At 35.2% G+C, this 288,358-nt stretch overlaps 1 protein-coding gene across 7 annotated transcripts; it reads left to right on the forward strand.

Moving 5' to 3' along the window:
- Window positions 1-41,443: 41,443 nt before the first annotated feature.
- On the forward strand, window positions 41,444-193,617 carry EPHA7 (EPH receptor A7). Of its 7 annotated transcripts, none has more exons than XM_037005358.2 (17): window positions 41,444-43,199; window positions 47,434-47,498; window positions 51,032-51,701; window positions 96,366-96,521; window positions 97,370-97,705; window positions 166,417-166,541; window positions 169,167-169,335; window positions 174,247-174,355; window positions 174,991-175,046; window positions 179,275-179,388; window positions 180,233-180,418; window positions 181,075-181,136; window positions 182,605-182,814; window positions 183,505-183,654; window positions 190,039-190,232; window positions 191,244-191,399; window positions 193,131-193,617. In XM_037005358.2, exons 1-17 carry the CDS (start codon window positions 43,103-43,105, stop codon window positions 193,243-193,245), a joined length of 2,970 nt encoding a protein of 989 aa, XP_036861253.2. In that variant the 5' UTR covers window positions 41,444-43,102; the 3' UTR covers window positions 193,246-193,617. The 7 variants fall into 7 exon arrangements, with proteins under 7 accessions (XP_036861253.2, XP_017506969.3, XP_017506967.3 ...); XM_017651480.3 differs by having other exon boundaries at window positions 41,446-43,199; window positions 179,263-179,388; XM_017651478.3 differs by having other exon boundaries at window positions 41,448-43,199; window positions 169,167-169,350.
- The last annotated feature ends 94,741 nt before the right edge of the window (window positions 193,618-288,358 follow it).

Raw genomic sequence — 288,358 nt, forward strand, 5'->3', positions numbered from 1 at the left:
TTTTCTCCACACTAACTAATATTAGAAAAGGAAAACCCACTAAAATCGGTCAAAAATTATTTTCCTGAAGTGACTTATTAATTTTAAATTACAGCCACTTGCTTTTGCAGCATAACATGGAACTCATTCTACAGATCATTGACATGTATTTTTAATGTAACAGTGAGACATTCTGTTTATCTGATAACACTAAACACAGCTATGTTATTAAGGTATAGTATTTAAAGAAATGCTTTCAAACTTAAAAAAGAAAAAAATAATCTAACATCTGTTTGCAAAGTAATTTCGCAGTCACTTAGAGTAAAACTATATTGCTATCAGGAGACACAAAAGACCAGAGGAGTTGTATTTTCTCAGCTTGTTTGTATTGCGAAGCACCATTAAGCAAATAGTGTCTCCCTTTCATGGTTCAGGACCCCAGCCAATAATACAGCGGAGGTGGAAACTGTTTGAAGGGGAGGCGTGGCTTTTGCTGGGATCTGACTGGATGACATTGCTTAGTGGCAAGCGAAAGTACTGTTGCTCTAGCCCAATGCCTCACAAAGCAAAGAGGTTTAGAGAGGGACGTCAGGAGAAACTATTAGAAGATGAATGAGGCTCCTCATGGCCTGTGCTTTTCCAAATTGCCGGGGTCTCTTTCATTAACCATGTTTACTGGGCAAGTGAATGTACTGCAAAGAAAAGAAAAGAAAATGTCTATATGCAAGGATTTCCTGTAAGTCTGCTTTAATGTAAAAGATCCAAAACCAAAGGGTTAATAACATTTTACCAACAATAGAGGTTCAAGTTAAAAAAAAAAAAAAAAAGCCAAGAGGATAGAGAAGGACAGCATTCATTGCGCATGCCAATTAGGCATTCTGCTCCTTAGTGCCAATAGGCTTCTGCAGGTGTCCTCACAAACGTCAAGAAAGTGACATGTGATGAAAGTGACATATATCATACTAACAATATGTTAATGTACATGCTGAATCATTTTTAAATTGCTTTATTAGTAGTATTCATTAGTTCAACCAGAGAGGCGTGTGAATTCACTGCAGAAAATAAAAATTATAAAAAATGAGTATCTTTTAAAAAAACTTCAACAAGTTTGTTATCAAGTTTATGTACTCCCCACTTATTTATTTATTTATTTAAAATGCACAGAGCGCACAGGTTTTGATCCGTTCATGGTTTGGACCAGCAGAAAAAGTTTTAACTTCAGATTTCAAGTCAATGCTGTCAGAATGATCCATGCAATTCTGTATGGGTTTGAAAACAAACACATACCCAGTAGAGACTGCCCCCTTTCTTGCAGCCATCCTCCCCAAAACACAACCAGTTTTCCCTTCCTTTCTGTCTTCCATCGGGGACAGAATGTATAGCACTAGGCAGAAACTAAGCAAGTCAGCCTACACAGGACATACGATCACTCTCTATAAAGGAAGCATGCGCTGTTCCATCGACAGGACAATGGCAGCAAAACTGAACTACTTTTTGAAAACTGTTTTTGGTAACTAGATTTTATAAAATTTAACATAGGTATTATGTCACCTCCCACCCCTTTTAGGTCACTTTACCAAATTCCTGAAGTATCCTAAATGCCGATGTATATTGATCCAGGACATAATTCACTTCAAGAAAGAAACCAAATTCTTGTAATAGAGTTGGAGGAAATAAAGCAGGAATTACAAGTAGCCCCACCAAAGCTCATGACGTAACCCTAGCCACATAATCCGTAGTAAGGAATAACATAGTAAGAGGAATGTGCTACGTCATCACAAGCAGGAGGCGATCACAAATGTCAACTATATAGACTATGGAACAAAATTAAGTACTTACATGTAAACGTGAGTGTGTTTAATCTTCACAAAATACTTCAGATATACTCCTGCTTGCACTGTCACATTATACCCATTTGTCTCTTGAACCAAACCCTAAGATCCTTCCATTAGAAGAATGAATAGTATGATGTACCTATTTAAAGAAAGTATAAACCAGCAGGCCTCTCTTCTCCCATGCTGAACCTATACGTCTTTAAAATGCACCAATAAATAAAATGTTTAGACCTTAAAGGCAGCAGGCAAAGCACAAAAGGAATCATGCTCACTAAAAAGAATTGAAAGTAAGATATAGCTCTAAAAAATAAGAATCAAGATAACAAATGTATCAATGTAATAAAAACAAATTAATAAAAAATAAAAGAGCCATTTTAAGTACACTTTCTAATAATAACAGCTGGCCTTCTATGTAGTAATATAATATTCAGTATTTTGGTATAAAAGATCAACCCCAAAGAAAATGTATTCTAATTCTCCTATGTTAAATTTATGAAAAATTATTTAAATGATATGAAAAACTGCATTAAAGTAAATCCAAGAACTCACCACTTAGATTTAATTTATCAGTTTGCTTTATTTATTTCAGATATTCATCCTTCTTTCCTCTCTTTTAATTTCTTTTTAATTAAATTTTACAGTTTAATCTCGAGCCTACTTATCACATTTGCTAATCTCATTGCCTATCTTCCTCCCACTGGTAGCCCCTGTTCAGAATTGGGTGATATTAGTCCCATCCATATTTTAATTATTTTATGACACATGCATGTATTCCCAAACAAGATGCACAATTTTTCTGTATTGTTCCATATATTTATAGACTTCATATAAAGGACATTTTTTGTATCATTCAACAACTTGAAATTTTGAATATTAAATTTTTGAAATTTATTCATGTTGGAACATATAGACTGAACTCATTTGTTTTAACTCTGAATAGTATTTTGTTATATAAATGTAATACAACTTATTTCTCCATTTCTTCTATTGATTAGTGTTTTGATTTCTTCTGCTTTTTTTCCCCACAATTTCTGTCCTGTGAATAAAAATGAAATTTGTGCTTATTTTCTGGTACAGTTTTACGACACTGGTTCAAATTTCAGGCTTCTTTCTCCTATAACTTTCCCTCTCTTTTCTCTCTTCTATCTCCCCTCCCTCTTCTTTTCTTTCTCTTCTTCTTTCCCCACTCCTTTTTCTTTCCTTCTCTCTCCCTCTCTTTTTCTCTTTTAAATGTAATTGATGTGCTTCTTAATGGATAAAACCTTATATATTCAGAGTAGTCATATTTTTTTTCCACAAGATGATAACAATTTTGATGAAGGATTTGGAGCCAATGCCAAAAGGTAAGAATCTCAAAGAGATTTATCTGTGAAAGAAGAGATAAAACCCTTCCTATGTATAGTGTTTTACTGTTTCTATACTTTGTCTCACTGACACTTGGGAATAGCAGGTTAAGTGTTGCACCCCTTTCCTTGAGGTAAAGAAACTGATGCCCCATTGGTTTGTGTCACTTGCTCAAGGTCACAGAACCAATCAAAAAAATGAAGACAGTATTAGAACCCAAATCCTTCCAGTCTTGAAGCTGCTTGGTCACTGAATTGTTTCAGTTTCTGAGACTGTCATAACAAGTACCACGAACTGAGTGGCTGAAAGAAACGAACTTACTGACTCACAGTTCTGGAGGCCAGAAGTCCAATCAAGGTGGCGCACTCCAAAAAGGTCTAAGGGAAAATCAATTCTTCCTTGTCTCTTCCAGCTCTGGTGGCTCCACACATTTGCTGGCAGGTGCTTCTGTCTTCCCAGGATATAAGGACAATTGTCATCAGATTGAAGGACCACTCAGATACTCCAGATGATCCTATTCTGAATCCTAGCTTGATTACACATTTTCAAAGACCATTTTTCCAATTAGGCCACATTCAAATGTTCCTGGAAGAAGGAAATCAATACATTTGTCAGGAGACCTACTACAGTCATATAAAGCATTCAGTGATTATCTTAAGGTTGATGTATGGAAGATGGGCCACTAAATAAAAGATTGAATCTTTATACAGTTTTATTATTTTCTTTATTAATTCAGCAAGTGCTTATTGAGAACTTACACTATGCCAAGAACTCTGTGAGTGCAGGAAAGATGGTTATGGGGGAAAAAACAAACAAACAAAATAAAACAAAACAGCATCCTGGCACTCACACATGAAGTTCCTAGATTAGTTATAAAAATAGATGTTAAATACATTATTAATTAATTAAAATTATGATGTGGGCTATGTTAAAGCCTATTTTAATAAGTACTGCTATCTAATGATTAAGCACATAAACTCAAAGATTTAAAAAAAATCTTACAAACATGTGGTCCCGGGGCTCTCTTGTCCCCCTCCGGGCATGAGCCAGGAGCTCTGTCCTCTCACTGTATCTCTCAATAAAAGCCTCTGCCCCTGACTCTCCTAAAAAAAATAGAACAAAACATGTGGTCCCACCTCCTTCCTCATGTTTACCCACCTCTCAGTTCCCTTTTACTTGTTAAAATACCAAAGAACATGTTCTTTTTTTCATTGAAATATATTTGACACTTAACATTGTACACATTTAAAGTGTAGAACATGTTAATTTGATACATTTATATATTACAATATGACTGCAATTGTAGTAATAATTAGGACCTCTATCACCTTACACAATGATCCTTTCTTTTCAGTAGTTGGAAAAATTAAGTCTAATCTCTTAGCAAGTTTGATGATCATAATACAATTGTTGTCTATATTCACTATATTAGGCACTAGATCTCTAGGGCTTGTATACTACTCATTCCAAATTTTTGCCCTTAAGCATCTGTCCTATAACGCCAACTCCCCATTTTTTGGTAACTACTAGTTTACTTTCTGGTTTTATGAATTTGGCATTTTTAGATTTCATCCATTAGTGATATCATACAGTTTGTGTCTTTCTCTGACTTATATCACTTAGCTTCATATGCTCATGTCCACCCATGTTGTCACAAATGGCAGGATGTCCTTATTTCTCATGGTTGAACAATACCACAGACCAAATTCTTAAGCAGGTGGAAGAAAAAACAAAAGCCTTCTAAGATCTCTTTCAGCATTACATTCTATAATTCATCTTAAACTTCATTGTTCATAACCTAACTCTATTTTTGGTGAATAGAAACCATATGAGCTGCCATGTTAAGCAGTTGGCATTGAAATTAAAAGCTGGAGACAATGCAAGGAAACTTGAAAATCTTCTATCAGTTGGTTGCGGAAAAGGTAGCAAGAGTAAATCTAGCATCGTGTAGTAGGTCCATTATGCCAAAAGACACAGTTGGTTTTATTTAGTATTTTCAAGTTTTTATTAACCAGGTGTTAGGAGTGCAAGCAACAATAATTGTAATACCCAGAAGTCAGCCAGTTTTACTGGAAAGAGCATGAAGTTTGGAGTCTGATATACCTGAATTTAAATATGCTTATTCACCATGTAAGTCTTTTCCATCTTTAAAATTTTGAGAAATAATTAGCACTTCATAGAATTGTGAGGATTTTCTAAATTATCATACCTAAACATCTTAGTATACAACACTTATTCAAAAATATTAATTCTCTTTCTAATGATTAATTGAAAAAATTTGATGGTTCTTCTATTAGAATGAATAATCCATATTCTAGAATAATATATTTAAATGGCTACTCAGCACCTCTTTTTGGGTGTCCAATAAGCATCTCAAAATTAACAAGTTCAAAACAGAAATCTCTACTAAGCTTGGCCCCAAATCTACTACCCCAAAACTGCTTCTCCTTTTAGATTTCTACACTCATGGTCAACAGTACCCATATGATCACAACACAAATATAAAAAGCAAAGTTGATTAATCTCTGTCATCTCTCATGGTCCCAGTCACCAGAAAGATCTAGTAGCTGTGCTTCTCACATTTATCCCCAACCTGACCATTTCTATTGAACACTGACCACCTGGTTCTTTACCATCTTCTCTCACCTGGAATATTGTTAACAGTCTCCTAACCTGTTTCCCAGGTGCCATCATTGGTTTTCATTTGGCTCATTTTCCACATGCCAGTCAGAGAAAACTTTTTAAAATGTAAATACAATCATGCCAATCCTCTATTAAATCTCCTGAATGTCTTCTCATTGCAATTAGAATAAAATCTAAACTCATCATATAAACAAACCCTACAACATACTGCTTGATTTGGTTTCTGCCTACATATCTGACCATTCACCTCAGTTCAACAAGACAAGCCTTCTTTACTAAGCTCATTACTTCATCAGGGCCTTTTCATATTCTATTTTCCATATTCTTTGACTTAGTTCTTCAAAAACTAATTTTGAGATGCCTATATAATATATATAAGACCTTTCTAATAATTCAGGCTGCAGCTCACGTTTTCTAAGAGAGATATTCCTTGATTATCCCATTTAAAGAACCTCTACCTCCCTTTCCTGCCCCAGACACTCCTGATATCATATTCCATTTTATTATTAAATCACTTATTGCCATATGAAAATGTATCCTTTAAATATTTGGGTATGTGTTTATATCTGCTCTCTCAATTGGTAGTTCATCCCTACAAAAGAAATCACCTCTTCTGACTTCCTAACAGTACCTGGTGTCAATTGCCAAACACATACTAAGCAGTCAATGAATGCCATTAAATACTTTGAAAAAGCAGATGACAGCCATGAAACAACAAAAATATGTGCAGAGTGTGGGAAAATGCTGAAATATTCACAAATATATTTAAGTGTTCTGACTGCAATAGAGAAAACAAAGTGAGATAATTACTCTAAAATTCTTAAACAGTAGAAGAAATGTTAGTGTTTTGAAGTATTGATGTAATATCTTTATTTTCCTTTCTAAAATCCTCTTTGCTGCACATTGAAAAATAGCACAGAATGTAATTACTAATAATAAAAATATAACATTAAGCAATGATAATGCAATTATTATGATTTGGTTTATAAAAGAAGAAATATAAGCAAAATAACATCCCCTAATCAAATTTTAACTCACATAAACATTTAAAGATCCAAACAACCATGCCATAGGCTGATTCATTTGAACTGTATATAGTAATTCCAGCATTAATAAATTAATAATAGTCATTGTCTTTAATGGAGGTCATGCAATTTCTTCTTCAAATTAATATAATACTTTTGAAATTTTATAACTCAAGGAAAATTATGTGGAGGCTTGGAAACTATTCATGTAAGTCATAAATAGCAAAGGTATACTCTTGGAAATTTATAAGTACGAAATGAACATGATTATGATTTGATTTGTGCAGTCTTGTATCTGTGATTACTCTAAATGTTGGCTATTAATTCTTAGAATTATATTAAATATACTGAAGGAAGATTGGTTAATATCCCTTGAGATTTCCATGAGAAATAAATGTATTTTTCATTTGGCTAGTCAGGTGGGAAAATATGAACACAAAGTCAATACTAATTTACATAACTTACTGTGTTATTTCCAAGGGCTCAAGAATATGTATTTTTCCAGATATTAATAATCCCTTCCATTCTATAGCTTGCAAATCCCATCACATACATTATGTCATTTGGGCCTAAGAACAATCATGTGAAGTAAGTATAGCAGTGTATTACCTCATTTTCACAAATGAGACAAAAGAAAAATGAGAATAAAAAATTTAAGTAATTTTTTTCCAGATTGCTGACTAGAAAATGGACAAACCAACTCTAGCCTAGAATTGAAATTTCTATCCCTCTTCATCGTATCATCCACCTCTGTTACTTTCCTAACAGGTAGGACATGAAGTAATTAAAGAACAATGCCTTGAGCTCCTGCTAACCAAATCCATGTTTTTTCTCTGCAACAGCAGATACAATTCTGATTATAGGAGAAAGCAACTCTGAAAAACAAGGAACTAAAAAACCCTCTTGTATCACCAAAATAAAGAAGAGAATACTAATTCTACAAAGAGAAAACAGCTGTCAGTTGACACAGAGCTTTCAGAAAGGCAGAGAACAGCTGAAAAGTACTTTCAGACAGCAGTTTCCAGAACATATTGAAGTGAAGTGCAGTTTTTTGTAGAAATCAATTGATAAAGATCCAGTACTTATATATTATACATTGCAAAAGAAAAACAGGAGAAAACTGAGAATCTTGTATTACAGAGCCCAGAGCTATCTTGGGCAGATATGTCAACAGAAACTTGAAACAGAAAGACCAGAACCCAGATTGGACCATATTACATTGTTAAGTGAATATTACAAATCTTATATGAGGGGAATTTGGAAATATCAGAATGTAGATTATGCTCACTACAAATCCTGCCTGACTATACTGTATTGTTTAAAACTTTCTTTGGTGTAATGACTCAGTGACACTGGAAAAATAAAATTGCCACCTTCATTAATTTCCAATATAAAGAGACTTCTCAGGGCATGTAAATATGGAGAAACCTAGACAACATAATTCTCATTAGAATTAAAATTATGGGGCCCAGATTTAATTAAATTAGTCAGTTAACCAAACATATACCTTTCTGAATGAAGTTTATTTCATCTTTGGCTAACTGTGCCCCTCTCCCAATGGTCAAAGCTAAGATTATACATAAATGTTTCCTGCCAAGGTCTCAAAACTGCTTCCTGCCCTGTTCCCTCTGGGCCTAAGTGTGGTAATAATTTGTCTTGCTAATATGTCCTAGATTATTGCAATACCCTTTTGGTTACCATACACCTACACATATATAATTAGTATCTGTGTAAATAAATCATTCTAAAATTAACCTATTTCAAGTATGCCATCTGTTCCCTGTTGGTATTCTCACGGAGACAGATCCACATGACACAAGACACTTTGTTACCTAGTTCTCATCATGAGTATGACACACATGAATTTTAGTGTTGACACCAATGGAACTCAGGCTTGTAGAATTTAAATAATTTACCTAATGTTACACAGATAGTAAAGTAGCACCAAAATTTTGACATAGAGTAGTCTGTATTCCACTGCACTGTATTAACTCTTTAGTTTTGTATTATACACATTTCTGCATATTGGCACTTTATTTCTAACAGAGTTTGTTATAAAGTGACAGAATGTCTGAGTGAAAAAGACAGTAGAGTTAATCTATCTCAAAACCTTTATGAACCAATGATGTGTGAAAACTGGGAAAATGGTATGTTTTTCTCAAATTCAAGAAGTATCGACTAGCTGTCAAGATCCTGCACACACTTTAACATCAAAAAGAATAAAATACCTAGGAACAAACCTAACCAAGGAGGTGAAAGACTTATACTCTGAAAACTATAAGACATTCATTAGAGAAATTAAAGACATGAATAGAAATCTATCCCATGCTCACCAACAGGAAGAATTAATATTGTTAAAATGGCCATCCTGCCCAAAACAATTTACAGATTAAACACAATCCCTATCAAAATACCAATGTCCTTCTTCAATGAACTAGGGCAAATAATCCTAAAATTCAAATGTAATCACAAAAGACCCCAAATATACAAAGCAATATTGAGAAAGAACAAAGCTGGGAGTATTACACAACCTGACTTGAAGCTCTACTACAAAGCTACAGTAATCAAAACAGTGTGGTACTGACACAAAAACAGACCCATAGATCAGTGGAACAGCATAGAGAGCCCAGATATAAACTCATGCATATATGGCCAATTAATATATGACAAAGGAGCTATGAATATAAAATGGGGAAAAGACAGCTTCTTCAAGAACTGGTGTTGGGAAAACTGACAGCTACATGCAAGAGAATGAAACTAGATTACAGTATAACTCCATACATAAAAATACACTTGAAATGGATCAAAGACCTGAATGTAAAACATGAAACCATAAAACTCTTAGAAGAAACATAGGCAAAAATCCCTCGAATATAAGCAGAGCAATTTTTTATGAACATGTCTCCCTAGGCAAGGGAAACAAAAGCAAAAATGAACAAGTGGGACTATATCAAACTAAAAAGTTTCTGCTCAGAAAAGGGCACCATCAATAAAACAAAAGGTGACCTATGTATAGAAGCATCTATTTGTAATTGATATATCAGGTATGAGGTAACATCCAAAATATGTAAAGAACTCATACAATTCAAGACCAAAAGAAACAATTAACCTGATCAAAAATGGGCAGAGAACCTGAACAGACATTTTTCCAAAGAAGAAAGAGAGATGGCCAACAGACACGTGAAAAAATGCTCCACATCACTAATCATTAGGGAAATGGAAATCAATTGAAAATACAATGTGATATTACCTGACATCAGTCTGAATGAATACTATCCAAAGACAAGAAGTAACAAGTGTCGACAAGGATGTGAAAAAATGGGAACCTTCTCACATTGTTGGTGGTAATTTAAATTGGTGCAGTCACTGTGGAAGACAGTATGGAGGTTCCTCAAAACACTAAAAGTAGAAATACCATATGACCCAGTAACTGCACTTCTAGGAATTTATCCAAAGAAAATGAAATATAATTCAAAAACATATGCACCCTTATGTTTATTGCCACATTATTTAAAATATCCAAGATATGTAAGCAACCAAAGAGTCCATCAATAGATGAATGGGTAAAGAAGATGTGTTATGTATACACAATGGAATATTGCTGAGCCATGAAATAGAAAGAAATCCTCCGTATGCGACAATATGGATGGACATAGAGGCTATGATAAGTGAAATAAGCCAAGAGAAAATGACAAATGTGGTTAAGATTTCATATTTTTGGAATATAAAAATAAAACAAAACAAAATGAATAAAACAGCAGTAGACTCCGAGATACTGAAAAGTCACTGGTGCTTATCACAGGGGAAGGTTTGAGTTTGGGGCATGGGGATAAGGAGACACAAAATCTCAATCATGATATAAGTGGGTCATAGGGACGGAAGTGCAGCATGGAGAATGTAATCATTGATTTTGTAGCATCTTTCTGTGTTGACAGACAATAACTCCACTAGTTGGGGTGATTAATAGTGGGTGTAACTGTTGAATCACTATGTTGTATACTTGAAATCAATAAAAAATTGTATATAAACTATACTTCGGTAAAAAATAAAAAATAAATAAAATTAACAATAAAAGTTCAGCAAGGTGGCTGGAAGCAAAATAAACAAAATGGCATAATTTGGTGTCTTAAATAGTAGAAAATACAGTTTCTTAAAATACTCTAGTTTCAAAATATAAGAGAATAAGAAAATATGAAGAGTTTATGAGATCTGTATGAATAAACTACAAACTCCACATAGGTCATAAGTAATATTTAAATAAAATTATGCACTGTTTCTGGATAAAAGCACAAAATATATAGATGTCTAATTTTTAACTTTGTCTAATAAAATATTAATCAACTTTCCAAAATGCTCTTGCCTCAATTAAAAAAAAAACTATAATCTTCACTAACTGTAAAGTGGAAATCAACTTTTCTTTATGGATATTCACATGAAGGAATTAATTTACAAATAGGAATATGTGATAAACATGGAAAATAATAAGGGAAGAAAAATTAACCAACTAATTATCTTGAACTAGTGGTCAGCTAATAGAAAAATATCAACTAAGATATTTTCTTTATACTACATACCAAAATGTATCATAGATTAATGAAATATTTAAATAAAAAATAGCAAGGTATAAAAAACAAAAAACAATGAGCAAAACTTTCTATGTTTAAAGTCATTGGAAGAGACCATGAAGGATACAATTAATATACTGGCAACATGAAAATATAAAACTGAATGTCAAAAGTATCATAAACATTATTAAAAGATTAAGTGAAACATTTGCAATAAACAAATGTTCAATCACTTTAATACATAGAGTTCAATCAAGCAATTAAGGAAAAAATGAGACAATAGGAAAATGGATAAACAATAAATGAAACAATTCATTAAAAAGGAACTTCATGTGATAAATGTATTAAAACATTTGAATATAAAGAGTAATGAAGGAAATTTTATATAAAATAAAAATCAGTTTTTAATAAATAGATCTACCGAGTTTTAAAAAGCTAATTTTACTATTTTGTGAAGAAAGGAAGTCTCATCTATTGATAGAAGTTGTATACATGGTAGAGTGTTTATAGGAAGTAATTTGAAAATATGTGATAATTTTATTCTTGGTAATTTATGTCTAGAACATAATGTGAAACAAATATTTATGCACTAAATTCTTCTGCACTGCATTAGGGTAAAAACAGGATCAAATTGCATATGTAATGATATTAACTATGTTCAAACAGATAGGAAAATAATAGGAAGATTTGTAAATTTTATTTCATTTAATTGATTCCTATCTGAATCAAAATATCAATAATTTGTATTACACTAATGAAATGATGCCATAAGCATTTCATGTGCTTATTTGCCACCAGTATATCCTCTTTAGTGAAGTGTTTATTCAAATATTTTCCATATTTTTATTGGTTATTTGTCTTTTCACTACTGAAGTTTGAATGTTTTTTATATATTCTGAATCATAGGCACATAATGAGGTACCTCTCCCCATCTATTAGGATAGCTAGAATTAAGACTGACTATACCAAGTACTGGAAGGATGTGAATGAGCTGGAACTCTCATATAATTCTACTGGTAAAATGGTACAACCACTTTGGAAAACAGTTTGGCAGTCTCTTAAAATACTACTATATTTACAAGCCATACTACTGATATTTATCCAAAGAAACAAAAGCATATGTCGGTACAAAGACTTGAATACAATGTTCATAGCTATTTCATTTGCAATCACTAAATAGTAGAAAAAACATAAATGTCTTCAAATTGCGGTAGTTCTGTATAATAGAACACTACCCAGCAATAGAGAGCTGATGGCAAACAACTTACTGATACATGCAGCAATGTAGATAAATCTCAAATAACATGCTGAGTGAAAGAAACCAGAGAAAAAGCATGCATATCCTCTCATTCCATTTATATAAATTACAGAAATGCAAGATAATCTGTAAAGAAGTAGGTGAGTGGCAACTGGGGACTGGGAGAGAGATTGAGAGGAATAAGGAGAGGGTGGAAAACAGAAATTACAAAGGGTTATAAGAGTAAAGAATGGAAGGTATGTTCATATCTTGATCCCACTGATGAACTCACATCTTTATCCATATGTCAAAACTTATCAAAATGTACATATGTAAAATTTAGTGTATGTCATTTCTACCACAAATAAAGCTGTTAAATTTTTTAATTATGTTCTACTTTTGTATTTAAACTATGTTCATTATTCTATGATTACATTCTTACGTTTCTAGATTCTGACCTTATAGCAATAACACAACAGGTGGATTAAGAAAGATGAACATGGGTTAGTGGGAGGAAATGGGGTCATAAAGGTTTAGGAGCACATGAAGGCCAAGGTCAGCAGTTAAAGATCTAAGAAATGGACACCTAGCAGATACAGTTTAGAGTGTCTAATTAGATTTGTGGGGAAAACTTAGCTTATTTCATTAGACTAGGACAAAACAAGTGAAACATTTATTCTAAGCTAGGTAATGAATTCACTGATTACATGAAAAAGAGATCTCTCAATGATGCCCCTTCAAAGGAAGAGAAGTCATACTTGAGTAGGAAGAACACCATTCACATGAAAATGACTCTTTGATGAGGTTGAATTGTGGCTAGGAAGGAAAATGTGTGAACGCTTTCTTTTCATGTTGTGTATATAAAATAATTGCTCTTTGAGAAAGTAAAATCTCAATTTAGTGATGATGCTTAGGGATTAAGATGTTCTTGTTAATTGAATTTTTTATTTATACAATCATTGATGACAATCATAGAATTTCACAGCTGGAAAAGACCTTGGGGACCATTTAGTCTAACTTCATTTTATAGATTAGGAAACAGAGGACCAAGAGGTTAAATAAATGGCCCGAGGTGGCAGTCAATTAGTGACAGAACTGGGATTATAAGAGAAATTTAAATAGAACATGCTTTTTGTTTCAATCCTTGTGATTAAAATGTTTTCTATTCAAGAATGTGTTCATCTATTTAAATGTTTTAATATGAAAATACAGGAACTTTGAGCTCCTAAAGAGGTTGTGTCCCCAATTTCTTCTCTTGTTAATTTATTTAACTATTCTTTATTGAATGACTGTGGTGTTCTGGGCACTGATCAAGTTCTGAGATTAAGGAAATAAAGTATACAAAGAGCTCATATTCTAAAGAAATGGTAAAAAGTAAATGTAATAAATACCATGACAGATGTAAGCACAGGGTCTCTGATATCACATCAGAATGGTGTCTGTTGGGATGGAAAAGAGTTGTGACAAATCTTGCATTAATACAAACAATATATCTATTAGGGACATACACATGTAAAACCATAAAGAAAAACAAAGAAAAATGATTGTCACAAAATAAAGCATCAATTACCTCTAGGATGGAATGAGCGGAGGCACTTGCCAGAAGCCTATTCAGTTGTGTTGGTAATGACCTACTTCTTAACCGAATGGGCACATTCGAACTCTTTGTATTATTTTGTAAAATAATTATGCACACTCATTTGTGCACAGGCTCTATTACATAAGGAAAAAATGCTGAAGCAATTGAGAGGTGAAGATAACAAAAATGAGTGAAAAACCATAGTCCCTGTCATGATGAAGAGAAGAAAGGAGATGCCACAGGAGCTCCAGGGGTAGTGGGGGGCAAATAGCAAAAAGTTGTCAACTTTACTGGCAGCCAAAATGAAGTAGATTGAAAATTAAAAGGAGAGGACTACATCATAGGTGTAATTATGAAAACTGGTGACTGTTAAAGAAGTGTGCTTAAGGATAGTGGCAGACACTTCTTTCCGTTAGAAGAAAAACACAATAGTGAATTGTGTGAAATTTCGGGAGCAAATAAGGGCATTTTAGGGAGATCCCCTTGAATGGCCATGGATCTCTTAGCAACACTAAGAGGCTTATTCCTTATTTGCTCAGTGAGTAAGGGCTGGAGGTGGTAAGGGAAGGACTGGGAACTGGAAGAGATGGGGATGGGGCAGGAGTTCTCTTAGAAGCTGGAAGGGAATGAAAGCATGTAAAACGGTCTCTAATAGATATAGAAAATACTGGTAAAGTCTATCTAAGGAGTAACAGTGAATCTGTAGTTGGTTATATTGGCAGTTTGGTGGACTTTTTTTAAGCAATGATAAGCAAGCTGGCCACAGAAGTAGAGCTTGGGAAGCTTAGAATAAGAGAGTATGCCGTGGAATTGACTGAGAGACAAGGAAACAGGGTGTTGAGCCATGTCATACACTGGGCTGGGATATGAAATGTGGAGCCCCAACCAGGCAAACAAAAGACCGCAAAGGATGGACCTTAATATATCCATCAGAGCAGAACAGGTGTAGGGATTCTTCTTAGCATTCAATAGTTAGATTCACTGTGAGACTAACTACAAAGTGCAGTTGAAAGGGGAAGGGATGTGGGAGGTAGTATGAGCCATGAGCGATGTACAAAGAATGTGATAGACTCAATTTGGATTCAGACAAAAGTCCAAAAGGGGTTTGCAAAAGCAGGTGTTAGATCCCAGCAGGAAGGCAGAGCCCTGCTATAATCTTGGTTGATGGCCCAGGAAATGTAGCAAGAAAAAGAAAAAGGTCACTATTCAGAAGCATTTCTATAGGTGGAAAACGAGTGCCCAACTAATAGGTGGATGTTCAGAAACAACACTTTTGTACTTCTAGAAGGGAGCAGCAGAGAAGGCTGGTTAAAATAACTGAATTATTAATTAGCCTTTTTTTCTGGGAACTGGATTCCTTCATGATAAGAATAAGAGGTACTCTGAGGTCTATATTCCAGAGCCTCTAACTAGAAGAGTCCATAAGTCACTGAATGTGTTGAGATTGGTGTCAGGCTGTTCAGTAGCTCTTTCATACGTCAGAATCTCAGAACTGGGTAAGTAGACAGGTATGCTTGATGTGAAGAAGTGGACTCAGCTCTGTTAGTGGAATTCGGAACAGGAGAGTCAAGCGACCTGAGATGGATACTGTAAAAGAAAACGTAGTAAAAGTGATTTAGGTAGAAAAGAGTTAACATCAGGTCTAGGAGACTGGCAGATTTTGTGACTAGCAGCCAATGAGATCCTTTAGTTGGGATTAATTCAACATGTTGGTTGTCTTTATGTTTTCTAGTAGTTCATACCTCTAACCAGGCTGTAAGAGATGATTTATAGTCACCTATGTTTCTTCTAATAGATGGACTTCAAGATCACATTCATCAGAATGTCAGATCATAGTTTCAAAGACTAGTGTTATTCTTAGGAAGTCTGAAGTATCGCCCAAAATACATGAGCACTAGTACTGTCAAAACTTTTGTAGTGTATGAAAGTACTAGAAGAATAACAAAATACACACACACACACACACACACACACACACACACACACACACACACCTAACACCATACTTAACAGAAAAATAACAATCCAGAGTTCCCAACTGTGTGATGGTACAATGTGATCTATTAGTTGTGAATGTAAAAGGAAAAAAAGGGGGGGAGGGGAATAGAATCGGTGGAAAATATTTGATACGTGAAAAGTGCAAGGAATAAGGTAAAAGAAGTGTAGGAACAAATATTCATATAAAGTAAAGAGGTTAAAGGTATATTTTCACTTTAGAAATTTGTCCTTATTAAAAGGTATTCTAAAGTTACCTTTAAATAGGAAGGATTGAACCTTAAAGAGCTATATGTGGAAACCTCACTGCAGCGTGCTTCACTAGAACACGTTATAGAGGATGCAATTCTAGTCGGACATCATCTGGATGAAGAGAATCAGTGAATGCCGATATGATCTCAACACGCCTTCATTAAAGGCATTCTTACAACAGGAACCGTGCGGACAGTGTTTGAGCAAAGTTCCACTATATATTCGGATTCTACTACTTTAGAATAAAAACCAGAACGATTTGTTTAGGAAAGAAAAACATAGTACACTAAGAATATATGATAAAAATGCTAAAAATAAGTTCCATTTCATTGTCTTAAAAATTAACTCATACTTTATAATTATACCACTATTGGGAAATCTTTGGTTTTTACCTTTTTAAGACATCTGTAAAAATACTTGAAAATTATCTAAATTGTTAATATCTTCCTTACTGTTGATTTTGTTATCCACAGAAAATTTAAAATTGAATTATATATGTTTGAAGGATAAAACTTTCATGAAAGCTTTTCTTCACCTTATTTATCCAGAGAAATACTCTAATGTATCTTACTTTGATTTATCTCTTATATAAATAATTTCACTTAATAGGAAATTTTCCTAAAATGTAAATGCTATTCAACTTCAATCTACATAATTTTGAACTGTTGTTCTATAATGAAGGTCATGTTCTACAATAAAGAAAAACACACCATTGTTCACCTTTAAATTAGTCTTTCACACACATGTGCCTAAAAGTGAACAAAATTTATGGTGGTATAAAGTAGCAAAAAAAAAAAAAGGCAGAAAAAGCCACCCTTCTCCATTTTGAATTTTGTCTGTAGAATAAGCAGTCACGGATACAGAAGAAAATTGTATCAGTCAGTTTTTGAACAAGAAACAGATGTTACACTTACATAGGATAATTCAACAAAGTACCAGAATATGGGGCTACTTACAAAGGTGGGGGCATAGGGGAACCACACAGTGTGCTGCAGCGATGCAGATTCAGTACTAATTCTGGAGCCGCTGCACTCTGGCCCCAGGGAGAAGAGGGAACAGTGACTGAATCAGTGCAGAGAGAGCCGAGAGAGTAAGTATCCTAATTCATTCTTTTCCCTTCCTCAGATCTCCCACAGGGCTCCCCAGGGGCCAGACCCGGCTAGAAGCCTCTGGCAGGAGAGCATTATGAGTGCAGGCCAAATTATTCAATTTCCTCCGAAAGAGAACACGGTGGAGACAGAGCATCTAGAGGAGCAAATCAACTATGTCAAAACCAGAGATGCATAGCCATAGCCTAATTTCTTCTCCTAAACTAACATCTAAGGTGTCTAAATTATAATGATTAGTGAACAGTTTTAGTATTTACAACCAAGAAGTACTTGGTTGAATTACTTCTAATTTCTGTTGCCATTATTGACAGAGTTCACCATCTTAACCCATATCTCATCACTAAATCACAGAGGAGATATTTTCTGGGGTTTTGTTCTCTCACACACATAGACACACAATATTAATATATTCAACAGCTAGATTCATCATTCATTGTTTTAATCATTAACATGCATTCTGCTGGGCACTGGGGATTAAAAAGGAGATCTCTGCTCTCCAGAAAGTCAGTGCAGTGAAAGAGATAAATTTAGCAAGTAATTAGAAGACAATGTATGTGAAAAGTGGGTAAAGACCTCAGATCAGGGAAGCCTTCATAAAAAACTAACTTTTGACCTGAGACTTGAAGAAAGAATTGTTTTAGACAGGGGAGGGAGCTTGTACAAAAGCATGGAGTGAGAAGTCCCGGTATGCTGGGGAAACCACAAAAATTCACAGTAACGTGGGCACAGTGTGAGTGAGGGTGAAACTGCAACTCAGACCAAAAAAAAGAATTAAGACCAAATTATTAAGGTTTTGTATGCCATGAAAATACGCTTAAATTTCATCTTGAAGAAATTGCTTTTCAAACTATTTGTATAGTCATAATAACACAGAGAGAAGACAGTGAACTTACACACCCACAGATCTGTTGGCAGCGTCTGTAGCAGTATCATGCTGCAAGCAAAAGAATTTTTAGACTCTTATACCTGATTGTGAAAATTACTGAGAATTTAGTGTTCTACTCTTCGGATTGTAATAACACGAAAGGAATATTTTGACCCATTCCAAATGAATACAATGGATACAAAGCTCAGCCATTGTCAGTATGGGGCTTCTAAAACTCCCATGCATGGTCTGAGGAAGCACTAGCAGATCTGAAAAGTCCCATGAGGTAGTGGAGAGTCCACGGAAAGTTAAGTATCTATGTATAATGAAAAGGTGCCAGAAGAAGTGCTCATAACTAATGTTGAAATAGTACAAAGTCACAATAGGGACAGTGATAATGGAGAAAATAAAACCGGTTCAAGAAATGCAGGACTTTGTGTCTGGGAACATTGGGAGATGAGGAATGAGACAAAGATGGCTTCAGTTTGTACCTTGGGCAGTTGGTCTCAATGGTGACATTTTTGGTGACAAATAAAGAGAGGAATGCTTATGAATGAACAGTGGTGATCCAGCTGAGTGAGTTTCGTGAGGGAGCTGTATAGATAAACAGAGCTTTCCAGAGGAATGATACACAAGCACGTTGAGAGTTGTAAAAATCAAGGTTGGAATCAAACACAAAAAACCAGTCACACTGAAACCAAATCTGGGCTATACAAATGTTTTGTTTGACCCGCACAATGTTGAAGTATGTTTTTGAACTAACGTTTGAACATTTGGAGACTAATTTCATCTCTTGAAACGCTGCAAGTTCAGCAAGCCTTGGACCAAATTACCACATGAAAAATCTCCCACTCGCTAAGCAGTGCCCGCATGCCCCGCCCCCAGAGAGGGAGGAAATCTCCTCCTTTCCCCCCACCACTCATTAAGAAGGCACATGCACTCACCCCTGTCTGCCCCACTCGGTTACATTACCTGGGAGATGATGATCACGTGTAAATTTGCAGTCTCTGGTGTAGGTGAAAACTAAAGTGCTTTCGTAGTTAATGAAATCATGTACAGGAGGGGAAAAGATGGGGAATACAAAGGAGAAATAAAAAGGGATAAGGAGAGAGACAACAAAAGGAAAGCCATGGGGAGAGGAGGGAGGGAGAAGAAGGTTTTCCCCAAGAAAAAGCTGAAAATCTAGAAAAGAAATGCCAGAAAAGAATTGTTAAGGATGGTCAAACCAGTAAATAAACTGAGACTGTGCTACTTTGAGGGCCAAAGGAGGAAGATTACCAACAAAGACATGAGAAATTCCATGCAGTCAAAAGGTTCAGTTCAAAGGAATCTGGAGTTTGGGGCATTATTGTGTTTCAACAGGGTTCAGATTGTGGTACATTTTAGGGGACTGGAAAGCAAGAAAAAAAGATACTATAGCCCAAAACATTGTTTTAATTAGTGTTTTTTTATTGTTCTTTGAAAGTTTAATCCACATTACGAAGTATATGAATGCTTTCTGAAATGATTTTTGAATTATTTTGTTTAAAGGGTTGTGAAACAGATTAGAAATTAATGTCTTAAATTAAAAACTCTTTCTTAAACTTGGATTTAAATAAATTCCATTTCAGGATGAACATATCACACAGGAAAAGGGATTGGCAAAAGAACAATGACTCATACTTTTTTTTCCAGAACCTTGTTTGAATATGAGAAGAGATAAGGACCTGAAGCAACCCGACTTCAAGGCAAGTCTGTGGTGGTTTTTCTTTTTTTTGTTGTTGACCTGACCTTAATACTGATTCCTCCTTTTTTTAGAGGAATGAAAAAAATATTAGCAAAAGAACATATTGTGCTCCACACTTATATAGATTATCCTCTCACCCGAATACCAACAAAGACATTTGTGGAACAGCAGTAAATCCATTCACAGCCAATGACCTGTCCTGCAGCCCACCTGTCCTATAGCCCACCCCTATCAGTTAGGTTTTTGCAAGAAACCAAAGACATACTCAAGGGGAGTATGTGACTGAAGAGAATTTATGGAAGGACCTATTTTATAAAAGCTACAACACAGTTAAAGGAAAACAATAAAGAATAGTATTGTATCCAAGAGTTCATAATAGCAAGAAGATGGCCCAGCCCCACACCTAAGTAAGGGACATTTACTAGAACACAGGTAAATATGTAGGAGAAGGATACAGTCTACCTAAATGAAGCACCACAGGAAGGGAGACAGGAGAATGAATATCTGAAACTCATTGTCTTCCCGATCTCCAGTTTCTGGCCTTTGTCTCCTATTTTCTAAACCAATCAGAAAACAAGGGAGACCAGTTACTGTGGCCATGAAGGTCAGCCTTCCCTAGAACAGAACAGAATAGAGAATGGGCCAAAAGGTATCCCTAGCACATCCTCCAGGAAGAAAACAAATGAGTTTTCCTTCAGCAAGTTGCTCAGGCCCTGTGTATAGCATGCTCATCAAGCCGCATGAGGTGCATCCCCTAGCTCAACACTAGGGGTGTTTCATTTTCTCTCACTGTTTGGGAAACTCACACAAAGGGCTGGGGCTATAGCATAGTGGTTTGTCTGTTTTATGAAGCATCCAGCCTCCAAACCCCACTTCTTATTTTGAGGAAGTTTGCCTTTGTTTATCGTTTTTGTGGGGAACTGGGGGGAAGTGTTCCTGCCTTTGACTATGGAAGCCGGAGGAACAGACTTTTCCTGAATGAAATATCCTTCAGAGACTCCAACTTTGGAGAGGGTTAGCGATTTTAACCAAGGGGTTAGGATTTATTCCACACAGAGGAAACTTTGCTCATTTCTTAGCAGTGACAGTAGCAGCCTGGCTAGGTTACTCCTGCTAAAATTCACTTGCAGTACTTTCTGAACTTTCACTGCTGGGAAGCACTTGGCTCAGTGCATTTTCCAAACCTAGCCTTCCAGTTTCTTTGCAAATGCACAAGCTCCCCAGATCCTCCCAGTAAATGCTCCTGTTGGCACTGTTATGTGTACTCAAAAGCACCTTAACATGTGTGACTCCTGTCTGCAGCACTGAGGTGCCAGTTGAATGACAGCAGGCTTTCCATGGAGCAGATGGAGTCTTTCCTTTGCACCTGTGGCCTGGACCCATCCCTGTTTTTCCAATCCTCCTTACCTAGGCACTCAGTCCCCTTCTCAGGGCCTTAGCTAATCTTCCCTTTGCCCAGACTCTGTCCTCATCTGGGGTCTTTGATTCCCAACTCCACCTATCTCTTTAATTTGTAGTATTTTTTAATCTCAATCCTAATCTTCCAAAATATTTTGATTCCAAGATTTGAATTCAATTAGATGTTTATAACAGATAGAAGCTTGCTATGATAACATTAGATTTTCTGGGGTCAAAGGCCAGATGCTTGTTGAAGTATTTAGGGCGCAGGAAGTTCATCCTGGCAATCCTAAAAATCTCAGCAGTTGGATGACTAACTACCCTACTTACATATCTGGATGCAAGGGAAAATAGCACTGAGTACTTGTCTATTGTCAGTCAACTGTACTGTGCTAGCCACTTCTTGAAAACATTATTTCCTTTCATGCTCATGATAAAAGTTCAGGAAACTTCCCCCAAGTCACTGCTATTTAGAGACAGAGCTGGGATTTGAACTGGCAATTCCACCCTCACGTCCTGCCACACCACCACCTTCCTAAACATGACAGCTACCTCTTTAAAGATCCTGACACTGAAATGCGAGTGTGAGAAAATAAGTGGCAACAGTCAGTTCAGTGACAAAGGTACAGGAGAGTATATGGCACCTCAAATTTCAAGATGAATTTTTGACAGCACGAGGCACTTTATTAAGAAGTCATGAATTTGATTGGATTATACTTAAAATATGAACTTGAAAACCATTTCTTAAATTACTGTTTTATTTTCTATAGTATTGATGGAAAGGAAATTGCATAATTTGTTCTTGTGTCAAAGGTAGTCTGCTTGTTTACTGTTAATGATCATCAAAATATCTGACATATAATAATGTTCTGGTAAAACTTAAATCGACATGATTATACTGAAAACCTAATAAACAGTAACTACAGTTTTTTTTAATATGCTTCTGGCTGTTGAAGTACTGCCAATCTGTAAAATATTTGAATTCCAAACCACAAATGTATGTGTATCCAATTGTATAATCAAAATAGAGGAAATAAAAAAAACACAGTTTTGATTGAGTTACCTTCTAACATTAAAGAAAACTAACTGAAAGTCATAAAAAATATATGTTAATTTTGAGTGTTAATTTTAGGGAATTACTATTATTCTGTGACCAAGATGCATTTCTTTAGTGCAATTGAACTCTTGGGTAATCAGGTTTCATATGTATGACTAGAAGCAGCAAAAGCAAATGAAGTTTGCCCAGAAAGAATATGAATGGCTTTCCGAAATTCCTTATTCCCAGGAGAAGAGTAAAACTTTAAGCTGAATACTTGAAAGAATACATTCTACATGTTTCTTTTATTAGTAATGAGAGTTGCTTATTAATCAATGTTTAACAATGTAATTACAGCTGTTTTAGTCTCACCAGATAACACAGATTAATAAATGACCTGCAACTAGTAAAGTGTGCAGAAAGGGTAATGAATTCTTTCCATCAGCACGCTAATTTATTAGTAATAAACAAAGGCTATGATGAATTAGGAGAATTGTTGAGTTTCTGAATATTGAAATCAAATTTCCAGATGAAAGCATTTAATCATTCAGTTTTCCTTCATTTATTCTCTTCATGTCTGATAATGGGTTGGGATTTGCCTTTCTGGACTGCATTAAATAGTTCATCAAAAGCTCATGTCTTACACTGTTTGTCTATTTACATTGATTCAACTCTTACTATATATTAGTTTTACCTAACAGCTATTTACCTAATAACTGTATGTTAGTTTTACCTATTTGATTTCTGCTAATTGAATTATCTTTTAGAAGAGCTTCTTGTTCCAGCTCAACAAAGTGCTATTGGATTAGCCCAATTTTGCCAAAAATGGCTTTAACGATGTAGAATTCTATTTGAAAGTTTCAGTTAACTCAAAGGAGAAAGTCACAAACACATATGAATTATAATAAATATCACCAATATCTGCAGAGGAAAGTTAACAGTCATATGCACACCCAAAAGTAATGTGCACTGTTTAAGACTCATTTCATAGATATTTCTTGTTTTAACTCTAGCCTTCTTTTAGCTTCTATAGTAGAGAGTTGTTCAATATGAACTTTACCCGGTGGCAGATATTACAATAAATGCTCCTCATTTGCCACCAATTTGAAGGGTGAGGGGGTTTGGAGGAAGACAACCTAAATCTGAATTATTAAATTAGAAAAGCAATGTTGCTTTAAAAAAAAGAATCAGAAACATGAAATATTTATCATTTCATTAAATTACTAAGAAATGATCACACTTAAAATCTGTGTTCTTCTGAATTGTATATTAAGATGTGGATTCCGAAAGAAAGTTATAAATCCCTTTAAGAAATAGGATGGGGAGTAAGTGAGAAATGAGAAGAGTCAAAGGATAAGAATTTGAGGCAAAATAAATGTTTGCACTAACTTCCTGCCCATAATGGACATGAGTCTGGTGAGAAACTCACTCTCGCTTGATGAGAAAGGGTAAATCTTAGAATCAAGCCCTGAGGAGTGACACTGTCCCCTGTCTGTACCCACATACTGTTGGAGGTATCCTCTCTTCTTCTAACTCAAGTCTGGCCTGGAGGAGCAAAAAGCTTCATCCTTCATGTAAGAGAGGCAGATAAGCAGAGAGAACTACTCATGCATGAGCAGGAAGTAACTGAGTGCTTTTTCTGCATGAAAACTTATAAGGAGGGTGTTCAAAGCTTCAACTTTAAGACTGAGTGTAGCCTACAACGGCTGGAAAAACTTGAACCATCGTGCATTGCTCGTAGGAATGTAAAATGGTTCAGGTGCTATGTGTGAAAAAGTTTGACAATTCCTCAAAAAAGTTAAGTATAAAAACCATACAACTCAGCAAATTCATTCAGTATAAATCCCCCGAAGTGAAAGCTGGTACTCAAATGAGTACATATTCCCCATGTTCATAGCAGCATTCTTCATAATAGTTAAAAGGTGAAAATAACCCATCAAGGGATAAATGGATAGGCAAATTGTGGTATATGGTGGAATATTAGTCATCCATAAAAAGAAAAGAAATTATGTATTGATATATACTACAACTTGGGCAAAATTTGAAACAACACCAAATGAATTAAGTCAGTCACAAAACACTGCATATGGTATAATCCCACTTACATGAAATACACAGGATATGTAAAATCCATAAAGACAGGAAACAGAAGACAATACTAATAAAAACCCAAAATAGACATAGAAGAAAATTATTTAACTTTGATAAACATTGATAATGGATATTTAACCAAAATTTACCATTTTAATGAATAGTGAAATGCTGAAATCATAACACAAAAGTAAAAATTAAGACAAGAATACCTGTGCCAACTATTGTGGTTGAAATTATTTTGGGTGTCTAGTTAATGCAATTGGACCAAAAAATTGACACATTTTAAATATTGGAGGGGTAAAAACAAATCTATTCACATAAGACATGATATATTGGAATACTGGAATATTACATAAAACATGAAATATTGGTGAGGTAAAAACATATTTATTTACATAAGACATAATATGTATCATGTCTTATGTAAATAAATATGTATATATATCCTCTAAATCTAAGACATACTAAACTAACAGAATGCAAAGTTACATAGATAATTTCCAATAACAGTTAGAAAATAAAACTGAAAAATAAATGTCCCAGTGACAAAAAAAAATTGCAAAATGCAAGGAATAGTTTTTTTTCAAGTACAGCACCTTTTGAGGGAAATTATAAAGAACTGTTGAAAGAAATAAGGCAAGATCTGAACAATTGCAGAAACAGACTACTTCTCTGGACAAGAATGTGCTACATCATTTTGGTTAATTTAATGGAAGTCCAGTAAGAATTCCAACACAATTTTTGATGTCCCAAAATTTAGATATTCATGTGGAATAGTACATAGCCTGTAAAGAGGTAACAAAATAAAGAAAAATAATAATGAGTGAATAATATTTTTATAAAAATCCTAGTTTTCCTAAATATTAAAACTGTTTACTATAAAACCTTTTTAATAAAATATGTGGTTTTGGCATGGGAAGAGAAAAATAAATCAGTGGAACAGTACAGAGAATTCAAAAGTAAATTAAGCAGATATGATAACTTTTAATACTACATAGCTTTTGAATCAGTCGGACATGCATGGAAAGAATAAAGACAAAGCCTGATCTCTTACCACGTGCAAAATTAATTTTCAAATGGATTTAATATTTACATTTTTTAATAAATTAAGATATTAGAAGATATTTTTAGAAATACAGTTCTTATTTATGGAAATGAAAAGATTCCCTTAATGTGAAAAACAAGTTATAGATACAGATGCTATGACTTTTGTTAAAACAATTTCATAAAGCTAGAGAAGTGACCTTATGATTGGAAGAGGATGGATAGCACTGTGGTTAGATACACACCAAAATGTTAATATGTTTATATGGGATCCAATTGGAAGGTGGGGGTCAATGGAGAGAGCATAGTGGGAATGTTATTTATAAACTGTCCTTTGTAGTGCATGACACTATTTAACTGGCTGTGGGACCTCTGGTTATTTTTATTTTATTTAAAAAGGAATTCGCAACAAAACAATGCGAGTGAAATCCTTCTGAAGCAGAGGGGTAGCTTAAGCGGTGTGACAGTAGAAGATTCAGACTGAAGAGGAGCCACTGGAAATTTGTACTGGCAGAAGGAAGAAAGCATTTATTAGGCTCAGGCCAGCCATCAGGGCATAGGACATTCTTACCACTCTAGGCCCCAGTGTCATTTAGATAAATCTGTAGTACCAGGTTTCCAGGAGATTCGGGTAGAATGGCACAGATAAACCAGTGTCCATTTTACAGAAGACCTTCGGACCTGGGGTCCCCAAACCTACCACGGACACATGAGGGTTCCAGAGATCTGTAACTGGCTCCAAGCAAGAGACAGGGGAGTGGAGAAGATGAGAAGGCACTCAGTAGGGATGTTGGGATGGAGTCAGAGACTGGGCAAAGGAACCAGGCCTCACTTAGCAAATTGTTCTCCATATCAGTTAGGCTAGTAAGGAGCCCACAGTAATAAGTAACATATATACATAATTTGTAAAATACTACTGTTTTAGTCTTTTTGCTAAAAGATGACTTTTGTAAAATTTGACTGCAAAGTATTGTGTTAAGTGAGTTGTATTCATAATTTCATGTTACAATTACTTTGGGAGATACATTTTTTCATTCCCTACTAAACCAAGAAGAACTGGTACTCAACACCTAGAAGAGACCTGCCCTAAATCACAAAGTAAGTAAGAATGGGGACTAGGAACTGCCCCTAGATATGCATGCAAGTGTTATTATGTATCATTCGATAGTGTAACCCAGAATAAGACTGTAATAACCATTTTGTAGTGCTCCCTGAATAAATATCTTTATTTCCAAGATATACACTTGAAATTAAGAGCTAGACTTATCCCCCAAATCACATCCAATCAGTGAGCAGGCACCATCATTCTTTCATCTTGTGCAATTTTTCTAACAGTGTGGTCTTAGAACTTACTCAGGTCTGAGTTATTGAAGCTATAGTTATTGCAAACCTTTGAGAAAAAATGGATGCAAACCTTGCCAAATGGCAAGATGGAACAGAAAATTCATTATCAACTTTCGTATGATGGAAATTCAAGGGATGAGTCAGCACTCAGAAAATTTAATGAGCACTGCTTGAGGTCACGTGATGATACAACTTACAGCTGAAGAAGAGACAAAAAAGATTTGCTATGTGGAAACTTCTTTTGAATTAAGGAAACCAGAATGCAAACATCATATCAAGAGATTAATTGCAAATTAATTGCAACCAAGAACTATAAACCATAAAAGGCTCTTTGCAGGAGGACTTGACACTAAAGCATACTTGTTCCCCCAAACTCCACATCGTAAACATGGCAAATCAGGAGTTGATTTAATAATTCCTTTTCTCTCAGAGAAAATGCTCTTTGTCTTTGAAAGACAATGATACATGTGCAGCATTTTGTAACTATAGTCACCTGGCCAACTGAGTTCAGGCAAGGTTATTAAAAATCATTCATAAACTGTGGGATCTGCAACATGCAGAGAGAATTTGTTTACAAGTAGCTCTTAGGATGTAAATAACTCGCTAACCTATTTTAGGTGTGTGGACTGTGTTGCTTTGGTCAAATACAAAAATGCATATATATATATTTCTATTCCATCACATTCATATATATATATATAGCAAACAGTATGCTATACATAATGTTTGAGCATACATAACGAACATTTTTATGTACATGATAAGGAGTTAACACCCCAGTAACCTTTTCTGTGGATCTTGGAAGGGGGGAAATAATTGAAAATAAGTGTTTGTTGAATTAATTGCAACCTGTATTATCCTGGTTATTGTCCATATGTGCTCCTACAGAGCCCCTATTTCCCTACAACCTCCTCTCTCCAGCTGTGCCCTAGAATCTTCAGAGGATGAACGACTCTCAGAGACAAGTTCCACCCAACAAAGCAGAGCAGGAAGTAAAGAACAGAAGCAGAAAGAAAGCCTTGGGAGTGGCTGATTCCTTGATTCCAGTTAGTCCTAAAACCAGCCCCAACTCTTTAATTCCTTATACGAGCCAATACATTTTCAGTTAGTTATCTTGCTGTCACTTTCCAACCCTACATGTGCCACAATATTGCAAAACTTCCATGAAGTCAACGTCTCATCTTCTGCTTCGATCTTTCCTTCAGATGCAAGTACCAGAGGTACAAGAAAATTCTGTCCATATATTTTCATCACCAGAAAGTGTTTATGCATAAAGCCCAAGACCGCTTCTCTATCCTATTCAAATTCTCATTAAGCTTGACCTCTTCTAGGCATTTGTGAGAGCTGATCATTCCAGGAAACATGTTCCCCTATTGTTTTCTAGGGATACCACCCTCCTTTCTCCCCTTTCCCTCCGTCCTCACTGGCTCTTACTGTTTGACAACCTGTACAAGTTGTATGTCCTCTTACATATATATATTCTATGTAATTTCACCAAGTTCTAAGGCTTTAATTACTGTATGACAAGTGTGTGTGTTTGTATCTGACCTTTCCCAGATTTAATCTCCGTTTGACTATTTAGCACCTCAACATGGATGTATTGTAAGCATCTCAAACTTAATGAGCACAAAGCAGGCATCATACCTATTTTCCTCTCTTTTTACTCACATCAGTAAAATAATATTATTCATGGAATTTCTCATATCAAAGAATTTATGTTCGATATGTTTGATTCTTCTCATAGGCTCCCTCCATACATCTACTACAGTTACAATTCCTATTGGCCCTACTTCAAAATGTAGTTGGAATCCAATCACTTCTCTCCATCTTACTGCTATCACCCCAGTCTACATCACCACCCTCTTACACTGAGAGTTTCCCAAGAATTCTCTAGCCAGTTTGTCGGCTGGAGACTTTTCCCACATATTAGCCTGAAGTGATTAAAGTGATGGTTTAAAAATGTGAACTTCCCTGTTTAGAACTCACCACTAACATTGTCGCATGGAATGAAAATAAAATGCACACTTCTCACCTGTATCTAGAAGAACGTGTATGATCGGCCAACCAACCACGAAATAGAATCAAACTATCCTCCCCAACTTGAGCCACACTGACCTGTGTCTTCTAAAAGAACTGATTGCAATGACAATTTAAGGCTTTTGTATCAACTATTCCTTCAGTTTGGAGCCCCTTTCCCAGGATTTCAGCCCAGCAGCCTTTTTCCATCTCATTAATTCAGGATTCAGTTTGAATATCAGATAAAGAACTTTGCTTACATCTTGATTTGAAGTAGTCTTCTCTTCTAATAAACTTTATTATGCTACCAATGCTTACTAGTCTTCTAAAACTTTTTTCTGTTTTAACCTGTACTATTTTTAGTTGTTCACATTACTTATCTCCCTCATGCCGAGTATAAATGCCAAGAGGAAGCGTATGATTTGTTCGCTGCTCCATCCCCAGTATCTGCAGCCTTGTCTTGCTAGGAGAAGGAGAAAGAAAAGGAGAAATGGAAGAGGAATAAAGGGAAGATGAGCAAGAAGAGTATTAGCAGGAAGGAAGGGAGGTAGGGAAGAAAGGGAAGAAATATATTTATAAATCTGAGCCTCAACGCAGAATACTCAAATTAGCCAAACTCCAGATGTGACAGTAAATTTGGAACTTGGGACACTTGAAGCACAATTCTTAGTGATTTGTCTAATACACCAGAAGAGGGTGGTAGATGCAAGGGTATTAATTTGCCAAAGTTTGCAATGGCTTTCAAATTTTGCTGCAGAAGTGTTTTCAACAAATGGTGCTAGAGCGATTGAAGCATAGGCCCCCCAAAATGAACCTCTACCTAAACCTCATTCCTTATAAGAAAGCATTAAGTCAAAAGGATCACAGACTTGAATGTAAAACTATCAAACTTTTATTAAAAACATAAGAGAAAGTCTTCAGTCTCTAGGGCAAGGAAGAGATTTTAGACTTCACAACAAAAGCACAATCATAAAATAAAATGAAAAATTGACAGATTGGACTTCACCAAAATTAAAAACCTTTTCCCTATGAAAGACCCTGTGAGTGGATAATAAAAAAAAAACAAGCTACAGACTTGGAGATAATATTTGTAAACCACATATCCATAAAATGTCTTGCATCTAGAATATACTTAAAAACCCTCAAAACTCAACAACAAAAAGACAAAAACAGAATATAATTGGAAATAGGCAAAAAATACGAAGAGTCATTCCACCAAAGAGGATAGATTAATGGCAAGCACATGAGAAAATATTCAGAGTCATTAGCCATTAGTAAAATATACATTAAAACCACAATGAGATGTCACTACATAACTAAATGAGTAGCTAAATTACAAAAAAAAATGTGGCAACACCAAATGCTGGCAAGGATGCAAAAAACTGGATCACTCATACACTGCTGATCAAAATGTAAAATGGTACAGATACTCTGAAAAGGGGGATAGCAGTTTCAGTTTCTTACAAAACTAAACTTGTGCTTACCATATGTCCCAGCAGTTGTTCTCTTGGGCATTTATCCCAGAAAAATGGAAACTGATGGTCATAAAAAACCTGTACATGAACATTCATAGTTTTATCTGGAGTAGCCAAACTATGGAAACAATCCAAATGGCCTTTAATAGGTGAACAGGTAAATAAACCGTGGTACATTCATACAACGGAATGCTACTAGTCAAGAAAATGAATGAACTATTGACACAGCCCACAACCTGGAATAACCTCACAGATATTATGCTGAGTGAAAACAGCCAATTTCAAATGGTCACACATTGTATGATCCCGTTGGTATAACATTCTTGAAAAAACAAAATGGTAGAAATGGAGAGGATATTAGTGGTTGCCAAGGGTTAGAAATGCTGAAAAGGGATGACTAGGACTATAACAAAAGGAGGACATGTGCCATCTTTGTGGATATGTAACAATTCTCTATGTGGATTATGGTAGTGGCTACATGAATCTACATGTGGGATAAAATTGCATAGAATTACACACACGTACACATGAGTATGTGTCAAACTGGTGATATCTGAATATGCTCTGTGGATTGTACCAGAGTCAATTTCATGGTTTTAATTTTGCAAGATGTGAACATTAAGGAAATTAGGTGAATGGTATATGGTCCCTCTCTGTATAATTTTTGCAACTTCTATGAATCTATACTTCTTTAAAAATAAGAAGTTTTGAAAATCACCTAAGAATCTCAAAAAAAAAAAATAATAATAACTCAGCCCCACACCTCTTTTCAGACCAATTTAAGTCAGAATCTCTAGATGTGGGATTTGGGTAGTAGTGTGTTTAAGAACTGCCCAGGTGATTCCTAATAACAGCCACCGTTAAACACCAGAGCCCCAAAGCCTTCCCAAAATCAAATATGACACTCCCTAGCCACATGCAGCTATTGAGCACTAGAAATGTGGCTAGTGCCACATGTTGAAATGATAATATATTTGACATATTAGGTTAAAGAAAATGTATTATGAGAAGAATTTCACTATTTATTCAAATATTTCTTCAGCTTTATTGACATGCAGGTGACATATAGCATTGTATAAGTCTAAGGTATTCAATGTGATGATTTGATATATGCATATAGTGCAAAATGGTTACCACAATAAGATTAGTACACATCGATCAGCTTACAAAATTAGTTTTTTGTTTTGTGGTAAGAACATTTAAGATCTACTCTAACAACTTTCAAGTCTATAATACACTATTGTTCACTATACTCACCATGATGTTATGTTCGATCTCCAGGACATATTTGTCTTATAACTGGAAGTTTGTTCCCTTGGACCAACATGTTCCCCCACTTATTTCTTTTTAGTATACTTAATGTTGGATGCTACAAAAATTTAAATCACATGTGGCTTACCTTATATGTTTATTGAACAGTGCCACGAAAGAGCAATTATTCCAGCTCTGAGAATATAGTAGGACCACCCAAGAAGCTTAAAAAAAATACTAGTGTTTATATATCCTACTCCAGATTAACTAGATCAAATTGCTGATAATGGGGCCTTGGGGTTGGTCATTTTAAAAAGCTTCCTCGATGATTTTAATGTGTTACCATTAAATGCGAATCACTGACCTAAATCTGGGTGCTGAATTTTCTCAACGTGAATTTCTTCAACAGTTGCATTTGGGAAACTGTCCCCAGAAAATGCACATTCTTACATGAGTGCATACATTTTCAAGGTATTTCTAGTCATCATATAAAGAACCCTTGCTCTAGTGATTTTATGATTTGCTTTTAAGCAACTTGAGTTTCAGAGAATAATATTTTTTCATGTCCTTATATCTGGACCTTTATTATCTTATTTCATTTCTAGGTGGCAAACTGGAGCTAGGGTGAACTCTCCATCTTGATTTTGCTCAATGCTCAGAGATGATTTTTTATTTACTAGGCATGTATAAAAAGAATTTATACTACTTAATTCTGCCTTATTTCCCCAATTATTATCTGCTATGTTTTAATAGTTACAGCTCTCTTTAAAAATGAATATACGTCCCGATACATTGTTAGTCCTATTTTGAATTTTATATATTAATTATTCTAATGCTTTTCAAAGATTTGAATTATCACTAATGACACTGCCTAAAAATCTTGTCTCCAGTTAATCCGGACTGCAAGGAATGTCCTCATAGAACGTTTCTCTAGAAGTAACTTTATAAAGCTAATTATAAAACACATGGTCAAACTAGTAAAACTATTCATTTATTCAAGAATCAAGTACCTAGTATTGTGTAAGAAAGAAGTGCATATCCACTGTTCTGGGTCACAGGGAAACAGAATTTTACAAATTCCCTGTCCTTAAAAATAAATCCTACATTTGGAGAGGACAATGAACAGGGTAAGTAAAGTTATGATATACTGAGTGGTGATAAAATTTGTGGTAAAGAACCAAGTGGTAGAGAAGCCCAAGGAAAATCTTTGAAAGAAGGACAGCTAAGTAGACCTCAAGGAGGTGAGGAGATAATCTATGTAATTGTCTGGAGGAATTACATACCGGGCAGAGAGGAAATGTGAATGCTTTGATATAGAAGCTTGCCTGGTCTACTAGCAGTGTAGGAAGTCAGTGATGGAAAAAAAAGCAAGAAAAGGTGAAAGGGGCAGGAGACAGGGGAGTCGCATGGGTCATAGTTTGGTAGGATTGTTTGCACTGTTAAGGAGCTTGACTTTCCTCGGGAAGTGGGATGGGAGCCACTGGAGGGTCTCCAGCGGAGGAGTGACGTGTTCTGGGGCTATGTTTTAAAAGGCTCACTCTAGCAGGTCATACATTTTAAACTAAAATTCTGTATTTTATACTTCAGCTTCTGAGGTACTTTAATCACTTTGTATGTAATCACTCTCAGTCACTGCCCCATCCCCGGGTGGAACCAGCAGGAAGCAGCAAGAATGCACAGCTGCCAGATCCTTTTCCCTCTCTCAGAAAAAGCTGATGGAGGAACCTTTAAAAGTTTCTCCATCTCTGCCATGAGTCGCACCATCATTTGCGGCACTCCTGCTACTTGCTACCCAGTGGAACAGGAGGAAGAGTTTGGGCAGATAAAACACCTGTGGGGTCGCCTAAAGTAAGCAATACATTTTTGGAGGATCAGAGTAAATTTAAAATGAATAATAACTAGATATTTCTACAAAATATACAGAGAATAAATGTTTTGAAGTCCTATCAACAAAACTGGGGACTTTGTAAAGCTATATGATGACATAGGACTTTAAATAGCACATTTCCCTCTCATTCAAAAATAAATAGATAAATTTCTCAGATTGCTGATTAACATAGTTCCTTCGACCACAGAGTTTCTCCATAAACTTAGAAGGATATTCCATATATATAGTCAACCACTGGATTTATAACCAAAGCTCCATTGTGGTGCAATGCAGAAGAGTGGGTCCCCAAAATGATGGTGGTTTCCTTAGACACTCTAAAAAAAGAGGAAAGCATCTTGACTTCTACTTCCCATCATAAGCAAAATCAATTCCAGATGGACTATAGAGCCAAAGATGAAAGGTAAAAAAAATACAGATTTTACAGGAAAACATAAGGAAATATTTTTGTGACCTTGAATTACACAAAGTTCTCTTAAACAGGATACTAAAATTACTAATCGCAGGAAAAAGTGATACATTGGACCACGTTAAAATTAACAACTTTTTTTTTTATCAAAATGTTCATTAACAGAGTGAAAGGGCAAACCACAAAGTGTGGCTAAGACTGGTGCATCTGACAAAGGATACATGTCTAGATATACAAAGAAAAACTCCTAAAACTTTAAGAAAGATAGCCAACACAGGAAAAAAGGACAAAATTTCTACAGATGATATTCAAATGGTCCCTACCCATGTAAGGTATATCAACTTCCTTAGTCATCAGATAAAAAAAATGTTAAAACCATAATATAATACTACCACACAAAATGGCTAAAATAAAAATATGGAAAATATTAAGTGTTGGTCACTATATGGAGCAACTGAACCCTCCTATCTAGGTGTTCTGATAGATTCATCAAGGAAACAGAAATTACCATAGGCATTTAAACTGAAGAAATTGAATTTCGAAATTAGGTGCCAGAAAAATTTGTGAAAATTCTTGTTTTTATACAAATTATCACCAAAGTCAGCAACTTCACACACCAACACTTATTATCCCAGTTTCTGTGGGTCAGAAATCCACCGCAACTTAACTGAGTCCTCTGGCTCCGCGACTGCCACATGGCTGCAGTCAAGGTGTCAGTCAAGTCAGGACTGTGTTCACGTCAAGGCTCAGCAGTGGAATGTGTGTTGTAAAGGTTGATTGAATGGAGGGAAGGAAGAAATAGGAAGGAAAGAGCAAAGTAGGGAGAATGAAAGGACAAAAGGAAGAGATGACTAACCCTGAAATCAGATTTTATGCTACTAAATATAGCAATTACAGCATGAGTTTTCATGATCTGAGGGATAATCTGATATCTCATGATGTGGAGAAGCACTGCAGGTGAAATGTAGAAGAATGTAGTACAGTGGAATGTCTCAGGGCTGGAAATACCCAGACTTGTGTGTGACAAAGTAGTCTAGAAAGGCAGGTGGTATGTTGTCCAATAAATATTTCACAGGAAAAATGGTAGAATGTATAAATAGTTGTATTACACAGATTGAGCAAAATATAGTAGGTGCCAGGCAAAAAAAAAAGGCACTGAAGAGATGTTAATATCCAGGCAGATGGCAGGTAGTCCACATCAAGATGGCGTTATCAGCAAATAGCAAGGCCTAAGAAGCCTAAGGCCCAGAGCTAGGTTCTAGGACAGAGATCCCATTAGAGGGATGGGGTAGTGGGAAGTACATTCAAAGAACTCACAGTTGAGGGCCAAGACAGGGATTTGAATACTGGATTTAGAAAACCAGATACAGACCTTGATTCAAGAAGAAAACACTGGTCCTCTGAGAATGTAACTCATGCTCCTTGAATTCTGCCTTCCTAAAGCTAGGCTTAGTGAGGATAGACACTAAGGTAAAGCTAATTGACTTCTACAAGGTGTAGAAAAATATACAAATCCTGTGAGTCAAATAGATCTTTGAACTGCTTCATTATATGTATATCTAAATAGGTGAATATTTCTGAATCTGTATTCATTATTCAAATCAAATTTCTTTAAATCAATAAATGTGACATGGTATTTACTTTTAAAATGAGGATAAATTAGAAAACATATTCTAGAGAATATATTTCATGCTAATCTCTATAAAATACGAGAAAGTCAAAATTATACATTTTGTTCAATTACACAAAAACATATACCATCATATTCAAATTTCATATACAACCTTAAAGATTTTTATATAAATATTTCTCAAACCAAATTTCACATAAAATGTATACTTTCATTCTCTGGTCAAAAATGGACTTATTTCTTTAAGCCTTACACTTTATTAAGGACATTTAAATATGCAAATATAAAGCAATTAAAAATATATTCATTGTATTTTGAAATATTTGGATAGGTAGGACTCTGACATTGATCCTAAGCTTGTAACTGCTCTTTTTTTTTCTTTTCTTTTCTTTTTATTCAGTATCCTTTATCATCCTGTTGTATACCCTTAGGAACAAGTATAAACAGTTGAATCATAGCTGTTGTCCTCTAAATGGCCACAACTACCATTTCTCTAAAATGTTCTTATCTACTGGATATGTGCTCAAAGGACCTGAGGATATGCATATCATTGTAATATGTCTTTGTTGAAACTTAGAAGGTAATTGTTCCCTCAGAAGTTTAACTCAAGGATATATGTAACTATATTACAGATTGTTAAAGACAGAGATGTGATAGTATAGAACCATTACATGTACCAAATTGAGATCTGAAGGGACTCTCATAAGGGCTGTTGTACTTCTTTATTGGAATGCAGGCTAATTTCTTCTTTCCCTGAACTTGTGAGGGAGATGAAGTATGTTTTGTCTTTTATGGTTACCACCTATCCTAAAATGAGTCAACATTCTGCCATGTTTTTTTCATCTCGGTTTTTATAGACTTCCCTGCCAGAGCTTGCCTCTTAAAAGACTGACAAGAGAATGACTATCAGACATTAAAATACTTAATTAAACTGAGATTGACCTCAGTCATTTCATCGATCTACAGCCAACAAGAGAATGTGCCATATTAACTCTGTAGCTTTAGCTAAAGCAATGCTTCTATAAAACCAAACAATAATAAGAATAACCTCATGGAATTTTAGATGGAGTGTAAATTTTCATGAAAATTTTCTACATGATCTGAGTCATAGAGGGGAAAGGAAAACAACTTCCAATAAGCCATATGATAAAATCCTTACTGTGTATTGAATCATTTTTGCATTCTTTGATCAATAGTGTGATTATGAAGACATCATCACTGTTAATATGGCTGAAATAGATGTTGAGAAAAACTAGCTACTTACCTATTTCTTTAAACATATGATCTCTGTGTTTCTAAGGGGAAATATGAGTCAAAAAGGAATCCTGATGCGTGTTGGGTCTCTTGAGTGTCATATATGCTTTATTCATCTGCATACGCCCTCAGTGCCTTTCTAAATATTTAATAAATACTTGAAAATCCTACTTTTAATTAAAGTTTCTGTCAGTATTCTCTTTCTGGAATATCATGCTAATTAGGATTGTAAACCCGTAATCAGTTTGATCTACATCACCAAGAGGAAATAGAGTCACCTGCCTCCTTAAGTTGGTTTGTGTCACTTATGAGGATATCTAGCATCTCCCTCTTGAGGCTTTCTTCTTTTACAATTTTCTAAGAACTTCTAGAAGTAGACTCTACCCAAGGGGATCAGATTTCTTCCAAATGATTAGTATGCTCAGTTCACTAGTGACTTTGTTTTCATCGTTTCCATACTGTATAAGTTCATCATTTCCATACTGTATAACTTTTGAAAATGGCTTTATACAGGAATGTGATGCCTTGTATGGATTCCTTCTCAGCTGTAGTGTCATTCCACATTTGAGCTACAATGGCTCTTTCAGTGCATACTTACATAATTAGTACAAACATCGTATCTGGGTTTCTGAGTTCAGAGCGTCTTTGAGGCTTCCTTAGGCATATGTCTTCATCCAACAAATTTTAAGTTCAGAATCCTGATGCGTGTTTCCCTGAAATGAGTTTCCCTGAAAATGAGTACTTCTTTGAAGTACTTGGAATAATTTCCTCGTCAGTCAGAACCATCTTGGTATTTCAGAGCTTCTAATATTTTGGAACTCAAGTGAGTTTGGGTTTGGGACTTATGATACCTTTCTTTTTTGTAGGGTCCTTGTACAAATGTGCCCACTTCCTCCACAGAGGAGGCATTGCATGTCAAGGCATGTCAAGGCAATGGCAGTATAAGGCACCAACTTGGGCAGGGTATGAATTCCTTCCTTAGTCCGTGGAGAGAGTATTCATAGTTTTATAATTTACATCCTGGGGATACTATTCATGTGTTTTCCTTCATAACAGAAAAACTCTTTTTCTTAATTACTTTGATACCTAGAAATTCCTCCTGTTCAGACCCATCTTAGACACCCCTGAGAGGAGTCCAGCAAAATCTGACAGAATTTCATTTTAAGTATTAACCACAGCAGAAGACTAGGGTGACAAGTGGCCTTTAAAATGTTCCTAGAGCTCTAGAGTTCTAGAAACTTCACAGCATCTGTAAGAACTCAGAACTTTCAAGGCTAAGAGAACACTCAATCTCAGACCGACCTTGTCTTCCAGGTAGAAGACTTCGGGAGCTCAGTGAGTGGGTAGAGAGTGAGGAAGAGAATGTCTGAGGTCTATCTGGAAGCTCAGAGTTCATTGGATATTCAGTTTAAAAACCGGAGAGAGTTTTTCTGAAATATAATTCACCTTCTAAAGTATATTTGGAGCCCCTTCAGTTAACTTGACCTCTCTGTAGACTGAAATAGGTTATAGAACATCACACAGATTTTAAGACCTTTAGTAGGCTGGCATTGGTCCAGAGAGAGTAAGAAACATAAAGGTGTATATGGGCAAATATATACTAATTACATACATAAAGTTACATAGATATAAATATATATATAATTATATAATTACCTCATCTTTTATTCAGTGTGGAGTTGATTGGCCAGGACACCCAGGGGTCCTGGTGCCCCCTGGTGGTCACTGAATTATCACAGCTTTCCTTGACACCAAGATAAAAAAAGTTGGGTTTGGAGAGCTAAAAAATTGCAAAAAATCCCTGAAAGCATGTCAAAGTAATTTGCATAACTTAAGCTAGTTCATCCTATCAGTGCTAGTGATTTATGGCAAAACGAACTATAAGTAATAGAGAGGAAGAACCTCCCCAGTCGAAATCAAATTTGGAAAAAAAATTTCTTGTGTATTAAACATGGGTTAAGTGATTTTTGAGAAAAATATGCCACAGTTCTGCTCTATTTAGTAGTTCCTTTAAAAATGGTCAAATAATAAAAGTATTTGACTGAACCCTTTGAAAATTTCAAGTGATGAGAACATTTCAGAATAACACCTTAGTAATATTCAACTTGGACATATATAATTTTGGTATATATTATATTTTTATTTAAGCTGCTTTAACTCAGTAATTGCAGTTGAAGAATTATATTTATAATCTTTGGAACATGGCCAATTTATCTGACCTCACATAAAGGAATTAACTTTCATAAAGACAGAGAGTATAGTCTGGAATTTTTATTTGATTCCTGACCTTTGACTTCCTCTATTATCAGCTAAATCTGAAACTTAGAACAATAAGTGAAATTAATACTATGTTTTTATTATGGAGCTTAGCTTATGTAATTTTTTTACATTGGACTGCAAATATATATATACTACATAAATCATGTTAATGTAAACATGTAAATGATTTTCTTGCACATTGGAAAGATTGTTTACTTTTCGACTGAAATCACAAATAGAGAACCCGATTTTCTGTAATATCTATTGAGATATAATGCTTCTTTTCTGTTGATAATCAGTTTCTTCAGCACACTGCCTTTCCTAATTCAGTTTAAATTACCCCCTTTTCAGTGGTGAACTTGCATTTTTACATTTCCCAACTGTAATGCACTTAGACAGTAAATACAAAAGTAGTAGGTTCAGAAACAGCCCTTTGATTTCACTGTTGTTATTGTTAACTATTTAGTTTGGCAGCCTCAGGTTTGTAACTGAAGGCTCAGGTTATTCTTTACCCTGTAAAGGCCCATTTACCACACACACACACACACACACACACACACACACACACACACTCACAGGCTTTTATTTGAAAATTCATGGAACTTATTGCCTGACGTCCTTATTTAACTCCTAAGTAACTGTTTCTCTTTTAAAAATCAGTGACTATCTCCCAGAGATAAACAGAGAGGTAAGTATTAGTATTGAAACAAGTTAAAAGGAGAGAATAGCTATGCCCTCATTTGAGATGTTCTTCTTGAATTTGTATATTTTTTCATATATGCATGCATTTTTTGCCTTTCTACTATACATTTATGATAGATGTTCCAAAAGAAGGGATACTGATGTAAATATTACAAAAGGTTTCTGTCTCTTTTTTTCATTTCCTTAATTTTAGCTAATGGTAAGTAAGCTATTCTATCAATGGCATTGCAGAATGACTACCTAAAAATAAAATAAAAACTTTTTCATAATTATGCTTTGGCTCACCTGTGTTGGTTGTATACACAGGTGGTATTGCTCATGACAATGACCTCTAATTGATTTTATATACACACATATTTTTAATTTTCTGAAATTTGCTTTAGAGAGAGTATGCAAAAATCATAGATATGAAGCTACATTACACTTTTCAAAAGTGATGTGAAGGCAGTAACTATTAAATGTTATTTTAACACATAAAATTTGTGAACCTATTTTTACTTCAATGGCGTCAGGTACAAATAGGTTACCTGCTTTGCTGATTGTCAAATACAGCTTAATCCCAACTTAAATTCTAAAATGTATGTTGTATAATACTGTGTAATGAACATACGCTTCTTGACTAAGTCACTCACTTTACTTAAATGCCATGACTTCCCTGTCAATATACCTGGTTACAAAAGAAAGAAGATTGGTGCACCTGAAAATGAGGATCGCTCTGCAAGTGCAGGGAAAACGGACAGCAGCCTGGCACACATATGTGTATTTAATGTGAAGCTACTCCCATTTAAAAATAACAGCAAGGTTGCACATGCCCCTGGTCTGAGCGACAAAGGGGACACACTAAGGAGCTCTCTGTACCACCTGCACTCATCAAAATGAAGGATGTTACTTCTTTGGTTTCCAGGTTTTAATGGAAAGGTATTTGTATTCACATCACTGAGTATTAGTCATTCAATAGATGAAAGGAATATTTTAAACTTTAAAGGCTACCTCGGTGTCATTCTAAGAAGTGGGGATGAGACCCTGGGGAAAGTGTTGAAATCCTGGAGAATTATTTCAACTATTAAAGTGTTTTAAAATTTGTGAGTCTGTGGTTCTGAGAGTAATAGTTTTATAGTCTATACGCAGGGATTTATGTTGTTAATCCTAATGTTTTACTTTACAATTTTTACTCTTTAGCATATTTGTGTAAATGCTGCTGGATCTTCTCTGTACCAAGTGCTCTATTTTTTTTTTGTCTCTTTTCAAGGTTAATCTATTATGCAATTTACATGTTCTACGCATCTTTTAAAGGGCACTTAAGATGCTTTTAGATATAATTTAAAAAATATTTAATAGGCATAATGGCTAGGACCAAGTAACATTGAAGAAATAAACTACAGAACCAAAGAGAGGTTAGAGGAGAAGGAAATTTCAGTTTTCATTTTAATTGCATTAGGCAAGTAAAAATTACAGGAGACCATTTACCATAAAATAAAATTTGCAAGTCTGGGGATCTGTCATCTCAGAAGCCTTTGCTATGAATATCAGAAACAACTCAATTCACCATATATTTCCAGATGCAAAGACAGGGAAAGTTTGTAGTTTTAGGCAAGATCAAACTTTGTGCCTATCATAAAGGCAAATCATGAATGACAGAACTGTTATTATTATTATTATTTTAAAGGAAGAACTATAGGACAAAGAGAAGCTCTTCTTAAACATGTGGTCAAGTTTCTGCGTGACCTTTGAAACACAATAATAATGATTTGGCAATCAAGGTTTTAAAGTTCTTCCTCTTATTACCCATTATCCGCCTCTTGAATTCCAATGTGTCTAACACTGCCTAATGATAAACGTACTTCTCTACGCAGTGTCCTCAATATTTTAGTTGGATGGATTCAACTGGAGATTCTGGTTATACTTTCTTTTTTCTCAGTTTTCCTTGACAGATAATTATTGAGTAATTATCAGAAAATAGTGAATATTTGAGAAAGAGATCTTGCTTTATGAATTTAATGCGTGGTAGCATTCTTTAAAATTAAGTGTCGTTTATGCAGCAAAATGCGAATTGGAGCAATTCAAGGAAACCTCAGAAAATAATAAACAAGTAAGAAAAATGATACGGAAACCTTCTGAAGGTTCTCTCTCTTCACGTCCTACTTCACCCAACAAACTATCGTGAGAAGAATAGGTGGTGGTGAGGGTGCTGGGGGTGCACAGAAAACAAAAGACTTCCTTTCTCCACTCCCTTTTCCTCTGTTTCTTTTGCCAGAGCTTGTCGCAAACTCCTCGAAACATTGTTTGAACATAATACACACTTGGTTACTTTTATTCTTCCAGAGACTGTGCTGGGCGGTACCTAGAGCTGACTGATTTTGGAGTAATTGAAAAAGAGACATAGAAACCCTTCAATAAAGAAAAAGAGCAGAATCACCGACCCTCGAAGGTTGTGACTAACCATAAAAAAGTAAAAGGCACTTTACTTAAACGCACAGCTCATTCACTGTCCCGGCTCCCTGCTTGGTAACTGAAAGACGGCTTGCATTGCCTCTGGTTTCTAAAACACTGTAAGGAGCATATCGTTATATACAGGACTGTAAATTGGGAGCATTATTCTTGTATTCTGCTTCACACAAGCTGCGGTTGCTAAAAGCAGCACGCACCTCGGTTACCATCCACGTTCTTCCTCTCTGAGCATCCAGCGCAAGCTGGGAGCTCAGAACCTGGAGGGAATCCTGGACCCGCAACCTGACTCCGCTCGCCGCCGATTGGCCAGAACCCCCAACCCCGCCCCCAAGGCGGGGGCGGCCTTTACACTGGGATCCGCCCCTCAGCCCTGGGAATCGCCTCTTAGCAGGCCGGCTGCGCCTGCCACTCAGCCCGAGTGGCGTGGGCTCTGGGCTCGGAGCCCCGCCCCCTCCCCCCTAATTGATATTATTGGAGTGTGGAGCAAGCGGCCGGTCTGCAGTCGGAGACTTGCAGGCAGCAAACACCGTGCGAACGAACAGGAGGGGGAAAAATAAAAAAGCTAAACGTGGAGCAGCCGGCCGGAGATCGAAAAGGGGGAATCGATGCGAGGAGCGCAATAAAAAAGAATCCACTTCGGAGCAAAGAGCATTTAAAAAGCTACGACTCAACTGAAACCTAAAATAAAACCTGCTCGTGCACCATGGTTTTTCAAACTCGGCACCCGTCATGGATTATTTTATGCTACATCTGGTTGCTCCGCTTTGCACACACCGGAGAGGCGCAGGCTGCAAAGGAAGGTAAGGTGATGGGAAAGCAAAGTTTGTTCTGACTTATTTATTTAGCTATCTACCTGCCGGAGCCGTCTCGTCCGCGGGGCTGTGGGCCGCGCCTCTGGCGCCGGGCGACCCTCCCCCGCCGGCTCCCCGCCCCCTCACCGTTCCGCCTGCTTCTGGCCGGCGAGCGGTAAGCGGGCTGCTCCGAGCCGCCTGCAGCGCAGCCGCTGGGGCCGTGTGCCCGACGGGAGCAGGGTTTCCGGCGGGGGCAGTCCGGAGGGCGTGAGCGCGAGGGCGTTGGGGTGGGCGTGGGGCCGGGGGGAGGAAGGACCCGCGGGCTCGTCCTCTAGGACCCAGGGCGGGTCAGATCTCCTGCTCTAGCCCTCTCCTCGTCCTACTCTCTGTGTGCGCCGCCGGGGGGCTAAGCTGCGGCCGGAGTTGGTCGGGGACTGGGCAGTGCAGCCTCCAGGGTCCTGGCCAGCCCGCCGGTGAGCCGCTAGAGTCCAGAGCCTTCCCGGAGGCGCCGTGACTCGTGTGCGCTCCGAATGCTCAGGTTACTAATGAAGTGTCCACTGCGTCGTTGGAGGAGGCGCGGGCCTGCGGTGGGCGCTCGGCCGCCGGCGCGGAACAATAACGCCGCGGAGGTGAAGTGGCAGAGCGGTGCGCGGCCCGCGGCCGGGGATGTTTCCACGCAGCGCGCGCCGCGCTCGGGACCCGGTGGCCTCGGGGACCGCGGCATCCCAGCGGGCTCGGCCGGGCTGGAGAGGCAGGGGGCAGCTGGGGCCGTGCCATTGATAACCAGATGCCGCCCGGGCAACTGCACGTCTCTGAACATCTGCCTCGCAGTCCGGTAGTTGAGTCCGAGGTTGAAACCTTAAGACCCTGAGGGCTAGTTCTGGATGAAGACTGATTTCATTTGGGCAGCCAGATAGCGCCTGTTTATGGTTATTTATTTATTTTTCTTCATCCTTTGAACCATTGACAGAAGGTAAAATACCTTTCGGTGCCTGTAGTTGGAGCTGGGGAAAAATAAATCCTGTCAATGGAAACGGCTTGCTTTCAGCAGGGTCAAAATTCTCCCTCCCCGTGTCTTTCAGGCTGTAAATCGAAGGTTGGTTTTCCGATATTTGAAAGCAGAATATTAACAATTATTGTTCCTGAAGAGTGGAGGATGGGGGAATTTGTTACCAGATTTAGGTCAAGGTGGGGATGGGGGGCGGTGCTACAAGAGAGGCCCCCGCTTCACGTATCTCCTAAAACTTGGTGATATAGTGCTGCTTTCCTTCTCTTCGTGTACCCCTCTTCACCCAAACCACCTCCCCCACCCAACGTGTCCTACTTCTTGATCCAGGCTGACCTCTGACCCCAGTTTCCACGTCTGTAACCTGTGTTCACCCTGAACCCATTCAGATAAATGTTCAGCGGAAACCAGGACTCGGAGCTGTGGGTTACGCGTTTGCACAGGAACCCACATCCCCTAGAAACATACACCCGTGCACACCAAAACCACATGCCTACTCTCATGACAAGAGCGATTAGGAACATTAAACTTAGAACCTAGAATTGATTCCTCCGGACTAGCGGGACCTGCGGAAAAGTTTGCACCGCCGCGGCAAAGCCGCGCGGGAGCTCCCGCGGACCCCGGCAGGAGTTTGAGCTATAAATAACTGCATCACTAGGGGGAGAGGTTCCTGCAGCCAGAACGTCTGGCTCGCTCGCTTTTCTCTTCTGGGTGCAAGATACGTGGAGAGAATTCTGATTCTAGGTGGCTGATTTCTTTAAATGCAGAAGTGAGATGTTTAAAAGGTGGGCGGCGGTGGCGAAAGCGCCCCGCTTCTCGGTGGTGACGCTCCTAGCGCGCAGCGGTGATCCGGAGCTGGCCTTCCTGGGAGCGAGCAAGCCCCGAAAAGGTGCCACGACTTCCAGGGGCGAGCGCCGGGAACGGCCTCGGGCAGGTGCCTGGCCTCCCGGGTGGATGGGGCGGGCGAGGCCGCAGGAAAACGAGGGACCGCCTGCCTCCACTCCCAGTGCGCGCTCTCTCGGGGAGATAAGTTCCCGCTACCGGGAGCGCGTGTGCAAGTCAGAGTCTGACGCTCGGAGGCGAAGTGCAGCTGCTGCTTTTCCTGCCGGTAGCTGCCGCCGCCGCCTCGCCCGCAGAGGAGATGCTTCCCGAAAGCCTCTCTCCTCCTCCGGCTCCTTCTGGAGCGAGGGCGCCGCCGGCTCCCTGGAGTGCCCAGGTCTGGCGTGAGCGTAATGGTTGCTCGGCGCGCTCTGCGCGCCAGGCTGGCAGCCCCCGCCCCGCCCCGCCGGCGGCCCCGCCCCGGCCCCCGCCGCTCTGGGCTGGCTCCGCTGGCGCGCGCCCCTCGCCCTGGCCCCGCCCGGCCCGCGCGGCTGGGCGCAGAGTCCGCGGGCCGGGCGGCGGTGCCGGCCCCCGGCGGGAGGGCAGGGTGGCTCGGGGCTCCGAGCGGGACGGCAGCGGAGCGCGCTTGCGGGTTCCTCCGGAGAGCGGGCGGCGTGGAGGCAAACACGCGGATCACCGCAGAGCTGCTTCTGATTAAGCGCCCTGGGCGGGTTTCTCTTTGGTTTTGTTAGTTGGTCTCTCTCTTGTTTGCCATCCCCGGGCCGCCCTGGTCCCTGGCTTGCACCCCAGGCTGGGAGGTAACAGAACGGCGGTAAACAATCATCGCGATGCTTTTTGCACTCTGAAAAACGACCCAGAAAGGTCGCCAGGGTTTAAAATCCACTTGTCAATATGGAAGACCAAAAAAAGAAAGAAAAAAACCATCTCAGAGTACCTGGAATCCACGTTGCCGAGGACAAAAACAAAATAAACGTTAAAAATGACTTGGTATACGTTCACTAGTCCAACCTTTTATTGATATTACTAGAGCGAAATTCAACTGGGTATTTTAAAAGTGTGTTTGTTCCCTCCTTATTTAAAGTCAAGTGTTTCTGACTAAGGTGGTGTTGTCTTGGTCTCCCCAAGAGTCTTAAGTGTAAAACATTTTTGACAAAAAAGGTATCTCTTTCTTTATTTTCAGTTACAGGAAATAACCTTGACTAGAGTGGAGTTGAACACATAATCACTGTTCCTTTGTTTTCATAACAATCGTTATTATCTTTAAAATTATTTTTTCTTCTCTGGTGATTATTTAAAAGTTCATATAAGCAAATACTTATTTAAGACCAAATTTTAACATTTTGCTAGGGTTAAAGTTAGACGTATTTGCATACTTGAAAGTGTATTCACTAGTATGTCTGGATAAATTGAAATTCTGGTTAAAATGCTGTAGTCAATAAATATTTTTAGAGTGAAAACTAAGGTAACTCCAAAATGTCTGAGCAGAGTAAATTCTTTAGAAGAGTAGTTATCTTAAAAAGCAATGAGATATATCACATTGGAAGTGTGGTATACTTAATGTATGACATGAGTATATTATATTGATACTGTTGGAAGCATTTATTCCGTTTATATAAACATTAATCAATTAAATTATGCTTTTTGATAGCATTAAAGTGGAGTACAACTGACTTTAAAATCAAGTTTAAAAAAGTCAAATCAGTTTACATATACCATTTTGAGAATTAGCTAATGCTTTGAAATGGTAGGAAATTTAAAGACTAGAAATACTGAAAATAGATACTTGACAAACCCAGGAATATATCTTGTATGTAACAGGCAGTTGATTTTTCTCTTGATAATATTGCTTAATACAGTTTTTAATAGTATTCATTTTGTCTTAAGGGAAGACATTACACATGAAGTTTTAAAAAATGAACTCCACTTCTTAAAAGGCACTAGGAAATAATTTTGGCAGAATATTACAAATTAATAACTGGCTGAAGAGTAATATGGAGCTATTATGTTTATATTTGACAAAATTTGGAGTGCTCAATGGTTTACAAAGTTCATTATAATTTATAATTGCTGTAGAATCAATACAGCACATACCAATCTTTTACCGTCAGTTTTAAAATTTATTTCAATATTTTAACTTCAAAATACCCAATATAATATGGTCTTTTAACGTCTTTGCTCCCTAACAAAGTGGAATATACTTGTATCATATGTGTATTCATTCCATTATTTTATTTACATAAATAGTGCTTATAGATCTTCATTTTATTTACATAAATAGTGTTTATAGGTCTTAAGTCATAACATGTTAATTACATAAAATTAAATTCACTTTAATAACTTTTATAGGAGTGTTTAAATTTTTCTTGTAACGTTTGGAAATAAAACTTTCTTTTTCAGTACTACTACTGGATTCGAAAGCACAACAAACAGAGTTGGAATGGATTTCCTCTCCACCCAATGGGGTAAGTGCTTCTCTTCATAAAATACCACCCTTTATTTTTTAAACTAAGAAACAAAACCTTTCCCCTCTCCCCTAGTTTTAATTCCAAATGTCTTGTTTGATATTTTGTTGTGTTTATGAGACATTGAGTTCTCTGACAAGAGAAGGTGTACTTAGTACTTGGGGAGAGGAATAAAAAACAATTCTGTATAACCCTAATCTCTTGAGTTCTTACTGTGAGTGGAAGCATACCTCAGGTTTCAGGCTGTCAGTGCTAACTAATTGCAGGGAACATTCTTTTCACAAACTAACTTAAACCTCTTCAGTTGTTTTATACTTCTTCAGTATAATCACTAGGTAGGTTACATAAAACAGTATGTAATCTGCTCTTTAAAATCAGTTTTAGCATCATTCAAAATATACCTCAAAAGGTAACTAAAAGTGTAATATGCCCAATATTTTTGCATAAAATTTGGGTTCTCCAAATTTATATCATGTGCTGTCTGTTGTTATTAATCAGAAGTGATGGCAGAGCATGCACATATTACTGTAAAAATCTGCTACAGTAACTATGTGTGAAATTTGTCCAATAAAAATCTATAAAAATATAAATAAACTCTTAAAAAAATCTGACCATTATGTTTTATGTATCAGGACAGATAGGTGATTTACTTTAATTTTGTTCAATGTCTATGTCCTCAGGTCTTCATTTTAATTGTGAAAGAGGGCACATACTTTATTGCTTATTAAGAAAGAGGACTCTGAGAAGGGAGAGTATGTGCCATTGCAACCTAAGTTAATCTTTGGCATGGTAAGAAATCTGGAGCCAAAGAGCATGAAGTATAAGTGAGGATATAAAAAGTGTATCAAGTTTTGCAAAGAGATGAAAGTGTGAAAGGAGTTTTTGACTCTATCTCATAAAACCAATATGTCATAAACTTGAAATTAGTTTAAGAATGCAAAATGCAAATGATGCAAATCTGTTTAAAATATTCATGTTTTCCACTCCATTAATATTTGAGAATATGCTCAAGATCGTATTTTAGTTATCTGCATGGGTCAGAATTAATCATGTAGAAATGACAGATATTTTACAGATTAAATATAAACAGCACTCTGAGTTTGAGGGAGGAATGCTATACTTCTCTTTACAATTGGAATAGTTTCCATGAGTAAAATAATATACATTATAGAAAGGCATTCACAATAAAAAAGAAACACCTTTCTTGCCAGTGACATATGTAGCCCATTTTCTACCATCCATCAATTAAAACAAATACAGATAAAAAATGGTTTTTATCTCTAGGGAGAAGTAAACTGATATATGATTGTAGTATTTCATCCATGTAATCTACAAAGGATACATTATGCCTGTCTGTGTTATCTTGGACTCAAATGGGCATTTTATCAGTCGAAAGTATCTTGAGTTAACGTTAACCCTACATATCTGTAGAATCAGCAGACAATATTACAAAGTAAAGACTGACAGTAGTTCCCATGTATGAAATGAATTGGCTTACCTGTGAATATATATCTAACTAGAAATAAAATGTTATTAAGATATACATTTCTAGAAAATATGTTTGTAAGCATACCATAAAAGCACAATATCTAAATTAAGACTTTTTTCCCAATGGTATCATTTGTAGGAATGATTTCAGTCTTTTAGGAAGTGAGGTAATAAAGCAAGAGTTGCATTAAATGCATCTAAGTTGTCTCACTGTTTGTTGTCTATTCAATAGTTGTCTTCAGATTTTTCCCTCAGGAATAGATTTTTAAATAAAAATGAAAATTAACTGGGTTTCATAGGTAATAAAATTGATTTTGCATACATAGAACAAAGTAATATAATTGTTCTTGAAGTTAGAAAAAGGAATTCTTGAGCTCTTTCCCTTTATAATAAATAGTCTTCGTTTCTTCAAACTGAGAATTTATTAAAAAGAACACATTTCTTTTTGGAGCTTTGGATTCTTGGTAGATACCATTTGCTAGTTGTACTTCTTTTCCTAATTTCAGTCTAATTAAGAGACTAAAATTTCCCTGTTCATATGGATGGATTTGGGTATAGTTGGCTGAGAGCCATTCAGACATATCATAAGCAGCTAACTGAAACAAAGGAAAAATATGCACATTAGTCATATTTAAAATTAACTAGTCATAAACTCAATTTATGTTGAGTAAAGCTGCACATGACAATGTGTTCTTTGCCAAAAATGTGTTTGAGGACATTTGATGATATAATAAAATTTTAGCAAATATATAACATGACATAAGTTTTTGAATTACGGTATTTTGTTGATTTGTCAGTGTTACTAGTTTTCTAAGAAACAGTTTTAAAATGAGGTATTAACATTTTCTGGGGCATTTAAATAAGTTGATTTTCTATGATCACATTTTACAAATAAAACTCATTACCACATGCTTATTAGTTTATTTTCACATTTGCTTTTCTTGAGACAATAATTTAAATATTCTATGCTATGTGTCTTTGGACTTGAATACTAATGTGTTTTTATATTTGACATTTTATATTGGGGAAATGAATACAAATAAATAATGATTTCATTGTTAAGGTAGCATAAACATGGGAAATTTTGTAATGATAGTAAGAATGGACATAAACATTTTTGGTGCAATGAATATATTAATGAGCAATACAGGTAATATACATGGTCTAATAATCTTTAAGTTGTTGCAAATTCTGCTTAAATTATCTTCCTTATTTCCTTTTTTGTGTTGTGGTATACATTGCATCAGCATATAAATGGACATTTTTAAATGTTGTTATTGAAGGTTGTTACTGAAATATGGTGCAATGTGTTGGATCTGCCATCTACATTTTATTTTCTATTGAGAGCAATTTATTTATAAAGAAGAATCGCACTTTTATAACTACTTTGTTTACAGCTGTATGGGTTTTTGTGCAATATTATATATAACACCACAGTAAATAAATTTCTCTGTAAAATATGACTTCCTTATACCTCATTTGGAAGAGATTGCAAAAGATTCTGCATTATGAATATCAACACGTTGTGGAATGCTTTTACATTTCCGAGTACTCTTGGCATTTTCTTTTCTGTGTTTGTAGGTACTCTCTGGTTTAAGGGTAACATCAACACCTAAAATGTCAACTGAGTTATGTTATCAAGATCGGCCATGTATCCATGTGTGTATGCCTTAAATAGTAATTTAAGAATTGTGTTGTATGCTTTAGTCTTTAAAAATTATAAGCTCAGTTTAGACTGTAGACATGAGGAAACATGTAAAAAGAAACACCAACACACTAGAAAACAGGTACTAAACAAGATGAAATTTTGATTGTATGTATGAACACTATGAGCAGCCTAAACTATGTCCCCCCACCAGGATGAAACTGAATTGAGGATCGTGTGTCCTCAGGTCACAGTGTTTTGTCAGCAAAGGAATCAACCTAACTCTCTCAAAGATACACATTTGTGCTGTACTAAAAGATGCCTCATACACCTTCAGAACCAAACTATATTTTTATATATTTTTTGCTGAATGGCCAATGACTGTTTTTTCATTTTACAGTGGGAAGAAATAAGTGGTTTGGATGAGAACTATACCCCGATACGAACATACCAGGTGTGCCAAGTCATGGAACCCAACCAGAACAACTGGCTGCGGACTAACTGGATTTCGAAAGGCAATGCACAAAGGATTTTTGTAGAATTGAAATTCACCCTGAGGGATTGTAACAGTCTTCCTGGAGTCCTGGGAACTTGCAAAGAAACCTTTAATTTGTACTATTATGAAACAGACTACGACACTGGCAGGAATATAAGAGAAAACCTCTATGTAAAAATAGACACCATTGCTGCAGATGAAAGTTTTACCCAAGGTGACCTTGGTGAAAGAAAGATGAAGCTTAACACTGAGGTGAGAGAGATTGGACCTTTGTCCAAAAAGGGATTCTATCTTGCCTTTCAGGATGTAGGGGCTTGCATAGCTTTGGTTTCTGTCAAAGTGTACTACAAGAAGTGCTGGTCCATTATTGAGAATTTAGCTATCTTTCCAGATACAGTGACTGGTTCAGAATTTTCCTCTTTAGTCGAGGTTCGAGGGACATGTGTCAGCAGTGCAGAGGAAGAGGCGGAAAACTCACCCAGGATGCACTGCAGTGCAGAAGGAGAATGGTTAGTGCCCATTGGAAAATGTATCTGCAAAGCGGGCTACCAGCAGAAAGGGGACACTTGCGAACGTAAGTAATTCGTGCTATTAAACTTCCACTTTGCATTTATTTTCTACTTCAATATCAGAGATTTTCAATACTAGTAATTCTTTGAACAAGTAAGTCTGCTCTATACTAGCATTCTGATTCTGTAGATCTGACACAAAGTCGCTAGTGAACTTAACAATGATTCTCCACAGTGGTATCTGCACTAAGTGTGTGCAATAAATGTTGGCAATAATGGTATTTGTGACTAAAATCTAATCTGCCCTATTCTTGACATAGAAATGCACAATTGCACACTGGGCTATAAGCTTTAAGAGAGGAGACTGGATACAGTTAGGTGACATTAGCAGGATTAATGATATGTGATTCCTCCTGTTTTGGGGCTGTGAGTTGCAGAAAAAGAAAGGGTGAAGGGGATGCACACAAGAGTGCTACTGGCAGACAAGGCAATACAAATATATTTACAAACTTTTAGAATTATTTTTTATGAATACTTAAACTTTGATACAACATCATCAAATTTCACTTGGGAAATCTCTGAGATTACTTCTGCCAAGGCCGTATATCTTCTCTGGACTAAATAATAAAATGAGTGTTTTTCTGATAAGCCGTATTACTGTAGACCACATTTTTCTGGAAGTGGGCCAAAATAAAGTTTTAGTTATCATAATACATCAGCTGGATGTTTTCTGTTGGTTTTGAAACAATAATAGCATATGAATTTGTGAACTTTTTCCTTTGTTTTGTAAAACTGGATTTTCCTCTTGCATAGCATTATGTGGTCACAATAATTGGCCAGAATTTCTCTATTTAAAACTCTGTCACTTGGACCTTCAAAGTTGATAGGTATTTTTCTGTTTGGGTATCCTGAGAAATATCTTATGAGATTATATTACTTAAGTCTCTTTTAACTTAAAACATATAATATTTAAAAAAAAACAATGCTGATATATTCTTTGTACTCCTAAGCCAGCCGCATAATTTTAACATTTGCAAATCCTAGTTAATGTAGAAGGGACTGTAGCTAGCAATAATTATTATAGCCACATTTATTTAGTAACTTAACTGTGTGCAGACACTCTTCCCTGTGCTTTACACATGCTAGGGCATTGAATGATGTAGATGTCATTATCTCTATTTTACAGAAGAAAAAATTGGGGCAATCCAGAGTAAGTTGCTTGCTCTGCCATTACTTAAGTGAGTAATTTTTGCTGTAGTTTAAATTCAAACTCAAAGCATTCTGATCCCAGAGCCTGGGCTTTTCAAAAAACAATACTGCCTTCGTTTCTATCACAGAGCAAGAAGGATCCTAGCAGATAATTATTCTATTTCATTGCTGGACTTAAATGTCTTGCTCATAGTAGTTTAGTACATAAATCATATTACTTCATTAAATTCTCATTCAAGTGGAATATTAAAAAAACTAACAACTTAAAACATGTTTAAATCTCTGTTGTCCAATACAGTAGCCAGTAATCACATTCAGCTCTTAGGCTCTAAAAATTAGCTATTCTAAATGAGATATGCTCTAAGTATAAATTATACACTGGATTTCAAAAGTTTAGTACAAAAATAGAATGTAACTTGTATCATTAGTCATTTTTTTATGCTTCTTACATGTTGAAAGCATCATACTTCAAGTATATTTGGTTAAATAAAATATAACATTAAAATTAATTTTACTCTTTTTTAACAAAGCTACTAGAAATGTAAAGATTACATATGTGGTTCATATATAATCTCTTGGACACACTATTTAGGTGGAGTAACTGAGCAGATATATTTTTCTGTTCTGGTTGAAGAGTTAAATCTTTCATATGGATGCTTGCTAAGCATTCGAAATCCCTGTGACCTAGTAGTACTCTTATCACCTACTTCATAGCTGAAATCTTGAAGTGAACTCAGCAAATCATGGAGATGCTATAGGTTCAAGTCCCATAGACCAGTTTAGCAGCCTTCTGTGATGCTCGGAAGAAGTCAAACCTGACTGCCCACCATTCTCTTCCCCTATCTCTCACGGGTAGTGTTTCTTATTGATTAGAACATCCTGCAGGTCCCATGTATGTGAAAACAAAACTGATGAAGATTTGTCACTACTAGTAGGCAGAATGCTATTCCACTGGGTCACTACAGAAATATTCCTAGTGAATTAATCAATTCAGTGAAAGGCAGTGTTCTTATTGACTGGAAGTTAACAGTTACTTGAAAAAATGTTGGTGGATTCAACAATACTGTTAAAAAAATGAAAAAAATGTAAGAACACACTCTTACAGTTTAGCTATAAAAGCATCCAGTTTCAGCAGTATGCATATTTTATATTGATGTAAAAGTGGAGTTTAAAACTTCTGCACAATTAAAAATCGGAAATATTAGGAAATAAAGCAGGAATACATATAACGGTGTATAATGAAATTATCTAAAAAAGGCTAGGGAATAATATTCAAAGTTCTTCTATTTTAAGGTTGAAAGATTTTTAAAGAAAATAATAGTATTTTTTGTTTCATTTTGTGTAATTTAACTCAAATGATTTCTCCATTTACTTAAGGAAAACAAATAGGAACTGTTTGAGTTCTATACTTGTAAGTATAGAATTTAGTAGGAAAGACAGTCTTTAACTGCAATACAGAGATATATTTACCATGAAGAAGATTCCAATTTCTTCCAAATGAACAAAACCATCTCGTTAAATGTGGTGCTATGAAACGTATTCATTCATTTATTTTAGTTTCAAGAATTAGAACCACATTTGAGTACCACAATTATGGTTACTTGCAAACTACACTAAGGTGCTTAAAAAAGAAAGTAAAATTACTTCGCTGCCATCTATATTAATTCTGCACTGCGATAGGTGGAGTTAGATGTTAATAGTAAAAGCTCATTTAACAAAAATATAATTAAAGGAGTCAAGATACCTCCTTCATGGTTCAACTGAAAGAATATGCACACATTGTTTTAAGTCAAGTAAATTACGTAACTTTCTTGATTTTTACCTTCGGTGATGTTGACAAAGGAATTAAATACCTTATACTTAACTATAACACTATGTTCATTTACAAAAACACTTCCCAACTTGGCATAATTCCCAAGCATTGCTGTGAGAGTACTTGCCTCTGGAATCAATCCAGGCCTGCCTTTACAGTATTTCTCCTGTTTCCTTTCAATGATCCTGTTAAGAGTTTGAAAACAAATTCTAGTCCCATATTGAGGAAAACTAAAGTGTTTGGGAAAAGATGCTAGTGAGTCCCTCGCTAAATGAGGGAAATTAGCCACTTAAAGGCAAGTTTATCTGGGAACTTCCTAGAGTAGTAAGTAGCCTTATTGGGATGTTTTTTAGAGTATCTTTTGAAACATGAACAACTATGGAAGCCGGTCACAGTTATGGCCAGTTGATGAAAGAGTTTTTTTTTTTCCTCATGATTTTGAAACCAAATGTTATCTTAAGTCTGCTAAAATATGGAAAACTTAAATGCTTTAATAAGTGCTTTTGTACTGACATCTCTTTACAGTCATTACAAATATATAAATGTATCACATTTATATCACAACTTCTAGGCAAACTAGGCAATAGTTTCTTAGATAAAAAGTGTAGTCCTTTAAAACATTGAGAGCAGATTATATTTTATACATAGAAATATTTTCCTAAGACTAGTAAAATTGTATCCATAAATATATTGTGAAATTTTTAGAGGTTTTATACAATTTGATTTCATGGAAAAAAGATAGTATTTATCAAAAGTGTGTACCTTGGTATTATAACTTGGATTTATATAGGTAATTTGCAGTTTACATTAATCATGAAAACAGTTCATTTCCTCATTTAAACCTTACCGCATCGCTAAGAGGTGGAAACATTATTTTTTTTTTCTCTTTCAACATATAAAGAAACTGGAGCTTAGGGATCTTACTAAATAATAAAATTGAATGAGAATCCAGACTCCTGTTTACCAATTCAAATATTTTTTTCCTGCTTTATTGTTTTTCATCCAAAACTTTGTCCTGGACTTCAACCAGTTACTGAGGAACTGATGAAACCTTATTCTTAGAACATACACCTAGTTTGCCTGGGATAATTGTTATTAACACAGCCTCTTTTGCTTTCAAAAGTGTTCTGATTTGGATAACGAAATATATGGTTGCCCTAATGGCAAAAAGACTCTAAGGATGTAATTAATGTCATTTACGTGTACATTGGTCAGATCTCAGAGATGTGAAACTTCTTGCATTATTTTTATTGCTTGATTTAAGTTTTCTGAATTGAAACAAAGATTTAGAAATTTCATTTTTGATGATTTCATGTAAAGTAGAATTCATATAACCATAGGTTTCTAATTTTTATTACAAGGAATATCTCTAATAGTTGCTTCTTAATATTTTACATTAGTAGGTTAACAAGTCTGTCATTTTAAAAACATGTCTCTTATGGACGTAGAACATCTCAATACATTAAAAATAGAATTTCATTCAATCTGAAAGCATTGATAATATTAATATCTGTTGATTAGATTTTTGAAAACTGTGTTTTTTTCACAGAAAAATAGCATGTAATTTGTACCACCACTTCTAATGATAACAGATGAGTCTTTATAATATATAGTACTTATAATCAAATATGTGCAGAAATGTAAGATATACTGCTCAGCTAATACCTCAAATGCTAGAATCACAGAATTTTTTAATTCTGGCCCTACAACCTATCAGGTGCATAAACTAGGACAATCTCACTGAGCCTTAATTTCCTTAAGTATGAAATAATAAAAACAGTACTTTATAGGGTTCCTGTCAGAATTGAATGAAATAATTAATGCATGTAAAAACCCTAAGAATAGTGTCTGGGACAGAGCAAATAATCAATGAATGCTTGCTATTATCTTGTTATTAATAATAGGAAAAGGAGTTTTCTAAGTAAAGAAATCTCATGGAATTAAGTGAATGAACATAGATCTCATAAGCCACAAATAGTTAAATATCCTTTAAGCCAGTAATCTCAACCCTGATATTTACCTAAGAAGATGTTTTCATAAAAGAAAACAACTTTTTACAAAATCTTTTTTCTCCCAGCAATATGTATAATCTGAAATATTAGAAATAACCTAAATGTTTAGGGTTAAGTACATCACTTTCATTGAATTTAGTCTTTAAAATATCAATAATGCATTGTAGGAATAATAAATTATTCTATTAATAACTTTGAATGAAAAGTAATACAATTTTGTATATACTGATTTTTAAAATTATGCAAAATATGCATAGGGAAAAGGATAGATGGAAGCATAAATATCACAATGAGTGTGTCAGAGGTGGGATCGTGGGCGATCTTTTGTTCCCTGTTTCTAAAATATCTTGATCATTAACTTTTTTTTATATCGGTTAAAAGTTCTATGTAACCTGGCAGTTCAACCTCACAAAAACAACTTGAATTTTACCTCCAAACTATAGGTTTTTAAATTAAGTTATGTCTGTATAAAATACAGGGCTCAGGTGATTGAGCAATTATAAAGAGCAGGTATAGGTAAATTATTTAAAAGGGGGGATATTGAAGGCATTCAGCAAAAACAAATCATAGATTTTTTTTTCAGCTCCTAATAGATGGCAAGAGCTGTTTTAAGTGTTTCGCATGCATTTTCTCATAGGGAGATGTTACTAATTTATTTAATCGAATAGATACTACTGTTACCCAGTTTAAAAGAGAAAATGTACTCTTACAGAATATGTATGAATTATGTATTAAATTACATTTATATATGATTTATATTTATACATACACCCACATTTTTATGTAAGGAAACTGAGCAGGGAGGGGTGGGTTAAGTACCCACCATCTCTTGAACAGGTAGATTGCAATTTAATCAGGACAGTCTTGCTCCAGAATCCTTGTCCATAACCAATACTAGGCCACATCTTTGTAGATGAGCCTTTTATCACAAAGTCTTTATAAAAATAAACCTTCTTTCAGGATATGTTCCTGAGACAGTGTTCCTTCTAGAGCATTGTAGACTTTCTTTTAAAGGTATACTGCTTTTTACTCCTCTTCAGTCGTCTTTGTATTTAAACATGATGACTATTCAATAAATAAAAAAGGACAGAAGGAAGGAAGATGTGATGACAGTGGGGAAAAAATGAGGAAAGAAATAAGGAAAAATGAAATTAATGTGTCTGATTTAACTTTCTGTGTTATTAGCTCAGTATGGTGATTTCAGAATTACCATAACTAATTATTCTGACTTTGGCAAGTAGATGGTCACTCTTGTATTTCTAACAGAAACTTTAATTGGCATCAGTTCTGGCAATGTCATAGTACAAGTCAAGGATACCTTAACATTTTGCGCTTAGGCTGATTTTTGCATCCGACTTCTAGCCATTTCTTCTAAGATAATTATCACTACAATTAAAATCTGCAAATGATTTTATTAATGATGGTATTATATGTAATATAGGTATTTTGTGCAAATAATATTATTTTTATGGTAGAAAATTGACCCCGTTATATATTTCATAGTTTTCTCTATGCGATTAAAAATCTTCATTAGTCAGAGGGGACATTTTCAGAAAACCCTTTTATTCCAATTTTCTTCACACTTAAGTGAATTTAATTTATCCCATCCTCTGTAAAAAAGCTCACAAATTTAGCTTTATGGAGGCATGTCCTAAAGAGGATATTTCTGTAGTGTTACTATGTGGTCACATGAATGTGTAACTTGAGGTTTTAAAAAAAATCTAGTAAAAATAATTCAGTGTTGAGTTTAGATCAAATTAATGAGTTACATATTTTTTGTTGTTGTTTTCTATTAAGAATTTTAGAATCTGTGTTGTATATCATATTATTAATCCTGAAGAACAGTATTTCATGGGAACGCAGAGTAATAATACATACTTCAATTTAACTACATGTTCATTATTTCTCTCAAATTCTAAGGTCTTATGAAGAAGTATGAAAGGTTTATTATTTATTAAATCTGGAGTCAATGAATAACAGAAAATCAGGGGAAATACATTTTGGGGTATAGTAGTGTAAAAATTTTTCAATAGTTCTACTTTGTATACTGTGGATTTTGAATTTTTTCATTTGGTTCATTCATCTAAATTATTGTTGATGATTATATTATCTGTTGCTTGTCATAGAAAATCAGGAGGCTTTGAAATGACACATATTGTATTTTATATTTTGCTTCATGTGTCACCCAGTTAAAATATCTGGTCCCTCGCCTATGGTGGTGTTAGCCTCCGACCTGCACTAAAGCAATTAATCCTGAATTACAGCCTTTTATAGAAAACCTAGATTTGGAGAAGGGAGTATCATGATACTTTTATTAGTAAGATAGAATATCAATCAGATGTAATTATTAACTATATATTTTTCATTTATCATTTATTAAAACTGATCAGCAATCTTTTATGTTTATATTAGCCAATCTACTTTTAAAGAACATTCTGTTTAAAAGAGAGTAGTGTAAGAGAGGGATTAGGGTAGGAGTGGATAGGTGTGGAGGGTTAGAATATATCTAAAGAATCACTAAATGTAATAAAACTTATTTTGAGCAAATCGAATATTAGTAAGTTTTCTGTACTACTATGTGTGATTTATATCTGGGGTGTGTATTTTAATAGTTTGCTATTATGAGCTAAACTAGTTCTCATGTAGACTATTATACCTAATGGCATTAACTTACCTAATGACATTAATTAATGTCATTAATTTAAACTAATGGATTAAATAAATAGAATTAATTGATTTTAAAAGAATTTCTTTATATCTTCTACTTTTAGCAGGAGAAAGACATGGGAGATAAGATAAGCACCTTACGCACTCAAATATACAAATTTATTATAATACCGCTATTCTGTGGACATTCTTCTACTCCTTGAGGGCATAATCTCTTCCAAGACAATTAGAATAATAAATTCTTAGAGTTTGTGTATACCTTAAAGACTATCAAGGATAAATTAGGGTTCTTTTCTTGGTCTCTCTTTTTTTTTTTAAATAAATAGGACAATTAAAGACCTCATTTAATAGTTCTAAAAGCTCATTCATGACAGATCCCAAAATAAAATCAGAACTCTTTCCAGTTTCTTTTTCCATTTTAATATCACCTACACACAAAATACATACATAACATACCCACACACATACACATACATATATATGTACATACACAGACTGCCATCTCTACTCCCACCAGAGGAAGAAATCGTTAAGTCAACTTAATGGAACAAAAAAATTAACTTTATTTTTCTCCTTGACCCATTTTTAGGTTTCTGTATTGCTATGCACTAATATTTTAATTTGTAAGTGCGGAATAGTTAAGACCTTTTTCTCTGTGGAAATCTCAATTGGCAATCACAAAGAGGCTTGAAATTCGTATAGGATATTCTTGGATTATTGCACATTTTAAAAATAAAAAAATGAAACAAAATAAAGACACTTCAGTAAAGACTTTAAATATTTCTTTAGGCAAAAAATTTATTTAAAAAGTTTTGCTTCCTTATTTTCAAGTAGATTTTTCAGGTTTCCTCTGCCATAAGAGAAAGTGAATTTCTTTTTCTTTTCTTTTTTTTTATTTTCAATTTTTATAGTATTTTACCAGATCCTAAGAAAGTATATTTTAGCAATTAGTACATTTTGGATATCGTCACTATTTTAGGTAAATTTGCTTTAAAATTTACTTACCAGAAATTTAGGATTAGGGAGGACGCAGAAACTCTGCCATTTAACCTTGTGCTTTCTGACTAAATCTCTGAGAAACCTTCAGACTTTTGCCCTTCAGTCCTTTCAAGGGCAGAGGGACAGTCAGTCTTCTGCTAAATCTATTTCTCAAACTGACCTTTAAAATGAACACATGCTAAGCTTCGATTTTAAGATTGTGAGCTGGAACTGGGGAAACCAAGCTCCGGGTTATTATGTCGGGACAGTCTTGTAGTTGACAAAGGAAACCCGATAGGAAGTTTTGCAGTCTTGCTGTTTTCTAATATTTATACTGCACAAACGTCATGTACAAGACCACTGTGTTTATCAAGGCTGAACAGAAAGGTTGTATCATTTTACCCCTTTATAAATGTTTCCAGTAAGGCAACATTTGCTATTAACTTCAGATTCAAACATCTCTCATCGACTTTCAGATATTCACGAGGCCATTACTGTTACGTGTGTCCATTCTTCTTTCTAATAAACTTCATCCGTCAATGCGGTGAAGTGGGTGTTCTTTCCTATCCCTGCTTCCACTGCTTCCTTTTTTTTTTTGTCCTCCTGGCATCTTTTCCTACAGTATTGCAGACTTTGACAGTAGCTTTTCATTGTCCTTTAAGAAAATTGTACACTCTTCCGTTGTTTGAACTTTTTAGAACATACCTTCCCGTCTATAAAGTGGATTAAAATAGGGTATATACATCTTCCTTATCTACTCTGTCTTTATTTATTGAAATTTAAATATATAGCTGGCAATATTTTGCCCTTTTGCTTCCCTTAAGTGATGTTGGTTTTACATATTATGATTTAGTTTTATACATATTAATAGTTAATTAATAAAAGATTGAACCTTATTAGTAACAGTTACTCATTATCATTGCAAAATTTTACTCATTCTCATTGCAAAATTTTTATCTGATGTTGGCATATCTTTGTTTTGAACTATAATCCATCCTTTTATGTCTCTATTAGAATTCTTAATTAGGTATAACAAGAAATCCAGTTTTTAACCTTTCCAATCTTAATAATGTTCACATTTACAAAAATGTGTAAAATTAAACTTTGTTAAAGAGTCTCCTAATGGAAATGTAAAATGGTAGTTAAAAAAAATCACAAATCATAAAATTTGCTGGTCATATATAGCAAAACTATATTATATGTTATATGCTCAACAATATATATCAAAGTCAAATGTGTCAAATATATATATATCAAATATGATCTATATCAAATATATATAGTATATTAAAAATAATTTGAATGAAACTTTTTATTGAGCTAAGAAAATAAGCCACACTTTGATCAATGCTGAAGGTAATAGTCTTTTTTGTAATGTTTGGACTATGATTACATAATTCTAGAATTACCATTGTCAGTATAATAAAGGAACTCAGTGAAAGCATGTATATGAATGTCTCGTCAAAGTTCTTAATCCTAATTTTTTCAAAAACCTCCAACAGTTTCCATTATCTTATATTTAAATCTGAAAAAGAGAGCTGGAGACTTAACAACAAAGGAGAGTGTAGAAATAATTTAGATAGTTTTCCTGACCAAGGAAGTAGGTTATGGTTGAATAAAGAAGAGGAGACAAGGTTAGGATACTAACACAATTTCTTTGATATTTAGGTTTTTAAGGATTTTCTGTCATTATATTCTCTATTGCAGAGACAACAAACTATGTGTTAGGTCTGCAACAGACAACATAAATATTCAGGAGCCTGTGAATACAGCTCATTTAAGCTTATATGATACACGCTGAGACAAGGTTGACTTGTTGGAAAACAAAACACTAATGGGTACCACTGGAGTTCACATTAGCACATCTTTTATTGCCACCACTTTTTTCTTTTTTTACTATTTTCTAAAGTATGAGTTAAAAAAACCCCACCAAAACCAAAAGAAAAGTCTGCTCTTGTATATAGGCTAATCTATACTGCATATTACACTTGTTTTATTCACATAAGCCTAAAGGGCTTGATTATTTATTATTCATTAATGTCAATAGATGACTGACACTTGCAGTCAGAGTGGAGTCTGATAGAATGTTGACATTGATTGAGGGACATGTGCCTGAGAATCTGCATAGGCGGACTGCTTAGGTCCGTTGAAACACATAAAATCATCCTAGACCCAGATTTGGTGTGAGGAATCCTGTTGGTGTTTTTCTTTACTTATAAAAAAGCATTGCATTGTGTCAAAAGCTCATTTGATTTTTTCGGTTAATTTTAGATTTTTAGCACCATAAGTATTGATTGAAAGAAATAACTAATTTGATTTTTTAAAAAATTCAAGTCCCTTGTGCTTAATTCCTGTCATTTTAGAGGAAGAATTTTAATTTTGCTCAGTCTCACAGAAAGAGAAATAAAATAAAATAGATAAAAAGTAATGGTTACTTTGTGTGTATATATATATGTATATGTGTATATGTATATGTATATATATATATACCTGAAATGATTGAAATTTTTCTTAGGGAAATACTAGCTACTTGAGAGAATAAAAGATAAGAGTTATTGATGTACAGTCTATATGATACTAAAAATAAAAGGGAACTGTGTTCTTGAATTTCTCCTTGAATGACTATCACCATTATATATTTTTAATTGATTGCTCAACCTAAATAAGTATATTTATTTTAATATCTCTTAATAATATGTGTAGAAAAAATATTTGGCAGCAGAGATTTTAATTGATAGTTATTTTCAACTATAGTTTGTTCATTTTCTCAACTTGAATAAAAACATTAACACTGAAATATAATATGTAGAATTTAATCTTTTAATATAGGTTGAGTAGTTTTAATTTCAGAGTATTAGAAAATAATCCTGTTATACGTTGTCTGCAGTTCAACAAAAGGGCTAACTTGAGTTAGAATTGATATTTTTGTTTTTAGTTCTCTCTTTTAGAACTGAGTTTGGTATATGTTATATATGTCCTATGTTTATTTATTGGCTAATTCTGTAATTCCAGATATGCAAATATGTTAAATTACATTTTGTTTGTATTGACAGTTATGTATTACAATATTTTAGAACTTTTGAGTTATAAATCCATACTTACTCAAAATAGTCATTTTTTTGTAAGATATATTACATGAAAATGTTAAGAACTTTCATCATTTTAGCATATGTGTGTTTTGAACATTTGATTTGAGGTTAGGTAATTTCTTACAAATTATCCAAATCTCACTAACAATCCTCCAGCATATGAAAATAGCTCACAGCCAGGAGCTCAAAACAACATGTAATTTTTTACATCATTATAGCATCTTTGTTAGGTGTTAAATATATTTACATATTTTTTTAGTCAGGGAATGCCATATTTCACCATGTCAGCCAAGAGTAGAAAGCAAAATAGAGTCTGAAAATTATGTAGACTATTTCCAGGTACATTCGTTTTAAAATGTGGTTGTCAATAACTGCTTATATAAAATGACTGGGCACCACTTTTTTCCTCCCTACTGAATAAGTTCTGCATAACGTATTTTACATACGACTTGGTCATCAAATAGACATGGAATGTTGATTTTTCCATTTAGAAGTGAACTGTGAAATTATGTAAGGGTTAATTTCTACAGACAAATGACATGCCACTTTCATTAAAATGACATCAGGAAACTGAGATAAATAGTTCATCATTTTCTGTGCTGCCATGATGTTTGCCTGTCTGATTGTATCCTTTCCAGTAGACAGCGGAGGCGCAATTACAAAAAAAGACATCTGTGCCAAGGCTTAGCTAGCCAAAAAGGGCAAGCTCTTGTGTTTAAAAGGGAGAGAATCCAATCGATGAAAATGTCTGAATCTGTTAGTACCAATAAAGCTGAGGGCCACTGGGAAGCTCAGAGAGGGTCATTTGATGTATAGAGATACAGAGAGAGAGACCCAAACTATGTCAGTTTAGGGGAGCAGGGTCAGTAAGGAAGATCATCCATCTTCTTCAGTGGCAGCTTTCTGTCAGATTCTAACCCTGTTCAGTGGAGGAACTGAACCTCTACTGTTGACACCAACAGATTCTCAGCCAAGTGTAAATGAAGCTAATACTCACTGACCTTATGCATAGCAAACGAAGCCCTTTGTGTCATTTGGCAAGTGATGCTGACACTTCAAAAAGTGAATGATGGACAGTGTGTGTTTGTATGTGTGTTCTTGTTTTGGTCAAGAAAGCAAGTACATATCCTTTAGCCACTCCATATTTTTAGTTGATTTTCACGATGGCTACAAATTAACCATTCTGACACAAATTTAACTTTGTATTGTTTTCATTTACATGTCATGGCATTTTTCATGCAGAGCCTGACTGTGCTGTAGAATGGGATTTGACTTCCTTTAGTATCTATAATAGCACCTAGTCACAGAAAGAGGAGATGGTTTTTGCTGATAAAAAAACATTTCAAGAGAGTTATGATTCAGTAGGTCACATTCAAAACAATGAAGCAGAATATATTTATGATTACAAAAAAGTGGATTGGTCTCATAAAAGCAAATCAGAAAGGCTGTATTTTTGTTTATCATTTTAAAAGCATTGTCTAAAAGCTCCTTTTCTTTCTAGTTAGTAATATCAGTGATAACCTAATTAATAGTCTCGCTTAATCTATAAAGATTTTCGTATATTTTTTGAATTATATATTGAGGATTACTTTTTGAATTATATATTGTGCGTTTCTTACTCTGAAGGATTTTCCATGGTACCTAAAAAAAATTCTCATAAAAATGAGTGTTAAAATGTGCCAGTGATAATATATGTCCATTTCATCAACAATATTAAGTAGCCTCTGTACTCTGTAAGTAAAACATTACTGCTGACAAAAATGGAAAAATGGTTGTGATGATATATAAAACAATAATTTTAAAAAATGTGTGAAAGTTCAGGGTGTAGGGAAAAGATAAGTTAAAACATAGTGTTGAATTTTCAAAGGGTTTCGTGGAAGGTGATTACGTGACATGGTGGATTTCATGAGAATGGCCAGCACAGATCTGCATTCTAATTGACATCAATCATGTTTGAATTAAAAATAAACAGTTGTAAATTTTTGGAATCTGTGTATTGATTTTTGCTCACCTCATCAGTCTTGTTTATTTGTACTTATTAAAAGAGTGAACATGTTTTTTGTTCCACCAAACTTAAAAAGGCAGAATCTGATCAGTAAGATATTTTCTTCTCTTTTTGACAAGTAACTAAGATCAGGTGAGATCCTCCACAAAGTTTTCTCCTGGCAGTATTCCTGAACCTAATCATACAAAGACACTGCACATGTTTTTAGTCAGTCCTTCATTTTTCCCCCTCTTACTTTTTTCTGAATCTAAGCAGCCTTCTAACTAAAATGATGCTCAAAGACCAAAGAAAAATTATCCATTCTGATAATACCATCACTGTGTTCTGACAAATCTCTTCCTCTTTCTAGTTGTAACTTCTGCAGGATTTAACAGTGATGTACATATAAAACGAGTATTAAAGGGGTAGCTTTGTTTATGAATTAGGTGCTGTATCTGCATATAGATATTATTCAGTGCATTCATTATTTTCACTCTGACAAAGAATGACTTCCTGAGTTTTGTGCTGGTGATAATGATGGTGTTGGGGGTGCACTAAATTAAGCTAATTTTCACATTTTTTTTGAATTGCACTAGTTTGTAGAAAGGGTGTTCAAGATAAATCCAATGGACACAAACACATACAAATGTAATCCAGAAATAAAAGGAGCCTCCAATTCGGGATATGCTTGTTCATAGTAATCTATCCAGTCTGGTTGAACTCTTTATACAAAATTGTGAAAAACTGTCTGGAATACAGATATAAGTTGTTTATAATTTTTACATTACTTTGTCGTAGGCTTTCTTGGTTTCTTCAGAAATATCACCTTATTTCCATAATAGAAGACAATGAGGAAGAATTGGTCAAAAGGCAGCAGATTTTAGTTCATAGAATCACTGGTTAATGGATTTAGCCAGGTGTTTGAATCTAAATTGAAAAGGGCAATTGTACTTTATAGTCTGCAGAAGTCAGATTAGATTAGTAACACTGAAGTTTAGAAACCAGTGTCCTTTCATGATGCTGTTAAGAAAGTCTCAGCCCCTTAGCCCTGAGCGCTTACTGAGTTCAGTCTAGTTCAGTGGCTGCTAGCCCAGAAGAGGCTATTTTTTTTTTATATGTGGATCACTGTATTATGGATAAAGGTTTCTAAAATCATTCCTTGTTGAATCATTCGAGCTGATGGTGTCATCTCACAGGACTAAGTGACTTCACTGTTTGAATTGGGAATGTCGAAATATGAAGGTACTAACCATCTTTCATATACTAATTTAACAATAATTGAGCTGCATCACAACATTGTATTAGGTACTATATTCACATACAGTACTGAATTATACTTCAAATTTTCGGGAGATAAACACTGCTTTAAATAATTGGGGCTTCTAGATTCCATTCAGAGAGCCATAATACCTGAGGGCTCTGTTTAAAAGATACCAGCAGAGGGTTATTACAGGTGCCTAAGCTAATCACACCACTTCAGTCTGAATTATGATTTGCTCAGTCATAAAATGAGTTTCAAAGATCTTTATATACAGTCAGACTATAGAATTAAAACATCTTTTTCCAGAGTTGGTTATAATTATTGCCCTCTATTGTTAAACAAAATGAGGTATTTTGTCCTAACTAGTGTCAGTTTCATGATGTTCTGTAAACTCAGAGATTTCTGTGCCTTATTTAATAAATAAGCCTTTGTAAGTGTTAAACAGGAGTTCCCAATAAAAATTTTGTTTCAGCTTATTCTCGGAGGAAAATTGAAACATTGAGTAAATTCTTAATTTTACATGTTATGCTGTATTTTTAAGACCTCACTTAGGAACTGTATGGTATCAAATTTATTGTGTTTATAATTTTTAAGATAACAAATAGTGCTTTATTGTGTTAAGGACAAGCTTGACATACTTATGTTTTTAAATATGAAATAAATTAACTTAGCATTTAAGCCCCCCCCCACACACACACACCAAAGTCAGTCTTTTCCTTGGTGATAATTTTACATTCTGTGTTAAAATGCACTAAATGTTACTTTTGTAATCTTCAAGGAGCAATTTATGGAAAAATCAGATTAATGGATAGCAGTATTCAGTATTAAATGCTTTTTGTTTTTCCCGTTCAAAAAGGAAAAAAATGGGACAGGTTACTGGTAATATATTTAATTGGAGAATCATTATGTGAACAGTGATCTCTCTAACTGAGCACCATGGGAGTTGTTTTTCCCTTTGTGTCAATCAGGAGGAATAAATAAACCGGCAGTTCCAATATCTGGTCTGACATTTCCCATCTTTTCCTATTGAGGCAGCCAGGCAAAATCACACATTGCTGCTGAAAAGGTGACCGTCCTTTGAGGGCATGGCAGATTTTACTTCTGATTCATACTGTGCTATAGGGGTCAGGGATAGCTGGAGAAATTTGACCTATGTTTGCTGTCAGGAAAAGTGGGTGATTTTCACTTTCTATACCTGCAGATCTCTGAAGTTATGTGCAGATTGGAGTTTGCTCTGCTTTGTCAGCATAGCTGTGACTTTTTTGGACGGTTGTAAGAGAATCTTGAGATGGAAAGAATTGAGTGTAAAAATTGCTTTTTGCCGTAGAGCAGGAGACTACTATATAATTTCTAAAATTTTGGATTGTATCATATAATTAAAAAAAATTTTTAGATTATGCCATTTGAACTTCGAGGAAATTGTGCCTAATGCTGACTGATAATGCTCTACAGTGTAAACATTTTATGAGTTGAAATCCTACTACAAGGCAGATCTCAGGTTTCCGGTTTTAGATTTTCTGTCTTCTAAACCACGAAGAGTTTAATATTTATTCTTTTTTTAAGTAGCTGGATGTCAAATGAGGTAGTAATAGTTAGGGAAGTGGATTATTTAATTGTTGCCCTTATCTTTTAGCATCTCCTCCCTCCCTTCATTTTTCCTTTCCTTCTGTTACTTATTTATGTCCATACCTATAATACAGATAGTTCATAACTATATACATAATTCATAAATATATAGTGTTTTTTTTAGGTCAACAAGCTCTGCAATAAATCTTTTCTTATCTGCATCTTTTCTGTTGTGACTGAAGAAATTGTTCCTTGACTTTCGCCCTATTCATGTTATTTCCCTTAGGCTCTCCTCTGTCCTAGTCTACGAGGAGGTCAAGATGCTCTGTTTTGTCCTTGGTAACACCACGTAATTACGTTTCACCATTTCGGTATTGAAAGTATTCTCTAGTTTTCATTTCCTCTATTGCCAGTTGTCTGTTTTTGTTTATTTCTTGGACAGTGATATCATATTAGTAGTTTTTCCAAAGATGACACTGAAATGTCCATTTAAACTTTCATACCTGTAATGACCTTTCTTTGCCCTCAAGGTAGAGATGCATGTTTCAGAATCTGTATGGCTCTCTGGAGGGCTAGTGCCTCCTATAAAACCCCGGAGGAATTACTCTCTCTGGAGTATACTCGTTCTCATACACATACTAGCAAAGCTACATTTTAGGCTGGATTTAAATAATTGTTGACAATTTAAATCATTGCCAAATTTTAATGCATTTTTCTGAGAGAAAATTATGAAATTTGCAGGAATATAATATATAGGGGGATTAGGTATTCTTCAGTGCTGCATGGAGAATAAAAGACCAAGCAAAACAAGAATTGGAGTTAACACGAATTCAATACTAAGATGACTTTTGGAGAAAGATGTTTGGAATATAAAACCAATCCAATTTAGTTCAATAAACATTTCTTGAGTGCTTTTGTTTAATAGAGTATTATGATAAATGTATTAGGGAGAGAGAAATTTATATAAGTTTATAGATTCCCCAAACACATAAAATTGGTAATGTTAACAATTCAGCAATGAGTTTTTAACTCCATTTGGGAAATTAACTTCTGCCTTATAATTTTTTTTTCTTTTAAAAATATCTAACCAATAGAAAATTAGAGAGGTAGCTTAATGAGCACCCTAAAAATATTGCCCCATTTCTGTTTGCTAACCCCTCTGCACGCCTGAGTGTGTGTGTGTGTGTGTGTGTGTGTGTACATTTTTTTTCCTTGCTGAGTCATATGAAAATAAGTTACTGACATCATTAGCTTAGCTCTCGAACACTCTAGCTAATTTTCCCTAAACAATGACATTCTGCTGCAGAATTTTTTTTTCCTTTTAATCTAGACCTTTCTTCACCTTTTTTGTTATTTTGTTTTACTGACCATTTTTCAAAAGAATCCAGACAGTTACCTCTTAGAATAACAACACGTTCTATATTTGCCTGGCTATGTCCTCATACTAGAATCAAGCTAAAATATTTTGCAGGGCTGCAACATAGTTGATGTGGTATACTTCCGACTGCATCACATTATGTCACTTCTCCTTTTATTTGTGATGCTAAGTTTGATGGCTTGGTTAAGGTTATGTATACCGGTTCCTTTTATTGTACATTTACAATTTTTTCTTTGTAATTTTTCAGTCGTCTATGCAATGATAACTTGTAGACACTGTAGTTTTCTCATTGCCAGACAATCTGACACTCAGTGTTTTATCATCCATTGATGATGTCAAGTCAAATCATTTATTACATTGGTAGTTCCAAAGTGTCAATTTTCTAATTTCTTATTCCTTCTACATTTACTTTGCTTTATTCTTTAAAAAATAACTATTTCTGTAAGAAAGAGGTTTTCCTTTCTCCAACGCCATTTTCTTTTACTGCGGTACATACGATAAAATGCGCAAATCTTAGTGTACAGCTTCATGACTTTTCACATAAGTATACTCTCATGTAACTATTGCCCAGCTCAAGATACCAAACATTCTCACTAATATTTTTCCCCTTCACCTAGTTTTCTTATTCTCCCACCTCCCTCCCCTAAGGTAACCTAAATATAAGACCTGAAACCATAAAACTAGAGTTTTATAGGCAGTAAACTCTTGAACAGCAGTATTAGTAATTTTTTTCTGCGTATGTCTCCACAGGGAAGTGAAAAAAAAGCAAAAATAAACAAGTGGGACTATATCAAACTAAAAACCTGCATAACAGAGGAAAGCAACAAAACTAAGGGCCAGCTGCTGTATGAGAGAATATTTGCTAATGATGTATCCACTAAGGGGTTAATGTCCAAAATATTCATACAACTCAATGCCAAAAAAAAAAACAAATAGTTCCTTTTTTTTGAGTGCTGTGGAGTCATAGACTCTAATCAAATAATAATTTTTAAACTCATATCTAGTGAGTTTCTACTTAAAGAGGAATGATTATTTGCCTAAGAGTGAACTTGAATAGTGATTATATTTACTTTGAAGTCAGTTCATAATTTTTGGGATTGAAATTCTAGCCCACATCTTCCAGCCTTTGTTCTATTATTTTTTTTTTTTACTTTTTTTCCCCTCTGAGGAGAAGTTTAATGCATCTTTATTGTTATATATCCTTTGTAATGAATGAATGAATAAGTGTTTCATTTTCAGGGGACTTTTTGAGAGATCTTTCAGATTGGCAGCATACCCCTATTAAAGTAATTAAATAATGGATAAAATTATTTCTTCTGGACTAAATATACACAGAGGTGCCAGTCCAGAATCCACCACCAGTTATCTGTATGAATGGGCAAGCAACTTAATTATTCAAGGCCTAGGTCTCCTACATTCAAAGAGGGAAATATTAACAGTATCTATTTCAGGAGCCTGTGTGTGAACCAGAAGATCTAATTTACATAAAGCACTTGCACATATAAAGTGAACAATAAATATACATAAAAATGAGATGATGCTTGTGAAGCATTTAGCACACTGTCTAACACATGGTAAGCAATCAATAAATGTTTAGCTACAATTGTTATTGTTCTGAGAATTGCTTTCTGTGTTTCTATTTTGGTAAATATGCCTGAAAATAATCCAGTTTTATTTATTCTACCTCCATAAAAATCTCTACGTGTCCAATCAATTTTCCCCCATCCTGACACTGTCTTCGTTTAAGTCCTAATCGGGTCTACCTTAGAAAATATCAGAAGCTTCCTAATTTATTTATTTGCATTTGATCTTACTCCCTTTCAATTTTGTTTTTCAAAATAACCCCCAGAGTCATTTTTAAAATGCAAATTCAATCATGCCATGACTTTCTCTAAAACACATCATTTCTTTAAGTAATTTCCAAGATACTCCCTAACGTCTTACACAAAATCCTTTTTAGGTTGCCTCTGCTAATTTTTTTGCCCATCACTCAAATATATGAATGATTTGATGTATCCTCTGATTAATTTCCTCTTGTGATTTTTGTATATTGTGATTTTCTGCCTAGATTGTCATCCCTTTTTGGAAGACTTTTCTAATGTCGTCATCCTCAACTCTCCCACCCCGTCCGTACAAGTGCACAGCCACGCTGGGCAGGCAGGGTTCCAGTGTGCCTGACTTGACTGGAATGTGCTCCAGAGATGGTAGATTGTCCTACAGAGTAATGGCATTTCTTTAAGTCCTGCACAAGTCGGACCCTACCTGGCTCATACTACCTACTCAGTAAATAGGAATGACTGAACATATAAGTGAAGTTATTTAATTAATTTTGATAAGGCAGAACACAAAGATTACACATCTTATCCAGTGTTCAGTTAAGTGCCCACAAATAATTTTAATAATGATAATTATGATTATTGGGATTCTATTCCAAGTCAAGAAAAATAGCTTTGACTCTTGACAAGGAAATACCAACCTAAATGTACAAGAATAGGAGATTAAAGCAATTATGAATATCCGTGAGATGACATGTCATATGAAATGTCAAGTTTGTCATTGAGTTATATTTGCTCATATGTGAAAGTGTTCATAATATCAGGTTGAGTAAAAAAGCAGTTTAAAAAAAGACTGGAAGAATACACATGGAATTGTGGATCAGCAGCAGCCAGTGGCTTTAGTTTTCTTTGGATTATTCTGTTGTTTATGTTTTCTGCATCGATCATATATTACTTTACTTATTATGCATGTGTGTAGGTGCATATCTGTCTAATCTAGCCATCTCTAATATTACACAGAAAAACAGGAGCATGGGAGTAGACAAGACAAAACCCTACTTTGCCTTGTTTTTCACTTTCCTATTGGTTATTGTTGAAAAGTATGATTCCATTCTCATTAATAAATACAGTGTTCCTCATTTTCAGGAACATTTTAGTATTAATTAAAAAATACAATCTGGGCTAATGTAGTAATTGCACTACTGTAAATGTAGAAGGAAAAGACTGTAGAAGCAAAAGAGACTGTGGAGTTTTAAAATTTAACTTTTTTTTTACAGTTTAAATAGTATAATTAGGAATACTGTAAAATTATGTTTTACATATGTGGACTTTAATCATATGTTGGGCATTTATACATACATATGTGGTATACGATTGTATAAGCAAAAGAACGTATACTGCAATTTTGGGCACTTCAAAGAATTTTTTTAGTTTTATAAAAGCATTATATAATACGGCACATGCAATACTGCAATACAATGCACAAATCTTAGTATACAGCTTGATGAATTTTGATATGTGTATTCACTCATGTAGCCATTGCCCAGATCAAGATATCAAATATCACTAATTTTTAAACTGAACGTTACCTTTTATGATTCCTTACTGAATGCAGGATGACACAGAAAAGTGGATTATTTAAACACATTGTCATATATAAAATATATAAACATTTCAATGTATATATAGAGAGATAAATACACATATTTTACTCTTACAGATTACTAGCCCTCAAGTTGTAGCTGTTATTAATAAGCCATTATACATTTATGGTCAGTTGCCCTGTTTTGTAGAAGTGAATACCACTTAAAGAAAAAACTGCAAATAGGTAGCATGATTTCTGAAAGGTTTTATATATTACTTTCCCAAAGGTAAATATGTCTTTTCCTGTAAGGAAGAAGTTAGTATCTAGCTGCAAATTAATTTCAAAATGGAAACCAAATTAATTGTAAGCTTAACTACTGAAAGGAAGTGAGTACATGATAACAATTTTCTCCTATGGCATATTGAATTTGCCATATTTTTTTATTCTCATAATGGCATATCCAAATATTCTTGGTTTCTTAGTTCCATCCAAATTGCAGTTTAGTTTTTAGCTGTCATGACATTCAGTAGGTTTGTTTTAAGGAATTAACAGTAATTTCCTTATTGAACTACAGAGAACATTTTAGGGAGATAAATCATCTGAATCATATGCTAGAGTAGAATTTATGAGTTGTTTGTTTTTTTTAAGATATATAAACTTGTGGCCTCTGTCCATGCTTAATCCTGGATCATGTCGGGTAAATCAGCCTTCTGTACTTAGATGTACAGGAGTTGGGTATAATTTCAGCATCTCAGTCTCAGTAGCTTCTGCAACACAAGAAAACTTGATTAGTAAGTAAAGGAGATAGAAAAGGCTGCCCACAGCTAGTGTTTTCCCATTAAAGTTAAATAACAAGTTACAATATGAGGCAGAAAATGATAAATTATATATGAAGTCTAGTTAAGTGAGAAAATAAATTTCAAGTGGAGGAGAAAAATTAAGGCTTGCAGGACGTAGTGTGTACATTGAGCTTTTCATAGACAGAAAGGAGGTCATACAAAAGAATTTCCAGGTCCCATGAGCAAAAGTGGGAGATGTATGAAATTACAGGTCATAGTTGGTGATCAGAGAGCTGGCTTTGTATGAAAAGAATTATTGTGATACAGCTAGGAAAACAGAAGATAAATGGGATTAAATCCTGTAGTGGGGGGCTGTCTATGTTGAATTAAGGAATTTGTACTGCCTTTTTCAGTTAGGAGGAAATCATGAATCATTTGAAGGAAGGCATGTAACCACAGTTGTGCTGTCATGCTAAGTGTAGGGAAATTGAAGACCGGACTAGAGATGGGAGAAACTGAAAACAACAATAGTTTGTGGGGCAGCTTGTGGCACAGGCTCTGTCCTGGGACCCTGTCACTGAGAATGGGAAGAAAAGGATGTGCTGGCGACTCATTATGGAGGTGGAACTAATGCCTAGAAAACAAAATACCAAGGGTGATACGTAACATGAGGAAGGTGAGCTTATCTTTTACTACTATTCTTTTTTAAGCCTAGTTCACTCCCACTAAATTTAGTTTGCAGTAGTTTCTAAATGTGTAGCCCTTACTTTTTGATTTCAGTATTTTTTATTGTGCTTGTCTCACTTTTCCTCTATATGCTCATAAAGTATTTATATATTGTTTGTCCTCCAAAAGTTCAAGTGTTAAACCCTCTAGGCAGCCCTCGCTGATTTCCATGGTAAAAACTAACGTCTTCTTTCCTAGAAATCCCAGACTACTTTATTTGTATACCTTTCATGAAAAGTAAGTTAATAACTAAGATATTACATTTTAGTGGTAAAGAGCAAGAACTCTGTGGTCAAATTCTTATTCTATATAGTTGGGACCTTGGGTAAATTACTTAGTTTCACATAACCTGTTTCCTTACCTTAAATTGGGGTTTCATGGTAGAGTCTATGGATTCTGAGTGATACCTAGTATTATTATTAATATTAAGTTATGTAACGCATGTGTATTACTGTGTGACATTCCAGGAGAAAACAAGTGTTTGATAAATGTTGAACTGTTAGGTGATGTATGATGTCATGTAAATTCCCCAGAAGATCTAAGACAATGGGGAATGGGACTCTCCCATCAAATGACTGGCCAGTCAGATCGAGCACTCTTAATGCTGGGAACTGAAAATAGGATAAAGCCTTTGGGTACACTGGACGAAGATAGAAAGAGTAGTTTAAAAATCCATATTTGCTGAAGTCGTCCTTGCTCAGATCTGAACACCCTGCCGTGTGGGCTTCTGCCTAGACCTGGATGCGGCTGTAGGTGGTGGCTGTGTGCTATTGGCGATCCCTCCTGGAAATGACCTGGGTGTCCTGGCACCTTGTCAGAGTATTTGTGGAAACAGTAGAAGAAGGGAAGCTAAGTTAGGTTAAGCGTGGTGGGAGAGTTTTTTCAGGGAGAAGTGGGGTTAAGTAGGGTCTCATTCCATTATCGAGGCAGTGGTGGGGGCAGAAACCAAATCAAGTGAACCACGGAATGAATGGTGATGTGACAAAAGGGCCAGAATCAGAATGGGCAGTTTGTTGAGGAAAAAAAGCAAAGACAGAGTAAACTTGTTAGCACAGGGGATAAAAGTCTATGTATTTCATTATTTGGATGGTCCACATTAAAAGGGTTCCCTTCCCTTTTGGTTCATAATGTGACTCTAAAGCCTTGAGAGGTCCATATTAAGGATTTTTTTTCTACTCAGAGATTGTTAGACTCATCTCATTGATAGAATGTGGGTAGTTGACTCTCAGATAAGTCTTTTTATATAATTCTTAGTAGTATTTGGAACGATGTTTGCAAACACAGTTGGGGAGATGATCGTCTGGGGTCCTTGAAGGAGAATGGCATAAAAAGCAGGATTAAAGTGGGAAAGGAACAAGATTCAAGGCTGGAATCTAAGTACTGAATTTCAGAATTTGTGGCTGGAAGAGGAAAAAATTCTGATTGACGATGATGATGGCTTAAGTATTGACTGTGCTTATTGACAGATGAGGATGCTGCCAGTTTATCTCTCCAAAAGACAGAGCAGGATTGGGATAAAGGGATCACCCTGTATAAGAAAAAGGGGGGAGGAAGGACAAAGTGCTTTGTCCCAGGATTCCAGAATGTAGTTATATATTTTTTCTAACCTATTACTTCATTGGTTCCAACAACCTTTAATACAAAAGTTTCTAAGCTTTTTAATTTGTGGCTTAATTTGTGATTAATTCGATTTGTGATTAATGTGCTAATGTTTATTAATTATCCAGTTGCTGGAATTACTAAATGCATGTGTTAATAATCACAGTATCAGAAGAAGCAGCTTGTTTGCTCTGACAATAAATCATTCCGAAAGTTCCTAGTATATTAAGGCGTACTTCAAAATGAAAAGGATTTTCTAAAATAGAAATCTTTACTTTTGTTTCAGAGGAAATAGTATTGAACACCCTATAATCTTTTAAGGGCATAAAATACTACATTAGATCTTACTTGTGGTTTCCCCACCGTTTCTCTTAGCTCTCAGTTTATGAAAATGAGATGTGTGTCACTAACTAAAAATAGTAATTAGCCTCAGTTGCTCATTTTCCTTTTAACCGAACATGTATCACCTTAAATCTTCTCAATTTGTAATTGTGTTGTCGGGGACAGGGGTGCACAGGGTACTCAAAGTAGATGAATTTGTAAATAGCAAATGTGATCCCTTGAAGTGAATATACCTGTGACTAGAGCAATACAAATTTTTTCAGAAAAATCTGGTACATGTTTTTTCTAAAGAGGACTTCGTTATTTTTAAATAGGATGCTTTCTGAAAATGCTTAGGAGGCATTACTTAATGGTAACAGAAAGAAATGAAAATCCACTGGAAATAAGGCAGTCACCTTCTGCAGCGCTCCTAACAGCTAGAGGGAAAGGTGAAGGGTCATGTGCCATGTTGAATTTTCTAAGTATGAGTGAAGTAAGGGTACTTGCCAGTACATTCATGAGTTAAGCAAAAAAAAAGAGGGATTTTATTTAGAAACACAAACTTTCAAATAGAGTTAATAAAAGACAGGGCTTTTCTTTACTGGGTAGAAAGTTATCTGCTACATAGTAAGGCCTACTGAATGAAACATTTGTCCTCAAATTCCTTTAAATCTGCTGTGAGTTTCTGCCTGTTACCTCACTTGGAATAATGTGCCAGTTTTGTAAGGATAAAGAGAATTTTATCCCTCTTTTCATTCCTTTAGCTTCTTGATGCAGCATTTCCTTGAATTTCACAGTACCTGCCTATTTTTAGCAGCTCTAATTTCAGGCTCATATTTTCCTGGACTAAAGTATAAAAACTGATATTCTCATCTCCTTGATGGAGAATATTCGAGAAATGCGATCCCACTGAGAATGCTGCTTACTAATGGATATTTCTTTCTTCAGGCACCTTAAAAAAGTCTGTTTCTGTGTCAAGTCTTTAATTCCTCCTGTTCTTTACAAAAACAGATTAAAATGTCTGGTATCCATGGAGGAATGCTTTTGTGATAGCATATTGCTTTTGTATTATATATTGTAAGTGGTTATTGTTCACAACTCACACCTTAATATTTTTGAGTTGAAGTATTTTTCTTTGCCCCTACCAAAACATGTACTTTGTGATGGTTTAGAACCGAAGTGCAAGAATTATGGGAGGTGTGATAGGGTATGATTGGTTTAGTGTTTGCACTTTGCTTTTGAGAGTTAATTGAGTTTTTTTATCTATAGATGGAAAAGATTAAAGTGGAAATAATAATAGATACTTTTAATGTTATTGGAGTTTGAAATCTGTCTTGTAACTGTGGCAAGGAACCCAGGTTCGTGCCACTTAAATAAGGGTGCTTTTAGTTAGTGTGCAGGAGGGTTAAAAAGAAACAACAAAAAAGCCTTCGTACAGTTTTAAACCCAGTTTTAAGCAAGTAGTTACTGTGAAATATATTGGTTCTAACTCACTTCTAAAATGCACTGCTGGAGAAACTGGATAGTAAAATGTACAAAGTCTCAAAATTTCAGAACTCTTGTGTGTGTCTCAGTTGTTTAGTTATCATAGTTTTATACTAAAGTGAATTTTGCTAAGGTGATCATCGTATTAATTTCAGCAACTCTTAGGAAAGCCATTTCCCTTTGTTTTTATCTCATCCTAGGGATTAAGGGGATACTCATTCTGTTGTTATTATTAATAGGTTCCCTTTCACTCTCAGGAGTCCTAGTTTGGATTATAAATTATATAGTCATCTTCTCTCTCTCTTTTTTTTTCTATATCAAGAGTTTGGCTTCCTTTTTTCACCCATTTTATATGTTTCCAAAATGATCACTTTGTAAGCTGTGTTCTTACATACTTTAGTTCTTTTTTGAAATACAAAGTTATTGTTACCTACTATATTCAAAATAAAATTTATGTATATGTAACTGGTAGTTATATTCACTATCAAAAGTAATTCAAATGCTCAGAGGTAAGTTATTAAACTGACTTAGATCTTCATATCTCATGATAGCAAACTGACTAGAATTTTTCGGTGTCAAATATAGAGCTGAAAATGTAAAGCACCTTATAGGAGTACTGGTCAAATGCAACTAAATGGAAAGACAAATTAAGTTTTACAGAAAGAGACAATTCAACATTTTTGCTTTTCTAGAATGGGTATGCACTTAGAGTGAACATGTATAAAGGAAAATTTGATTTTCATGTTTCATTCAATATTTATGTTTGATTATGTGGTGTCTAACTATGTATAACACAGTTCTAACCTGGACGAGGCTAGTAGAGCTGTTCTTGTATTAATATAAATGTCTATTTATGATTGTATTCATTCATTTATACCAAATACAATTAGAGTTTATGTTTTTGTTGCCATTTCTATGTAGAGAGATTACTGAATATCCATATTCCTTTATGAAATGATTAGAAAATTATACTTGACAGTAACGTGATGCCGGAGTGTACATTAAACAGCTCAGGACTTTAGCAGCAGTCTAAATCCAGAAGAAACAGATTACTAGGACAGAACTCTATTCAGAAACTTATGGCCAGGTTCTAAGCCCTTTTGACTACCTAATATCATTAAAATTGGGGTAAGCTACTTAATCTCTCTAAGCCTCCTTTTCATTATCTGTCACATGAAGGCAATTTGCTTGCTTTCCTTATCCTGTGTGATGTTGTGAGGACCTTCTTAGCTACAGTAAATCAAACTGCATTTTAATTTCCAATATTTTAAAATATTCTGGCATGTGCTGAATTATTGGAAAGTTTGAGCATAGTAAAAAAAAAATTTCTTGATCTGAATGTCCGGTTCGCTGTCACCAAACTTGTGTATCCTATGACGGCCCACGGCCATCCTTCATCCTTATGAAAGCTCTAAAACTAAGTTTTGCAACAAAATTATATTCTGTTTGGTTTAAATTTTAAAAAATTATCTAGCCATAATCTTTTTTTATATTTTGCTTACTTAGGACAAGGCTTCATTAGCAAGGAGATACCTAGGATGCAGAAGTAAAACTGACAGGCACACAACACACCTGTTTGTAGTAAAGCCAAGTCTCTCGACAGTAGCACTATTGACATTTTGTGCCAGATAATTTTTGTTGTGGAGAACCCTGCAGGATGTTTAGCAGAACCTCTGATGTCTGCCTCCTACGTGTCAGTTACATGTCCTCTTATAATAATAAAAAATGTGTGCAGACATTGGAAAATGTATCCTGGGAGAAAAACCACTCCCACAGGACAAGTATTGTACTGGAGAATTAAAAATTATGTCTCTATGCCATAGGTAAGAAAACTAATATATGGGAACTTTGTAATTCCCATGTAGATTATTTCTAGATCTTTATTTGAAATTTGGTGATTATTAGAAACACTAAAGGACCAGTGTTACTCCTCTGAGACACTGCTAGGAACGTCGAAGTGATGAGGACTCTGAGCTAACTGTCTAGAAAGCAAAGACACGTCTAAAGAATAGAATGGATGATGGGACTGTAAGAAAGGACAATTAATTTGTCTTTTGAGGATCTGCCTCAAAAATGGAAGGAAAAAGTGCATGAATCTACCTGAATCTTTGCCTTGGGGCCCAGGGTTGAAGAGCTGAAGAGACCCTCCATTTCCCTAAAGGCAGTTACAGGGCGTGCACTTATGTATGTAGTCTCTGCTTTTGTTCAAAGGCACTGGTATGGGAGACAGTGAATGTTTATCTTATAATGAATGGACACGATTTTCCAGAAAATCAGCTGCATGTCTTCCTTTAGGTGGGAGAAGCATGTTTGGGCTTCTGTTCTTATACATTATGATCAGTTATTTTTTCAAAAGAGTAATATCAGTTGTTTGGCAACAGACTACTATTGTCTTAATACGTGAAAGTGAAACTGCATTTTATTGTTTGATTACCGCTGGTGATGGTATATGCTTTCTGGAATATGTTCTCTCTCTTTCTCTCTTGCTTATTATCTTCAGACTTGTTATTAATTATGAGAAGGCCCCACCTTCTTCTGTCCCACCAACTTCTCCCATATCTCTATATCGTTCATGTCTTATAATGTTCTGTAGGTATCCTAAGAGAAGAAACGACAGAAGTCCTAAAATACTGTGATTTCTCTTTTTCTTCTGGTTGTCATGGTAGCTTATATTTTCCTTAGCTGTTTTAGAAAAAAAAAATGACAGATTTTGGATGGAAAGCAGGTAGATATCAAATTGTGTATGGATGCTTGCGTCGCTGTTAAGGGTAGCAATAAAAAATCATGAACTAGCTTGAAAAATCAGTTCTATTATTGTAGAAATCTGTTCCTTTTCATTCTCTCTCTTTCTCTTTTTCTTTTTATTTCAGTGAATGTTTTATCTGCCTGCCTGGTACTGAAGCTTTTCTTGAATTTTCAAATCTGAGTTTTTATCAGTCTTTCCCATGTTGTTTTATTGTGGTATAACGCGGCGAGTGGCACAGATTGAAATGTGGGCTTGGCATATATCGTTTCACTGTAGACTACAAGGTACAGTTGTACCCTTACCTAAATAATGTACTAAATAAAGTAAGTTTATCCAGACCAAAACGACAGAAAGGAAAGTAGGTTAATTTCCAAATGAAGATTTTTTTTGAAATGATGGTATTCTGAAAAATCTGATAAACATATATTTTTCAGTTATTGAGACTACTGAAAGGATTCTTAAATTGAAACCTAAATTTAGCTACATGATTTATATAATGACGCAGTTAAACAGATTGTTTACAAAAATATTGGATTATTCCAGAGGTTTTTGTATGTTTTAGTGATAGCAATGTTATCTCAATTAAAAAACTTAGTGTTATTTACTATGTTAACAGAGTAAGGATTGTTATTAACTGACATGTATAAAATACTTCCTATGTGCTATACAGTGTTATTAGTTTTTTAATTTAGTCCACACAGCAATCCTATTTGGAAAAGAAGTTATTATTTCTAGGCAGTTTCCTGTCTAGTAGACTAATGGTAGCTCCAGTTCTAGTATTTGAACTTAGGTTTTGAACTCACGAGTGTTTAGCTCTTATTAGCCTCATTCTTTAAGGCTATCCTCTACTGTTCTGTAAACTTTTTCTTAATCATCAATTCGTAGTCACATATACAAGTTGCTTCTCTCTGGCAAGCAAAATTGCAATCCACATAAATAGACATGAAACACCACTATCCTGGGCAGCATTAAAGACTTGCTTGGCGAGGCATGACACTCAGTAGGAGGGCTTCAGCAGGGGGGCTTCAGAGGACCAGACTCTAATGGACTATAAAGAAAACATAATTGACACTTTTATATTTGATTGGAAGAAAATAATAACTGTCGTAGAGATGCGTCTTACCTATAGTGCACCATTATAGGAATGGGAAGCAGGAGCTGCTCAGTTCCCTAAACTGGCTTCCCTGAGGAGGTGTGGTTTAGAATTTTAGCCAATATATATATATATTTGTAGTGACTCGGCTTCAGGAAGTTTAGCACCACATAGCTTACTCCTTGATATAAGTAATTTTTAAATTTGAGCTTGAATCTTAAATAGTAATAATAGATAATGCTCTAGTTAAATACCTTTTGTGAAACTCCATGTTATTGTAGTTATTTCTGTTGGTTGGAACTTCAATATTCCACTGTCTTCTTATTTCTTCTGACATTTGATAACTTCTTTATTATTATGTTGTGAAAGTTAATAGAGTACTCATGAAACCCTGATGTGTACTGTAGAAAGATTTAGTTCTCCAGATATTAGTCTAATATGTAAAATGATATTTGGAGTAAATGTTTTTTACCTTTTGCAGAAAACATTCAAGAATATATTAATCCATTAGTAGATGGCATGGCTGTGTTAAGTGCATGATTCTTCACAAAGGAATTTACCAGAGGACAAGGGAGAGTAACAAATATAACATAAGCATTTGTCATTCTAGAAATACCTTTGGATATGTTGGTGAATCCTGAGAGCTAAGACCTCTGATTTTGCTGTTATTATCTAAGCTCACTAATTAAATTGTTACTTCTGTAACAATATATGGTGATCCTATGTGGTAAAGAGCTGACGAATGATAAATCAGATTCCAGAGAATCTAGAATACATAATGATGGGAAAATTGAAAAACTACTCCCATTGTATTACAACAAATTTTATAAACAAAAGAAATATGATTTCAAAGTACTTTACTACTGATAAGGTTTCCTACCCTACCAAAGTATTGACTGAAAAAATTAAACTATAGGAGTGACTATTTCTAAAACTTAGGGCCTCTATTTTATACTTGATTCAAATCTGTTTTCCCAGTTGAGCAAATTTTTGAAGAACTGGTTATGTGTAGCGTTGGATTTTAAGAAAAGGAAAAAAATTGTTTCTTTTAGAGTTTTCTGTCAAGTTTGTAATCTTTGGCTTTCGATGTTAGAGCAACAAAGTAGAATTTCAGATTATATTAATAAAAATAAATGTAGCATGAACTATAGAGAAAATGTGATGTCCACTGCTTCATTCCAAATACAAATTATTATGTCTTGATTATGTCAAAATACAGATCAATGTTATTCTATATTACATGTCACAATTTAATATTTGAATAGAAAATATATAAATCCTAAACTACACAGCTACTTGACAAGTCTTTTAAAAAATATACACTCTAAATCATAAATCTGCATACTATAAATTAGAAGAACACAGTATGTATTGAGAATTGTTTATTCCCTTTGCAGTATTACTTTCTTTGAAACAGCAATGAAATAATTAACTTAATAGAAAATTAATAATTTTGTGATACAGAACCTAGATCAATGCCAGTATGAACTTACTCAAGTATTATATTTTCTATGTGAAAAGTAGAATGCTTAGCTAACCATATTAAATAGCATGTCGGTTGTTAAAACTCCAAGCACAGTACTTTGCAGTTAGATATTCAACACATTTCATGAAGTAACAGCAAACTAAAAGTTTGGACAAATTTCATGTCAGGTGACAATATAACTTAGATAGAAACTTATAAAGCAAAGACACAATGAAGATAACAGGTAGAAGAGCAGGGAACCTTATCTTGATAAAAATTGTTTCCTCCAAATTCTAATTTTGCAAGATATTTTATAACACTCGACACTGATGGGAGAACAGTTTCATTTTGGGAGAATACAAGAACTTATAAACCTTTATTGACGCTATGGTTAGACATATTCCTTTAACACCCATAGCTTGAAAAGATTCGCCTTTTATCCTCTTACATGAAGAAGTACTAATTTAAAGTACAAAATAATCAAGTTGAAAAATGGCAAGAGAAATAGTCCTATTCTTAAGTGTTAGGATTCTCTCTTTTTATAATTGTTGGCATTTGGCAAGAATTACCCTTGGTCCTGTCATGCCGTAGGTATTATAGGCATTATGATGAAATGAAATAAAAACACATGAAACTTTTCAGGCATCAGAGGCTAATTTTTTCCATTGGTGTACATCCACTTAAAAAGGTATTTATTTCACAGATTGTTATGCAATGCTTGATTATTCCTAAATTACATAGGACTAAGTCAATAACATCTTTTAGACATGTTGTTTATTTATACATGTATACATTGACTATTCTTATCAATCTTTTGTTGAACATTTACCCAAAAGAGCAATTCAACTTAAATGTAGAAACAAATCTACTCTAAAAGTACTGTCTGACCCATTCCACCTGGTTTCCATCATTATGTCTTCACAATTTGTCCTCTGCTTTTCTTCTGTATGTTATTCACCATTTTATTTGGTTGCAGTCTTTGAAATGCTTTTTTCCTTCTTATTATCTGTATTCTGGTTAGTATAAATTGATATTTCCAGACCTCTATGTAGGTTTTAAAATGATTTGGTTTTAATTAATGAGGAAAATGTAATGCACTATCAGCTCTCTGTAAAAATAATATAGCCCCGTTAATGTAGAAATAGAATCAGTCATTATGTTCTAGTTTATCCTTTTTTGGTAAGAACTTCTGACAGATTTTTCACTTGGAAATGTACACATTTACATTATTATTATTATCCTTTACTATAAGTAAACAGTATTTCAATTCTAATTTGTCAGTTATTTTAGATTGAAATATATGGGCATATATTTGTCGACCAATAATTTATAGTATCTGACATTACTTTTCCTGAGCTCACTTTTAATGTTAAAGTACTTTATGTTTTTACCCAGTTTTCCTGTTAGGTTTAAGTTTTAACCTGAAAAAATAATGTGATATATACATATAAAAGGCTTTTAACTATTAGTTTTGTCATGTCCCTCTCCATAGGTCATAGGCAAAATTATCATAGAGGCATATGAGATTGAATGGAGAAACAGAAATGTAAAGAAGGCTGTATTTATATAGATATCTTTGTGCTCATAATAAAATAAAACAAAAGATATAAAATAGCCCCCTGTGTTTAAGTTTTTTTGTTTACAATAACTGTTTTTAAAATTTAAAAGAGAGCCAATAAGAAATAAATTGAAATCATTTTTCATAGTGTAAGATATCAGTGATATTTCTGTGTTTTCCCATAGCAATGTTAATTACAAAGATTTATTTTAATAGTTACCTGTCTAGTTCTAACAGTTCACTATTCTGTTAAATTACTAACAAATGTAAGTATCTGTGTGCTTTCCACAATATGGCAATTTTAGAGTATCTAAAACTGGAATATTCTTGTTTCTGAGTTTGGCTAGGTCATATATTTAAAGAAAAATGGTCTTTTTTAATAGAATGGAGTGGGGAGAAAAGGAGGAAATATTCTTTAGCTCTTTGTCTTAGAAAAGAGCCCTACACTGATAGTTTTGTTGTGATTTGTAATTCACAATTTAGTAGTTTTCCCTCCCTTGAACTTTCCCATTTCCATGTTAAAAAAATGCTCTAATTATACTTTATATTTTGCATTTCATGCTTACATTTACTTATATTACTGTGTTAAGTATGCTCATAGAATCATATGAGAAATCATCTAAAGCATTAATTAAAACATGGCTGTGCAGTTGAGGCTGTCTTCCTCTATCGCTCTTTAAAAGGAGTGAGAGCCGATGGAATCTTTCCTTAACTGACTGAGTCAGGACTGTACTGCACTCTACTAAGAATGTTCTTTGTCGATTCCAATGATCTGATTACAATGAAAAATATACTAAGTGGTATCAGTGAATTAACCTTTGGTAAGTGGGATGCTGTAGGATGAATAAAGTTTCTTCTATTCAGTAAATATAGGTTAACCTCCTGCTGTGTGCTGGACATTGTGTTAGGCTTTGGGATCCATGGATACATATATCATAAGCCCTGCCCTAGAGGGTCTCACTGTGAGCTGGAGGAGATACACATGAAGAAATAATCTTGGCAGTGTTAATCCCTTATTGTGGTATATTGTACAGACCCGTTTGTACTGTTTTCCTCAGTAGCTTAGAGGGTCAGGAAATACGGAGGAGGTAAAGCTTTTAAGCGATTCATGAAAAGATGAGTTAGTTTTCCTTAAAAGAAGGAACTAACCTAGCTGCCTTTTTACATATCTAACAAAGCTGCTTTTCCCAAAGAATTTATCTAAAAACATTAAGTGATATACTAATAGTACATGCATTATCATTTTTGCAAAATTCTGTGGATGCAAAGTGAATTGTATATAGATAGAGCTGTGTCATATCATTTGCTTGGTGTGGAAGGAAAAATGAGTAATTAACTGTTTTTCTATTAAGGAATTGAAAATATGAGAGTGCAGTAAGAGAATTCTTCCTATTTCATTTCTAATCCCATACTTTAATTCTAATCCCATCTCACAATCCCATAACATCTATGTCTGTTTACTTGTGTGTATGTATGTGTGACTAACTCCTTTTTTAAAAAAAGGATTGAGCTCAGACATCATTTGTTACAAGGATTGATTCTGCCTGTTATTTTATTTCTAAGAATTTAGGATTGAATGAATCTCCTTATTGTCCTGATGCATCTTTTTTAAAATGTCATGCTTCAGGGTAAACTGATTTCTTTATGAGCTTCAGAAAATTTTCCACTCACATAACAGAAATGATTATTTATCTCTCCACATGTTTAAACTGCCTTAAACTGCTTTAGGGTTATTTGCTTCACAAGACTTAGTATTGATCCACATTTTATAACTTACTAAAGAAGTGAAAATAAATAGTCTTCACAAAACAGGTAGAAAGATTGCTTGACCTGATGATTTTGTCTTAATAATTTTTGAAACTATTGTAGAAAGCTTATGTTTTAAGCCTGCTTGAAATGGAAGCACTTCTCTTTAAGAAATTAGAATGGAATTAATTCTTTTCATCTTGGCTATGGATCTTGCAAACTTTTTCTGCAAGTATGTAGACTTAAGTATGTTGTAGGACAAAAAACAATTATTGATGAATCACTCAACAAAATTTTCTAAGTTTAATTTTTGAATTGAAGTAAAACTTTAAAGTGTGTTCACTGTATTAAATGTAATGACATTTCAGACATTTGTATTTATATATGTATTTCTTGTCTAGCTGAAGTTTTTTGTACTTGAAATAACCTGTCCTTAACAGAATGTTCTGTTATTGCCAGATCCACTATTAGCCTCATTGAAAAACAAGCCAATAACTGCCACAAATAGCTCTCCAGTTTAAATATAATTGGTCAATAATAACTCCTACCCACATTTCCTGCATATCTACCTACACTGAGTAGTTTTATCACTTCACATTGATGAAATGCTACAGCTTTGGCAGGAAAGGTGACTTTAGAATCTGTATTTGCCACTGAAATAGGAGATAATTAAGGCACTGTAAAAGCTACCAATTAAGGCACAATATTCATGATTTATTTAAGTAATTTCCTGTGAAAATCAGAAATTTAACTAGCTTAAGCACATAACCAACTGATTATCCATATCATATTATGCTAGGTTTAAAAGTATTTAGAGATCATCATATTTGTCTTTTAGCAAACAAAACTTTGGTCCATTGACTGGCACCATACCCCAAGTAGGCAAAAATAATTACTTAGTCAGGGAATTAATGAGTAATTTGACTATATTTGCCTAATAATTAATTTGTGTTTCTTGTTTGTGTACACGTCTGGTAATGGGGAAGAGGCTCATTGTTTTTTGGGGGTAGAAATTAGAGTGGCATCAAAATTTTGCATGGAAATTGACATTTTGAGAGAATCATAATAGTTAACTACTATTGAATGCTTATACTCCACTAGACATTGTTCTATGTTCTTCACATTAATTTTGTACATACTTTAATTCACAACAGTCTTACAAAGTAGTCATTTTATTAGGTTCCTCTATTTTAGAGATGAAAAAAAACTGGGCTCAGAGAACTTAGGCAGGTTTACAAAGGTCACACAGTTCATAGTGCATGCTGGAGAGGAAGCCAAGCTCATAATTTATACAAAGGACATAATTGCCTTTTCAGGATGGCTGAAGTGAGATCTTATGTGATAAAATTAACAATGTCTGTCAATCAAAATATGAATCTTATCTGTTAGGATATGTTGCTTCAATAATAACTATGTTAAAACAAGTGTATTGAGCTTTCAAAAGAGGAATTTTTACTCATATATTTATATTGTTGTTTGTGTACAGAGCCCTCACTGTCTACCTTTTCTCTGTATGTTTTCAAAGCTGTGAATAATTAACAATATCAGAATGAAAAAATTGAAATAAAAAAACTTGAAGTGTTGAAATATAGAAGAAATATTTCCAAGTAAACTTGAGAGTGGCATAGATGCTATTGTAAATTGTGCCCCCTTCTGAAATTTTCCTAACACCAATATCTATTTAAGAACTCACCTTGTGACTCCAAATAAGTAATACAGTGTTTGAGTTGGGTTAGCTAGCTTCCCCAAATTTAAGTGTTTATAGTCAGTGGGAACCCAATAATTATACTATTTTGCTACATACTTGAATTAGGGTTAAGTTACTCTGTTTCAGTTTTTTCTCAGTGGGGTTACCGGATTTTGAGATTACATAGTTAATCCTTTTCTTTTCTTTTCTTTTTTTAATCTGTAGGTTGATCTCTGAGAATGAATCTATAAGGAATATATTAAGTGAGATCCAGAAGGGTCTGATTTCCTTCTGCATTTTTCCTTTTATAGGAGTGGATTTTTAAGTAATTAACATAATGTAAAAGTCCATTTCTGGAGTTTTACCCGAATGAACCAAAATGAACGTGCGAATTTCTGGGAACCAGATAGGGTTTGACAATGGTCCAGTGAGAGCTAGAAGTGGATGGCTAGGCAGAGAGATCCCCGAAGCAGTGCCTGTCAAGGGGGCCTGTCCGGCCATACAGACGCAGGACAGCACTTTTGGGGCCTGTCTTTCACACTCTTGCTGAGGCACCTCTGAAAGATTAAGGGGGTGTGAGTTTGTATATGCGGTTTGGGAGGGCGTGGTGATGGTGGTGGAAATACATGTGTTTTTAAAGGTAGCGTTTCAATAAAAACATTTGTACAGGAGTTTAAGAGCTTGATAACGGATTACTGGGTTACAGTTAAAAATAACCTTTTACAAATAAAAATACAAAAAACAGCAGTGTCTGTAACACTTAATAATTAATAACAGGGAAACAAGGACATTGAAACCCAGGTATGAGAAGTGGCTTTGTCCAGATTACATGCCAGAAGTAACGGAGTAGATTTGAACCCCGATCTTTTGAATTTAAATCCACTTCTCTTTTGCTATATCACATGACCTCTGTAACGTAACCTAATAATTATAAAGTAAAATAAGAAGACAAAAACATTTTGAATGTTCAAAGAGATTTTGGACCTTCTAATGACGGTTTTTTTCTCTTTATCATTTTGGTAATGACATTAGAATTATGGTGATAGTCTGGTACAACAAAGGATTTCAGCAGGAGACCTCAGCAAAATTCCTAGCATATTCCACATTGATGATTTAATAAAGGAGAAAAGCTGTTTACATAATGCATTGTTATATTTTCATTTACATTTCAATCTTAAAAATAAATCTTTCAAAGCTTCCTATTTTACACGTTTCTTTTCCACTGTTTAGTGTCAATAAAACATTAAGTATTCAATTAAATAGCACAAATAAATAACACAAATATAATGGCCTGAAATCCATCTTTCTTTTTGTTTTTAAAAATCCTCAGATTATTTTCAGCACTTGAGCAGCTTTTATTACAAATGCTATATTCAGCGTAGTTTCTTTGTAACCTCTTACAGGTCAGCATAGCGTAATATAGATGGTGCCTCACAAACTGTAATAAACTCATTACATCTTGTTGTTTTTATCCTCCCTGACCGCTATTCATTCTCCATGTGAAAAATTATAGCATATCAGTGACAGGAGGTCTGGCTTTCAGGCAGATTTTTGTAATTATTCCCACTGAGGCACTGTCAATAGGATTAAAATACAGATTCTGGATCTATGCATCCCAGGTGAGGTCAGCGCTTTGAGCAGTGGGAATACTATTTCTACAAGCTGTGCATTCCCCTTCGCATCGTAGAAGCACAGACGTTAACATGACACAAATATTTGAAAGCTCCTATGGAAACAGAGTAGCTTTTCTTGAATTAAGTAATATGCCCATCTGCAATAAATAAAATAACAGTCTTCATTAGAATCCCTAACTATGTCTGTATGTAGATTCTACCATAATATTAAAGCCCAGAAAGTTTCAATTACAGAACAATCCACTTATAGTTCATAATTAATAAACTCTTTGCAGCTGCAGAACTGTGGCCGGAAACATCTGCAAAGCCTCATATTTTACACACAGACACATACATACAATTCCTTCAGAACAAGTTCAATTGTGCTTAAAATCACAGGTCTGGAAACAGTAAGACCTGAGAGCGCAGGGACTAGCTGTATTCAGTTAGCTTATGGGAGAAGTTTGGGGTGGGAGACAAGGAATCCAGCCCTTGTCTGGCAAAGTGATGTGAATAAAACGCAGAATGTCTAAGGTCTCTTCAGATATTCAATCAAAACTAACTTTGTATATAATGCATCAAATATCTCCCCTAAATATAAACTTGATATTGATAAGAATTTCTTCAAGTCATAAAATTACTCAGATAAAATTGCTACTCCTTTGATAAAAGATAGATTATTCTGTATGAAACTCTAAAATTACTAAGCGGGTAAAAAAATACATTGTAGTTTTCCCAATTTTTAAATAATGCATTATTTATTGTACCTAAATACAGCTTTATGAAAATAGATGAATATAGAGTATATGTGTTGGAAAGGCAAACTAATGCATTTTGACAGATAAAATGCAATATTTTTCTTAATGTTTGCTTAAATGTTCAGTTTGAGGCTTTATTATTATAAAAATATTTTATTATATATAAGTTTTACTGAAATGTAATTCACATGCCATGCAATTCACCCACTAAAGTGAACAATTCAGTGTTGTTCATGTACCCTCAGAATCATACAACCATCACTACAAATCAATTTTAGAATATTTTCAACACCCCAGAAAGAAACCCTGAACCCATTAACAGTCATTAGCCATTTCTCCTCATTGCTCCAGCCCCTGGCAACCACTGATGAACTTTATTTCTGTATAGATTTGTTATTCCCAATATTTCACATAAATGAAATTATACAATATGTGACCTTTTTTTGACAGGATTCATTTTAGATAGCATGTTTTCAGGATTAATCCATGTTGTAATATGCATCAGGATTTAACTCCTTGGGATTGCTGAACAATAAATATTCCATTGTGTGTGATCATTTATTATTTGATGGACATCTGTGTTGTTTCCACTTTTTTTGTCTATTATGAATAATTCTGCTATGAACATTTATGTCCAAGTTTTTGTGTCAGTGTATGTTTTCATTTCTCTTGATTCCATTTCATTTCATATATACCCAGGAGTAGAATTGCTGGATAACATGATAACTATGTTTAACCTTTTGAAGAACTGCCAGTTCTCAACAACAGTGTATGAGGATACTGATTTCTTCATTTTCTTACCAATGCTTGTTTTATGTCTCTTTTTGATTATAGCCATCCTATTATGTACAAGTGGTATTCATTGAAGTTTTGACTTGCATTTCTCTGTTGGCTAATAATATTGAGCATCTTTTTGTGTGTTTATTGGTCATTTGTATATCTTTCTTTGCCTATTTTTTGATTGGCTTATTGATGAATTCTGATTTCTTCATTTTTGTTTTTCTTAAATTTCCAATTTATTAGATTTCTCAATAGTATCTCACTTCACCTCCCTCATCAATTTTATGGTGGCAATATCGTATTATCATTCAGTCTTTAGAAACTTTGATAGTCTGACAAGAGACCTGAGACCTACAGGATGATGATTTTAAACACTTGGGAAACTTAAAATATAAACATGTTCAGGTCCTAAAAATGATTCCATTATTTTGATAGGGCCAAGACATTGTGTCTTTTCAAAGTATCCCTCGTGTGTAGTCATGGAGGGTAGCTGATTAAAATAGGGATTATCAGTGCCTGAAAGTCCAGGGTGGTGTCAAGTTTGAGATTAAAAGTGGAGTTTAAGATTTCCAAAAAATGAGCCCATTAATGACCAGGGAATCTTTCTTGGCTGTAGAACAACTCTAGAAGTATGTAGCTGCTATGGGATAACCAGTTGGTGGAAGAGGGGCTTTAGAAATATAATCAGATAGAATATCCCCCACGCTTACCCAGAGTCACAAACCTAAGGAACCAGCGCAAGTCTGAAGATCTGCCCCCTCTTTCAGAAGGAAGAGATACTCCATTTCACTTAATTCGTTAGCCTAAGGAGTGGAAATTTGTCTGTGGCTTTTAGGGTGGCCTATAGTGTTGTTAGAGAATGCAGAGTTGTTAAATCAGTGCCCAGATTGTTCTGTAGACTGTCTCATGTCAGGATATACTTGAAGACCTGGCACCCTATTGTTTAAACACTTGACATTCATCTAAGACAGCTATGGAATATGCCATCGTTAGGAGGACTTAACCAAGAATCAGAACACAAGGCTTTAATATTAACCTTATATATTTAAATATCTCTGTGTTCAGAAGTTTGTTGCGGTATTATTACTCTTAAGTAATTCATTTATAAATGAATTGCCTTTTTTGTCCTTTTTAAAATAATTTAAATCTCCAATACTATTTGAATCAATTTAGTTATATAGGGATAATATATAGTTGAACTTAAATGTAATGACATTTATTTCATTGCAGTAGATAATATAGCAATTCTGACAGTGTATTTTAATATAATTTAGTGGGTATATTGCAGTAGATCATATTGTTACTGTATGCTAAACAAGTTACTCATGCTTCCTAGATGTCCTTTTTCTTCTGTGGTTTTCTTTTTAAAGAATAGTCTAAGCAAAGTTTAGTGTATGAAATCTGACAAGTTTATGGTTTTTAGCTGTAGGATAATGGAATTAATGTTATTTTATTCATTAAGGCTTGAAGGACCGAAAAAAGTAAGTCAAAAGAATCAATGCCAGGCCTTTGTGCTAACACCAAAAAGTACTATTACTAAAATAATAGATAAAATATTATTTTTAAGAAAGTAACTAAATAGTGAAAACAAATTTTATACATATTCTCAATCTTCATCAATACAGTGAATGTTATTACCTTAAAACAATGTTCAGTTAAAAAAGCAAAAACTTCAAAAGGCAGGAAACTTAAATTGTTTCTTGTTGAAGCTAACCATACCATATAGTGCACATACTATATTAGTTTGCTTTGAGTTCATGGGGGGCTGAACACATTAAGAAACAAAATGAATCGTTTAAAACAGCTCCTGCATAATTCCCAGGAAGTTATTCTTGCATACTTCATAGTCTTGCATAAAGGGAATTCATCTTTGAGGTTTCGGAGGACGTTTATCACCAAAATCTTTCTTTTTTGGAATACAAGCTGCATTTATAGGAAGCCAAAATCACCATGATTTCCATTGAACCTTTGTGGTAGCAGTGGGAGAGTTATTTGCAGTTTTTCATTCTGTGATTGACTCACAGATAAGCCACTTCACCCCAGTTTCTCTCCCTGAGTATTTTACTCAATCTATTTCATATAGGTATCTCACCTAAAATCTTAATTTTAATAGCTTCTGTTACTTCCTTCCCAAACTTTTAACCACCCTATTGCTCACTATTATCCTAAGATATACAGCTTATGTCTTCGCCTCTTCTTGGCTTTACTCTTAACACCGTAGCTCCAAAGACTTTGCACTTATTTTTAATAACTCTAAATTAATAGTCTCCTTAGAGGTTAAGTGGAAACTGTCTTGCTACAATGTATTATTTTCAAAATTAACTGAACTGAAACAGAATACTACTTCAAAGAAAAAATGTTAAAGACTTTTATGACCACATTTTTCCAGTATTGCCTGTATCATTATCCATTGAACGATAGCCGTACATGTACTCCATAATTTTACAGGCATCTTTGGTGCCAAAATTCATAGCAAAATTGAGAATACCTATTTAATATCTCTTTTGTAAGGCATGCTAGGATATTATTTCATAGTTTTCTAAATTAAAATAATAGACTGAAATTAGTAAAAGGATATAATAAAAGACAATAGGGGCCCATTGAAAGTTAATTTTTAGGGTTGCTAAAGCCTTGAACACATGCTGAATCAATGCCAAACTCTGGATCATTCAGCAGTCGAGGCTGGTGAAATGGCATATGGTTGAGTATCAGTTGTCCTGTGTTCTCAATCCTGTTTTGACCAAGACAAACAGAATTATTTGAAGAACTCAGGTTACTTTTGCTTCAAATCTGTTTTTCCATCTGTTAAAGTGGTAACAGAATTTAATGTAATTTGAAAGTTGAGTTATAAGTATTTTAAATTTCTCTACATTAGGTACCATATATATTCTACAAATCATGTAAGTTGAGCAAGAAATGTACCTCCTTATTTGTGAGAAAAATGGGAATAAGTCTTTGGTTGGAAGCTTTTATTTGCAATGGGAGAATGAGAATTCTGAGGGATTTTACTTGGTAATCTGTTGCCTGCTAATTCTGGAAGTTTTTACCTAGCAGATGTTAAATCATGTTACCAATGTGTTCCCCCACCTCCCTGTACCCTAACCTCTCCCTGAAAAAGTCAATAAATTACACATAATATTTTCAGTGCTGGTAGCATACACCTCTTCTTTCTGTCACTCTGTCTCTTCTCTATCTTTTTCTTTTTTAATTTTCTGGGCCTTAATGTTATCAAGCCACAGCCACAGTTTATGAGTAAAGCATTGGCTTCTTTATTTTATGGATGCCATATCTGATCAGTGAATTACAGATAATAGAGCAAAATACAGTGATTACTTAAAGGAATTTATATCCTGAGGAATCCTTGCTAAATCCTTCATGCCACCAGTTAACAATTCTTTTATGTAGCAAGATGATATATTTAGAAACATTTTAAAGTGTTACATTCATTACATTATTTTGTAATCAATCTTGTTTTCTCTGTGGCTTGATTTGTAGTAATTGCTACTGAGAATAGGGTGAGGAAGCATTTCTCTTCTTTGCCTGGTATGTCAGTGAGTGCTGTCCTATGTACAATTGAGGAAGCCAACTGAAGGCAGACTGGCTTCTGAGAATAGTTAGTGGGTCACATATTTACAAAAAAAATGGTTGTAGTTCTGTTTACATGTCTATCACTTATCTATTGGAATGTAACACACATTTAAATTAAATTTCTAAATTTCCCAAATCCCAATCTTGTTCATATAGAACAGGCTTATTATCTTGAGGCTCAAAAGATGATTTTGAGGTCTCAATTTTACCAGAATTATGCTTTAAATAGTCAGTATGTGAATAAAAGTAGAGAATGACTCAACTTCCTGGAGAATATACCATTTCTATGATATAGCTTGTTTTTTCCACCCAAGAGTGAAAATGTGATAAAGTTCTTGAGTGATGCACAAGTTGAGAATATTAAATAAACTTATATGCAATAAAGGTTTTAATCACATGTATGTTAAATATTCACTAATCCTTTAAAATACATGCTGTATTAATTTCTATTAAATTTGAAGGTCACTAAAACAAATACATATTCGTTTAATGTGAAGAGTAAACTGAATTTATTTAACATATTCAATATATAATACCATCAATTAGTAAAAAAAAAATGTTGAGATAATAATTTAACTGGGTAACTTTTGATTAAAGATCATTATAGAAAATGCCCAGTGATAGTAAATGGCTTGAGATTACTTCAGTTAATAACAAATAAGATCTAAGTGAGTAAGATTAACTGCACTAGGAGGTCTCTGTATATGCCTATTCGATTGCTCAGGGCACTTCCTATATTAGTGTGTTTACTGTACCCTTAACCTCTCAGCAGAGAAGAAACAGGAATCATCTATTCACCGATGGTGGCTTTCACCTTCCTAATGGTGGAATAGTTTTCTCCTGTTCATAGGATTTCATTTTAGTGACAGAGAAGTGCTCTTAGTGGAAACAGCATGCCTTATAACTTAAATTGGTTGAAGTTATATCTTGAAGTTGCCTGAAAATTTGCAGAAATGCACTTCTATCATTTTCAGGTGAAATGTTTTACATCATTTTTATCTCTAATCAGGTAATTGAAGTTATTTTAATATTTTTCAATGTGAACTGAATTAGCACACAAAAATTAATTTGAAGCTCTATTAGATTAGAGAAACATAATTTTGAATTGTATTAATGCAGATCAACAAACAAGTTAATTGCCCTGAAATCAAAGCCACCCTGAATTAAATATTCTTAGATTTTTGCCCAAGTAAATTATGCTTGTTTTCAGTTTGGGGCTCTGTAGTTTCAACTGATACCAACTAGAGGTGCCAGCCTGCAACACCATTTGGTTTTTAGTATTGTGTATTAAAATGTAATATTATATAAAATTGGTTTATTGGTATACACTGAAACAAAATTTTACCATGGAGAGCTTGTTTTTCCACGAGTCCGATTTCATTGTTTAGTGTCTGCTAAGTATTAGTAAAATTCAAAAAGGGTCTATTGACTCTCATATTCCTATTTTCACTTTCTTTTGCATACCCAGCCTGTGGCCGTGGGTTCTACAAATCTTCCTCTCAAGACCTTCAATGCTCTCGCTGTCCAACTCACAGTTTTTCTGATAAAGAAGGCTCCTCAAGATGTGAATGTGAGGATGGGTATTATAGGGCTCCATCTGACCCACCGTATGTTGCGTGCACAAGTAAGTTTATAATAGTAAAATAAGGAAGGACATTGAGAGACCTTCCACCTTTTGTACTGTTGTGACATCATTGAGGTAGGCATGAATTTGTGAATATATTCTTAATTGTTATTAAATATTTTAACATGTCCCATCAGCCACTGTGGCTAAACAGTAACTTGCAATGAACAAATTCATCTTCAGTGTAGTTTTCATGTCTGCAATATCAAGATGCATTTTAATAATATTTTTCACATGCATCTCATAGGAATCATGAATAAAATGTTAAAGTTATTTGAGTCTTACCTGGGTATGAGATGTGATAAAAAAAGTAATGGTTTCTGAATTAAAATTCCACCACTAAATAGAGCAAATCTCACATCTTGGTGCTTCAATTAATGAATGTTTGAGAGACTCAAATCCAAAGCCAATCCCAGACATTTACTATAAATCATTCTTGAGCACATTAAGCATGAATAGATGTATTCTCTGCTACACAGTTTAAAGGGAAACTATTTTTAAACAACCGCATAACTGGTGTTTTAGGTGCATTAACTGTTCTCTTTTAATTGCTTGGAAGAAAAATAGCTAAAGATTGTGGCAAAAGTACAAAGGCAGTTGTTATCCTGTTTTCATTTTGACATATTAAATGGAAAATAAATAAAGCCTCTTGCCAAGTGAATTCAAGGAGGCTTTTATATGGCTTCTCTAGGAAAGGTAATGAAATGTTTATGTGAAAGAAAGCATTTCAAGTAGTTTTCTGTATGGTAATTGAGCCACTAGCTTAATGTCCCATGCGAATCCTTACCTTCCTTTTATGGTTTGTTTTTTTCTGTTTTTGTTTATTTGTTTATTTTTGGTTCCCAAAGGGCCTCCATCCGCACCACAGAACCTCATTTTCAACATCAACCAAACCACAGTAAGTTTGGAGTGGAGTCCTCCTGCGGACAATGGGGGAAGAAACGATGTGACCTACAGAATATTGTGTAAACGGTGCAGTTGGGAGCAGGGTGAATGTGTTCCCTGTGGGAGTAACATTGGATACATGCCCCAGCAGACTGGATTAGAGGATAACTATGTCACTGTCATGGACCTGCTAGCCCACGCTAATTATACTTTTGAAGTTGAAGCCGTAAATGGAGTTTCTGACTTAAGCCGATCCCAGAGGCTCTTTGCGGCTGTCAGTATCACCACTGGCCAAGCAGGTATGTTTTTCCATTGATCTTCACTGAATGAATAATGTGACTACATAAGCGCGGTGTCTCGCTTGAATATTTGGTTAACTTGACTACAGAGAACTCAGTTCCTCCAGCTTGTTGATTATTCACACCTTTAACTTTTCCTTGTTATTTCTCCTGTTGCCTGTTAAGCCATTACTAGACTCACTAACATCTCCTCCAGAGATCTGGCAAGGAGAAATAAAAGGGGATAAATTGTAGACCAGTTAAGATCGCTCTGAGACAAGCAACTCTGCTAAAATATCTGCAGGAGGAGAATAAAAATAAGTGGACAAAATGATATGTAGGCTACTGCTTGCTTTTTAACCTTTCTGTGTGATAGGCGCTTATGATCAAAATCTACATGATAACTAAGAATGATGACAGAGTTGGCTCTACTGTTTCACGTAGTGTTAACTGATTTTTTACAACATAGAATAGAATATTGGTAATTTATCGCAAGTCTGCATTAAAATTTGCATGGGAGAATGTTAAGTTTTTCAACAGATTTGTGGTCGTATTAGCATCCATAATATTGGAATAAAGCCTTGGGAGATCTCATGAGGATTTCAAAATAAATTAATTAAGAAATATAATAACCATGATTATTGTGAACTTGTAGCTTAGCCTAAAAGCAGTTTCACTTAGTATCTTACTGGCATTCAGGATGCCCCACTCATAGTAAGTATGCATTGGAAAATACATATTGGGAAGGAAGTTTCAGAAACTGGAGATTTATGAACCTTCAGAAAAATCTTATTACTAAGGAAGTTTCAGAAATTGACAGCTTTCTTTACCTTTTGAAACAATTTGCGCTGAAGGAAAATGGATGCTATCTAACAGATGTAGCAGATTCAGCGTCCTTAACAAAATTGGACTCCTATTCGAGTACTGAGTTGCATGAGCATAATAATTAGCTCATAACAAGGTCTTCTTGAACTTTGGCTGGCTGTCAGAAACCAGTATTATCCCAAGTGTCTGGACATGGATTAACCTACTCTTCATTTATGTGCCAATTTTAACAAAATGTTACCTGTTTATATCTTTGGGATGGAAACTGTGCATAGATTAGTGGGCTCTTAATTTAATTGTTTCATTTTGATATTTATTTAAATGGCTATTTCAAATCATATCTCCCATGTAAAAGCAAAAGTCTGGACATAAAACAACAAAGAAACTTTTAAAGAAAAATTGGACATAAGAAATAACTAATTAAACCGGTATTTTGATTGTTTTATTTTATTTACCCATATCTTATTGGCTTCTGTTTTAGCATGCTGTTGTCAGTAGATATTTTCTCTTGTGTTGCTTTATACTGAAACTTGTCAGTATAACTTTGCAGCAAGTTTGGTTTGAAACATTTTAGGTTCATGATTGTGAGACTAGAACTATCTTTGCAACCATAAATAGAAACTCTAAGGTCTACTGAGCTAGAATAACTGCTTTATTCCTGCTAATATCACATATAAGAAAGGACAATTTTATTTATTTATTAATACAAACCGATGTTGCTGAATTGATACCGCAAATAGAATTTGCCAAGTAGACTACTTGGGGATCTGTTTTCTTGCTCTTTAAATGTCTGTTTGATTTTTCAAGTTAATGCTATGCAAAGTATAATAGGTCCTCAATTTTCCATAAATTCCTAAACCAAATAGCTCACAGTAATTAGTTAGAATGGCTTTGGGCATTGATTGTCCTCTGGATAAGAGAAAAGTAGGTTTGTATGTTTGGGCAAAGAGGTAATTTAAATGTGAAAAAAATTGGATTGTGAAGGATATACATCACTCTGTGAATATACTAAAATATATTGAATTGTGTACTTAAAAAGAGCAAACTTTATGCTATGTAAATTATACCTCAATAAAGCTATTACAATTTTTTAAAAGAATACATATAATAAAGTTAAAAACAAACAAGGCTTGTCCTTTATGTTAAAAACTTAATTCACAATTGCCTAGTCTCCACTACATCTCAAATGCTAAAAACCCAGGAATTTACAATTAGCTTTTTTCTCCTTTAAAAAAGAAATATACTAAAGCAGGCAGCAAGCTTTAGTAATTTTTGAAGTTTACATTTCTCCTTTAACAGAAGAAATTTAGAATATGTTTATTCTGTTGAATTTGTATGCTCACTCCTCTCACCTCACTCCCATCACCAATATTTTTGCTTTTTCTGAAGAGGGAATGATTTGTAACTTTGTCGGTGTTGGTGACGATCGTGGATACCTGCAGTGATCCTTGAAATTCTCATTCTCCATTAAGCAGCGAGCATCACCTCCTACAGTTTTTGCTGCAATCATTTAATAATGAATTTAATTCCGTATCTCTGGTCACTTGTCTCCTTTGCCAGCAATCCATTGATGCCTAGTATGAAAGATTTATGAAGAGCATCTGCATGTGTCTGTGCAAGAATAAAGAGTAAGGATGGAAAATAATCAGCTAGTGTTTGAAAGACAGTACGTGTGCTTTGCGGTTCCTTTCCTATTAAGCTTGCAGTCTGGAGCTCAAGAGCCCCCACACCAGTGTTCATGGAAATGGAAGTACAGTGAGGACCCCTTGCCCGTGGCTCAGGGTTGGGGTAGGATTATTGGTGTCAAAAGACCTGTGCTCCAGCCATTGCTCTGCCGCTTACAAGATATGTGTGCTTTGGTGGGTCACTAGAGTTCTACATGAATAAAATGGGAATAAAATAATATCTACTTTCCTATACTATCCTGTTAAATGAGACCATGTTAGAGAAAACTTTAAAACTCTTTATTGTCCTAAAAATGTTATTACAGAGAGTAGCACGTAAAATGAATACTGATTACTCCTCTTTTTACATAACTCTGTGAACATGTCAAGGCAGAACACATTAAAATCTTTATCTATTGCATTATAGAGGGGAAATAATGGAGGACTCAGAATGGGTAATTATGCATTATAGCATTGGAGGAGGGAGAAATTGATTTTGGCCTGTATAAAATGTGACTATTATCTAGTCACAAGTTATCTTAAGACTGAGGTTCTTGTTTAAACCATAATTAGCTTTAAGATAAGTAAGAGACGCGTAATGTGATTCTCATACTTAGATAAGGTTTGTATTTACTTACCAGGAACATATAATTTATACAAGCTGGCTGAAATATGTTATTTTTGTTGCTTATTATGTGGGTAAGAATGATATTGATGTATTAAGGTTGAAGTTACACGGATCAAAATTAAGTACATTGGAGATATTTAGAAAATATATAAATGAATGGGAAGGCATATGCATTTGATTTATGGCATTATGATCTTCATTCTTCCTTACATTGGAAGGCTTTCTTACTCAAATATGGTCTAATTAATAATAATAAGTGGTAATGAGTTTACTATTTAATGCTACTTTAAAAATATTAACTCAGCCAACTGTACTGAATAGTGTGTATTAAGCATTCTGGGGGAAGCTGAGGATAGGAAGGAAGGTAAAGAATGGAGGTTGTACTGTAGCAGATACATATTTAGTTACACAACTGATGATAGAGCACTTGGCTATAATGTGATGCACACTGTAGAACAACATTACAAAATATAGAAACCCCAAAGAAGGAATGATCCATTCTATCTGGAGAGAAAAGGGAAGCCCTCACAGAAACAGACGCCAGCTAATCTAGAACTTCCGAATAGATATGGTTTTGCTAGGAGGACAAGTAAGCCGTATCCTAGGCCCTCAAGAGGACCTCCTTATTAAAACATTGTAATTGCCAAACCGTTCCTTCCACCAACCAAGTGCATTAACACAGAAAATGGTCTGCAGAAGTATGGAAGATAATAAAGACTGGTCACCCTAAAATTAGCGTCTCTTTTCTGTATTACCTCCATTCACTCTGGATTCATTTAAACAATTAGACAAATCTTAACTTTGCTAGGAAAAAGACAATACAACATTATAATATGTGGTCTTTCCCCCAAATAGAATTGAGGGACTTAGCAATTAATTACTCTTTAGCTCAGTGATTATATTACATTTATCTGTGTCTTTAACATCTACCACAGTTCTTTCTGTTTACTAGGTGTGTAGCAAATGTGCAACTAGCCATACACAAAAACTAAGTGATTTTACAAAAGCGAAAACATTGATACAAGAATAGAAAAGGCATAGGATTTGATACATGATGACATAATGACTTAATTTTGGACAAGTTATCTCCTCTCTTTCAAATTGAATTGTCTCCTGAATTGTTTCATGCTACTTGACTCCTCATATTATAAAAATTGAGGTTTTAGCATGATACCAGTGTATTTATCAGAATAAAAAGAATGTCTCATAGTATAACTGCAAGTATGAGAATAGAAGTCATAATAAGAATTACTAGTTATTGAACACTTAACTGTGTTCCTAATATTTTTTTAATTAATATATATGCATGCAAAGAGTGTCAAAGTTGAGTCACTTCGGATTCATGCAATCCTTCTGACCAATGGAGAAATTTCGGACAGAAGACCCCTAAGAGCCCTTCTTATTCCAGAATTAAGTGGACAAAGTCTTAGTACAACATAAACTACACACTGTGCCAGCACTGTTGATTGTAAGTTATTGATTGCTGAGTAATATGTGTATAGATACTGTAATTTTAATGGGATTGAAGACTCTTAGAATTCCCTAGAAAGCACTGGGAAGGAAGGAATGCTGAAAAGTATAACCTTTTAAAAGAGGATATAATTTCCCAAAGTTGGGCTCCCCAGGAAGCAGACACTTGGATGCAGGGCGGTGTACAGGAGTTGTATTAGGGCATGCATTTGAGATTGGCACCGCTGGGACAGAAGCAAGGGGCGCCAGGCTGAGCAGAGGAGAAGCTGAGCTCTGATGCAGTCTCCTCGGCATCCTCAGCCAGCTCCGCAGGGAGCTCTTCAAGTGTAAGTCACTGTCAGCTTGCCTGGAGTTGAAGAGTGATTGGCAGACTTTCATACTCCTTTGTTGTGCAGACATCGGCTTCAGGCTTCCGTTGGAAGGAGCCAGGTGTCATTTTTTCAGACAAGGAAATTCTGAAGTGGGGCAGGGAACTGAGGTCTGCTTTGTAGCAGCTGTCTCAGCAGCTGGGCAAATAAGTTCTTCAGTCCTTCGCCAAGGGGATTGTGGGCAGTCCGTCGCAGCATCCGTTACAGGTAGTTGAATCTTGCAGAAGAATAAGAGCGGCAAAGTTCAGAGCATGTCTAGAGAATAGTGATATGAGCTGGATGCATAAAGATTTGTGGGATGGACTGACGGGAGACTTATTTTTAGCATAACGGACTTTTCTGATAAGCCGATGGGGGATGGTACGATGGGGTGTACCTGTATGTTTTTGAATAGGTAGGTGGCATAACTGACCCTGGTTCAAGTTCTAAACTTTCGTATACTTTCCACAGAACATTTGAGGTATTGTATGTAGTAGTTTGATAAAAAATTATCCATCTTAACCTTGATTCCTGTGAAAAAAAGTATGCCAAGAACATATTCTGAAAACATGAGAAAGTGTCAGCAAATCTGCTATTAGGGTGAGGAGACATTTTAAATTCTCTACATGGGTGTCTTATAGAATCTCTCTCAAAAAACACTATTTTCTTTCACTTATCAACAATTTTGTTGTACCAAAAGCCATTTCCTATATTTGTCAGAAATCTCTTCACTCACATTTATTAATGTGACTCAATTGGGACTGTTTTTCTCATAAATTAACTCACATTCATCTCTTTCCAATGATTTAAAATGATAGGTCGTCAGGGAATGTGTCTTCTAAGCAAAATAACTTAATTCCATTTAAGTTTGTGTATCTTGATACTTCTTAAGAATTTGTAAGCTTGATTTATATTTTAAGGGAACATGATGTTAAAATATACTTTCTTGTTTGAGAGCATTTGCTATTTGTATTGAGTAATATTAAGTGCAGTAATCTCTGTAAAGTAAAACAAAATATAAATGCAAAAAAACAAGAACAAAAACAGAAACATTTTGTAGAAGTCGTGTTGATGTTAAAACATGCATATACATACTTAAGCAGCAGAAAAAATCAACTGCAGGAGATATCTTTAAGAGTAAGCTATTAACATACCTATTTCTGTTGTGTTTCTAGTTCTATAAACCTAATATATCTGCAAGGCAGAGCAGCATTCAGTCATGCTAATTTATGCCACAGGGCATGACATTTTAGAAATTTATGTATGTGTATATATAGCTTTGCTTAACAACTAAGAGTTTCAGACTATGTTGGTGAAATTTACTTCTTTAATGTTTTACTATTTGTATGGCACCATTTATTTAAAAATATATGTGTAGATACATTTACAGGTTTTCTTCAGTGGCTATCACTAACTAAAACATATAGAAAGAGGAAGACTTTTGGATACTATTTTAATAAAATTTTCACTGTGGGAAATGTTGGCATGGGATGATGTTTAATACAATTTTTAATAAAACCTTACCAAAATAAAATTTAATAGAAAAGATTTAATAATAAAATTTTTATTATGGGAAATGTTGTCAAACCATGTTGATATTAATACTGACAACTAGAACTTACCAAGTACTTAGCATTGGATAATCACTTATTTGTAAAGATCCATATGCCTGCAGAGCATGTTCACATCCCCAAATTACAGTCACACTTTAGGATAAATGATATGTTTTTGTGATATGGTCTTATAGTAAGTGTCTGTAGGTAAGCAAGCATTTTCTTATAGCATTTTCATATATTATCTGTAAAATTCTTTCTTGTTAGACTTCACCGTGCTAGCAAACAGTAACATCTTTGGTCCTATTTTCTAGCCTCTGTAACATATTGGGCCCAGGGTACATGCGTAGTACATTTGTTGAATTAAATACATAAATTATTTTTGTATTGCAGTGTTAAAGGAGACTTTCTAAGATTATCAAGATTCCTACATGAAGGGTTACTTTAATTCAAATTCGATATAATTTTAGGTAAATTAGGCAATGAATATAGAAGAGTGATTTCAAGTATAAAATGTGATTTAGTCTAAAAAGTATAGGTATGTTTAAAACTTTAAAATGTGTTTCAGCCATACTTTGATATTTAAGAAGAGATTTAGAACAAAAGCTCAAAGTAATCTTACTACAAAATATTAAGATACAAATTTTTGATTTTGAAAACTTTGCAATTCTTCATATTTAGGAAACATGCTAAATACTGAATTTTCTTATATGACATTGAATATAGTAGAAGAAGAAACAGAAACCAAGATTTGAGGTCTTTTTTGCTAGTGCTTAGGAGTACTATTTTAGGTACATGACACCAGCTGTTCATAACTTATTTTAACATTTTCTTCCTTTTTGTAGTTTGTGACTACGTAGGACCATAGTACATAGGTGTTATATGATCGCTCTCAGTTAAAATATATGTAGGGAAATACTTCTAAGCAAACTATGTTTTTCATCCCCACACCTTAATCTTCATCCCACCTTCATGTTCTCCAGTCCCATTATCTTTGTGAGTTGTCAAATCCAGCCTTTGCTGATTTTATAAATATATGCAGTGAATTATTTATGCTTATGTTGGGGTAAGGGTTCCAAGTTGATCTATAGCCTGTTGAATGGAAGGACTCTTTGTAGACATTTGAAAGAAACCTAGTATAAGCTGTTTTAAGTAGCTTCTCATATTTTCAGTTTAGTACGTTTTAATCTTTTCTTAAATTCTTTGATCTCAGAATTTTGTGGATTTCAGCTATTTTGTAGATGCTTCTTAAGTATCTTGGAAGAAAGATTTAATTTGTGCAAGAACTCAGTTATAATACTGTTACGGACTGAATTGTGTCCTTCCTTAATTTCATATGGGAAGCCCTAAATGCTCCTCCCCCCACCATGTGATTGTATTTGAGATAGGCCCTAAAGGAGGTATTTAAGATTAAATGAGTTCATAATGTTGAGGCCCTAATCACATAAGATTAGTGTCCTTATAAGAATAGACTCTAGAGAGCTTGCTCTCTTTCTATATGTACCCATCAAGGCAAGGCTGTGTGAGTGAACAGCAAGAAGGCGGCCATCTACACGCCGGTAAGAGAGATCCCATCAAATCTGAACCCCGTCCGACCTTGATGTGGGACTTCCTGCTTCTGGAACTGTGAAGACACCAGTCTATAGTATTTTGTTATAGCAGCCTGAGAAGACTAATGAAATACCTATCTCTGAGATAATTTAGTTCCATCTTGTTATTTTGAAAGAAAGTGTTTTCCACATGCATGAGGATAGCTAAGGCATACACACTTTTGTGCAAGGGGCAAGGACTGGGAGTTACAAAAATTTATGCATTTCTATAATTTCTCCCCCTCAAAAAACATTAAACTTATTAAGTGCAATGCATTAGAAAGTGCCAGAAAGACCAGTAATAGTATTTAGCTTTTGATACCAAAGACAGTTGTTTTTAAAGGAGCCGATTCATTATCTCATAAATTACATAAATTATAGAAAGTGCTACATTGGTGCTAGCAGAATATTCAATACAAAATAAGTTATGAGTTTTGTCTCTGAATTTTCAAGCTTGAGCAAGTTTGTCATATTCTTGGCAATTTTAAACTAGCAATTTCTACATGATTAAGAAGTGAGTGCTATTTCAGGATTTCTAGTGAAAAAGTTTTTACAACTCCATATTTTGGGGATTTAAATTTGTAACTTGTTAAATTTAAGCTTCCTCTAAATAGGCTCTTCAAAAAATATATTACTGCCCATTAGGATCATTATCCTGGAATAGTCCATAATGATGCAATTATGTAAAGTAATTCTTATTATATGCATTGCTCTTAATTGAAGATCCTTCATTTTGCCATTGTCACTTTATCAGGTGGAGATTGTAACAAATTGAAATGGCATCCACTAAAATATTATTTATAAAGAAATAGTCACTTTACTTTTAAAGTCAAGAAGTTTGTTCAAATGAGATAGAGAAAGATCTATATTAACTGAAATGCTAAAACTAGATCACCTGCTCTTTACTTTTAGGGAGAAAAAATACAAAAAGCAAGTTAACAGTAGGGACTTAAGTAAAATAAGCAACATTCTTTTCAGGGCACAGACCTGGCTCAATATATATTGACTTCAGTCTCTTGTTCCAAGAAGTTTGGAACTTTATTCTTGCCATTTTCAGTATGTTAATACTAAGCCTTTACCTTATATTTTTAATCACATTTCCTTTACCTTTAAAAAATTATGTAAACAAAGAGCAGAACACCATGAGGCCATTTCAGCAAACTATATGCAATATAGTTGAATTGCTACACTAAGATTATAAATTTAATGCATTTGTAAAAGATTTTCAATACAAATTGAATCAAGAAGTGAATTTTTGGTTTATCCTTAGTTGACCAGAACTAGTTACGTGATACAAGGTTTTGATCTGAAAGTTACTTGCTTAGTTCTTGCCGAGCAAACTGTCATAACCATTTCTCTGAAGTGTTATTAAAGGAATAGCATTGTGAAGACAGACATGGTTTCAGGAAAAATTCATTTTAAAGTGAGAAATCAATAAACTGCATTTCAGAGAATGAAAAGCCAATGGATGGTAATTTCATACATTATTCATATATAGACGAGTGCACATAATGTGAATTGGCAATGATGATGATGATGAGTATGATGATGATAAAAATTTGATGAAACTAATATAATGTTGTATGTCAATTATACCCCACTTCAAAAAAAACTTGGTCCCATAAATTTGAAGTACATATTTTGCTTTCCCTCCATCCCATTTCCCTGCAGTCTGTTATGCTCAACCATTCATAACATTTTAAGCCCAGAGAAGCTGAGGGACAGAGCTTTGAGAAAGGTAGGGGATAAAATGACAAGCATTCAGTTGTTGTTCTGTTTTTGGTACCAGTGTGAAGAGAGAGTAAATGTTGATTATTTTATTCCTTGCTTCATTGGTGATGAATTGAAGCAAATTTGATTCAGACAAGCAATCTGGTGGAATGATGCAGAGCCATCCACAAAAACATCTGTACTGACCAACCAGTGCAGTAAATTAGAACTACAAGGAGAAGACATTGATTCAAGAGGATCATTAAGAGTTTTAACCAACTGATCTAAGTAGTAAGGTAAAGGAGAGGACACCAGCAAGTTCTTGCTTTTCAGATCTGTCGATTACTACTGCAGAGGCCTGATTGCTGCGTGTCTCAATTCCAACTGTCTTTATAACTTCAGTTCCTTTTATACTATTATAAGCAAGAAACAAGGATCAGGTAAGAGGTAAAAACCTAGGAAAAATTATCCAAATTTCCTGCACTCTATTTACAAAGAGGTCAGTCACAAAGGGAGAGGTCATTGCCGCAACCCAACAAAATTAATCAGGGAGAAGGCAGAGTGGATGATGTATGTTCTGTGACAAAATGCAGAGCAGAGATGTACATGCGGTCCTGTAGCTGCTTGCCTTAGACACAAGAACTGCAGAAGGAGATCTGTGAAAAACAATTAGAATAGCTTTGATGCACACAGTTCTTAATTATCCATAGCATGTTGACATCAGGTATTCAGTGTACACATTTTTAATAATAGTTGATCACTTTAGTGTGTAGAAAGATGCAGATCATTGTCTGAGCACAGTTTTCATAATGTCAATCATATATGATAATAAATGCAAAGATACCGGTTAAGCCAGATCACTTGTATGGTTTATTCAAATCTTGCAAATCCTTTTAAACACAGCAGCCTTAGCCCCTGTTACATCAGGTTATGCCATATGTGATCTGATGTATGTATATATGCAGACATGTATACAGGCAGTTATAGCTATAACTACTTTTTATCTTCATACATTTTATGAGCACATATACATTCCTAAGAGAATGAACCTTAGTGTAGTGGTACAGGTTAAATATTATAGACTTGGAATCATGAACCTGTAGAGAGCAAGTTAATTAATAGCCTTTCTTTGGGAAGAGGTGTTGTGATAATTTACCTTTGAAAGGGAAGTTTTGAAAACCCTGACAGGAGCTGCAGGATATCAGAACAACATTATGAAGCCGGAAGAATAGCCAGGCCAAGCAGATAGGAGCGCTGTCACATAGTAACTGAAGGGAGGGAAATTTCCTGAGTCAGTTGGTCATAGAATCAAATGTCACAGGAGGTCAATAGAATGAAAACAAAACAAAGCCCATTGAATTTGACAATTTTGAGCTGTGAGAAACAATTTTGATAGACAACTTGGAGTAGAAAATGCCATAATCATATTTGTCATGGTTGAAAACAAAGCCTAGCTCCGTGGCATCTGTGGTGTAAATGCTCACTGTTGGCTGAATTGAATCGTAATAGATTACTTTTTATGCTGATTTCATACAACATTTATCAGACTGGTAAAGACTTTAAGATAGAGTATGAGTCTGAATTTTGTTTGAAAAAAAATACTGCCTTTGTTCTTTCCGAATACATTACCATAACCTTGTTTTCTCCTTGTTCTGACATCTCATCCTATTTTTGTGCATCCCTGACATCACAAGAACCCAAATTTAGCCTCACATAAATTTCATTGTTGAGAACCTGATAATCTCAGAAACAGAGGTCATAAAAGGAAAGATGTTAATTCTACAAAGATAAACCATGCATTTATGACACTGCCTCCTTTAGTATGTTTATCATTGTTAATATGAAAGATTGCTATAAAATCAAATGATTGGTTATGCACATAGCCTAAAGACTGCTACTATATATAGTAAGCATACTATATATATATATAGTTAGTATCTATGTTACGCTTTTATTTTCATATTTCTTTCTCTTCCTACTTCCATTTCTTTCTCACAGACATTTGAAATCATGCCCTTTATCATGTGCTCACCTTTAAAACACTAGGAGAACCACCTCCGAAAAGTTTGGAACCTTATTCTTGCCATTTTCAGTATGTTGATACTAAGCCTTTACCTTATATTTTAATCACATTTCTTTTATCTTAAAAAAATTATGCAAACAAAGAGCAGAAAACCATGGGGCCATTTCAGCAAACTTGAGATATGAATATGGTTTGTAAGTCACTTCTGGTGCACCTGCTGTTAACAAATCCTGGTGTTACGTTTGAAAAGCTACTAACTGACCTCTTTTGGACTGCTGTCTGACTACTTTGATGTTTCATTATTTTCTTCAATCCAGGGATGAAATGGATGAATGGATCTTAATTATAGTGTCCTGGTAACTCTTTTTTTCAGACCATTTTTCTGGACAAGCATCAGCTAATCTGACAGATCATGAACAGTTTACTTTATAGTTGTTTGGTTGGGGTTAAGTTACTAACTGGAACCTGCAGGGAAAATAAGAGCAGCGTCTCCTGATAAAATACACTGGGTGTTTTTCATGCCTGTTTACAATTTTAGTCAGTAACCTTTAGGAATGGAAAACTATAAACAGATAATTTTCTGACATAGGTTTTTATATGCTTATCTATAGCACTTCAAACACAAACAGGACAAATGTATCAAATTTACATACCTAAAATATTATGATGGCTTTGCTTATAAAATTTCTCACTCCAAGTCTTCACCATGTGGAAAGAGCTGCTATGTAAAGTTTATTTTCATTTAAAACTATTTTGGAAATATGGCTTTATTAAAATTATATTAGAACATTTGTAGTGAACTTTTAAATTGCCTATAGGTCATGGTGCAAAAAAAGGTTTTTATTATTTTGATTGTCTTTTAATTTGAAAGATTTTTATGTGATATTGGGATGGATGGATTGTTGAGGGGAATTTGAATTCAGATTTTGTCTTTTTTCAAGTTCATATAAAACATAAAGGGGACATTTTTGGAAAAGTTATGTAATTTCTTGGGGACTTATAATAGTATATAAATATATTATTTCTTAAATATTTCCACAGAACAACAGTATTTCAACTTCTGTGCATTCATTTCTGACAGTGATTGTACTTTTTTTGTGAATTCCATATGCCGCTAACTAGATGACATGATCCCCCTGTTCATCATTTGTTTGTTCTTGCAGACAAGAAAACTGTGACGCATTTTCTTTACACAGGTCTGTAAAAGCAAGATGTGTTCATTAGTTAGAACAAACAAGTGGGTAACATATAAAGCCATATTTTCCAGTAACCATCATTTAATTGGACATTTTGTTTCATCTGTCTTCTCTTAGGTGTATAATAAACATTTCTAAAAGAACTCAACATAGAAATTAGATTTCGTATCCCTCTGGGTAACTGAAATTACTCCGCTGTTGTTATAAAACACTATTTTTTTTATTGTCCTTAGACTGTAAATACGTGTATTGATGGTAAAGAATTAACAACACATCCAGGAAGACTTTATTTAATAATGATGATGTAAAATACTTCTTATGCCATCCAATATATCTAATTTATAACTCTGTTTGATTACCCCAGCATGCCTTTCATCTGTAAGAATTGTGCCCTGGGGACTAGTCAACTTATTAATTCATCACTTGTTGTTTATGGATGCAATCCCTGTTATAGAAGGAACATAGAGTGTTACTCTCTGCAGAAAGCTGCCGGCCAACTGGTGCCAGTCTAGCTGACCTTCTGTTTGTCACTATGATCCTAGTGGTTTTTCTATTGGCTTCTGTTTTAGATAGGTTACATTACAATCTCAATTTTTGTCTTACGGTTCATGAGGAGGATAGGATAGCAAGGGTGAATTCCACACCTGCAATTACAGAGTTTTATAAAGAGGAAAGACCTGCTTCAGGTTAACCTGTAGGCTTTTTTAAAATGCCTTTTGATTTATCTGTCACCTGATCCATCAGCAATGAATAATTTTCATGGAAGGTGCACTTTAATTACATTCCCATTTGACTTGCATTATCAAGCCCTATCTAGGTAATTAATCTCACCAAGTATCCAATTTCGGCCTTTATTGCTGGCAAGCAGGCCTCCTGAATTATGTGTGCTTGAATGGGTCTTGGGTCTTTTTAACCAGGCAGACCCTGAAAGAGATCTGGGGCCTTCCAAATTCTGGAACTGTATCTTGAAAGTGTTTTTTTCTTAAATATTGTGATTAAATTATATGTGACATCAGGAGTACACTTCCATATCCAGTGAAGCCTACAGATTATCATAATCATAAACACCTTCACTTCTGGGTGTAGATAATCTGCATGTCATTTTGTATGTGGGAGATATGCTAAATTGTTAACTGTGGCTAACATCTATATCGATCTGCTGGTAGGAATTTGCCACAGTTACCACCTAAATTTAAGCATGTTCCTTTAGTTCAGGAGTTAAGGTTTGCATGAATTTTAGGTGAATTGGTTAAAAGATGGTTAGATTACAATTAGGAATCACAATTACCCTGCCTTATACCCAGTAGTATATTTTCTACAATTTTCTTTATTCTGAATTAACAGATAATTCACCTTGGGTGTTTTCCCTATCTTCTGATTTGATGATTTTCATTCCTTAATTACTTACCAGTTAATGCCAGCATTCAATAATCTTACCAACTTAATTTATACACATACACTTATAGAATTCTGAAATACATCATTTGCCTTTCTGTTATCATCTTATTTTACAATTTAGTGCAAAAATGGCATTAAGTGCTTCATGATTTTATAATTCAGGGATTGTGTTAATAGTATAGTGTTTTACTTCTCCACTCTAAAGACATTTGAGAATACTTTGGAAGCTGCTTGAGAATCAAATTAAAATATGGTATAAATAGATTAGCTGTCTGTTTGAAAGTGATCTAAATACCTGACAATATTTTAAACCATACATTGCCTTATTAGCAGAAGAGAAGGCAGTCTAATCTTTAGTAAACTAAATAGGTTATAATGTTTACACAGTAAAATATTTTGGAAAGTTTGGACTGATGAATCTGGGAAAAGAGTGAGTACTTTTCCAGCTTTGCCCATCACCCCTAACAGGTAACTGCATAAATCTCTGCCTCTAGCAAACTCTCTCACAAACTCTGTCTTGGATCTCCACGAGGCTACAGGTTATGGTTGAATTTATAAGTTTTCTACAATCAAACCAAACTCTACACAGCTAAATTTAACTTTACTTTTTAAAAATATCTTAATGTGTAACTTTAATGTGTCAATTTGACCCATTGTTTTTTATGCAAATAATTGAATACTTCTTAATGTAATATATGTTAAGAATGAATTCCTAAAACATTTAACATCGTCTTGTAAAAAGATCATAGTATTTAGTTTCAACTATTAGTTTCAAGTATTAGTTTCCCTTGTCATTTAGAAATGAATCTTCAGTTTAATTGCAAGAATATACAGAAACATTTTACTACCCATAATGTTTCTAGAATGAAGATGCAATAATTTGATTTAATACTATTTCAATTAGACATGCTTTTACAAGCTACAAGATAGCTTAACTGAGAATTTAAATTGATCAGGAATATTTATTACTAAATAGTTCACTGTTGTGAGTTCCTCAGTAAAGTATGCACACACACACATATGTATACCTACTTGCACACCCAGATATGTATATATCATGCCGAATGAATATGTTTGAATTTATATTAGACATTTTAAATTAACATATACTGCTTCTAATAATTAGGAATATAGTATCTCTTAAACAGATATATCTCCTATTAAATATGAATTTTTTCACCTGTTGATATATTAGTATTCCTTTTTGACATTTCTGAATCATGAGTTTCTGTTTTTAAGTAATTGTTATTGTTTCCTGTAACACCAATTTCAATTACAAGTGTAACAAATATAACTAATGTTTATAGATTAAATTGAGACTTAAATGAGAGAGGCTATTTGTATAGCAACATATAGTGAATCAATAGGGTCTAGTTTAATATTTAGAAATGGTTTATTAACCAGAAAATTTCACCTGAGTCGTTTTGCTTTTGTTCTATATGTCCTTACATGTAGATCTTCTCTAATGTATTGAGTTGTCAAAAATATTTATTGCTTAGTCTGTTTACATACTCAATAAATTTATTGAGCTAAGCAGATTACTTACCTATATCAAAGTAAAATCAGTTTCTCTATAATAGTGCATGTAGAGAAAGATAGACTCAACACATCAGGCAAGTTGGATTTAGGACACTGGATTTAGAATCAGAATGTTTGAATCCAGGTCGAACAAATTGCTTTTTCCCTTCTTATTTTTTATTGAAATGTAATAGATATACAATATTGGTTTAGGTATACATGATAGTGATTCAACAATTATATACATTACTAAATGCTCACCATGGTAAGTGTAGTTACCATCTGTACCATACAAAGAAATTACAGTACTGTGAAGTATATTCCCTATGCTCTGCTTCCATCTCTGGGTTTAATTTATTTTATAATTGAAAGCTTGTAGTTCTTTATCCCCTTCACCTCTTTCACCCTTGTCCCTATCCCACCTCCCATAAGACAAGAACCAGTCTGTTGTGTTAATGAGTCTGTTTCTATTTTGTCTGTATTGTGTGTTCATTTTTGTTTGTTTATTTTTTTAGATTCCACATATAAGTGAAACATGGTGTTTGTCTGACCTACGTCATTTAGCATGATACACTTTAGGGCGATCATGTCATTGCAAATCTTTTTATGGCTGATTAGTATTCCATCATATATATATATATATATATATATATATACACACACATCTTTTTATCCATTCATTTATTGATGGACAACACTTAGGTTGCTTCCATAGCTTGGCTATTATAAATAATGCTGTGATAAACATAGGAGTATATACATCTTTTCAACTAGTGATTTTGTTTCCTTCCGGTAAATACCCAGAGGTAGAATTACTGGGTCCTGTGGTATTTCTATTTTCAATTTTTTGAGAAACATCCACACTGGTTTTGCCAGTGGTTGCACCTATTTGCATTTCCCATCATCAGTAGACAAGAGTTTCCTTTTCTCCACATCTTCGCCAATACCTGTTATTGGTTTTTGGTATTAGCCATTCTGACTGGTGTGAGGTGATATCTCTTTGTGGTTTTGGTTTGCAGATCCCTGACGATCAATGATGTTGAGCATCTTTTCATGTGTCTGTTGACCATCTATATGTCTTCTTTGGAAAAAAATATCTCTTTAGGTCAAGTGGCTTTTGACTTTGGGCAATTAATTCAATCTCAATATCTTACTAGTTACTCTCATTTTACTTAAAGCTATCCATGAAAAAGTGTTTTATAAAATAAAAACACTTCAGTTGTCAGTTGGTGGCATCGATATGCTAGAACAGGATTTTGAACAGCTGTGCTGTAACTATGACAAACTACTCTCTTGGAAAAATTAGCAAATAGTGCTGGTCATAATACATATTAATGTTGTTCTTTCTCAGAATAGGTAGCCCTCTGAGTGACCAGCACCATAAAAGTAAAGAAACATCTAATAATCTGTTTCTGGACAAAACCAACGTAATTCAGAGAATTCTAGGAATTAGTAAGAGGTGTATTAGATATAGTTTATTTCTTAAAATGAACTTTGAATTCTTAAGACCTTATGTCGCAATAAATTAAAAACTATTTTTATTGCCACTTTTCATATTATTATATTTTTAGAAATAATATTAAGGATCTATGTTATACTTTCTCCCCTTTTTCTTGAAAAATTAGGTAGTGTGAAAATATGTTGGCATCTTATGGTACTATATGTGAATAAAAATGTATTATATAAAATTTAATATGTGTTTAATCTAACATAAAATTGAGTTCTCTAGATACATAGATAGATATTATAACTATACATAATTTTCATTACTGCTGTATCAGAATACCAGGTTTCTTCCATTATTGGACTCGATTTAAATTGTATTTTGAGGGAAAGGTGAAGTTGGAAAAGAATGATTCTAATGAGCCACAATCTTTAAATTTTAAAAAGATACTCTAATATCCATTTCTGTTAAATACTAAGAGAATAAAAGATGACCTAATTTCTTTTGTTACTACTTAATACTCAGATACAGTTGATAACTTGAGAAAATTTTAAACATTTGGTAACATCTGCATTTAAAATATAAGCTCACTTATGGCAAACTGGGAGGAGAAATATGATTCATTTAAATATCAGCATAGAGAAAAAGTTGATTTTAATTTTTAGATGTGGCATAGGGTCTTAAGCAGATGATTCCCCTTTGTAACCATATGAACTCAGTATGTACCTTAGAAAATTGTTCTCTTATTTATTGTATTTGACTGGTTTCTACTTTTCCATTGGTTCTCTGTTGGGTAGGAAATGAGCTCTTGAACACATATTCTTACACAAACACCCGCTTAGATTACTTCAAACTATTGAAAAAAATAGAATTAGGAAGCCAAAAGATGTAAAATAGGAGAAAAAATAAAAGATCAAAGAGGGGCAAGGACATAATTTCACACATTCACCTCAGTTCCAGACCCACCTTCACCTCAGGGAGTGGCTTGCTTTTTGCGTTTGTACCCTCAGAGGCGCTTGCTGGGGACGTCTGGCCCTAGGACGGTGTTCTTGGGCCTCCAGTCCTAGACTTGAACGCTGGGTGCAAGCATGGCATCTCTTTCTTTCCATTCCTTCGCCCGTCGTTCCCTCTTCCTCCTTCCCTCCTCCTCTCCTTCTCTCCGCTCTTCATTTCTTTTCTTTCTCCTCTTTTCTTTCTTTATCTCCCTCCCTCCACCCCCATGCTTCTTCTGTCTTCTGCCTTCCCCCTTGTTTTGGTGATGAGAAGCTTGGCATGGGGAAAAGCATGCTGCACTATGAAACCACTATTCTAAGGTCACAAGAGTCACATAAGTGTTGAACAAAGAACAGGTTGTTCCCTGAGAATCCATTTCTTTGCCTCCAGGACGCTGCCTGCTTTTTCCCTCTTGTGATATTTACTTCTCTTCCTGAGACACCTCTGACCAGAGAGCTGCAGGTTTGAGATCAGTGGGTGAGATTAGCAGCAGACTTGTCTGTAATACTGTATCGTTTGATATGGAAAAATGTTGGACTATCTTATTTTCCTGCAAGCTTTCTATGAGAGAAATCTCTCAGTTCCTACTGAACGCATTTATACAAATCGGAATGACTATTCTTAAACAGTAGTTGTTTAAGGAGATCCTTTGAAAACAGAGTTTCTTTCCTTCAGATATTTAAAAATTCTCTTAAATAAAAAGCAACACAATGCCCAAACTGATATTATATTGGTAAAAGTCGCTTTTTTCTAGGGGTGGAGTTGGTCAAAGAACGACTACCCTCTGAAAAAGAGGTCTCATTTTCAATCTGTATTCCAAAGAATAAAAATAGTATTTTGTTACAGCCTTATTCAACCAGTGTGTAAATACATTCACTTACTATGAGATCTTGTGATTCTGACCTTTTGAAAATGGTGTGCGGTCACTGGAACCTTGTTTTTGATCACTGGTAATCTCCGACATTATTAAAGCAGCCTAATCCTGAGGATCTTTCTCTAGTGTTCTGGGTCAGCCTCCCAGGGGAGAGAAGTGAGGTTCTGAGTTGTGGATTTGAAAACAAAGCAGTAATACACTCTTATATTGTTGAAGGTGCTTTCTGTGAAGATTCTCATTTTGGGAATGTGCCTTCAGCCAAACACAGTAAACAACACCATAGGTCATTGTTAATTGTTCACAGTTCACTCATGCCTTTTCCCTAACCACAACCAACCCCCATTTCTGTAGAAATCAAACAAAAGAACGGATTGGCTGATATAAAGCACCTTTGTTTTTCCTTTCTTTTCTACACTGTCTTTTAAAGGGTATCCAATTTTTGTCACTCTAAATACCCTTTCAGTTTATGGTAAAATTGTTAAATTGGAAGAAGGGGATGCCATTCAAAGCAAGAGGTCACTCTTGGCTGCTTGAGCTACTGCTCCTGGTGCTGGAGCTGGAGAAGAGCTGCTTCTCCTGGTCCTATAAGGTGAAAAGGACTCTAGACAGCTGTACGTTTGCCCACTGGGCTTTCAGAGTGATGGCTGCACTGTCCCAAAGCGGTTTGCAACATGCCGCGTATGGATGGAATCTGAAACTTCCACATGTGCCTTGCACTTGTGTGGTTTATTGGGCTAAACTCATGGAGGAGAGTGTAAAGAATGTTCCTCTAGGCAAATCTTAAAAATCGAGGGCACTGTTGTAAATAAAGTTATGGCATGGCTGTATGTTAATTTCCTCTGTTGTATTAAAAAGTTGAAGGAGTTGAAAGGCTTGAAAGTACTCAACATTCTGCATGAAGTATTTGTTTTTCCATTTTATGATTCTACTTTTTAGGGTGCTGTTAAAAATTTATGAACTATTACTAAACATTATCCAGTTCGTATTGGGTAACAAAGGATAACACCTGTGCCTCTTTTCTAGGTTGTAAATAGAAAGATATATCATCTGTCTGATATCCTGGGTACCTGTCCCAATCTCAGATCTTTATCCCACCATCTGTGTAGAATATCAGGAAATGAATAACGGAGCTTCCCTATGAGTGGTTCAAATCTTAATAATCTTTTTTTCATTATTAAGTAGCTACTAGTTTCCATCTAGGTTTTCACCAGTGAAAAGGAAAGTATGTACTTTACATTATTCAATTGTTAGTAAGAGATTCTTAAAAGAACTCAGAAATTATGACTAGTTTCCAGGTCTGCATTTTAATTGCCTATAGATAGCATGGGGTGTAAAAATTAAAAACAAAAACTATGGATGTGTATCACAATGTCACAAAATTGCAGGTTAACTTATAAGTCCAATAGGTTTTTCCCTCCTGCCCCTTTATTTCTCTTTCTACTTTGTATCTTTTCTGGTGGTCTTGTTCAAAATATAACAGGTGCTTTTTAAAAATAGAATTATTTCACTGCTTTTTTTTTTTAAGTAATTCCTTATGTCTGTAATGACACCCAGAACTTTAACTAATCCTCTGGAATTATAATGTAAATACCAATGAAATTGTAAAATTTTAAATAGAATTCATGTCCCAGGTTTGGTCAGGGCAAAAAGCTTATGTTACAGCCCTAGACAGATAATATATCACATATGTAGATGATTATGCTTTACATTGGATGAAAAATCTCATTCTATTACTAAAAGCAGAAGTAGAGGGAATATTTATAATAGTCCTTTAGTACCCCGTACATTTTAGGCAGCAGAAAAGGTAAGACTAGAGTAATATAAAAGATATTTAGGGATTCAGTGCTGCCTGTTAACACTGAGACTCCCCGGTATCTAACATGCAGAAGTTCTGTGAGGAAAATGTTATTCAGAATGCAAAGAGAATTAGGCAAATCGCCCAAGGTGATAAGGCTCTAAAGTGACTGTCTGAGACGGCCAGTGAGGGCAGACAGGCCTATCCTCTTATTCTGCCAATTATATTACCCCTTCCTGTCCTCGATTTTTTTATAGTTGTGTTGTCCTATTTTTGGAAGAACTGTCAATTCTAATAAACGTGTGATGCACACTCACCCTGGAAAATTTCTAAATATGTCTACACATCACAATCGATACTACTTTTGGATTAAGTGTGCCGGTGAAACATGCAAATATATTCATGCTTATCAGGGAATGAAATGGATTTGCATCATGCTTTTAACCTTACATGCAAATGTTACGTTTGCAGAGAGGTGGGTGTAGCTGCTGTGGAGGGATAGAGGAGCATTGAAGTGAATGTCAGAGTGTTAATAGGGTTGGAGAATATTGTGTTGGTTCTTGCAGGTCAAAGTCCCTCCCCACCCTTATCTGCAGTTTCAGTTATCCACAGTCAACCCACTGCCTGCTGACATCAGGTCAGTAGTAGCTTAAGCGTACCTCACACTGCCTACATCATTCACCTCACTTCATCCTATCATGAAGGCATTTGATCTTCTCAGTTCATCACAGGAGGGTGAGTATAGCACATTAAGATATTTTGAGAGAGAAAGACCACGTTCCAAAAAGTTTTATTAGAGTGTATTGTTATAATTAGTTATAAGTTGTGGTGTCCGTCTTTTACTCTGCCTAATTTGTATATTAAACTTGATCACTGGTATGACTGTATAGGAAAATCATAGGGTTTGGCACTATGTGTGGCTTCAGGCATCCACTGGGGGTCTTCATATTCCCCATGGATAAGGGGGGATTGCCACATACCTACTGGCTTTAGATGGAGCTGGAAAGCCATTGGGGGGTTCAAGCAGAGGAGTGACATCTATCTACTTCCATTTTACTGGTATTATTTAACTGCTGTGTTAAGAATAGATAAAAAGGGCTCAGGGTGGAAGCAGGAGGTTCATTTGGGAGGTTGTGGCCATAATCTATAAGAGAGATGAAGCTGGCTTGTGCTAGACTATTAACAATGGAATGGTAAGAAATGGTGGTCAGAACCTGGATGTATTTGAATACAGAGTCAACAAAAGTAGCTTACTGTTGGAATGTGGTGCATGAGAGAGAGACCAAGCATGGCTTCATGTATTTAGCCTGAGTAACTTGCAATCAAAAGATGAAATTGCTGGTACCTCAGATGCAGATTATGAGAGGGACAGGTTTGAAGGAGAAATTTAGGAATTCTGTTATGGTCATTCTAAGTTTAAGATGCCTATAGTTGCTTCTAGTTGGATATACAAATCTAGAGTTCGTGTGTGAGATCCAGGTTAGTGATCTAAATCTTGAGTTAACATAGATACGGAATTTAAGGTAATGAAACTGAATATGGTAATAAACTGTGTGAGTATAGATAAAATCAAAAAGAAGTTTCAAATCTGAGTACCAGGGCTCTGGGTAATGAAGAACAATCAGAAAAAAAATGTCTGAGAATGAATGGTCAGTGAGATACAGAGGAGACATTCAGAGTTTAATGACCTAAAAGCCAAGAAGGTGTTTCAAGGAGGAGACAGTGATCTGTGTCAAATGTTAATAGCCCTGCAATGTGGGGTGTGCGAGCCAACTTCGGGTTTAATCAACAACCCGAGTCTAGTGACTGTCAGAAGATCTCATACGTCTTGGATGCACTAACCTACAGACTAAGGGTGGCTGACATTCGGCTGCACTCTGTGCGTGTGTCACGTCCAACTGGGAGGTTTGTGTGCAATGACAAAGAAACTCACAGTCACGTAATATGAATACCTGTTGAAAGAATGGGTTTGGCTAACTTGGAGAAAACTGAGGATGATAAGATGGTAATTGTCAAAAAACTATGAAGCTTTATGTCTTATAAAATTATTTTGTTATATTTAGTTACAATTTTTAACCCTGTTATTTTGCCTATTCACTCATTTATTCAATAAATATTAAATGCCTGTGATGTGGCCGGCACTCTGTTAGCCATTGGAGAGCAAGTGGTATGCGTGGCAAGACAAGATTCTTCTGTTCATGGAGTAGATTGTCTGAAGAATTTTAGTCCCCAAACTGCCATATGCCGTGGTACAGTCCCAGGTGTCTGGGTCTTCCCACATTAACAGGAAACTCACTTGCTAAAAGTGATTGAAGGGAGAAAAGAAACTATGATAAGGAACAAATAATTTCTCAGTTTTAAAAGTTGCTTTCTGTACATGCTTCTGCCTATAACTTTTAGTGAATTATTGAAAATCATCCCATACAGAGGATTTTAGATCATTCAGCCTTTTTTGCTGAGTAAGTTATAGTTACATTATTCATTAGATATTTTACACACTCATATTAAATTCATTTTTTTATTTTGATCTCATTAATACACAATTACATGAGCAATATTATGGTTACTAGACTCTCCACATTATCAAGTCCCTGCCACATATCCCATTACTTAAATTCATTTTTAAAAAACATTCCTTAAATGACAGTGAATGTTGTGGCAGTGTTTTATTGAGATTTGGATTGTGTTTTCATTCATTTGTTAAATATTTATTAATTACTTGCTATATGTCAGGTAATTTGCTGAGGTTGGAATTCAGTGGTGAAATTGTTACTGTGTCTCATTGAGCATAGATTATTGGGAGAAATATCAATCTTTTTTCCTTTTCATTCCTACTATAATGACGGCCTTATTCTTGAGTGTTCTTAGGAAATTTTCATTAATGAATCTTAGCCTATGAGTAGGATTATTTGCTATATGCCTAATGTTTGGTGAAGATATCAGGCAGTTATAAATCTGGAATTATTGTACTTGAATGTTTGATGGATCCCATTGATGGCAAAGACAGGATGTCATGTCATTTTGTTCAGTGAGCGTAGGCATCAGTAGTACATCTATCTTGAGCCAGCAAAAGAAAACAGATAATTATTTAATCTCATGTGTTTGATGATAACCATTTTTCTTGGCAAATGCTTGAATTAAGCAAGTTTTCTTCATTGATATTTCTATGACTCAAAGTCCTTTTTTCAGCCAACTAAATATATTCAGATTCTGCAAAGTGTGTCTGAGTAAATATAAAATATTAAGTATACCACTGTGTTCAGAACAACTTCTTTACTGCAATCAAACTGATTACACCTGTTTCTAATATTAAGAAAAGTGATAGTTCATTTTATTGAAATGTTTAAAAAATTCTCTTATTTCTCACATGGTCGCTCTATTTTGGCAAGATCAGGAATACTTGTGAAGGGTGGGTAACAGTGAAGTGTAGTAGCGTGCTGTATCCTAACTTTTACCGTTTTAAAGCAAGGCTTGCAATTATGGAAATTTTAGGCAGTAGATCCTGGCAGATATTTATTTTGAGTCAGTTCCCCATCACTGGTTTGGCCAATGTCATATAGCTGATAATTATTTTGATAAGGGGCAATCTTTTTTTATAAAGATAAGATGAAGGCTTTTTTTTTAACCTCAATAGTTGATTATTAAAAGAATATAAAAGAAGTAAGATAATGTTGAAATTTCTATCAAACAAAAACTAATTTAGGGCTAATTCTAAATTCGTTGGTCTCCTGCTTCGATTTTAGGATTAGAATTGGGCTACATTTTTCTAAGTACTTTCCTATGTACCTATATTATTCTTGGCATTCTAATTTTTTTCCTCTAGGAGACTCTTACAGGAAATTTTGGTACACACCATAGGTGCTTATATGTATGGTGATTTGTATCTTTTTTTCTTTCTCCCTGGGACAACTGCAGAGGTGGAGACTAAGAGGTGTTTTTCTTGTAAGATACTTACCTGAAGAAAATCTCTCCATATATACTCCCTCCTTCTTGCACTCTCCTCCCATTCAAAGCTATCTTTTTTATCCTACAAAAACTTAGTCCTTGAAAAGGCATACTTACCTGAAAGAATGCTTTTATCCGGGATTCTTATTAAGGAGTAGAAAACAGAATAGTAAACGGAAAAACCTATGGATAAAGGGCTTGCACAGACCTCTTTGCTCTCTCACAAAATGAACCTCTCTTTCTTCTATTGCTATGAACGTGCAAACATTTCCTTATGATTCCTGGCCAAGGAGCTGATTTGTAATAAACTGCAAAGTTCTGAATGCTTGCCTCAGTGCTAAGAAATGCAGATCTTGTTTTTTATATATAAATCTTGAAGTCATCATTGATTCTTTTCTTGACAATGTTTTTTCAAATCTGAAAGAACAGATCCCTCATACATGTCCCAACATACTTGCACACACTTTTAAAGTGTGGCCATCAGTGTCATCTAGAAGTAAAGTGCACAGTTCTGAGAGTATGCAGTTTCCTGTTTGCAAATTTTTACTGTTATTCATTAATATGTGGTATGAGTTCTGTGATCCTTAATGGCAATACGGCTTTATTTTTATATTTTGTGCCTTTATTCTGCTCTTAGGTTTCCAAAAACCTAATAATGATTTATAGATGATTCTTCTCCAAGCTAGAAAATCCATAGCCGCTGAGGTTTATAGAATATTCTTTAGAACCATCTTAAACTAATTTGATTTTCAGGTAGAAATTCTCTAGAATTACTTGAGATTTCATTGGTCACTCTATATAACTGAGGCTCAATTAAAAATATTCTGGTACCAGTTACAAGGGTTTAATTATAAGCATATTTCTTGTGAGTTAATAAATGCATATGTAGGCAAAGAAAGTTATCCCAGAACAAACATAATGCAGATTTTAAAAAGTCATTCTGTTAACATTAATATTGCAGGGTTTTTTTCCTAAGCAAACCCATCAAAAGATGCTAGGACTACTTCTGTGAAAAAACTCAAAAATATTTCTTCTGCTTAAAAAGTCTGCCTGCCCCTTCATGGATAGTTTAAGAAACCTTTTGGCAATGTAGAAAAGGCAGATACCCATAATGCTTGGAGGTAGTTTTGTGCTCATGCTTAAATGCATATGAGATATGTAAGTGGAAGGAATCCTGGAGTTAAGGTTTTAATATTTCAGTTGTAGATAAGTGTCTTTGAAAACATAGCTTTTTATACAGATTTGGTGTGAAAATGTTTAGTTGAGCAGATGGAGATCCAGCTGGTGGAGTGTATGTTTGTCAGGGTATCTGGCATTTAGCTACATCCAAAAATGATATCAAACTGAAAGATGCTAAAGAGCACGCGGCATGAAAGCCAGTCGGATCAGTTAGGGGTAGCGTTCTCTCATTTTTGATGTTCTAACCTTGCAAGAATATATTTTAATCCAGATGGAATTTTCAAATTCAAAAATAAAATATGAGAAAATGTAAATAAAATTGTCAAACAGCTGCCTTTCCAAATTCATGGGTACAGTAGGCCAGGAAACACTTGCTACTTTGTGTGTTGAAATTTGGTTCCTAATGAATAGAGTGTATCTGAAAGCATACAAAAGCATGTATATTTCCTGGAACTTTATACTCGATATACATTTAAAGTCCTTATTTTGTTTTCATGAGCTCAACTGTAAGGGTGGCAGAGGATATACCGAGTATAATAGTGGGTGAAAGAAGGGAAGCATTTGGGGAAGAATGACAGGAGTCCCAAATATATTTGAAACCATTTTATCCCATTGGATCCAGTATTTAAACCCAGACTGAGACAAATAAAAGGAAGGAATATGTTCACTCCTATGTTTTAAAATGTGCATATTTGATTGATTAAAATATATTCATTTCTTTCCTACAAAGATGGATATTTAGAAATAAACTTTTTGTTAAAATGCTCAAATGCATGCACTCAGAAAGTTCTTCATTACGTATATGAAATTGTTTGAATTGAAAGCAATGAGCAAAAGTCATAATTGGAGTTAATGAAATATGTTCACATCATGTTTTTTGTTTGGTTTCCCCTTTGGATACTGTATTAATATCAAATCAGACTTTTAAGTTCAGTTCAGTGGGAATGACCACTTTAATGAACTGCTATTACATATGAGCCCTGAAGAACATTAATTAATATATTTCTTCACAGAACTGTTAAATTGTACATACATACATATAGTGAGGGACAGAATAGCCCCCTAAATACTGTGGACTGCTTGCCACAGTGAATGAAATTATTTGTAGGTAACTTTTGGAAGGTTTACTTAGAGATATTATATGAGTCACTGAATCCAAAGAGAATTTTGACCCAGTTTCATTCAGTGACCTCATGAATTTGGAGCCCAAGGTTTAAAGGTATAAAATGAGGATAAGATAGTCACTAATATGCCTCCCTGATTAAGCCAGTGATAGAGCCACAGCTAACTGCAGTGCTTTAAAATACACCCGTACCAAAAATTGGGCTGGGAAAAGCATGTTCCTTATTGAGCATGAATTAGTGAGTTCAGATTTAGAAATTGTTTAAGGAAGAGTATACTGCAAAACTCTAGGTTATGTATCAGCAAAGCACTCCTCTATGAAATTAAAAAAAAAATCTTTTGAACTTTACAGGGAACTCCATATTTTATTTAAAAAAATAACAGACAAAGAATTGTTATGAATAGACTATAAAGAATACTTGGTTTTGATTTCAATATAATTCTTTTTGGAATATTTCTTCCTATATTAAAAAATACATATACTAATTAACAGTATATATCCTCTCTTTAAATATCCACCTTAAACTTTACCTGTTTATATCACTTTCTACAGAGTAAATTGTGTACAGTTTATATTATAGATAATATAATACATAAAGTATATACAGTATAAATTATATTTATGTGTGTTTATATATATATATGTATATATATTTTATATATAAACTGTGAGAAGGTATGCATCTGTTTTGTGTGAAAACGTGATTGATTAATTTACTTTATACTGAGTTCTGTATTAGGTTCATTGCATTCCTTATAATACATATAGTGTAGGTAATGCTAATTTCCCTATTTTTACAGATGAGGAAATAAAGGTGTAGAGAGTTTAAGTACCTAAGGCTGTACAGAGACAGGAGTCAAACCCCAAATCATGCTTTTAATCACAATGCCTTATGGTCTTTCCTAATTTTCTAGTACTTTTAAAAGTTAAGAATAAGTTTTAAGGTTTAGACGTTTTCCTAACCGACCAGTTCATTTACACAAATTCCTAAACAGTGATCCCGTTAACGTTCAGGTAAGTGTGGAATTGTGTGGACTATAGAGACTGGAGAGGAAGTGAGTCTTCTCAGGGGAGCAGCGGCCTTGCAGTTCTCCCTGAAGATCCTTGCATTCTTAGCAGTACCCGATATGTCAATCCCAGAAAGCAAACATAAATCTAGATTTCTCAGTGAAATCTTCAGACTGTATAATTTTGTCTAATAACTGAATTTTTAAATAAACAATAACCTCGCTGTGTCAAACAAAACAGGCATATAGGAGGGAAACAAGAAATGTATTAATCTGTGAGCTCAGGTACAGCCAGGCCTTGGGGGTTGAGTTCCAAGGTTAAACAGACTCAGAGACGAGAGTATACAGAAAGTTTCCTGGGGATTGCTGAAGCTGAAAGTTTCCTGGTGAGATGAACAGGAAGGCCACAACAGCAGCAGGAGTGGGCAGAGGAAATCACCGAGCTCAGATGCACCCTCAGCAATGGCCTTAGCCAATTACATGGAGCACTTTAGAGATGGGAAGGCACTCTACACAGTTGTCCTGACAAGGCAAGGAGCCAAGCCTTTATTTTGTCCCCCTTTTATGCTACTAAGTAGCCATTGGATATGTTTCTACTTGGGGGTATGAGCTTGGCCCAGGTGGCTCTTAACAGCCTAGATGTCAGAGGGACATTCAGACGTAAGCTGTCAGTCTGACACAATCAGTACCAAAGGAAGGACCCTCCAGGGTCTGGGTGGTACCACAGCATGCATTACAGCCTGCTGTCTATCCACAGTTTAACCAAAGCCACATTTATTCCCTAAGTCATCTAGTAACTGTTTTCTAACTATTCCCTAATTATCTAGACCCTCACCAGAAATGCCTTCCTACCTCCGTACTTTCAAATTCTGTCTTTAGAGATCTTCTTAAGTCTCTCTTTTTCTGTGAATCTCCAGACCATACCCTCAGCCACTGTGATTGATATATACGCCATCAGCGAATAATGTATTGCCATGTTCTCATTCTATGTCCCCAAACTTCATGTTAGGTGACTGATGCAAGTGCAGATACTGGGACCCACATTCAGGAAGTCCTGATTCTGTAGGTAGCTGGGATGGAGGTTAGTTATGTGCATTGTTTATATGTATGGAGGTGATTCTTTGGATTTTAATACCTATGCCAGATGTTTATATAGCATTTTTTGATAGACTGTTTTAAAAGAGACACTGAAAAAAATATAAATTCATATATCTTCTTCAGGGCATGACTTAATGCATTTCAGAGCTTTTTTTTTAAGCCTTCCTCATAAAACGATAATTTAATAAAACTTACTGCTACTTGATTTAGCAATTGTTACATGAGATCAAAATATACAAAATACATACATTCTTGTAAACCATGGTGTGATTTTTATAAGTGAAATTATTTTTAGCTAATCAAAATTATTTTGGAGAACTTCTAACTTGATAAGCTACAATCTTATGTTTCAGCATTTTAATGCTGCCTCAAGACTTGGCTAATTGTGCTGGGCCATCTTGTCTCTAAAGCATTAAATACTAGTAAAGCTGTGTAAGCTTTAAATATAATTTTCCAAATTATATTTTCTGACTAATGCTTATGAAATTTCACATATTGTCAAACATGCAATACATTTTTTATTATAAAATGCATTTATTTCCCTGAGTTTTAATTGCACAGCTGACCTATGTCTTAAAGAATCTTAAAACCATGCAAGAGAAAAGTAAGCACTATACTTTTATAGAACCTGGTTTTTTGAGCTACATTCTTAAATATATTTACTAAATATGAAAGGGAATTGTTTTTCTCCCAAGTGAAGTAAAATTGCACTACAAATCATTTTGTGCTAATGATTGTATTCTCTTAAAATAGCCAAGCATATTCAGTCTCTAATCACTTTGCCTATCACTGTAATATAATGTTAATTTTAAAGAATTCTCTTTTGGAATGAAAGAACTAATATACTGAATCTTCAGTCGAATTTTACTTATGTAGCAAAATGCTTCGCTAAGCTTTTGTTAAGTCTTCAGAATATTCCAACGTGCTGAAGCTTCTTAGGATTAAAATATGACATTTATTAAAGCATTTCTGAGTAAAATAAAACCAGGCATGAAAATATAATATTGGATAAAATTTCTATAGTTTCAGGGGAGGTTAATTAACCAATGAAATGGATCACTGATTTTTCTTCCTTATATGAGTAACTTATTAATACTAGCATACAGTGCATACTACAGATTTAACCAGTTGAGTCATAGATTTAGTTATCTGCCATACTTTTTTATTGCAACCTTTTACCCAGTTTAACACACAGTCTATCATCTATCTAGCAAATATGTACTAGTAAGAGGAATGGAAAGATCTTCAACATAGAAAGTTATTTTTCAGCTTTTCACAGAAATTGAAAAGACTCATAAATGGAGCTATTTTATTTCTTTACTGAGATTGTTTTCCATGTGAATTTATAATGATCAGTTATTGGTCAGTAAATAAAGATTTTACTCGATTGTTAATATATACAGTTTCTCAAAACGTTCTATTGACTCAACATATTTATATATTTATAAAACATATAGAGAGAATCAGACCACTTTGTTCACTTCCATGGCTTCCAGCTGTTCCAGACCTCCCACATTTCTTACCTGGATGATTGCAAAACTTTAATAAGTCTCTGTCATTCTACACATGTCCCGTTATAGTCCATTCTCACATAGCGGCTAGATCCTTTTTAAAGTATAAATCATTTTATTTCTCTGCTCAGAAAGCTGTCATGTGTAACTACTCATCTCGTTCAGAGCAGGAGTGTAAGTCCACCTAGCCTTAAGCGCTCTGCTTCCTACCCCACCTCCTTAACCTCTCTGGCCTCATCTCTACCATTGGCCCCCTCGCTCACATATTCCAAACACATTAGACTCTTTGCTGATCTGGAAACACACCAGAAAGACACCCACCTTTGGGGGCCACTGTTCTAACTATTCTCCCTACCATAAAATTGTCTTCACCAGCATATCTGTTTGGCTTATTTATTGCATTCAAATCATTGTTCCAACACTACATGCAACAAGGTCTCTCCTGACAGCCTACTTAATATGACAGCTTATAACTTCTCCACACCCTGACACCCTGAACCTGCTCTACTGTTTCGGGTTTTTTTTTCCCAAAGCACTTTTCATCTTCCACACTATATAACTTTCTTAGGTGTTAGGTTTATTGTCTGTCTTCCTGCCAGAGAATGTAAGCTTCATGAGATAATTTTTTTCCTTTCCTTGATTTTATTTCTCAAACCCTGTGAGTGGTGTGAATATAGTAAGTCCTCAATAAATATTTGTTAAGTTGAAATGAATTGTGACATTAGTAGGAAAATGAACTATCACATATAAATTGTTTATACTTAAGGACTTAAATTAATTTGAAATAACAGCAAAGACTGAGAAAAATTAGTGTTATTTATCAGAAAATATTACCATTTTTTTCTCTCATCACAACAATAGTTTCCTGATTCTAAAATTTTAGGCAACTTTAAAATAAAACTGAAAAAAAAAAAGGAAAGGTTGACAAATGAGGAAAACTGCATGAAGCTTTAGTAATTAATCCCATTATGATATCATAACTAATCCCATTAGAATAATAACAGACAAAAAAAAGCAGAAAAATAAACCAAAAAAAAACCCAAATGACAGCGTACATTTATCTCCACTGTTTCTTAAAAGCAATTGTTTTTAAAAACTATATGAGCAGAAAATAAAATTGCATGATTAAGGACATATCTTAAATTAAATACATTTACCTTTATTAAATATGCACTAATTTGTAGCCATCAACTGATTTTTTCTGATTTCTAAATGAAAACTACATTAAGAAATATCACTAGTCCATAAACCTTCACTTAGATACCATGAATTAGTGAACTCATTGGCTTCAAAATGCCTAATTCCAAGTAGTTTCTTTCTGTGCACATCTTTCATTTTCTCACCAAGCAGATGGCAGCATAGTGGCAAGCTACGGAGACATGCAGGCCAATTTATTCTGCCATGCCTGAAAACTGTGCTAGAATTTGTGGGCAAAATAAAAGTAAGAGAAAGAAACTAACACTTTTGAGAGCCATATTATATTACCAATCACTGTGTTAGTGTTTTCAAAGATATTTCATTTAGGAAATCCATGAATCAGTGACAGATGTTAACACATAAGCATATAGTATATCTTGTAAGTACAACATTTTTTTTTTCTGAGGTTAATGCCCTAATTGGATTAGCTCTTCAGGCTTCAAGCAGTGTAATATTTTGATCAAAAGAAAGTGGTAGAACATTCCAGATACAGAAAACGATTATGAAGAAGGAATGGAAGTGGGCATGAGAGCTCTGATTACTGGATGGCTGACTTAAAGGATGAAGATTTCCAACTCATAAGTAACCTGCATTAGATAAGCTATTTCATCTTTTTCTATAGCTAATGACTCTCTAAGGGATTCTTAAGCCAGCTGTGATGGTAGCAGGAGCCAGCTTCACATATTGGAGGTGCTAGACAGGGTCAAGGATTTCTGCTTTTATAACAGCAGAAGGAATTGGGGATGGGTAGGGTTTATGTGGAGCGAAGACACAGCTTAGCTGCTTTAATTCTGGCGAAATTAGTTCCGCCCAAGCAGTTAATATTTAAACTTACAAATATGCCCCAACTCTGGGACCAAGTAAAATGCTGTTAGAGACTACTTCTTAATATGGCAAGACCTTACTAAAAGAAAGTTCACAGGTGGATTAATCACTTGGCTAAGGTTAAAATGGAATATCCTGAAAAATATGTCTGGGAACAACAATGGCTCATAATTCACATATAAAAAGTGCCAAGACCGGCACAAAACTGGTTTCTGTATAAATGTGTTCTCCGAATTAGTACCTTTCCCTTTGGAACAACTTTGTTTCCAGGCTAACATCTATTGCAGTTGACACCATGCATTCCTAGGACAGGTTTTTGCCTATCATGCGTGGAGAAAATGTGAATTCATTTTCACATGAGCTAATTGAAAACATAATTAAATTAGTAAATCTTCTTTAAAATCCATATTATAAATTCCAAAGCCAGAAGGTTGTGGGGTTTCAGTAAGATTGTTTTATATCTACCCAGGCAAACATACAACTTACACAGTAGAGAATAAAGCCCTAAAGTGCATCTGCCCTGAAGCTTTATTTCAGCCTAGCAGAAAGAAAGAGGAAAGAAAAGAGGAAATCCAAGGGTTCAGCACTTTATTATTTGTTTGGCAAAGAGCAGAAGGGAAGGAATGACCCTAGTCAGCACAGCAGGTAGTTTTAGTAAATGTGCAGTATGAAATTACTACATTCCATCTTAAGGTTGTGGTGTAGTTTTCTCTTGTCAAAGCTAATTGTTACTTTCCATCCAATTGCTAAATGTTTTCAGTATTTGTCTTTATAGCTACATCACTTATACATTTAGAAGCAATGCATACAGGACATATATACAGAGAATCTTGAAATAGACATGTTTAATTTTTATAATGTAGAAACTCAATAATCAATTGGAATTTCTCAAACATCACTTATACATTTAGAAGCAATGCATACAGGACATATATCTGTCTTGAAATAGACATGTTTAATTTTTATAATGTAGAAACTCAATAATCAATTGGAATTTCTCAAAATATATAATTCTTCCAAAATATAATCAGACATAGTAAACATGTATGCCTCAGGTTTACTTAATCATTTTTGCCAACTGGTATGGAAAGTAAATACTTTACTCTATTGATATTTTACATGTCAGTGATTAATTGCATGTCAAAAATGCAACTTAAGACCTTGTAGGTAGTCATTTAGGTTAAGGAGATATTGCTTGAAAAGTGTAGGTGTTTGCAGTGAAGTTGTATTGCACACAACCTAGAAATTCTGTAAGTGTGGCACATTAACAATTACAAACTGTATCAAAACAATAGCTTTCAAGGCCTCTAAAAATATCTGCAGCTCCCCAGAGAAAAGCCCTAAGTATTTTCAGGTTGATTCTGTAAGAGTAAATCCTAATGGTATAAGCTAATTGACTTATACAGTCCAGCAAAGGAAAAAGTATAAGGATTTAGTTTTCAACATTATTAAAAATGTTGGAAAGGGGACATTATACTCTTATCTCTTATACTTAAACAGAGATAAGCTGCTACATATTCATTATTAAATAGAAAATATTTTTGAAAATCAATTCATGCTTGCCTTACCAGTTACTGGGGATTGAAAGAGTAAAGTAGCTCATCTGATTATCTGTTGGCTTCACTCTTTTATCATAACTATAGCAATGCAGAACCTCACTCTGATAGCATAAATAAGTCATATCCTTCTTTTTAAATTGTGTGTTTTCATTGTGCCCTATCACCACTCTCAAAAAAAGTAAGAACTTACCTTATCCATTCTTCTTTGACTCATAGGAACTTTAGTTTCTACAACAAGAACAATGAAACTGACTTTTTCATAGGCCTCTAGAGGTATATTTTGATCCCCATTTCAAGAAGCCTGGTCCTACGGTAGGGTTCTTATTATAAAACAGACCATTTCTTGAATAAGAGGATCAAAAACTGAGAATCAATTATCAGCACTTTAATCATAAGGAAAAGAAACATTGTAAGAAGCTTAAATGCCTTCAGAGGCTGTGAAGTTGGCAAGGGAAAAGCATGGCCTTACGTCAAAGGTACAAAGTTGAACAAGGAAAGATCAGCAGATAATGAAGGTGTTGATTTTAGAGTTCAGAGATTGGCACGTGGATTCTTCAAAGTGATGGCCACTAACATGGCTTTCAGGTTGCGATTCTAATGCTTGGTCACAATTATAGATCATGTACATAAGTCGGACTTGCTGCTCTGTTGGTTGAAGGTATCTGTACATATTCAGTAGCTTAATGATTACAAGACAGGTTAGGGGATTTATGGGGGCTGAGAAGGTCTGGGACAGGACAGTGCCTCTATCCCTTTGCAGTCAGATGGCCTTATGCTACCTTGTTAAATGCTCATCCAATCCTAAAATTCTTCATCTCTAAAACTGGAATCACAATAGAAGTTACTAGAATGATTACTGTGTCAGTTAAATAATAGATAGTTAATATTAGGTGATACAAATAGGAAGAGTGGTAATGGTTGTATTACATAGGGTTTTTTCCATTTAACACTTCTAATTACATTAGATATTTTTCTGAATGGAAAGAAATATTTCCTATGGGATATGCTTGATTAGCCTCAGGGGAAAAAATGTGAACACAATATGATTGTTTCAGTGTGACTGTTATTCAGACATTCTAAGTCCTTTGTACTGTGCATGTTGACAGCTGTTGTTAAATGCAACTAACATAGAAAGCAGACAGTGGAGTAACAGATGAAGAGAGGGACAAGGCAGTTAATGGAGTAGGAAGATGATGGGGAAAAATGTTAGACAATAAGACAGAAGCTGGAGAATTCCAGAGAGAGAAGAGAAATGAAAGGAATGAGAATATAAAGTAGAACACTAGACTAGAAGAGATAAAGGAAAAGAAAGACCATCCCCCAAATCTTCATTTTCTCTATCGTATTTGCTGTCATCCATGTGGGCTGCCAATTAGTGTTAGATGTGGCACTATAGCCCCAGATCTCTCTCCTTCCCAGACTGAGACCACCTTCCTTGCCTGAGTGTCTTCTTTGGCCGTCACGTCATCACAAGGTAAGGGAGTCTGTGCTTGAGGCTTTCTAACTGCTTGTGCCATCTCTTTACACAGTTCTGATGGTTATACCTACTTCTTAACAATTTATCCTTAAAATCACAAATCATATGAAAAATACCTTTGGTCTAATTTAGCAACCTTAACAATTTATATTTGGCCATTGTTTAAAGAAATGAATACATTTTATTCTGTTTAGGAATATATATTAAATTTTGTTTGTGTATCTGATTGTACCAAGTAAGAGTGTTTTACTATATGAGGTTCTCTTATAAGAACATATATTGTTTCTGACTATAAAAGCAATATGTGTTAATAGAAAATAGGTAGTCCAGACATGTGCAGAGTACAATCGAGAAAATAATCTGTTAAATTTTAAAGTTAAAAATAAACTGTTCACATTTTCCCAAACTTGTATTAATAGTATATGTTTTATTTTATATGTTAGATTTTCCTCAAGACCACATAGTATTATTTTCTCAATAAATGAAATATTTTTGGAAAACATACTTTCAGTGTTTTTATAATATTAACATCTGTACAATATTTGGATTGTTTTGACTTACCCTATTTCTCTGAAGATCAACCTTTTAGCATCTATTTAGGATACATTTACAGAAATAGAATTACCCAAAGACTTGGTGCTTTTTGTTAAATGGCTTTACAGAGGACTTACTGCAGTGTGCAGTATATCTGACAGTACAGGAGAGAACTTGCGGTGTTATTTTGTTTTATTATGAACTTTTATGAGACTATAAAGTGAAACACTGTTAAGAAAAACTGATATAATCTATTTGGGGGATTTTCCATTGCTGATTTTCATCTAATTTTCAATTTCTTTCATAGTGAAACTAAAAAATGGCTTAGGGGCTGGGAGATAGAGCTTTCTTCACTGAAGACATAACCAAGTGTATCTGAATTTGACTCGTGTCATGGGCCAAGTAATTTATTCTCAAACTCAACACCATGAAATGTAAATTAATTACAGTAACTCATGTTTACTGAAGACTGTACAAAAACCTACCCTTTTTAGACTTAAAAAAAAAATGTACTTGTTAGATGCCTGATAAAACATTAAAGCTGTCAAGGAATTAGACTGTGAACCAAATATAAAATGGCTTAAGTGGTTAAAGTCCACCTTTTTTAAAAATTTGTTCCCCATACTTCTGATCTCACTTTGTTTGCTTTTTAAAAAGCAAAATCTGAGAAATGTTATTTTATGATGTTAGTGAAGTTAACAGAACATTTATCTACATAGTTTCATTTTGCAACTATCCATGTCCATTCATATCAGAAGTTATGTTAGTGCTTTTAATGCTAATCTCTATGTGAACATATATTTTACTCTTTACTTACATTGAACTCAAGAATAAAATGTATTATGATAAAATATTTTAATAGCTTTTGGGTGGATATGTATTCATTTTCTCATATACTTATTGTTTAATTATGTAAATGATTTATACCATAATTTTTGAAATTTGAGAAATAGATTTCATTTGAATGGCTTATATAATAAAGATATCTTTGATTATTAGCCTTATTGCGTACCAGAGATTTTTTAGCATTATTCAAATGAAAGTGATTATTTCTTTGTAAGTCACTATTTTTTAAACTAAGATTAGCTTGTCAATTAAAATTCTTGTGGTGAATGCTGGAAAAAAATTATGTCTAGAAAAATACTAGAAATTTGAGGATTTCTTACTATCATCATTTCATGTGGTATTCAGCAAATAACATTTTTAAAGTAGTTGCCATTTCATGAAAAATTTCAGAAAGATCATTCTATATGTACCCTTCAGGGAAAAGAGATCTCCGAAGCTTATTTATTGAAACAATTTGAGTTTTTTTATGAAAATGGTTATAAAAATCTACATATCAGTCTTCCACTATGAACTTTAAACTCTTATCAGAATTACTAATGCATTTATTCTGCTAATTATAATAGCAAAAATAAAAGAAGTTTTTTTTTTCTTTTGTGTATTAATCTGTTACACAGCAGCCAGAACAGGTATTTAAGGACCTGTGTGCTCAGCTCAGGAAGCCACAGAGAAAAGGTTCTAATATCCCAAAGCAAGAGGGAAAGGAGATGATGGCTAGATCCTGAGTCAGAGTTTGAATTACCATGTGGCATATCACTCAAGAATGATTCAACCTCAAAAAGATTAAAAATGGTGAACATTTCATGAACCACAGAGAATACACTTTCTATCTGGTGGTGTCAGGTTTCTGTGTCTCTGAGGCTGTTCGTTTACTCTGCTCACCCACATCTCTCCCACCTTACACCCTTAGCCAAGAACACTGCAAACGGGAGAATTCAGGAGGATGTTCTCTCTTTATTCTGATAGTAATGACATCTGAACAAAAAAATGTCTGCATTCATATTCATTGTAAAGAAATACTGATATTTGAGATCTAAGTTGAAATTGTTTACTACTTTCACTATTTTCAAGTAACCCCAGAAGGTACTTTGGACAGCAAATCTCTGATTTCATCCAGGTTCAAAGTGTGGATGAGTGCTTTCCGCAGAAAGAAAACGACAGGAGGTGATCACACAGTTGTCAGGGGATAAGGAGTACAGTGATGATGATGGGTCTGTATTATTATGTAGCATAAGTGCATACATATTTTACCATAATTATTCTTTTTTCCACTGTCTGCTCACTGCTTTTTCTGAATGCCATGAAATTCAATTTGGGTTAATCAGCCTAAGGGAAGTACAAATAAAGTTGACTCAAAACAGACACTGTGAAGTGACTCTTGGTTAGCATAGGAGAGGGGTTGGGGTTGGGGAGAAGGATGAAGAGGTATAAAAATCTCAATCATAATACAAGTTGGACACAGGGATGAAAGTACAGCATGGAGAATATCTTTCTATGTTGACAGGCAGTAACTGCACTAGTGGGGGTGAGGATTTAATAATGTGGGTAACTGTTGAATAGCTGTGTTATGCACTTGAAACCAATATAATATTGTATATCAATTATACTTCAATAAGAAGAAATCGTATAAAAATAATTTTACCCTTCAATGAATAGATTCAAGTCCTTGGGAATTTCTAGTTTAGGAAGAAAAAAATATGAGGTTAAATAATCTTCTTTCAGTAATACCTTTTGCTTCATTACTGTGGGTGTAAGCTAGTCCAGGAAAGCTGAAAATAATAGCAACAAAAGTTATTCATAATCTGTTATCAGAGTCAGAGCAACTCAGTTCATTAGCTAAACAGATTTAAAGGTTTACTGTCTTTTTTTAAATTTTGATAATGTTAATATACAGTTACATGAGCAACATTGTGGTTACTAAATTCCCACCCATTATCAAGTCCCCACCACATACCCCATTACAGTCACTGTCCATCAGCCTAGTAAGATGCTATAGAGACACTATTTGTCTTCTCTGTACTACACTGCTTTCCCCATGCCCCCCCCACATTATGTGTGTTGATTATAATGCCCCTTATTCCCCTTCTCCCTCCCTTCCCACCCATCCCCCCCAGTCCCTTTCCCTTTGGTAACTGTTAGTCCATTCTTGGGTTCTGTGAGTCTGCTGCTGTTTTGTTCCTTCAGTTTTTGTTGTTCTTTTGCTCCACCGATGAATGAAATCATTTGGTACTTGTCTTTCTCTGCCTGGCTTATTTCACTGAGCATAATACCCTCTAGCTCCATCCATGTTGTTGCAAATGGCAAGATCTGTTTTCTTCTTATGGCTGAATAATATTCCATTGTGTATATGTACCACCTCTTCTTTATCCATTCATCTACTGATGGACACTTAGGCTGCATCCATTTCTTGAGTATTGTAAATAGTGCTGCGATAAACATAGGGGTGCATATGTCTTTTTGAAACTGGGATCCTGCATTCCTAGGGTAAATTTCTAGGAGTGGAATTCCTGGGTCAAATGGTATTTTTATTTTTAGTTTTTTGAAGAACCTCCATACTGCTTTCCGCAATGGCTGAACTATTTTACATTCCCACCAGCAGTGTAGGAGGGTTCCCCTTTCTCCACAACCTCATAAAGGTTTATTATCTTTGATTTATTTCTGCTATATGGTGTACATAGTGTCTTAACTGGAATATTGTGTTTAGGCTTGTCTTGGTGAAATTTATCTTTTCTTTTTTGTTTCACATATTGTTACATTAGTCAGTTTTCTAACATAGAGAATCTAGTTGATAAAATGATGGTAACATTAAATATATTTGTATATATAAGAGTTGTAATTTAGACAGGCTTTAAAACTAAAAAAGATTTAATTTTTATTAGCAGTTATATTTAAATCTTTTATTCATATATAATATTCATAATTATACTTCTCTTATCCAGAAATGTTTTAGTAGGATTAAATTCAGATATGAACAATTCTAAGTGTGTCTATCCACTGTGCCATTTTCTGTTGGAATAAAATAGTAGCTACTAAAAGATTAAAATTATTTGGTTTATCTGCATAGAGAGCTTTTCCGTCCCCTTCAAAAGGGAGCTGGTTTGTCTCACCTGAAAAACCAAAACCTAATATTCCCACTGTGGTCATAAAATTTAATTCAGATCATTGCCTAGTTGAAAATCAACTGAGTGCTGATGGCTCTCATGCTCTAATACTATCTATTAGGAGTCTATATTATTTACACATTTCATGAATATATGAATCAGTCTAAATTGTACATGAAATTTAGCTTTGAAATCAAGGAAAGAAAAAGCAACTTACCTGCACTTAATATTGTTATACATTGGAATTAGTTTCACATTAAACACTATATTCAGCTTAGTATATCCTAAGTTACATAAAATACTACCTAGTTTTGGGTCTTTGTTTTACTATAATTCCTCTAATGTTATATTTTTAAATCCTTTGTACTGTGTGCCATGCACTCATTTAAGAGGTTGGCTATATGAACAGAAATTACTGTTTACTTTAATTTAAATCCATTCGGGTAGTTGAGAAATATATTTCTAAGACTTGTGGGTATTTTGTAGGAACCTGATACTTGGAAAACTCCCTGAGGGTATTCTTTGTATTTTCATTCCCACAGAAGCTAACATTATGGTTCCCTTATCCCATTAAATAAGATAAAGTATAAAGTTCTCAATATAATCTCTTGCATATCAGCAAAATAGTCATCCAACTGGGATTCCTGGGAGGATTTATGAAAGTAGAAAAGAATTGTCTGCTGCTTCCACAGTTTTCCATTCAGATCATATTTTTTGAAAGCTCTTTTTAAGTTAGAGACATGGTTTGGTTCCATTTAGTTCAAATAAGTGTGATTCTAACATATATAATGATTTTCACACTAATTTTTCTTTAATATAAAAACATTAATCCACTAAATTCTATACAGTGGAGCTGCTTCAGAGTCTCATATTATTCATTGGACCTTACATGCGTAATTTCTCTATTCACTCTTTCCACCTTTTACTTTTCTTTTACCCTACTTAATCAAATCTTCTCTCATCATTTTAAGGTCCAGCTCGGGTGCTTTTTCTGTGAACTATTTCAGTTGTTCACTGATTCTATACACATGCATTTTGTATCAGGAAGTATTCAGGAAATTGTAGAAGAGGTTGTGGAAAAAAATGCAAAAACTAAGATTGCAGCCCTCCTTGAAACTGCGTTTATTTTTGAAATAAATTTTAAATAAATGTTTGCAAATAAAATAAATCCTAGGGAGATGGGGGATATAATCGACACAAGAAGTTCTTAAACCACATGGAATTTTTAGAAGGTGATAAACAGAAACAGGGAGTAGGAATGGGTGGAAAGGCAGGCGTTGACTGACAATTTTAAATAAGAGTAAGAGTGACATTAATAACCTGGAGGAAAAAAGAGCACAAACTATGTGCCTATCTAAAGAAAGAATGATCCAGACAGATGGAACACCATGTGTGAAGCCGTGAGGCTGGAGCTCACCGGGTGCGTTCCGGTAACGGCGATATTGTCACTTTAACTGCGAAGGAGGGAGTGGTGGACAGTGGAGCCAGGTAGCTGCTCTGAGGACTTGAGCTTTTTCACTCAGGTAGTTGGAAGTTTCAGGCAAAGAGTGACATAATCTGACTCAAGGTTCTTTAAGGCATGTATCTTCTTTTCTGCACTTATGTCTTACTTTCTTAAACTGATTTTATATTCCTTTAAGTCAAGAGTATAAGGTTTGATCCTGGAGCATCCAGAATAAAGTAGGTGGTGTAGTGACACGCGGTAAATAGTCATTGATTGGGTTTGTGAGGCTGCAGCGGAATGGGCAAGGAAGCTCGCTCCCAGCACTGGCAGCCCAGAAGCCTTTGCTGCACAGATTCATTAGTTTACCTTCTAAATAAAAGTTCGATAGAAACTGCTTCAACTGTCTTTAATCTAGAACCAAGAATGAATCACAAACCATCAGGGAACCTCCATGTGCCTTTCAAACACATCGCTAGAGCAAAGATCCAAAGTCTAGAATTTGTGTATGCTGGCTGCTCCATCTTCGGATGCCTGTTAGTTCTGTATTCTTTTCTTTCAGGGATTTTGTGATTTAATCAGAAAATTTTCCATCGTTCTCCTCAGTTGAATGCAGTGAAGTCTCTTTAACAACAGATGCACAACCATCTTTCTCCTATTCATTTCTCACATTGATGTCTTGCAGCGTGTGAGAAGCATAGTAAGTGGCAGTGAGGTGACAGTAGGAAGGTTCCCACAGATAACACTTGATTCAATCAAAGACAATAGGGAGGAACAATTCATGGAAAAAGGGTGACTTGTGGAAGATAGGCGGATTTCTTGTGGACATTCAGAGAATAAAAAGACGGTTTTCATATTTTTATTTGCCTTGCTTTTCCATATTTCAAAAATGCAACTTCAACACCCATTTTTATAGAATCATAAATCACTTATCTACTGATAAAATTAAAAATCTCCAGCAACAGCCCACTTAAGTTTTGAAATGCAGAGTAGATAAAATGCTGATCCATATGATCATATGTACGCCTTTGTCTCCACTTATTTCCATTTTGCTTCTTAAAAAGGAATATATGGTAAAGTTGTATTACTTAAGGTGATCTGTATGATAAACCTGAACTTGCAGCCATCAGCAGTATCTCCCATCTCTCTATCTTGCCTAATTTTTTCTTGTTAGCACGTCTCACTATTAGCATAATAGCATAGTATATATTTTACTTATTCGTGTTATTTTCTGTGTATCTCCTTCCTACCACCAGTAGGATGTAAGCTCTTTGGAAACAGATCCAAACTTTTTTAATCTACTTTATTCATTGCTCAATATTCAGAACTTAAAAGTGCACTTAGGATATACTAGGCCCTAAATAAATATGTATTGATTGAATGAATGAAAAGAGTAAGATGTATTTCAAATGGTATATATACATACCAAATATTTTAATTTTGTCCTATTTTATATATGCTACCCTTTGACACAGAGAAGTTTACATTTTTATGAGTCAAACTTTTGCTTGAAGGTTTATAGCCTTTTTCTCATGCTGTGGAAAAACTTATCCATAACAATTATAAAACTACTTATTCATATGTTCTTCTTTTATTAAATGGCTTAGGTTTTTCTTAAGATTTTAAATTATCAAGAATATATTTTGTATACAGTGTGAAAGTGTTTCTAAACTCTCTATTCCCACTAGTCTATCAGTTGCTTTGCTACCATTTGTTGTAGAATTTATCCTTATCGCAGTATTTTAAAATACTAAAATTTTACACCAAGGCTATACAGAAACTGAAGCGTGTTGAGGGACTTTCTAATTCTATATAATCCATCATTGTTTACTTAATATGAATTTAGATTTTTATATTTTATAGTTTGTGCCACCTCATTGTGATGAACTTTCCTAATTTTATTGGTTCTTCCAAAGTATTTACTTGCGTAGCTAAATGTTACTATACCTGCATTGAATTAAAAAAAAAAAATCTCCTTGGAGTTTTCATTGAATTCTCATTTTAATGAATTTATGGATTAGCCAATTTGAATATAATAGATGTCTGTCCAACATTGAGTCTTCTCATCTCAGAACATATTCTACACTTTGATTTAATTACATATGTGTCTGTAACTGAGTCAAGAATTATTATTTCTAGTCCTGTTGGTTTCTTAGGTTTATCCCTAAAGTGATTAAATAATTTTTATGTCTGAAGTAAAATAAAGTATCTGTTGGCTTTCTGAACTGTAAGTCCAAGTCTGGAGTAAGAAAGCCAACTTTTCAATTCATAACATTTACAAGGAAGTGCTGTAATTTAAAGGTCATAAAATAGTACACTGTGAATAATTGATCATACACTCCTTCTCAGCCAATTTACTCAACTGAGAATTTCTTCAAAGTGCTGCACACCATGCCCAGGAGTCCAGCTCTTTAAATCTCTAACAAAAAGACACCTAGAAATGTGAATGTTGCTTGTTTCCATTCTTTGTACTTCTAAAGCAGGGTCAGCAAAGTCTTGTCTTGTGGCTGCCCAGTTAGGAGCAGTTTGAAACACTGGAAAATCCACTGACATAATACAAGAAAATCTGGATTCTAGTCCACTCTCCCACTAAGTTAGTGTTTGCCTTTGACAAATCACCTCACTTCTTAGAGTCTTAGAATCCTCGGCTATAAAATACAAGATATTGAATTAGAAAAGATATTTTATTTATTGACTCTGTTCTTACTATGTTCCTATTATTGTTCCCCTTGCTGGATATGAGACAGTGAATTAAGGAAAAGCCCCCGTCCTTATGGAAATTAGATTCTAGCACACCAAGAACCATCGTCCTGACTCAAACATTTTTTTGTGACTGTATTGAAATTATGATGGAGTATGAAAAGAATGAAGCCTTACCTTGTAATCAAGAAAGTTATTATAGTCACTGTAATTTCAATACAGTTAATTCTCATGACTATTACCTAAACCAGTAAGTGCAGACAATAGAATCATGTAATATTCTAGGCTGTGGACCTGCATTTGTTTATTTAAACTCAGCTCAACCATCTTCTGCATGTATCTATGGACAAGTTTCCTTAACTATACCTTTCTGAACTTCCAAATGCTCATGTGTGCAAAGACTATAACAATAGCTGCCTCACTGGTTTATTTTGAGGAATGAAAGAGATAATACATGTGAAGATACTAATACAGAGTCTTAAAAAAAAAACCTGTGCTCAATAAATGTTAATTTTTATCCCTGTTAAATATGCCCTGTGCTATATTTCTAAAATTGGAGGAGTTTTTTTTCACCTGTGAATTATATTAGGTGAAGGTCACCATAAAGATCACAGTAGGTTGAAAACAGAGAAGACGTTTGTCACCGCAGAAGCTTCACTGTTGAATAGGGTACTGGTTTACCAGACACCTCCTGTAAAGAGAATCCCTAAAATGACACACATCTGAAGCTAAAGCTTATTTAATTGAGGGCAAATTGTATTCCCACCTAAACTAAGGATAATTCCAACTCTGATCAATGGGGAATTATATATAAAATATCACAATGGAAGTAACAGCTAACTAGGGCATTTGGGGCAGGGACATAGGCTGAAGTAGGAACTTTAGTGGCTTAAAAAGCATTTAGCTAAAGCCTTTGTGGTATGTTTTGGTCCAGGCTTGGAGGTAGTATTTGGGGCCTCAATTACTGAGTTCCTGTTTTTTAGTAAATAGCCGCCCTGTAGGTCACTAAGTGCTATTACTGACAAGGTTGTATATGAGAAAGCTTTTATTTTAATAACCAGTGGCAACTTGCACTTATAAAGAATCCACCATTTCTCAAAACTCTTCTTTGGTTGGGAATGGCTCTACAGAACTGCAGTCACCTCTGGAATAGGGGCCTAAACCAATTATTAATATAGAACTAAAAGGGACATCAAAGAAAAGGAGATTTTTGAGTAGAGACAGCACCAAAACTTTTTCTTACAAAATGTGGTTCAGGATCTTTACGGCCATATTCAACCAAGAGAACTTTAGTTTAAAAAAAAACGATTTTCTTAAGATCCATATGCAATAACCTGCAAATAATTAAGCTCACTTCCTTCAAAAAGAAAAATAACTTAGACCTAGTCCATGTAGAATCGACATTGTGATTGTCAGCTCTTAATGTTATAGGTTCAGTGACCTTCGCAAAGTTACTTCAATTATTTAAACCTGTTTCCTATCTTTAAAACAGTGAAAATGTCTTCACCAAGGACTGTCTTGATAATTAAATTAAGTAATCATTGTAGGGCACCTTTGGTGTGCAGCACATGACAGTTGGAAAATGAATGGTGGCCAATGAGAAAGCATAAATTTAAAAATGCCATTGGCCGTCGTAAAAATACAAAAATCTGTAAGTGACTGTTTCAGGTGCAAAATTTGGTATAGAAAACTGCAAAAAAATTTCAAATGACAGAAGGCTTAAAAATATAGAAAGGTAGGCAGTATTTATTGCTTTGAAGTCTTTATACTGTACATATATCAAGGCTTCTTAAATGAATTTATATACTCGATATGATTAAAATCAAATTTCCAATACACTGTGTGTCAGTATTAATCTGTTAACCAATTCCTGAACTGAAGGAAAAAAGTAAAATGGCTAGGAATAGCTAAAACAATTTTGAAGAAAAATGTATGGAGATGTATTATAAAGCTATGTAATTAAGAAACTGCCCTATCAGCAAAAAGGTGAGTAACCTAATAAAACAGAATAAATATCTCAAACGTACATGGAAATATGATGTATGGCAGAGGTGACATAATTAAATAAATAGTACAGTAATACCACTTATTATGCTGCACGTGATTAGTAACCGTCAATTTCTTAGAGTGAAGACAATTGTGAAAAGAAAAACAACCTCATCAAACAGGTGAAACTGGAGAGACTGGAATGGCTTGTCACTAAAATCAGGGAAATGCAAAAGTGAACAGCAGTGCCAAACCATTTAACACATAGGAAGAGTACAATGTTAATTAAAAGTATACAGATTATCAAGTGTTGTCTATAACACATAAAAATGGAAAATATGACTTCCTGGTCAAACTAAAATTTGCAAACCTGCTTTAGAGAAGTGCAGCAATATCTATCAAACAAAATTAATCTAATGAATGAAATCCAGTGTACACACACGAATTTAAAGTGGTTTGCTGTGTCTTTACAGTAATAAAGAGGAAATTAACTTAAATGGCTATTATGAAATAGTGGCTATTGGGCAACATTTTTCTTTCAGTTTTTAGAATATGTGGGATTTTTAAAAACTTTCTAAAGCACATTTTGTCCTGAGTTCCCCATGTCTCTTCACCTCTTACTCCCTTTTTCTCTCTACATCAATTTCAAAAAGATGTCATATATTGTATGATGTAGAAGATTTTTTCAGGAAACACTTAATTCCAAACTTTGAATCTTAAGCTTTGAGAGGATGACTATTTAAGAAGCCAGCTTTGTTTTAAATATAAATGTCACCTGTTTCAGGTGAATTCATTAAAATGTGTACAAGCAAAACAAGGGTATTGTTTGTAGTCTACTCGACCTCCAAAAGTTTCACTTTTATTGGTCTATATGTGAATCTTTACCTACTAACATATGCATTGAAAACATTGGATTTCAACATGTAAAAGTAATAATTAAAAGAGGTATTAAGAAACTTATGTATATTTTTGAGAGCTGGTAACCTGCAATTAATATAGCTATAGGTAGTTTCCTGTAATGATAAATATCATATTTATGTGTTCTTTGAAACAAAGCTGCATTTGATCACAAATTTATAACCCCATAATCATATTTTTTAAAATCTGTACATGTTAGAAAATGTTCCCCTTAATAAAGATCAAACTAGTCTCCCATAGAAAGTGCATTTCTCCAACACAATTCTTCTTCCCTTTTAGTACATCAGTAGTTATACTGAAATCAACTTTTTGTACATCAGGATGCAGATTACTTTCTTTACATAATTGTCATTGAACTTAAAGTTGGACTGCCTTGACACATTGTCTGATGCACTGTCCATTTAAGGGGTTAAGAAAATCCCTGTTATTCCATGGAAAAGTTTACTTCAGTATGTTCTATTCAGTGTCCAGAGTTAAAACCCAGGCTATATTGTCATATCCACATTCAAAATCATGGTGTATTAAGACTTTTTCCACAGTTAACATCCTTGAGGTTGACATCTTCTTGTGACTGAGTAGATAGCAGTAAGAAATTCAATTACAGCAAGCCGGCTCTGTCATTGCACCTGTCTGCTTGCACTGGAAATGATTTGTAAATTGGGCTTTATCTTTCCTGTCCCATAAATCTCCTGTCCATAATTGACACTTGTCACCATAGATGAATAGTGGGAGAAAGAAAACAGAAAGTAAATGCATAGCCCACCTGGGAACTCGATGCCTGGTGGCCTTTGGGAGTCATTTACAAACAGCAGTACCTACGGGCCAGAGTTTTCATCCACAAGCAGGTGGCAGACATTTTGCTATTGAAAAATGCAATGCCTGAGCTGAATCGCGGTGATAATTAATATATAACATTTTTCCAGAGAATGTAAACATGTCTTCCAAAGAAATAGAAGCTTTTTTTTACTATTTTTGATGCTTGTTTATTGCTCCTACACATTTGTAAGTATCAGGCTGGTGCCTGACCTGTCAAAATGCATTCACGAAGTGAGTATTTTGGCTGCCTTGGGAGTTGATATTGTCACTTGTTACGCAACTCAACATCAGTTCAAAGTTGTTTGATACCAGTGTCAACAGATTGGTTTAAGGAAGACATAAGAATGACAATGTTTTCTTTCAAATGTCAAAGAAAGAAATGAAAGATTTCATACAGATGATCTTACGAACAAGCACTAGCCATAAGCACATCACAGATAAATCTTCTTATCTAATTTCCCTAAATACCTTATTTAACTTTACATTTTTACCTGAGGTTTATCTCGCTTTGTGAAACACTGTTATTTTAAAATAAAAGAAAACATATTTCAATTTATGAATGTTCCCTGGATGCTAAAGTAACTGAATGTTCTAAAAAAAATTGTTCTTAAATTGTCATCAAAATCTTACTGTTTTGAATAAAAATATAACCACACGTGACAGTACATTTAAATACCATATTGACTATTTCATGAACTAAATTATGAATAACAAAAAAACACTGTACATGCATCATGTATGGCTTTGCATAGCCTTTTCTGCTTATATGAGATTTTTTAAATAATTTATTCTTAAGTGTACATGATTTTATCTATTTTTTAAATCTTCAACTTATTACTAGGATAAAAGAATTTACCATCTCTTTTGAACCTTACAAGATCTGGAATTCCTTATTTCATCTAAATGATTTTCAAATATTTCTAACTTGAAAAAATGCCTTTGCTCCCACAGATCAGCACAAATATAAAGGGTTTCTATCACCCCTATAATGAGAGCAAAAGATTAGAAATGTAGCTTTGGCAGGAGCATACTTCAACATGAATACCATTCTGCTGTCTACTGCTCCTGTCACCTGCGGTTCAGTGGGTTATTTGCCTATCTACCTAGCATTCACAAAAGGTGTAAGCATTCTGTTATTTTTATAGTAAAAAATAAAAGTTTATCTGAGGAAGTTAAGCTGCATCTCTGTAGGTTATTGTTAGTATCAAATGAACAATTTATGTATGCCTACTTCAGTATGCTGGGCTTGTAAACACAGTGGAAAATTTCTTGGATATTGATCTAAAATAATAAGTATTTACAGTATAAAGCAGTGGTACTCCATAACCCTTTACCATGGTCAGTTTTGCCATTTGGCATTTTAACTGAAGAACAAAAACCCTTCAGTGTAAGTGAGAGTACTGCCTTTTTGCCTATCTTTTCTTAAAACAGCAGTCTCCGCCAAACAACTTTATCATATTAATGTTTATATAGTATCATCTGCCCAGAAACAGCATTTAAGATAATAACAATATTAGACAGCATTGAAAATAGAGATGTGAATATTGTTGTATTCACATATTTGCTTGTTGTATTCACAAGATTGTTTTAAATCTTCTTTAAGTAGAGCATATCTTGTCCAAATGTCAAACACTTTTCAATTTGTTCCACAAACTTAGGAAGTGCCTGCTTTGCGTTTGGCGCTGTGCAGTGTCTGGGATGTTACCATGAGCACATATAGTCTCTACACTGGGGAGTTCTATTCAGTAAGGGAGGAAGTCATATAAACGAGTAATTACCCTAGTTGTTCGTACCAAGTACAGAGAAGCTGAACCTACAGATGTCTTGAAATTGTGAGCAGAAGTTTGCAAGCAGGAGAGGGTATGAGGACTTCCAGGTAGAAGAAACCAGGCAGCCATCACCATGGAGCCATGGACTGTTAAAAAAGAGACAGATTTTCCTGTTAAACATACGTGAAGGCATTTTGCAGTCCTGGCATATAGACATGAGAAGGAAATACTAGGGAACTGATGCTGCAGAAACCAGCAGAGGCGAGGCAATCTATGACAGACCTTGTATGCTGTGTTAATATTATGACAGCCACCATTTATCCTGTACTTAGTATGCGAAGCGCTTCCCACCTTTTCTCATTTAATGCTTTCAACAACCCTTTAAAACTTGGTATCACCTCCATTTGAGAGATGAGAATACTGAGATACTCTGACATGAGATAGTGTGTCCATATCTACACAGCTTAAGGTACCCAACACTATGACTCTTAATTGGGAGTTATTAAAAACACTTAAAAGCATCAGAATAACATAATGAAAATGTTTTAAAAGGTTATAGTAGATGTTATAAAGAAGAGTTAAGTTCATACATTCCAATCGATTAAGTTAATAACAAATGAGCCTATTAGCAAACAACCTCCACTGTAATCAGAAAATATTACAGTTTATAATTAGTATCCAGAGTTTAACATATAACAGTTTATATAGTAAATATTGTTCTTGCATTTGAATTTGTTTGTGTGGATTATTTTGAATTTTGGAGAGTATTTACCAAGTCGTGTTCTTTATTAATATACAGAATTAAATTGAGTGGCATATAATAATGGAATAAGTTAATACGTCTCTGCACCTCAACAGATGTCTAAATATAGTATATCCCTGTGGACCTAAATTTAAAAACTCAAGGTTTCAAATGTATTTAAAATATTTATTAAATTTTAAAATGCCAGTTTATATTAGAAGAGAATAATGTAAATAAACAGTAGAAATGTTTCTTGATGTGCCGCCTTGTAAAGTCAATTTGGCACATTACTCTTTCCTTCGTTCTTAATAATACTAACACTTCTTGAAAGATTGCTAATCGCTGAGCATTGTGCCAAGCGATTCACATTCACTATCTTTTTAAATCCTTGCAACTATTCTTAGTATTCCCATTTCACAGGTGAGTAATAAGTGATTCAGAGTATTTTAGCAGCTTGAGCAAAATGACATAATGAGTGGCAGAGCTGGGATCAAATATTTTTTTGTATGACTTCAAAGCGTTTGAACTTTGGAATGGGTTGGGCATCTTTGGCAGTGCAATTTTTTTTGCTTACTATAATTACCCACATATACATACAAAACAATGCCTAATCATATGTTGTGGCGGTGGTGGTGAATTTCAAGCATGAGAAATCGAATTTAAACCTAGACTGATTGGAAAATAGTTTTCCTTCTAACTCTGGAACATAGTGGAGTTAACATTCTCCACGTGCACACGTGTGTGTGTGTGTGTGTGTGTGCTCACCACAAAGGGTCTCACACACAGTGCCCTTCTGCACCTTGTCTGAGGAATAATGTACAATTTTGCAAATGGACCCATGGCCAGCAGCTAACTAATGGTTCTTGTTTCTTGAACACATAACCTGATATTCTAGCACCAGAAAAGTATTCTTTCTCTGGTATTTAATGGTGAAATACTAAACTATTTTGCAACTTTTATCAAAGTATTTTATTTGGCTGTGTGGTTAGGTGCTTAATGGTAATTCCTTTTCCTTTGACTAAAAACAAAGATAAAAACTCTTTATCTTCAAAAACTAGAGCTCTTCAAAATTCAAAAGTTCTTATTTTACAGTACTGTGGAAGGAATATTCCATTCAAATTAAGTTCTTCATAAGTACAAACCATACAGAACCTATTTTTCCTGTTTTCATTGATGGGTAACACAAAACATGTTACACCATTCTTTTTGTTTTCCATCCAAGACAATTTAGAGCAAAATAAGTGAATGTGTGCAGGAATATGATGGCGTTTTCCAGAGAAGTATACCATTGGACAAATTTTATTGCTGAACAAAATAGAAAATGTACTCATTTAAAAAACAATTAAGCATGTGTCAGTCAGTGAATTGCAGATGCTAAGTGACATCAGCAGAGTAGTACTTGCACCATAGACAACTGGGTATTTTTCAGTGTTGTAATCATTGCCTGTAGGTACATTTCTTTGTTTTGTTGTACGATGATGAAGCCTCAGATTTGGATCCACCAGCAAGCAGAATTACCTTTAATGAATTGTTCGTGCACTTTCTGCCAGGGCTCTAATCATAAAATACCAGCACACTGGGCCTCCTGAAGGGCCCTGTGACAGCACTGACTGAGGTAAGGTTGTGTGAGCTTGTAATGGGGGTGTGGAGGGGGAAGGGGGTCACATAACCCTCCACTGCTTCGTTGCTCAGCAAACAAGAGCTGCTTTCAAGCCTTGGTAATAGTTTGTGGAGAGTCTGAGGATTTAAAGCAAAAGTTCTAACACTGAATAATTAACCTAAAACGACAAAAGAGAGAAAGGAAAGAAAAAAGAAAAAATTATTGCTAGTCCAGAGGAATATTTTAGATCAACATTTTGTTAGATTTTGTAACAAAAATGAACGATGGTGACCGTAGTCCCTCGAATTTAGACTTGGCAAATTGATGTACAGCGTTGGGGAAACGCCCGGTCCAGTTTCCCTCTATTGGCTATAGTTTGAATCGAGAGCTGAAGAGTTACCAGTTTATACATTTGAAGTATGGAGTTTATGTTTAGAAAATAAAGCCGACAACATTTCTGAGACTGCCTTTCATAAATAGAAAATATCTTTGAGAATGTACAAATCATTTATTTCACAATATATTCTGTAGTCACCTATGGAAATCAGTAGCCATAGAATTATAAAAATATCTTGGTCATAAGTTGCTTCTAACTACAAATATGAAGAAGTTTTTATGTATATATATAAAGTTTTTACATGTTCATATATATGACGTTTTAAAATCACATGACTAGACTTACATATATGAAGAACTACAAGTATTTATATGATTGCATCTAAAACTACTTAGAATAAATATAACAAGGATACATTTTATATATGTATGTAAATATAAAGCCTGCATCAATTTGGGTATAATAATGTGTTCTTTTATAAATTGTGAGTGTTTTGTTTTTTCATCCAAAACAGTTTTAAGGCCGACAGAATAGGTATAAACTAAAATCCTTCGTCAAAATGACCACTTAAATAAAAATTCAAGGAATTGAAACTAATATTTTGATGGGCTTTGTGTTATTAATAAGTATATTATATATAACCAATGATTTTGTAAGTCCCACTTGATCTCCAAAAACCTGTGCAGGCACACAAAACAAGATGTAATTATGCTAAATACTTTTCAAAGCTACCAGTTTAAAAACTATTTCAATTAATAATTAATAATTTGAATTTATTGGTATCAAAATTTATTTTAGTGATATATTGAAAATTACCAAAAATTGCTGACTTTTAAGTTACCATCGTACCTACATAGATTGGTACCACTAATGTTTTTCTTTTTTTAATCATTTTATGTTGTTTCTCCCTTCAAGAATTGTAATACTGCAAGCATTAGTCAAAAAAGTATCTAATCATAAGGTATATGTACTTTACAAAGTTTTTTAAGCTAGTTTAGCACTTTAATTTGAAAGAATAATTAACTTAGAACTAAAACAACAAATTTGTTTCTTATAAGAAAGTTTCAGATAACTGAGCATTGTCACTTATTCATTAAACCAGAATCTAAGGTGGACCTAAAGGCTGGGAACTATGATTAATAGTGGGGACATATCGGTTAGCAAAACCAAACATGATCCCCCCAACCATTGGAACTTGCAGTCTAATGGGGGGAAATGGACATTCATCAAATAATCATGCAAACACATGTCAATTTACAGTTCTAACGTGCTGTAAAGGGAGATTTCCTAATTCCGTGAGAGCACGTAATAGGTTGGACTGACTCCAGTCAGGGAAGTTGGGGAAGATACTCTAACAGGAATAGTGAGAACACGGTTTCATCTCAATTGGAGAAGGAGCTTGAGGCAGCTGAAGAACAAAAAGAAGTACCGGGTGCACAGAAGGAGGGGAGATTTATACACGGTGAGGCTGGAAAGGTAGAAAAACAGTAGGTCATGTTAAGGACTTTGCTCCTTATTCTAAAAGCTTTTAACAACTTCCATTAGATACAATTTGCATCTATAAAATTCACACCTTTCCAGTGTATAATTCAATGATTTTTAGTAAGTTTAGAGTTATGTAACCCTCACCACAATCCAGTGTTAAAACATTTCTGCTACCCCAGTAAAATCCATCATGCCCATTTACAGTCACTCCCTATCCCCACCTCTAGACCTGAGCAACTGCTAATCTCCTTCGTCTCTATAGGATGTCTTTCTAAATATTTCATATAAATAAAATCATACGATATGGGTCTTATGCACCTGACATCTTTCACTTAGCATGTTTTTGAGGTTCATCCATGTTGAACCATATGGCAAGTCCATTCGTTTTTATGGATTAATACTCTCCCTTGTATGTATTCCATTTTCTCTGCCAGTTGATGAAACTTTAGGTTCTTTCCACTTTTTTGGAATGAATAATGTTGCTATGAATATTCACATTTAAGTGTTCATGTGAACCTATAATTTTATTTCTCCTGGGTACACAACTAAGTGGAGTTACTGGGTCATATGGTAACTTTATATTTAACTCTTTAAAAAATTGCCAAACTGATTTTCCAAAGTGGCTGCTTCATTTTACATTTCTACCAACTATGTATGAGAATTCTAATTTTTCCACATCCTGTCAACACATATTATTATCTGTCTTGTTGATGGTACCCATCCTAGGAGGTATCACGTGATTATCTTAATGTGATTTTAATTTGCATTTCCTGAATGACTAATGAAAAGGAACATCGTTTTATGTCATCTTGAGGAAATTTGAGTTTTCTTTAAGAGAAGGGTCTTGCGTAGGAAACAAAAGTATTAGCCACACAAAGATGAGTCAAGGAAGTCAAGAAAGAAAGGAAAGATTGACAACATTAATGCTACCAACAATTCAAGAAATGTGAGGACTGAGAACAGTCCTTCAGTTTGGTTAGATGAGGGCATTGGTGGCCTTATTATCCACTGGCTGGATAGAACGAGGTGGGCTGAAGCCAGAGTGAGGAAGGCTGGAGAGTAAATAGAAGTTGAAGAAATGGAGAAAAGGAGTCTAGACCACTTTTTTGGCATATTTAGCTGTAAAAAGAAGAGAGGTTCCTCAGTAGATGGATATAGGCTTGAGAAATAATTTTATTTGCTTGGGATAAAGTTGAATTTATGTAAAATCTGTTAGGAAGAATACAATGAAAAGGAAGAGATTGATTATATAAAAGAGAAAGAGTAATTAATGGATAACATAATGAATTTACCGTTTATTTAACATATACAAATGCTTAAAATGTGGATGCTGCAGTACTCCTTACTAATACTGTGAATTTCTTTTTCACATAGGAATTTCTCAAGTATAAAATGTCTAAATGAAACAATGTCATTGGTAGGTGTTCTTGTAACAAGTTCTATGTTTGTTAGCATTATTCATGCTGTTGGTAAATGGCTTCTCTCACCAAAAATCTGTTTAAATCATCTGATATCAACTTTTCAGACCTGACCATTGCCCTACTCAGGTTTTCTACAACTATCTTATTCCACAAGGAAAAGCCTTACCTGAACTAACTCTCTGATTCCTTCAAAGGAACAAATTCTTCTCACCTCACTCATAAACTTGACAGATAAGGATTTAGTGACATCATAAATATCTCTCCAAGTCTTATTTTCCGTAACCCATAATCTTACTTTTTCATCCATGACCTGGTGCCTTCATTTGGCATCTGAAGCACTTACCTTGGTCTTTTTTTTTTTAACCTATATTCAGGAAAGAAATCAACTGAAGACGTTGTGGTGAAGGGGTTAGGGAGGGAGGAATCAAGTTAGTGGATGAACCCCCTCTCCCCTGCTGTGGGGAAGGTGAGGCTGGCACACTCTGCTGGTTTCCTCCCTAAGATAAAGTCCTTTCATCTTTCCTACAGTCGTTTTGAGGGGCAGCAGTACACCCAGCTTGAATTTTAAAAATCCATTTCCAGAAATCCTTTTCTCATTTTGGGAATGAGATGTAAACAAAAGATTGCTAGACCTTGCTAAGAAACTGGGCTTTCCTTTTTTAGACCCTGAGCATTCCTCATTGCCTTTCACTGCATGCCTGCGAGGCGGACGTTAGAGCTGCTAAAAGCAGCCGCAGCAGCGTGTTGCAGCCACAAGGGAAATGCTGCGAGTATCATCTTTGCAACCTTGAGCCACTGGAAGAAATACAGCCACTGCCTATCAGTGGAATACATTCTATTTTTGCATGAAGGAAAAAAACAACCAAAAAAAAAAAAAAAACCTTAAGACTCTACTCTTACTCCAGGATAGGCAAACTTTTTCTGAAAAAGACCAGGTTGTAAGTATTTCCTACTCTGTAGGCCATATTTTCTCTTTTGTAGTTCCTCTGATACTTTAGCACAATAACAGCCATAGACAATACACAAACGGATGCAGCCGTGTTTCAGCGAAACTTAATAAAAAACAAAAAGAAAAACAGGTAACTCGCTAGATTAAACTCATATGGCCATAGACTTCTACCCCAGCTCATAACAGGTGAAAAGACTGGGGGTGTTAGCTTTTTTGTATTTATGTTCTAGTTACTTAGATGGTTATTTCCTGGTGGCTGGAGACTGTTTAGGAATAATGTCAAAACTCCCTCTGTTGCAAGAGGGCGGGAGGAATAAGAGGAAAGCCAAGTTTGACCAGTTGCTGTCTCTGGCTAACAAAGAGGAGAATTTTAGGAAGATTCAGGAAGATCTTCATTCTTGTATTGAAGCAACTGTGTTCAGAAGTAATAGCAAACACATTTTAGTCATTGGATTTTTTTTTTCTGTTTTGCCTGGTTACTAGTATTAAAACAGAATTGTTCTTAATTCACTTTCTCTACAAATATTTTGAGTCATATACATGTTTGTAGGCTCACCTGGCCATTGAAATGCCATTTATGATATTATTTCTATGGGAAATAAAGTTCAGATTGCAAACAGCTAAACTACAGATTAACTTTGGGACCAAAGTCCTTCATAAATTGGGAACCCTCCCCCTACATATAACTATTTATTATAAACCAGGTTTTTCCCAGTGCGTAAAAATGACTCCTTTGGTATTAATTAGCCCCTCTAGGAAACTGCATTGATTTTCTCTTGGTACTAAAATGTTATTTAGTAAATTAATGCGACATTGCACCATTGGCATTATACAGGCTTAGGAAATTTAATGTGATTTTCATTTATGCCTAACTTCCTCAGCAGTCGCTTATACATTGTGAAGCAACTTCTTATAGAGGCAATACTAGTTGAAATGTATTCAGCAGACTCTGTTAAATTAAGTGCTTAATTTGTAGTAGGTTCTTGAAATAAAGTAATAAATCTTGACTAGTATTGAGGACTTTTATTAAGCAGTATGAATTTCTTAAGTTTATGCACTTTTGAGATGAAATATATTCAAAGTACCTGGAGCAGTGGAGATGATGGCATTTTTTAATTGCACATTTTAAATTAAGTAATTTTAGTGAGTTTTGAGATACTTTGGGTTTCCCTTTTTTCTTCCTCTTCCCTCCTCCCCCTTGTACCATTCTTCCATTCTTCTTCCTAATTTTTTCTTCCCCTTGAATAATTCAACTTATAGTAGGATGGGAAATTAAAATCAAATTACTTGTGAGGAGTACCACCAAAGAGATGATTTGGGGAAAGCTTGTTAAAAACAAAGTACACGAAACCAGGAGTGAGAAAAAGTCTCTGCAAAAAGTAATATTGTTGGACAATATTTAAGAAGGTAGGTTGGTTTGGATACATGTGAGTTTTAGGCCTGGAAAATGCATAGTCAAAAACAGTTTATACCAGAATAGAAGACACAAAGAGGAGAAATAGAATAAAAAGAGGTTTGAAGCAGAAAATTATGAGATTGTTATCAGCCAGAATATAATAAAATCGGTCATTTTTTTCCAACCATTATCAAAACCTTTGGGATAGAGTAAAAGAATGATATAATATAGAACTGCTCCACTTATATTTCCTGTATCATGTTTTTTTATTGTATGACTGTAAATGCATATGTCACTGTGTAAATAGATATGTCCTCAGTTATATATCATATAATGAAGTGACTTTCAAAAATGTTTAAATACACTTAATAGTAATTCATAGATGTACATTGTAATCTTTGTTACATTCATATATAAACATTCAGATATGTGAAACAAACATGAAACTATATCACTATAGGCAATAACTCAGTTTTTATTCTATTTCATTCCTTTTTTTAAGAATTTTGGTTGCAGTACATCATATTGATTTTAAAATAATGAAGAACTGTGGTGTACTGGAAAAAGATTTGAGAGTTATGAATGCAATGTAATCACATAATAAACACACAGTTGGCATTTGGTAATGCATGTTTTATTCTGATGGAAAATATGATTCATTCTGAATGTATATGACTGATGCACTGCCTTAAGCAAATCTCATATCTCCTCTTTCTTTAATATTCTTTCCATTGACAATGTTCCTCTTAATAAACAACCTACATGTTTTTTAAAAACATGCTTTACTGCTCCTGAAAATTAAACCAAATCTGTGGACTTCTGAATGTTGTTAAAATATACAAAACAATATTTAAAACATTGCATAGGTATTAAGGAGGATGAGCTCAGGAGCTTATTTAGCCATATAATTGTATATGTAAATTTGTTAGTATATGTTATTACAAAATTTAAGAACCATTCATATGTTTCATGATACATAAAATAGTATATAAATTAAACTTATCTAAATGAGGGATTACATTCATGTACATATTATAAGGAAATATATCAAATGTAAAATCACTGAGACAGCCTGTGTTTAACATAAATTAATAAAAACATTTGTGTTGTAATGAACTTAAATAGAAATCTATGAAAAATCTTTTAAGATATCCCTAGCATAAGCATTTGTACTAAATTAATATTTCAAAAATTGTCTAAATACAGTATTTTTGCGATACAGCACAATTGTCTATTTATAAGAAAACATTTTCCAAAGTCAAAGAAAATGTATACAGCTGAATGTTATTTTGGTGATACGTGAGGGAGGTTTTGGTTGTTAACAAATTGTGTGTGTGTGTGTGTGTGTGTGTGTGTGTACACATATATAGATATTTTTATATGTAAATATATTTTATGCAGTTTTATTCTACTTAAGCATTCATTTTCATCATTAATAAAGTCTGGTTGTAGGCCATTGTCACATATTTGGCCTTATTAATAAGGTACTCCTCAGCTATGGATTCATGGAAAATTAGAGTAGTCAGATTATTTGATAAACGGTGTGTGAAAGTTTTTTTTTAAAGCTATTCAAAATATTTTCCTCACAACCCCAAATAAAAGAGAGTGTTTCATCTGTATTTTTTTCTCAGTTCAATATATATTACATTATTTTGAAAAGGGTGTATATTGTTGGTCTTCTTCCCATTTTGGTATCCATTTCATTTTTTTTACAGTGATATGGTCCTTCTGAATGATTTAGTATTAATGTCTATCTGTCTAGCTGGAACATATAAAATAGAGAGTGGTCATTACAGAAATTGGTCATTCAGTGTAATACTTAAAAATCTAACATTTGCCAGCATTTATTATGGACATCACTGAAATCCCACCTTGAAATGACAATGTCTGTTCCTGTGGAAGCTTCACAGGAATTGTTCTTAAACTCAGCTGTGTGTCAGATTCATCTGAGGAGCGCTTGAAAAATACGATGCCTGAATCTGATCTCAGAATCAGAGTATTCTAGAATGGGTCCCAACATCAGTAAGTGTAATACAGCTGAAATAAGTATGGGATAGTAATACGTGGCATATATTTTGTTGAGTTCTTACTATGTGCCAGGAACGGTTTTAAGTATTTTAAATGTATGTACATATTAAGTTTCCAGAACAATTCTATTTATCAAATATGCAATCTGATTATATCTACTTTAAAGTTAAGAAAACTAAGGCCCAGAGGAATCAGTTCCTTGTTCAAGGTTGTACAGTTTTCAAATAAGCAATGGAATCTAAGTGCAAACCCGGAAGACTAGCTGTGGTCCCATGTTTCACTCCTATGCTCTTGCTTCTCAAAGTGTCCTGCCTTCAAGAAACATCAAAATAGCTGAAGAGATAAATAATTACAAAATAATTAAATGTGACATTGTATAGTTCTGTCAACAAGGAAATAGAGCTTTAGAAAAAAAAATTCTGTAAGATAAAGCAGAAGAGCAATGATTGAATGAACTGCAACTTACTGGTGGAAGTCACTAGAAAGAAAAACACGGGCCCAGTTTTGAACCTGACTGTTTTTATTTAATTAATATAAAGTTGTCTCTTGCAGATTGGAGGCATGATACCAACATTCCTGAGAACTACTTTAAATTAATAATTACACAGTCAAACACTGAATCACAAGTGCTTTTTGCAACAAGGAAATTTTTTTGTGTATTTTGCCCTTCACCGCCTTTCAAATTTGCTAGCACTCGGTTCATACCTCGTCTACGCTGTAATATTTAGTTGTGCATTCAAACTGTGCACAGTTATGTTCTGAATTGTTTTCTACATTAAAATCTCCTTCAAAGTGGGAACTGAGGCCTCATCATCTTTGCAGTCCATGCAATTTTTTGTTTATAGTATAATCAGTCATGAAAACCTTTATGTTGAATTTATAAATGAATGAAACTCTCATGAGAAATTAGTAACAATGCTGTTATAGTGGTCTTACCTTCTGGGAATTTTAGTTTAACAGTGAAGGGTACTTAAACTAGTGCTAGAATACTTCTAAAACACATTGCTACTCAAAATGCTAGTGTCTGATACATAACTTGCTCCAGAAAAAAGTCAGCTAGCATCAACAGAAAAAAGTGCTCGCTGGTGTAGATGTGCATATGACACACATTTCTCATCTTCTCGTAGGAGAATGACTTGCAGCTGCATTTTGAGTAGCTAGTCTGCACTTAGACTGTCACTATCTAAAATATTTTAAGTTATAATTACTTAGTCCTTATTTCCCTTTATAAAGCAATAACTCCAAATGAGTTTTAACAGTGGCTACATGTTGCCTATTCCGTCCACATAACCTCACCTACCTTTTTTAATCTGAAGGCACTAAACTTCTCTGAAATATTTTATTGTCCTTAGAGGATTCATATTAAATATGAGCTTGCCACCAGTTTCACTGCAGCATAATTAATCAGAGGTGGCAAAGGGTCATGCTTATTGGTAAGGATCTGGTCAAATATATAGTAGTATGTCATCTAATGGAATACAACACAGCTGATAAAGAGCTATGCATGTCTGTGTGTGTTCAGTGATACAAGTTATAAAATGCAATTTATAAGGTTTTTGAACTTTGCTGTTAGAGTAATACCATTCATGTAAAAAAATGCATGCACTCGTACAGACCTAGACTGTTTCTAGAAGGATAGCAAAGAAACTGCAAAGAGTAGTTGCTTCAGGGAATGGAATCTTTGTGACATAGGGGCGAGGTAGGGAGGAAGTCTCACTTTTCACTATATACTCTTGTACATGTATTTGCTATTTAAAAAAAATGTAATTTGCAGTTTCTGCTCAGTTTGATCTGTTCCGGTATCTTTAGGTTCTAGGACTGCCATTTGAGCAAATCCCCTAGGGCCTTTTCATTATTATGGCACATTGTGGACAGTCAGCACATGTTAAATGAATGCATGACTACTTAGCTTTCCTCTTTCCATCATCTGCTCTCAGAAATGCCCACCCTTAGAATCACTGTAGTTGAAAAAAGATTTGTTAGAACTTAAAAACATGGGATTGGATCCAAAAATCTGTCCTTTATTAGTGGATGTTATTTAATTTCCATAACCCAAACTAATAGAACAGCAGTACCTACCTCATAGTGTTGTACTAGGGAAGAAAGAAGAATATATATATTACAATACATATATATATGAATATTGCCAACTAAGGATCTACAGAAATGCCAAATATTTGTTGAGTTAGAACTGAACAGAAATTTCCAACTTACATTGGCTCGACTTAATTTTTTTTTTTTTTTACTTTACAGTGGTGCAAAAGCAATACACATCAGTAGAAATAATACTTCGCATTTTGAATTTTGATCTTTTCCCTGGCTAGTTATATGATTTACAATACTGTCTCTTGTGATGCTGGCATGAGGTGCAGCTTCCAGTCAGTCATCCAATCATGACAGTAAACAGCCAATACACTTATAACCCCTACAACCCATTTTGTTTTTCACCTTCTGTAAAGCATTCAATAAGTTACATGAGATTACACCATATTAAAAAATACTTTGTGTTAGATGATTTTGCCCAACTATAGGCCAATGTAAGTGTCTTGAGCACATTTGAAATAGGCTAGACTAAGGTATGATGTTCATTAAGTTAGGTGTATTAAATGTATTTTCAATTTTTTCAGCTCCCTAACTTTTCAATTTATGATGGGTTGATCAGGACATGACCCCATTGAAAGTTGTGGAAGGTCTGTAGTAAAAAGTAATATTAACTGTTGACTGAAAAGAGAGGTAAAACATGCAACTCAGTATCTTTTTTGAACTGTCATATTAGGTCCTCATTTCATTATTCTTTCATGGGTAGGACTGACGTAAATAGTCCAGATAGTTCTGGGATGCTGTGTAATTTATACCTGTTTTTTACAAAATCTTTTTTTATTTTATTTACATTGAGAGTTACACATAATTCTATGAAAATACAAATGCAGCAGAAGTTACAAATTAACTCCTCATCAATTAACATTTCAGTCAGTACTTAAGCAAAGGTTAGCAAGAGTCCTAGTATGTGTTTAGGACCAATGGCCACAGTGGTTTTCTCTACAGCCCTCACCTCTCTGCCCTTAAAGCATTTTACCCAGAGATGTTGCCAGAAGCACTAAAGCCTATAGTAATTAACTATCCAAAGAGTTGGTTACTAACCATCTGATGATAAGAAAGAAAATTTTATTCTCAGAAAGTTGTATTGTCAGATCATTCTTACAAAGATACTGTGACTATGGCTTTAAAGAGCAAGGCCATTCTTAGTTGAACAAGTAGTGATTTTGTTGTTCCCGTTGTTACCCTATCGAAAATAAACTGACTTAAATGCACTCAAGTGGGTCCCCAATTCGGGATGCTTTCTTTTTCTTGCTTTTCCAGTTCGACTCCATATTCATCTTTTCACGGCTCTTTCAGATCTTATTTTCAGCTTTTATTCATATTGTCTCTTCAATAGGTGTCCTTAAATATATTTCAAAATCTTTCTGTGATGGCTCTTATTTTTTTATTCTTTACATTTTGAATAAAACATCCTCCTAATGAGAATGTTAAATACGTAGCCATGCAAATAATGTAATTTAATTTTGAAAAAGATAATTCATTGCCCACTGATTTTTTTCAACTATTTTTTAAACAGTGAGATTTTATGTTTGGTTTAGCCACAGGTCACGTCTCTTTCCAACCAAAAATAATTTGACAGACATCTACTGCAAATGGATTGCTTGTAATTGCTGCTGACTCAATTGCCCATATTAGTTGTGCTTTTTTAAACAAAATTTTATATTTATTGCTCATAATATTATTACTGACCATTTTTTCACAGCCAGGAAATTGAAATCTTGTGAAATCACATTAGGATTTTTTTTTTACATATTCCAATATACCGTAAAAAGTGAAATTGATATGTCACATGATATTCCACTGGGTCAGGTATACGTATAGGCTTATATAGCCTAGTGTTTTGTAATGAAATAAATTTCTTTGTATTTTTATATGTTTGTCCTGTAATATAAAAATGAAACACCTGTGGGGAAAAATAAGAAAGCTATAAGTTGTGTTTTATAAAATGCTAAGTTCCTAATAATACAAATTCTTTGTTATTTCAAAGAATTGCTAAAAATGAATTTCATACTGTATTGCAACAAAAGTGTTGAGTAAAAGACTGTTGTTCTGTCATCAGATTTGCATTTGACTGTGTTCTAAAGATTTCTGCATTTTCACTTTTTGTATTTACCTAATGGAAATCCAACAAATGTCAATAGATTTAACAACTTAAAATGCATCGTAAAAGGTCATTTTGTACTAGTTGACCCATCTTACATTACCTCAGTGTATTGTTTAGAAATACAAATATTGTTTTTCCACTCACTATTCATTATTGAACTTCAATGAGAGCCCTTAAATGTTATAAAAGTAATGACTAGTAATTTATAATTACTTTGTAAATCCAAAATCAAATTCATGAGCTTCATTGGAGTTCCACTACAAAATGTTTCTTCCAAATAGAAAGTAAAGGTTTCTTTCCTATAAGACGTTGTGTTTTTAGTCCTAATCAAGATCACAATCCCTTGACTCCATGCTATTTCAACATAAAGTTTGACATATCACGTTATTAAACCGTCCTATCACTAATCTTTGTGCATAGTTAAGTATATCTTATCTTTACTATATGTATTAGGGTTCTACTGCTGCCATAAAAAATTACCACAAAAACTTCAAAACAACATCCGTTTGTTATCTCCCAGTTCTGTGGGTCAGAAGTCTGGGCACCGCAATGCTCAGCTGGACCCTCTTTCACCAGCTTGACACGCTGTCAGATGAACAGGGCCCTTACCTGGACGTTCTGGGGAAGATCCACTTCCAAGTTCATTCGTGTTCTTGTCAGAATTCAAGGCTTTGGCACTTGTGAAATTGAGGTCTCCGTTTTCCTGCTTCCGTCTTCCAGGGCCAGTCTCCGATCCTGAAGCCTGTCCCCGCATGTTCCCACGTTTCTCACGTGTCTCCCTCCAGCAGTGGCACAATGATTCCCTCTCATGCTTCGAATCTCTGGCTTCTTCTGCAGCATCTCTGTGACCCTGGCCGGAGAAATTCCTTTGCTTTTAAGAGCTAATGTGATTATATTTGGCCCCCTGGCAAAAATCCAGAATAATATCTTTATTGTGATGCCCATAACCTTAATTACACCTGTAATGTCCCTTTTGCCGGGAAATGTTGCATATTTACGTGTTCAAGAGATTACAGAAATCTTTGGAGGGTCATTTGCCTACTATATTATGTTTTTAAATTGTCTTTTTCCCTACTTCATGCTAGGGAATTTTTCCATACATGTAGATGAACTTAACATTGTAGTGAGAAAAAATGGAGACTTTATGAATATATTCCATTTTATGATTTAAGTATACTACTGTACTTGGATTTTAATTAGAATTAAAATCAACGATCATTCATGAGTATGTAAAGCTCAAAATCTGTAAAATATTGATTGGTTCACATCTGTACATAAACCCATCATTCTTACAGATTATTTTTAAATTTAAAACCTCATACTAACAATAGCAACCCACAAATTTTAACTCCGTCCATTTTTAGACTTTTGCCCTCCTATTGTATCAATTTTATCAACTTGGTTTTTATGCTATAGATATTTACCACTTTGAACCACAGAAACCATTTTCTTAATTTCCTATGATTATCTTTCATTGTCACTTGTACATACTCTATATATGTCCTCAATCTTGAATATCTTTAAGGGCAAAAAAAATTCTGTCTTTTTCTTTAGTTGAAACTAATTTTTAAATTTGAATATTTCTAGAAATGTCACAAATGAATCTGTTAATCATTTGTTAAGAGCCCTACTAAAATTCATGTTTAAAAACTCCTCTCTATGTAGGGTTTGTTTTCCTACGTTTCAGGAAGTAATAAATTTACTGTTCGTTACTATGTATTAGATTCACATTTCCAATTACAATGGATTTTATTTCACTTTGATAATTATGGAAATTTAATTTAAATATGTAACATGTAATTGCTTCTTATAGATATGTATAATTGAGCTGTATACATATTCTCATAATGAATTTCAGATTGTAGTTAATTGAATATTTTGGCATACAAGTGAGCATATTAGTGAAATTGTTACAATGTAATTCATTTAGTAGATCAAATGTGTTAAGCATAGAAATCCTGTTTGAAGATTAGAGTGCCTTATGCCACTTCAGTTTTACTTTTTTGTGCAATAGAGGATCCAACCGCAAATAATGACCCCATAAGAATCTGACTGGCTTAAAGATGTTTTTGTTTATAAGCTATAAATCCTATGAGTTGTATATCCTTTATGCCTAAGATACTGAGACTCACGGGAAAATATTATCAAATTTCCTGCCGAAATGTTGCATTTGAAGGACCTAAGACCAGGAAAGATTTTCCCTGTCATGCATGTTACCTATTCTCAAGGGCCATGCGTTAGTACTTCTATCCAGACCCTTAACTGTGTGCCTCATACAGATAGTATCAGCAAGGGATAAATTTTAAAGAGAAATATACAGGAAATCAGAAGTATCGTTACTTATATATAGGGCTCCTTCTGCTAAAAAGGAAAAATATAGTGTGTACAGTAGTGGTAATGCTGTGATACTGGTTTCAAAATATTACATATATATGAAGTATATTTTTAGGTATCTTTTCCCCCCACCCCCAGTTAACCATCATTTTATTGATAAAAGTTCTTTTCCAAGATAAAATAATGAATATAAATTTAGCATGTAACTTGCAGAAAACAAGTGATCTATACTTAGATCTTGCTGTGACATATCAGAAACTAAATGAGCTGCATTTATACCCCAGGTCTCCTCCATACCTTAGAGAATGCAGTGCCCCCTTCATCTTACTATTTACAGATAGAAAATAAGCCAAGTGTCGTATAGCTTGACTTACACTAAACATCACATTAAGCTACGTGTGTTATTGGACAGATAGCTAAAGATCAGCATCTAACTAAATTTCTAACCTAACTAAATTTCTAACCTATTTCCAGCGAACCTTTTTCCAAATGGCACACCTCATGTCATAAACCCTGATCAGAGAGACCAGGAGCTTCATAGTGTAATTCCATGCACTGACTCCGAGTCTTCTCACCTGTGCTACATTCTGTTTTTTACTAATTAAAGTTAAAATACAGATTTTTCTGAATGACTTTAAGTAAGTTAGGTATTAGAGACTATCTGCTATGTGGAATCACACCTCACAGTTAGTTGGGATTTATGCTTCCCAATACTACGGCTCCAGGAAGCAGCCTCTTGAACATCCCAGTCAACTAAGATATGCTTAAGCCTGTTCTGCGTGGAGGGGCAAATCACCTTAGAAGCAAGTTCTTCTTCACTGCATTTATTCAGGTTTAAAAAATTGTGGCGAAAATAAAATTTCTTATTGGGAATTTGTTTCATTGGAAACATATACCAGAAACACATTTAGTCTGTAAACACAGTCTGTTGGGTAAGTCAGCTGCATACCCCTAAAGTAAAAGTTGCCCCACTTAATCTGCCCTAGTTACGCTTTTGTTAGTAACCTGAGAGGAAATTAGAGGCATGAGTCTTCTGTGTCCTTCCTTCAAAATCTCTAAGCGAGAAAGATACAAAAAATGTTTTCTCTAGACATTGATATAAAAAAATACTAAGATGTAGAAGAAACACAATAAAGTGATAAACATCAGAAGCTTGCTTAAATGGCTCTGGCTCCATATAATTGCTTTTCTGTCGGCAGGGTTATTAACAATTTTGGACATCTGAAAATTAAATTAACAGCCTGAAAATATTTTACAGAATGAGATAGAGCATGATACATGAAACATAACGATCCCACTGAAATTCAGCCAAGCCCGTGCAGCTACTCATTTAGACAGAGAAGACAACTAGTTAATCATCACCAAGCAAATTCGACAGAGCAAATTAGTTTGCTACATTCCGCAGTCTTAGCTACCAAAAAGAGTATATGCCGCTAATTAGAATGAAAGAACTCTAAGCCTAGTATTATCTACTTGGAAAGAGAAAGCGAAATTGTAGTTTGAATTGCTTCTATCAGAGCTTGAAGCCTAGGTTATGTAGGTGTGTTAGGTGTGCCAGAGTCTGTATGTATATTATGTGTGTTCACGCACATTTTCAAGTAGCACAGCTTTAGCATTTTCTTGCATATTGATCTAATAAAGTATAAAAATTTTTTCTGAGGTTAGTTGGAATTCTTTGGGAGTACACCTGTACGCACATGTGAAACATCATTTTTAAAAAGTGTGATTCCTTTAATTGAAGATTAAAGTAGCCATTTCATATACATTTTCTTACAAGGTATTAACTTGTTTTTTCTTTTAAAAAATGTAGTGCCATTGCATGTGAAATAAATATTTGGACTCAGTTTATCACTGGAGATTAATCTGAAATCATATTTTGTAGCCTTAATTAGCATTCATTCTCTTAATTGTCATTCTCAGCCCCATCATTTCCATTTTTCACTAACTTGAACAATGCTATCTTCTGCTGTTTGCACTTTAATTTAAATTTCTATTAAGGTTTATGAACAGTAATAAGGTCCTGTTTGAATATTCATTAGTTTCTGAATTGTAAGCTATGAAAAGGTGCTTTCTTTTACCTTAATGAAACTGGCACAGCATGGGACTGATCAGTTGTGACATTTGATTTGAGGCATCCAGTGAATTTTCTCATTGTTTATTGACACATCTTGTCCAAACAGCTCCCTCGCAAGTGAGTGGGGTAATGAAGGAAAGAGTGCTACAGCGGAGTGTGGAGCTTTCCTGGCAGGAGCCAGAGCATCCCAACGGAGTCATCACCGAATATGAAATCAAGTACTACGAGAAAGTAAGTGCTAAGAACAGCTGAACTGCACAACAATGTACAGGGTGCCGCCTGTCACCCTACTGCGTTGTAGACTAAACTCGGTCGCTAAGCCAACTCTTTGAAGCTCTTTCAAAATCCACAGTTCATTTTACCCGTTTTTAATAACCATATCCCTGAATCTCTGGTTCATGATCGTAATTATGATGTCTGTGTATTAAGTTTCTGTGTTACACAAGTGAAAATGTTTCACTAGTAGTATATATTCTATTTTTGATATCATAGTAATAAAAATGTAAGATGTTTTAGTACCACAGAAACCACACAGTCCAGTGCGTTTTTAAAAAATGTTTCTTTTAGGATGTCTGTTCGGGTCCTTAATGATTTATTTTATTTGTGTGGTTTCAGTGGTAATGATGGTAGCCTCAAATCACTTAGCAATTAGAAAAAATAAGAATAGGTTCCGTAATAAATATGTCGTATTCTCCAAACTTCAGAGTGAGGTTATGATATTGCACTGCTTTAAATACCTCCTGAAATTTATGTAATACCTGTTATAGTAATCATGTCCACCACTTCTTTATATTCATCTCTCTAAGAAAAACAGTATGGCTAAAACAAGTGCTGCCCCTTTAAACCCTTTGAATGACTCAGTTTTACTAGTGATATATCTGAGTGTATGAGATCATTTATATCAGGAGAAAAAAAGTGGGAGGACACCCTATTCACCAATTATCCAGGTTTCACCTCACAAAACGACCTAGTTCAAGGTTTAAAACATGGAAACTATTACTATAACTAGTAATAATAATAATGTGTTACTGTTACTGACCTAAGTGAATTTGCTGAACTGCTATAATATTTATTTCCATTTTAACCATTCAGACAGAATTTCAAAATAGGAGCCTAAAGCTTTGGAAGAACTTTGGGGTTCAGTTGACTCGATTGAATAATTTAAATGCATACATTGCTTTGTCAATAGATGCTTCTTTTTTCTCTCTGCCCTTTGAAGAAAAACAGATCATTTTAAGATTAATTTCAACATTCAGATTAAGTTTACAATATTTTTGCTTACTATTTCCATTATGAATTAATAAGTTCATAGTTATAGTCATAGAGGCCAAAGTTACAGTGTAAATATGTCATTTTCATACCAGGGAATACATTTCTTATCTCATCAGTTGTGTCTCTAAGGGAATCCCTGTTTTTAATGTTGGTGGTGTTACGTCTTTTTTCCAATGAGCTCTAACAGTTATAGTCCAAAAATATAAGTTAAGTGGTAAATAAAAGAGTGGAGTTTCTCACAATACAACAGAACATTTTGCAAGTCCTTACTCTGGAATAAGTTTGTTCAAAGAGACACATTTCTATTTTACATGACAGAAATGGAATATTCTACATTGGCTGAACTTACAGATTCTGAATTTATGGATCTGTAAAATACTATAGATTATTAGAAGAGAATAACAGTACTACATTGTAATGCATGTAATTGTGTGATTTCTATAAATCATTATGTTATCTAATGTTAATTATGGCTAGTTCTTTTATTTGAGATAATATATACTTATAATAATAACAAAAAACAGCAATAAAATATTTTTATAAATGATTGTAAGGACAACTATAAATCTGCTCACTAAATGCAGTTTAAATGTATATTTATTTATACTTTTGCATAAACCATTGTCAAGGCATATCAAACAACCAGACTGACATTTTCAGATTTCAGTGAATAGTCTCATTTCCAGACACAGTTGAGCACAGTTATTTTTTATAGAGCACATAAAAACTGTCTAAAATTGTATATTTTAATGAAGAGTTTTTATAACATTTTTCATAAATAGTCCATTAGAGTCATCAATTAAGCTTTAAATTTATATTCACTTTAATGTTGTTTTCATGGAGATTTTTTGTATTCTTGAATTTTTATATTCATTTCATTCCTAGGCTTCTCATATATAATATGATGCCATTTTTAAACTCTGTAGGCTTTTTTTCATATCTAAAGAATGAGAAAATTAAACTGAATCATGTTTAAAATGTTATCAACCCATAAAATATGTAACACTTTAACTTTTATTTTCATGGTTTTAATTTGAGATATTCCATTAAATACTGTTTTATAAAAGTAGTTTTAATGTGTGAGAAATGCAGTTTTTAATGAAAACAATTGATATGTCGCTATGGTAGCAGTGTTCGCTAAAATTCTTGCATGTATTTTAATAGCTTTTTCACTTTAAGCATATGGCTTTTTGCTTGATGAATAACACTCAGGAAAAATATTAAGAGAATTACATTATAAAGGGAAGGCTGTACTAAACCATTGGTTTTTATAGGTGTACCCATGTTTTGATTATATTTATGGCAAAATAGTTCTTGCCACTATGCCCTCTATCAACAAAGCAAAAACTCAAAACATCATAAATGTTTTAATAAAATTATCTCTCTTTGAAATTTAGGGAACAAAGGCATATATTCACATTTATATTTTGTACTATCTTAGAAACAACTCAGTATTACAGTATTCCACAGGGCACAAGGTAGCCTTATGAAAACAATGCAGCAAATTGAAATAAATTGCAAGAATGGGCTGTCAAATTGCCCCATTGCAGTCACAATTAAATATTCCCTGTATATTGTTTCTAGGATCAAAGGGAACGGACCTACTCGACAGTAAAAACCAAGTCCACTTCAGCTTCCATTAATAACCTGAAACCAGGAACAGTGTATGTTTTCCAGATTCGGGCCTTTACTGCTGCCGGTTATGGAAATTACAGTCCCAGACTTGACGTGGCCACCCTAGAGGAAGCTACAGGTAAAATGTTTGAAGGTAATTACCACCTTTGGTTTGGATTCTTACTCTCTATAACTCTGACTTTTTTTTTTCAATATTGGGGGTGAAGATTTGGTTCAAGATAATTTTTACATTTAAAGGTGACTATATATGCATGTATATGTCCTTTGTAAAGGCTCTTCAGAATAAGAATTTAAAATTGGCTGTTTCGTTTCACAATGTTCGGACCTTGTGATTTCAATTAGTCTCTTTAATGTATATGGGGGTTCTGTTTAAAAGACGAAATTGGAAGCAGAAGCAGAACTTGTTCCGTTGTGTGCTGACACAGGCTCTTTTGGGAGACCCCCAAATGATCCTACTAGTTAAGTCAGTCAAAGCTGCTCCTTCACAGAAACCCCCAAGTGAAGCCGGGGTGTACACCAGGGCGGACCACAGAATGAGGATGATGAATGCCAAAAGCTACTTGCCTTTTAGCAATGCCTTCAAAAATTGCAGCTGAGAGAGAAGATCTTACAACTTGTATTGATTTCCATTTTTTTCTCTTTTCATTGTTTGCATCGTATTTCAAACATATTAAAGAATATATTTAAAGTATATATGAAAGATGAAGAAAAACAATTAAATGAGTATCTCTATCTACCACTCAGCTTAAAGACAGAACATCACCAGCATCTTGAACCCTCGTTATCATTTTGTTTGTATTTTATAATGAAACCTAGGAACATAGTAAAAATATGTGTATACAGTGTTATAAATAAGCAAATGTGTCTTGAGATGCATGCCAAGGTTTATGGTCAAGGTGCAAGTTCACAACAGCTTGAGTACCATTGCTGGTTGTTGTTCTGCTCGCTGAAGTCTTGGTGTTTTCTGTATTCTGAGGTTTTTGAATTTTCCTGGTATTTTAGTTCCTTAGGAACAGGGTTCACCCAGCTGTTACCTCCTCAGCTCCTTGCCAATCAGATGACCCCACAGAAGTCTAAACAAAAATGAGCTAAAAAAAATTAAGTGATTTTCTTTCCTTAATTTTAAATAAAAGTTTTTAAAATATTTTAAATCAATATCATTTTGACCAAAGAGTTTTGACATCAGAAAAATATTATATGGATGTTTTAAAAGGTAAAATAAATTGAGAAGTATTTCGATTAGCAAATGCTTAAGTTTGCTAGCAGTATTCTTCTTCCAAAACATGTTGCAGTATTTTTAAACTCAGCAGTAACTCTCAGAATTTCAAATAGGAAAAAGTATATTGAAATAAATTTGAAATATAAATCATATATATAGAACTGTAGACACAAAGGCATCAATGTTTAAAATGTCACATAATTTGGTGTGGCAAACTTACCATTATTCTTTGTTGAAGAGAGTAGATGAGATTAAAAGTGAGAATAAGTTCAGTGGCCCCAGAAACATTAAAGAATTTTAACTTTTCAACATTTCAACATTTGAGTGGTCTTTTGTTAAATGTGTTTTCTAGTAATTTTCAACTTAGACTAATCTAATATTACTTTGTGATTTCTAATATAATAAAACACTTCAATGTATATTTTTTCATATTGTAAAGAACAGTTCAAAGTTCAAGATAATTTTTACATTTGAAAGTGACTATATATGCATGTATACATCCTTTGTAAAGGCACTTCAGAGTAAGAATTTAAAATTGGCTGTTTCGTTTCACGTTAGAAACTTGTGATTTAAATTAGTCTCTTCAGTGTATATGGGAGTTCTGTTTAAAAGATGAAGTTAGAAGCAGCAGCAGAACTTGATTAGTTATCTCACATTTTACCTAAACACTCTTCATCAGTTAAGCCTTTAGGTTTGAAAACTTTCAGAATGAATTTGTGCAGTTTCCTGACTTCATAAACTATGGGTATCAGGCCAAACTATTTTTTATTGAGTCCTGAGATTCATAGACACCATTTTCATTATTTAAAAATGAAGGAACTAAAACCCAAAGAGATCAAGAAGTTATATAACCTGAATGATCACAAGAAATAGATATTAAAAAATATTTTCACATTAGAAAAAAATGTGGTGATTTTTATCATTGGAATATTCTCTCTTGCTGGAATGTAAAGTCGATGAAAGAAAGATCCATGCCTCCTTTTCTTACTGTGGTCTTGCCAGTGCCTACTACAGTGCAAGACACATAAAGGCACTCAAACACTAAGCCGGGAATGAATGCCTCACAGTCACCAATGCAGAATGGATTGCCAGTGTCGGTCCGCGCTGGCTGATAGTCCTGGTTCCACATCTTCATTCTGCCTTGTTTAGTTTTGGGACTGTGGATGAGCTACTTCTCTGTTCCCTAATTGTAAGATACCTGTGTCCAACTCACGATATTCTGAGGATTAGGTATGTTAATGTGACACAAAGGGCCAAGTACAGTAGCTGGCACACAGAAAATCTCAAGTGTCCCTTTGTACCATTCTCTAGCTTTTTGGTATCATGACCCATTACACACAATTTAAAAATACTGAGATGTTGATTATTTGGATGATCTCTATTGATAGTCACCACATTAGAAATTAAAACTGAGAAATCTTTAAAACACACACATATGCATTTAATTAACCATCAGACTGATGTTATCACACGTCACAGAGCTTCTGGAAAACTCAACTGCATGCATGTGAACATATGAGAGTGAAAAGTGAAATATATCTTCATTTCATATGTAAATAGTTTTGACCTTGTAGATCCTCTGGGAAGCTCTTGAGGCTCCCTCAGAGGTTCCCAACCAACCTTTAAGAATGGCTGATTTAGCACAAGTACTATGCTAAGAATTAGAGGCACAGAAATACATGACACCATTGATGTTCTCAGTTGAAAGTTTAGTGAAAGAGAGAAAGTGTACACAAATTCTGGCCATACAATTAAGCACTGATAGAATGCATGGCCCAGTGCTATCAGAGAATCAAGGAACAGAGACTCACTGTGCTAGGAAGGAGGGCAAAGGGGAAGATGCGTCTGAAGAAAAGTCACTTGAACACTGCTTGAAAAGAGAAGTTAGAGATATTCCATTGCACGTGGAAATAGCCTCTGCAGTCAACGCTACTGTGTTTACAATTCTTAAACCATGGTATGGTGATGATGGCACTTACAAATTACTTTAAAATTTATTACCCATGAAATAGATGAAAATATGAACCATAGATGTTGACTATGGGAAGATTAAAGGGTAACCCTGACTATATAAAAATGTATAAATAAACATTCACAAATTCGAATTCATCATCCACCTGAGTTCAGTTTTCTCATTGGAATTCTGTCTCTGAAGCTCAGGGCAGAACTGAGCCTAAGACAAGCAAAGAATTAGACCCTTGGGACACACCGACTGAATGGAAACAATTTCTATGCATGTGTGTAATTTTTTCCTTTCTCATGCACAGAGCTACTCTATTCTTTTTCCGCTTTTTATAGGAAGACAGATAAAACCCAAAAGCAACCAAACCGAACCAAACAAACAAGAATTTTTTTTATGTTCTCTATTGAATGATAACAGGCTGTAATTCAGAAACTAAAGCTTTAAAGTTGTTATCTTTTCTTCTTTATTTTCCCCCTTGTTTAGTTCCCTTGGGGAATAAATCAGTAAGTGCTGAATTAGAGAATGTGTGTAATAGCTTTGTTCAGAGACTATGGCACCAGAGCTATTTTTACTGCTTTTCAATGTAAGGGCGAGCTATAGTTAGCACAGGCGTGCCAAACATTAAGACATGAGTTGTCAAAAGGAGGGCAACTCAGATACACTAGAGAAAAACCATTCAGAAAAAAACTTCCTAGAGCCTATTGTGGCAAGACATGCTCTGCCTGCTTATAATTCATGGCTCTGGGGACCCAGCCCCGTGACACCAAGGAGGAGGATTTTTTCCATCCTGCCTCAAATTAAAGATTACAGCTGTTGGTTGCTTCAGAAATAAGCAAACTATGTTAGTTTAACACTATCTATTATATAATATTTGCCAGCGATCACTTATTGGAATGTGCATTTTCACTGTTTTACATTCCTTTGATTATTTTATGAAGTGTATACTGGTATTGAAAATATAGACCTCTGGGGAAAATATGACAATTGCAAATTAACATATAAACCTCACTAATTTGGAAAAATGGAAGTGAGAAGTCCATGTGACTTGATGAAGAATCGGAATCAGAGGCTGCTTTACATGACTTGCAAACATACACTGTTCCCAAAGAGACTCCAAAAGGTCCAGCTGGGCTTCCCCTCACGAGCATGAAGATTCTCTTAGCATTGTACGGGAAGTGTCTACAATTTGAAAACGCTCAAATGCTTTTTAAAGTACTTACAAAAAGTTTGCTTCTTCATAAATAGCCTACGTCCTCTGTAACTGTAAACTCAAATCGTGTATATTGCATACTTTGCCATATTAATACAAGTGATTCTCTTCTTTTCCCAGAATTTTGGTGGATTATAAATTCATGATATTCTACTATAATTACATGATAACTTATATTTTATCTTGATGATATGAGAAATAAAGCATTTAAAGTGCTTCAAAAATGTGGAGTATGTATTTTAGTTCCTTTTTTTCCATACCAGGAAAATAGATACAGGGGGATCAAATCCCTTGCTGTGGGAAAAATAGGGATTTAATAGCAACTGTAGATCAAAGATCTCTCTCTTAGACATAACTAAATTTCCAACTGCTAAGCAGGGATAGCCATTCAATAAGGCATTTTATAGGTCTCTTTTATAGCTGAGGAATATAAAATAGATGAAAGTATTGTCCCTACCACTGCTTTAAGAGGTAAAAATAAACATTTACTTAAATTTATAGACACAATATAATGCATTTGTTTAAAACCAGAGGTGGATTAAATAGCATAGATATCTCTTGTTTATAAGATTTAGTTTAACCTCTTCAGTTCTTGCCTGGCATTGAGTGATGCTGAGCCTGTTTCCTCTGCTTACAGCGACAGCCGTCTCCAGCGAACAGAATCCTGTTATTATAATTGCTGTGGTCGCAGTGGCAGGAACCATCATTCTCGTGTTCATGGTCTTTGGCTTTATCATTGGGAGAAGGTAGAACACTAATTTCTTCTAATCTCTAACATAAAATGTACTGATCTTCAGAATTATGTCCGCACCTCGCTTATTGTGTGGTCCATTCAAATGTTAAATCATAAATGACAACATTCTTTGTCTGATATGAAACATGAAAAGGTCAATTTTCATTCTACCAAGGTCAAAAACCCGAGGTTGTGAGCATAATCACCACCTTTGGTTTAAGAGGCAGTGGGATTGTAATTTCTGTTGGTTAAATTTGTATTGGTTATTTTCAGAGGTAGGCTTTCATAATCAATACAGAAGATATTTGGGGAAAGATATACTCTTACAGTGAATGGGTTGTGGAAGCCACTTAAAATCTGTTTTTTCAGAAATAAGTATAAGCAAATATTCACTTACTGATAAACCTAAATCTATGAGACATATCCCTTCTGCTTGGTCTCACACAGAGACTACATTCTGTGGATTTTTTAATCACATGAATTGCTATGTTATTATTATGAATTCATAACTTTATATAGGAAGTTTTTGTGTTTTGTTTATAGCTCTCACTAGCATGCTGTTAAATAATTAAGGTGTGTTGTACTGAATTTTAAGTATAGAAGGTAAGATCGTTTATTGAGGTCATCACAAATCTGATTTTCTTCCAGGCACTGTGGTTATAGCAAAGCTGATCAAGAAGGGGATGAAGAGCTTTACTTTCATTGTAAGTGTTTGGCTTTTCTTTATTATTATGTACCCCAATTAATATAGAAACCTAGCTGTTAGTATTGGCATGAAAAAATTCCTAATGTATCATGCTTGAAATTACATAATGAGCTCACAATGTTGCTTTAAAGCATTTGAACAAGACATTTAGAAAGGGAATCATATGATGTGATTTTTTTAAAACATAAAAGACATTCAGAAATGTAATCTTTCATAAAGAAACATTAATATAACTGCAAGATGTTTAGCTGCTTTTATGTCACAATTTTTCCTTCTGCAAACTCTACCCAAGTGTTTCATACCATCGTAATAATACTCCATTTAATGTTCCATGGCCCATGTTCTAGCTGAGGAATGCATTTCTAATTAGAAGGATAAGCCCTTTTTTTCCACCCAGCGAGTGATGCTACTTCATAAAAGGCGAAGCTGAGGAGCCCATTTGTCTTCAGCTACTATGTATCGTCTGTCGCCGATAGATATTTCACTAGACATTAATAGTATGATAAGATCCAATCCTCTGATGTTCTCTTGTGGGTTTGGGTTACCTGATTCTTAAAAGCTGATTTTAGAAATTATATTCAGAAGGGAGCTTAGGGAACCGAAGGAAAGAGATGCCATCTATGCAAGTAGTTGTAATGACTCCATGCAGCCAAAGTAAAAGCCTAACAGTCCAATGATTACTTTTACGATAATTAATGATATTCTTACCCAAACCCATTATTCCTATTTTTAATCCTGGAAAACAGTTTTTTAAATGTTATTTGTTATTTGTCTTAGTAACTGTAATCTTTACTAAAATTTCTCATGGATAGATAAATTTCCTAACTGCCATAAGAACTGTACCTATTATTGTGTTATCAAATGAGTATGTCAGTGTCTGAAGATAGTTTCATGTACTCAACCTAAAATCACAAGAATCTATAAACATCAATCAAGAAAATGTTGGTTGAAAGACACAAATTGTGAATGCTGTTATTGTCATTCCTAAGATTCTTGAATGCGTTTTTATTTGTTGAACCAACAATTACTTGACCTTAATTTTCAAAAGCAAGTGGCTTTCTGTGATGTGCATCCAAATTGGCTGTGAAACTATAGAATTCAAAACACTCTAGGGCCCCTCACTTTCACAGATCCCTTTCAAAGCTGTGGGAGAGCCCGAGCAATTTTGCGTGTATAATCTTTTTTTCTTTCCTTAAAAGAGGATATCCCAAATTATAGAAGGTTCAAGCCTCACAGGACTTAAATCTACCCCTGATTATGACTGAATTCGCCTGATTTGGCGCCCTCCCCTCTGAGATTATTTTGATATGCTCCCAGTTCGGTGCTTCCTTTCACTGACCTGACACTGATTTTCCTGTGACGTGCCCCGGCCATGAGTGTGTCATAGGCAGCACATAGGATGTACAGAAAGTGGAGGTTATTCTTTTCCTCTTTCAAGACATGAGAGAATATCTTTAACACTTCCCCATACAGAAAGGAGAGGATCAAAACTTGAATGCTTAAATGATTATGTCTACCTTAAAGTGTATATAAGAAGACTAACCTAAGACTACATAGTAGATATAATCCCTCATTCTACCTATATGTAATTTGATGGCACACTCATTTAATATTACCATACTCTGTCACTATTCTTCCCTTTATTGAGTATGTCAGAGACATCCCCAAATTATCACACACATTTAGTTTATTTGCATTTTAGCTTGCAAGTTCATGCAGACGGTAAATTGAAACACAGCTTATCTAAAACTTGTATAGCCTTCTGTTTAATAGTCATCGCTCAGTTTTAACATTTTGATACCATGTGTTTTTTTACATTTGACATCCAGTTTGTAATTAGAAGAAATAAACCTGCATGCTTTACTTGCTAACATAGACAAGATAAGCTTGATATATAGGAAGAAGGTTTCATCTCTAAAACAAAATATCAGTGGTGTTTTTAAGATATTTGACATCCATGGAAATTGTAAATTAGATATCAAAATCCAGAAAAGCTCACACTCCTAAATTGAGATAAGCAACAGCTCAGAATATTCAGAAACTATGTCAATATTTTCCTTATTTTAAAACATCCATTTTTAAATGAATAATGTAAAACTGAAGTATGCTTAACATATCCTATCTTGGTAAATCCTTGATATTTTTGAATCATCCTTTTTATAAGGATATCTTTTCTTGTCATTTGATGAGAATCAAGCACTTCATTTGGTTTTATGACTGTATCTAAAACACATAAAGTACAAAACTTTGGTCACAAGCTATGTACAAGTTGCTGTCCTTTTATCCCTTTCGTATACAGAGTTTTCTTAGGTGCTAAGACTCCAGATTGAATTTTTACAGACACATGAAAGCAACCATTTAACTAGCTTTTAAGCGCACTTAATTTAATAGAATGTCCAGTCATTTGTATCAGGCGCCCTCAACTCTCTGAGGCCCCCAAGTGCTACATTTAAAGACATAAACACAATGGAGGGGTTTATTGAAGCAGTTCTAGTTTACATTTTGTTTCCTCCTACCATTTCTTCTAACAATGTCTTCGAATCCAAGCTGGGCAGTATTTCATGTTTTTATGCCAAAATTGCTCTGGCCTGTCAAAATGTTTTATGACAGCTTGAATAAAGAACCATCAGAGAACCATTTGAGATGCAGAAGTTTACCTCCAATCTAGCTCCTTTATCACACAACAAAACCAAAAAAAGAAAAAGAAAAAAGAAAGAAAGAGAAAATAAAAAGGGAGAAGATGGCTCATTCTCCATCTGCCTGCCAATCTAGGAGGTTAACCTATTGTTTTCTTCCCTTCTCTCTTTTTCTCTCCCCCCCTCCACCTCTTCCCTGTACGCCTTCTTCTCTCTTTTCTCTTTCTATCCCCTCTCTCTTTTCTTCCTGTGTTTTTTTTTTTCATCTTCAGCTTTAGTAACAAATGAGCATCTGTCAGTTTTATAAACTGCAACAATAATTGTTTAAGACAATCAATTTTGGATAAACAATCAACTACAGCAAAATAAATCAAGATTTTTAAATCCCATTTTCCTTTATACATTCTGCTTCTTTTTGTTTGTTATATGTTTATTTTTTAAATATGATTTTCATTTAATGTGATGACATAAGCACAGGTAGGCTGCAGTGTAATACATAAAGTAATATATTGTTCTCCAAATAGTAAGATTTAATAAAAAAGATTGTTCGGTGGCTTTGTTAAAAACAATAAAGTTTTTTGAGGATATAGTGTAATTCTTTTCATTGCATTAATATAACCAAATATATGCCTATCTATTATATCTTTGTCTTTAACCAAATGATTAGATTGGAAATACATTATTGTAACTGAATTTGATTTAAAGTTGACATAGCATTATCTGTTACCTGCATGCTTCGGGGTGCATTTTAAGAAGATTTTAACTTTTAAGATGATTCTATGTTGTTTGAATTTTGACTACCTTTTCTGAGGCATATTGGCTACCTCCTTTCAGAGCCTTATAATTGAAAGTTCATATAAACCATTCCTCTTTCAAATTGCTGTCTTACATGGTTAGCAGATCCCAGGAATATTGTAAATTTTCTAACTTTACTCTGCACTTTGTACATCTGGCCTCTATTGCCTTTCAAGGTGAAGAAGAAACTGTATCTTTGGTAGATTTCTCTCCGATTCTGTGATAGCAGTCCCTCACAACTTGTACTAATTTTATGTATATGTCAACGGTGGTTGGTCTTTAAGAAATAAATCAAAAGAATAAGTAAGATGTCTAAATGTTTTTAATATTGCTGTCAGTGTAGTAGGCTACCTGTAAATGAAATGTCTTCTTTTTCCAGTGTATTAATTTGATTGATTGACTGACTGATAGATTTACAAATGTGTTTCCAAGTCCATTACAAACCTCTATATGGCTTGAACTATGCCATGATAGCAGTGAATTTAATTAAACCTCCAGTCTGATAAGAGTCATGTCAGAGGATTTTGGTGATGTCTTTTGTTGATTTACTGGAAAAGCAATTCAGTTAGTAACCTATGAGCTGGATCCTATGTTACCTATAGAAGCTTGCAGATAATACCTATACGCCAGCAGACTGAAGCAGTCTGTTAAAACTGCTGTGAATCAGGTGATGTGGAAGCAAGTCCACTGTTCCAAGGAGCACTCTGCATAATGAAATTCCTGGGCTGACTGCACAATAAGTGCTTTGCTTCATCACAGTCATGCTTTCTTACATCATTACAGTTAAATTTCCAGGCACCAAAACCTACATTGACCCTGAAACCTATGAGGACCCAAATAGAGCTGTCCATCAATTCGCCAAGGAGCTAGATGCCTCCTGTATTAAAATTGAGCGTGTGATTGGTGCAGGTAAGGCTGTTGTAGCTTCCTTGTTCAGCTGTTCCATTTAGCCAAGATCGAAAGTCATACATCATAATGACAGGCAAATAATTACACCTCAAGTATAGAACTTTTGCATTTACCTGAACTGTTGGAAGCAATGAGGCTGTACTTGTTTATGAAATGTTAGGGGAAAAAAGTGTAAAAGAAGCATGGAACACAGGGAATCTGTGTATCTTTTGTCTTCTTTTGGATTTTGAAGATAATTGTTCCATTATAAGCTATCTCATAATTGCTCTGGTCTGTTCAAGAAATGACTTAGTGTTTAAAAAATCAGAGTGTTCTTGAATTTGGCTTGAATATACATTTCCTCTTACTCGATTTGCCATCTTTTTACTAAGCTTTCCTTTTTATCTCTTCTTCTTTGAATGTGTTGGTATAGTTCACCATTACACTAATGTTTAATTCCACGTAGAAAATTCGTATGTATGAGCTTTAAAAGCAATATCATTTTCTATGTATATAGTGTATTTTTATAATAATTACACACTTTGGGAACCAAGTCCCTTAAATGTAGCTGACATAGTACATATGAATTCCAACCTTTTACATCTTAAGAAATATTTACTTCTCAAACCATAAAAGCAATAGCAATGTTTAGAATTTGCTAATGTACCTTCTGTATGTCATTCAGCATGTTTCAAATCTAACTGTTGTTTATGAAAGAGGTTTTGTTAACCAAATTTGAAAAATAGTAATGTGTGTAGCAGATAGTTTAAGAAAGCTTAAGCATGCTTTTGAAGAACTTAATGCATTTACTTTCAGAGGAAATATTTCTGAGATTAAAATACCCCTGCCTGTTTTGTTACTTCAGGAGAATTTGGAGAAGTCTGCAGTGGTCGTTTGAAACTTCCAGGGAAAAGAGACGTTCCAGTAGCAATAAAAACCCTGAAAGTTGGTTACACAGAAAAACAGAGGAGAGACTTTTTATGTGAAGCAAGCATCATGGGGCAATTTGACCACCCAAATGTTGTCCATTTGGAAGGGGTGGTTACAAGAGGTAGATATTAATTATATCTTTCATTTATCAAGGGTACGGTTAAACATTAGTGATGTTCAGTACATGATTTTAAAAATCAAATTATGAACATTCTGCATATTCTAAAGCAATGCTGTTTCTTGGTGTGTTGTGACTAAAACAATTCTTTTGAGTCACTACCTTGGGAAAAAAAAAAGAATCATGATAAATGAATGGAAGATTAAAGTTAAAGAATAAATCTGATAGATGGAGTAAATGACAGATATTTTCATTTAGCTTAATGAAAGAGTGATACAGTTTGTCTTTACATTTTATGTAAATTGCCATCTTCACTGAGTTTTGTTCACAAAACAGGAGTCAGAAGAACACACTGACTTTCATTGTCTAATTTTATGAATTATGATCGTATTCCAAACAGAAATTTAATGACTCTTTGAGTTTAGCAGCAGCACTAGATACATTAGAAACACTCACAAGTCACTCAGTCAGTCTTTCAAAAAAGCACCATGTCTTTTATCCAGGGTAAGAAAGGGAATAACCCTGACGGTTTGGTTAGTTTCTGAAGCAGCACTTTTTTTTTCATACACGCACACACGCACGCACGCACACACACACACACACACACACACACACATATATATACACGCACATATATATATGTATCTTTTTAATTTTAGGAAAACCAGTCATGATTGTAATAGAATTCATGGAAAATGGAGCCCTAGATGCCTTTCTCAGGGTAAGTAACAAAATTATCCTCCCCTTCTAAATACACTCTCTATGCTTCCAATATGTTATTTGAACTTTTTTTTTTAGCAGTGTAAAATGTGAACCTGATACGCTTTCACAGATCAGAAAGTTATCTTTAAAATCAGATTAAAAATCAGAGTCCTGGCCGGATTGATGGGAATCTTTTTGAGCACTTAAGTGATACAGTATGGTTAAAAAAATAGTTTTGATAAGTATATTTTGAGAATACTCCTCAAGTAAGAGGATCCTGAAGCCTTGTAATTTGAATATAGGTTGTAGAGTAACATCTTAGTTTTTTCAGTACAATTGTAAATGAAGCCCAGAGGTAACAGAGAAGACTAAAAAGTGAGATAGCCATTCAGCCTCGGTACGATGATCCCAGGTCTGCACTGTGGAACCATTTCTATTATATTTGTTATGTGACCACCAAGCATAAAATGTTGAAGTATTAACATTTTTTAAATTAGTAGTGTGTGGTTATTTTAGAATGATAAGTTCTAAAATAAACATACATATTTAGCTCTCGGAGACTGTTGACCTAAGAATATGAACACTTCATCATTTTTCCAAGTAACAAGGAGAAAATAATCTGAAGAATAAGAGGACATGCAGTTATCATACGTGATCTAGAATGATAGATTCAACCCAGATTGATAAGCAATGAGAAGATTTAGTGCTGCATTTCCATGATAAGCATAACTAGCAACTTTCTGGAAGAAAGGTTCATCCAGCATATTTATCAACTCAAACCAATGTCCTCATGCACGATCTTTATAGTTCAATTGGAGAATTCTGTGGGTTAAAAATGGGTTAGAAATATATCGCAGCCACCTCAGTTGCAAAGAGTTCTCCATCCAGTGTACTAATACAGCTATTTTAGAGAATCACTGTTGCAAGTGATATTGCCACTAGGAGCAAAACAAGGAAAAATAAGAAATGAAAACAAAGTCAGCCAGTGTAATCATTTTCTACTTCTTAGTTTTTTCTCCATCTTTAATCAAAATATTTTCTCCTTTCCATTTTTTACCATTTGGAGAAAAAAAATCTTAATAAATGTGTCGTCATCCCTCTATATATTCTTACATTACTTTTATGATTGTTTAGCAAGTGGGGAAAACATTTAGCTGCCAGGGATAATGTTATGGACATCCCATTCGTTATTTAACTTTAACTTAAACATGAGCATATACTTTTGGATTTGCATAATCTGAAACTAGTATTAATGAATATTAATAGCATACCGGTATAAAAAGCTGAATGATGACCCTATTCGTATTATTTAACTGTCAGTTAAATCAGCACCTGTTAATGTTTTTTATGAAAGTCCGTATTCTATAGAATGTTAATTGCTAATTTCTGTAATACAGTAGTAAATGACTAGTATGCAGACACTTTTAACGTCATTTGTCCCCTTTTAAAGTACAGTTCACCCGACTTTTATTTTTGTCTTCCTGTAGAAACATGATGGGCAATTTACAGTCATTCAGTTAGTAGGAATGCTGAGAGGAATCGCTGCTGGAATGAGATATTTGGCTGATATGGGATATGTCCACAGGGACCTTGCAGCTCGCAATATTCTTGTCAACAGCAATCTTGTTTGTAAAGTGTCAGATTTCGGCCTGTCCCGAGTTATAGAGGATGACCCAGAAGCTGTCTATACAACAACTGTAAGAAAAAGTCTACTACTTAACCTCTTCATATTCCTGCAAAGAATGGAGGGCTTAAAAATATAAAACTAAACAGTGGGAAAGAGGCAGATTGGTCTCAGCTTTTTATTGGTTCCGTTGCCTGCTGTTGAAAAAATCACTGTTGCTTTTCAATCCACAATATGGGCTAAGAGAAATAATGATAAGAACAGCAACATGTTCTCCTGAAATTCAGATGTTTATGTAGATAATATAGTCATATGCAACATCTAATTGCACTCATAACTGTAGCAGAAAAGTATAATTCCTTTTTAAATAAAAATTTTAAGAGAATATGAACCATGCTCATTCTTAACGTGATATGAGAAAAAAGGAAAATCTGTGAGGATTTACTTAAGTACCTCATATTCTATTCCATTTTAGAAATTATTTTGCTTCATTTTTTTCACTGTCTTTTGACTAGACACTTATGCTAAGACTACATAGGGCCCATTAAATTGAATTCCCTTAAAAAATAAAAAATTTGTAATGACACTTTAAAAAACAGTTTAGTCACTTTAAATACATTTAGAGATTTAAGATAGTAGACCTGACTTGCTGCATTGGCAACCAAATATACAAACATTTATTAGCTGTAGCTTCATAACCCTACTATAAATGATTCATAAGTTATTATACATATTAAAAATGTCAATTCCTTTTTTTTAACAGGGTGGAAAAATTCCAGTAAGGTGGACAGCACCTGAAGCCGTCCAGTACCGGAAATTCACGTCAGCCAGTGATGTGTGGAGCTATGGAATAGTCATGTGGGAAGTTATGTCTTATGGAGAAAGACCCTATTGGGACATGTCTAATCAAGATGTAGGTGTTACACTATTTAAGTAAAAAGGATATAATATACTTATAGCTCTTATGGGAACATGTAGGTAATGGCTCAAAAGAAACTTTTATACAATTATAAAAATATGATTGCCGAGTTTTCTCAATTATTGCCACAAATTACCATGTTGATTATCACAAATTAGTGGTTCAATTATTTTCATTTTGAGGAATTGCTTTTTCTTTTTTTATTGAAATTCTCTGGATATAAGAAGCCTATGAAGGATATTTTCTCCTTAATAAAGATAACAGGGCTGTGCTGGCGCAGTGGCAGCGGGAGAAGCACATAAGTAAAAGAATCATTTTTGGAGAAGTGGGGAAGGAAGGTTGTGTTTTATTTTGTCTTTGAAGCTTATCTTTCTTTTAATGCTCTGGCAACATCTGTTTAAATCCTCTGTTGATTGATTTAAGTAAATTTTAATTTCAAGAGATAAATGAGATTTGATGCTGAATATTGGTAAGTGTTTCATAGTGGTAATTTAGAATGTAATCACAATGCTAGCATCTTTGGAAATTTTTTTTCAAAGTGTAATACTTTTTAAATGTGTGTTCTGTTACCTACTAAAAAATAAAACATGAGGGCATGCTAAGACATCAAAGATGCTGTTATCCTTTGAGAAAAGAAACTGCTGGCAGTTCTCAGGGGTATACATCTGACACCAAGAGACCATTTATAAAACAATATAGCATAAGTACAAGTGAATATTTGTTCTGTTATGTTGAATTTTATCAAATTCACATTTTTATAGGTCAAAAACTTTCAAATTCTGGCAGATGATTGAAAATGGGAGTGAGCTGTTGAAAATGGGAGATAAATTTAGATAAAAGTAGAGCAACTGTAAAATCTAGGAAGGTACCTGGATTTATACTAGAAATCTGAAGACCTTGGTTCATAGCTGATTAGATTCCTCCAAGGGGCGCATTGGGAAGTCCAAACGCTTCTAGGAAGAAATTTAGAGTTGTATAAATAAATACATGTTGAAGAGAAGAATAGAGAAAAAGGTAGGCAATGCCTGAGGAAAGCTTATATTGTCATTTAGAAGGATGGGACCCATTTGAGCCGTCAGTTTTTAACATACTCTAAACATAGGGAGCAATAGAAACTGTAGAAGCATACAGTTAAAAATTGAGTTATTTTTCAAGAAGAGACCATGGACAGGATCTTTACTTTTTTGATTGTAGAATTCTCCATATCAAGTTACTATGGTTCTTAAAACTTATAAATATTTGTTTTTAGTTCACTGAAGTCAGGCTCTTTGTTGGTAAGGTTATTTCCAGTACATTTTCCTATACATTGTTGCATTACCTGTAAAGTTGACAGCCTGGAAAGGGGTGGGGGACCTGATAAATCACGTAAATCTTTTCATATTTTGGACTGAGGGATGACATGAAACTTTTTTGTTTGTTGTTGGTTTTTTTTTGGAGGGGCGGTTTGGGGTTTTGTTTTTCAAAGATAAAAGTAAAAATGATGAATCTGTTTGGCAAAGGCAATGTTGTTAATGTTTGACAGGTCTCAGTGTCAAAGATTTCATGGACTGTCAAAATATGGGCAAACAAATCCTTGGGGCAGAGAAAGAGAAGTATTTACATTCCCTAGACACTTGGTAGAGTTTCATTTCTTTTGACACCTTCTTTCTGTACTAGATTCAAACATAAAGGGAATGACAAGAATGTAAGATGACTTAAATTGAAAGTTCACTTAACTTCTAGAAACAAATAAAAATGGTTAAGAAGGAAAAAACATCTTCAAATTTGATTTTTAGAATTCCCTAAGTATTGTTTCTTTGTTTTACTTGAAAATGAAATATCATAAATGCATAATTAGGTATCAAGAATTCAGATATTTTTATTGATCAAATGACATGTCTACAGTGACATTTAGTTCTGACCTGAACATTTAGTACCATCTTTGTCTCGTGTTTTAATTTTCAAAGTCTGAATTATTAAATTCAGACACAGGTTTGTGTAGTAGTAAGAGATTACCCACACAATTCAGTTTTCATCATGAAATTAATACTAATATTCCTCTTACAGGATAGTATTCATTATTTTATATTTATGTTATTAAAGTGCTATTTGAGCAATGATATATTTAATTTTCAATATGCAGATGGTGAAAACTTAGATAATTTAAAGTAATGAACTCCATTCTGGTAAAAAATTCTCTAGATAAAAGCTTTTTTACTTGGATTCCGTGTTAGAAGTTCACGGAGATCTGTGAACCTCTGGATGCATATGGAAACCTGTGTATGTGTGAATAGATTGTGTTTTGTCTGGGGATATTGCTTTCATAGATTTTCGATATATTCATTTTTTAAAAATTAGTGTAGATTGTTTTACAACATCAGTCAATACACTTTATCTTACTTGAAGTTAGTTGATAGGAATTTGTCAGGGATTTTCAAAAACCCTCAAATTTTACATGCCTTGGATTTTAAAAGACTTCAAGGAAAATGAGACGTAAATCGGTAGTCATAAGGATTATAAAAAAGTTAAGTTCCTAGGGACATAAAGATAATTCTTAAAGTGGTCCATTAAAATACATTTAAAAGCTTTGAAAATGCAATACTTCTAGGAAATTTATTCTCAGCCAAAATGTGAGCCCCCAATTTTTTCTATTAAAAGTCACCACTGATTTATGACTTTGTTGACATATAGAAACAGAATTGTAGCTTTTTGGCAAAGCTTTGATATAATCCAGTAAATGGGGTCCAGAATATGTAATTGCATAAAAATATGGGTCATATTATTAAAAGGTTAATTAAATGAAAATGGGCATAAACAGAGAAGAGAAGCCAGTCATATTATATCCCATTTTGAGTTATTACTGGCTCTTTTTTGTGCTTTTTTCCCCTTAATTTCAATGATCACACTGTACTAATACTGACCGATTCTCAGCAAGCAGCTTTTGTTCTTATTTCTGAGGATTTCCTCACAGTATATACCAAAGAAGTACTCCCTGTTGTGTCCCAGGAATCTTTTATAAAGGTGTGCTCCGCAAGTCACTTCCTATTCTCTGGGCACTATCTACAGTTAAAAACTGCCCATGAATGCTTTTCTTTTCATTAGAATACTACCGCTAGCACTGGGCAGGCAAATAGGGGTTTGTGATAATTTCAGCAAAAGATGTTTTAAATGAACTCTGAATAATTACATAACGGTCTAAGAAATGGAGGCTTAAACCATTTTACTTGTGTGCCTGGTTTCCGAGAATGTGTAAACTATTTGCAAAAAGTCCTTTTTATCTTTCCAGTTTCCTCAGTGGAAAATACAGTGTATCTGGTCAAATAAGAACTGCAGAATCTCTAGGTTCCGTCGGTGCCCCAATCATCCTCCATCCTCCATCCTCCATCCTCCATCCTCAAAGAGTGTGTACACCTTGGATGACGCCAAATTGTGCTTTATAGAAACCGAAGCAGCATCAAATATCTCTTAGTCCTCCTACATTTAAGGGCACGTGCGTCGATTCGAGCTTCAGAGCCCAAAGTCCATTCCCAGTCCAGCACATCTCTTATTTTTAAATGCTAAACTTTGCTGCTGTTCTTTTAATAATTTGTAAACCATTGTATCTTTGAGAGCTAGCGGTTTCATTTTGTGTTGAGATCAATATAATCATGTGCTATAATAATAGGAATCATGAAGTTCCTATAATGCAGTCGGACAACAGTGGTTCATTAACTCTTTCACTCCTGTAAGAGTTATTTAATGGTCCTATATGCTTTGTTCATTGGCACAAAGACTTAACTATGCTGTGGTCAAAGCTGAAGAATCCGAAATGCTTTCATTAAGGCTTGGAGAGCTGTTGAAGAGTGTTATGTCAAGTGGATCCCGGTACAAGTCAGGTTTTAAAAGATTATTGAGAGGAGAAAAAAAAAAGCAATTATCACTTTATCAGCATTGTTCCTTCCTGGACATCTGAAGCCAAACTACAGGCAGGAAAATAGGTTAGAAAGTTGTGAAAAATACTGGCTGCACTGTTGTCTGAATGTGGGTATGGAGTCCTGTCAAATTAGAAAGTTATTGCATATGTTCAAATACAAGCAGCCTTAAATATAAGGAAAGCCACTTTTCCCAATGTCAAAATTCCCACCCACCCCCCTTATTTTTTATGATTTGGTCATATTGAATACGTAAAGCTTTAGAACTTACTAATTCACTTACTCATAAGCTGAGCCACTGTTTAAATAACCCAGCTTCCCAGAGTGCATGACGTTTATTTACTTGTTTGACATACAGCACTCTTGAATCCAACTATTATGCTAGAACTGGAATGTTGTACAAAGCCACATGAAATTCTTTGCATTTAAAATATTTTTTGAATTTAATCCCCCCTATAAGATATATGTGATCTTTTGCAGAGTTACCATTTGTGCACGTTTGCTTGTGTGATGTATGGCTTTTTAAAGGGATATTTTAGAGAAACGTTTACAAGATACCCAACATTGGTACATTGGTAGCAATGGGATAATAAACAGGGACATTTAAAGACTTTTGTCATATGACCTTTACTAGCAGTCAATACCAACACTGATTAAAGTCACTTAAGGCTAAGGTGGTTCTCTGTACTTGTTACTCAATATACTTAAGGCGACTCCCCATACATAATATGAGACTTTGTAAAGACTTAACTGTGGGATAAGAACTCATCATGTCAGAGAAAAAAAAATATCTGTGTATCTATATATATATAATATATATGGAAAAAATACCTATGGTATTTGAGCATGTATTGTATTTAGGAAAACTGACTAATTGGCTGTGCATATAAAAGGCACCGTCCACTACTGTTCTCATTTCAGCTTTCTGGCTGGGATGACTGGATGTGCCATTGAAATAGTAAAAGTTTTGGGGGTGGAGGTAATAAATTTAATTTTAAGTATGTAGAGTAGGAGGTGTTTTATGGAAAATTTAGGTAAAGATGTCTAGTAAACTGAGGTATAGGACATAAAACCAAGTGATCAGAGAGAATTTGGGCTAAGGAACTTAAACCTACAATACTTCTAACAAATTTCTATAATTAAGTTAATCTGTTTGCCTTTTAAACTTTACCAATTTGCATATATGGATTTTTTCTTAAAGAAGAGAGAATCTTTTTTTCTTATACACAAGATTTTCTGTAAAAATTGTCAATGGCAGCTACTTTATTCATTCCATCCTACAACCTTTTACATTTTAATGTGCTGTTCTTGAATGTCAACAGGCATCTTAAGAATACGTTTCCCTATAGATATTAAGTTTATCAACATTTCTTAAAGCCAGCTTCTTGTATGCCTGTTTTGGCTTTATTTTCTCCAGAACTCAAGGTTCCTTTTTGTTTCAGAGTCCCTTTTTCTTACATTTCTACTATTATGTCAGTCAATAGCAAAGGGTTTGTTAATCCCCCTTGAATAGTATGTAACTGTTTTACAAGTCGTGTGTTTGCCTTTCTTTTGTTTTCTGCGTGCTACTCAGATTGTAAACATTTTCAATTTTTAAGATCGACTTTTGCTTTCCACACACTTAAAAAAAAAGTCTGGAAAGTAACTTTTAGACTTGCTGACTGCCCTGTACAAACATTTATAGAAGCCTATTTTCATTAACATTCAGAGCTTGATATAAATAGCATCTCAGGGTGTTACTAGATGTAAACAGGCAGTGATGTGCTAAGAAAGTTTAACAGCCGGCCCTGAAAGTGGGAACGCCCTGATCTGTGACCTTTCCCAATCGCCTTGTGGGACCTTCCCCTCTCCCAGCCCCAAAGGCTGACTTCAGTCTGCCACTGTGAGGTCACTCAGTCGGGAGTAAAAAAGTGTCTCAATCACCTTCAAAGCCAGTACAAATTGTCTCCAGCAGACACTTCATAATTATATGTGCTTCATAGTATTCAAAATAATAGCATACTTAGTAATACTTTCTGTCATAGTACATTCACATATTTTGATAACTTGTTCAAAAGTGTCATTTGAACTCTGCAAAAAAAATGAAACATTTGGAGGACCAATTCTGGGTAAATGAACTTCTTCTTACAACTTGAATAATGTGTAGATTTATAGACAAATATGTATGTACATGCACATCTGTAGCCAGGTTAAATAGTTCCATAGCATATTCCCTTTTGAAAACCTTTGGGACTGACATTAAAAAATTTTCCACCTCCTGCACCCTGAGTGAACTTAGTTGCTGCTCCCTATTGCTGAATTCACTAGGAAGTGTCATCATACCATGCACCCCTTAATAACATGCTTAATATTCGTGGATGTTTTGGAAAAAATGACTCGCAAAGCAGTGTACTTCACTCTTATCTGGATAAAGCTCTGTGCCTACAGAGTGGTTCGTTTTACCAAAATTGAATCTCAGTAATATTTTGGATGTCCATTTGGCTATCAGGTCATCAAAGCAATAGAGGAAGGTTACCGCTTGCCAGCACCCATGGACTGCCCAGCAGGTCTTCACCAGCTGATGCTGGACTGTTGGCAGAAGGAACGTGCTGAAAGGCCAAAATTTGAACAGATCGTTGGAATTCTAGACAAAATGATTCGAAATCCAAATAGTCTGAAAACACCCCTGGGAACTTGTAGCAGGTAAGAAACACTTAAGGGAATACAATTCGGGAAAAGTCATATAATCACAGGAACCATTCATCTCCTCAGCCCCAGCCCAAAGGCAAAATGATATTTGTGTCCCATTATATATCTATATTAAATTTATTATTTTACAGAATTTCTTTTTTGGATCACTGACCTTAATTAGTGTTTAAAGAGACTTATTCATTATTATTATTGTGTTTTAAGTTATGCTAGATATCACTGGCTGTCATTTTACAAGACTTTCTAAACTGGAATTCTGTTATGGGGGGGTGCGTTTCACATTTTCAAACCATGAGTATTCTTCGGGTTTTAGTTACTGTTACACTAGTTTTTATTTATTTATTTATTTATTTATTGCATTGCTTTGCGTTGAGTTATTTAGTGGAATGATTCTGTGAAGTTAAAGTTTATAAAAGTAACTCAATACATGATTGAAGAGGTGCACCCATTAACGCATCTGAAACCCTCCGTTCTCTGCACGGGCCTTGCTCCCCTGTAATGAAAACCAGTTACAAGCCACCAGGTAAACTTCATGCTCTGATCCGTACTGATGGCTGGTCAGGCCCTCGTGGAGCTCTAGGAACTCACACAGGGCTCGCAAGGGTGCCACGAGTGCAGTAGGTACGTAATGTTCTCAGTAGCACCTTCTTGACTGAATGAGTTATTCCACCACCAGATATGTTTGCTTCCCTCCCTGTTACTTTTGGGGAAGCAAATGAACAAATGTTCACTGATTATAAATATTGTTGGCTGTACTTTTAAAAATACATGGAAGACACAATCTGGTGGTCATCAAATCTAAATACAATACAGATTTTGGAGTTTGTAGTCATTGGGCAACCTTTAAACATTAGGTTTTTATTGTCATACCTGTTTGTTTGTTATTATATCATCAATGAAAATATGTAAGTTTATTCTTTATGACCTGATTTTGGCATGGGTGAAGACATTCTCTCTTTAGTAGTTCATGGAAAAAACTTGTGCTTCTGTTTCATTCCTATCTAGGCCAATAAGCCCTCTTTTAGATCAAAACCCTCCTGACTTCACTACCTTTTGTTCAGTTGGAGAATGGCTACAAGCTATTAAGATGGAAAGATATAAAGATAACTTCACAGCAGCCGGCTACAACTCCCTTGAATCAGTGGCCAGGATGACTATTGAGTAAGCCTAAACTTTTAAAATTACATTTAAGTATTTTTAGGTAAAATCCAAGCTTTATATATTAGGTCACCTTTATTCATACATTAAAAATGTATGAAACACAAAATCAGGGAGGAAAACATCTCTTTAATAAGTGCCTACTGTGTGCCAGGCATTACGCTAAACAGGCCTTGAACATACAAGTATCTTTTTTTAACCCTCAAGGTAACAGTTTTATTAAGTCAACTTTTACATACAGCAGGGCTAAGGCTCAGATAATTTAAATATTTTTCCTAAATTGACCAAACTGCTAAGTGATAGCTAATTTGTCTCCATAGTCAGTCTTCTAAACATCACCCAATAAGACTTCCCCTTTCATTACCCAGTGTCCCTTTAGGTTCCTATCACTGGGGAAACTTTCTCCATTGCAAAGGAGCATTCCTTTGACTATGTTTGTTCTGGACAAAAAAATATATAAGCATTTCCCACCCAATCCCAAGGACACCTAATATGATTACTTTCTGAAGACATCAAAAGAAGCTTAATTCAATTAACTAACTAGAGTTTAACTCACATTTTCGAAGGTGTGTGATAGATTGATTCAATTTTTTTTTTTAACCTAAAACGTGATGTGGTAAAACACATTTGAAATTGCTGTGAACTAGAAGTAAAAACTCAGGTATCCTTTCTGTCTTCATCACTGATGATGTCGTCTTAAGAAATCCATTTAGTGTCTGTGTCCTTCAGCTTTCTTGGCTGCAACAAAAACCCTGGCAAAGCAGTTCCTCTCGGTCAGTGTGTTTGAAAATGGGAAACGAGTATCCTGGTCCTATTAGTGGGCTCTTGTTTCTGTACTGTTGTGAGAAGGGTTTCATGTTTTTCAAATGAGAAGAAGACCAGCAATCAGCTGGCATGTCAGGAAATGACATGTGCGTGAATTTCAGCATGAGCATGCTGTTTTGGTGTTCTGCTAGTCACCACGTGGATGGAGCTGGCATAATTACACCTGTCTTTCCAAAGCAACCTACTCCCCTGAAAAAATATGTTTCTCACAATCCTATTGGACCACTGCTATGAAATCCTGCAGCTTTATTTAATCTGCTTATGGATTCCTAAGATCACTCTTTCTGGCTATTAGGAAGGGTAAAAAGTACATACACAGATACAGTTAGCTTAGGTCAAATGTAAGCTATTAAACATAAATACTGCACACTTAAATTTCTTTTTCCTAAAATGTAGTCAAATGATTGCAATAAACTGAAGTAAATATAAAGCCAATAATATGCTCAGGAGTATGACATGAACATTAAATTAAGTATAAAATTTTGTATGATCATCGGTGATTCTTGAACTACTAGAGCCCAGAAATGTTTCCATTCATAGTATGTCCTATTTTAATGATTAAAATTTTCAAACTTCACTTAGGTTCAAGAGAACAACATTTCAAATAACATGTCCTGATCTTACCTTAAGTTAATAATAATTTTAAGATTTTGGCAATTGTGTTATATAAAACTTCCAATCAGCTTAAAACTTTTGAGTGCCTGAGAGGTCAGGGTTTTATGAAAGGCAAATGTTGATACAGGTTGCCGATCTGACCTGCTTGCAGGAATGTGATCAAAGTACCCACACTTAGATAAGATCTGTTTGCCTAAAATAAACAGATTATTGAATTAGGGAGTTGACAACAGTTTAGTACCCAATAAATTCTTTGTAAGGTAACTAATAAAAAATGTATTTGTCTTTTCTCAGGGATGTGATGAGTTTAGGGATCACCCTGGTTGGCCATCAAAAGAAAATCATGAGCAGCATTCAGACTATGAGAGCACAAATGCTACACTTGCATGGAACTGGCATCCAAGTGTGATAAGCATCTCTCCCTTCCGAGGGAGACGATGGACCCAGAGAACAGCACTGGCTTTCGGTGCGTGCAGAGAATGCAGCTGGAAGACAGTTGATGTCCTGGTCCTTCCTACCGTGAAGAGAAGATTTAAGAAGCACCTATAGACTTGAACTCCTAAGTGCCACCAGAATATATAAAAAGGGAATTTAGGACCCACCACTGGTGGCCAGGAAAACAGCAGTGACAATAAACAAAGTACTACCTGAAAACATCCAAACACCTTGAGCTCTCTAACCTCCTTTTTATCTTATAGACTTTTTAAAATGTACATAAAGAATTTAAGAAAGAATATATTTGTCAAATAAAATCATGATCTTATTGTTAAAATCAATGAAATATTTTCCTTAAATATGTGATTTCAGACTATTCCTTTTTAAAATCATTTGTGTTTATTCTTCATAAGGACTTTGTTTTAGAAAACTGTTTATAGCTTCGGGCCTTTTTAGTGTTAATCTATGACATATTACCACACTGGGTACCTTTGAAGGAATCTCAAATTAAAAAAGAAGAAAAACATAGCATGATCGAAGATATATCTTTGTCAGAACATTGGTATCTTTTTTGTGCCATTTTGTGTTGTTTAATTAGTGCTGTTTTGATATTGTTTGCTAATTGGCAGGTAGTCAAGAAAATGCAAGTTGCCAAGAGCTCTGGTATTTTTTAAAAAGAAATTTTTTTGTAAAGATAAGACAACATGCTATCTTTTCAATGAAAAAAGCAATAATGATCCATAAATACTATAAGGCACTTTTAACAGATTGTTTATAGAGTGATTTTACTAGACAGAATTTGATTTAAAAAAACTCAAATTGTAGGTTTATGACAATTAAAAAAGAAAAAGATGAGGCGCTTCATCTCAAGAATGTTGGTGAACGCAAGTCTCTGAAAGTAAGAACTATCCAGTGTTACCTGAAATTCAATCTGAGCACATCAAAACTTTTTCAATACCAAGACGTTAAGGAAATTTAGGAGAAATAGTTGACATATATTTTATATCCTATTCTGTTTAATGCAGTCCAAACATGAAAGGAAAGAATTAAGTTTTATATTAGAATGCTGAAGCATGATAAAAGAGACAGTTCACAATTTTCACCTTTCAAAACAGATTCACTGCACAGAATACCACCAATGCAGTTCAAAAAAAGAAAAAAGTCTTCTATTTGTGAACGCTGATGTGAGAAGCTTGTTAAAGGAAAGGACTCTTTTTACCATGTAACGAAGAAGTGAAGTTTTTTTTTGTTTTATTTATTAAACCATATTATTTGATTACTGTGTTAGAATTTCATAAGCAATAATTAAATGTGTCTTTATAGATATTTCAGGAATGTATACATATTGTGAGGAATGCTTTCAAAAGTTATGAAAATCATGAACTACCCCAGAATTGAACTGTTGTACTTCCAAAGAGAATTGGGCTGTTTATAATGATTTTAATAGAGAAAGATCCCAGGGATCGGTCATAATTGGTCTTGTTTGATAGTGTGGGCATCCACAGACAGACAAACAAATAACAAACAAAATCTGTAAATGTTCCTTTGTAAAACTTGTATATTTTATTTATACTGTCTTGTTTTGTACACACATTTCTCTGTAGTGGGCTCTGAATACATTGCAAATGCACTATATTTTTCTATTTTACTTTCAGAGCATCACAAAAGAACAGGTATTTTCAGTGCTACATAATGTGTTTTCCCACATTTAGGACCAAAGATGGCTATAGGAAAACTCAAATGGATTGCTTCCCAGACCCCTACCCACCCTTTTTTCTTTTTCCTTTTAAATCACTGTACAGTGTTATTTGACCTTCTAATTTATTTTTTGATTGACTAGAAAAATCATTTTAATTTCACTAAAATGTTTTTTGTCCCTAAGGAAAAGTAATCTGTAAAATAATTTTAATTAGCATAACACAGTCACCTAGACACTTCCATTTGTAATCTTTGTAATAGACTGTAAATATATTTTTGGAACTATAACACAATGTGCTTGAGGGTTATTTTTCAGTGTCTGCAGTGTATACAAGTGTTTATACTAAGTACAGCACTTTACAATTCTAATCAGTAGCATTGGCCTTTGTGAGAATGAGTGAAAGAGGTGAGTGAGTGTTCTTAATTCCATTTGGATTCTAAACTCACTAATAATGAAGTTCTTTTCTTGTTCATAGCTTAAGGTGCTTATTTTTTCTATTAAAATTAAATTAACAAAAAAGCCATTCTAGAAATAGAAGACATAGTATGGTACATGCAAACGGTGTCTTTCCTGCTTTTTTCTAGCACTAGATTTATAGTTGAGTAGTCTTTCTTGAGTAGAAGGGCAGAATAAAAGTTTTTTTGAGTTTTTTTTCAAAAATAACTTTTTTCTTCAGCAATATACCTCATCTGCCTTAAATTTTTTACAGCTCTTTACAGGGAAAGGGAAGAAGGGATGGGAAAGACACACAGCACAATAGGAAGTGTATGATGACATCACTCTCGTTCGTAGGTTTCTTTTCCCAATTAATACTATGATTTTGAAATACACGTATGTGAAACATATTCAGAGGAAAAAGAATTAACATTGTAATGCTGATTGTAATACTCTCTTCCAGAAAGAGATGAAATGGTATAATGATAAGAATGTACAACCTGCACCTTGAAATCTTTTTTTTTTTTTGATAAATTAGTGCTCAGGGGAGGAAAGGTAGAGAAAGCAAACGTCAAAAATGGAATTTAAAAATCATAAAAATGCAAAAGGTAATGGCCTCCTTGCTTTAATAGAGCCACCTTTTTTAGAACGCTGTCTTCACACTCGACTTGTGTTTTGCATTCAGTACTGAAATAAATAACTTTTGTTACACCTGAATCTAACATTTTCTCAGCAATTGATCTGGGCCTTTTTTCCTGGAACTGGTGGTTTAAGCTTGTCAGAGCACTATTAGTTGAATCATATTGTATACTTATGTAATCTACATTAGCTAGTACTATTTAGGACTATATTTTAATTGCTCCTCTTATCTGTGTTTTTTAAGACGGTTAAAACGGTGTGATTCGCCTCTCTCTTTTATTTAGGAAATGCTGATATTCTCCCTTTTGTTTCCTGAGTAGCCTAGACCTCCGCTATTCACTGATGTGCATGTTCAAATAAATTACTGATGTGTATTTTTTTGGTATATGTGGAGAAATCATGGGGAACTTGGGGCGAGATGTGCTTTTTGTTGGTTGAATTTGTCCCTCCTTGCCTAAGAATTACTACAGGGGTCATCCTTTTCTAAGGACAAACTGCTTTTGAACAGTGTCTTCAATGTATCAAGCACAAATAACTCTTTCTTCAACACGAATCATAAGTCTCTTTTTACCAGCTTAAAATAATAAACAAGTCTATTAGACAATGTAAAGAAAATCCTGTCTCCAATCATTGGTGGATTCCTTTATGTTCCTTACTCATATACTTTCTTACACAATATCATGAAGGGAGGTGTTTACAGGTATTTATTGACATATTTCATCTACCAATCAGAATACTAAGAAAATTAATAGCCATTGCTTCCCCTTGTCTTCTTCACACTAACTTAATTCCACTCTAATTATTAGAAAATAACAGGCTAAGACTTGTCTCAAAGAGCCTTAGGTCAAACATTTTAGCTAAATATTTGTTTGCTTTTGAAAGTACAACTCCACGGTACTAACAAGAATGATTGCATAGGAAGGAAATGTTTTGTCATAGGACCTGACAAATACCTTGAACATTTACTAGACTATAGTAACTTGCAGAGGTTTTGCTTTCACAGCGTTGCAGGATCCAAACATAGGATGAAGAGCAAATGGAAAGGGTGATAAATCTGGTTGTCTGAACTGTTCGCTGTTGATTGACACTGACTCCAGGCATTCCAACTTGCCCCTGACGTGAAAACTGAGTATCCCTACTCTACAACCTCATCATCTTAAGCTCTACAAAGTCTTGATGAATATCCAAATGTCTTAAAAAATGAGAACAGGCCAAATACCAGATGAGGTACCGTTTCACTGGTTGTCACAGTTTTGATGCTGAGGCTTAGACTAGGCTGAAATGAAATTCGAAGTTTTATTTTCAAGTCTTGGCCACCCCTGATCATTCAATAAGCAATGGTCCTGTTAAGTTCACGCAGTGGTAGTTATATAGCCTGAAACACAATCAAATGTGTTTGTCAAATGGTCTCTTATAGAGTATGGGGTTCATACATGCCATATAAACCCTACAAGCACTCTTTGTCCTCCAAAATTATATAGTCATAATTAAGGATATACAAGTTCTATCACCGAGCACAAATCAAATTTTAGTATTTAAGATGTTCATCAGTGACAATTTTTTGTTGAAGAACTCTTATCTCCTACTTTACCCTTTATTTTCTATCATTAGTTGCAATGAAAACTCAAAATCCATTTTAAAGAAAGCTGCTAAAGGAAGACACACAAAGCCAAAGGAAGATCAAATTCCTAAATGCAAAAGATTCTAACTACTGATAGTAACAAATGATAAAAGATGGTGTTGGCGACTGGCCAACATTTAAGCTGCTCTGCAGGAAACAGCATCCTCTTGACCTTGACTCAGTGTCCCTTCAGTAGCGCCTACCTAGCTGCTCACTGTTCTGTCTAGTGCATGTCAGCAAAGCTCAAAGGATATGAACAAGAAAATAAAATATTTCAACAGGAATGCTTATGTGAGCCTCATTAATGTGAAGTGCTGTAAGTGGGCATTTTTTTCAAGTTCAGTGATTGAATGTAATTAAATCTATAATTAAACAATAAAAGACCTCTTCTGATTGACCTGAAGGTTAAAATAAATTTAATTAATTGATCTAATTTAATTGGACCTATTACACAAAGTTTGGTAAGTAGCAGTAAGTAGCTCTAGTCTTGTGTTCTGTAGGTATGTACAGCCCTAGGAATTTCTTAAGTATGTAACCAGTAGTACAGATTTCTAATCTGTCAGCCTTTGATGATCTGGGAACAGTAACAAGTGAATGAATAGCAGGTAAAACTCAATCAGATACAAACTGCAACATGTATTTCGTCACTTCCAGTGTCCTAGGTTTCTACGGCTGAAGATTATTTTTGTTTCCCTTTTGAAATTCACAGACTTGAAGTATGTTCATTGATTTTATATATAACTGAAGAATGCACCATCTATTTTTCACTGAGTGGTCAATCATGCACTTAATTAACGACACTCAGAGAAAGAAACAGGCATATTTGTTTTAGCCAATGTCGGTTCTAGCTTATTGAAGGACAGACATGCTATTCAAATCTCACCATTTCATTATGTAACCAAAACTAAATCAAGTGAATGACTGGACAAAAAACTAGAAGAACAACTAGAGAAAAACTGCATATGCAGAACTAGTGTTCATATAAATCTCATGCTCATAATTGATAGAGATGAGACAACTCAAGAATGCTCTTTAAAAGTGATGTAAATTTGCAGACATTTACTACACTGATGGGATAAATGCTGGAACAAATTGGAAGAGAAAGTTCTCTTGTACTTGATGACATTCTGTCAATTTGCTAGAGATAAGCAGTGTAATGTTTTTAAAACAAACAGGATATGGGACTCACGTGCTCTCTCCAGATGAAAGAGACCCACACCTTTCTTCAGCTCTGACATTTGCACAAGTGTTTTCAGGATCTACTGGACAGGAATTCTGTTGGTCACACATTATTGTGATTATGTGTTTTCACTAGGTATTTGCCAGTTGCACACCAAGTTCCAAGCATATTCACTGGACCCAATTTAGCAGAAACAGCAGGAACCTGATTCTCTGAACAGTCCTGCTTAGCTTTACCTGAAAAATGCACAGGAGTCACGCACAGACTGCTGTTGCTATTTCAACGGCTCCGCTCATCGTAAAGGAGGTTCTGTGAAGGTAGGAGTGGTGTAGAGCCAGGCGATGAGCAATAAAACCTCCTCTGATCTACTTACAAAACAGAGCAAACACGAAGGAATACTATCCTGCAGATTTTGAAGAGGAGCAGGTAATATTGTATATAAAAGTGCATATCAACGGCAGGGATGATTTACCAGGAAATATGGAGAGTCAGATAGGAGAAGCTGATTTTAATGGGGAACGCAATAAAAAGTTATTAGCTATTCTAACCAGAAAACAGATGTGGTGTGAATGAAATTTGAGGACCTGAAGTCCGGCAGTAGTGCCTAAAATATGAATTAATTACTCTTTACCTCTGGATCAGAGCAGTCATAGACTTCCAGACTTCCGTACCTCTGTACCTCTGTTCTACATTCTGACATTCCCTCTCACTTTTCTAAATGGGGAAAATCCTTCTCTAGACAACTCAAAATTTATTTCCTCCAAGTCTTCACTGACACCCGGGAGCTGTAATCATTTCTCCCATGCTTTGTTTATGGTGCCACTCCTGTGCTTAGCCTACTGTGTTCTGTCAGATTATTTGTGTGTGTGTCTGTCTATCCCACTAGAGCAAGTGCAATTGGAGGGCAGAAGCCAAATGGAAATCTTTGTTTTACATCCTTTGGGCCTTAACAGTTTCTGGCACCCAGTAGACGCTCTATAAATATTTTAGAATCCTTGAAGTGCAAATTAATTCAAACTGTTTTTTTTTTTTCTCTTTAAGGTAGCGAGGATCAGGTGCTCTGAAGGACAAATGGTGAAGGTGGTAGGAAAATGGGTGTTGAGGGAGAAAAATGAATTTCAGAGCAGGGATGGAAGCCTCTGTAATAGGCCTGAACAGTAGGAACGTCCCCCAGGGACTGAGCCGGGAGAAAGGGAGGTGAAAGGAGCTGCTTGGTGAACAAGACCAGCCTACACCAAAGCACAGAATCTGCCCGATGTTGGAAAGGAGCAGAGGTTTCCCTGGCTATAAATAACAGAGCAAGATTAAAGAAAATTTGAAATCAAGTAGAAAAATTGGACTTGGTGAGAGAAACAATGAAGGGCTATTTACCAATATCTTGTTTGACGAGACAAAGATATGTAAGAATGCTTTTTAAGGGATGGTCATCTGCAGAAATATGTGAGATATGGTTGTGACTATTCTAAAGTTAGGCTTCCACAAGGGAAAGGAATGTTTTTTTCTTCTTTCGTAATGAAAAAGTCCCTCACTCCAGCTGTCAGAGCCAAGAGAGTGTCAGTAATTTTATAGTTTAAGTAGAACCATAATGAAGTGACTTTTGGGGGACCGTTTATAAGCCCATTTACCATTTACTTCATGAAAAGGCAGCATAGTCTGACGGATGATGGCAGAGGGTTTGAATTCAGACCAGGTAGGACTGATTCCTGTAACTACATGTTAACACAGAGCACATGATTTTATTTCTCTGTACCTTTCCTCGTATCTTATCTGTAAAATGGGCATAAATAGTACCCACTTTGAGTCGTTAAATTTCTTGATACTTGGAAAGTACTTATAATAATTTTAAGTGATAGATACATGTTAGTTAGCTCTTATTATTTCTTTGAGAATTCTTCTTGTCTGCACTTCTTTGATTTAACAAACACAAACATATCGTGAGGAGTTCTGAACTAATTCACAAGTGAATTTTAGACTATAAATGATATGTTTGTGCCTCAAATCTCATCGTAACCCTTTTCTGTTTTTTTTAATCACCATTAATCACATCTCTCAAATCAGTGTCCAAAGAGTCAAACTTCACTCAGCTGACCATAAACAATTGTTGGCTGCCTCCAGATGACTTTTAGCTCTGTCATATCTTGGAATCTTCTGCCATTGTTACAGCCACTGCATTAGATGAGATTTTCATCATCTCTCACCTAGACTAATGTCACATCCTCCAATCTGCCTCTCTTCCCCTAATCCTTTTTAATTATGATTTTCAGAGTCACTTCACTAACACATATATGATCATGTTTCACCCCAGTTTAAAAGACTTTAATGGCCCTTCACTGATCAGAGAATTGCACTCACGTAATGTACCGTCAGTCGGGATCCTGCCTGTGTGATCTTCACTGTTATCCCCTCCTGCTGGACTGAACTACTTGTGTCTTTGGCATAAAAACGAACTTTCACACACCTTGTCATTATGAGTGCTCTGAGGGGAGCCAGTGAATGTACTTTATTCTCCTCATACTGAACCCAACACAGATCTAAAGGCTGGAGATCGTTTCTATGCCTATACCTCAAAGCAAGAATATGTAATGATCTTTAAAACAAATACTGGTCAAAAATTAAATTTGACAAAAACACACAATCCTCCCTGAGTTTATAATTGATATCACGATGTCATTTTTTCCCCCACTTTGTATGCATCTCCTTCAATGACTTGAAAACACCTTTGGAAACTACAGGACAAAACAAATCTCTTCGTCAATAAACATTGCATTCTGAATTATGGTAGAAAGTTTTACCTATGTATTTATATGCTAATTTATATTTCCTCTAATCTAAAATATGTTTTAAATGCTATCTTTCAGTGCTATTTGTTGGAGAAATGGTGGGGAGATTCATGCATGGCTTTATTTTACTGCCTTGTCAAGAAGTCAGAAAACCTTTTCTAATTTTTTATTACCCAGTTATATCGTATAATGCTTTATATTATTGTTTCTTGACCTGTCAATTATGTCACTTTACAGATAGGAAGTAGAATTTTTATGCAACTCACATTTCTATTCCAAAGCATGGCACATAACATCCTGCAGAGTGGTCCTAACAGGTGTGTGTTGAGCGTGTGATTAAGAGTTACTCTAGCAGTAGATCCTAACCTAGAGCATGAAGGCCATTCTCCAGAACTAAGCCTCACAGTCACTGTCAGCCCACTGTACTATGTCTCTTTTCAGTGTCCCAGAAGCTTCCAGATGTTGCATTGTGCCATCCTCCTACTGCCCCATCCTCATGCTCATTGACCTGAGGGATATGCACAGGCCTGTCTGAGCCTGAAGACCACAGTATCACAATGATCTGTGCACTTTGTACAAATACATAATCCAAGTGACCTCAGCAATTGAAGGTCACATCTTAATTTCTGATGGATAGAAGCCTCATTTATTTTCAATTAACTTCTCACAAACTTTTCTGATTGGGAAACAGGTATTATAACTTCATCATTCCAAAATACCATTCCGACTAGTTAAAATACAGTCCCTGCCATAACATCTATGTATTTCTTCTCCCCATCTGTTTACAAATAATCAAGCGACTGCTCTCCTTTAGCAAAAGCTCTGGATGGTGTTAGCAACAAATAATCAAGATAACCACTTTATGTATTTCCCTAGCCTTATAGCGACTGCTCTCCTTTAGCAAAAGCTCTGGATGGTGTTAGCACAAGGCATTATCACACTATTTAGCCTGTTTCCTTGACTTTAATATTCTCAAAATTCATACCTTCATGCCTTATCATTTATTTATGTATGTATAAGACACATGCTTCTATAATTCCCACTCTACCTCTAGCAATTGAGGGTCACATCTTAATTTCTGATGGATAAAATCATCAGTTATTTTCAATTAACTGCTCACAAACGTTTTTGCTTGGGAAACAGGTATTATAACTTCATCATTCCAAAATACCATTCTGACTAGCTAAAATATAGTCCCTGCCATAACATCTGTGTATTTGTAGTCTCTGCTCCCAAAGGAGGAGGAGACTTTGCCCTGCCTGGGCTGAGAGTTGAAAAGTTTTGCATCTACTGACTTTCATAGATTCCATGTGTTAATGATAAGATCCAAAAAAAACCCACTACTAATACATTTAAATACATGCTTTTGCTATTTTTCAGGAGTAAATATGTCGTATTTGTTATTTTCTTTCATTTTATGAAGATAATTTCTCATTACAGGACTGCAGAGTTTCTCTGTGCATGAGCTATGACCAGAGAGTTACTGCAAGGGATCTTCCTTTCCATATATTTACCAACACTGCACAGAGGCTGAATAAATAGTGTCTTGCACGTGACAGGTACACAGTCAATAATTTGAATGAACAACTATGTAGCTGTCATTGAGGCTAAACAAATACATTTCAAGTGTAACTGAAATACAATCCTTCACTTAGTTGGTAATATCTAAAGTTTGACTACTAAGTTGTAACTACTATCACGTATGACTCCATATAAATTTAATGTCAAAGAATCTTCACACTTAGAAAGGATAAAAATAACCATGGCAGAAGAAAATGTTAGAAGCTCTAGTATTAGAAGATCTGAGCTGTGGAAGTATTAGTCCTGCTTCCAGCATTTACCCACTACTTGGCATTGACAGAATAATTTTATTCTGTGAATCTGTTTTCTTATCTGTCAGATTGGAGATATATGCCTTGTTTTATTTTTTTAACAGTAATTTTAAGATGAACTCACAGTATTAAACAAATAAGCTTTAAATAATACAGAGCAAATTTAAAATAACGTTACGATGTTTTAATTCCTTTGAATTATTTTTGAAGATGCTCTCTTTGTGCCAATTGCTTTTCCCTGGTTTCCATTTAGTCTGGAACATTCAAATATATGTGTGTAGAAAAAGATATTGATGCTTTCTTATTAATTAATGATTCTGGTATACTTTCTTCTGATCTCGATTGGTATTTCCTAACTTCACTATGACTTTTCAAGCCTTATACCTTGGATATTACGTAGTCCAATAATTCCACTTGAAGCTTTGTGGCTTCAGTGGCTTCCAGTCAAGTCCAGACTCAAATTGAAAGTTTTTCTTTCAGCTTCTAAAGCTTCCTGCGATCTGATACCATGTAACCTGCAAGGTCTCTTAATCCCGTAAACTTGAAATCGTATCCCCCACTTTCATTCATCTGCTCTTACAGCCCACCTGGAGTTTCCTGGTCACAGTGACTTCTGCCTGTTGGCTCCCAGGTCAGCAGAGGCGGGTGTTACTCAGCGCGTGTGAGCTGCCTGAATTTAACAACTGTAAATTCGGCATCAATAAATGATGTTTGTTTGTTTGGTAGTGCTCCAGGGCTTATTAAATTTTGGTTTCTCTATTTTCAAATTGTTGGTGCGCACGTCTAATTACGCTTGTTGGTTCAGCGCTCTGCGGAGAGCGTTAGGTAATGCTATTATCAAGGGTTTGCTCATCTGGAAATGTCAGCCGTTCGACTAGCGCCGAGCACCTAGGGTTAAAACGACATGCCTAAACGTGGGGCAGTATTGCTTTTAGGCTCTGTATAATTTTAGAGATTTATAACTTGGATGTAAATATTCACATTGAACTCAATCGTGGCAGGCCTTTTCTGAACCTCTCACCAGGTTTCAGATGCTTTGAAAATCAGGTAAGAAGATAACTGGGACTTTTGAGACCTTTTTTGGGGGTGGGGTTGGGGGTTTACTCTTTAGAGTTTCAAATGACTCACTTCATTTAAAATCAAATAGACTGCACACTTTTTAAAATTTTAATATATTTCAGACAGGTAGAAATATGTATGCATATGTATAAATAGCAGTGCTTTAAAGCTAACCACTTCAAAACCGTTGTGACTGAATAAATTAACACATAAATGCTATTGAGACTAAAAAATACATCTCAAAGAGTTACTGAAATAAACTCTGACTTACTTGGTAGTCTCAGCCTTTGACTATAAAATTATAACTATTATCATGTGTAGATCTATACAATTTTTGATAAGAGATGTCATACTGTGCCTTGATCTGCATTTTGCTGTTTCCTAAGTCACCTGCAGTTTGCTTTCCAAAATTCACACCTTTGTTTATCGAGTTTGCAGTGTCTTTTTCAATTTGACTTTTTTAAAAATCTGAGGGCCCTGTTTTCATTTCAGAAGGAGATGTGTGAAATTGTTACCTTCTTGGGATCCCAAGGCATGATAATTAAGTCTCTTCTGTTCTTGGACTATGAGAAGTTTGAACAAGGTAGCCGTTCACAAATATTGAGATTAGCTGGAGGAAGAGGTTAGTAATATCTGTGTCTGAAGAAGAAGAGAAACATTTGTTTCTTCTTTCAAATGCCAGTCCTACCAATTTGTGACCTTGGACCAGCTACTTAACCACGTTTTGCTTCATTTTCTCCTTTGTTAAAATGGGAATGGTAAATTGTACCTGCACTGTAAGGTTGCTCTTAAATTTCAATAAATTAATATATGTAATGATCTTAGAAGTGTACCTGGCTGTTATTATGTGAATCATTAAAAGCCCTCAGTATTTCTAAGGTAAGAGGCAGGAACCACTGAAGGATGGTATGCCTTATCTTAAACATACAAAAGGGTTCTTGGAGAGCAACTTAACTGTTAAACATTTTTTGAGGCCTTGGAGCCCTATGATAAAAAATATAAAGAACACAGAAAACAGCTTTAAAGAACTTTGAAAGAAGGATCTATACCTGCATATATGGATTTCCAGAGCAAAGCATGGGCTCCAGAAAAATGGAAGAAAACTTGTTTAGACACTGCCTTAGGGCACCAATGTGAACCTGCATGTCTTAAATCCCTTCCTAAATCAAATGCAGATGAACAATTGAAAGCAAGACACCCTTTGTATAGGTACAGATTTGGCCACTCACTGTGACTTAAACGGACTCCTCAAACTTGCTGAACCTATTTCAACACCAGACAAATGAAGCAAAATTATACAGGAGAGAGAGGGAAAAAACAGCATAACAATATAAGGTATAGTAGTAACCTTATTTCTACAGTGAATATGAAAACCCTTTCTGACTTCTTTTTCCCAAAGAGGATGAGGACACAAATTTTTTCTCTCAATTGCCACCCAAAATTGCCTTCCTAGTAAAGAACAGCCAGGATGTGATCCATCCAAAGTCCTTATTATTACATCTATTTTTTTGCTGTGATTAGTAGAAATCTTTCTGGAGGGATGCGGAAATGAAATATCTATTCACGACCAATATCCCCAACACAGATATAATCAGGATACTAAATTTTTAAAGATGTAGCAAAAACATTTGAATTGCTTGGAATTTACACTTAGTTTATTCTAGCAGGCATCACAAATGTACAGAATCTAAGTAGAAAAAGAGAAAAAATGTCAAAAATGCAATTAGTTGTTGATGCAAAGGTAAACTGATGCAATACACACACACACACACACACAAACACACACATGAAGTAAGCTTAGTGAAAGGAGTGTTTATGAGTATATATGACAGCGTGATGCTTGTAATCATAATGCAATCAATAACACAGGTAGTGTGGATAAGATGTTAATTTAACTGTCTTCTCAAAACTTGGTGATATTTAATACTGATAAATGTAAGCCAAAGAAAGAGAAAATACCTAATTATTTTCAGAGCTTAATTTCCCCTTTTGCCCAAATTCCTTTTCCTTTCTTTACTGTAACTCACTGAAAATTAATTTTCAAGAAAGTACACCAACAGCCTGCCTTTCTAAAACTGCATAGGTTTACAAAACCTATTTCTTTCCTATTTCCTAAATAGCTGAAGGCAGAATCACGAAAATTATAGAAAAACACAATCTTCCTCGACTTTATCTTGATATGCATTCTATATTGTGTCACCAGTAGGAAAAATAATATCTCGCCTTCATGCACAATTCAGCATATAAAAGGTAATCTATTTGAATAACTATGCAAAGAGCTTCAGCTAAGCAATAAAATGCAAGAAAGTATCTTTGCCCCATCCTTAGATGAATGCTTGAAAATGAAAGCACAGAAACTTCTGGTGGGGTAGCAGGCAGGCACTAAATTTAAATCCTAGTTACTAATGTGCAGGGCAACATCCACGTTTGCAATAATGGGAGAAGCTAAAAAAGTCAGCTTCCAGGAGCTGGACTTCTCTGCTTTTTTACTGAGGAATATGAAACAAAGTATTGTCAGGACTTCTATAGTCTAGAATTCCAGTGGTGGCTCCTACTTATTTGGAAGCATTTCCACCTATTTATCAAGTTTTCAGTGCTGTTTTCGAATTTCTTTCCTTTGGAGAGTAATAATTGAATTTTGCTTGAAATAATTTAGTTTTAAAAAAGTTTATTCTTTATTCTCTTATTAACTCATTCTCTTAACTGTTTCTGAGGGAAAATGCATTCAGATTTATTTGTAGGGATCTTAAAGATGAAAAAGAAAGAAGAGCTCGCCTTGTTTTCGCAATAAAAATAATCACATAAGCAAATAAATTACATAATACTAGATAAGTTAAGACTGTCTTTAGGGAAGTACAATTACCATTTCAACTTCACATGAGTTTCATGGTACTATCTAAAAGCATTCATAAATTGCTCATCTGTCTTTAGAAATAAATAGAAGCACAATTAGTCAAAATTCCTCTGATAACTTGCCCTTTGCACACCTTCATCATATTGGGAATAATTTATCTAGAATCTTGAAGGACCCTAGATTTAAGACAAAAATTAATTTTACTGCAAAAAAAAAGGAGAGTAGTTTTCTTGTTTATATTCCCATTGCTTAATAAACTACAATTAAATGTCTTATATCCAAACCCATATATTCTAAACCCTCTGTAGCAGCCCTAATCATGTTGCTCATAAAGCTTGAAATCTTGCCAACTAGAAATATCCCTTTTTAAAAAAAAATGTCCCACTCTATTTGAGTATTACTTTGTAAAAAGGCCAAAATTCATAGAAAAGAGCTTAACCTCAGATGATTTTGGCTAAGTATTTGCATGCATGCAAAAAACTTGAATTTGAAATTTCTTGTTACATATAAGAAAAGAGAGCGGACTCTGTGTCTGAAGTCTCCAAACCCCCATTAAACCAGTGATCCCCAAATCTGGACACACAGAAGAACCCACTGGGAGTCTATTAACAATACTGAAACCTTGCTTCCAATCACAGTATCCTGATATAAGTCATCAGAGGTGCCATTCTGTACACTGGGATTTTTCTTTTTTAAATCCAGGTGATTTTAGTATACAACAAAGGTTGGAACCACTGACTTGGACCATGAATTTTCAGGCTTTGGGGTAACACAGGCCAAATAACACTCTTCCAGCAATTTCCTCACATAAAAGGAATTTATAAATGATGATTGTTTTCAAGTTTCTTTTCCACTCCAACCCAGCTGACTCTGTCTCATGATTTTTCATAGTTTTAGACATGTTTACAAAGGGGGAACATATAGGCAAGGATATTCATCTTAATTATGTTAATCCTCCTTAGCCAAGAAATTGGAAGTTGAGATCATCCCTCCGGATCAACAGAAATATGTTTATCATTGCCATAAAATTGTTTTCGGGTAATTTGAATACATCCTCTGGGTTTGTGTAAGATTCATGAAATAGAACTATATTTCCCTGTAGGCCACTCTATACCATGTAGAATACCAAAGGCTATGACTTGAAAAAAAAATTTCCTGATGTTATTATTTTAGAATTCTAAGTGATTCTGTATGAGTGAGCCAATTTAACTCTATAATAGTCATCATGATTTTGTGTCTTCATGGAAAATATTTTTGGTTGTATTTCTTCAGCAGGACTTTCAAATAGTAATTTTCAGGCATGTAAAAATAGGGCTTTGTAACATCTATACAAGACAAGTGCAGAAAATGGTTATAAAGTTTCACTGATTTTTATTGGACACTTGTAGGTAAATACGTTTCTAGGACTATTTTTCATGGTCTAAAAATATGGAAAAAGGTATTTCCAGTGATTTTATAGCACTGAAATTGGTCTGTGATTTCTGATATTTTAAATATCTAAAGTCTTCTTTGTATATACATATGTGTGTGTGAGTGTGTGTATATATGTATATGTATATGTATATATATATATATATATATATACAATCAATAGTGCAAATTTAGTTTATTGACTATATCAGATCTAACTTATCTGTGTTCCTTCTTTTCTTAACTAATAATATTAACTACATTTGTTTCCAAATATATTTAAATATTCAATGATAGAAACAATACTGGCTAAAGTTCTGTTAATAATTATATTAGCTAACATTTTGTGAGGATTTTGCTAAGCATGGCATATGAATTATTTAAATTAGGTCTTCTAAACCTTGGTGAAGTAAGGATTCTTGTTAACCCCATTTCTTAGTTGTGGAAACAGGACTAAAGAGGTAAACTGGTTTACCCAGGTTACACAGAGAATAAACTGCGATAGTCAGGATTCAAACCTAGGTAGATTATCTCCAGAATCAATTATCAGTATAATCTAATGAAATGAACCCAGAGTTTAGCCAAGTGTGTAACATCTAAATATCCTGAAGGAACGTGTAAAATCCAGTCATGGTTTATTGGCCAGTCTGATATGTTGTCCAGCTATTTAGAAACAGGAATATAAATTGATTTCATTTTATTTTTAACCAAATAGTTGATGTCACTTAGATGCAGTCTTTGTTTTTACATAAATGAATTGACAATTAGTAAAATCCAGTACGTTTTTTTCAGAATAAATGCATACACATTTTAAATACTAAAGACCCTATTTGAATTATCACCCTCTGGATATAAATTAGTGAAGCTTAGTTTCTTAAAAATATATGAACTTCAAAGTTAAATAGAGGGGAATATTTCCCATTTGCAGTATAAATCTTACATCTCTCCTTTGACCTCCTATCATCTAATAATCACACTGGTTTCAGGGCCAGCCTCTTTAAAGTCTCAAACCCAAACTGCTTTACTTTAACTGTTTCCTTTAAAGGACTTTAGATAAATACCCCCAAACAACTCTTAGGTGTTCCTAGTCACTACATTCACAAAGTGGTATGTGTTCTGTTGTGCTCAGGCAAAACCTAAACTCAACGGTTCCTCTTGTAAAGTATTGTCATTACACACTGCAGACCGAAATAGGCATACTTTTTAGATGGAATGTCTAGTAAGCTAATTGTCTGTAAATTCTAAGAAGTTACCATTTGAAAATTAATTTGCTACATTTTGTATACAGATGGAAAAACCATATCACAAGTATTGATAAACTAACAGAATTACAAGGATAAAAACCATCCCAGTTCAGAGAAGATGTGGGGAAATTTGAGGCTGCTGGAGATATACACACACATACACACACACTCACACAGATCCATACATGTTAGGGACACACATGTAACCCTGTATAGTCTGTTGATGAGAGGATAAAGAAGCATATAAACCTAATAGTTAAACTTCCATGGATATTTACTCCTGACCTCATTACCTCATGGACATCTGGAAGAGAGGATATTGCTCTATTCAGTATGTGGTTTCTTTTTATTTATCATGATAATACCACAAGAAATGCTATTATTATTATTATTAGTCTGCAAATGGCAAAGCTAAGTTTGAGATCAGCTCAGTAATATACCTAAGGTGTTACAGTCTTAATAACCATATTTGACTGTGAAACACCACACTTCTCCCTGAGTACCATATTAAATCAAATCATTGTTTTTTTTTCTGCTTTCCCAGTTTTAAATGGTCTCCTACCTGAGAAGGAGAGAAATTTAGATACATATCCCCAGAAGTCTGACATAAATGCTTTCCAGAGCCATAGAGTGTAAATATCTTACATTCTCCATTCTCCATTGAGTGGTCAAAGAGAGTGGAAGTTAAGAAAAGCCTTTATTCAGAATGATCTTAATTTAAGGCTTGTTTACTGATGGGCTTATTTTTTAAACAAAGAGAAGTTAGTACCTTGCAGTTCCCAAATTAGAAGCATAATTTTAAACTAATGAAATAAATATTCCAATAAATTTCAGTAAGCAACATGAAAACATTTTGAAAAGTGAATAATCAATAAAAATACTCTATCTTCTCTGAATATGTTGTAAAATCCTTCTAGACCTAGTCTTCCAGGTACTGGAAGTCATGACGCTTTAGTGCTATTTAGAAAAAAAGTGTGTAAATGGCATAAAATATGAGAAAAATTACAAACAGCTTCAAACTTTAGAGGGCAGAAAGGACTATAGTAATTTTATAGGCATGAATTATAAACACCTAAAATTAATTTCACTAGTGTCCTAAAGTTGTAATAGAATGCTGGGTCTGTCAGATTCTCAGATAATGGTCAAAGACTGAAATCCTCAAAAACTGTGTGATCCTAGAACTCAACTTCTGCCTGTCTGTTTCCACCTGGCAGACTTTTCACTCTCCTAAATTATCATTGCTGTTCTTTAAAGAAAATGATTGTTTAATTCATCACAAGTTCAGAACATAAGTGAATGCTTAGGTATGAAAACAATAAATAGCACTAGCAAAAGAAATTTGCTTTTTAATTTCACTCTGACTGATAACCTTTCTGAGCCTCAATTTCCTCATCTGTCAAGTGAAGATGTTGAATTAGATTATGGTTCTTCAACTCCAACCGGCATCACAGTCACAGGGAGGGCTTGTTAAACACAACCTTCTAGATCCCACCCCAAGTTTCTGACTCTGGGTTCGAGGTAGGGTGGGGGAATTCACGCAGCTAACAAGTTCCCAAATAATGCTATTGCTGCTGGTCTAGGGACCGCACTTTGAGAACCACTTTATTAGATGACCTCTAAGGTTCCTATAGGTCTATGATTCTGATTTTCCATGCGAAAATTTCAAAACATTTCCAAAGTTTTCTTCCAACATTGTGATACTGACCTTCTCACATCTTTATTACATACATAATAGAACAAACATATCCTTATACTGTATGCTCACAGATGGGCTTCAGGATCGGCTAACAACTTTTTAAGAGAATGAACATTCTATATTATTCCTACCTTATTGTATTTTGTCTTTTGTTCTTTTTATGAAAATTGACAGATATGAAGACATCCAAGTTTAATAACTTTCTCAAACACTCGCTAGTAAAAAAAAAAAACAACTTTTTAACTCAGGTTCTTTTCTCCTGGGTCACTAAATTATGCTTTAGTTCAATCGTGCTTTAGAAATTGTACCTGATATTATATCTTCTACTGAGGAAGGATTTTGAAATTATTTTGGACATCTCTATGTGCTCTAGATCTGAACAGATTCAAATCTGAATCAACACAACAATTTCAAGGTGCAATTTTTCTGGGCAATAGTGTGAACACATTGATACCAAACAGTCAGAATAGTTATTGTCACAGCCCGGCACGGTAGTTGGATGTGTACCTGACGTGTCAGCTTTGATATGAGTTCTGGGTATAAATATCAGTTCCATAATGCTTTTTGTCTTCTTTCAAAGAGACAAGTGGAACAAGAGCTCTTTAGCAGTCATGAGGCTGGGACAAGGTTACATAGCTGCCTGAGATCTCAGGCGCCCTCCTGTCACCCAGCTCTCACTACAATACTTAGCAAATAATTGTCAGCAAGATGCCAGAGAGAACTCCAAGGGCAGACTTATATACCAAGAGGTTTATTCACTCACCACAGTCATGGCGCTCAGTATGCTTTGGTCGGTTTCCTCACAGCAGACCCAAATTAGTTTTCCCTCATAGACAGGTCAATAAGAAAAGGTTGCATCACCTTTCACCCCTTTCATAATCAATCCACACAATGTATTGGTGTCTGCATTTAGACCGTGTTTTCTCTTCTTGAGGAACACGGGGATAACTTAAGACCTTTCCATCGTGGCAAGAGTCTTTTCTATCCCCTAACGTCCTGAGGTCACTGTGAGGCTTGCTGGTCTGGTCTCGAGTCCTGGGCGGGCCCCGCCATCAGGGCTGAGTGGTGAGGTGTGTCGCCACCCAGGAAGTCAGAGAGGAGGGAACTCTCGTTCCCTCATCCAGTCTGCATGCTGTCCTTGTACCCACGTTGACACTGGGGTACTCTTGTTCCCGAGTGGTGCCTTGGACCTTTATTCCTACAGTTTGATATCCATGATTTTTCATCCGTCCATTGCCATAAAATTGTCCCCTTCTGGGCAATTTAGTGGAATTCCTTATTACAAATAATGAAAACAAACACATTAGAATGATATGATTGCTGATAATTTCATCACATGCATGAAAACACAGTGAGTGCCTGGCATGCAGCAAATGTTCAATAAGTGGGGGCACTTATCATGATTATCAAATTAAGTATATAAACTTATTTGTGATGAAAATCCTCCATAATTAGGCTACATCTCACCTCCATGCACAGCCCATGCTTCAGTCAGACATGTTTCCTGCAAAGGGCCCTTGGACGAGCAACCTGCCCTCCCCTTGGGGTTAGTCCCATGCATCTGCACCCTCTGGTCCCACACAAGGACTTAGTACTTTTTTTTTTGGTATCATTAATATACAATTACATGAGCAACATTGTGATTACTAGACTCCCCCCATTATCAAGTCCCCCTCACATACCCCATTACAGTCACTGTCCATCAGCATTATAAGATGCTATAGAATCACTACTTGTCTTCTCTGTGTTGTACAGCCTTCCCTGTGCCCACCCCCCTACACTATGTGTGCTAATCGTAATGCCCCCTTTACCCCTTATCCCTCCCTTCCCACCCATCCTCCCCTGTCCCTTTCCCTTTGGTAACTGTTAGTCCATTCTTGTGTTCTGTGAGTCTGCTGCTGTTTTGTTCCTTCAGTTTTTTCTTTGTTTTTATACTCCACAGAAAAGTGAAATCATCTGATACTTGTCTGTCTCCGCCTGGCTTATTTCACTGAGCATAATACCCTCTAGCTCCATCCATGTTGTTGCAAATGGTAGAATTTGTTTTCTTCTTATGGCTGAATAATATTCCATACTTTTTAACTGGACATCCCTGTTTCTCCTGTGAATAACCCATGGCATTTAGTTTTTCTTTAACAGGCATTAAATCTCAACTCCACCACAAATTAACTATGTGACTTAGGGAAATTATTTAGTTCTATCTCTGTTAAATGTGACAATATTGCCTTTTTGTCTATAAACCAATTTGTCTTGGATTTCAGTCACTAGAAAATGAAATTGTTCTCAATCTTCAACCTAAGGGTTAGGTTCCTACCAAAGAAAGGTCATGTCTTCTGGTTTTTAAGAGCATAAACACTAAAGGTAGACTATTGAATGTTCCATATGCATCACCTACTAATTCTGAAACTTTACACACCCATCTGATTTGTTCTTTTGTTTCATCATCTGTAAAATGGGATAATTATGGTACCTGCCTGTATGGGCTTTCATAAGAATGATGTGAATTAATTTATATAAATAACCTAGAAGGTGTTTAGAACATATTTAGTGATCAATAGGTCTAACTATCAGTACTTGTCTTCCAACTATTTTTATATAGGGTTTCTGGTATAACCCGTATTTTTGTCTGGTAGAATTGAGTACAATACTTGTTACGGTCGCATATTCTTAAGAAACTGCTGTGTACATTTGTTCAAGAACTGTTTTTGCAAGCCTACTGCATATAAGAAGGCACTTTTCTAATCTGGGGTATAGCAGTGAATGAAAGTCCACATAAACCTATATACTTTACATTCTAGTCTTTAAGAGGCGACAAAGTAATTAGGTAAAATACGTTTTGTCAGATGTCGGTAACACTGTGAAGAAAAACACACTGGAAAAGGGACAAAAGATTATCAACTGTGTTGAAGGGCCTGGGATGCATGTCAGTCTTAAACAGGATGCTGGGGAAGACCTCAGTGAGAAGGCAGTGTTTCAGCAAACTCTTAATGGAGGTGAAGAAGCAAAGCATTCCAGGCAGAGGAGTTCCAGGAAGGACAAGTGGGGAGCTCTGGGGTGGGACCCAGCTGAGTAAGTCTGAGAAACAATAAGGAATAGATAAGGAGAGACTAATAGAAAATATGAAAGGTAACAGGACACAGATTATGTTAAACCTTCTGGACCACTGTAACAGATTTGTTTTCTGAGGTACTGTTTTCTGATTACTCCAGCTACTCTGTGGAGAATGGCCTCAGGGGGAGGAGCAGGTCTAGAGCATTGTGAGGGAAATATTCCGGCTCAGCCTGAAGCCTCCCCTGCGTTTCCAAAAAGAACCTTGTGTTCTCTACAGGATGCACTGGCAACCTTACAAACGACGTTGCATTCAAAAAGCCCAGAGCAGCAAGGAGGTCCCTGTTCCCTCAAACTTGGTACAGTAAACTTTCCTTGGAATTTCTTGGCTATGTCCATGTCAGTGGCCTTTCACATGCCCCCAGATTTCTGTATTTCAGACCCAGTGGGGTCAGGGTTGAGGTCCTTCTACTGCAGCACAAGTGGGAGACGTTCCACCTCGGCTCAGGAATAGATCCACTGGCCACGGGGACTGATAGATTGGAAGGGGTTGGATCTTGAGTCCTCTCTCTGCCCTCTGGCTGTACCATCTGAACCTGGTTTGCATGTTGTCTGTTCTCAGGGACGTCAAGCCATGCACTGGTCTCCTCCCTCAGGGACACTTGACACCTTTTGACTTCAGCAGCACTCATGTTATGCTTGACTATGCGAAAGCACAGCTTGACCACCTAATGAAACAAGTACCCAGCAGAGAGATGATGGTAGCTTGGAGCAGGTCACAGTGATGGAGTTTGTAAGAAGAATTAGATTATGAATACATTTTGAAGGTAGAAGCAACCTGATTTACACTGATTGAAAGTAGGATATGCACCAAAGAGGCCGGGCAGTCTTTGTTTGAAGGGCTGAATGAGTGAAAAAGAGGAAGGCCCTGTGAACCGCTGGGGAATGCTGGGAGAGGAACCTGGGTTTATGTAGAAATCGGTTCATTTTTGGAGATGCTACCTTTGGGAGGCTATTGGATATCTAAGTGGAGGTGACAAGAAGTTTGAGAAAGAGTGTATTGTTTTATTGCCATTTGCAATATTTACAAAATAGTGGGATTTCAGACAAGCACTGAGGCTGGGATATATGTTCAGAAGGCATCAGAAGGTGGATGACAAACCCATAAAACTGCAGTCATCAGGAATGAGCGTATCTAGAGAAGCGGGACAAAGAAAACCTGGGGTGCTCCTGAGGCCAGATGGAGGTACAGGAGCCACGAAGGAGAACAAGGAGATAGGAAGAAAAACTAAGAGTGCAATGAGAGGGGACAGAGGAAAACAAGATGCTTTATGCAAGAAGCAGTGATCAAGTCCGTCAAATGTCAGTGATGAGTCACAGACAATGAAAACCGGGCATCAGCCAAGGATGACCTTGACGACAGCAGTGTTCGCAGAGTGGTGGGATGAAATATTTACTGGAGTAGGTTCAAGGGAGAATGAGAGAAGAGAAATTGAAGATAGTGGATATTGACACTAGGCTTCCCCCTTGACATTCGTATCTTAATCTTTTGGAAAGATTTATTTGCTATTACACATTTTACTAAATGAAAACTTACACAGCAAGTACTTTAATAAATTCCTTCTTAACAATTACTGAAACATCTGGGCCTTTTTGTCCACTGTGATGATTGAGATGTATGGCATGCAATAAAATTATTAATAATGTTATCCTTTTGAATGAGAATCTACTCTTTGATTCGCACCATTAAATAACCTTCTAAGCTGTGAGCCAAAATGTCAAGTAATACCTTGGACAGCGTCCTAAGGATACTGGTGGGTAAAGAAGGACATTCCTTAGCTGGTTTATTTTTCTTTAGTGTTAGTGCTAATTCAGCTCATCTCAACGTGTGTAGTAAATTGCTCTTACCGAGGAATTTGCAAATAATTTAGTTGGAGCATTTCTAACCATGTGGATGTATATTTCTTATTAAATCCTGGCTAGAATCCATCAGCTCTGTAACTGTATTGTTTTACAGGTTTTGTGACTGCTTTGTCAGAGAAAATAGGGCAAAATTTAATCTTGTCCTTTGTTTCTGAGTATCAGTTTCATTTGGCAATGCTGCTATTTCAACAGAATCCACAGGACGCCTGCTGGTGGGTCATGGCTGAGGCTGAGCCGTTGTTGAACATTTGTGATAACACAGATTCATAATTCTGATTCCAACGTATCACCATACAGACCAAAAATGGTTGGCAGTTCTGAACAGTGTGTCCCTAGCCATGTACTTGGTTTCAACTTCAGTAGAAACAGATGGATTTCAGTAACATATACAGATCCAACCCTGCAATTTGGGGATGAATATTTACTTTTGTCCTAAACTGTTCCATTTGCACATTGAATTTTTCCACTTACAATAATTAGTAAGAACAGACAAATTTATAATTACATAAGGTATGAGAATTTTGACATAGATATTTAGAAATGTATATATACCTGGTGATCTCAAACTATAAGATAACTGTTACTTGTTTCTGGGAATGTCTAGATGCAGCCATAGGTCATTTGAATAGATATTCATATGGCATAATAACTTGAAAATATCAGATTTTAAATATTGGTAACTTAAGTATACTTACGTATATGTATGTATATATATGATATCACTTGAGAATATCAAATTTATGTAGAATTTTGCAAAAATCTGTATCATACTCTGTATTAGTTTTCTAGGGCTGCCATAACAAATACCACGGACTGGGTGGCTTAAACAACAGAAATTTATTCCCTCACTGTTTTGGAGGCTTGAAGACAGAGAGAAGGTATTGGCAGGGCTGGTTTCTTCTGAGGTCCCTCTCCTTGGCTTATAGATGGCCATCTTCTACTCATGCCTTCGTATGGTCTCCCTTGCGTCGATGTCCAAATTTCCTCTCCTGACAAGGACACCAGGCATATTGGATTGGGCCCACCCCAATGATCTGATTCTACCCTAATTGCTTCTTTAAAGACTGTGTGTCTTGTCCAAATACAGTCACATGCTGAAGTACTGGAGTTAAGAATTCAACATCAGAATTGGGGTGGGGAGTACAGCTCAGCCTATCACACTTTCTATCCTATTAAACAATTTAAAACTCACGCATAGAAGCTCAGTGGTCATCAGATATGTTTGAGTGTAAATCATATCAGAAAAATCTTTTTAACACATACCCATAATATTTAGACATTTGTTGATTTACAAATTGGGATATCTAAAATATACAAGCATGTGGACAGTTTAAAGAATTACCTGAAGATGACATATGTAAAGTGTTTACTTTTTGTCACAGCCTTTTATTATTATAACCTAATTCCTCAAGGAGCAGCAGGCCTTTGGGAAGAGGGCTAGTGTATCAATAATGAATGCGATTTTGAGTGTCAAATAATTTCCTTGTTTATTTGTTTTTAGAGGGAACAACTTTCAGTTAAAGTGTCGCTGTTTTTACCTCATACAGTGGCTGGAGAAGAGCTCCGTTCTAGGTGAAACTCACTGCTCTAGCACCTGGGGATTTGGACAAAGTCTGGCTTCGTGCAGCTTACCTTCTAGTGGGGAATGCAGATAGTTTCTAATAAGGACGAGGAAGAAAGAGATGGCAAGACAACGGGCAAGAGTTAACTGAGTTGAGAGGTCCACAAAAGGCCCCTATATGGGGACATTAAAGGCCACAATAAAATGAGAGACAAAACCTGGGGAAGTTTTGAGCAGCGTTCCAGGCAAGCAGTTGGTCAGCTTGTGGCCTGTCTCTGTCTCTGAGGAGAATATGAAAGGCACACATGCAGAAAATCTTGACTGTCAGGCTAACTGCAGAAACCTCAGTACCTTAGCAGTGCCTGGTACAGAGTAAAAATTCAATAAATATTTGATTAAATAATTTAAACATATTGACCTTTTGAAAAATTGGTTTGGTGGTATGTTAGGGGAGAATTATAAAAATGCAATGGACAAATGCATTTTAATAATAAATCTGCCAAGATTCTATGGAAGGAACGATGTAAAAACAAGTCCAACATAAGCAGTAAGAAATATGCAGAAAATTACAAGTGGAATGTTGATTATTCAAGCTTCAAGGAAATAAAAGTGGACGATCACACAGGCAAAAGGAAAAGGATGTAATACCATATTGATTCAGTTTCTACGGAAACCCAATTTCCAGGTCCAAAGGTTGCAGTTATTAAGCATTTTACAGAGATTGCCTGTGTTATTTGGGATCTCAGAGAAGCAGAGGTTGAAGTGGAGTCAGGAGTCCAAGAGTTTTATTAGGGGATATTACCTCTGAATAGTAGAAGAACGAAGCAAGACAGAAAAGAAAGCAGGAAGCCTTCAGAGTGCAATGCAATGGGCACCATACCCACAGCCGGGAAAGGGAAGGAATGAAAGGTTGGAGAGGAAGTGGGGGAGAAGCAGGGCTCGACAAGGAGGACCCTGACTGCTGCAGATAGAAAATGACTCCACCACCCAAAAGGGAGCTCCAGAGCAAAGACTGCCCGCAGAAGAATCTGAACTGGGCAGAAATCACCAGCCCCTCCACACCTGTGGTTCATGGTCACTGCTGGGGGCTGCCAAGGACTAGATGCAGCATGAACACCCAGAAGCTCTCAGGTAATTGCTTGTGGCCCCACAGGAAGCTTTCTTGAAGGGTCATCAGGGTGTGCATCCCATGCCTGCCACTCTTATCAAAGCAGCAGCCACAGTGTCAAACTGGTTGGCCTTCCACGGGACTCACATTAGTGGTTTCACTCGTATCATTTTTGTTGTTCACTTGTGCTGGTATTAGTTTTATTAACAGTCAGCATTATTTGGCGGAAGTCTTGTTAGGCCCTTGATTTTGTTAAATTTGAAAATCATGCAATTGTCCACGTGTCCAATGCAAATACCACAAAATGCTAAAAGCAAATGCAGCAGTGGGGATGTCTTATCACACCCTACCCTTTTCTCAAAGAATCACTGTCATGTGTGGCTGTCCCATAAGAGCAGCGTGAAGGTGACAGCTCAAGTCTCTATAATATTAATACAGAGACATTTCTTTATATTTGTCTTATTTCTTCAAGTTCACACACAGGCAATTATTTCCTCTGGGTGCCCATTTGGAGAGTGGGGACAATTCCATGACATGATGAGGAGATACATAAGAGCTCCAACATGTCTGCAGGTCTTCTGGAGACAGATTCTATGAGGGATTTGCTCACCGCACCTGCTTACTACTCAATAAGAGGAGGAATCCACACAGTGTGGGTAGTCATGGGCTTGGGTAGCTCTTCATACGGCAACTTAACTATTGTTTTCTCAGGGCTTTATTTTTCTCAAGAGTAGTAAGATTATTTCCTCCATTCTGTAGATGTTAAAATTGAGACATAATAAGTGATTAAATATCTCTCCCGTAAATGGCACAGCTGCTCCGTGGCAGAGCTGAGATTCAAATCTGAACCCACGTTCCAAACCCTAACCACTAATTATTTCTTAGAATGAGAGCTCACATGGCTTACTAAAATATCATCTAAAAACAAAAAGAAGAGTGTCTGTTTTGGTCCATATATAAGGCATGAGGATATATGTATTTATTTTTGTTGTTGTGTTTCGTGATTTTTTTCCTACCTCATTACTTTAGATTTTGCTTGCTGTGGGCAGCAACCCCTTTTATGGCCTATTTATATTTCAAAAACTATTGCCATTGAGTGATATTGAGAACGGTCTTCTCATCAGTATTCAGTTGACAGTGACACGACGCTACCAAATGCCAGTGCATGGGAAGGAGGCATGGCCGTCCTTGTAGACTGAGCTTATGGGGAATACCAGTCTGGGCTGGGTACTCATAGGCTTTTCTTTCCTTTCATTTCATTTTCTTTCTTTCTTCTTTTTCTTATTTTTTTTCTTTTGTACACATGAGAATTGATTAGAAGCAGCCTCTACCTGCGTGGTAGCATGCCGAGAGGAAACGGTAGTGTCTGGGTGGGTTGAAATCAAAGTGAGAGCCTAGAAGAGGTTTAGGGAGCACACCAGGTCCCCTACAATGAGCCTCTGACTCAGCTGGGGGGTATAGTTGACCCTAAACAGAGGGCAACAAGCTCTGTGCACTTTGTTCTTGGCAAAATACTCAGCATTCACATCCATGCGCCATGTTCATAAATTCCTGGAGCAAGTTCTACGTGGACACACTGATAACAGCAGCTGTGGATGGCCTGCTCAGCATTCATTGGTTGGCAGAACCCAGAAGAGCAGATGCTGCCCAGTAGATGGTGAGGATCGTCTTGCGCTGAGATGTGTGTCATTTCCACAGCTGTGCTGCGAGAACGCCCCTGGAGCAGCATCCTCGGGCGGCTTCCACTGGCTCCATTGGAGAGGGCAATGCCACAGGGGGTGAGGATTCCAGTGCCGTACCCCTGGTGGTCCTCTGCAGACAGGACGAAGGCAGGTGGGATGGTCCCCTAAACTGGGGGAAATGACTCACTGCGCTACAAGAACTCTCTGCCGCCCTCGGAGATCTGTAGGATCCCCATGGGCCTGGTGATAGGCATTCAGCTCAGGATTTGTGTCCAAGAATGTAAGTTCTGTGAAAGGGGTAACTGGGTCTGTTGAGATATATCTACAACCACAGGACACTGGCACTGCATTCAGCAGATGCAGCTGATAAATACTTGCTTTTATGACCAGCTGGGCTGAAGGCAAGCTTTCTGTCTGCGCTGGCTGGTGATTGGCTTTGCCCACACAGAAGGCCTCCTCCAGACCTGCAAAGAACCTACTGCAGATCCACCCGAGGCTTTTTGCCGCTGCCATGGCTTTGACGCCCCGTCAGGCTTGTTTCCAGCTCCTTCTCCCTTGTCCACCTACTACTGGTTCTCTGTCACTATTTACACCTCCCTGGGCTCCGGCTACTCCTCCAGCCTCTAGCTTCTTGCTACATCTGACATGTCCTTCCTGCCTATTCCTGAACCCAAACTCTGCTCCCGTGATCTCTGCTTCCCACAGCTTCCCAGGACTCTTCATGACAAACCTTGACTTTAAAGCTCAGGGACCAAACCAGTCCTTTCACGAAACAATCACCTTGCAGTCCCTTCTCCTTCCCTAACCTTCATTTGTACAAGTTAGTTGGAACTGGGTCATGAACACAGGGATTTGCCTTGAAAGAAGTGATGTTTTGCAAGTGGGAAATGCTTCTCTGGGAGCAGAGACTAAGGGAAGCCCAACTAAAGAAGCCTTGTCCAGGGTAGAAATGGAATGCACGGTGGCTTTCCGTGCCCTGTACTTTGTAGATGTGCTCTCATTCAGCAGCCATCTGAGCAGGTATTGTGAGCAGTTTCTGGGAGGAATACAAAGAACTAGGTTCATCACTGCTCAGTGGCCTGAAGGAAGAGCAGCGTGGTTGGGCAGACGTCACTAGTACAGGGAAAGATGATGGCATGCAAGATATATGCAAACACAGCCAACATAGCAGGAGTTTTAAGAGCAAGAGGATTACTAAGAATCCCAAAGAGCAGAAATAAATGCTTTACCTCTGGCTGGTTTGGTTTCACTCATACAGAGCTGCAATCATCTTGGGAGAGTTTCCACATGCTGGAAACATCCAGTGGGACAGACTCTAAACCTTTTATCTATCATATTTCAAAAAGAGACAACGGGAAGAGTTTCTTTTAAAATGTGTGCATTAAAATATTTGCCCTTCCAACAACGTATACTGTCAATATTTTCCCCATGTGTTTTCTATACATATCTCACTTTAAAATAAACACCAAGGAAGGTGACCTTAAAATACATTACTGTTATTTTTAGGAGTATTGAGTATGCAAATATTTGCACAACCTAGATCCCAAGTCATGTGAATAATTTGCAATATTTCATTGTTTTGCCTGGAGAGAGTGTTATCTTCCACATGGCAAAGGATTTGGTTCTTTAACCAATGATGTTTAGCAAAGGGAATGAAGGAATGTAGGGTAATCTTTAGAGTCTGTTACAATTTCGGGTGTGGACATGCTTCAACTGGAGTAACCTCTCTGGAGTAGAAATGAAAACTTTTGTATAAGTTATTTACTGTTGTGTAACAAACTCTCCCAAACCTTACAGGCTTAAAACAACAATTTACTCTTACCTTTCACTCAGGGTGTCTCATGTTGGAGGCAGGTGCTGACTGATGCTAGGGTCATCCGAAGTCACATCTGTGTGCATTCTCAGGTGGCCCAGCCATGGGACCGGCAGCGTCAGCTGGCTGGCAGAGAGCTGCTCTGCGGTTACTCACTGGAACACAAACGCATGCATGTGGGACGTGGCTTTTGGGTTTTCAATATCATGGCAGCCAGGTTTTGAAAAGAATTATATAAATATATATAAAGTTCTCTCTCTCTCTCTCTCTCTCTCCATATATATATATATATATATATATATATATATATATATATATATATAAAATTATATATTGTAATGCCATTACACATTATAATAATTACATCTTACATGGATTTGTATACATTACATGGATTATATTATACAATATAACAACCATTTTATTTTGCTCAGAATTTTGTATGTCAGGAACTTGGAAAGAGCCTGGTTAGGAGTTTTGTCCCTGAAACGTGTGATGTCATGTGGGACAGATTCCAAGATGCTCAAGTAGAACTGACTGGCCTCTCACGACCTAGCTGCAAGAGTTCCAAAGGGTAATTTCCACTATATTCTGTTAGTCAGCGAAACCACTGACATGAGTCCTCCATATTCAAAGAGAAGGGCATCAGACTGCACTGCTTGAAATGACAAGCAGAATGTGTTCAGGGAGTGAGACTCTCCCAGTCTGCCTCTGGACATCACAGTTCATGTCTCTCACGCTCAAGCAAAAAGACACTCTCGCCATCTTAGGGCCAGCATGCTCTCATTCCAGGAAGGCATGAGCTCAGAAGTCCAGGAGCCCAGCATCTAAATGAAGTCCAGGAACAGCAGAGGTTTCTCAATCTGAGACCTGTGAGCTAAGGAGACAAACCATCTGTCTCCACACATCCAACATGCAATGCTGATGCAAGGATCGGGTAAGTGTCATGAATGGCCCAGAGCCTAAATGGGAGTGTGTGAAATGTGATACATGCCGTCATCACTAATCTAAAGCATTTCTGAAATCTAGCCAGACACATGTTGCCTTCTCCTCAAAACGGGCCCTGAGTCTGCCCCCCTGGGAGTGATTCTCTGTGGAGGGAGGTCCTGCTCTCTGGGCTTGGGGCTCCATGTGCAGGTGCATAGCTTTCCTAGCCTGTTTCCAGCCCTAGAAGACTGGCGACCCTCAGGCCTTTTTCATTTCGAACTCTCATCTTTTCCAATCCAAGCTGGCAAGTAAAATTATTTTTACAAATGTCATGGGTTTCTTACAAATTGCAGTGTGTTTCACTCTGTTAGGCAAAAGCCAGATACGTAGATCTCTAGGTGTGGGTTCCTCTGCCCCAGGTGTTCAAGGTGCTATAGGGCTACATGGTTAAGACCCACACAAATCCTTTTGTCTAGCCAAGCATCTAAAAGGCATATCCATGAGATGCTTAGAAGTCTCATTGTTTATTTCTTAGAGAGTCCTTGGATCATACTTTTCAATCTTTCTAAGTCCTCAGTGAAGGACCTTAGCATGTACTCTAGACTTTACCTTTACCCTCAAGTCATTTCTTTCATTTCCTTTTCCCTGGTTAGCTTAGACCCTCTATAATGGCATTTTGAAACTCATTTGTCTGTCTCTTTACCATGCCACCCAAAAGAGTTGTGACTTTCAACATTCTGCCTAGAAATCTCCTTATCAAAACACCCAGGAAGGTACATTCTATTTTCCATGTTATCATAGGTGACAGTGTTGCCAACCTTTCCTCCCTAATATAACAGAGGGTGTCTCTTCTCCAGCTCTGACAACAGTGCCCTCATTCCTCACTGATGGTCTTCTCAAGGTTCTTTTAGCCTCTGCCTGCCTCATACTCCCAAAGCAAATGGTATTTATTCCAGGTTTTTTGGACAGCAGGACATCATGTCAAGGTATAATTAGTGTTTCAGTTATTTATTGCTGTGGGAAAAAAATCAAAGCATTACTTAAAGTCCAGTGACTTACAACAACCATGCTATTTTGCTCACAACTTTGTATGCCAGGAACTTGGGAAGATTGTGGTTGGGAGGTTAGAGGTTAGTTCTGGTCCACGTGACGTCATCTGGGGCAACTGGACTACAAGATGCATTTCCAGGATGGCCTCTTCACTCACATGGTACCTCTGTGCTCCCTGACTTCTTTCTTCATCTCACAGTTTCTCATCTTCCAATGCCTTGCCATTCTGACTTGTGCTTACAGCATGGTGCTCTCTGGCAGTGCAGCTTATTACATGGCATGTGGCTTCCAAAAGGAAGGAAACAGAAGCTCCTAACCTAGTTAACATCAAAATCTGAAACTGGCACAGCATTATTTCTGTAATTATTTCTGTTTGTCAAAAAAAGTCACAGGGTCCATCATGTTCTATGAAGTGGAGAAAGAGACGTTGCTTTTTGATGGGGAACATCAAGGTGCAGAAGCGCATGTGGGTTGAGAAATAGAGTTGTGAGCATCTTTGAAAAGTACAGTCTGCCACTTTTTTCACTGGTTTTCCTGCCAAAACTTTCACACCACGGCACCTTGCAGCCATATCCTCCCACCTGTCTACCCTGCTTATTGCCTTACTGAAAAATTGGTGTCTTACCCCAATTAATATGAAAATCAGCTCTTAATTTTAAATTGACACTTCATTATACTTAGAATTTTATTTTTAAAAATAAAATTTAGATGTTGAAGTGGACTCTGTGCTCCATCAAAGATGTGATCATCTGTAATTCCTCCCAGATACAAAACATTTGGAAAGCACAAGGATAGATGAGATGAATTCAGGTACTTCCTTGACCTTAGATGTACACAGTATAATTTAGAAATGTAAAACAATATTTACGAATGTCTGTATGAAAGGAGAAATGAACAAATTCTTTGACAAAATTTGGCCATCTGCATTTATTTCTGAAGAGACTTTAACAATCAGAAGATTGCCAAGTAATCTGTGAAATGCACAGTAACCAGTATATATCTACATATATTATTGTAACTTCATGGTTTTTAATTTTTCTCAACTTGTGATTTTAAGAATAATTTCTTTAAACAATGACACAAACTTGCCATAGAAACAAAACACAATTTTGGGTTTAAAGAGGATATTACTATGAAATGGACACAAAATAAGCTAACAGTTCTCTCTGTTTAAACTATAATATTTTGATAACATTTTTCACAACCAAAGAATGAAAGAAAATGTGTTTAAGCTTTTGTCTTTTATCCATTGATCATGATTCATTCACAGTCTCCCCTATGTCTAAAGAGTATATACTATTTTCCATTGTGATCGGAAAAGATGCTTGATACAATTTCAGTCCTCTTAAATTTATTAAGACTATTCTGTGGCCTAACATGTGACCTGTCTTGGAAAATGTTCCATGTGTGCTTGAGAAGAATGTGCATTCTGTTGCTTTTGGATGGAATGTTCTGTAAATATCAGTTAAGTCCATCTGGTCTAACATGTTGTTTAAGGACGATGTTTCCTTGTTGATTTTCTGTCTGGATGATTTATCCATTGATATAAGAGGGTCTTAAAGTCCCTAACTATTATTGTATTGCTGTCTTTCTCTCTTTTTGGGTCTGTTAATATTTGCTTTATGTATCTAGGTGCTCCTATGTTGAGTGCATAAATATTTACAAATATGCTATTTTCTTATTGGACTGACCCCTTTATCATTATGTAATGCCCTTCTTGGTCTATCACTATAGTCTTTGTTTTAAAGTCCATTTTGTCCAAGTACAAGCTGTTCCAGCTTCTTTTTGGTTTATGTTTGCATGGAATTTCTTTTTCCATCCCCTTCATTTCCAGTTTGTGTGTGTCCTTATATCTAAAGTGAGTCATTTGTAGACACCATATGTATGGGGCTCATTTTTTAATCTATTCAGTTACTCTGTCTTTTGACTGGAGAACTTAATAATTTATGTTGAAATTAATTATTGCTAGGTATCTACTTATTGCCATTTTTTACTTGTCTTCTGGATGTTTTTGTAGTTCTTCTGTTTCTTCTCTTGCTCTCTTCTGTGGTGGTTTGCTTATTTTATTTAGTGGTATGCTTATATTCCTTTCTTTTTACCTTTGTGTAGTTACTATAGGTTTTTACTTTGCAGTTTACCATGAGCTTTATGTATAACATCTTATATCTGTAACAGTCTGTATCAAATTGGTCAAAACTGAAGTTTGATCCTATTGTAAAGCTCCATGTTATTGTTTCCCCCCACATTTTATGTTTTTGGTGTCACATCTTACATCTTTCTATCTTGTATAACCCATAATTAATTATTGTAATCATAGTTATTTTTTACTTCTTTTTTCTTTTAATCTTCATACTAACTTTGTGATTAATCTATTATATTTACTATATGTTTACCTTTCCAGTGAGATTTATTCTTTCATATGTGTTATTTTACTAATTAACATTCTCTCTTTTCAGCTTAAGTCCCTTAACATTTTTTGTATGGCTGGTTTGGTGCAGACGAACCACTTTATCTTTTGCTTGTCTGGAAAGTTAAGTTTCCTTCCTCCTGAATGATAACGTTGCTGGGTAGAGTGTTCTTGGTTGGAAGATTTTTTTTTCTTTCAGCACTTTGAATATATCATGCCAGTCCCTTCTGGCCTGTGACATTTCTGCTGAAAAGCTGCTGGTAGTCTTATGGGGATTCCCTAATACATAACAAGTTTCTTTTTCTCTTAATGCTTTTAATAGTCTCTCCTTGTCTTTAACTTATGACATTTTAATGAGAATGTGTCTTGGTGTAGTTCTCTTTGGGATTTGGAACTCTTTGGGCTTTCTGGACCTACCTGTCTGTTTGCTTTCCCAGACTAGGGAAGTTTTCGTCCATTATTTCTTCAAATAAGTCTTCTGCCCCCTTTCCTTTTCTGCTTCTGGGAGCCCTGTGGTGCAAATGTTAATCCATTTAATGTTGCCATATAAGTCTCCGAAGCTAGTTTTACTTTTTTTCATCTTTTTTTTTATAATAATAACTCTCAGCAAAATGGGCATAGAGGTAATTTACCTAAACATAATAAAAGCCATATATGGCAGTCTGAGAGCTAAAATCATACACAATGGTGAAAAGGTAAAAACTTTTCCTCTAAGATTAAAAACAAGACAAGGATGTCCACTCTCACCACTTTTACTCAACATTGTATTGGAAGTTCTAGTTAGAGAAATTAGTCAAGAAAAATAAATAAAAGTCATCCAAATTGGAAAGGAAGAAGTAAAATTGTCACTATTTGAAGATGACATAATATTAATATAGAAACCCCTATAGACTTCATCAGAAAACCGTTAGAACCAGTAGACAAACTCAGTAAGGTTGCAGGATACAAATCAATACACAAAAATCTGTGGCATTTCTATTCATTAATAATGAAATATCACAAATAGAAATTAATAAAACAGTCCCATTTACAAATCAAAAAGAAGAAAACATACAGGAACAAATTCAAATAATGGGGTGAAAAACCTGTATATCTAATAATGCAAGAAATTGACAGAAACAGAAATGCAAAAAAATGGAAAGATATTCCATGCTCACTGATTGGGAGAAAATATTATTGAAATGTCTATATTACCCAAATCAATCACTGATTCAATCCTGTCTGTATCAAAATTCCAATGACATTTTTCACAGAAATAGGAGAAAAGATCCTAAAATGTGTGTGGACCCACAAAATATCCTAAATAGCCAAAGTAATCTTGAGAAAGAAGAGCTAAGCTGGAGGCATCATATTCCCTGATTTCAAACTGTATTACAAAGCTATCATCATTAAAACAGTATGGTATTATCATAAAAACAGACACATAGGTCAATGGGACAGAAGACAGCCTAGAAATAAGCCCACACATGTATGGTCAATTAATTTACAATTAAAGAACCAAGAATATACAATTGGGAAGGGACAGTCTCTTCAATAGATGGTGTTAGGAAGACTGAACAGCCACATGCAAAAGAATGAAAATGGATCACATTTACACATACCCAAAAATTAATTTAAAAAAGATTAAAGATTTGAATGTAGAATATGAAATCATAAAAATTGCTGGAATAAAACATAAGCAATAAGCTCCTCTACATAGGTCTTGGCAATGACATTTTTTAAGCTGACACCATAAGTATGGGCAACAAAAGAAAAAATAAACAAGTGGGATTACATCAAATGAAAAGCTTCTTTATAGCAAAGGACACCATCAACAAAATGGACAGGCAACCTACTGAATGGGAGAAAATATTTCCAAATCTATCTGCTAAGGAGCTATTTTTCAAAATATATAAAACTCATACAACTCAATAGCAAGAAAATGAACAATCCAATTAAAATGGATAGAAAATCTGAATAGACATTTTTCCATAGAGGACATACAGATGGCCAATAGTTACATAAACTATGCTCTCTCTATAACCTTACGCATCAGGGAAATGCAAATAAAAACCTTATACCTGTTAGAATAACTAGCATCAAAAAGACCAGATATAATAATTGTTGGGGGGAATGTAAAGAAAAGGAAATCCTTGTGTTATGTACCCTAGAAAATGGTAGGAATGTAAATTGGTGCAGCCACTATAGAAACCAGTATAGAGATTGCTTGAAAATTTAAAAACAGAGCTACCATTTGCTCCAAGAATTCTACTTCTTGGTATTTATTTGAAGAAACTGAAAAGGCTAATTTGAAAAGATATGTGAACCCCAGTGTTCACTGCAGCATTATTTGCAATAGCCAAGATATGGAAATAACCTGAGTGCATAAATGGACGAATGAATAAAGAAACTGTGATTATATATATAAAACTCTTTCATAAAAAGAATAGAATCTTTCCACTTGCAACAATGTGGGTGGACCTCAAGAGCACTGTGCTAAGTGAAATAAGTCAGGCAAAGACAAATACCATATGATTTTACTTGTATGTGGAATCTAAAAAATAAAACAAATGAACTCACAAACAAAATATAGACTCATAAATATAGGGAACAAACTGGTGGTTGCCAGAGGGGAGATGGGGTGGGAACAGGCAAAATAGGTGTAGGGGATCAAGAATAGCAAACCTCCAGTTATAAAATAAATAAGCTGTAAGGATATAATATACAGCAGAGGAAATACAGTCAATGATATTGCAATAAATTTGTGTGGTGACAGGTAGTAACTACCTGTTACAGTGAGATATCAAATTACTATGCTGTATACCTGAAACTAATAGAGTATTTTCCAAGTATACTTTAATAAAAATATTTTTAAATGATAAATACAGAAAAAATAAAGAAAATCTTGTCATGGTGACATTTCCCTCTGATCCTGCCTCACCTGGCACAAAGAGGAAAGAGAAAAACAAAGCCTAACCCTCAGTCCATAGTCTCAGAAGACTACATTTACACTAAAATATCAAATTTTAAACCCCAGAAATCAATTAAGTAATTAGAAAGGTATCAAGAAATTTATCTCGTTTTTAAAGCATCAAAAAACCTACATGTCCCTGACCAATTTACAAAACTGCCTGACTCGCTTTCCCTCAGCCCTGGCAAGAGTGAGGGAACCTTACTACCTTACATATTACAAAGTCCATATCAGAGGGGTAAACTCGTGTTAGGTGTGTGGGGCTAATGGGATCAGCAAGGCTGGGGGAAAAAATAGTATATACTGTTTTCCTTATTTTATAGTAGCTATTCTCATAGCTTCATATTCTTCTGGACCACTCCCTTCTGAAAACTGTATTTTTGATGTTATCTAAGGAAAATAAGAATGGGTAAAGTGTATTGATTAGGATTTGCTTCTCTATCATCTATCTGCTAAGGGTCCTCTATTAGTAAGAACATGGGAGAATATTTTACATATAAAAATGTTAGCTTGATGAGCACGCCATGTAAAAGAAAATTTAATTTAACCTCGGTCCAATCAAAGACCAAGGTATTAAAATTCTAGGGAGTAAAATTTCATACAGGCTTCAGTGTGGGCTTACGAGACTCACTGTCAATATGAGAATAAGGGATCAGCATAAGGGGACAGCACCTGGGATTTGGAAAAATGCAATGTTAGGCATTCTACCATTTATGTTATTGAGTTAGGGTTTATTTTTCTTGGTTTTTTTTTCCTCCTTCTCCTCCTCCTCTCTTCTTTTTCATCCGCCTGTTCCACCTTTGTCTTTAGAATTTAATTTTGAAGGTTTTTAAAATTAAAAAGAAATTCAAAACAGCTGTGTTAATGTATAATTTGCATACAATAAATTGCACCTATTTGAAGTATAACATTTGAAGAGTTTGACAGCTGTAAATCCGTGAAATGGTCAGCAAATAAAAATAAAGAACATTGCATCACCCTAAAAGATTTCCTCAAGTACCTGTATAATCCCTCCAAATCCCCATCTATCCTCCTATCCCCAGGCAACCACGGATACACTGTTACTAACAGATTAATTCACGTTTTCTCAAATTTTATAAATATGAAAACATGTAGGATGTACTCATTTTTGTCCAGATTTTATCACTCAGCATAATTATTTGGAGTTTCCTTTATGTTCTTGGGTATATCAATAGTTCACTCCTTTCTATTTTTAATTAGTATTCCATTGTATGGATATACCACAAATTATTTATCCATTTACCTTTTCAAAGATATTTGAGTTGTTCCCAGACTATTACACATAAAGGTGCTATTAATAATTGAATACAAAGACTTGTGTGGACACTCTTATTTTTCTTGGGTAAATACACAGGAATGGAATGGCTGGATCATATGGTCTGAATATATTTAACTTTTTAAGAAAATGACAAACTATCTTCCAAAATGGTTATACCATTTCATGTTCCAGTGGTAATGTATTAGAGTTCTACTGACCTCACATACTTACCAACATTTAAAGTGATCAGACATTTTCATTTTAGACATTCTAATATGTGTGTAGTAGTAGTTATATTTCATTTTGGTTTCCCCCAGTGACTAGTCATGCTGAATGCTTTTTCATGAGCTTTACCATCCACGTGTCATTTTTGGTGAAGTATATGTTCAAATTTTTGGCCCATTTTATTTATTGGATATTTTTCTTGTTGAGTTTTGAGGAGTATGTATTCTGGATAAAAGTTCTTTATCAGATAAATAGTTTGCAAATATTTTCTCCTGGTTTATAGTTTGTCTTATCATTCTCTCTTCACAGAGACTATTGAAGTGTTTCATTTTGATGGAGTCCAATTAATCAATTTTTATCTGTTAGGGTTTTCGTATTGTATCTAAGAAAGTGTTGCTTAGCCCAAGGTCACAAAATTTTCTTATATGTTTTCTTCCACAAGTTCTAATGTTAAGGATTTACATATAGAATTGTGATATACTTTGATGGTTATTTTTTTGCATGTTACAAGTTATGCTTCAAATTTCTTTTGCATATGGATATCTAATTATTTTAATTCCATTTATTTAAAAGATTAACTTCTGTACACAATTTCTTTTGAATCTCGCAAAAATCAGTTGCCTAAATACACGGGTCTGTATCTAAATTCTTTATTCAATTCCATTGATTTATATTTGCATCTTTATGCCAATAGTACACTGTGCTGAATAGTGAAAGTCAGATAATGTTAATACTCTAACTTTTTCTTTCTTTTTCCAATTTATTTGTATATTCAAGGTCCTTTACATTTCCATATGAATTTTAGAATCAGCTTGCTCGTTTCTACTTCAAGTATGATATAAGAATCTTACATTAGTGTGGTTTTTTCTTTGCTCTCCTGTCCTTGGGGCTATTGTTATCAGACATTTGCTTTTACATATTATAATCTCTGCATTATGTTATTATTATTTTTAAATATCAGCTAGGTATATTTAAAGATTTAAATAACAAAGTAACAATTTTACATATTTACTCACAAAGTTACAATGTCAGGTGCTCTACATTACTTTTGCAGAACCACATTTCCATGAAGTGTTATTTTCTTTCTGCCTGAAGAATTTCCCTTAACATTTTATGGTGAGTTGGTGATGAGTTCTTTCAGTTTTTGTATAATGGAAAATGTCTTTATTTTGCTTTCATTTTCGAAATATATTTCACTGGACATTGAAATGTAGGTTGACAGGTGTTTTTTTTCTTCCATTGCTTTAAAAGATGTTACTCGATATTATTCTCACTGGCAGTGTTTCAATCATCTTCCTGTATTTGTTAAGTTATATCTGATGTATTTCATCCTCTGATTAATATTAAGATTTTGTCTTTATCTACCAGCTTTTTGCAAGGTGATTATGATTGCCTCGCTGTAGTTTTCTTTATTTTTCTTGTGCTTGAGTTTGTGTGTGGGTTAACAGATTCTATAAAATTTGGAAAACTTTTGGCCATTATTTCTTTGAATGTTTTTCTGTCCCCATTCTTTTCCTTTTCAGGGACTCCAAATATGCACATATTAGGTTGCCTGATGTGGTCCCACAGCTCACTGATGCTCCATTCCTTCTTTTCTTGTTTTTTCTTCATTTTATTTTGAATAAGTCCTCTTATGTATTCTGACGATTAATCTTTAATGAGCTGTTAGTCTCATCTGATATTTTTCATCTCAGACATTGTAGTTTTCATATTTAGAATTTTGATGCCTTTTTTTTCCATGACTCTACTTGATGTTTTGAACATACAGACTGCAGTTATAATACCTATTTCAATACCCTTGTCTGCTAATTTTAACATCTATTTCAACTCTGAATGGTTTCAATTGATTAATTTTCTCCTGATTACATGTTTCTTTACATGTCTGGTCTTTTCTGATTGAATACCAAACTTTGCAAATTTCACTGTTTAGAAATACAGGTGTTTTTGTATTTGTTTTTCTTTTCAGCTTTATTGAGATATAATTAACAAATAAAATTGTATATAATTCAAATATACAATGTGATGCTTTGACATACATAGACTTTGTGAAATGATTACCAAAGCCAGTTATTTAGCATTATCTGTCACTTGAGATCATTACCTTTTTTGTGTGTGGTGAGAACACGTAAGGTCCAATCTCTTAGCAAATTTCAAGTATATAGTAGTTTATTAAGTATAGTCACTATGCTGTATATTAGATTATTTTATAATTGAAAGCTTATGCCCTTTGACCAGCATATCACCCCATTCCCTAACCCCCAGCCTGTTAACCACAATTCTACTGTATGTTTCTATGAGTTCAAGTTTTTGTTTGTTTTTGCTTTTAGATTCCACACTTCAGTGAGATCATAAAGTATGTGTCTCTGTCTAATTTCACTTAACATATTATCTTCTAAGCTCTTCTACATTGTTGCAAATGGCAGGATTTCCTTCATTCTTAGAGCTGAGTAGTATTACAGGGTGTGTGTTTATCACATCTATTTTATTCATTCATCTGACAATGAGTAACTAGGGTTCGTCCATATGCTGGCTATGTGAATAATGCTATGTAGAAATGCAGGATTATGTGGTGATTTAATTTTTTTAAAAACCCTCCAATCTGTTTCCCATAATGGCTGTACCAAGGGGACGCAAGGGTTCCTTTTTTGCCACAATCTCATCAACACTTGTGGTCTCTTGTCTTTTTGACAATAGACATTTTAGCAGGTGTGAGGGGATGTTAAATTGTGGTTTTGGTTGGCATTTTCTTGATCACTGACGTTGTACACTGTTTCATGTTGTACACATGTACCTGTGGCCATGTGTATGTCTTCTTTGGAAAAAGAAGTTCCTTTGCCCACTTTTAAATCGGATCATTTGTGTTTTGCTATTGAGTTGTTTGACATCCTTATCTATTTGGGATATTAATCCCTCTTCAGGTATATAATTTGCAAATATTTTCTCCCATTCCACAGGTTGTCTTTTCATTTTGTCATTGTTTCTTTTGCAAGTGCAGAAGCTTTTTAGTTTCAGGCAGTCTTGCTTGCTGACTTTTGTTTTTATTTGTATGAGCACCAGGTAGTGTTTTCCTTAATCCTTTTGGAGGATTCTTTACCTGGTGTTGGGTAGTTTCTTATTCAGATGTGCAAATTCATCAAGAAAACCCCATTTTTAGGTCTCCAGGAAGCTCTCCTTGTGTAGCTCTCTGTGTAGCACTCTGTTCTACAAACCCTAACACCTTGGTCTCCCCAAACTCTCAGCTTTAGCTCTTCGACTCTGGGAGACTGGCTCCCCACTCCTGAGCTGCTGCCCGGAAACTCTCTGAGGAAGAAAACTGAAACAATTGTAAGGCTCACATGTTGTTTCCTTTCTCTCAAAGATCAATATTGTTTGTGGCCCAACATCCAGAGTCTTGAAATCCGTTATTTTGTGTTTTTCCATTTTTTTCTTTTTTGGTTTGTTTCATCGGAAACAGAAGTCCGTTCCCTGTTGTTCCACTGTGACCGGCAGTGGAAGTCTTAGCTTTCTCTTTTATCAATGAGAATACAACATCTACCTTTGTCCAGTCGAAGGAAAGTGTCATTTATCAGTTTCAGGTTAAGAAAACACGTATTTCCTAAATATTAGCCATTATCTAAAAGAGAATTATAAAACATGTTGAGCATTCTGCAGAGAGACGTGAGCAGTACTGGGCAGGAATTCCATTCATACCTGACTTATCTCCCTGAAGTCCCTCGTCTTAGAGCTCAGCCAGGATCCAGCCACTCAGTGCTCATTCCGCCCTGGAACGCTCCCCAGACCCAGCCTGCGTCAGGGCTTCCCTTCTCTCCCCACCTATATTGTTTTATGTATCTGCCTTTCTAATGTAAATCAGCTCAGACTTTCCAGTCTTCTTTCAAAGTCCTTCCTACCCTCCTCATAGATATAGATTAAAAACTTTGCTTTCAAAAGAGGCAAAAACAGAATTCTTCTGATAAAGTGTTTTGTGTTTGTGTGTGTGTGTGTATTTGCATGTTTGTGAGAGAAAAGTTATGAACGAATATGCTCTACTATTTCTCTTGTATCTGTCACATACCTTATGCATAGAAGAGTAATAGGTTTAATGAATCACTTTCACAACTAGACAAATAACATATATGTCTGGTCCTTGTTTCCTGATCGTCAAGATCTTTTCCAGCTTTAAAAATTTAGTAAGCCTTAATAGCCAGACATGGAAGCAACCTAAGTGTCCATCAGTAGATGAATGGATAAAAAAGATGTGGTACATATACACAATGGAATATTATTCAGCCATAAGAAGAAAACAAATCCTACCATTTGCAACAACATGGATGGAGCTGGAGGGTATTATGCTCAGTGAAATAAGCCAGGTGGAGAAAGACAAGTACCAAATGATTTCACTCATCTGTGGAGCATAAGAACAAAGGAAAACGGAAGGAACAAAACAGCAGCAGAAGCACAGAACCCAAGAATGGACTAACAGTTACCAAAGGGAAAGAGACTGGGGAGGATGGGTGGGAAGGGAGGGAGAAGGGGAATAAGGGGCATTATAATCAACACACATAATGTGGGGGGGGCATGGGGAAAGCAGTGTAGTACAGAGAAGACAAGTAGTGTCTCTATAGGATCTTACTAGGCTGATGGACAGTGACTGTAATGGGGTATGTGGTGGGGACTTGATAATGGGGGGAAAAAGAAAGGGGGCATTACGATTAGCATGTATAGTGTGGTGGGGGGCATGGGGTGGGCTGTGCAACACAGAGAAGACAAGTAGTGATTTTACAGCATCTTACTATGTTGATGGACAGTGACTGTGAACAGGGATGTGGGGGGGATTTGGTGAAAGGGGGAGCCTAGTAAACATAATGTCCTTTATGTAATTGTAGATTAATGATACCAAAATAAAATTAAAAGAAAAAAAATTAGTAAGCCTTTTGCGTTGGATAACTCGTACTCGTTTTGTATGGTTCTGAAGGCAATTTTAGGGGACTGGAAACCCAGAATGACAGGAAATATCCTTGTGGGGCATAACAGGAAGGCAGGGCTCCTGAAGGACCCCCGCAGAGCTTTCCCTAAGAGGCTCACCTGGGAGAGGTGCACCTGTGCTCATGGCCACCGCAGCCCTCAAGTTTCAAGGTAAAGCAGGAATCAGCAGGCGAAGTTTAACTTTGCACTTTCCTGACAGTCCCTGAAATAAATGGCCTGGCCTGGTCTCTGACACTGGACCCAGCGGGGATAAAAGGCTACTTCAAAAAAGCAGCCACCTGAAGCAGTGAGGCTGAGAAACCTCTCCGGAGAAGACAGCTTGAGAAGGCAAACCAGGCCGTCCTCCTGAACCGTCTTTCCCATGATTGCATCTTGTCTTAATATCTGCGTCAAGTCTTTTCTACAAAAGAGAATCTTTGAGCTGGAAATAGTAAAACAGTGTTAAGAGCGAATTTAAATTCAGAACAAGAAAGAGAAAATACTATCCCTAGTGGTAAGATGGCACTTCATATTTTTAAGTGTGTCTTTAGGCAGAAACAAATGAAATCCCGATTAGTGTAACAATCCATTCATTGATTCAGTAAATATTTGTTGAGTGCCTACCAAGTGCCAGCACTGTTCTCAGTCTGTGTTCACGCAGCGGAGAGAAAAACGGAGGAAGATTCTGCGCTTGAATTGTTTTTATTTGTAATTGTGTTGGCAAAAGCCGTGTCTCCACTTTTTGAAATGTCAGAGGGAATGGGAGACTGCCAGATGACAGAAGGTGCCAAATTCCTTCATCAAAGGAAGGGACAGAAGCAGCAATCAGAAACTGTACTACAGTGGCAACCCCGGGTAAAATTAGAGCATGAATTTGAGTCCTTAAAACAAGAAAAAGGAACTTACTACATGCCCAGTGCCACTGAGGCATGTGAGCAGCCCTGCTCACTTCGTCACTGAGTGATTAGAGAGCTGAACTGGGAGAATTCTGTGTGCAAAGCTCCTCTTGGTTTCAGCAATACCTTCCTTTCATAGCAGTTCCATATCTCTCTGAAGACTGGTTAGGATAAACTGAACTGGCTGAATAATCACTGTCTCTGAATCTAGATTTAATGGGCTGGTATCAAGTTGGAAGATTAAAATGTCAGCCAATATAAATATGGTTTCCTTTAATATAACAGGGAATCTTGGCCTAAAAAAAAAAAAAGAAGAATAGTTATGAAGCGCAGGCACAGGTATGAAGTAAAAAAGAAAGTATAAAGTTCAGGTGGGGATTAAGAGTTCAGACGCTTGTCACGTAACAGGAGCACGGTCAGTATCACTCTCACCCTTGCTGCTTAGCTCAAAACATGAAGTTTACTTTTTCACCTTGTTCCTGAAGATATGCTTAAATATCACCATTACTAAAACAAAATATGTGCTTGATATGATTTAAATGTTGGTAATATCTGGTGTTCTCTTAGCTTAGAAATGATCTAGAACCATTCTCCATGTATTATATGATATAAAGGTATTTACATCTTAAATGTTGGATATAAATTATTTAAAAACACAAATAACTGAGTTACATTTAATAATTAATATTTATGCTTTTTATGAATGTTGAAATATATACACAATTCACTCTTCCAAATACATTTACTCACAAATAAAAATGGAAAGCATACTTAACCATGTTCTCATTATTAACTATATCCTTAGTCTTTCCTTCCCATGAATGCTAAAAGCTGAATGACGGTCTCATAAAGATAAATGTATAAGGATGCTCTTTGCAGCACTGTTTGAAATTAGAAAATTAAACAAAATTATGCTTTTAGGGGAATGATAATGTAAGTCATAGCACATATATGTAAGTAATTATATGTAACAGTAAATGGTAAGTGGGTGGACCTATACATATTGACATGAAGAGATCTTAAGACAACCAAGAAAAAAATTAGTCTTAGAGCAGCATAGTGTGATTTCAATAATGCAACAAGAAAAAGGGCAATGGATGTGTGTGTGTGTGTGTGTGTGTGTGTGTGTGTGTGTGCGTATGAATGCATAATAGGGCCTAGAAGGTGGTACTTAATATTTTGATAATGGTTACCCAGGAAGGAAAGGGAATGTAGTACAGTAGAAATGAATGGGAGATTTATATTTTTTTGTTACTTCTGTATTGACCAAGTCTTTTCAACAAAAATCTTTGCTTATATTTCCTGTACCAAAAAAATAACTAATGAAAGGTAGCACTGACATTAGTTACAGAGATTTAAAGAAACATATTGATAAACACTCAGATTACCGGTCAAGAGAAGGATTCTTCTTTGAAGCAGGTCTTAAAGAGCATAGTGATAACCAGGAGAAAAATTAAGGTCTCAATTCCAAACTGTGCTGTGTTTGTTTAAAGTGAACTATAAAATAATATTCTCATGATTAAATTTTTCTTTAAAAGCCTAATTTGTCTCTACAAAGAAGCAATTTTGCATTTGCAACTAGTCTTCTTTAAACAATATGAGCAAATACTTTTTTGTAACCATTCACATGAAAAGATCTAAACCAACAATATAAAGGGGTTAGATTTATTAACTAGATTTCATTTATATTATCATTTTAATGAATTTGTCTAGATTAACCCCCGAAGACAGTAAGAGCTCACCTTCTACTTTTGATTTTCATGAAAGAGATTCAGGCTTTAATGTTGATAATGGTCATGCATTCTCCTCATCCACCTCCTGTTCTTTTTTTTTCTCCTCTTCCAACCCTTCCACTTTCCTCCTGCTTCTCTTTCTCCTCCTTTCTCTACAAATGGCCCTCCTTTTGTTCATTTAGTTACCAAGTCAAAGTAGATAAATGGATTTGCCTGTTACTTATATTAACTGAATAAACATCAGTGAAAAACTGTCTCAACATTCTTTCAAGGAAATGGGTCAGAGAGACCATCCTCAAGGTCATGTACCCAGGAATACCTTAATCACATATTGCAACCTTTACTTTTTTCAGTTTTGAATCATAAAATTTCAGAGCGTGCTGGATATAAAATACAGGTTCTGATGCCAATCAATCATTTCACTTGAATGTAGATACATTCCAGAGAACTAATTGGTCTTTTCTTAGGGCAATGCCTTTGATGTTGCCGGTGTCAAAAATGTCATCCCCCAACCCCGCTAGAGACCTGTATCCTTCTGAACAGGTTTTACCTTTTCTATCTTAGCACTTTATATCTGCTTATAAAGAGGCTGTCACTTTGGTCATAGGTCACTTAAAGCACTTATTTTGTAAATTGCAGGTGTTTTATTCTCTCAGAGGTGTCAGAGCTCTTTGTTCTTATTCCTTTCTAAATTTTGCCATGAATAAAAAGAGCTGTCATAAATCACCTTCTTTGACTTTCCCTGGGTCAGGGCTGTATCCGTCAGCTTCAAGGAACAGTAACCCCCACATAGATTTCTTTGTCTTGCCTATCATAAAGAAACAGACAAAAATTTTAAAAGCCATATGTAACTATCTGTCTAATAGGCACATTCCCCCTACAGTAATTACGTAGCCATCCTTGGCAGCCTGTGTGGAGAGGGCCACTCTGTCCCATGCAAGAGGGAACACATTCTCCATTTTCAACATCCTGGCCATGCAGACTCTGCCAATGTTCTTACTCTGCAAAATTCTTTCTGTGAACACAAAATAGAAGGGAAAGAGAGACCTTCTATACTTGATCTTAATAAATATTCATCTTTAGTTGAGCTCCACTATGAAATGTACATGTCTAAAAATTATTCTTAGGCTAGTTTTAGGGAAAAACAACAACAAAAAACACCAAACTCAAGCCTTGTCTCAGCATAGATCTTTATGCCTTGAATCTACCTAGATTCCAGCCCTTTGACACAAATCTAGCGAAACCAGTGTTTAGCATGACCGAGGCTGAATTTTCAGCTGTCTCATTTGAAACCAGAATTTAGGTCGAGTTATAGAAAATAAAGTGATGCTTTATTCATTCAACAAATATTTATTGAGTGTCTTTGTTCTAAGCACTGTTGTAGGAGCTGGGAACAGGTTTGAAGGAAAAAACAGGCAAAAATCTTCGGCTCCATGAAGCATACACCCTAGTGCACACTTTTACCTGTGGACTGAGAATCTGTCTGATACTTGTTGGAACTGTTCAGGGCTTGTTGGCAATCCTCCTTAGCTGCATGTTTTCCTAACATCCAGTTATCACCCCTGGGCACTGACTGTGATTGTCCTGAGACTCAGTGCAAAGTGTAGACTGTTGGAACTAAGTATAGATTTTGGAAATATAATGACTGTAAAGAGTGTACATATGAATATTTAAGTCCACAGGATTTTTTAAAACGAGCTTCTACAATGTGGTAAGTATATGGCTGCTAGAATTGTCCTCCAATGTTCCTACAATATTACACTTAGTTACTCCTGAAGAATCATCAGAAAAGGAGTGACGTGTAAAGCAATGGCAAGGCTCATAGTTCAGACTCAACATTTCTTAAAAAGAAAAAAAATATTGAAGTTCTGAATGTCACATGATAATGTTGCCAAAGTTCTGTGGAGAATGAACGTTCCTGTTGCCTGGACCCACACTCTGAGGCTTTCACTGGAGCTAAGGAGTTGAAATAGTCTAATACTATCACAGAAATGATGAATTTTTGGAAATACATATACAATTAGAAGGAAAGGCTGTATTCTGAAAATGAAACTCCTGACATAAGGCCGAGATATCTGAAGGTTAGAAAGCATTGTAAGGGTGATGCTGCAAAGGTCAATATGTAAATTTGTCTCAATATTGGAATATGTCCTGAGTAGCATGAACTTAAGGAATGGGCTCACAAGATAGGTAATAATCTAGTGATTGTGAATAAAAAGTGTATTTATTTATAAGAAACATTTGAGTATATCCAAAACAAGAGAATTGCCCTAAAAAACAGTTTTAAAAAAACTTAACAGTAATCAAGTGCCTACATTCTTACTGAGGTTGGACATTTTGGTCCAGAGGCCATAGGCTTACATCAGATTAACTGATTCTGTTTATTTATAACAGTTTTGACAGGGTCTAGGTAAAGTGACACTCTGTGCGCAAGTTTTCCCTGGCTGAGTATAAGGACTTCCACCGTCCACTTCTCCTAACCACTGAGGCATTGAAAGAGGGCAAGGAGACAGAAGTGCTCATGTCTACAAGTCAGTGGCTCCAAGCCAAGGTTGTTTGACAAACAACACCTCAAGCCATGCTGGACAGAACAGATGGACATCTCAGAGCAGGTCAAGTTCCTGCCTGGTACTTCAGAGGCTTTTGAAAAACCAGATAAAAGCACTTTTTGCAGGGTTCCTGAGAACTGGTTGTCAAAGTAAAGGAATTCTAGTGTCCTAGAAAATGGGTATGCTCCTTAATGTGTCATTAATGTGTTGGCCAATGGCCAGGCTAAGGATAACACTGGTGCAGAACATGAGCCCATAACCAAGAATCATCAGCCTCACAAAGAAGGTCAATATCATGAAAAAGACATTAAAAATTCCATGGAATGCCCCATGAAGCAGAGCTAATATCTAAGCAGCTCATAAAACAGACTTAATAGACCAAATATTGAAAAAAAAAGGAGAAATAACTTTAGGTAAAATAGAAATATAAAATGAAGAATATTATGTACAATTATATGTCAATAAACTTGAAAATATGGGTAAATTTGGGGGAACTAATAAAACACCCAAATTGGTGCAAGAAACAATAACAAATATGAATAGATTAATAACCAGTAAATAAATTTTAATGTAATAAATTGCATTCTCTTCAAATAGTTCTATGCCTACAGAATACTGCAGGTAAATACCATGAAAATGTTAATGAACAGATTTTATTTTTCTTTTTCAACATGCTTCTGGAAGTTAAATGTACATATTATACTGGGTAAAATGTCCAATTCATTTAATTATGTAAACATAACCTTGATATTAAACTATGTAAGAAAACAAATTTATAGACAAATTTCAAATGAATATAAATGTAAAATGATACATTATAGGCAGGCAGATTTTTTTCTTGAAGATGAATTTAAGAGTAGAGTATCTCCCAATATATTCCACCACATTAATGAAAAAAAAAAATTACATACTTTTTCGTTCATGCAGGAAAGTCATTTGAAAATTTTTGGCATTTTTTTATGATAAAGGCTCATAGGAAACAGACAGGAAATTCCTTTACCTGATAAAAGATATCTCTCCAAAACCCAAAGAAAATGGACAAGGAAGTTTACAAGTATTACATTTAGGGTTTGGAAGAACACACAGGCTCTTGGTATCGTCCCTATTGTGCGATGTATCACGGAACGTCCTGGAAAAGTAGGATGGTAAACTGTATGGAACAGAAAAGATAGCATTGCCATTGTTTCCAGATAATTTGGTAATTTATGTAGAAACCATAAGGAATAAACAGAAAAGCCATTAAAACCAAAAAAAGACTTCAGAAAAATTACTGGATGAAAAAAATTAGCAGAAAGTCAGTAGTATCTCCCAACAGCAGTAATAACTAAAGGTAATATAACAGAAAACATACAATAAATATGAGGGAATTAATTGAACAAAATTCTCTTCAAAGACACAAAATGAGACCCAAATAAGTGGAGAATTATGTTATGTTCATAAACTGGCCAATACAACATCACGAGGAAGTGAGTTTTCTTTGGAAGAGGGGATAGACTTTAGACTGGAAGATGGAATAGATGACCTTTTAAACAAGCCTCAAGAGTATAAGCAATGAAAAATCTGCTTTTATTTTACAATACTAAACAAAAATCCTCACTTAAAGTAAAATTCTACAGATAAATGACAGACAGTATTTGTCATGTAGATAATAGGAAGGCCCAATATCAATAAAATATAAAACTCCTAATAAATAAGTAAAAAAAGCAACCTATTAGAAATATGGGTAAGTAATATAAAGAAGCAATTAGAGAAGACAATTAGAATACTAATGAGCATGTGATATTATGGTAAGCCTCATTAATAATTGAGATATTTATTTAAAAAACACCAGTGAAACACCATTTTTCACTTATCAGATCAACAAATAAAAATTCAGACATTATTAGTGGGTTGGCAAGGCTATAGGACACTGCTTCTGAAACATTGTGGCACACTGGAATCACCTGGGGGTCACCTGGGGGTCTTTAGATAATTCTGATACCTGGCTCTCACCCCAGCATTCTGATTTATTTGGTATGGATCTTCAAAACCATGCCAATGATTTAGCCTTTTGAAAAAAAATACTATGTGGGATGTGCAACATAATTTCAGATATTCAAAGGGATGTTAGAGAGAAGATTAGATTGCCTATGGTGAATCTGGGAAGTACTAATACATGGAAGTTGCAGAACATTAGGAAAAACTTTTAGCGATGGTGTCCAAAGGGAGAAGGTCCTGCTTCATGAGACAGAATACTACGAATCAGTGAAAGTATTCAAGCACATGTTGGACAATAACTTGGTAGTGCTTGTAGAGAAAAATTCAGGTATTAGACTGGAAGATTGGATAGATGACCTTAAAATGTCCCACATAAATGTGATATTAGAGAAACTGGTAATGGTCCAACCTGAATCTTCCTTTCCACTTTTTTATTTTCTCTCTTTTTTGCTTCCAAATATTCCTGACTCAAGCTTTTCTCTTGGGGGGGGCAAAAAGGCATAACCCAGGTGGCTGTGAGTTCTCAACTCTTGTTCCTACAGGATTTTGTTGGTCTCTCTAATTACGAACTAAGAGGGAGAATAGGAATATCACACTATTTAGGGTACAGTTAACAAAATACCTCCCATCTTGGAAGGAAATGGGGATTTTCCTCCACCTTTGTGGCTTAACGGTGGGCTCCTGCTTCTAAGATGAGGCTTATGGCGATGCCTCTCCTGTTCAGAGGCCGTGGAATATTGGGGCGTGTCCTCATACAGGACTTAAGGGTCATCAGTATGCAATTTAAAAAGCCCTGCATTTCTGATGCTTCCATTGTTTAGTAAGAACAAGGTGACTAAATTCTCCGATCCTATATACTGAAACTTTAACTTGGGTCTGGCAAGAATAGAGTTTTTCAAGACAAATAATCACATACCACCATTCAAACAAGCCTTTGTATGGTTTACATGTACCTCAATTACTAGAAATAATGATTTTCTTATTAAGGACATGAAAAATTGTTTATAATGTTTAGTAAGAAAAACACAGGTTATATGTGATGTGCATATATGCATGTATATTAACATATGCATGATAGACTTATGTGCATGCTTACATATATGTATGCTCCTGGTAGTTTATTCCAGGATGTTGTACATATCATTATGGGCAGGAGAAAAAATAAAGTTTCTATGACAACCAAGAGAAAAACCCCCAAGCTTTTGAAATGTGTTATTGATCAGAAGAATAGACAGGGGAGTTGATTTGTTACTTTGGGCTATTGTCTTGACTTTCTCATCTATTTGATCGTTCTTAATACCTAGTTTTCCTAAATTCCCTACTATCCTCATATTTATAGAAATTAATCTCAAGTTCTTGGCAAGGTAACTGTGACAAGGAGGAAGGGGAGGAGCACAAATTGGAGAGGAAACAGTGTAAATTATGGTGTAGTGGACACGGTGCAAATATTTCACAGGAATTTTTCTATGGGAGCCTCACAACTCATCCATTAGGTGTTACTATTATCTCACTTTTACACTGGAGGCAAGCAAGGCTTAGAGAAATCAAATAATTTGCCCAAGATTGTGTAGTGTGTGAGAGATCTGTGACTTGAACCCAAAGCATCTAACTTTGCTGGTTAAATCTTGGTAGGAGAGAACTACTTAAAAATTCCACATTACATACAGAGATAGGACTGGGTATTCACCAAATCAATTCAATTTTATGTGAAAACACTTTATAAAGTTTCCATTGAACTGTATAAAATACTCAGCAGTGACATAAACTAGAAATCAAATGCTGAAAGACATCATAAATTTATATTCTCTTCACTCAGAATTTATAATTATTTATATACCTAAGCTAGATAAAATTTTCCCGTGCACATTTTTAAGAAAAGAACATTGTGTGCAAAATAACCCTAAGTGACATCTTTTAATAAAGTTAGAAAATAAACACTTTCTGTGTGTTTTAACATACTCATTATTTGCTACCAAATGGCATTGCTAAATTCAACACAGCTTATTAAGTTTAGACCTGACATGCTCTCTTTTTAGAAATATGTAACAGCTAGTTTGTTATGCCCAATGCTTTAAAATAATAAAGTATATTTCATTAAAAATATTGAATAGTTCAGGTATTTCTCAAAAAGAAACTTCCATTCAGCAGTTTCAGATTGATAAGGTTTATTTTATCTATTTAAATCAATGTCTATACTTGTTATTACTTTTGAAGAGATGCTGGAGTTTGTTAAGATATTTCAATTGTAGGTTGCAATCAATGTTCATTTTCCTTTGAATAAGCATTTACTTTTATTGGTTGAAGATAGTATTACAGTATTTCAATTTTAGGTTTATGTTCAAATTGGCTTCAAGTCCAAACATCTGAGACCAGAGGCAACTGATATTCTTAAACTCTAAATCATACAGATGTTTCTAAGTACGGCACAGGTTGTTCTTCCTCCCATTTGGGGGACTCTGTTGATAGATAAGTAATAACTTGTCACAACACTTGAACAAAATTACTAATGCCATTTCCAATGATATTCTTATTCTGTTATACCCCTCATACCAAAAGCAATAGTTAGAGCTAAAGCCCAGAAGCACAGCATAGGTGCTTGCTCTCAGCCTGATCAAACAAGCTTAATTATGACCTCCAGATAACGGTACTGCCATTAAGCCATTGAATTATCACAGATAAGGCTGAGTCTCCCTTACCGTCTGATGATAAATCACAGCTAACAACGGTAAAGGAGTCAGAGCTCACAGGCTAATCCCTCAGAGGTCTGGAATGGGCTGGTTCTCCCACTGTTTTGCATCTATTTATATTGCACTCAGAACCCCCAAATGGCCTCTGCTTATCTCCAGCTTTAGATAATTGATGCTTTTTGGTGTGTCACCTCACCGCTGACGCTGTTATCAGGCATGAGAAGGTTTAGGAAATCGGATCCAGTGAAATGCTAATCCTCTTGCCAATTACTACACAAAAACAAGTTTTCTTCACTGATTCGCTTTTGTTTATTTGATACAGCAAATGTGGATTTTATGATTACAGTTTAGGACAATCGTTTAGCTCCAAAACAAAATAAGCATTTAATTTGACTAGCTTCCTCTTTTCACAAGAGTGGTTGGGCAATTTGCACTGATTCAAATGGCCAGATGGTTTCCTCTCTGTTTGTCACTGACTAAATAGATGTGTAAATATTTTTATTTTCGTAGAGGGCTGGTCTTGAGAAGAGAATTTGTTGAAACCCCTCTCAATGGTGGGCTTCCGCTCCAAGATACACTCATCCTAATTTAGATTCTTCGATGTAAAGTGTCTTCAATGTGAAACTATTTCACATAGAAATACGATGCCTGTCTTGGAATTTCATTAAGATAAATTTTTTTTTCATCCCTTATTGCTGTCCCAGTTTTATGAAATCTTATCTCTGAGAATTTTATGAGCTTGTTTGACTAGTAGTTAAATGTATTACTTTCAGTGATATGAAACATTCCTAAATGACTAACTACCAAGTCCATAAAATTCTCATGTGCTTATTAGCATAGTATAATGAAAATTTGAAATGCAAGGTTAGACCGCACTTTCAAACAGGCGAATTAAACTCATACCTGACTATAGCAAGGTGTTTTTGTATTTACTTTTGCTAAACAAGATCTCTAACGTTTAAAGGGTTAGGAGCAATGAGGTCACCCAGTTGTCATGAATGATCACCAATGATTCAAGTCTTCTTGTGTCGACTATTGATGCCAGTTATTGACATAGTAATCTTCGGAGTGATAAAGGTGGCTACAAAATTAATTCAACCTTGAGATTCCATTACACTTAATGTCACCTAATAGAACATTTGGTATTTTTAATCCTAGTTAAAGGCTTTCTCCCTAGCTATTGTTGATGGCAGAAATGATAGCAAAGAAAAATATTTGACTTTATAACATCAGTAATTATTTTTCGTCTGTGTGTATTTCAGTGTATAGCATTTATTTAGGTAGTTTCTCAGATGGCTGCTTGAGTCTTCCATAGAAATCTATGGTATGAGTCTATATTTTAAGTTGAAAATGAAATGTTTTTATTCCCTCATATAGAAGAGCTACTTCTCTAAAAGGATGCATTTCTGCAAGAGATTCTAAATGTGAGTTTAGGAACCATTCTTAACTTTTCCTTCTAAGGTATTATGATTTGTAAAAAAATCTGGATTAGTAGATCTACCATTCCAGGAACTATTGAAAGTTGAATTTTAGGTACGATTCAACTTGTTAGCAAAACCTTGAATGTAAATATTGTCACTAGGCAAGTAATACATTTCACGGTTTGTTCTATACTTACTAGTGGGCACATTTTTTAAAATTGTCACTTTTATTTCATTTCTTTCTTTCCCATTGAACTATGTTTCTACAAATTCTCAGATACCGACACACTGTACTGTGAACTTTCATTCATGTTTTCCTGGCACCCAGGTCTATGGTAATAAACTCATTACTTTTTATGGAAACACAAAACAATAATTAAGCAAAGCTGCCAAATTAGTTCCTTCTCTATGCCCGGAATGAAATTTTCAAGGAGAAGAGCAAAAGCATCTGTATTGTATGGCACAAGGATAACGCCGTGAACAGGGAAGTCTGGATTACTTTGATTTTAGAAATGACAATATTCGCTACCTTTTTTGGCTTTGTTGCACAAAAATTAGAAATTCGGTAGCATTAAGGAATGTGTATCTGTGTGTGTGTGTGTGTGTGTGTCTTATCTAACTTTAGAAAACACAGTAAGCTCTTGTGTCTCAGAGTCCTGGTGGACAGAATTTCTTTCACTGAATGTAACAATAAAACAGAACACTAAGTGCAAAGTTAACAAATGAAAACAGAATAATATACTTTCTTGCTGGTGATAAGCATTATTTTTTTACAAGAACAGAGAACAAATATGGAAAAATGAATGATGAATGAAGGAGCTGTAAACTTCTATTGTGTACAATTTAGGAAATGATTCTAATTTTTTAGTCCGTTTTGACAGGGTAGCTTTCCTGCACCACCTCCTGTCTCAGTCACCATCTTTTCTCTCCTCTTTTTTTCTCTAAAAGAAATCCAGCCTCTTTTGATATAAACTTTCTTACTCTGCTACTGGAGGAGCCCTTCTTTTAAGGCACATCTTTTCTTCTTATCTAAAACATTGCTTTTCCTCTCTGAGATCTTTCCTCTGCCTTCCTTTTCTCAGATATCCGGTTTTCAAATTGCTCTGCTTGGCTACCAGGTCACACATGGACCTCACGGAAGTGATGCCACAAACGGTTTTACTAAGAAATTTGTCCTCTGTATGATAGTAAAGTCTTGAGTAAACAAAAGAAAAATTCTGACCTTAATATGAGAAAAGTTAAGCATTTACAGTCTTAAAATTACTTTTCTGAAAAGATGTGCTATTCCTATGACCCAGCCCAGCAAAAGTCATGAATATTTGTAGGCAAATCTCTGTCAGCTGAGAGAGAGTGAAAGAGTGAAAGAAGGAGAGACAGAGAAAGGGAGAACGGGAGAGATGTAAGTGAAAAGAAGAGGATATTCTATCCTACATGCCCTAGATGAGTAAGTCAGATAGGGATTTGCCATTAAATATTACACACATTTACCTACATTGCATTTTTTCCCTACCTCGGGGACCCTTGGGATCAGTGCAAGGATTATTACAGGCTCTTTATTGAGCTATCACTTTTTTAAATTCCTAATACATTTATTTTTAACTACATGATTTAGGACTTGGCTATACATCATCTTGTAACAGCCCTTAGATGTTCTGGGTATGTGAATTTTATCTTCCCAAATAGATTCTGATCTCCTTGAGAGCAGGAATGCATCTTCTTATCCTTTTATATCTTCCTTGCATTGAGAATGCTACTTGGCCCTTAGACACAGGCTATCAATATATATTTGGGGATTCATTGAGATGGAGAGATCATAACTGAAGATCCGGAGACAGCTACTCTAGGGTGGTGTTCACAAGATACTCTGAGGGCCTGGATTCAAGAATGATGGATGTTTATGAGAGGAATTTAATGGAGATGGAAATACAAAGCATAAACTTTGATTTTTCGGATAGGTCAAGTGACTACACAGCCAGGTAGTTGGGAAGCCACTGTAGAATTGTTTGTGATACATAACTCCCTTGATAACCCACACAATTTAACCACCCACCACAGGTACCTGAGATAATATAAAGAATTCTGCTTGGACACTTCTTTAGTATGCCTCCATAACTACTTTCGGTAATTCAAAACAGTGTTGTTTTGTGTTACACAAAAATATGTGACAATTAGATACCTTTAAAAATGTATTTAGATCAAGAGGAATAGGAGCCAAAATTTTGGCATTGGCCAAAGAGGGTGAGGATTTTTATCGTAAGCGTTTGCACCAAGTTCTGTAGAGTTACAATAATCATAAAGTCAGACAAAGCCCAATGACCATCTGTTGTGGTTTGAGTTAAGCAAACAACTAAAGAAAACATGGAAATCACCAGATATCTATGTAAACTTACAGTTTATTCCCTGGTTTATGCACGTGTATTTATGTGAGGTGTTGACTCTGTTTTATGAAGGCTTGCTGGAAAAAAAAATACTGGCTTTAGGACTTTATTAGATTTTTTTCCAGAAGAAAGAAGTCCAAACTTTCTATAAATCCTGCCAGCCCCTCTAAATCTGTGAAAAATATTAGGTTGCTCCAGAGCAAAGAGGAAAATACTTGTGTTCGTTTTTTGTCTCCTGTTTTTCCACAGGGAAACCTCCAAGTCAAAGGCATTTCTTCCCATCTCACATTAGTGTTTGGTACATTGTTACAGAAACAGGGCTGTTTCTCTGAAGATTCCAGTTCCCTTTTCCATTCTTTCCCACACTTAGTTGAGGGAGATAGCAACTTAAGGAGCAACCTTGCATGGAGGGAAGGACAGAAAAAAAAGACACCAAGGCTGAAGGGGCAACTGGAGAGAAATGGGGACAGAAAGATGCAGCCACCGTGCCTGGAAGTTAGAGCAGGAAGGGATGTGAGAAATCTGAGACTCTGATTCCACACTTAGAGAAACTGAGGTTGAGAATCTGTAACTTAATCATGCTCACACAAGTAATCAATCCGTGGCCACAGGCACCTGGATCCCCCTTCCCTAACTCCCCAAGCCTGTCCCCTAAATCAGAGGGAATGTCTTATGTAAGTGCTGTGGAGGGAGAGGTCACATGGCTTAGAGACGCTTCCAGGCTTTTAAACTGTTGGCTCTCAGAAACGCGAGCTTTGCCTCTTCTCGTCACCCCTGAAGGTATATCTCCAGCCTAATGGTCAAGTCCCACGATTCACTCTAACCTAAGGAAAGTATGGACCACAGGTTACAAAGCTAAATACGAAATATTGGTAACTGATGGAGTGACTACAGACGGGCTTAGAAAGCAAAGCAATGTTTGCTCATCCCTAACGAAATAGGAAACAGACTGTGACATGTTGTGTAAATACCTTGAAAGTGGGTCTGTGTGTGGTTCGTGACTGGTAAGCAGGTGTTCAGGCCTGTTCTCAAGCTCGCCAAGGGAAACCATTGTCAGGAGGAGAGGGCGGTGCTGGCAGGCAAGGCTTGCCTGAGGTCAAGAGCACAGTGAGTTCAATGAGCTGGATTCAAGGCTCTTGCATTCTGAAAGCTCATGGCAGTGAACTGAAAAGATGAAAAAAAATTTTCAAGATAGAGAGCGCAGAGAATGTGTAATAAATTGCACTGACAAGGTTGTGTGATAGCTTGGAAAGAAGCATATAGTAAAATCTTTGCACAGCACGCCTAGTCAATTTTAGAAGAGATGGGATGTTATAATGAGCATTCCTCCCCTTCTGAACTGCATGAGGGGGAGCTGACTGAGTTGTCAATATTTTAGGTGCATGTTTTCAGTATTTTAGGTGTATAATCCAAAGGTAAAAGAAGGCCAAAAGCTCATCTATGTCCCATTAACGGACAATGTTACTGCATGGTTCTTTTTGATCTTTAAAGCAAATGAGAAGGAGTGTGCGAAACAAAGCTGCCTCTCCTGGCCTCTGTGAGAACTCAGGCAGCAAGCACCAGGTTCCCGCCATGCAGCGCTGTCCGCGCTGCGCCCGCGCGTACTGGCTGGAATGAAACAGAATCAACCTGCAGACAGGAGACAGAGACACCAGCGCTCTCAACAGGCTGTTTTACTTTGTTTTTAAGTTTGCAAGATTATGGTTAACTGTCAATAAAGAGAAAGCCTAAGCAGGTCCAAAAGATGCTCAACATCACTAATTAGCAGGGAAATGCAAACCACAGCCACCGTGAGGTTATCACCTCATACTGGCTAGGATGGCTGTTATCAAGAAGACAAGAAATAACAGGTGTTGGTGAGGACGTGGAGAAAAAAACTCCCGTACACTGTTCTGGTAAATGTAAGTTGGTGCAGCCCCTATGGAAATCAGCATGGAGGTTCTTCAAAAAATTAAAGATAGAACTCCCAGTAATTCCACTTCTGGACTTACCAGATGAAAATGAAAACACCGATCGGAAAAGATACATGTTTATTGAACCACTTTTTATAACAGCCGAGATATGGAAGCAACCTAAGTGTCATCAATAGATGCATGGATTAAGCAGATGTGGAATATATATATAAACAGTCGAGTGTAATTTTATCACAAACCAGTGAAGCAGGTGAACTACTGATAAATGTACAGACTTAATGGAATTAAATAAATTGCAGAGTTTCTGTTTAAATTTAAATCTGATCCCAAAGTCCATATTCTTTTTCACAACATGTGTTAGAGAGATTGCGTAGCTGTAAGTATCAGAAGATCCACACAAACTTTCAAATAATAAAGAGTTAGATAGTTCACAAGAATGGAACCAAAATTGGTAAATGCAGGAAGTAGTTGTAGGAGACATAATGATATCTAATGAAAAGGAGCTATTTCCCAACCCGTATCTATTTTTTTTATCAATGAGGAAATCTTTTCCCAAAGCCACCAGACAGATGTCCTCGCCAAGGAAAGGAGGCACATTTGCAAGCCTCAGCCACACCCTGGCAACGGGATTGACACGGTGACTAGCCTCCATCAGTCATGATTCCTGGGGGTAGGTAAGTGCCTCTATGCTGAGCGCATGAGATGGCAATCATCTGAGAAAAACAGGGGCACTAAGGGAGGGAAGTGGGGCCTCTTGAACAAGCCATCAACAGTGTCCAATATTCTGTCTTATTCTCAAGCGTTGCTATTCTCATATGAACTTTAATACTCTAGTTTATTATATGTTCAATACATTCTTAGCTTATTCTACACAGTATATTTTACTATCTCATATCTCTCCAAGGTAAACAATGATCATAACAGCCCAAAGAACCCCCTTTCCTCCTGCTTCCAATTGCAGGCTACTTATCACGGCTGAGCCTGGGAGCCACTGAGGATTAAGGGGGACCAGAGGGACTGCACCTCGGCCCTGTTGAGGTCCCACTCATGTGCACAATGCAAATAGCCAAACAATGGCTTCAAAGCTGAGAGGAATGGGCAGGTGAGTGGTGGATCCTGGAAAGATCTGGGTGTTTGGAAATGTGTCCATTACCAAAGAAGGTTTATGATCACTCCTCTTAAGTGATTCCAGTCAACTTGACCCCTCTAAAGGCCAGAACTAGAGTTTTGGCTAATTCTTCCTCCATCATGCACCTGTGAGAAAGCAGGGAAAAGGGAAAATGAGAGAGGCCACTTTAGGTATCTCAGGAAGAGGCTGATAGCTGCCATTAGTGTCAGGACAAGATAGAAAAAATAAAAAGATGACCTTTTGGCCCTTTACCCTGTAGAGAATATCTTCTCTGCCCTAAATGAATTCCAACCACCAGAACTGAGCTTCAGTGAGCTGCCTGAGAAAGTAACACCCCAGTTAAGGGGCCACAGCTGCCAGAGAGAAGATTAGGTTGAAATTCAGAATACATGCCCAATGATATATGAGCAAATGAGCAACTGAATTTAAAAAAAAATAAGGTAAAGAAAGAAGGAAGGAGGAATGCATTGCAAGACATGCCAATGAAATACACACACCTTGTGCACATGCACATGCGCACACACACACACACACACACACGCACACAAAACAAATTCCTCATTTTAGATCTAGCATATTAAATACATTGAAAGGGAAAATAGTTACTATTCACACTAGCTGATTTAAGTACAAGAAATATCTCAAAGCACAGGAAAGATTAAGAGAAATCACAAAGATAAGGGAAACTGACAATAGCTTTAAAAAGAACAGCCAAAGGTGACTTAGAAAGAGGAAAAAGGAGTAGAGAAGTCTGTAAATTACTAAACAACTTCAAGAAATAAATTTTACTGAACTCAGAAAATATTTGAGTATAGAATTTAAAAGGGCTAAGTTCCAGACTGATTTAATAAGAAGGGATATACAACCAAGCAAAATCCTTGCAAAAATGTGTGAACTCCAAGGATAAAGAAAAATATGTTTCCAACTTAAGTTATCAGCAAACTAGTAATGATCACACTGCTATACAAAGCTTTAGTATTTGACATTGGAAGCTGATAGACAATAAGAGATATTTTGGTACCCTCAAGGCAAAAAAAAATCCGCACACTGACGGTCGTGTATTTCTTCTGCCGGTGTCTGCATGATCTCTCCTTTGTATATGACTGTGTCCTAATGTTGTCCTCTCATAAGATCACCATTCATATTGAAGTAAACCTACCTGCATGATATCATTTTACTTCTATTACCTCTTTAAAGGCCTTATCTCCAAACACAATCATATTCTGAGGCCCTTAGATTTAGAACTTCCACATGGGAATTTGGGGGGACAAATTCAAAGAATAACAGTAAATTATTAAATAAATGCATTAAATAAACTTAAAGTAAATTAATTGATTATATAACTAAAAAAATTAATTTTATACTCCCCTCTGTGAATTATGAAATATCCTGAGCTGGCATGGGGTCCTAAGATCAATCTGTAAACCTCTAATTACTCTGTAAATTCTTGCAGCCTTTGAAATATTAGTGGTACTGGAAGTTCTTTAGAAACCCAGGGTAATTTTAAAGTCCTTTCATTTTGAGTATTTTGTTAGAATATTTAGAGATATCAGATTCAAATTTCATTCTGATTTCTTTCTATCATCTATTTAATTAGGTATGAAGAGGTTGTCCAGAGGTGTACCTCTCCTCCTGTCCCGAAATGTCCATGTACAAATTACTCTCTCTCTTCTCTACTCAGGCACCATGAAAGCTTTTCATAGGCACTCTCGACCTGGATGAGCAAGTAGAAGGAAAAACATAAAAATCACTGTTGCCATAATTACTAGCCTCAATGGATATATAGAATTTGGTCTGCTATTTTTACATTATAAATATGAATAATCACTTTACTAAGTTATTTGTTATGACAATACATTTACAACATGACAATAAATATCCATAAAATAGAACATGATGACTCTTCTAGTTTATAACTAACTTATAATGGATCCTTATAATTATTACTTTACAGCATAGGTAAGTTGAATACTTTTTCACTTGAGACTGATGTTACCATTTACACATTCAAATTGGTAAGACTTGTTTAAAGGACAAATTGCAAAAAAGAAATCTTCCGAAAGAATGAACACTTCAAAAAGAAGGGAATCCTGTCATTTGTGACAACATGGACAGACCTTGCGGGCATTATGCCAAGTGAAGAAAGTCAGACAATGAAGTAACAAAGGTGTATGATTTTGCTTATACGTGAAATCTAAAAAGGCCAAACTCATAGAAACAGAGTAGAATGGTGGTTGCTAGCGGCTGAGGGTGGGATAAATAGGAAGCTGTTTGTCAAGGGTACAAACTTCCAGTTACAAGATGAAATGTTGCTCTAGTTTGCAATACTATATTATGTACCTAAAAGTTAAGAGAGTAGATCTTAAATGCTCTCACTGCACAGAAAAAGGGTAATTATGTGAGGTCATGGAGGTGTTAACCAACCTTTTTTTGGTCATCAGTTCACAGTATATAGGTGTATCAAATCACTGGGTTGTATACCTTAATCTTACATGATGTTACTTATCTCAATAAAGCTAGCAAAAATATTTTGAAGTACATACACACACACACAAAAAAAGAATACTTCGAAACTGAATTGCCAAAGTCATGGATGGCTAAAACAGGAAGGTAGCAAGAATCTGTCTTTAATAAAAATATGATTTCTCACAGTCCTCAAATATTCATTACTGTGCAATTTGCTTCTTGCTCTGGATTGCCAGTGTCCTGAGGTAAGTTAAATTCACTTAATTTCCTAAACGTAGTACTCTCTACTATGGTGTCACACTTACATATGGAGATTGAGAACTCATTGTAATAGTTAATGTTGGTATAAAAATATTCATTATATGAAGAGTAGTATAACATTATTAATTTTAAATATTTTTACATAATTTTGAATGAAAGCTGAATGTATATACATGTGTGTGGTTGTATTAGCAATGTGAGAAAGGAAGAAAACTTATTTATTTGTTGTCTGAGCTCTTTATTGTCTACTTCAGCGTTACTCAAATTGTGATCGGTGAATTGTTTGCTCCTAACGGCTGGTGAAATTGTTACAGAAATTGAGAGGGAAAGTTTAGAATCTTTCATGACAAGTTGGCATTGCTCATGACATACAAGCACAAGATCAGTGAACTCATCTCACTGAACAAGGTATAGACCAGCTCCGTAGTGTTTCACTTTTATGTGAGCAACGTGCAGTTTAAGCTGCCTGGTTTAGATTGGTCTGAGCCAGACCGGGGAAAATAAAATAAAATAAAAGTTGATTCCTCACCATGGATAATTTGAGACGCCTTGGTCTGCGTCATGTAAGATGGATAGCAATCTTAGATCATAGTAGTTTACTCTTCATTTTTGGTTATCAGCATTTGTTTAAATGATTCTCTGAACTAAACTGCACCTGATTACCAATCAGAGTAAGTAGCTGTACAAATATTATTTATTTTCCTTATAAATAATTTGCATATACTTGAATACAGTTATCAGCACATTTATGAATTTACACATGGATGGTTTAAATAACTAATAATAATAAGTATAATAAAATAGCTAGCAATTATACAACACTTATGCCAGGTTAGACACTTCAGAATCATTATGTCATTTAATCTTCACAGTAACCTTAGAAGTTAAGTACTGTGTTATCCACTAATTATTTAGGAAGTTGAAGCATAGAACAGGAAAGAAAATTACTCAAGGTCAAGGATTTAGAAGCTGGTATTCCAGGGATTTGAATTTTAGCTCAGTAAAACACAGGCTTTATATCTCCTATTAGTGCTTCTCAAACTTTAGCAAAGCTTATTAAGAGATTCCCAGTCCAATAAGTCTGGGAACAGCTAAAGAATTTGCATTTCTAACAAGCTCCCAGGAGACGCGTGGCACTGCTGATCACACACTTTGGGAAAAATCCCATCAGCCTTCCAGAGAGCATTGCAAGATCCTCTGCTAGGAAGAAACTGAGCGATCAGGGGAGCCTTTCTCTTATGAAGTATGCTTTCCATTGTCAGAGAGGGTAAGACCATCACACAATATGTAAAATAAAAAGCACAAAACTGGATTTATTGCTGGAGAGCTATACCTCTCAGGTAGAGCAAAGGACTGATCGAGGTTTGGAGGAGGTGTGGAGCAAGAACTGACGAACATTCACAAACACAAGTGGGTTGACATCATCTGTGGGTGCTCAGTGGCTACTTGTTGCCATGGCTACAGAAGAATCTTTTCCTAAATTTGTGGGCACATTTTTATTCTCACCACCAACCCTATATTTGTTTATTACCAAATTCAACCATGATCTTCTTTATGCTACTGTGCCCAATTTTTGCAAATGCAGTTGATAATAGAGTCTAAGGGAGCACTTAGTCATTTGACAAGGTCTTTATCCACTTGTTCTTAGATATTTCCTCATGGATTCCTAGCAGATGCTCAATGCATGTTTGTTGAAATTGTAAATGTGGCAGAGTTTCTGAAACAAAGTAGGGTTCCTGAGGATCAAATAACAGGAATGAAAGAAACATTCATGAGAATGCTTAGCAGATGTGGGAACACGAAGGCTCTTCCAGGAGCTCTTATTCATGTGTATCATCATTCTAGACCTAAGATGCACATTCTAAACATTTTTATTTTTCTGTTCATCATCAACATAATCACCAGCGTACTTGCTCAGGAGATATATGCATGTGTGTAAGGAAATATATGTATACATATGCATGCATACACACATATATATATGTACAATTATACATATGTGTATATGGGTGTTTATACATTAAAATATATAAAATGATGATGGAGACTGATTTATCTTTTTTCTTATGTATGTTATTTTTATTCTTCTTGAAGTTAGACCCTGGGAATTATGAATGAATTAGCTCATAACTGAATACTTAAATACTAATTGAAATATTAACAATGCCATAGAAATTCTGTGTACCATGTAGTTAAGGTTAATAAATGGCATCACTGATTTCTTCCCGTTTTTCTTATGGGCTTAACTGTATAACAGTGTTTGCTTTTAGTAATGTAAGACCAATGTTCAAAGGTGACAAATAAGTTAACTCACAATTTATATAACTACATGCTTTGCCCTAGAACTAATCATTTTCTCTATGATATGTGATTTTGCAATTATTTTCTTATTTAGTGCTCTGTGACTGATTAAATGTTTTTATGCTTCTTTTCCAGGGAAATAGATATCCAGGGGAAAAGACTACTTAAGTAACACACTAAGGGAGTAAAATACTGATTTATTTCTGGCTATTTAGGTAATACCACCATTTCTCCCATTCTGAACAGGTAAAGAGCAAAGATTTAAGGCAATATGTAGACCACCGCTAAGTCATTTTTGAACGTGAGACCCCATTATTTGTTTAAATTATGCTGCTTCACCAAAGAATTAAAGAGGATGATGCATTAAAATCTTCTGTAGAAATCATGGGCTTTATTTGGATGTAAGCTCTATGAATCCAGGGAAGCAAGGATTTCTGTATGGAGAAAAGCCTGGAAAAGCTCATATAGGAAGCGTTCATGTCTTGATGGAGTTAATGAACACCCAAGGGGTAAACCACCGAACCAATGAGCACAAAGGCAGGTCTAGTATGGAGAAATCATAATGAAGTGTTTTAGTCTGAAATTTAGGTGGACTTGTCGAAATTTAATCTGACTTATAAATAAACTGGCAATCATGTTACAATGCAAATTCTGGAGTTAGTAGGTCTGGGGCAAGGCTTGAGGTTCTGCATTTCTAACAAACACTCAGCTGATGCCAGTGTTGCTGGAACCTGAGCCGTAACTTGAAGAGTGAAGGTTTAGTCACTTCTGCTTTGAAATTGGCCCTCATCCCTTCTTACACAATAATCTGGCAACTAAATGCATTATAAAAAGGGCAAGGAAACTCGATGCTGGGAATATTAAATAATAAATACAATGTCATTTGAGTGTTCATAGTTCTCTTTGTAAATTCGCCTGGGAGAACGTTGCAGTGTTAAGTGACTATAAAACCATGGAGGAAGTGGGCTCTTCTTTCCAACAAAGGGCTGTGAGTCCTGATTTGGAGCTGGACTGGAACTGCTGTCAGTTGAGTTAATCAATGTTTCCTGCCGGAAACCTGTGAATTTCCTTAGGTGAGCTTAGTGAGAAAAATCACTGTTTTAATAAATGTAGTTCGCTCACACTTAGGTCCTCACTCAGTCTTGCCTCCCACAAACTAAAATGTTTGTTTTCGATGTGTGTTATTTCCTTCATCTTTTTGAGTAAGACTTCCCCATTTAGGAAGTTTTCAGAGAGCATAGAGAGTGGTCAGAGCCGGCCACAGTTTCTTTTGTATGAGTGTCGAGCAAGTAAATATTTTGCTTTGGCAGAATTGCAACCCATTCCAAACTCAGGGAACAGACAAGAGCTATAAAATATTGCCATCTGGAATGAAGTAATCATTCTTGGGGTACAATGCGCCCAGGAAAGAGGGATCTCTGAGCCAGCTTTGTGAAATGTTTCATCATCTTAAGAACAGGATATGAAAACAACACTACAACATCTGCTGCTTTTAAAGTTTGGGTGGCTTGACTATCCAAGTTTATTGAACAATGAACCAGGTAATCCCCCAGCTCCCTCTTCGTCAAGCCCAAGTCCACACCAGCAATTACAATCATGTTGGCTGAAGTCACTTGAATGGCAGGTATAAAAGCTGCCGAGTAACTGAACTGGTTGATCGGGTGACTTGTGAATTTTGCTCCTCTCTTTGGTTGGAAAGAATCAGGTGTGTGGAAAGAAAAACAAGTTACTGACCAAGCCCAATTACCCATAAAGCCAACAGTTACTTGCAGCTGAACCTATCAAGCATTCTCACAGAATTAATCAAAATCAATTCACATTTAATTGAACGCAATCTCTAGGTTCTCACCATATTGACAGCTCAAAATTTGTGAAAAGAAGTAGTCAGTGGTGTTGTTCTTGCACTCATTTTAACTAAAATAGCAACTGATGGCATCTTAGTACATGTGGTAAAATAGTTAAATTGGGGGACAGGAAAGGTTTATATATGCTGGATCTCTAAGTCCTGACATCTTCTTTTTTTGGATGCCAGTATCTTTTAGACGATCTGGGGACAACACTCACCCTGACTAACAGCATAAACAGAAAAAATAAATTTTTGGAAACTTCTACTTTTTCTGCATAAAGCAAGTGTATAGGACGAATAACATTTGAATGTTGACCTTAAGTGGGAAAAACAAATCTTTCAAGTAAATTTGAAATATATATAGTAAGTTACAATGTTTATTTCAATGTAATTAATTATAGAAACTATAAAATAGGCCTTGATTATCAATATTATCACACCTCATATGACTGAGTGGATTTTATAGGATAGTTATAAATATTCATCCATTATTAAAGTAAGTATTTGTTCTGAGTAGGTGCTTTGTTAATATGAAAGATAATATATTCTCCTTGGGATAATCAAAAGATACTGTTGCTTGTGAAAATAAGTTATAAATTAGAATTTATGCTATCAGCTCAATTTTGAATAAATAAAAATTGAAGTATTTTTATATCCTCTGTCTGTCCCTATATGTATGTTATGTGCATCAGTATATTAGCCAGATAAGAAAACTTTTTCTGTGGTAATATACCATCATCAAATATCAGTGACTTAATGCCACAAGAATTTATGGCTTACTGTTGTGAATTCATTAAGGGTGAGGCTGATTTTACGGGGAAGCATTCTCCCCAGTGACTCAGTGACCTTGATCCTTTAGTCTTCTGCTCTGCAACTGAACGAAAGGTGGACTGATGGATCCAGCAGTAGTAAAAGGGCAGCTGGAAATTTGTACAAGGGTGTGAGCACCGTCTTTGCTCAGACGGGACACGTATTATTTCTACTCAAATTGCATAACCATAATTTGTCAAATGGACTTGCCTAACGGCAAGGAGACTGAAAAATATAGGAGAATACATGGGATACTTAGGGTCCTATGTTTCCATAATAAGAAACAGTTAAAATGAGACCTGCCTAACTGGTAAAAGTAGATAAGTTGGGGCGTGGAGAAGTGACAAGGGATGGCCACTTTTTATTCCATTCAAATCAAAATGACTAGCTTTCTCAACAATACTATGTTTCATTTGAGATTTAAAATATTTTAAAAGCTACAAATTCTTACAATCACTCTGGAGGAAGCAGAGGGACCCTCTTTGGCTTAATTACTGTCAGAAGGCTATGACTAGTTCAGTAGCCTGTATGGCAATTAGACTTCACTCACAATTGTACTACTAGTTTTCTTTCCTACTTACCCTTTTGTAATGTTATCAATTCTATTTGTATAACTAAAATGTTCTGAACTTTGTGTAAGTCAATCGTTTTCCATATACAATTTGCTCCTATGTCCTTAGTAAAATAACCAGAGGGTGGGCTTACCCAGTAAGTCCTCCGTGAACCCCAGTGCAGTTCTGTCGAAGAGTGATGTGTAACCGTGGGAGAGGGTTTGCAATGATAAAAGCTTCATGTATCTTTTATATTTAATGTGACTGAAAAAGTCAGTATCTAAAACTGTGCAAGTGGGATAAAGCCCTGGAAAGTTTACAGGCTTTCAGTGCTTGCAGTAGGAGAGAGAAAGCTTTTGGTGAATTTGCCTGGGAAATGGCTTCAGGGAAATCCCAGTTTGTGTTTGGTTAGCTGATTTAGGAGTGTTTGACCTTATCTAAGTAGGCTTTTATGTTCTCCTAGCTTACTTTGAAGGTATATGATTTGTTATTCTTTTAGCCACATATTATGAATTCTTTAGATGTGAATCGTGTCATACGAATGTAAGTTTTAACAAGTGATGCATAACTATAGTTATTTTAGGTATAATATAATCATTCAACAATTGCCACTCCCAAGCTTTAAAAGATATACATATAAAGTCAGGCAAGATAGGACAAACTGAAGGTAAAAATTCATGGGGGAGATTTGAGAACTCAGTATTCTTCAAAGGATTATTTGCATGAACAAAAGAATTATTAAGCTGAGGTAACCATAGGAGAAAGTGTAGGATTCAAAAGCAAGTTCAAAAGCAAGTCGAGGCCTTAAAGTGTAAACAGAATGCAGGTTGCAACCTGCACGCAAAATAATAGTGTGACTTGAAGTCTGCCGCCTCCTTGACCACTAGATAGTATTATCAGGACAAATTCCCATGTAAGAACTGTATTAGTTGCAGAAAACAGGCTTCTTTGTACTTAAGGTAAGAAAAGGGGGCATGTACAAGAATCTTCTAAAGACTCAAAGAATCATGTCTAGACACTACTAAGGCTGAAAGCTATGCAGAAAAAAACACAAGCAGGAAAAACACCTAACCACCTGGAGTTGTGCTACTCAGGGTGTGGTTTGTGGAGCAGCTGTTGCTCTACCTTCGTTACGTGTCTGGGGTGAGAAAAAGTGCTTGCACCAGCTTGCAAATGCACTGTGTCGCTAGGCGCGCTATTTAGTTCAGTTGACAGTTCTTTTCGTAGTGCAGTTTTCCCAATAAGGAAGCAGTGTGTTAATTTACATCCAGGTGCAAGCTCTTGTTGTCTGAGATGGGCACATAGGCAGCACAGTTCTGAGGGCGCACCCCTGCCTTCACTGCCGGCAATACAACAGCTATGATTCTGCAAAGTGGGGAACAAAACATTCTCGCACAGCAAGCCCAGAACCGAAGGACTCCATCACCTTAGCCACCAGGAGAGTCGATCTGCTTTTGCGCTAAAGAAGCTCCCCAGGCTTCCTTCTGCTTCCAGGTCTTCCATGTAATTCTTCTTGGGAGAACTGGATGTTTCCAAACCCTAATCTACGAGGGAGTCTGAGCAGTTTTAGTTTTTATGCTCTTAGCATTTGTAATACGACAGTGAGTTGGAAGGAGGTTGGCAATGGATAAGGCCCTAATCCCTGTCCCAGTGACTAATCCAAGGCAGGGACATATTTGAAAAAAGAAAAGAGTTTAATGGACAAAAAGTGTTATGGCTGATGTTTCAGACAGGAGAGAGGGAAAGGTGGGCACAGGAACTGGTGAAGGCGAGGTGACAGCCTAATGAATGGACTGATGGAGTCTCAGAACCACGTAGGCTTATTTCATAAAAGTGCATTTGGTATGATTTTTCTTAGATTTTTGTTAGAAGCACATTTGTGGTTTACTTGAGTAAAATTTTATCTACAAATTAAACATCTGAATTAGTCACATGCATCATGGAGTTAAAAGAGTATATATGATGGAAGGGGTTGAGAGATCAGCTACTTCAATTTTCTCAATTAAATTATTTTTTTGAAACAGATAATGATAATGTTTGCCCATGTAACTAATCAATTAAGCATTGTCAAAAAAATTTCTTTGGGATATGTCTTAATAAATTGAAAGACATATAATTAGTACATCATTTTTCATGTAAAAGGTGATTTCTTGAAAATGAGTTGGCTTATTTAAGTGGAATAGGGTTTTAACTTGAAAGTTATGATTGCTTGGTAGACCAGGTAGCATTTATGACTGAACATCACTTTAAAAAAAGTGTCAAATTAATGAGCTGTATTGTATTTATGAAATGCAAAACTAAGTTGTATTAGTCATATACTCTTACCATTTAACACTAGCTCTATGTACAAGCTGATGGCAAATAAATAGTACTAAAAAATAAAGTGTACTGATTTAATCAAATATTTTGAGTAATGAAAAACTATTATCTCAAACACTACTTCATAATATTTTTCATGTCACAAACTATTTTGACACTATGATAAGAGGCATGGATGTTACTTCTAGCAGATTGCACCCATTCAATTGTACATGGACTCACAGAATATTTATGGATCCTTTGAAGGCTATCCTCACACTTCAGGTCAAACATTTCTGATCCAGAGTAAAGCAAAAATGACCAATTTTACCAATAATTTGATTAATATGTAACTATATTTTTCATAAAATGGTGCTTCAATTTTGAGCTGAAAATTACAATTTGATTTATAACTCTTACTAGCAATATAATCTGGGCATAGAAACTCTTTGAATTTCAATTATCTCACTTGTAAATTAGAGATGATAATTATATCACAAGATTACTGTATTTCCTTTGGCATATATCTAGCATAGCACAGTACCTGTCACAAAGATACTTAGTAAATGTTCATTTACTCAGTCTTTCATTCATTTATTCATTTTTTGATATATTTATAAAATTGCTCAAATTTGTTTATTACTTTGTGGTAATGCAACTATATTCAACACATATTTTTTGAATGCTTACTTTTACCAGGAGTTACGCTAAATAATAAGATGATTAAGAAGAAATCTCTGCTTCAGAGAAATTTACTGTAGCATGTGAAAAGAAAATTCCATGTTTTACAGCAAGTGATAGAAGAAATGGGCAGAAGATTGAATGGAAGCCCAGGAGAGGAGCAATACAGTGAATACTGAGGATTCATGGGAGATTCTATGTTGAAAGTAATACTTAAGTTGTGCCAATGAAATTATAAAATAAATTTTGATTGCTAACTACGTGTTTATTATTTTGCTAAAGAGTATAGATTTGATACTTAGAAAACCTCCATAAAGTATATACCTGATTCCTTTTTTTAAATACCCACTTAACAGCTGTGGCTACTCTAAAACTGAATGAACACAATTTCAAGCAACATACAGTAAATTAGGGACAGAGTTGGAATTAGCTTTGACTTCAAACCAGTGCGCTTTACTTCAGCCAGGGAAAGTGACTTTAACAAGTGCATGAAGACAAGAATGACTTTTTGTATAATGGGAACTACAGAGAATAATGATGATAATCATTATAAACATGATTAATAATAAATTGCAAAACATAAGAGATAATCCAGCATAGTGTAAGGATTGACTGGTTGTTTAAAAAAGAAAAACTAAAAAGATCAGGTAGTCATAACTGAGTTCCGTATTTAACATTTTGGATTCTAGATATAATGGGGCAGCAACTACTCTAGGTGTGGGAAGATGATGCCTCCAGTGTTGGATAACTTAGGCTGCCGAGGAGGTATCTGGTTGTATATGAGTTCTTAGTCCAGAGATATGGTAAAAAAAACTAGAGATAAACAAACGCTAATGTTAGTTGAAACATGGCAATAAAAATCATTGTGGAATATGAAGACATCCAGTAATTTAGAAGGAACACAGCATTGACCTTGTTTATTTTGACTAAACACACCTATATTTCAAAACATACACAGTTTCTTATTCATTCTTTATGAGCGAATTTTAATTATTTATATTGTCTGTTTGCAAAAAAAAATGTACTTAAAGTAGAATCTATAACTAAAGAAAGTTAAAGAGATCTTTGGTTGAAAATTAATAAAATTAACAAATTAAGATTATGTTAAACTACTCAATAATGTTATGCTCAACAGGGAACCCTTCCATAGATGAGTTTATTGAAATTCATGTTAGAATAAGTACCAATTAAAACAAACAAACAAAACAGTAACAAAACTAACAAAAAAACTGCCTGTGCTTTTTGCTGGGAATTTAAACTAAGCTGGAAAGGGATGATTGACAGCTCTTTTTTTTTTAAATCACTTGTGCCCAAATTTCTCCAGATGACCCCACTGATATTCTCATTTGTAAATTGTTATGATATGTTTGAAAGGTGTAACTTATTTTTTCAGATTAATTGAAGGATGAAGGAAATTTGGACTGTTATTAAAAAATACAGTTCCTTAATAGAATGTTCTGTTTACAAGACAGTTTTGCTAACAAGACTCCATTTCCCATCTTGATAGTTTAATTAAAGGTTAAAGGAGATCATATGAATAGACAGTTTTGCTTTTCCCATTGCATTTATTTTCAAGCAGTCTCAATATTATAGTAGTCAACATTGTTGAAACAGAGATGTAGATGATTGTAAAAAAGACATTTTCTGTAATTACATGGTAAGCTTTATTCAGACTTACTGATCATTTCTGGTACATGTATAGGTCCATTGATAATAAACTTGCTGCACTGTTCAATCAACAGATGTACACTTATTAATCTTGGTTGGGATCCATATGTAACTGCAACAGAGATCAGAGAAGACAATGCGAACACAACCTAACATCCTATGTTTAAGACTTCAGCAAAGCCAGGGAAAGAGAGATACATGCCTAAAGTACTAGGAAGGAAATCTTTTCCATTAATTGAATTCTTAAAGCAAAATATTCATCTAAGTACGTAGCTCAAACATATGTGCACTGACAGGAGACTTGCATGCTTTCAAATGTATTAATTTGCATGTTTGCAAATGTATGATCCCTCTTAGCCATATTACGTTATGGGTTTTATTGTTTGGACACAGGGGCTGTGAAAAATAATGATGATTATTCCATTAGTGCATAACAGAAGAAAATCCAGAACCAGGTTAGGGAGATACTAAGCAAAGGCCAAGTGGAACAATTCATGAGGTTGTTAAAAAGAATAAAAAAAAACTGAAGACCTCAAGAGCAGGAATAAGCCACTCTTAGGAGAGATTAATATTCAGATATGAGGTTGGCTGCAGAGGTAGTGTGGTAAGTACGTGTTATATGCCCAGGAAACTCCAAATGACAACTTATTGGAAACATGTTGAGTGTGCATTTATAATAGAAATAAAATCAGCAATGGTGTTACAGGCAATATTAAATATTCTAATTTGGAAACACTTAATAATGACACTCAATATTTTCTTGAGTGTTGATATAGCTAAAAGCTGCTTGTTTGTTTTAATTATAAGCAAGTAATCTATATGACATAACTTACTTGCAGCTCTGATGTTTTGACTATTCAAAGACCTGACTGTAGTCTAGCAAATTGTGGTGGGACAAATGAATGGCAATGACTGAAAGATTTTTGACTTAAAAAAAAAAAAAAGTTATTTGATGTTTAGATGCAAAGCTAATTCCTCTTCTAACCATTTCTTTCTTTTTGTGTTTTTAATCTTTCTGCTCACAAAGTGCCCACTGAGATTCATGATTAGTGGAACACAATTCTAAGGGAAGAGGTCAGGGAGATTAATTTGTGTGGAATCATCTCACTGGAGATCTCAGTGGCAGAAATTCATGTTTATCCCCAGAACATGAGGTTCTATTTCAGCTTTTTGGCTACGCAATAGAAAAGGGGCAGTGCATAAAGACAAGGAACCCGGATGTGTGTTATGCGTGAGTGGGCAGATAAGTAACTATAATTTGATAAATACTAATAAAGCTTGGCCATCTAGTTGGAGACATAATAATTTAGTAGCTATTACACTTTATCTTAGACTTTGAAAACCTTAACTGTCTTGCTAAGAAAATAAAATGTGAGAGTTTCTAAAGTCTTAATAACACACAACAAGCAGAAACTGTAATAAACTTTATTACAAAGCCTTATTTAAGATTTATTTTCCATATTTAATATGGACAGTAGAAATGTAAGAGTGACAAAGAGCAATATGAATTAAAGATAATTTCCTGTTTGTGTAAGGTGTTTAGAGCTAGCTAGCATTATATTTACGCCCTACCCTCTCTCTCCACTCCTCCCATCACCCAGGAAGGAAATAATATCTAAAAGCTTTTCACATGTTAAGTGTAGAGTTTCTTTTGTAGAAATGGAAAGATACATTTAGTGAGCCTGGCTAATGAAGGATAAGGTTACACACTTGGAGTGTGTTAGTAAGCTAGCTAACTAGTACAGTTTTATATATTACATTCTATCCTTTACTAGTAATTAATAGTCTGCTTTTCCTCTTTTTCATGTCTATGTGCGGTCATTATATTTTAGCAGGTAGAAAATCTTTCACCCTGTATAATTGTACATAACGGCAATCTTGTGAAACTCTCTGGTGTGTAAATGGAACACCATTCTTTGAGACTTCAACTTGTTATTTATATAGGAGATCAATAGATTTCCAAAAATCTAGGTGATATTTAACCCACTAAATATATACATAGAAGAGTAGTTCTTCAGCATCCAGCTCCACCGACTTTTACTTTATTTCTCATTTTAAGACTTCAGGCAAACCTGGTTTCTTATCTTTTATGACTTCTTTTTTAAAAGTATTCTCAATGATTTCATCTCCCACTTTGACCAAGGAGCTCCATTTCTTATTTTTTTCTGTACGTTTAGGGTCATCCGGTCACGAAGCTATCACCTAAGGAAGTGTGAACTCTGAACTCTCTCTACAGGTAGAAAGGATCCCAAAGGTAATACCGGCCATGCTCTCACCTCATCAGAGCCTGCGAAGAGAAGAAAACGTCCAATTAACAGTGTGAAGACAAATAGAAAGGATATTCTCAATTTGTTTTACTTTGAATTCCTCTCAACACACCATAAAATTATAAAATTAAAAGAAGGAAATTGCAATTACGACTACGTGAACAGCTGACTAATGTAAGTATTTAACACAGTATGATTCCCGGGGATCTATTTGAGTATGTCACTTGGGTCCAGTGAGTGTTTATTTGCAGTTTGCTTTCATTCAGCCTCTTAACTGAAAAACTGGAATGTATAGTTTGGCAGTAAGGAGACATGTGAGTTTTGTGTTATGCTTGAATGTTACGAAATAAAGATATGAAATGTTTTTTGTTGTTTTTGTTAAGACATGAGATATTCAGTGTCACATCTGAAAACCAAGAATTGTCTTAATAGAGAGATGCATTATTTTTAAATGATTGCTTTTATGCTAAGAGTCTCATTTATATGGACATAGACAAAAATGGGTATAATCTTATATTTTTATAATTAGGTAACCCATTATATGCGGTTTTATATATAATTATTTGTGTAAACATATGGCTCTGTAATATTTATAACTTTTTTAAATCTAATGGGAGTCCTTCGACAATTGTAAAGAACTTCAAAACAAAATACCTGCAATAATGCTAGATGGTAAGGTTTGGAGATTACAGCCTCTGTTATTAGGACAGATTGCTAGGTTTTACTGAAACCATATTTCTCTAAAAATAATAGAGAGTTAGGTTTAATTTGCATAATGTTTGGTACCCAGTAAATGTTACAAAAAAATTCTGAGAATTTTTCCTTATTTTACCTACCACCTCTTTAAAACTTTAAATGTTTAAATATTATTCCTATTGTACTTCCTTGAAGCTTTTTTCTCTACAGATTTGTCCACTTTGAAATAAAACAGTCATTTCAGTGGGAATGAAATTTCTGTATTCTTTTCAAAAGTATTTTTAGTTAGAAGAAAAGAAACAGGAGTTGAAAAGTGTGTCTGCTTATCCCATGTTTGACTCTTACTATTGTTTAGCATGAGGATGAGGCTAGTGAGCAAAATCAAAACACTTCTTAAAGCAGACTGCGTCGATGGATTCCCATTGTCAAGCATAGTATGTACCCTCATGCACACTTCCTAGATTTTGGAGGACACAGACTTTAAACAGAAAACGCTAAAAAAAAAAAAAATCACTAACACCAAATAAAAGACAGAATTGGAGTGACTTCAAATCTCAAAGAGACATGATTTTTAATTTTTATCTTTAACAGTTGGAATCATTGATCATAGACCTGTTCTAACATAATCTCCAGATTTAAATCCTTGCATTTTGTATGTAAATACAGATGCTATTACCCACTAGCCTAAGTGAGAACATTTTAATCCTGCTAATGGACTTCATTTACTTTACTCTTTGTCTCTTTTGTGGAATTAATTTTGTTTGCCAATTGTTAAAACATCTCAGTTGTTGTAAGATAAAAGGACTGTATTTAGCTGGTAATACATAAATGTATTGAATCAACACATTCTACACCTTAACGAATAACTAAACTTAACCATTCAGTTCAAAAGAAATAACGAACTGCTTACCTACTGTTATTGAATCACTTGCAGGACTGTGTTCCCACCTTGGAAACAAGAAAGCTACATAGGATGAAGTCTTTATCATAGAGGACATTAGAAAGGGGGTGAGTCTTAACAAAAATAAACACTCTTTTATATTAACTATTAGTTTTAAATGTAGGTCTGTCATTTTTTGCAGCAAAGGACTAAGACATTGAAGTGGCATCCAAAAAAATTATTTGGGACTAAACAGAAAAATCCTTAATTCTTAGTGCAACTACCTATGTATAGGGCAGCTCTGCTTTCACTTTAAAGAAATACATCTAGATGACTTAAAGGATTATACAATGCACATTTAGCTCTAATGTTAACAGTACTATTCTAATGAAGGACGTGGATAATGAGTATAGATGACTCCATTATATATTGCAAATGTATAAAATAAACACGAGTGCAGGAGTGAAGTTGCTGAGAATTCCCACCCTTACCCCCACCCCAGATAAATTCTTTTCTCAGTGGCTTTGTGCAACTGCTTAGAAACTTATTTCATTCTGTCATCACCTCTACCTGCTTTCATCCTATCTGACTGACATGCTAACTATCAGAGAAAAGTGGAGATTTTTCAAATGTAAGAAAAAAGTACAATTTGATTGTAAAAAAAGAAAGCATTTAAAACATATGCACTTTCTTGACCCATTATTGCCTTTCAAAATAATTATCTTTCATTAAAAATGGATGTCTAGTTTTGTATATTTATGGTGCCTAATGAATAATAAAAAGCTATGACTCACTTAATAGACATAATGCTAGACAGTTTCAAATTAAAACCCCTGCAACACTCCATGTAGCATCAGCTGTGATGGAAGCAGAAAGATGCCAATTCTCCAGTACACCTGAGGTAGCTTGTGGTGATTGAGTCCTTGGAAAACTGCCAAGAGATTGTCTGGTTGAGTGCCTGGAAAGGTGTGCTGACCTGGACACACCGCTGCACAAGCAGTCTCTTAAACTTAGAGCTGAGCTTGTTCACTTGATCTCTCTTAACAGAAAATACGTGGGGCTAAATAGGCAGTAACAGCATGATTGTTCTACACTGACTGGTCTGTGATGAAAACCAAGAAGATTTTGAAGGCATAGATGAGGGTGAAGCGATGTGGCCATTCTCCCTCCAGCAGTGATTTCTGAGCCCATGTCCTGGCACAGCTTAACGTGTGAGATTCCCATTGGCTGCTCACTCTCTTCTGTTAATTTTGAGGCTAATTGTAAAGGAGGTTACCTTCCTGCCTGACATCATCATTTATGAGTCCTGCACATTACTTGCAGCACCAACACCTTAAAGGATGCTTGTACAAATAGACCATAGAGGTTCCCTTTTTCTCAAATGTTGTTTGATGCAACATGAAGCAGAAGAATGTGAAAATGATTATAAACAAGAACATAAATATCTCAAAAAACTTAGTTATTGAAAGAAGGGAGCAACAGTTTGTACAATTGAACTGGTCAGTAGGATTCTAATTTTCTTTTGCAAATTCACATACATGAAGTATATCACTTTTTCCAGTCCAAAGATATTTGTATCCTCCCCAGATTTCCCAAATTATTATCTAGTGGATCAGCGATAATATGTAATATAAGACACTGTGGTCCCACATATTTATTTTAAGTGAACAGACTTTTTAAAAGTCATTTTTACTCTCTTTTTCTTAGTCTACTTTGTCCTTTTTCCTGCATCTGGTGATTTACACTTTGGTTATCTGATCAGGCCTGACTTGCCATTGAACGACTGAAGGTTAACAGTATTTTCTCTCTGTGTTTTTTTGTATCCCATTATCAACTTTCTTCTATCCATGGATGGCATGTTGACTTTTTTGCTAATAAAACATTAAATGTAAATTTCTGGTTCTTTAATAACATTTGTTGTCTTGTCATTTGGGGAAGTATAAGAAAGGATTCATGGAATCAGTGACTATGAATTTTGAATGTTTATGTAAAAGTACTACCTGAAGACACGGGAAAAAGACCAGAGAAGAAAAATATGAGGGGCTCTATTGGCTTGGACCTGTAGAAGGAGAGAGCCTGAAAAAAATTTGCATTACAAAGAGCCATTTTTTTCTAGCTGGTGTAGGAAGCATTATTCTTGAATAGTCAAAGACAAAAACATTTTACCAAAGGAATCTGGGCAATTGTATTATAGATTGCAAAGTGGGGAAAAGTGAGTTGGGAAATAGGAGCAGACAGCTAGATCAGAAGTGGGACATCCCTTAGTCCTTGATGAGTGTCAGCTGGACAGGCTCTGAAGAATCACTCTTAGTTTTCCAGGCTACCTAAACCTCCACTTTCATTCAAAGGACCCGAGTCATCTCAACTTTAGTGAAGATCCACCATATGCTCTGTTCTCTGCCCTTTGATTCAGTTGTCAATCAAATTATTAATCACAGGACAGATTTAGAGCTGGTATTAAAAAGTACCTTAGAGATCAATCAGTTCATATTTAATGGGTAAGAGAATGGACTGATTTGCCCAAAACCAACCAGATACAATTTTAATATCTAATATCTTTGTATAGTTTTATACCTTACTACTCATTTGCAATTACATGCTCTTATGGGATCCATATCCTCCCTTGTGAAAAATTATCTGTCCTTTATAGGTAGATTTCTTTGAGATCCCAGTAGACGGGTTTAAGGGCCCAGAGTTAGACCATGGCAGAACAAGATCTAAAATAGCCCCAGCTATTTTTACTACATTATGTTTCCTTCCATGCTCACAGCTTGAAAACAAAACATAAGAAAATGCTGCAAGGGTCATATTTACTATTTTTATTAACATAAGGTGAGCATAAAGTATTTTTTAATGTAGCAATCATTTAACATTATTATATGTGCTGTTTAATGGAAATATCAAGGATTTAACTTGATTTAACTTGGGCAAGTATATGTATCAGAAATACTTTTAGTAGAAAATTATGAAGAGTAGAATAGTAGAATATAGATAGCTTAGATGAAAAGTATATCATCCAATTATATTATCCAAACCACTGATGGGCCACGTGTGTCCCTGTCCCCCATGTGTCAGAAGCTCTGTAGAGCACACAGGGATTAATGAAACACAGGGCTGCTCTCTATTGTCTAAAAGGTAACACACAGTTTTATCAGCAATTGAAATACAAGAAAACCTGGGATGAGGAGTAACTCCGTGGGAAAGGGCTGGTCCTAAGGAATCCCCTGTTTCTAGAAACCTGGTGGGTCTTCAGGAGGCCGGTAGTAATCCAAGTTTCTTCTGAGAGTCTGATCAATCTCATTTCAGAGTTTTCAGGAAGTGAGTGAGAGTAACCTCTTGATTTTTCCCCTTGAAATAGGCTAAGAAGATCCCAGGTTACTAATTTAAGACCTAAATTGTATGTTTCAGGACTTTTGACTCCTGGAATCTATAAATTTGACTGAACATTTTCAAGTAAAATCTATGAAGAATTGGCTTGACTTTATCACCTACTCTAAGGGTTAGCTTCAAATATTAGGGAAGGTTTGAGGTGCAAGTAAACTTGATGGTTCTCCTCTCCATCCTTTATTCTGTTTCTTCTCAATAAGTCACCTTCAGTTAAACTAAATATTTTTATGGTTATAGATATGAATCATGACTTAAAATATTCTTATGGTTTAAAAACAAAAAAGCAAAGAGAATGACAATATAACAATATAATTTTCAGTCTACTTACTTTTGTTCACCAACCTCTGTCTGAAAACCATTTTATAAGTTTTGGATGAGCTCATAAGAAACCACTGATATATCTGTGCACTTAGTAAAAAAACAAGCAAAAACCCTGTAGAATGACAGGGCATCCTAATGAAATGAACTGATAACATGCTGAGTCTTTTCTTGAGTATGTGTCTTTATCATTTCTGTCTGTTCATTTATGCAATTCTTGAGGGTGAAAGGAGAAGTAGGAAGTATGAAAAGAGAAGGATCTCAGAGCCTTAGGGGCAAGGAAATTGCAATGTTCCTTTTAATACGTTGATCAATTATAAACATCTGAAGTCATATAAATGGTGTTCAAGGAACATTAGAGTGTTGAACATACTGACAAGAAACTAAAGGTGTAGTCTCTGTTTGCACCTAGCTATGCATGTGTAACTCCAGGGGGAACATCCCAGGGCAAAGTACCTTTGAAACTGAAATCAATCAAAGGGAGAAATAAAGTGGGAGAAACCCATTTATTTCTTACAAGCAGTCATCCACTTCTGCTCTCCTGTGTCTCTGCAACCTGGCTGCAGAAGAAGAGGTCCCACCCAGCCTCTCTGGTCCAGATAAGCCCTCTCTCTCCTTTGTAACCTTGTAATTACCTATTGATATGGAGATGGGCTTTTCTCCACCCCTTGAAAACACCTACTGATACGGAGATGCACTAAGGCCAGGTGAGAGATTCTGGAAATATTGCAGTTTTGCCCATAGCATGTTTGTTTGCTAAATATCCCAAGGAAGTGCATTACTTAATCTAACTCTATCAGGCCATTTTTATTTCCTTGGACTCTTTGGCAATAAAGGGGTTCAAAATGAATGTAAGTAGTTGCCCTAAGTACTTTAAAGTAGATATTTAAAATCTAAAAAAAGTCTTTCAATTACTGTATTAAAAAGCTGAGAGAATTTTCTTAAAAAGGAATAATGATTGAATGCATTTCTCATCAAAGTGAAGGATTAATAGCAGTGAGTAAAAGTTATCTACAAAGTTTTACAAAATGTGCTGCCAAAATTCATTTCCTTCTTTTTACTCTCTGATATCTTGGTTCCCTTGCCCTTTATACAGCCACAACATTTAACTTTGACAAATTGAAAAAAAGCAGAATAGATCATTTTATTTGTGGACTAATATTTGAGGAAATGTATATGCCCTTAAACTGTCTCACAGTGTATAGTCCATGGTCATTGTGTTTTGTAAAATGATGCCTCCAGCTAATCACACATGATTTGTATTTATTGTTCATGTGATTAGTAGAATTTCATCAAGGAGCTGAAAATCTTCAGCATCTTTGAAATATGTAAATATTCTCTGAGAAATTTAGAGAAGCTCACTGAACATTTTACAGACCTTTATGTGGTATCTCTGATATATTAGTTTCAGATAATTAATTTTAATTAAAACCAGATGGAACTTCAACACAATGGATGGGTGAGACATTTAGCTAGAAAAAGTCTAAAGAAGTAGTAGTTTCTAACTATACCTAGTTTTATGTATCTATGCATTTAAAAATATGATTCTATTATTCAAGTCTTTATACCTAAAATTCTATGTAGAGAAAATAACAACTCATCTCTCTAGATGTGAAATTAAAAGCTTTCTTGCAGTGAGACAAAATTTCTCTTTCTAGTTAAAGATACACCAATTAAAAGAGATGATCCTTTTAAGGTTACTTTGATGTTTCCAAAGATTCTATTGTTTATTCTGCAGAGAAATTCTGTTCCTACATCAGTAGAAAATTTAAAACTTCAACCCAACCATATTATTTCCTCAATAATAAAAAGGGAATCACTTTAATGCAGTAAATTCACAAAAAACCCCTCTGATAAAAATATGTCTCTCAGTCCTATTATTTAATTGATCTTTTCAGAACAGTTCATTTGTACTCCAGAAAAAAATAATTATGTAGGCTATTAAGTTCTTTCAACTGTATGAAAACAATGGTGACTAATAAGCACATATCTTTTTATGGAAAGGCTTTTGAACCTTCTAAATCCCAATCTCTAATAGGTGGTTTTAGGCAACTGCTATTATTTCAAGTCTAAAACATCCTTAATAGAATTGAGATAAATTTGATTTAAATTCCTTTTATTCCTTTAAGGTTGCATGAAATGGATTTTACTTGCACAATGTGAAATATGTTAAAATTCAGAACATTATACTTTACTCTTCATTTCCTGTCTAGTCATTTAGAGAAAGTCACACTGTGTGGCAGAAGAAACACCAATTGAGCAGTCAGGAGACATGGGTTCTAGCTATTTGACCTTGAATTAAACTTCAGTTAAGTTCTTAGTGCCTCAGGGTCCATATCTGTTACATGAAGGAGTTGTCAGGGGTTGCAAATAGGCACCCCCTAGAATCAGCCTGCAGATATGTTTTGGTTGATGAGCATGGTTATTAAAAAAAAAAATGAGTGAAAAATGATTGTATCAACTTACACTCCCATCAGCAGTGCATATGAGTCACAGTTGCTCTACAGCCTTACCAATATGGTCAACCTTTTGGCATTCCAGATATTTTGGTGTGTTTGTAGTTGTGTTTCATTATAGATTTAATTTCCATTTTCCTGATGACTAATAAAGTGAAGTGCCTTTATAGTCATTTGGATAGCTCCTTTTGTGAGGTGCCTGTTTGATTTTTTTTCTCTTTTAGGCCTTTATTTAAAGAGGGACTGTCTGGTTTTTTTCTTATTGATGTGTTAATGAGTTCTTTAGATATTCTGGATATGAATCTTTTGTTGGATAAATGAATTCCAAGCATGTTCTCCCATTATGTCTTGTCCTTCATTCTTTTAAAGGTGACTTTTGATAAACTGAAATTCTTAATTATAGTGAAGGTCTTTTTTATAACCTTTTCCTTTATAATTAGTGGCTTATTAAAAGTTTGAAAAAATTGCTTCCCTTCAGGTTATAAAAATACATTCCTTTGTTATCTTCTAGAAATTTTATCTATAAACCATCTGGATTGACTTAGTAGATATTCCTTAACACATGCTATAATTCAGATCATTCAGTTTCAAGGTATATACCCAGGAGAAGAACATATATTTGTACACTAGATAATATGTGCAAAAATTAGAATATCACAGCATTTTTGTAACAGCCAAAAGTTGGAAGCTCCTGTTAATCAGTTATAAAATAGTCTGTGATATATTCACACAATGGAATAGTATGCAGCAAAGAGAAAGGATGAGCTTCCACCACCTGCATCGACATGGGTAAATCTTATAGATATAAAGTGAAAGAAGACATATTCAAAAGAATAAATGCTGTGTGACCTTATTTATATAAAATGCAAAACTAAGCAAAAATAATTATGAACACTGATAATTGAATAGTGGTTACCTTTTGGAGAAGGGAAAGTTAATGCTAGTGGGAGGTGCTAATAAGATGACTGGATGGCCAATTATGTTCTATATCTGGATCTGGGTGGTGGTGCACAGGTCTGTACACTTGTTAAAATCCATCATGTCATATACATCACCCCTTTCAATCATTATTAAATATTAAGGAAGGAAAATACTTGTGGACCTAATATTTTAGGTATATATAAATATTACAATATCACTGATATATGGATAGAGCTAAACTAATAGTTCAGAGTAATCTCTATTAACCTTTGTCAATCTTTTCGTAAGGTTTCTAACCAGTCTTGCTTTTCCTAATTTTCCTGCATAATAAAAGCAAATTCATCTTAACATAATGCCCACTTTTGAACATATTGCCTGCCTATTAAAAATCCTTAATAATTCCTCTCCACTTAAATAATAAATTGCAAATCTTAAACATTTAAGGCATCTATGTAACACAATGCTAGGTATGTGTGGGAAGTAACTGGTATGTACTGGGAACCAATGATATATCAGGTGCATTAGACTGGTTTTTAATCCTGACATCCAACCCATAGTTAAAAAAGCGTTATGCGTATTTTAGGTTGGAGTTACTAAGTTTCCACACAGTCTCAAGTTAGTAGGGAGCAACAGTAGCGTAAAAATATAGGTCTCTATGACTCCAAAGAAAATACTATTTTCATTATACCATCTGATTCCTATAGTCACATAGAAGTTCCCAAATTACTTTATCCAATTTCTCATCTTCCTAAATCTCCATTCCAAATTAACAGTTCAAAATCTGCCTCCCTAAATCAATCTTACACTGTCTGATCTTCTAACTTTTCATAATTCTGATTCCTTCAAAGAGGTGGAATTCATTTTTAAATATTTTTTAACAGCATATGTTATATGTTCTAGCAGAGCACTTTTAAAGTCTACCTTTATTCTAAAACTTTATTTCACCATCACAGTATGAATAATATGTCTCTTCTCTGAAATCTTAACTGCAGTGATTGCTGGTTTCAAATCATTCATTACAAATCGGAGTAAGGAAGACAGAGAAGATTAGAGCAGGTGATTCAGCAGCAGAGCATTAAACCGAGTAATGGGCTCTTTCAATGTTGGGATCCTGTGCAACTACACAGGACACATGCTCATGAAGACGGCCCTGAGTGATTATGGAAATCACGGTGGTACAATTTGAGTGGAAACTTGAAGGAAACCAGTGACTGAGGCACATGCATCTACAGAAAAAGAGCGTTCCAGACAGAAACAGCATTAAGAGCAAAGGACCTTAGGCAGCAGCATATCTGCTGGGTTCAAGGTGAGTACCAGGGCTGGTGGGAGCAGAGTGGATGGAGAGATGAGCGGAAGAAGATTGAGTCCAAGATCTAATTGTGGACCAGATCAAGTAGGGTTCTCACTGCTGAGTGTGAGGACCTCACTTTTTAATTTGAGGACAGTTTAAGGAACATCTGACTTAATTTTCCCCAAGATCATCTTGCTCCTACATTAAAAAATAGGTAACAAGATGCAATAGTGAAAGAAATGGAGATGACGATAGCCTAAAATAATTCAGTTGAGAGATGACTGTGGGAGCAAAGATTAGGCAGAAAGAAGTGGTTGGATTTGGCATAGTTTGAGGCATCTTGGTCTTTGGCTCTAGGACTTCTCTTCTTCTCTATCTCTACATGGTATTACCCCAGTCTTATGGCCTCGGATGACATTTAAAAGCTGTTGAGCCCCATGTGTATTATCTCCAGTGAAATCCAAACATGTCAAGGTCTTCCACATACCTTCATTGGATTTCTTACAGACATTTCAAATGTAACATGCCCCACAAATAATCTACTAAATGACTTTCTCTCTGAAACTTGTTTCTCATCAATATTGACATTATTAGAAAGTGGCATCAGTATTTAGTTGTTCAAGCTAGAAACCTTGATTCTTTTTCTTCCTTAATCCCCCACATCTATTAATCAGAAGCTCTGTCACTTATACCCAGTATAGAGACCTTAAACCCATCCACCCCATCCACTTTACTACCATTTCACCCATCTAAGCCCCAGGGTTCTCCTGGCACTGTAATAACCTTCTAAATGTTCTCTCCACTTCTGTTCATGTTATTTGTAGTAGCCCAAGTATTCATTTTATGATGCAAAGATGATGGTATCTTTCTCTACATAAAACCCTTCAATAGTTTCCTGCTGGGTTTTGAATATAATTAAAACTGCATGCCGTGTTCTACAGGGGCTGCATGATCTCGGCTTCTCTGAGCTCTCCTGTTCTGTCTCATGCCCATCTCTGTTCGCTCACTCTCTCGCCACACTCCACAGTGATCTTCTGACAACTTCTACACCAATAGTAACTCTCTATCAGTAGTAGTACTTATAGCAGGTAAAAACCAAGAAGAAAGATTTTTCACAAATATTTGGCCACATCTTTAATCAGTTAAAATGCTTAATGTCAGAAGAAGCCTCCATTCAGTGTACTATCACTAGTTGAATTAAAGTGAGCACCACATTTATAGGTATACTAAAATATATAGTGATTGAATAAATACATGAAAAATAAATGCTCACTAATTCAAACTCCATTTTTTTCTCAGGCAGTAAATGTTCTCTTAAGTGGAAGTAATAAAATTATTTTATGTCTAAGACTTTAACTAGCCTGTGATATGTTTTTCAAATACTTAGTACTCTAGAAATAATCTCTTCTTTGTAACCTCACACACGTCTGATAATCCCCTTAAACTATATGAACTACTTGCCATAGCTATAGTTTTCATTTCTGAACTTGAGAATAGTGCAAATAGCTGTAGATTGATTTGTACATAAAATATTTTATAATAACAATTTTTCATTTCAGTGATTTTGGACACAAATAATACATCTGAGGTGAAATATAATCTTACAATAGAACAATAAAGTTTTAATAATGAATAGTTAGGGAAACGATTGCTCCAAACATTTTCAGATTGAGCATATATTTAATAACATAGTATTGTATTTTAGGAAATAATTTTTAATTGCTTTTGCAGAATTCCCTTCCTTTCCATTTGGGTTCTTAGATACAAAAGAATACTGAGTGAGGAATTCTTGAAGTAAAACTAGGTAACTTTAACATTGGTTCTTCTCACAGGGGAAAAATGATTGCCTTCTGACCTTCAGGCTTTAATTCCATCTCCGTTAACATATACGTTAGAACACTGGGAGGAGTCATAAGGCGACAAAACAATGTGAAATCAAGGTCACATGTTTGTCTGTTTCTCACCAAATCCGTTATCGCATTATTGGATGGCGACTGTAATTTTTGGCCTTTCATGTCATCAGGGGTCTTGAAAGGGCCCAAGTGTTAGACAGCTGAATACACCCAGTCTCTGTCTCTCAGGGATTCTGAAAGACCCATTTTCAAACTCGGGTTTGCAAAAAGTAAGTGGAAATGAACCCACTGGTGGGCCAGGACTGAAAACTTCCAGGGAAGTTTTGTCTAAGGACATTCAGCATGCTTTCACCATACCAACAATCTCCAAAAAAAAAATTGATGACTGTGATGATAAAGGACACAGCTTCTGCCCTTGAAGAATTCACAATCAAATAGGGAAGGTGATAAGCAAGCATATGGTGGTAATATTGCTTAATAAGTAGGATGTAAGACAGAGGAGTATCTAACCCAGTCTGTGGAAGGTATCTTGAGGTCAAGAAAGTATTTGTCACTAATGAAAACATATGAAGGAAAAGAGGCGTGGAGGAGGGGGAGCAGTGTGTTGCAAATAGTGAAAATCAACTGGGTAGATGGTCCCTTGGGTTGCTAGAACATAGCACATTTGGGAAAGTCCATTTTTACTGACAGGCAAGAATGTGGTAATATTATAAGGTGGACAAGATGTTCCAAATGATAAGGTCTCAAGATCAAACAACCTACTCCCTATCCAGATGGTCTCCTTTTATGCAGACCAAGAGCATCTTCTTAAGGATATTCCTGTTTTGACTTCCTTGGAATGTAGGTGTTCTGAGAAATACCCTTGTTCCCAGCTACCTACTTTGGAGAGGGGGTAAAATCCAAGCTACAACTATGTTTTCAGGTCTTTATTGTTTTCCTAGGACTCCACTCTGTTAACAGAATGTTTCTGTTCAAATTCTAACATGCCAGAATGTACACTAAAAAGGATACTTGACTGCTGCAAGTCTGTAATAATAAGATTACACATTTCAACAACTGAATATGACACCTTCCCCAAAGAATTTAAATGTCTTTATTAAAAATCACATAAGGGGAAAAAACGAAATTTGAACTCCTTCTCTTGTTAGGTTTCTCATGTGGTTTTTTGGAAAATGTCCTGCACTCTCATTGAAAATTATTCTTTGATCTTCAATGAGTACAGATACTCTGTACCTCATTTATGCTTAAGACAATGCAACATGTTTGTTTTGTCATTAATACTAATCCTGCTTTGATTTCTTTGAACTGTTGGCAACAGGTGATTCAACTTCGATCTTTTCTAGGCAGATTTTATTCATTTGCTGAATGTTGAAATTTCTCTGGTGCTAACACCTAAAAAGACTTCTCCTTTCTTCTTCTAATTATTGGATATATTGTTAGACTGCATCCAAGAAACCAATTTAGCCTTTGAATTGAGGAATAGCAAATTAATTTAAGCAGCTTCTGACCTTTCTTAAAAACAGAAGTTCAAAAGACAATCAAAAAGTTAACCCAAAACATCTAGGATAATAAAAGAAAAGAGTTTGTTAGCAAATAGTTGCTGGGTATGATCATTCATATAAGTTTTTCTACATTTTATATTTAATACTGTTGTGCTATAGACACACTGGAAACTTCTAATATGAAACATCTTACAAATGAACTATGTTCTTTGTTAAAATATCAATGACTTGGAAAAATGTACAATGGTGAGCATGAATAAATATGTTTTTAGATTTTTCTAAATCAATCCTGTTTACTGAAATAAAATTTTAATCAATTTTAAGATTATTTTTTTATTCCTAAGATTTTTCAGGCAAGATATATTTACACAAACAAATGGCAGATTTCTAGATATCACATCTGGTAGGTGCGGACGAAATTTATTAGACTAAGTCTTCTAAGCCTGTATGTTTGCCAAAGATTTGAAATGACAAGCACTTACTCTTGATGGCAGCCATTTATTCTTTGCCAGTTCATAAGTGCTTCCTTCTACCGGTGGATTCCATTTCCGCTGGCATTTAAAACATTGGCGACCACATCACTGTGTATTTGAATACATGTGCAGAGAGATAACTGTCAATCCAAACAGCAGAGTGGGAGTTGCAGGTTACAGGAGGTTGGTGAACTAGAAATCAACAGACAAGTCTTGGCTTTAGGGAGAGAATTCTAACAAGGGAAGGAAGCACATGTACATGACTCAAGGGCCACTTCCTGAGCATTTGATTACAGACAAAAATAGGCTTACTTAAAAGGTCTTTTATAAGGGAGAAGATAGGGGTCAGACAGTCTGATAACAGAAAGACTTCTGCTTTCTACTTTGGGGTCTCCCTATAAACAACTAGAAAATGTTTTGCATTTTTTTTCAAGTGGACATGTAAGCAAATGGTTATCATGGAAGCTATTTAGAGATATGACTTAGGTGCTAGGATGAAGGGTTGACAAGGAAATGATTTGCTTTAAAGTGATCCTGAACAATGAATCTAAGACACCCATTGTTAAGCTTTTTTCGTCAGTATGTTTGGCAGAGATGAGCCTCTACAGCTAAAGTAATGGATGCTTATAGAATTCTTTATTTGTAAGAATGGTCTAATTAAATCTCTAGCACATGTGAGCTAAGTATATATATATATATATATATATATATATATGTGTGTATAAAGACAGTCATATATACATGTTTGTGTACATATATATACGTGTATATATATATATTCCAATGTTAAACTGTAAATCAGTATCATTAGCTAGATAAGAAAGAATATTAGATTTTAGATATACCATCAGTAACCAAATTAAACCCAGTCATTTTTTTATTCCAGAATGTACTCTGAAAAAGCATAAAACCAACTGGTCTCCACATCTTTTGTGTATTCTCCAAATCATCCCAGACAGAAGCTCTTTTTGACTTGTATGTGGACTAATTACTTAGAAAAGTCATTACAAAGGCATTTGTAATACAAGTATATATGTACATGTGTGCTTATTTGTTTGTATACAATGGTCATTTTAACATTAAGGGCTGAGATTTAATATGTGGCAGAAGGTTGAATTTTACTAAGTTAGTAATGTTTCCTGTTGTCACTACATGTGCACTAGCTAGTTAAATAAGATTTGGCTGAAATGTGAAGTATGATGCTATCATAAATTATCTTAATCTCACTAGGGAGATTTTGCAAATATCCAATGCCAAAATAAACATTCATGGTAGTAAGGCAACTGTCAATTTCATGAAAATGTCCATCAAATTTGATGTTAGCCTTACATTATCTAGTAAATTAAAGAAAAACCTAACTAAGTAGAATTTAGTTATGTATTAATGATGTATAGATCAAAAACTCTCACAAATTCATATAAGCATATAATACACTGTTATGATGAAAATCACAAAAGTCCTAGAAATTTTTGTTTAAAATCTAGTCTTCGAAGAAATATTTATCAAACCTGCTTCCATGCTGGCTGGGTCATATTTGCCCAATAATAGATGTGTTATGTACTCACCTTTTAAGGATCTGAGGATGTTATATACTTTTAAGCACCAAACATTAGATGGTTACTGCATTAGTTACAAAGTCAATTAAAGACTAACACAAAAGTCAGAATTTTGCTTGCTGGAAAATTCCATTTAATGAATCATTGAGGCAGATCATTATTTGTTAATAACTCAGAACAATTTCTAAAACCTTCCTCAATTTTCAAGTGATACTGATTCTGGAATAGATTTTCCAGAACAAAAATACATTAAAGTAACTTAGAACTGGGATGCTAATATTAGGTACTAGAGGATGTCCAACACAGTAAAAATTCTGAGAGAAATGCAATTTCGATATGATAGAGTTATTTCTAATTTCTTAAAATAAACAAAGATTATAATGTGAAGCACCCCTATAAAAAAATGTGGCTCAAATCACTTATATAGAGCATTTCAGTACTTAGTCATTGACTACAATTTGTTTTCAGTTTCTGTCTTCAAGTATCTCAAATTCCCTGCACTACAAAAATAAAACTAGTTGTCAGATGACGGGGAATTTGGAGTTCCTCTTAACTCGAGTCTTATGATCCCTTAATTGGAAGGTACACATTGCTGGGAGCTGCACTTTCCTTTGATTAAATACCTATGTCTTGACTGGCTTCCTCACTCTTGCTGCCTATATTAAATAAAATGTAGTATTATATAATAAGTCAAACTCTAGCCCCTCTCAGAGGATAAATTTACCTCCCACCATTCCAATAAAATAAAGGATATATGGCTTGCAGCATATCATTTTCTTACTTCCCTAGCTATCAAGTCTTCAAAATCCATTTCTTTCTTCTGTTCTTTTCCAGTTTCAGATGAAGAAATAAGTAATTTCCCTTTAAAAGCTAATATCTCTACCTGCATTTTTACACAATTTCCCAACATTTTTCTGTTTCATGAGTTATTCCCTATCTTTCCAGTTTCCAACATTTTACTCTGTATTTGCTACCTGACCCAATGTTATAATTTTCAGTTTTGTTATTTTTTTTACCTCAAATGACAATATTTTGAAAAGCAAGAACCATCACCATCACCACCAAACATAACAAATCTGTGAACCTTATCCTGAACCTTATATATCTGACCTTCTTTCCATGGTCTAATCTTCTCTCTATATCCATTTTGTCATTATCTGAGCAATCTTAATATTATTAAAATTTGGCTTCTACCTCTTTGACTTTACTAAGACTGCTTTGCTGCATTTAACTCAGAGGCCTTTCTATTTAATTGTGTGCTTTTCCTGAGCAGACTTAACAACTTTTGTAACTTTATCTCCTCCATGCTGATAATGCCAGAATTTTAATCTCCAGAACCAGATCTGCACATCCAACTATTTATGGATATCTCTATGCTTTAAGTGTGCCTCAAACTAACACATTTACAAGACTGAACTCATCATCATTTGCCCCAAACCTGCTCCTCTACCTGTATTCTTTACCCAGTCAACAACTCACTTTTTCCTCAGGAACCTACTCAGAAAACTGAGCCTCACTCTGGATGATTTATTTTCTCTTACTCTCTATATCCAACTGGCCTTCAGGTCTTGAAGAGATTACATCTTTAGCATATGCAAAACCACATCTTTTCCTACATGCCAAAGTGGTCTTCCTAAAAAGTTCATCTTTCTTCAGTCTATTCCCTCTTTGAAACGATCCAGTGACTACACTATCAGAAAAAGCACACAAAGAATATCGTATCATTTGCTAATCTGCACCTCTGTGCCACAGCACAATATCATGTCTTTCAGGTTCCTTCATCCAATACACTCATCCATTTATTTTCGTATCCTGAGTACAGCTCACTTTAATGTCCAGCTCAACAACCGCTAATATTACTAATTCCAGGAGAAAAAAATTCCTAAGTGAAATAGACCCAAGTTTTAAACATTGTTATGTTTCTTAATAGGTAATGAATAGAGTCAAGTTTTCTTAAAGTTTGTGAATATATTTCTTCATCTCAAAATGAGGAAATTAATACTTTTATAATAAAATTGTTGTCAGTTGGAAATGGATAACGTGTAAAGTACCCAGCAGAGCAACCGATGTCCTTGAACATATCATTTTCTAGAACAAATCTGTTTTTAGTTTGACTCCCTTTTCTGAAAGCAATCTTTGCCTGGACACAGATTCAACTCTCAGCAATTCCTGTGTGATCTTGGCCAAGTTACTTAACCATTCTGATTCTCAGTTTCCATATATGAAAAGGTAGAGCATAAATGAGCCTACCTCAGAGATATGTTTTGAAAATTAAATGACTTAGTAAAAGTAAAGCTCTTAGGTCTGTGCTTAGCATATATAAGGTACTACATAGGAACTGGCTACATTGCTGAGTATGGCACTTCCCTATTTTTCTCTTTTAATTATAGTCACTTATACAAATATCTGGGTTTTTTTTTTTGCCATTACTACCCTGCAGTGATGTAACCTAATGTACAATAATATAGAATAAGTTAGTTTGATGAGTGAATCTGAAGCAAAGGGGCCAGTTAATATTGATAAGCAATCATTTTCATTCCTTGTTTTTTAAAAAATTATTAAGACAAAGAAGTAGAATTGAGCAACAGGGGAGAAGTTAACTAGAAAAATGTTGGAGAGAAGCAGGATCTTGCTGACGCAAAAGGAAAATTGCCTCTTTCATGATCAGTTGAGGTGGTCAGGGAGTCTAGTCAGACTCAAAGCATAGCATAAGCTCTCAGGGAAGCTTTGAACATCAAATTAGTTAGGAAAGAAAGAGCAAAAGACTCTCAACAAAGTTAGTAAGAATAAGGTGCAAGATGAATAAAGTTAAAAATGACAGAGAAATTATATATACATGTGTGTGTGTATATATGGATTAAGATTGCTTAATCTAACTAGGCTCTTCAGATTTCTTTTGGAGTTTTCCTCCTAAGTAACCAGCTCTCAGACACTGGTATCTATTACATACAAGGTTCAGAATCATTATAATTGGAACCTAACTAAAGTTTCTAGAATATTCCACACTGATTAGTTTACGCAGCTACATAAATACATATATTCTAAATGGTGAAACGTGTCATAAATATCCACTTACCAATGTGAACTTTGAACTCTTGCTTCTGCCCAGTTTATATTTACCTTTGCCAAACAGGGCTGAAAGTTTATGCAGGCCTGTGGCAGATTGACTGGCCCAGTGCTACTGGTGTGGGAGAGAAACCAGCCAGGTAGCTGGGTTCTTTTTCTTAGCTGAAAGATAGCTGCTTTCTCATATTTATACTCACAGGGAAATGCTCTTGAGAAGAAAACTCACATATAGCTTAGGGTCCAAGCTAGCAATACTTCAAAATTATTTTTTACATTACTAAATACCACCAATTCCTAATTGCTGAAATAGACACGTGCCCACACATCGGATGATAGGCTGCTGTGAAATGTTCAATACAGCAAAATCCTACTGAGATAAGTTCAGCAGAGAATTAACTAGTTCTGTTCCTGGTAGGCACCCCATGGATAGAGTTTAAAGGAGTCACAGGGCACAGATCAAGATTTTGGATACATATTGAAAATTTAGCCATCAGATGAAATTTAGCTGGAACATACACCTACCTTCGTAATATGTGGGCAGGATTCTGAGATTGAAAATAAAATGTGAAATGAACTGTTCGAGAAGTATCTTTTAAATATCATAGTTGATTAAAAGAATAAGGCTGGAAAAGCTGTCAACTAAAATCTAAACTGACTATTCTTCGGGAGATTTTTGGCACATTAATTAACCAGTCATCAGGAAATGAAAATTAACGAAGTTTGCTCAGGCATAGAATATGTTGGTGGAAGTTTCAGGGTATTTAATACTAGAATCATCTCATCATGGCTGCTGAGAACATAGAGGGGAGCTTTTTCAGGTGGAGAGCTTTTAGTGGTAGATTTCCAGGCTGAAGGGGGGATCTCATTCCAGGGCTTCCACACCAAGTTGACTAGGACTGGAAAGCTCATAACATAAATATGTTTGTATCACTGTGTAGGAGGAATGAAATGATTAAGAAAGCAGTAACTGGTGTAGGTCAGGCTTCTCACTGGACTTAGTAGAACCAAGGGACACAAGGATTTCACTGTGGAGCTCATTTCCATGCAAGTATGTTTTACCCTTTACTATGCACAAGGCAAATGATGCATTAACAAACAAGCAGACTCTGAGCTGTCAAGGCTTTTGACTCTTGCATAATTTCTTTTCATGCTAAAAAAAAGAAAATCAGAAATAAGTCATATTTGGAGGATGCATCCTCGATAGTAAAAAAAAAATTTTAAAAATTGCAGAAGACAGTATTTGCCTCGTGAATGTTCATGGTCTGACCATCATTGGTCCTGGCAATTTGAACAACTATAAACTAGAAAGTATGAAGTCAGAGAGTGGAAACACATAATAAACCAAGACAAAGATGGGTTTGTTTTACAAAAAGAGCAGAAGTGAAATCATCTACTCCTGATTTTGTATCTGTTGAGTGTCAGACAGGTTGTTGAGCACAACAAAGATACACCACAATAAACCAGACTACTTGGTATTTATGCCTTTGCAA

This window comes from Manis javanica, chromosome 13 (genome assembly GCF_040802235.1).
Source record: "Manis javanica isolate MJ-LG chromosome 13, MJ_LKY, whole genome shotgun sequence".
Taxonomy (NCBI): Eukaryota; Metazoa; Chordata; class Mammalia; order Pholidota; family Manidae; genus Manis; species Manis javanica.

What these genes read in the sequence shown, in the direction of transcription:
- EPHA7 (XM_017651477.3), top strand. Translation starts at nt 43,103, where the DNA reads ATGGTTTTTCAAACTCGGCACCCGTCATGGATTATTTTATGCTACATC. An exon ending in TACAGGTAAAATGTTTGAAG is followed by an intron (nt 169,351 to 174,246) that starts GTAATTACCACC and finishes CTCTGCTTACAG; the next exon opens with CGACAGCCGTCTCCAGCGAA. An exon ending in GGAAGGGGTGGTTACAAGAG is followed by an intron (nt 180,419 to 181,074) that starts GTAGATATTAAT and finishes TTTTAATTTTAG; the next exon opens with GAAAACCAGTCATGATTGTA.